This window comes from Phyllostomus hastatus, unplaced genomic scaffold, assembly GCF_019186645.2.
Source record: "Phyllostomus hastatus isolate PE091 unplaced genomic scaffold, TTU_PhHast_1.1 phas_contig_34, whole genome shotgun sequence".
NCBI lineage: Eukaryota > Metazoa > Chordata > Mammalia > Chiroptera > Phyllostomidae > Phyllostomus > Phyllostomus hastatus.
Window position 1 is genome coordinate 38,239,941 of NW_025333857.1, and position 288,358 is coordinate 38,528,298.

The following is a 288,358-nucleotide window of genomic DNA, read 5'->3' on the forward strand; positions in this document are numbered from 1 at the left end:
GAAGATGAGAGGATATGTGGAGGCAGGAGGACTATTTCATGAAACACACCTATGGTAGTCTACTTTGGTTGCAATGGACAAACTCCCGACTTGAGTTTAAGGAGAGAGAGAGCGGGGGCGGGGGGAGAACAGCTGTATTCTAAAACCAATTGATAGGAAGGACAGTTGTGACATGTCTCAGGAACAACTATACCAGGAACTGGAATACTCCCAAGCCTTTTTTCTCCTCCTTTTTCCTCTGTTTATCTCTGGATGTCAACTTCATTGTTGTGGTCTTGTGTTGCTCACGCTGCTGTGGCTGACGTCAATTCCTGGATTCACAGGTTCACAGCTCTTTCACCTGTGGAAGCATTTTGAGTATCTTGAATGAGGCTGTATCCACACCTAGACCAAGCACTAAGGCAAGATATGGGGTGCTCCAATTAACGTAGGCTTGCTCAGGTGCCTGTCTCTGTCTAATTACTATGGCTAAGGATGCAGAGTCAATAGGAAGATGTCAGCTTCCCTTTAAGTGAGGCCTGTGGTTAAAATAAGCACTTCTTAGAAGACAGGAGGTGCAGGCTGCTTGTAAAAGATTAGTAGAGTACTGGGCAAATCTTAGAGATAAATCTCCACCACTGCCCCTCTCTTAGCCACCTAGCTCTCTCATACGCCTTCTTGCTATTTACATAATTTCCCCCAAACCCCCATGGTTGACTGATTGCAGAAACAGCTCCAATTCCTCTCTTGGCCCTTTATCCATGCCCTTTGCTAGGTGACTTTGCTGCAACTTCCATCAAGAGGTAGAGTCTGTTCTCTCACATTTTGAATCTGTGCTGGCCTATAACTTGCTATGGCAATAGAATAGGACAGAAGTGACCATGGGCTAATTGGAGCTTGGGTTTCTGTTCTTTCTATTAAAACCCTGCCACCATTAGAACAAGCTCAGGCTAGTCTGATGCAAGATGAAAGTCTCTGGAGGCAGAACCAGATTGTGCTAGGTGAGGTCACTTTAGACTGGGTAGCCCCCAGCCAACTCACCGGCTGAGTCATCGACGCATCAGTCAGCTTAGCCAGGATCAGTCAAGCCCAGCCAGGACTGAAGAATCGCCCAACCAGCCCACAAACTCATGAGCTCAATAAATGGTTGTTGTTTTAAGCCACTGGATTTTGTGGTTGCATGTTCATAGAATTTTTGTGGAAATAGATAACCAACATAGCCACCAGTTTACAAATGCAGTAATCCCACACATAAACACAGATATATCCAGCCCACCTCAACAGCTGAATGTCCAGTATCACAGAGTAATGTCTGTTCCTGTCCATTAGGTACAAATATGACTTTTCTGATATTAATATTTAATGTGGCAGAAAATTAGAATGATGCCAATCAAAACTTCCCACTTAGACACAGGGGATAGAGAAGCCACATGCAAGGGCAAATGCTGCCCAGCGCTGATCCTTGCTGTTGATCTTGCTCCAACTGCCTTTGAGAGGTGCCTTCAAGAATTGTGTCGATGTGGCCTTAGCAGGAGGTGTTTTCCAGCACCCCTCATCCAAAAAGAAAAAAAAATCCTTCTGGTCAAGCATAAGATAAATGATGACTTTAGTAGGTTTCATGGTTGGATCATTTCCCTGGCAGTGTACTGAGTTCTTTAATTGGCCAATCTGGTAGCTCAGGTTCTGCCAGCTGGGTAATTTTCCTCCTCCATTTTCTTCAGCAGCAACCCCAAGAGAAGGGACAGAGGCTTTGGGAAGTTTTAACACTTCACCCACACAACTCACCTACAAATGTTGCAGATCTAGAGGCCTGAGGATTTCTCTGGGGTTTAAACAATCACTGGGTCCTGTGTCCAGATCTGACGTTTCTCTGGCAACATCTTAACTGCGTATTCACCAGTGCCAGAAATGTGGTCCAGACTGATATTTGAACTAAACATCACTGTCACTTTTTTTCTCCTAACCTCTATCTGTCTAGTCTTAGTTTAAAGTATTAGATCTCTGTCTTTGTTTTGTGGTTGAGAAGGGTGGGTAGAGAAGGGAGGCAAATCTATCTCTCCTCTCATCCCAGCTAATGCTTGGGAGGGCCTGCGAGATCAGACTGCCTGGGTTTTCCATTTTTAGCTTGGGCTGAGAAATGGACTTTTGCAATGTGCATAAATGCTGGACCTTCAGCAGTAGAGGACCACTGCTGAGGTATACAAAGCCTTCTCCTAACAAAGCCGTTTCTCTTTCCTGATGCTCTGTCTTTGACATGGGCAAAGCACATCTTTCTCTAGGGCATTTCATCCTGAATGCCCTAAGAGGCAGCCCTCTCACTCTACTCTCATGGCATTTTTCTACCACATCCTTTAACACTTTAGTCTTAATAGACATCTTTTGGATTGCAAAAGACCACCGGGGACAGTTTACCCAACAACTTCAAATCTGCTTAACAGCCCAGGGTTTGAACCACATGCTTGGAAATCTTTTCCAGTGGAAGAAGGCTGCTCTTCCCAGAACATGGGCATTCTCAGAAAACAAAAGAAATCCCTGTGTCCTGTAACTCCATACGAAGTACTGCTCCTCTAGGATTGATTGGTAGGGACTGTTTCCTTGCTGCCTTGAGAAGAATTCTGAGGGCTCTGTGAGAAAGAATGCCATAAGTAATTAGTTATGCCTGCAAAGGTCAAGAGAGAGAAGAGCAGTAAGACATATGTCGGGTTTCCCCACCCTTGTTCTACACCAATTAAGAGCAAGATCACGTCTGCTGGGTGGCTTTGTCTTTACAAGATAAGAATGTGAGAATTTGATAGGCAGTTGAAATAAAATGTAATAAGAGCCTAATATGAAAAATAATCACTTTAACTTCCAAATAGAATACCTTCACTTTTTGGTAGATTCTTTTATAGATATAACTCAACATTGTTGACAGAAAATTTGCTTGCACTCCAAATGTGCTGATGTCATTCCCAGTTGAAAGTGCCACAGACTTAAGGTTACATATCTCTTTCTTTTTTAAATAAGAAGTCAAATAATAACTGAATATTTTACATTCTATAAAAATAATCTCATTTTTTCAGGCTCAGATATAATACCTACTCTGCATGTATCTCATTCTTGTGAAGATCAGATGTACTCTGAAACCTTTAAAATACTGTATGAAAGTTATTTTTACTGTTTTCCACTTTTTGAAAACTGTAATGCTCGCCCTGGCTGGCGTAGCTCAGTGGATTGAGCGCGGGCTGGGAACCAAAGTGTCCCAGGTTTGATTCCCAGCCAGGGTACATTCCTGGGTTGCAGGCCATAACCCCCAGCAACCGCACATTGATGTTTCTCTCTCTCTCTCTCTCTCTCTCTCTCTCTCTCTCTCTCCCTCCCTACCTTCCCTCCCTAAAAATAAATAAATAAAATATTTTTTTTAAAAAAAGGAAAACTGTAATGCTCTATGTAAATTGTTTTTGCTATCATGCAGTTTTTTATTTTGGCTACTTAACATTGATCCTTCTTCCCAGAGTGCTCCTATCTCCTGTGGGGGTTTGTCCTTGGGCACTGGGAGTGTGACCTTGGCGGGAGGGAGATTCCAATACTCCCATCCACAGAAGTAAGGCAGGACTAGAGGCACCATATCCTGCTTCCACTCATTTCTGAAATTGCCAATGTGCAGGTATGTGAGAAAGCTCATCAGGATCTGATGCCTTCTCCTGAGATACAAGCTCTAAAATAGGAGTGGAGGTCAGCAGCAGCAATAGATACAGCCCGCACCTTAGCAGGGGCTATGATGGTGGCCTTGACCCAATTCTAACTTGACCATTCCTAGGGGTAACCATGGCTTGTCTCCTGATGCCTGGCCTCCCTCCTTGTCTTCTGTCCATTTTCTAAGTTATATTTTCCATCTCCCAGTGAAAATCTCAATATCCAATATCTTCTATGAAATATGTTTTATATTTTAATGTATTTATTCCAGTAATTTCTATTACAAACAGAAGCCCTAGGGAATGCAATACCCACTAAGAGTAATGAATATGGACTCTGTGTCTGTGTCTTATGCTGGAAATGCAGCAGGTGCTCAGTAAGCAATTGCTGAATAAATGCAAATAAGACCTGGAACTAGCCTCTGACTTCTGTGCTCTAATCAGTCACATGCTGATCCTATTGCAGCCCCAGCAAATGCATGTGATGTCAAGGCAGGAAGAGCCATGCCCACTGCGTCTGCCCTCTTTGATGAGAGAGGTGAATCTTTCCCAGAAACCACCACTCTGAAATCTTCTACATACTCCTCTTTCCCCACTCCCAGCTGCCATGGAGGTTGGGAAATCATGTATCCCACCTGGGGCTGAGTTCTTTGTTGCCACCAACAGATACAGGGTTCTGTCAGTAAGGAAGAATAGGGTAGACAAATAGTGATGTCTGACAGAAAAAGAAAATCTAGTACAAAAGAGACAATAATCATGGCCCTCTGAGAGTTAGAGACCATGGGAATCTGGACCGCAAAGCAAGTGGGAAACCTTCCTAATGAACATGAGCCTGGGTTCCCATGGTCCACTCCCTCCTGCCCCATGCCAAGCGAGAGGTCCCCTGCAGAGGACATGCTAAGTATGAATATGGGGCCCTACTTTCTGAAGCAAATATGTAAGCTCTGGCTGGAGAGGAGCACTTATTTCTTCAGAGGACCCAGAATTACTATAGTTAGCCTAGAGGTTTCTACCTGGAGGCATAGATGGCCCTAAACTGCCCAGAATGAGAGGCTCCAGGCTGTGATGTGATGCAGCTATGCTGGCCGATGCTCTCCGCACTGCCAACAGCCCGGCTTGATCCTTCCTGACAGTCTTACAGGGGCGGCCCCTCCAGGAATAAATGGTCCCAGGAGACCCCACTAACCCAGCCATGACCCCTGCCATTCTGACCTCTTCCTGAGCTCTCTGCCTCTGACCACAAGAACTAAACAGTCCCACACTCTGCCCTGAGGAAGCCCCAAACACTGAGCCCAGGGAACAGCTAATTGGTTTTTTACAAGCCTAAGATAATTCAGACATTTAAATATTGATGTTCATTTCTGGGCAGCTATAAACACAAAAGGGGAAAAAGAGCATGTTTAACTGCTTTCTCTCATTGGGTCTCACCGCAATAATGGTCTTTAGTCAATAAGCCCAGCTTTCTAAAGAGGGGACTCATTTGCATTAAAAGGGATGTTCAGTGTATTCTCTCTCATTGTGACATAACAGTCCATCCACTTGGTGGATACTCTGTTCACGCAACACTCCCACCTTTCAGGGCTGCCAGAGGGCTGTAAGAATCCAGAGAGCTGGGCTGAAGAAGAATAAATTGGATTATATCTGGCACCCAGGGAAGCATTTCCCAGTAGCTGATGACACCCTGCTGAGGTTGGGGAGACCCTGGTATTCAACTCCAGAGCAAGAGTGGGTGGTGCCCACTGCCTTCCTCTGCCTGAACCACAACCATCCGTTGGGGCACAGGTGAGGAGTTAAGATACCAGGGGCAAATCACTCAGCTGACACATCCTAGAAGGATCCATGGTGCCATTGCTCTCCCCCTCCCAATCCTGTTTACCTCCTCCAACAAAGTCTGTGCTTGTTTTGTCAGGCCCTGAAAATGCACTTCTCCGTATGTCCCTGACATCTGCTCATTTTTTCTTTTACTATTTTGTATTATATCTTGAAAAGGCCAATTGGCAAGCAGACAATGACTTGTTCCAATTCTGATACTTCTGTGTTCACATGTTACTATCAAAAGCTGATACTCCACCCATAGCATCTGCTTCTTTCTTAACTAGGATCAAGTAATACTATTAAGATGCAGATATAATGTTAATAATGACGGTATCCTTTGGTTCAATTAAAACACTGTTAATACTAACATATAGGCCATAGAATCACAATTTGCTAATTTACACATAGTTGAAAGATGGTCTGTCTCTCATAGGCTCTAAGTTTAATGGGTACCTTGTGTTATAAGTTCTCATATTACAACTCTTTAGATTCAAGACTTTTTGAGGGTAGCCTCCTCACTATTCTGGGATCCTGGAGTCATATTTTCACTTATAGTACAAATCAGATGTTGATAGAAACTGACTCCCTTTATAAATGCCTACCTGAGCATTTATCAAGAAAAAAACCCTAAATTTATTTTATCAAGCCATAAAATTTCATGCTCTTTATTAAATTTTATACTTTCTCTTCCTAAATGCTCCATCTATTTTGGAAGCAATGCTCCACTTTTAAATTTCTGCTTCCTCTCCCTATTTTTCCAAGATGTCCACGGTGTCCACAGGACAAGGCGAGACTTCTCTGGCTCTGGGGTGGCAGTGGGGTGACAGGGTCCTCCCATCAGCGAAGTCCACCCTGAGTCCTCCTGGGTCTGCTCCAGAGGGGATGGCCTGGGCTGCCCAGGAACTAATGACCACCAAGGGTTAGTGGCTCTCGTTCCAGAAGGTTCTTCTGGGAACTGATCCTATAGCTTGGGGCTAGTGAAATGAATGGTCAGTTTTCTCTTTCAGCCTGATCCAGAACTGGTCATTCCCCTGGTGAGTTACTCGTGCATTCATCTTTGCTGGTGCTGAGGACTACCACTAGGTCTGGGCCCAACCAGCCTGCCTGGCCATCCTCAATTGCTGCCCCTAACTCAGTGACTGTCCTCCTTCTAAAACGTTCCTGTCAGACCCACCCTAATTTTCCAGACTCTCCTTCATTCTTCTGGGCCTCATTTGTGCCATGCAGAAGCAGAGAGCGGTACAGGAGGTCTGCCTTCTGCCTCCCTTTGGGGTATCTGTGGGTTTACTTTGCTGTGGCCATTCTTGGTTGCTGAGAGTAGTCTACAAGCCTCTGACCTCACGGATCCCCAGGTGGAAAGGATGGCAGAGGAACCCTCTTCATCTTTTTCCTCAACGTACTACAGATCATTGACTCAAAGATGCCTCTGATTTTAAGGCATAACATTGTTTTTTACACTGCTAAAAGAGAATATAACAGTTCCTAGGACACATCCCAATGAATCCTGGCTTCTGGGATGTAAAGGTGTGAAAATATGAGCACATTAAATCAGTGGATGACTTATGTAACATAACGTATGCTCCTGTCCACCAAAGGTTGGACTCAGGAAGAAAGATGGAGCTGTAGACCTGACCACTACTAACCACCCTCTCTCTCTTTCTTCTCTCCACGGTCCCTCAGGCCAAAAGGAATGAGCTTTGGGCTTTTTGTTTTTTGCAATTGTATCCTCCTGCTACCCTAGGGCAGCAGGCTTCACCACCTAGCTTCCTCTCCCCAAGGAAGAAACTCAGCTATTCAGCCATGCATAGCTCTTGACACAATGATAGAATGAATTTGGAAAGTCCTTTCTGTTTCAACAAGACCTGGCTTTTAAGACTATGCTGGCTTGTGACAAAATTCTTTTTTTTAAAGATTTTATTTATTTATTTTTAGAGAGAGAAGGGAGGGAGAAAGAGAGAGAGAGAGAAACATCAATGTGTGGTTGCTGGGGACCATGGCCTGCAACCCAGGCATGTGCCCTGACTGGGAATCGAACCTCCAATGCTTTGATTCACAGCCCACGCTCAATCCACTGAGCTATGCCAGCCAGGGCTGTGACAAAATTCTTTTAAAACAATTTATATAAGAATCCTAAGCTTCTAGGAAACATGTTTTTAGATGCCTCTGGCAGAATAGGGAGGAGCTCAGTTTAAGAAAATATCAAGCAAACAAACAAAAATCAAAGCACATTAAAACATTACCAGAAAAAATTATCTTGTGTTATTTTCCTCTCCCCACAAAGTCTAGCGTAAAGAAACCAGCAAAATCAGTGGTAAGTTCTAGCAGAAAAACAAAGAAACAAAATATTTCTACTGGTTCCCACAGCCTTTTTGTGTGAGTACCTCTGAAGGCAGAATTTGTATCATTGACTTCCTTGGCAATTTCCCAACAAAAAAAAATTAGAGCTGATTTTTAAGGGACTCAACCATGGATATTGAGTTAGTAGTTGAACTCTTCGCCATTTTCAAGTTGATAATATCTCTCCCACAGAAATAACTCTGGAGCCAATGCAAGTTTGTATTTCTGTGTATTGCAATCTTCCGATAAGGACTGAGTGATTTTGTTGTTGTTGCAATTTTACTATTAGTATCTCATAGCCAGAATAGAGGTTACATATGAAAATTGCTATTTTTATCTTACATAAATGTCACTTTTTTAAACTATTGTTTTGGTGGAGGCCACAAGAGAAATTCCAGGGGCAGGACTTGTAATGTAGAGAGTTTTTACTACTTCTGAGGCTTTTTCTTTGTGGCACCCATTGGCAAGCAGACAATGGCTTGTTCCAATTCTGACACTTCTGTGTTCACATGTTACTGTCAAAAGCTGATACTCCACCCACAGCATCTGCTTCTTTCTTAACTAGGATCAAGTAATACTATTAAGGTGTAGAAACAATATTAATGACAGTATCCTTTGGTTCAATTAAAATACTGTTAATACTAAAATTATGATTCTAGGCCATAGAATCATGATTTGCTAATTTACACATAGTTGAAAGATGGTTTATCTCTCATAGGCTCTTAAGTTAATGGGTTTGAGATTCCCAATGAGGTAAGAGAGATGGTTCTCCTTGTATTATGTTTTATTAATTATCTGTAAATGCCTTGCTCCTGGCTTGCCTGTATTTTGTCACTGATGACAAAATCTTAATATAAACTTAGGGTAATTGGCAGATCAACAGTTGATCATAATATGATTGCCTCGACTTGTAAATCGGTAGGTGACAGAAGTGAAAAACACAGAATGACACAGACTTTTTCCTTCATATTTTTTCTTCACAAAAACCTCATTATTTCTTCTATTTTCAGTCACAGTGTTTTAATCATATAACCATCACTTAAAATATAATTTCTAGGAAACTACCATATTTCTGTAAATGTGCATTTTAAATTATGATCTTTACCATATTTCAGGGCAAAATTGTGTGATGTAGCACTTTATCTCTAGTATGCTTGACTTTAATATGGAAGGCATCAATAATGGAAGTGAGTGAATGTTGCTGAAATTCACATTACAGGCATTTCTTTTGGATTTTGATAGAAGCTAAACTATTATCAGTTTTGCAAACTAATCTTCAGGATCCTAAAATGAATGAAATGTTTTAGTTAAAAGATATTCACATATATTGGGGGGATTATTGGAGGTGGAACTTACATATACAAGGTGTGGCTAAAGCAGGTTTACAGCTCTGAGTATGCAAAACACAGAGTTTATTCTTGTATTAATTATTGTATTATTTTCCATACAAACTGTAAACCTATTTTTGCCCTGTATATATATAGTGTGTGTATATGTGTGTGGGTGTATATTGTGTATGTATGTGTATATATAGTATATATGTGTGTATGTATAGATGTATATTTGTGTATATGTATACACACACGTATATATAGTTTGTGTGTGTATACATGTATATGTATGTGTATATACAGTATGTATGTGTATGTATATATGCATATTTATGTATATGTACACACACACACACACATATATAGTTTGTGTGTATATATTTATAAACTGTTAAAGGCTTTCTCTAGGTGCAAGTATTTCCTTATCAGGTTTTTCTTCTTTCTGTTTGCAATCGCTCCTGTGCCTTACTGTGAGTAGCATTTCCAAACCAGCAGGTTAATAGGATGCAACACACAAAAAGGGCCAGTGAATCTGTTTGTTACAGTCTACTTACTAAAGCTATGGCTACAATACTCCAGTGCTGAAGTCAGTGAAAAGGCATCATCCAAATACAATCCAAGGAAAATGCAAGCTGATACAGCACAAAGATGCTTTGTTTTAGAATGGCAGAAATTTCCAGCAACTATCTGCAGAGAAAAAAATGCAGGATGGGAGGGAATGTAATCAAATAACAAAACAAACCCAAACTAAAAGAGAATCTTTATAAACCAGCACAAGGACACTTTGTTTTTAAGTGCACACAATGAATTTTAAAGATCTTTGTTCAGAAGGGAAATAAAGTATTATGAAGGACTGACACATTTGATGGATGGATGGTTTCTGAAAAACCACATTATCAATTACTTTTTCCTTGTTTGGCTCCAGTCCAGTAATTTTTATTTGAACAAGCCACATGCTAGCATGGTTTTGATTGCAGGAAGTGACTGGTTGTTGTTAAAGGCTACTATTTCACTGATGGGCTTATCTCTTCCTCCCCCATCCCCTTTCTGATGGGACTGCGATATGAAAGGCCCAGCTTCAGTTGTTATAAACAGAGTCCGGGATTGTTTGATAGACCCACCCGTGTTTTGCTTTCAGCCTTCCGTGGTACAATCCGGACAATGTATTCAGCAGCGTTTCAGAAAACAAATGCTGGAATTCACTGATTTTGATTTTTCTTACATTCATAGCACTCATAAATCTAAGTTTGTTAGCAAAACACAGTTATTATTATGCTATTCTCTTTCTTGCTTTTTTTACATTTTTTTTTACATTAGACTACTATCTTGAGTGAAACTTCCTGAGGAAAAAAAGATCTTTATAAAACAGTCAACCTAAAATGTGTCAAGGATCTTCTTCTCAAACAATATAGTGCCTTGTTCTTGCTTTACTTATTTTTCATCTAATCAAAACAAGTACATTAGAATACCGTTTATCAGTCTAAATATAATGAACATAGCTAATTAAGCTATATTATTAAGTATTATCAGTTTTCTTCTGTTTAAATATTTGGGGACACAGTCATCAGAGTGTAGGAAATTATCTATGAAATCAAATGTTGATACTCATAGGTGTGTGTGTGTGTGTCTACCCCATGCATGACGAATTTCTTTGTGATTAGATATTTTGCATGTTACCATGTTGAAACTTGGAAAATTCTAGGGTAGCATGTTGACAAGAAGCTCTGGATAGTTACTTGGGTATGGTTCCAGTTCTACAGTTTAAACACTAATCTCACAGATTATTCCTCTTCTGAGAATTAAAAAATAAAAAGATGGGCTTAGACAATGGGTCATTTGATTATTCCTCAGAACATGCAAACAATCGGATTTAGGATTTAATCTTGTCAATGGAGGAAATGTAAATTTAGCAACCATTTGTTGACTCACTGGTTCCTACCAAAATCCTTCTGAAGAAGATCCCACAGCATAGAGGGATACGTAAACTGTGTCATTAACCACAGCTTACTTCCTGAAAACAAAAACAAAACAAAAGACCTTTTAGAGTAAAACAGTCCTGTGTTTAAATCTTACTCTTCAATTTGCAGGCTGGGAAATTTATGCAAGTTGGGGAACCTGTCCAAGAGTCCAGGGACTCACCTTTACAATGAAGCTGAGATGGAGATTAACGTATTATATTATATGAGCTCATTTATATGACATGTTTGGTGCACTCAGAAAATGCTTACAACCATGGGGCTGATTACATGCAACCCTGCTGTGGAATTAATACAAGTCCCTCCCAGGTTATAACAGAAAGCCATGAGTCAAAGTTCATAATACAAATCAGAGGCTTTCTGCCACCCTGAGACTTGATACTCAAAATATTGGAAACAAAATTACATATCCCTTTCTTACTACTATTTAAATTTCCAGTTGAATTGACTAGATAGTACTTTATTTGGCAATTCTTCCTCCATAAGCTATGACTTCAATATACTTGGTTTTAGTAATTAGTAAAGTTCTAGTTGTGCATGCAGTAGCTTTACAGATAATAAAAATTTAATTAAACTTACTTTGATGCAACTCTGATGATAAATTTTCCTAAGCATTGCATAAATAATTCACAAAAGTATGTGACTAACATACTTCATTCAACCAAAAGCAAACTTTCAAAAGCTCAGTGTTAAATATGGTTGTTTGTATTAGGCTATTGTAAACATTCTAGAACAGATAGAAAATGTACAGTTTGCATACCTTTTGCCGGTATGGATATTACTATGTAGCATTTTTATAGCTTAGAGTAGATTTCTACATCTAATTTCTACAACATGATTCCCAGGTTCACTGTTTTGGGAGCAAGTTGTTAGAGAACGTTGGTTGCTGCATAGAAATCTCCATGTTATAAAAAGGTCTCTAAATACAATTTGCAATAAGTATTTGACAATTCTTTATTTTACATTTCAGTGTCTTATTAAATTATACTTATACATGACAATTACCATCATAATAAATCATTTTCCACATGATTAATTATATATCTTACAGTTTTCAAAGACTATGAAATCCTCCAAGGACTTAAAAACAAACCGTTTCCTTTCAAGAAAGCATAAGTGCCAAATTTCTGAAGCCTGCAAAGGAAAACTAGTCTATGCTCCTATTTAAATCCTTGATGAACGTCATTCCTAGAGATTATAAGATTATTTCCAGCATGGCTTCACTTTTAAAATCCTTGATTTCTTTTTAAATTATAAAAAACTGGGTAAATTATTTAAAAAGTCTTGATTTGGATTACAAACTGAGAATGGAGAATAAGTGGTTATTTTTGCATTTTTCTTTCATATATAGATAGGTGTTGGCAAGAGTTTGTCAGATTCAGAAGTCAACCCTAAGCTACAAAAAAGCTACACAGTAATAGCTTCACACAAAGAGGTATACCAGCCACGCTGTTGGGACCCTTCCTCTTAAGTGAGGGGAGATGAAGCAAGGAGAGTTGCTAGATGAAGAAAAGCTGGAAGCTAAGACGGAGCAGTTCAAGAGGACTCAGATAAGCAAGGGACAGGGATGGTTAATAGTTTACTTTCATTTGTTTGCCCTTCTGAGTTGCTAACTCCCTCCATCATCCAAACCTCTGGTAAAAGTGTGCATCACACACAGTCTGTGTCAAGGGTACTTCAGAAGGATAAAGAATGTCCTGAAGGGTAGCCTGGTACAGAAAAGAGACAGATGAGCAGGAGGCATAGAGTGGAGATCAAGCTTTCATCAGAAGCAAGAGATCACTGCCAATGATGATTCAGAATCCCTGGAGCTATGGAGAAGGATGTTGGGTCTCTGACTGAACATGGGTTGATGATGAATCATTCCTGTTGAGAGCCGTAAGAGCAAGGAATCCAGCAGGCTGAGAGATGAGGGCATCCAATTAGCTGACATATGGGTTATACTGATAATACTTTTCTATATAGCTTTGGACTACATATATTAGGGTGTTAGTTATTATTATTATATACAGCTATACATATAAATATGCATTATAGAGTTGATGTGTACCTGTATGTATACACACATGAGTCAGGTCAGTAAGCTTTCTCCAACCTACAGCTTCACATTAGTAAGCTGATTGCAGTACTTGCTCTCCCTACCTAACACAGTTTGTAAAGAAGGAAGAGGGCCATGGAAACACTTTTGTTAAGCACAAAGTATTAAAATTGATGTAAGTCATTAAAAAGAAGCTGTAGTATAGAAGTGGAATCTGAAAGCTCAGTTTGGATTTCCAACTTGCTTGCTAACTAGTTGTATACATTTGAAGAGGCCATTGGTTTCTCTGGACATTAGTTTCCTAGTCTATAAAATGGGTATTTTAATACCCATCCTTCCTATTTCTCGGTGCCTATGCATTTTACCATATGTAATAATATGTGACAGCACTATATAAACACTCATCGTCCATACAGATATAAGATATCAAGTGGTGTTTTTGTGGGCATATTTAATAAAAATCTGCAATAAAATAATTCAAATATTGTTCTATATAAAATCAAGCAGTGGAAGCAGGGCATAGCTCTATGAATGAAAATTTCCCAGAATATTATAGTCTTTTCTAAAAGTAATAGTGCACTGGACTAGATATTATACTGTGAATGATTGTTCATTCACACTATTTTACAAGGATTTCTATTAAAGGAAGTCATATGATTAACCGGAATTGTTCCAAGCTACATTATATTGAGGACAAATTCTGAATTAAATTATAGCAGTGGGAATCCACATACTAGCACCAAGACTATAGATACTTTCAGTTTTGATCATTTTATAAGACAACTAATCGATTTTCAACAAAATGTGTCTGCTTCCACTTTCCCCAAATAATGTTCATTCCAGAAGTTCATTTCTTTGGAGGTATTAAAAAGGGTGGGGGAGTGATCAAGCTGAGCAGATGACCTTGAATCGAAATCCATTCTCTACGACTAAATGCAACTCTCCGATGATAAAATGAAATGTTTTTAGAGCTGCAAATATTTGCATTTAGTGAAGATGGGTGTAGAGATCATATTTTCTGTATAAGTGAGATACTGTATGAATGAAATCAGAAAGGTTAAAGGGACTAACCAAAGTTAACCAGACCATGGTAGATTATGAATTGAGCCCTAGTCCCAGGGAAAATAATACTGGGCTTACATTAATTTTCTTGCACAAAGCAGTGTGGTATCTAGTTATTCTTTCCTATACCTACCCCATCCTCATGCCACCCACTTGAGAAAGTAAATACACAGTTTGTCTCCTGTAATATCTGCCCTGCAGACTATTGTGATAGCAGGAGTGGGAGCCTGCATGAAGGCATGGAGAGAGCAGCTGAATAGGTATGAACCCTGCTGGTTCTGTCAAGTAAAGGGCTGAAGCTTAAGCCCTATTCATTTCTCTCGAACTGTGCTTATCACACCTTCAGAGACTCCCACGTTGGAGGCTGGCCTTGGGAACCCTCAGGTCCAGCTTTTGCCCAGTGGCAGCTGCAACAAAGTCATCTCTCTGATTCATCCTCCACCCCCATTTAAGCAATAAAATATCTCCTTGAAAAGGAGTGAAGCAAGCAGGTGAGTTCGGTAGTGTTTACATTGCATACTTAATTGAATAACCTCTTGTAAAACTCAGGTTTTATATGGGGATGAAATAAGGAGGTAGGAGACAGAAGCTCTGATCTCTGATTCAGTACTTAACAAGCTATATCACCTAGGGCAGGTAACTTCTTTCTGAGCCTCAGTTGATTAACCTTCAAAGTGGGAATAATACCACTTTGTTTACTTAAAGGCAGGAGAATGGAAAAGAACAATCTCTTAAAGGTCCCTTCTAGATCCAAGGAGTAAAGATAACATGAGTTTTTCCTCAAACAGAAGGGTTATTTTTCATAGTGTATTTCTTAAATATGGGTTGATTGATCAGCTTGGAGTATAAATAATTTCATGGATGCCTTAAAATATTGACAATCAATTGTTCAGTCTAGCAAGAAGTCCTGGATTCCTCTCAGACACTCAGGATGATTGTTGACCTAAGGTGTGACCACTGAAGACAGGGGTCCTATACAGACTATTATCATCCTTACACACTCAGCCATTATTCCCAAAGCACTCCACTTGTGCTAGGATGAGTAACCTCAAAAGGGGATGCCTATTTTGAACCAAAAGTTTTCAGAATGAGAAAGACCCACAGGCAGGGGCCTGTAGCTACTGATGCTGAATCTGGTCAATAGATCCATTCTTCTGTTGACTTCATGGTAAGATCTAGACAACTCTCTACACCCCACCTTGTCTGCACCCCAATGCATGCGAGAGGAGGAAAAGGCCTCAGTGTTCCTTCTGGCCAGCAAACTTAATTAGGGACCATCTATCTCAAGGGATTCAAACAATGTAGCATTTAAATAAGGAGAGTCTTTTCTTCCAGAAACATCCTTAGTTCCTATGCAAATTTGCCCACCCACTCCCAAGCCAAGTGCCTCCATGCAATAACAAGCAATAGGTGTCCACTTGCCTTTTGTCTATCAGGTTAAAAAGGGATATTCCAATAAAAAGACAGCTTGGCAATCCCTACCACTAAACACAGAGGCTGCTGGCAGAAATAAGGTTCTGCCTAACTGACAAGTTCAGAAATTTGGCACTCTCACTGACATTGATGTACTAAGTCTTTTAAAATAAGAATTATATTATACAGTTATGTGCATGTTCTCATAAAAGGGAGGGTGGTGTCAAATCCATTACCAAGCAAGTCAATTGCTTATTTAGAAGTGGATCATGCCCTTGGTTCTCTACAATCATTGCTGTTCTAGTGTATATTCCAAGCAGAGCTCAACATTTCTGAATTACACGGGTGGCCTTTATTCAAATTACAATGTACTCATCACTCATTAGTGGGGTAGGTAGTGTCAGTGTCAAAGGGATGTGTGCCTCTATAGTCTTCATCAGCTGCTCCAAATAAAAACAATAGTTATTCTTTAATATGGAAAAGGGTGTTTCTTAATCTTAGGCCAAGTGGGAATAAGGGCGCTCAGAAACCACCTACATATTTATAATGATCCTGCCACTCCCTGCTTAGAAACCTTCTTCCTCAACAATGGCTTTCATTACACTCGGAATAGAAAACAAATGCCTTTAGCAGGTATAAGAAGTTCCATGTGATCTGGACCCATAGATGTGGCCGTGAATTGACCTTACACTATTTTTACTCTGGCACACATCAGTCTTGTAAAAATTCTCACATTCACCAACACTTCCCCAGATGGGGTCTTTGCATCCACCTGGTACTTGCTTCTCAGTGATCTCTGCCTAAGTGACTCTTTCTTGGCGTTTGGGCCTCTGCTTAACTGTCAACTTCCCCAAGAGGCCTTCCACCACCTACCATCTGTATGAATTCCACCACTTATTACTCCTATGCCCCCACCCTGTTTTGTTTCCTCTTCACAGCACATACTGCCATCTTCCTATTATGCTGCTGCTTGTAGACAGATTGTTTGTCTACATCCCTTGATCAGAATGTAAACCCAGCAGGGAAGAGACTTTGCTTATGCTGCTTACTATATCAGTCTGAGTTTAATTAGGAGAAAAGGCACACAGCAATTTAAGCAAGGAAAGTTCAGTATAAAGAATTGTTGGGTTGGCCAAAAAGTTTGTTTAGTTTTTTTCTGTATGATGGCTCTAGTAGTTCTTAGCTTCAGTTGAAACAATTTTGTTAGATTGTATTGTAACAGTTGTCATATTAGCTTGAATTTAAAAAAAAATAAAAATTTGTGAATTTTAGTACAGCCATTTTAATATTGAAAATAGAAGAAAATATGCAACATTTATTATGCTTTATTATTTCAAGGAAGGTAGAAACACAACTGAAATGCAAAAACAAAAGACTTGTGCAGTGTATGGAGAAGGTGCTGTGACTGATTGAACATGTCAAAGATGGTATGCGAAGTTTCTTCATACTATTGGCATTGTGGCCAAATAATTTTTTACTGTGGGGCTGTCTTATGCACTGGAAGATGTTTAGCAACACCCGTGGCCTCTGACCACTAGAAGTCAATAGCAGGAGATAGCTGACATACTCAAAATGTCCAAATCAATAAAGTTATTGATGAAAATGAAAAATGTGTCTTTTATTTTAGAGAAAAACTAAATGGACTTTTTGGGCAACCCAATATTAACTATACCAGGAAATGGGAATAAAGAGGGATTGGTGAGCGAGAGGTAAAGAGAACCTTAAAGAATATAGAAATGGCAGATATAAAGAGCAGCTGCTACTCCCATGGCTGATATGGAGGACTCAAGACAGTGTCCCCAGGCCCGACACACCCCTACGGCTGAAATTCACACCTTGTTTGAGAGGACAAACAGCTGGAGCAGGTGGATCTGGCTGGGAATTGGCCTTCAGAAGCTTACCAGAAATCCACACTCCAAAACTTACTGGAAATCCATCTTCTGGAGTACCAGGAAAGCTATTCAGAGAGATGTCTCCTCAAAGGTACTCAGCTCCAAAACCACTTAAGGAAGCTGCTGGCTGCTACTGATTGCCACCTGTGCTGTAGGAACCTGCTTGGCCTGTGTGTCTGAACCAGGAGGCAAAACCGTTTCCTCTTGTGAAGTCTCTCCAATGCCCTCTATTGACAAAGCTTAGTAACAGTTGTCAAAGGAAGTTTTAAAAGGCCCAGATCCATTTTCACACAGCAGGCAAAGAGGATGCATTTGGAACTGAGAGACAGTAAATAAAAATAGCCTAAATTCCCTTATTTGGTACATACATTATGTGCTCAATAAATAGTTGATGGAAGAATAAATGATGCATAACATACAACCTAAGGAAAAAACAATGTTCTTGCTTGCGTATATCACTTTGTGATTGGAACCTTCAGGCTTAGCTTCCAATATGAATGCTGTTGATAAGCTCTCCACTGTATGGTAGGGATAAAACAAGACACTGATTGACTTCACATCTTGGCTCAACGGTTTGTGAGAAGCACAGTGAGAGAAGCACAAGCAGAAAGAAGAGACAAAGGCAGCCATGAGCTCCACTTTGTGTCTGGGCCCAGGCTGAGCCATGAGTTGCTTCACTTGGCATCTTTCTGGGACATCACGGTGAATTATGTAGATCTGCCTTGTAGGCAAAATGTGAAACATATCCAAGTGCTGTATCTTGAACTCTATTAAAAAAAATACGGAAACATCCTAATTTCTCTAGCCACTCTTCTGTTGACACAAATTGTCACAAGAGTTTAGGAAAAATGATCCCACCACAAACTGTTTGATGTTTCCTAACAGAGCAGGTTTCCGCTTTGTCCACTGACCCTTTCATATAGCTCTTCAGATTCTGTTATTGGGATTCTCATTCCCTGTCCTGGGAAATGACTGCAGAGAATTTCAAAAAGTATGGCCCAAATGATGAGGAAGCTTTCTATATTGACACAACGTGACATTTACTCGGAATACCATTGACAGATATTTACTGAGTGCCAACTTTGTGCCAAACATCATTCTAGAACCAGGTCCTTAAGATTCTGGCTAGAACAGGTAACATGTGACTTCCTACAGAGGCATTGTGGGTTATTTAACAAACTATTGAAAATCTCCACTGGGAACGAATTACCAACTGTAGAATAAAACATGGTCTTTGCTAGTGTTTTTCAAAAATTCACTGTCCTAGTGTAGAAATGATATCATTCAGGTCTTCTAATTTTTGTTTCTTGCAAAGGTTTCAAAACAGTGCTGTCCAATGGAAATATGTGACCCACATAAAGTAATTTAAAATTTCCCAATATCTGGGTTAAACAAGTAAAAAGAAATAGACAATGTTAATTTTAGTAATATATTTTAAGCAGTTACATTAAAAAATTAGAATTTCAACATGCAATCATAAATTGTAGAGCTTTTTCACTTTCCTATTTTTGTACCAACTCTTCATAATCAGTGTATGTGTGTTTAACAGCACATTTCATTTGGGACTGGCCACATTTCAAGTGTCCAATAGCCAGGTGTGAACAAAGAAATTTCAGAAAACTGCCCATGGGGTCCTCTAGTTCATATTTTGGGGATGGAGACGATGTTTGCTTAACTGAAACATTCTGTGACCTTTAGTTCCAGGATTTCAGGAAAAAAAATTAGAGGATGTTGAAGACCACCATAGCCCTCCTCTGTTTCAGTCCTCCACAGTGCACAACATAGAAAGAGGCTCACACAATGTGTGAGGTTGGATTTTAAGTCATTGTTTGATCTGCAGCAAGGAATATCATTAAGAAGAATGCTTTTCCACTAATGATGAACCATCTCGGCCAATGTCACCAGATAAAGTAGGCAAAGAAATTAACGTCCAAAGCCCAGACCTTTAAATTAGCCAACACCCGACTTGACTTTTTCCAAAATCTCCCCTCACCAAAGGTTAGAGGCTCACTAGGAAAGGCTAAGAGCCGAAGGACTCCCCTTAAATCCAAGGAGCTGACGCCGGCTGGATGAAGACTAAGGGTGAAAGCCCCTGGTCCCCCTTCTTTCCACCAGTCCTCCCTCTCCTCCTTCCCTAAGGATGCCCCTCCTCCAACGCGCTCCTACGTCTTTTCCCCGTCTCTGCCTCCTAACCACCCCCACCTTCCCAGCCCTTTTCTCGCGGTGGTCGACCCTCCATCTTTCTTGGCACGCGTGCCCCCCTGTTCGTTTCATCCGCTACAAACTGGACTTGTTCCTTCAAAAAGCGGGAAGAAGAGGGGCAATCCTTTTCCTTTTGAACAGGGGGAGGGAACATCTCAGGGCGCACAGGGTTTTCTTCCCAGTCTTGGGGCTAGCGCTCAATGGACACTGCTTTAGCGCCAGCTAAGACTGCGGGGTGCGGGTGGTCCCCTTGACAAAGTTTCTTTGGGAATCGGGCCTCCAGCTTCTTCTGAAACTACGGTTACACCCCAGCGAGCGCTACGTCCTGGGGTACTTCCTTGCAGGGTTGCTGGAGGAAGGCGGCTTTGCTTCGGGGTTAAGCGGCAATCACAGCCCCCCTAGGGACTAGGAGGGACAACCTTCACCATCCGCGTCCTCCTCCGCTCCTCTCCTCCACCCCCCGCCCTGGTCAGCGTGTTGCAGCTCGGTCTCCGGCTCTAAACCAGAACAGGGACCCGAGTCCGCCTTCACATGGAAAATTATGCCGGCTCCAGCGGCGCGTAAAATTGATGTGAACCGAACGAAGTGGGATCGTCCAGATCCTCCCTCTCTTGTCTCAACAGGGGTTTCAGTGCATTACACAAGGCCGAGCTTGTCTCTTTAAGGAGACATTGGACCCTAATTAGTCCGCATTCTTGGCACTGCCGCGGAGCGTGGGGCCGAGGTGTTTGCGTTGGAGGGGGGCGGGTGGGAGGATGAGACTAGCCTCCAATCTCACCGCCCCCTCCACCCTCTGTATTTTGCTGCCACTACAGCCACCAACACCCAGTTCTGAAGATGCAACCAGGGCAGCAGCAACAGCAGGAACAGCCCAGCAGCCACTGCCACTTCTCCCAGGCCCACGTTACTTTGATTGACAGCTGAACAAATGTTTGCCGGGTTCGAACGCTCGCGCTAAGGAACGTCAGCCAGGGCGCAGCTCAGCCTTGGGCGGGCCATCTCCGCTCCTCCTCCGCGAACCCCATTCCGTTCTATTCATTGGTCTGAAATACCATCGACGCCCGGCCCCCACGTGGGTTCCAGCCCAGCCGGCTCCACCCCACCGGCTCACCATTTGTCAGCAGAGAAATGATGGGCAGGAACACAGAACGGCGATTAATGTTCAGCCATCTCTGATTGGTTGCTGTAGACGCCCACTGCGCCGGGGGTGGGCGGGGCGCTTGAAGAGCGCCCCAGAGCAGTCGCGTGGCGGGCCGGTGGTTGTAGTCAATCTAGCTGAATCCTCAGCCGGGCTAGCCGAGGGGCGCACTACATCTCCCGGGATGCCCCGCGGTCCCTCCTCAGACGGTTGTGAATATGTATCAGAATGTTAATGATTAGCTGATGCTAAATTTGGTCAAAGAAGTCACCTACACAGAGCGTGTTGTTGGAGCTGTTCTGAGCGGGTGTTTGGGCTGTTGGCTGTTGTCTTCCCCCTCTCTCACACACTTGTATATTATTTTGAGGTGGTGTTCGCAGAGTTTGAAAGGAGAGAGAATTAAAAGCCGTAAGCCTTTCACTCTTATTTTTATAATCCCTTTCAATTTGGGGTTAAAAAAAAAGACAAGAAAACAGGAAGGAAGAAAAATAAGGAAATGAGATGTGGTAAAAGAAGCTAAAAGGTGCCTTTTAAAAGATCGTTGCTGTGAAGTGAAAAAAATCTCCAGAGAAACCTAAAAGCATCGCCGAGACCTCTTCCGAACCAAAGGAGTTTGTGTTTGCTTTTAGGAAAGAAGAGAGAGATCATTCATTCGGAGGAATAACAACCAATTAAAAGACAAATAAAAAAAGTTTGGAGTGGGACGCGGAGCGAGCGAGCAGGCGGGCGGCGCTGTCGGCGGGTGCTGGGGCGCGGAGCTCGCACTTTCCCGGCCCGGGTGAGCAGCGCGGCTGCGGCACCGGGCTCGGCGGGAGCGCCTCGGCGGAGCAAACGTCGGAGCGTTGCCTCGAGAGACGCGCGCCGGACAATGCCCGCGGCGGGCCATTGACGCCCGCAGGGAATGCGGAGCGGCCCGGCCGCCGGTCCGCACCCAGTTGCTGCCGCCGTCGCCCCGCGTTCTTGCCGCCCGCATCACGCGAGACCCGGCGGGGGCCGGGACCGCCCGAGCCGCCCCTCGGACCCGGCCGGCTGCAGCCGCCGCTGCCTCCTCCTCCGGGCCATTAAAGCCAATGAGCCGCGCGCCTCTGCCCAGCGCAGCCAACTAAATCGGTTTGGATGATTCGCGACCTGAGCAAGATGTACCCGCAGACCAGACACCCGGTGAGTGCGGGCGGCCGGGCACAGACTCGCCGGGGGATTCCCCGCGTCGCCCCCTGTGCGCGGAGTTGTGTGTGTCTTTGGCCGCAGGGGTGTGGAAGGCGGCTAGCATCCCGCGCCCCGCTCGGGGAGCCTTCTGCTACCCCTTCCTCCCCGTCCCTTCGCCCCCCCCCCCCGCGCCCCGGGCGCCGTGGCACTCTCGGAGAGGGGTTGCGGAGAGGCAATTGAGTTGTAGCCATTTTCTTATTGTTGTCTTTGAAGCTTCTGGAAGCTGTGCAGAGCCGTTTGTCGTCCCCGCGCCGCGACTCCTCGGGGGAGTGGGGGGGCGAGCGATGAGGGAGGCGCGACTCCGCGCCGGGGCGGGGAGGGCGCCCTCGGCGGCGGCGCGACTAGTCCGGCGGCGGTTCGGGAGTGCGGGGCGCCGGCCCCTTTCGCTGCGGGCCCTGGCGATGAGCAAGCCATCAAGCCAGTTGTCCAGCTGGAGCGGCTGGCGGCTTCGTTCTCCTCTCCCCTGACCTGGCTGCGGCCCGACGCCATGGCGCGAGTCCCCCCGACGGGCCACTTTCGATTCCGGGTGCGGAGAGGGAGTGGGCTGGGCGCGCCGACCCCTAGGCGCGTGCATTTGGGGAGTGAGGGTAGCGAGGTCTCGAACCCCCAACGTCCGGTTTGGGTAGGAAGACGCTGGGGTCCGAGGGTACCCGAAACCAGCCCTAGCCGGTCTGTGCGGCGAAGTGGGGGTGGCGGGAGGAGTTTTCATCGCTCTTTGCCTGCCTGCGCGATGTGTAACCCCCCTCCTACCCCTCTAGCGCCGCGTGGTGTGTTTTCTCCATCTCCCTGCCTCGCCTGTGATGTGGTCTAATTAAATATTTTATTGTTGTTCTTTAGGCACCGCATCAGCCTGCTCAACCCTTTAAATTTACAATTTCCGAGTCCTGTGATCGGATTAAGGAAGAGTTTCAGTTTTTACAGGCTCAATACCACAGGTAACGATATTGACTTTAGCTGATCCTCCTGTTTGCTTAGCTCTTGTCTTCCCTCACCTCCCCCCCCGCCCCCGCACACACACACACACACACACACCCACACCCCCCCGGTTTTTTGTTTTTTTGTTTTTGTGGTCACTACAAAGGTATTACGATTATTTTTCCTTGTGGGCAGAAAGGGCAAGTGAGTGCCTCTTTTTCTTAGGCAGGTGTAAAGAAATTAAGCATTTCTCCCTTCTCCCGTAAATTTAAAAAAAAAAAAAAGGCAGAACAATCAAAACTGGGGAGGCTTGGAAAACGCTGAGGCCAAACTTTCGATATTGATTTATTGGGGCCCAGGGAATGGAAGGTTGGGAAGATTCTGGGGCCTTTTGACTTCCTTGGTTCTTTATTACTCCGAGCTTGATTCCTCTTTCTTTCTACCGTTTCAATGAAATACCATGAGGTGAGAGCCCTGGGAAGTCGTAATTGAGCGATTTCATTACTTTTATGCTGAAAAAATATTTTTGTTTTAGAAACGATCAGTAGGCTTAGGGTGTTTTTGAAATATTTTTCTTTCACTGGCTTTTTAATGACGTGTAATTCTTATTTCATAAATGCAAGAACCAAAACAAGCCACTGAACCCAGTCCACACTTTGCCCCTGGGTGGTGGTATTCAACTTGTCTCTGTTTTGGAGGGAAAAAATAAGACATCATTCATAAGACGTGCTTGATTCACAGTTTCATTAATCTCTTTGTGGAACATTAAAGAAAAAACTCCCTTGTGACATTTTGGGGGACTTATTTGTGTGAATATGTAGATATTATTGATGTTTATTCTAGTTCTTATTACGTGAATTTAATGACTATTTAAGTCTGAATGAGGTTCCAGAATTAAATTGGCTGGAGAGTTTTTTTCTTAAAACAAACAAAAACCCCACATTTGATTCTCATTGAATGGACAAGTCCAGGCTGCATCCAATCACTCTTTTTCTCTCCTGCCTTTCCTTGAATAATGAGGGTGGTATTTAACATAATTGACTTGGTGTTTTGTAGGTGATGATTTAGAGGAGTGAATGTATATTTACATTTAAAGGGTATAAGTCAAGTTCTACGTTGTGCTTAGATTTCCTTCTGTCTTGAACAGCCTGAAGCTAGAATGTGAGAAACTGGCCAGTGAGAAGACGGAGATGCAGCGGCATTATGTCATGGTAAGAAAACTGTGTCATAGATTCATAGCGTCTATTAGTTTGGGATACCAATAGCAAGAATACCTTGAGATTGCTTGAGGTTGCAGGATAGATCACAGTCGCAGTGTCAGTGCAGTTGAGGTTGTGGGAATGGGACCATTAGCAACCTGTAATTCCAGGATATTACAGCTTGCTCTGACAACTAGCTTTGCTTCGAATTTTCAAAAAGTTCAGCTGCATGGGGTATAATTTTCTTTGCTTTGTGTTTATAGATTGAAAAAAACAAAACCTCATTTATGTTTTGTTTAGAGTCACAAGCAAAATGTTTTTGTGTTAGTGGTTTTCTTTGTTGTTTTATTGCTTTTTGCTCCAAAGAATTTTAACCAGTTTTTTGGAAACTGTTAGCATTTTAATGTTTTATTTCTTTTGAAGAATGATGGATAACAAAAGACTCTGGACACCTGTTCAAACCCCCCCCCCCACTGTTGTCTTGGTAGTGTGTGTGTGTGTATTCATATATGTGTTGTGCATTTTCAGTTTCCGTAGTGTTAACATTGGTTTGATGAGTATTGTCCTCCCCTGTATAACCATATTTCTGTCATGCCGGTTATACTACATGTTCAAAAAAAAATCAAATCTGCTTTTTCAAAAGTATTACCAAGCATGTTTTTATGCTTGTTTGTAAAGGCTCCAGAGTAACTCATTCATTTCCTGTCAAGCCTTTTTCCTTTGAATTTGTGAACATTAGCAGTACACTACATAGGAGAAACTGAACTCGGAAGTAGCATCACCTTTTTGAGCAGTCCTTTCAAAGCATCTGCATTTGTATGGGGCGCATTTTTGCCATTAACTTGCCTGCTGTGCCTAAGAATTAGAGTTGCTGTGGTACTAAATTTTCATCAGACCTTTTTCATTCACCTACTTGTGATGTATAAAGACAACTGAAGATGTTTAGTATGCTTGGTTTGAACTTGATTTTCTTAGTTTGGTGAGCTATTCTCCTAGAGTCTGTGTCTTAAGGTGGTTCTAGTTTATTAGGCTGAGATAGTGGTAGAATGTTTCTCCTCATTTAACATTATAGGTATTATGGATATTTTGGTTTAGGTGAAGTTTTTATGTTTGCTTTAAACATACTTTGGGGCATTTTGAACAAACAAGGGTGATTGTTTGATGAAAGGCACAAAGTTAATTGCATTTTCTTCTTTGACAGTATTATGAGATGTCCTATGGGTTGAATATAGAAATGCACAAGCAGGTGAGTTATTTACTTATAATCATTTTAAATGGCAGTTTAGAAAGAAAATTGTATGTTTTGCAGTTTTATCCTGAACATTTTTGTAGCTACATCTGTATTTTACAAGATTCTACTGGTGAGAATGCTACTTTTTCAGATGTGGTTTTTCTGCCTTTTTTTTGCATATTATCTTAATTTTAACCACTTAAAAATGATTTAAAATGTCTGAAGACATATTCAACTTTGTACAGTTTCAAAACCAAGAAGCTAAATTTTAAAATAGGTCTTATTTTTCTTTTGAAAGTTAATTTACGTATTTCGGGCATTGCAAACTTGTGTTATGAAAGAGCTTTTCTTGGAAAATATTAAGAAGGATAACTAAGTTCGTTGACTTGGTGTGAAAGAATGGATCTAGGGTGAGCTGGGACGACCAAAATGAAATCTGGGGTACAAAAAGAGAAATCGATGTAAAATCCTTGTACTGGTCCCCCTGAGGCTGTTTAGTTGGGTCTTACCGGAAACTACAACTGTTACTTTCCAAAACTTGTACAGGGTAAATGAGCCTGATAGGAGGATGTGATAAGGTTCAACACTGGCTCTTGAAATCTATTAATTAGTTCAGCCAAAAAAGAAAAAAAATAATAATTGTTAGAAACCATTGAAAGGTATGATTCAAACGGTGTCCCCCCCTCCTCTTTTTTAAGGAGGCTAAGTTTTCTAGATAGAAAAAATAGCATATATATAAAAAACGTTGTTTGGCAATAATAATTCCTCTAGGAGGCATTCATTTTTAGTGATCGCCTAGTGAACGTGCTTCAATTCAGGTCTTTCTCCAGAATAGGTGTGTATGTGTTTACCTGCTGAGAAAAGACAAGGGAAAACTTAATGCTTTTTATCTCTTTATACTCTTGGTGAACGTCATTACCTTCTAAGTTTAAAAAATGTGAAATGAGCACATATTAGGCTTTCATTACTTAGGGAGTTCTTTTTGGATGCAGTTAATTACCATGTACTCAGAATATACTCAGTAGAGCTCTAAAAGATGACTGTTAGATAATAAAAGTGATCAGGTAGGCAGTATTTGGAAAAGTTGGGGGGGAAAAGGAGCTGTTGTTTACACTGAGGAGTTTTTATTTCAGATATCTTTTATACTTTATACGTTATTTGGTTATGCCAGTATTATTAACATTACTAGATAGTTTGCTCTGTGTTAAAATTAAATTCTTATTTTGGCATCTGCCATTTTTGTTTAGATTACTAATGTAAATATTTCCCGCTTAAGCAAAATCCATCAAATTTATGGATGGACTCACCTTAGCTTTTACCTTACAGGAATAAATTACGTGAGAGATACTATTTGTTAATTATCCTCATTGTATGTCATTTTAGGTCTGGATCATGTACTTGTCTTTTTTGTTCTCACCCCACCATCCAAGATTAACTGAGGCCTTTTTAAAGATTGGAACAGATGATTAATGTCCCTTTATCTTTTCTCCTGTATTTTATTTACCATAGCCACTTACCTTCCAGACCTCTTTATACCATTTACAGGACACACAGAGTTGACAGATTTGGCTATATGTAATTTTTTGGTGGGGGGCTGTATGGGATCCCTTAATTTTATACATTTTGTATTTCTGTAATTCTGTCACCCTCTTGTCTAGCTGGCCTCAAATGCCATCTATTTAAAATTGAGAATGGAGTACATTTTCCCTTTTTTTCTCTTGCTTTTAAATTCAATCATATCAAGAATCCTGAGGGCAGTTTATCACATTATGAAATACAGACAGCCCTGCAAACCACCTACTTACTATATTTTCTTTCTTTTCCCCCTTAAGCACAGAGGCATATCTGTCTTTATTTGTTTTCCTAGGCAGACAGCCTTGGTTCCTCTTGGCCTCTCTTCCAGATGCACTCGCTGGATACCCTCGTAATGGAAAGCAGCAATAATGCAGGGAAGTTACCCTGCGGCATAATTGGGCCTAGTTCTCAAGATCCGGTTAGGCTTATTCACTTATTAGATTTATGTCTCTGAAGGGTTCAAGAGTAGGAGTCCCTGGAGTCCTTGGAAGTACCCTAGTAATTGGTGGCCCTGATATTTGAAACCTTTGTGTATTTTTTTGGTTAACGCTCCTGTTCTTCCTGGCTGCTGCCAGCCACAGAGTATTTATTTTTAGAGAAATTTTTCATTGGAACAGAAAATGATGGCTGTGCTGGAGTCATGACTCTGTGACTTAGCAAATTGATGAAAGGATAAAAGCGCACAGAGCAGTGACAAACAGGGTTCGGGGGTCTGGCATTCTGGCCCCTCCCCTTTCTGTATGATGCTCATCGTCAGTCACCCTGTGTTGATTCTGATAGAGGGCTATAAAGTGAAACCTATGGGGAATTTGTCATTCTGAAATGAAAGCTAATGTAATTAGTACCAATTAAAGTACATTTAGTAAATTGGGTTTAATCTTAATTAAGCCTGCATAATGTTGCCAATTTTTAACAATTATGTTTGAGAACATAATTAATTTAAATTTTGGTAACTGAGTAAATAGCATTAGTCTGGTAGAATTAGTTGAAATTCTTTTTAAGGGGAACTTGGTGACATGACATGGAATTAGAGCATAAAATATGAATCTAATTTCTGGTAATCTTTGGTAGGATCGATAGAGCTGAACAGATGAAGCTGGAAAAAACCCCAGAAAAGTTGGGGAGGAGTATTCTAGGCTGTAATGTGAATTAATACCTTACCACTGTCTTCAGTTCTGGGACGAAAGTGAAGGTGACAAATGGAACATGGTTAGAAATGGCACATGTTTTATTGTGATGTCTTCATGATGGAATTTTTAAAAACGAAAGAACATCGGTCTTTGTTCCCTAAGGATTTTCCTAAGTGTGGAGTTCATGTTTTGTTTTGGATAGGACAGTTGACCCATCGTTTAGTTGTTACTTTTTTTGCTGATTCTTCTTTATAAATACAGTGTGGCTTCTAAATGGGTCAGTGACCGTGGGCAGAGCAGGGTGATGCATGTGGTTGATAACATTGCTAAACACTGCTTGTTCCCAGCCTTCACCTGTAATGCTGTAATTACAGAAGACTGCCCTGATTTAATCTGACAGCAGTAGTTACCTCTTTAAAAAGCAAATATTGGATGCTGATTAGGAAAAATAGGTAGTATGTGAATTCAGCCTATAGGAACTGTAAATGGAAATGAACATACCACATTTTTTAGAGCATTTCATGACTTGCTCATAGTTCATATTCTGTAATTGAGGCTCTTTTGTTTCTAAAAAAACATCCTAGCTGAATTTTAGAAATTAGAACATTTTAGAAATCTGCAACATGTACAACCTAGAAGTAGTAAGTACTGTATATTTACATAACCATGGTATATAAATGCATGTGTATGCATGTACATGTGTATATATATGTATATACACAAGTACTATTTTTTTAAATCAGAGCGAGAAAACTTCTGTTTCACTTCAAACCATGTAAATTTTATTACGAGATTTGGGCCACAACCATTTGAGTGCTGCTAAAATATTAATTGAATAGAAATGAAAGGGCCTTGCCAACTGATAGGATATCATAATTGTAGCCTCTCTGGTCGATGGTAAATGATGATAAATGACATTAGGAACCTTTTAGCAAACTGTAATAACTACAAGGAGGGAAGCAGTATGGATTTGCATTATATCTGATACCCTCTAGTACCAAGTGGATTGCCAATACTGCTTGTTTAGCATTTTCTAAGGGCAATAGGATATTGATTTCTGACTTACAAGGAACAGCTCTATTTTCACCATTGAAAAGTATTGCAGGTTGTTAAGAAGAAATTGACTTGAAGAGGCCGACTGCTGCCCATCATGGAGCAAATAAAGCAAAACTGCCGAAGCATGGTGGAGCAGCGAGTCGGGCCCTCAGCAATTTGTTGCTATTAATTTACCATGCTCGACAGCAAATCAATCGGCATCTACTTCATCTGCTGGAGAAAATGCTGTCCAGGGCAGATAAAAGGCTCGGCATGGTAAAGAGAATAGACTGGATTGGCCAAAAGGAGGCTGCAGTTAATGTGTAAATAAGTGAAATCAAGGCCACAGTTGCAGAGGAAGCTGTTGTTAATTAGGTTGGTGCTTTTTCGTGAACTATTTTAGAAAGCAGCCGAGGATTTGGAGAGCGGAAGGAGATTTATTGAGGTTGAAGTAATATACGACGGGCATGACATTCCAGCCTTGAGTGTTCTTGATTCTAGGGTGCAGTAAATTTATTTGGGGACAGTGCTTACAATGGAAGTCAGTTTGTTTAAAGTTCTGTTTAGACCAGATTTCCCGCAAGAAAACTTTTCTTCTGAGCATTACTAATTTTGTGAACATCTCCTGTCTTTTGTTGTATATGCTTGGATTTGGAGGAGTAGATGCAGGAGTAGGTGTTCGAGAATGTAGGCAAAAATGTGTCTGTTGTGTTTTTAACACAGTGACTAATGTTTTTTTAGAAATGGATGTGATTAAACTGTTGTATAATAATGAAAATGTACCATTAGAGCTCAGGTGTTCTATCTGAGAGTAGTAAACAAATGAACATTTTGCTGAGAAAACTTTCTTTTGCTGTATAAACACTGGGAAATAATTTAAAGGGACCGAACAGTGGGTGGACACTACTGGATTGGAAAATCAAAGAGAGATTATAAGTGAAATTTTGATGACTGTGCAGAAACCCTCCAGATACAATTAGGTGACCAGGTACCTGTGTGATGGGGGATTATTTTTGTTTTTGTTTGTGTTTTATTAAGGTTTAAAGCCACCTTTTCTAATTTAAGGTTACTCATACTTTGACAATATCCCACAATTAATATTAACCAAATGGAAGTTATTGATGGTGTTTTTGTCTCCCTGCTGCTCCAATTTGGACATTTTGGGAATAGGAAGACAACTTCAGCACTGTTGAGTAAACTAGATACATGTATATTTTAAGTTACATTTTTTCAAAACTGAGAGAGTCTAGTATTAGGACAGTTGATACCAAGTGGCACAGTGCCTTGGGCAGGACCCAGTGAGCTGTTGTTGTAGTTGTCACAGGATCTTCTAGAGAGGCAGATCTGGTGCAGGAAATTTCACCTGTCAGGATATGTACATACTTAGGAGTGTTTTCTGGATGGCATAGGTTTCCCTCTGTTTTTCTTCTTGCATGTTGGATCCTTATTTTTTTCTTTCTTGAGTTCTCATAGGATATCTGAAGACGTTTCACCTACCTCAGTAATTGTGGAGTGGAATTGGAATTTCCTTTTAATGGTAGTGAATGTTTATTATATATCTGACACATGCTTACTAGTGATCTGGGCACATTGTCAGAGTTCTGTAATTCTCCCAATGGTTCTAAGAAAGGTATTATGTCCAATTAAAGGATGATCAAACAGGATCAGATCTGCCTAAGGTGATAATAGTTATTAGGTAGTGGATTCAGGGCTTCAGATGAATTTACCTGGGAGGATGTCTCCTGAGGGCTGGGCCTGCACTGGGTTGGAGATCCAGCCCCAGTTCATTCCTGGAATGGAGAGTCTCCCAAAGGCTGGGAGAGTCCTTGGGCTTGTCCTTAAGTCACTGAACTTCAGGCTCATACCCAGGATGCCTAGGGTGATGGGGCATTCTCTGCAGCTCTGCACAGTTAGAGTTAGAGCCTGAAAGCTGGGCTTAGACTCTCCATCCAGACTGTTTTTAGTGGATAAGAAGGCAGGGAGGGGTTGTTTTCTCTGACTTGGAGTCTCCCACAAGTGGGGCGAAGAGCTGTCTACTTATCAAGATCTGGTTTGCTTCCTCCCTGGGCACCCTATTTCTCATTTGTTTATAGACTTGCTCTTCCATTTAACTTTTATCTTTTCCTTGTGGCTTCTGAAACTATGCTTGAAGACAAGGGGCTGTTTGTTAATCACCATCTTGTGGGTTTTCGAAGGGGGAGGTTGGAAGAGGAAAATGTGATGTTTTGTGGCCTCTTTGTAGTTCAGAAAGAGGTTCTTAGATGCAGGAAATCACACGCAATTCAAACTTTTAAATGAAGGCAAATGTTTTGTTTTTACTGTTAAAAGGCCTTCAAACAAAGGGATATTCCCTTCTCACTGCCCCTTATTCCCTACTGGATACTGTTTGTTTATATTTATATTTTGTTTTGATGGGCAAAGTTCTTTGTATCCTAAGTAGTACTCCTTGAAGGTAGGTTGGACTGATGGACTGACGAATAAGGTGAGTCTTAGGTGCAGTTGCAGCCTCTTTGAAGTTGAGACAGTGCAGGCGCTGGCACTGTCTCACATTCTTCATTTCGTCTGTCCTTTCCTAGAATCCCCTTTCTTAAATCTTTGTGCGCAGTAGAATAGGTAAAGTCACTTGAGAATTAAATGTTTAAAATGTGTGCTTAGAAGTTATTTCTGTTTGTTTTTCATGAGAACATTTTTATTGCCTTTGATTTGACTGGTGATTCTGGTTTATCACTTCAGTACAGCAATAATACATTTGATGGCTCTGGGGCAAGTGAAAGGGATGTGATATTTAGAAGGTACTTTCCCTTGATCCCTTCCCACACTTCTTTTTAAAACACTCCCACCACCCCAGCGTGGTAGCACATTCGGTGGCCTCGTGGCTAAGGTGTTACCAGCTTTTCGAGCATGGCTGTTGGAGAGAAGCAGGAGGCAGCACTTTCAGATGTGGGCAACTGCATGTTTCCTCTGAGGACGACAGTTTGAAAGGCTTAGGACTGGACTTGTTTGGAGTAAGTACACTTCAAACAGGTCATGAAATGATCTCTCTCCTTTAAGGGCGAAGGGCTGCGAAAGTTACAGTCAAAAGCAAAAATTGGAGTTGTTTTGACTTTGCCTTAGTAACAGCTGCTTGTGGTAGTTGTTTTATGTCTGTAAGAGGATTTTGCTGGCATTCATCAGTACAAATCTGTATACCCTCTCTGTTTTTATTGGACTTGACCCAGCGTTTATGCCAAGCCCTTGCTATTTCTCTCCTACTAAGCCACAACTTTCCTCAGAGCTGTAGTGTGTGACCTGCACTCTACCCAGGGGGAATGAAGGTCAAGGTGTGGATTTTCTTAGTTAGATTGTGAAAGAAACAAGGGAAATCCTTCCTGCTGCTCCCTAGGTACTCTATTTTCTGGTGTGTGGGTCAGTTTGTCATCATTTTTGAGGATTGTGCCTGCAGATACTTTACAGTTTGTGTTGTGAAGGGAGACTGAGTTTTGTGAGGAAAAAGGGTGGGCTGCTATATTGGCGCAGAGGTGGGCTCCATGCACAACTCTGCTGGCCATGGTGTGCTCTGAGCCTGCAGTGGCCTGGCGTTTGCAGCAGTTTAGGCAGTGAGAGTTTGAGGAAAGGAAGATGAATATTGACTTTCTGGTTTTTTAGCAAACTTGTTTTACTATTACTGTTACTATTATTATTAGGATTCTGTTCTTTTCTGACTCTCTGCTGCTTCTGAAGGTCTGTGGATTGTTTTGGTTAAAGAATTTGAAAATGTAAGGAAGTGTAACGTGGAAAGCATAGTAATCGTAGAAATTATGAACTCTAGTACTCTTTCTTTACAGAGAGCTTAAGACATTTTCTGTGTTCTCCTTAATCTTCCTGATGTTCCTGTAAAGCAAGTAGCAAGCTTGGATCCATGTATTTATTTAAATAGCTTCTGTCAGAGGAGTACCCGACAGTTTGCCAAGCAGTGTCATTCCACTAGCCTTCTTGAACAGATGACACTGAAGCTTAAGGGCTTAGACTAGCCCAGTGTCACAATACTGGAGGATCAGCATGCTGCTGGCAGGTAGACCAGGGTTTATGTAGGTCTGCAAAGGGCCTGAGGTCACATAGCCAGAGCCTTTTCTGTCCCTGGAAGAAAAGGAAGTAATGTTTCTTGATCACCGACTCACGGAGCTATTTCCAAACAGCAAATAGTGTGCTTGTTTCTATGATGAGTGCTTGACTCAATGCAACATGAGGAACAAGGGGTGCTACTGGCAGTCTAGGAGGTGTTACCATATCACCTTTAGTTTGAGATCTGACCTGTGACAGTTTGTGTGTGAGTACAGAGCCTCTGTCTTCTTCCCTCTACTCTTTAATGCCTGGGTCTTGACCAAACCGAGGCTAGGATCTATAATTTAAAATATGAAGCTTAGATCCCCTTTTAACAAAGTGCTTAATAAAACTGCCTGTTTCCACATTCTTAAAGTGCACTATGCAAACACTGTACTGGATATAAACTCATTTCTTGCCAGTCTCCCTTCTGCTGGAGTGTGAGCTCCATGGCAACATGGGTGTTTATTGTTCTCTGGTGCTGAGAACTGTGCCAGTCACACAGTAGGTGCTCAGGAAATATTTGGTGAATGAGAGAGTACTTGCCTTTGGATTGATCCTGCCAAGAATATGTGTGATTTAATATTTTTAGGGGCATATATAGTTTGCAGGATAACAAATGCAGAGCTTCCCAGCTTGGATAGGTCTGTGGTGCTTACTTGTGAAGTTTGTGGAAAATGCCAGGCAGGAAGGAAAGGGCAAGTAAAAGCACCTGAACTTGGTGTGCCTTTCAGGAGAGTTAGGCTAGTTGAAGTAGAATATGTGTATTTTAGCATGTGGAATCTGCCTTTTTGAAGATGCAGACATGATTTTTTCCTAACTGAATTTAAAATTCAGTTTGAACATCGTTCTATCACTAGTCTGTGTATAGAATTCTTATACTATTAATAGGTCAGTGTGCATGTGGTTTGAATGCGGGGAGATAATGATCTTAACTACACTGTGGTGTGTTTAGCTAACTTCCCTCCAAGTCAGTAAAAATGCAAACTTCTAGTTCTTTTCAAGGGATAGGAACTTTGAAGATATTTGTGTATTTTATTAGAGAAGATGGGACAGCGTTGAAGGAGTTATAATTTTAACAGGCGGTTTTAGAGAGCTTCTTATGCAGCTGATATTTCAGTTATTTTCACAACTTTATAAGATTATTATTATATTTCCATTTTATATATTGAGGAGGCTGAGACAAAGAGAAATTAAATAACTTCTTGAGATCAGCCAGCCACTAAAATATAATAGGCCCTGAGTTTGACTCAATTTCAGATCACTGGTCAATTTCAGAATACTGATCAATTTCAGTATTCCAAATGGTGTGTTTGGAATACTGTGTCCTACCAAGATACTCTCTCAAAATACTTGAGTCAGGACATTCAGATTCTAGTTCTGACTTTGCCAGTTACCAGCTGTGTGATACTGCTGAGTACTCTAACTTCTCAGGACTGCTTTTCTTAACTTAGAGTGTAAAGGAATACCAAGATCTCTTTTAGCCTCTTTGGTCTAAGATGACTGTTTTGTTTTAATTAGTTATTTTCTTCTATGACCCAGTGAAAGAAATTGAAACTTCCTATCACTTCTTTTTAGTATCAGAAAGTCCCCTTTAACAACAGTTTTCAGAGGTTTTATTTAAGTCCAAAAAAATTAACCTACTTAAGCTGTGAATAGAAATGGGTATCTATCTATATATTATATATAGAGTACTTCATATTTTATTTACACAGGGTGGAGCAGAGGTAGGTGTACTTTTGTGAGTATGCAAAACAGTGTATTCTTGTATTATTATTTATTAACTATTGTATCATTTTCCATACAAATAACTGTAGACTTATTTTTGCTGTACCCTATATCTACCTATATAGATATATGCACATAGATTTTGTATTTTATTAGGTACTTTTTTATCATTTTATTTAAGCCCTAGTAATGTTGCTAAAGCATTTCTCCCTTCATGGGGATGAATAAAATGACTCAGGTGTTAAATGATGAAGTCCGTAGTTAATTAGTAGATGGTTAGAATTCACTGATTCTCTTAAGTCTAGCATTCAGGCGAAAGTAATGTGGATGCAGAACTACAGCAGTTATTGTAAAACATGTATAAAAAATAAAAACATATGGGGGGGGTGGACCAAAAAAGCCAAAATTACCTTCTGGAGGCCAGGCACCTTATAATACAGGCTTCCTCTGCATGGTGAGTGTTCTAGGAACCCATCTCTATCAGTGTACCAGCTGGTATTCTTGTGAGAGGCTGCGTTCGGCTTCAGTGAATTTGTTTTGAAGACTTTCAGCACGCTTGCCCATTTCACGATGGGTGGTTTACGAGTGCACCTGCCAATACCACACTGAGTGCTCAGCAGTTTTTGACCAGAAACGGCATTACCCCCATGCTCCACCCTCCCTATTCACCCCATCTTACCCCAAGCAACATTTTTTTGTTTCTTGGATGAAAAAAGTCCTCAAAGGAAAATGTTTTTGCTGATGTGGAAGTGGTAAAACAAAAAATGGCAGAAGCACTAAAAGGCATCAAAATCAGCGAGTTCAAAAACTGTTTTGAGCTGTGGAAAGAAATGTCTTGAAAAAGTATTGCATGGAGAGAGAGTACTTTGAAAGTGACTGAAGTTTAAACATGTAAGAGTGAATGCACAATTTTTATAAATAAATTCTGGGGGTTTTTGGGTCCCTCCCTCCTGTATTTGGGAAGAGTGCTTCGTTCAAGTGATCAATTGTTATGCTTTTCTTTTGGCATATATTTAATCATACAACTCCTGAAATTAAATGAATTATGATATAGTCCAAGAATTTTCTCCCAAAGTGTTGAAGGGGATATGTAGTAGTTTGTTAGCTGTCGTTTGATTAGTTAACCCTGCCAGAATCCAATGGATATGTCAGTTTCTCCAGCTAAGATTTACCTACAGACTCCCTGGGTCAGAAAGCATGTGTGTAGACTGGCAAACAGCTTGATAGCTTAAGTTCTGAGGTTTCTTGCATCACTTCATCGGGATCCTTTACTAAGGGATGGTTTGGACTTTTCAACTTGGTTTTTATGTTAATCTTAGGTAAATAAAAGAAGGGGAAAATGTTTAATCTTGGCCCTTTTGAACTGATGAGTCAAGCAGAGATCAGGTTTCTTCACTAAAATGTAAGTTCCAAAGGGAAGAGTGTATTTTCTTACTGGTGCTTAAAACAATGTTTGGTAGAGCTCAATGAATGAATCATTGTTGGAAAAACTGAAGGAATGCTTTCGTTTTTTTGTTTTACTTCCCATAGTGCTCTACGTCTGCTTGTCAACCATTTCTGACCTCTGTTTCTTTGCTCTTTGGCTGTGTGATGAGCAAAATGGGCCTTGGGCAGGCCATCCAAGGTTAGGAGTTCGCACCGTAGTTCTGCCAGAGGTCCTTGAGCTGGCAGTTGGGCATTTTTAAAATTTAGGATTTGATTTATTTCCAGATGATGATTGATTTCTAGAGAATCTTTCAGCTTTTACATCATATGATTTTAAAATGACCAGCATTAGCAGAAGCTCAGTTCCTAATTTCATTGCTTGACACTAGAGCATTCTAGTTGAGGAGTTATGGTTTAAAAGCAATTTTACATATGAAGGAAATACTAGTATGTTTTGAAGGACCTTACTTTGAGCCATTAGGCCACATCTTACATGTCCTTTTCTAGGTTGAGCATGTTGGTGACCACATATAGTTAACAGATTTTTCCATATGTGTATCTTTGGAGAATATTAATGATAATACAAACAGTTAACATTTACTGAGTGCCTCCTGTGTACCAGGTGATGCAGTAAGTGCTTTGGATGTATAAATTTGTTTAATTCATAACCCTTTGAGGAAGCAATTTGGTTGTCCTTGTTATGTATGGAAACTATAGTGAAGAGACACTGAGAAATTTGCCCAGGGCTTTACAGCCAGTAAGTTACAGAGTAGGGATTCATACCCATGAGGTCCCCTTTCAGAGCTGTGTTCTGAACCATTAGCCATACCTTCCTCCTTAGTGACTATTTAAATATGGCAAACTTGTTTTATTATTATTATTTTTAATGTATCTAGTCAGTCTGCTATGTTCTGTACACTGTGAGCTTAAGTGTTACAAGTAATAGTGGGTATCCTTTTTAGGTATAAATTTGTATCAGAAAGATGCTGTTTGAATTCTCAGATCAGCAAGTTCTGTGCCCTTAGACCTTTTTGATCAGTGTGATATAGTTGGGGAGCAGCCCTCTCATAAACTAAAGTGGCTCTTTCCACCTGGCTGCTGGACCCTGGCGCTCAGCTTGGCAGTTCTGCTCTGGCTGTGTTTCACTGGCCATGCAAGTGGAAGGAACACTTTTTTTTTTTTTAGTAAGTGGAAATAGCTTTGTCTTCAGATGCAGGTTTTAATTTGTAAAACAGTTCCTTTATGTAACTGTTAAGTGAAAATATTGAGCGTAGTTTTCATTCAAGGCTCCAGAGCTGCAAAGCCATGTATGGTTCTGAGTTGGTTAGATATTCCTGGTTAGGGAAAAATAGTTTTTGTTTGTGTGTTTGTTTTTGTGAGGAGAAGTACACTGGGTTAGTGAGCCAAATGGTTCATTTTTACTGCAGCGTCCACTGCTGGCTCATGGCCTGATGACCACAAGCCTGTATATATTTTGTGCCTCTGATCATGAAATTTCAAACACAGGCACAGTACCTTTTTGTAACCACACAGAGACTGTCCAGAGGCCTGAAAAACCATTGAGTGTCTGCCTAGGGTGAGAATGGCAATGGAGGTCATTGACCGGGTTTTAAAAGGATCCATGTAGCCCTTGAACTTACATGCATAATTGTGTGCCCCTTTCTGTGGGAAAGGAGTCCTTAGTGCTCACTGGTACAGTGAGAAAACCGGGACCCAAAGAAAGGGGTTTGAGAACTATTTCTCTAGAGCAGTGGTCTCAAACTGGGACAGTTGCTTTCTCCCAAGGATGTTTGGCACTGTCTGCAGGTATTTCTAGTTGCCACCATGTAGAGGTGTTGCCAGCATCTAATCAGTTTTGTCTGGCTTCTCTAGTTAGTTATGTCATTTTGAGAGAACCTGTCAAACTATACAAATGGTTTTCTCTTCCCTTTCTCATGATGATGGGCTCATCATGAGTAAATAAATGGTAGTAGGCTCGTTTCAAGTTCAGATTGGGGGTGTTCTATAACCATCTTTTTCCTGAAGAAGATGGAGTAATAGACTTTTTTATTGGAATCATTGGGCTAACAGAAATTTCTTTCTTGAAATGATGCCCATGTGTCCTGGTTACCCATTGAAGATCTCAGAATTAGTCCTAGCTCTTTAGTAGGTAACAGTTTTTCAAGTGTCATACTATATTTGTCTTCCTCTGTCCATGCTGAGCACTCTTAGTCATTTTAGCCAATTTTCTGGATACCCCTGCGGTTAGTACAAAGATGTACACGACAGACTGGGCCACCTGAGAATTCAGCATTGACACCTTGGTCTGATCTGCCCCAGCTGAGGAATTTTGCAGATCTTGCTGCAAAAGAGTCCTCCTCTTTCATGGGTAGGTGAAAATGCATTGTTTGACTTTGTGTAGTCCTGATCACATTGTAATGAATAAACAAAATGGAACCTTGGGTTTTCTAAGCAGCCGTGAGTCTACAACATAGGGTCATTTATATTTGAATGTGTGGGCACTGATCAGTGGACTTCAGTTTTACTCGAGCTTGGGTTTACTCTGCACCTCCCCTCCCCCGGCATACTCTGTTGCACCTCTGCTATGAATGTGGGTAACTATTTTAAAGGCTTTTGATTTTGTTGGGACATAGAACTGTTTTGGAGTGTGGCTTATTACCTCTGGGAAAGGTAATAAGTATGTCTGCCTTGGTTAACCTCGAAAAATATTATAGTTCACCTAAAGTGCCCAATAAAAAGCATGGTGGTAATTCCACAGTTCCTTGCTTGAACATTTTTCTGGCTAAGTTGGAAAAGACAAAATGCTTGTTTGGGCCTCTTAATGGAGAAATTGTGTCCTCCAAAATTCCAGTGAGCTCTTCCTCTATGTAAGTTCCAGGAATGTAGAGATGACAGCTCTACTTCCTTGAAAGCCTTTTTCTTACATTCATGGGATTTAGGAGAGGCTGGGTCAGACATAGCACATTTATGTACAAAAACCTTGCTTTTTAATATGGCAGCTCATTTCCAAATGCTTGCTGTGGCTGACCTAACAAGGAGGCCCATCGTTAAGAGCTGCTTTAACCAGATCTAAGGAGAGCTGATAGGATTTCCTTATAATCTAAGCAAGAACTCTTAGGATATTTTGCATTAGATTAGGGTGCGTAGAGAAAAAAATTTGGTGAGCTCTTTGTTGAACTTGGATTGCGCGAGATGGTTATTCGTGCCTGCTTCCCAGATTAGATTTACTAATTCCACTCTTTTTGATTCTCAGTTTTATAGTTTGGGGCCATGCTTTTGTCATGTTTGTTTGTTTGAGGTGTACCCACAAAATTAACTGAGTGAAAATATTTAGTTTCTCAAACTGAAATATCTAGAACTGGACCTACAGAGATTAAGATTATAACTTAAAGACTTAAACTTGAAAAAGTACTTAATCCTCAGAGGTTTTTTGTATTCTTCCTTCTTTGAGAGAGTTACTCGGTTTAGGGAGAGTTTGTGTTGGCCACCCCAGATAGAAGGCAAAGGCTATGGTGGCTTTTAATCATTCAACAAATGCTACTTGACCTCATGTTATGTGCAAGGTGCTTTGAGAGCTAACGAGTTGTGAGAGGTAGAACGCTTGCCTCTTTGGAGATTCTGATCTGTGTGTGTGGTTGTTGGGGGGGGGCAAGGCAGTGTGGTGATGACACTGTTGTGATGTAGACAGAAGAGGAGGAAGTCTTCCTAAGGCTCACAAGTGATTCAGGATGCTGTTAGAGAGGATAGAGGGACATTTTAGTGGGGGATTACTTAGGCAGGAGGCAAAGAAGGGGAGGATTCCAAGTGGAAGCCACAGAAGGGGGAAAATGCTGCACATATTCAGGCTGAGGTTAGCGTTTCCAGCTTGGTTGGGTGATAAGGTGAAAATGATGAAAAAGGTATGTTTGGGGTGCATTAAGGCCTTGAATCGTAGTTCTAGTACATGGGCTATTGAGGGAAAGCAAAAGGAAGGTTAATCAGACAGTAGGGAAGAATCATGTTTGTTTAATTTTCAATACATGATGGAGAGCGACAGGGTTGGGCTGGTGTCATGTGGCTGGAAAGGAGGAACCCAAGTGGCCCTAGCAGCTCATTGGATGCTGTAGGAATGCATAGGAGAAAGGCCTAAGACAGTGACCTCTGCATACAGGCAGAATCATAGTACGTACCATTAACAGGTACAGGGACCTTAGAGAGGGAAACTTGGTCTTGATTATGCAAAGGGCTGGGTGGCTAGGGAGGGGTGATAGCAGGAGGAGGAAAGGAAAGTGAGATGAGCTTCTCCATCTTCATATCCTTGTGTTCCCTTCATCTCCTGGCAAATCTGTAGTCTTGCCAAGGACATCTAGGATTCTTCTGCAGCAAGACTCCATATTTGTGTCTTTATTCTATACTCAGACTACAGTGGACTTGGCTCAGCAGCCTTTTGTGGGCAGTGGTTCTAGGAACTTCAGATTTTAAGAAAGGTGTTTCACTCTTGTGTCAGGGTACGAGAGAGTGTTTCTCTTCGTTTTGCTTGATTACCGCTATCACCTTTATATAAGATATAATAATGGGAGTTTGCAAATTATCTCTTTTTCTTTCTTTCTTTTTCCTTTTCAAGTTTTTTAACATTAAAAATAGACACATAGTCCTCTAAATTACTCATCAGTTATGGAACCTTTGTTCTACTCATTCTTTTCCTCTGTTTCTTTTTAACTTTTATATGATTTGGCCAAGGACTGTAGATAGGTCAGTGATTCTGTTTCCTTTGTGTTGAGAAATTTCATGTAAACATGAGGCTGCGTCTGTAATTATCTTGAGAAATCACTACTATATTTTGAAAGAAAATTCTTTTAATTGTTAATTATGTATGAGCTAAATACTGAAATGACAATGGGTGCTTTTAGTCCATGTGAATTTTATGTGTGTGGTTAATTTTCTTCCTTTTTTTCTAATGTGAGGCATTTTAGACTGTATTTTAAACTTAACTCCTTTAGATGCTAGTCTTAAGCTGTTGTAGTTGAGTGAGAACAGCAGTGATAGTAAGGAAAGTTAAGTAAACATGAAATTAAAAAGGCCATAGAGTACATTTTGGTAAACCAAAATATTGCTTGGTGGCATGAAGCCACAGATCCATTCCAAAAGAAAAAAAAATGCAGAAATGTGGTTTTGCTGTCTGTCATGCAGTCTGTTTTCAACTGTCAGAAACATACGTTGCTTTATGGGGTATTTTTTTTTTTCAAGTCTGACCGCAGCTTTTAATTTCCTTCACTCCACCCACACCTCCCACCGCATGCCCATGTATCTAGCGCTAATTTATGGGCAATTTAAATGTAATGACATAATCATCAACCACCAAAAGGGTCAGCAGTTGCGGCAGAACTTTCTCATCTTCGGTGTGCTAAGTATCAGTTCTCCACTTTGGGGAACTTATAATCAGAACACAGTTATTGCCCTTGGTTTTTGGATTAAATTGAGATTTTTTTAAAAAGATAGTTTTGAAGTGCTTTTTTTTGGCTAAAATAATATATTCATTCACATTAGAGAAGTTTTATGAAGCAAAAGAAATTGAAAGAATCACCCATGGTTCTACCACTCTGACCTAACTGCTGACCTAGGCAGGAGCCAAAGGCTGAGGCTGTAGTGAGTCTCTGCTGGTTGTGGCAGATGGAGAAGGGTGCTCCCATAACTCCTATCAAAAATACAGGTCAAGGTTTAAAAGGTAGTATGTAAAATAAACATGAATATGCCTTTATTTCTTTTCAAAGCACAGAAGAACAATACAGTATATAGTAAAATGAAACCTTAGGTCTTTAAAGTTAATTTTGATTTATTGATAACCTATGGTTTCTTCCACATTTTATATGGGCATCAAAATCCTAAATATTTTTTAGGATCTAAATTCAGCCAGTAACTACCTGTAATCTTGGTAAATCATTTATGTTTTCTGAGTCTCGGTTCCTCATCCATATTCATAAAACGGAGGGGATAAGACTAGATCAGTGTGTTTATAAAAGGCTGGTTCTACGGTCTCCTAACCTGGGACCTGGGCATCAGTATTTTTCTGAAGCTCCAGGGGTGATTCTAAAGTGTAGCTGGGTTGAGAACCAGTGAACTAGAGCAGTGCTTCTCAAACTTTAATGTGTATACAAGCCACTGGGGATCATGTTAAAATCAGATTCTGTTTCTGCAGGCCAGGATGGGGCCTGATATTCTCCATTTTTAACACCCAGGTGATGTTGATGCTGGTGGTCCACTGACCACAGTTTAAGTAGCAGGGACCCGGAAATGTCTAAAGTTGCTGTCATATCTATGTCATTTCTTATTTCCATGGTGTAGTTTACATAGTGTATGGGGATCCATGTGCTGCCTGAATGAGACCCCCAATTAGGATGTCAAGATTAATACATAGTACGGTATCTGCATAACCTCTGTTCCACCTCTGGAATAATTCAGCAAATTCAAGTAATTTTTTTGGTACCTTGCTTTAGGTACCCTGGCTGAGCTCCAGCTAGTGGCTGTTGGTTGGGCACATTGCTACAGAGAAGAGCAGGGGCACTTTCCGTGTCTCCCTCCCCTGCTCACCGGGACTCCGCAGAGATGGGTACCTACCCTTTCAAATTCTGTGTCCTTTCTTCTCACCTTTCAATGGCTGCCTGCCCATATTGACTTCTAATTCTTGAGCAATATTTTAGGCAAAAAGAATCATGAAGTAGTATATTTTATTTTAATTTGGTTCTTCTTTAAGCACCTTCTCTGCAGAAAATTTATTTAATGTTAAGATAAATCAAGCAAAACTCCAATTTCGCAGTATATTTTGTTGTGGAACCAAAACAACAAAATATTTTGGTGTGGAACACAACAAAATATCCTAAAGCTCTGTAACATCTTTCAGTCCCTTCTTAACCCCATCATTTAGGAATAAGAAAATACTGTTTATAACCATGTAGTCTTTTGTTTGTATGTTTTAGCACAGCAACAGACTGGCAGGCAGCATGATCGAGTGGGAGACCCTTCTGGCTTGGGGTGTCTGCAGAACTGATTTTTAAGCCATCACCTACCCTTAAGTAGTTAAATATAACTATATACACGTAGCTTCTGTATGTAAACCAGACAGGGAATCATGGACTACACCGTTTATTAAGGCTGTGTTAGAGACTTGTTGCCCTGAAGAAACTTACCTACCACCTATTGTAAAGGTCCAGGCAGTAAGAGGACAGTTTGCGATTTAGAAGTGCTACTCCAGAGCAGTGCTGCTCAGAGTAGTCTGTGGACTTTGCTGTTTTTTAAAGGTGGGCAATATGGTAAGGAGCTAGTTCCAGACTATAAATTGACATACTACTTTATGGAGAATGCCTTTGTTTAAAAAATAGATAAATAAATAAATAAAACCAAAAGAATTAAAAAATCCACCTACCTGAACTAAACAATAGTGAGCTTAGTTCCAGCACAAGCCCATTATCTTCTGGCCAGTGGATAACAGTTTGGGGGGTGACTACTTTCAGTAGCACTGCTGTAAACTAGTTACTGAATCGAAAGGTTTATTAGGGTTGTTTTTATAAATTAGGAGTAGACTGAAATTGAAGTTCATAAAATAAAGGAAAATGTAACCCCTAAAAAAGAAGGTAAGTTCAGAGATAAGTTAGTTAGGTTAAGGGTAAGATTAAGTTCAACGTGGTGGGGTCATGTGCAAAATAGTAAGTTATGTCAAGGCAGTTGACACATTCATAAGTAGGAAGCTGTAAGAGACTATGCAGTTTGCTTTGGTTAATGCAGAACTTGTTTAAATTCTTTCGAGCACTTCTGAATTCCAAATAGCTTGTCTTATGGAGAATTTTTGTTTTTCATTTCTCTTCTTGATGGAAAGCATGTATTTCTATAACTTGTATAACTGTTATTCTGTAGTCTTCAATTGTAAGAGGCTTTAAAATTAAGCTTGGTTTTCTCTCCAGTTCTTTTCCTCTGCCCCCAACCTTCTGTTCTTTACTTTTATTACTATATATAAAATTTACTGCATCCAGGGCAAGAATCTGTTTACCAAGGAAAGAGGAAGAGAAGTCCTTTGCCAGTAGCAAAACATAAATACTGAGAATGTCTTTTCTGGGTCACAGTTCAAGAAAGTAGGAAATCGCAAATTTTCTGGGCCTGGGCCTGTGACCTCACTTCTCTTTACAATCGATTGGGAGGCACTGTCCTACTATCTGTCCCCTGTTATTACTGTGTCAGTGAGCCTGCTCCCCTTGTGACACACCAAGGAGGGATGTGTTAATTGAGAGACAAGAAGATCCCTAAGCTTGAATTTGTGTCCAACAATACAGCTACTCACTTTGTAGCACTGTGTAATCTCAGTTCTGTTTTAGAAAAGAACTACTTAACCTTAAAAGATTGTATTCACAAGTCTACCCTCATAACTATTTCTGCCAACCAGGCATGGGGCAGCTGCTATTCTTCCCATTTCATGGTTGTAGAAATGGAGTCCAAAATCACTTAGGGGTTTGTTTAGAGTCATGGTTTGGCTGGATTAGTAATTAGAGTCAATCTGGGACTTGAGACTGCACAGTTGTATCATTCACAGCATGTGTGTGTGCTTTCCAGAATGTTTTATCACTTGAATCTGGGTTTTGCCCTTGCCTCTCCATAACTTTATCCAGAAACAGACCTTGAAACCAGCCGTGTGATTTCCTGTTTCAATGAATGGTAGCACCATATCCAGACTTTACATGTTGGAATCATGGACTTCTTACTTTCATTGTCCAAATCTAGTAGAGTTCAATGTGCTGCTAATTCTGCATGTCCAGTGTGTCTCCTTTCCTTGTGCTCACCATCGTTCCATCAGACTCTTGTTATGCCTGGACTCCTGTGCTGGTCTCCTGGCTAATTGCTGCATCTGCAGCCTTTGCTCTCTCTGCACCCTTATCTGCACTTAAGGAGCTCAGGGTACACTTCTCTATCTGTTGATATTGGGCTATTCTTTAGGGGCCCTCTTATTCCTGGAGATCCAGCCAATATTCCCAGTATGCCTCTATGTTCTTCTTTCCTTTTACTCTTTACATAGGTGATCTTGTCCATGTTGCTTAGTAGATGGATCCACACATTTTTTCTTCTGTAGCCCAGATTTCTCCTCTGAGACCATTACATGTAACTGAGAATTCACAGGTACTTAAACTCAACATGTCCTAAAAAGACATCTTCCACAAGCCCATGCTTGGTCCAGTGATCTTTATCTCAGCAAATGCCAGCCGCATCCACCCAATTGCTCAAGCCAGAAGTCCAGGGGAAGGTGCTGATTGCTTTTCTCTCTCATGTTAGCCACGCCCAGGTCATCCTCTGGCCCCTTGGAATTTACTCCCAGTTATTCCTACATGTGTGTACGTCTCTCCCACTGCCTGATCATGGTGAATTTACTTAACCACTTAACTCTTCCTTGGCTTTATCTGTAAAATGGGAAGAAGTAATCCTGTTAAAATTGTTCAGAGTTTAAATGAAATGTTTAGCATAGAGGAAGCCCTCCATGAATTTTAGGATGGTGGTGGTGACACAGTGATAGCTATGATGACTGGCACCCTGAGCCACCATATTTAAAATGACTCTGACTGTGAGTAATGCAGTCACCTCCTAACTGGACTAACCTAGGTGGAGATAATCCTGGCACACCAGGCACTTCTGCATCTGCTTCTTCAGCCTAATTTTATGCCGCCCCCGTTCCCTTCACTTGTCCCATTTGTTCATTATGAATGTCCCTCACTGTTTGGATCATTTTTGCCCTTTCCTTTTGCCCTGTCCTATTTGTCCAGCAGACTCACTTCACCATCAGTTAGTCTGGGAAACAGGGTCCCCTGTTAAGATTTAAAAATACCCGACATTTAAAAAAATGTCTGTCTTATTTGCTAGATTATGAGCTCTATAAATCTTGTTCACCTACTCTTTCTCAAACTGTAATGCTGTGCCTGACAGTATTGTAGACAATTATTGAAAACTGGAATTGATATGGATTACATATTGCTTTGGAGAGAGAGCAATATTAACTTTAGCCAGAAGGGGTTTCTGCAAGCCTCACTTATGCATTTCTAGGGCTCCTCTGTATACTACCTAGGTACCACATGGTGTCTGTTACTATGCTCATTTCCATTTGCTCTTCTGGTGTACTAGATTATAAATGCTTCAAGGACCCGGATCAATTGGGCATTCAATCCTGTTTCTACCACAGCTGCTAGCTTAGGGTAGGAGTGAATGAATGAGCCGATATCTGAAAGCATCTTGTCGAATTTCCTAAGTCTGTGACTCTATGGGAATTCATATTGTTTCTATTCTGAAATTATCTTTCATTCTCCATCTTTCCTCTTGTGGTATGTTTTGTGGTTATAAATCTCCTCTGTCCTTCCACAGCCACTCAAATATAATCAGTGGCAAGAAAGGGGAGGGGGTGGAGGGCAGAAATGCACTGGAGTGTCTTAACCTCCTGTCTGGTATTTATCATAGCTTTCCTAGGAATTGTCCTTGATAGGTCTTTGCTGCCTTCCAAATAAAGTTCAAGCTCTTGAGCATGGCATTCAAGACCTTCCACAGTCTGACCCCAGTGAACCCTTTCTGTCCTTATTTTTCACTTAGTTTTTATTGCATGCATCCTGTGCTCTGGCTTAATGGTTTTCAATCCTGCCTGTACATTAGAATCACCCGGGGAGTTTTAAAATAAAATACTGACAGGTGGGCTGTACCCTCTGAGAGTGTGAGTTCATTGGTCTGAGATGAGGCCTGGGCGTTGGTGTTTGTGAAAGATTTCACTTGTAATGCTAGTGTAAAGTCAGGGCTGGAAACCACTGACTAACTCAATGTTTCCCACGTAATATAATCTCCTTTAAAGAGCTTTGAGAAGAAAGAGTTTTATAGTCAAAGAGGTTTGATTAGGACTGCATTTTATGTGCTCCTTTTGAAAGATTTATAACTAACATTATCAAATAAGAGGCTCTGAGATGTCCAACAAGAAAGAAACCTGTTTTACTTTGTTTAAGCTTTGTGATCTGATCAGGGATCAGCTCTTAATGTATGTAATACTTGTTAATAATATCTGCACAACTTGGTGTAGAACCTGCTTTGGGAGATACCTCGTCCAGCCACCTCTCAGCTTTTAAGTCACTTTTTAATTTGTCCTTCCTTGATGTTATCTAAACCATAGCACCACCACCCCTGCCCTAGGCTTTTCTCTTAGATCCGTAATTTTATCTTCTTAGCATTTTTCAGTATTAGAAATTCCAATTTATATACTTAATTTGTTTGCTTCTGTCTTTCACCCTGATGATGGTGAACTCCATGACCGCAGGAACTTGTCTTGTCTTGTCTTGAACCCCAGTGTTCACCCCATTCATCCCCTAAAATCGGCCTGATAAATAGTAGGTGCTTGATAAATATTTGAATGGGCAGAAAGCAATACCTTCATGGTTTTGGCTTTTACCTAATATACATGTGTTTAAATATTTTGAACTGCTTGCACAATTAAAAGCCTGAAATACATTTTAAAAATAACTAGGAATACAGGAGCAAAAATAGGTGACAATAGTTCTCTGTACCTTTAATTTTCTCAACCTGCTTCATAAAGTATTAGAAGAAGAAAATAAGCAAAAGTAGATGTGAGCCTGATTCATAAGAAATACTGTTATTATTTTTTATTATAGAGAGTTCTCAGTTTGTGGTATGGGACTTTTTTCCTCTTAAATTCTTAACTAGTGTACAGGGGTCACACCTATGTGAGTCATTAAAAGAATTTGGGTACGGATTCAGTGAGCACTAGTGGATTTTTGTGTGGGACATCCTGTACCAATAACAAAAAAAAACAAAATGATAAAAACAGGCAAGGAATTAGTAGGTTCTAAGTAGAAACTTCTAACTAGTAGAACCCTTCTACAGTGAGAATATTCAGACAGGTTTCAGGGACAGTGGGGAGGGGCACTGTGGATAGGAGTCCATACCTGGGACCCCACCCATCTGGGGCTGCAGCGTTCTCAGACCTTATTTGTGAGAAATTCCCACAGCATGTTCTCCCTAGGAGTTCTCACACAACAACTGTGTCCCTGGCTCCCCAAGTCCGTCTCTGACTGTCCAGGTGTTCAGTGGGGTTGATAATGTGCAAGCTAGTCCACTTGTGTAGCGGTGTATGTAATTCCTGTAACCCACTGCACCTCAGACTATCAGAACTCACTCTTACTTCTTGTGACACCACACATGCAGGTGCATGGCTAGGGCCTCTCCTTAGGCTGTTGGGATCATCCCGCTGGTTCACTGTGGAGATACCACTGTGGATATGGACTGTGACTCAGTACACAAGGTGCCTGTCCAGTGCGACGTCTTTACTGTTACCCCAATTCCAGTGGGTCAGGTGATGGCAGTCTCGTGTGCGTAATCTCAGGAGGTTAAGCGGCTTCTCTTTCATATATCTAAAATAGTCCTTTAAAACATGTCCTGCAAAGTTCTCAGAATGGAAGCTTTAATCATTTACTTATCAGTGAGGAATTGTGCTGAGTGAATGTGCATTTTTTTTTTTTTGGTGGTTCTCTGTGATTACTTCTATTTTTGAGTAGCTTGGCATCCTAAATGCCAGAAAGGATGTGTGTTGGGAAGGTAAATAAACCAAATCAGACTCTAAGCAGGTTTTGCTGTAATAATCCCTAATTTCGGCAAGCTTGCAAAGATTTCTGGAGATTCTAAGCACCTAACACAAGCTGCAGTTTCTTCTCTTAATTCAACAAATGTTTTTGAGTGTCTTTCACATACCAGGCACTGAGGCTGTAGACAAAGATATCTCTGCTTTCATTGAGCCTGCATTCTTTGGAACCTTAGTTCTCAGGGTGTCTTCTGGACCCACAGCATCATGTCACCTTGGACTTTGTTAGGGGTATAGGCTCTCAGGCTTCACTCCAGGCTGGATTTGAACATGATTCCCATGTGATTAATGTACACATTAAAGTTTGAGAAGTACATGAGAAGTTCATGAAAATAAAACAGGTCAGCTAATTTCAGAGGATTATAAGAAATGCTGTGAGGAGAAGACTTAATCGGGCAGAGGGAGTAGAGTCGTAGAGGAGGGGCAGTGAAAATGTCTGAGGAGGTGTCCTGTGGGTGGAGACTGCAGTGATGCGGACGGAAAGGCCATGGGAAGATCTGGGGACCTCCTTCATCCTTGCCATGCTTTGTTCATTCCTATCTTTCCTGATGCCGGGGTCAGACCTTTGCTTGTCCTCCTTTGTGCTTTGGCCAGGCTGGTGTCTATGGATTCACTTGTCTGCTCTGCCTATTTGGTAGTGGAAGTATTTGGCGGAGCAGTAGAAGTGCAGACAGCAGAAGAGCGAATCTGTTTTAATAAGAGCTGGCTATTGAACAAAGCAAGAACACAATCTAACGGGATGGATGGAAGGGTATCTTGGCAGTTATGGCTTCAAAGAGTTGAAACTTTATATAATTGGGAAGAGGCTAGAATAGAAAGGGCAAGAGGAAAGGAGGTGTTGAGGAATGTGTATACTGATGAAGCTTTGTTGAAAAATGGAGATAATTTTTTAAAAAGTATTTAGCCTAAGCTATGAAAACAGAGTAAGAAATATAGCATGGCTCTCAATGTGTGAAAGGTGAGTTGTTGTTTTTCTGGTGATAAGTATCCATGATGGGAACTTGGTATGAAGTTAGTGATTTTGTTTTTCTTTTTGGTTCTATTCCAGTATCCAAAGTTCTTTTGTCTTTTAGGTAATTCTCACACATACATTTTAATCACATAGATCATGTTGGGGAAAAACAGTGTGAATGATCTTCACCTACGGTGGGCACAAAGAATATTTGTCCCCTCTGTTAATAGCTAACTATCAAAATGCTTGATTGTGAATCAACACTCAAAGGCTGCCGTACATTTAAGACAGTAGGACAAAGAGTGGGAGGAGGGAAGAGATAGAGTGGGGGAGGTAGGTAGGTAGGTAGAGGTTCAGATTCAGTTTCAGAGAGGAAGGAGAGGGGAAGAGAAATAAAAAAGTAGCTGGCGGGGTTTGCTGGCACAGGAGTGCTGAGTAGACAGGCGTTTGCCAACTTGGGTGTGGGTGTTGAGTACTCCGAGTAATCAGGGTCTGTGACCAGCCCTACCTTGTTCCATGAAGGCTGAATTTAAGCTCATGAAGAAAGACATTTTTCCCCCTGTTTCTGACATCCTACTTTCCCCTCCCATCTTTTTTCCATTTTCCCTGTCCTGCCCCTCTGGTGGAGCTGAGCATAACTGTGATTGCATTGGCTACAGTGTTTTTCAGACCTGACGACTGAAATGGTTTGACCTTGTAGAAGTAATTGGACGTAAGGCACAATGGTCATTATTCTCAGCCTTGATAATGTATCAGTCTTAATATTTGGAGCAGTGTTTAAACAATAACCAGAGCTTGGTAGATGGAGGTATGATAAATAGGCAAATATCTGGGATTTCCCTTAAAGATCTTTTAAAAAGCTTTAAGAGGTGAGAGACGGGTGCTGTTTTCTGACCATTGCAAAAATGCTTCAAGTAAAATACCACCTCGCCTTTGGGGACAGATTGGAATAGTTTCATGAAGTGGAGGTGTACTGTCATACTCTCTAGGAAAGATGTCCTGTGTATTCCTACTTCCTGTAGCACCCATATGTATATCTTGTTAGGGCAGACAGATGGAGCACTTTGGTGTGTGCACTGCGTACTTATTAGCACACGGGAAAATAGCATAAACCTGAGTTCAAAGCACAGAGCAGGCTGACATTGGTTGAAGGTATTAACATCAGTAGAATCATTGCTTTAGTTACACTCCTGGAGTAAGGGGCAAACAAATGGTTGAACATTGGTGCTTTCAGTTCCAGTCGAGCACTCCTTAGGCAGTACCTCTTTCTCCCTGGACGAAGTGGGATGATGAGAGCTTTTACGATGTGTTAATACTTTGTGTAAAAAAAAAAAGTCTTGGTAGTTGGAACCACTCCTTTGGGAACTGTAGATGTCCTATGAAATTGATTATTAATATGTTATCACTTCAGTTTGTTTCATTAAGTAATATAAAATATTCTGTGCAAAATAAGCACCTGAACTCAAATAAAATTTAGGCACCTGATTTACCAGCTTACTAGCAGTGCTCACAGTACTTTCGGTCTAAAATCTCTAAGCCTTATACCAGTTTGCTTTTAAAAAAATAAAATAAAATTAGTGTTATCCTTAATATGTTTTTGTAAAGTTGAATTTGGTTAACAAGATAAAAACTGAGTTGTTAGGGTAGAGAATTAGTGCTACTTGAATACTTCTGTTACGTTTAGTGTGGATTTTAACTAAGTTGGGAAGAATTTTCTCTCATTAGTCCTCTGAATTTTTAAATCTAGGGGCAGGTAAGATCAGTTTCAGACCTTATAATGTTTCTCAGAAAATTTGGAGTAGATAGATGAACAAATCAAGATAATTTATTTTCTGATTGAGTTAAAATAACAGTCTTGGTTCTGCGGTGGTACAAGGAGGATAAAAGAGTTGCAAGATTTATTGGCACTTACTCCACAAAAGATTTCAGACAGAATTAGAAGGAATTTTTCTTCACTTTTTAAAAAGTGTCTATATATAGTGGGTATTATGTTCTTGATAAACACATAATAAAATAGAGTCATTTTTGAAATGAAGTTTTGGCAGAGAAACCACTGTAGAAAACAAATTAATTGTGAAATGTTATTTAAGAATGTTTTTCTGAAACTATAGTAGTTTGGGTTTATTTTGTTATTGTTCTTTTTCTGTTTATTTTTTTTTTTCTGTTTGGCCGCTGAAATGGTTTTCTAATAATGTTTTGTTATTCTGTTTCATTTCAATAATACTCTAATAATGTTCTTCCTATTTCAATGAGAGGCTAAACATTCTCAAACATTTTTTAAAGTGATAGCTTTTGACACATCTAAAATAAAGTCATCTGTATTTTCTCTCAATTTATTATGTGGTTAAAATAAAATTTGTTTAGTTTTTTTAAAGGAAATTATATTGGTGGAAATCTAAATAAAATTTAGATTTATCGTACTAGAACTATTTGAGAGGTTGTAATTCGATTTAAGTGTAGGCTTAACTAGTGTTTTGTCTTACTTAAATGACTGAAGTAATTTGTTGTAAGTGATAAAGTAAGTTTTTGATAGTGTACTTTAGTGTTTGTTGCTTTTTAATCTAGTGATTGAATGGTGGCATTCTTGTCAATGCATGGCCTTGCTTCTCCATGATGCAAGGTCATTAATACATTTCTGTTGTTTCTTGAGTTGGGGTGTGAAGAAAAAAAGGATAAAAGGTTCTTCTCAGTGTGTTTGTGTTTCATTACTGATGCTTCTAGTCCACTGGCTTCCCTGCTCTGGAGTTAGCTTGTCAGCCTTCACGGGCCAGGTGTTAAATGCATAGGTAAGGAATTTTCATAGACTGCCTTTTATAGTTAATGTTTTGTTAAAATATTTTGCTAAAATGGGTCATTTTTAAATTGGGGGTAGTTATTTTTATTGGTTCTTTTTATTGAAGGGGTGGCATAAAGGTGGGAATTACAGAAGGGTAAAATATAGAATGGTAGTAAGTCGAGAGTGGGAAAATATGTATACCTTTTTTTAAATGAATATTTTGATGGATAGAGGAAGACATAATAGAAGTGTCAAAAATTGTTAATGTGTTTGACAAACTGTGGCTGCAAAAAACAATCTTTTTGCTATATTTTGACATGAACAATTGTTCTTTTATTGGGGCCATTAGTGCTATTTTGGTATATAATGGGCAACCGAAGACAATACTTAGCAGTGTCAGTGTCCATAAAGCATCAAATACTATGATACCATCCAGTATCCCTAACAGTAGTATTTCAGAATCTCTGCCTGTTTAAACGGCGATCTGTGAATGTACTTGCTCAGGGATGCATGAGCCACATCACCTATAAATTTGATTGGAAGCTACAGCGCTGGCATAGGCTGATGGATAGCAGATTAGAGCCCTGATTAACCATGTGATTCGAAGACTGGGAATATATTGTCTAAGCAAGATTCATCAGACACAATCAGAATTTCAAGTGGTCAGATGAAATTCAAATGTGTATTGTGGCTTTTCCTCCCCTAGTGCTCTTTCTTCTAGGTTGCCTCTTTTCCCCCTTTTTCCCCAAAGCTGAAAAATACTTCTTTGATGAATTTGCTCCTTACCCTAAAGCTGTCTGTCTGTTATTCATCAGAAAGCAGGTCGCAGTTCAGTGAGCAGAAGAAAAGATTTTAATAGAAGCTATGCCTAGGGCTGTAATGCATCATTTTAGGGCCCTAATTACATTACAATGACAAATATCAATGGTGACAACAGCAATAACCTACATCCTTTAATGGCTGTGCTGGAAAAGGAGTTTGGGCCTCACGCCATTAGATTAGACTCAGTTTCAAAACATAGGCCATTAGAAGTGTGTGTCCACAGTATTATTGGCTGATCACTGAAGCCCAGTGGAAAGGCCTGTAAATAAATGATGCCTCCCAAAAGCTGGGTCCTATGGGACAAAAGAAGCAAAATTAGATGACCATGAAAGCAGCGGTGTTTCCGAGGCAACTTTAGCTTTCAAAGTGAGGAATGACCGGCTTAATTTTATGAAATCACACACACATCCCACCCCCCTGCTGCCAATTAGCCTGACCATGAAAATCCATTGGCATGACAACTTAAAGAAATTAAGAAGTCTTTTAAACAAAAGGAGGCCTCTAAAGAAAATGTTTGGAAGGCACCCTCCTCCCTTTTCTGTTATGTATGTGTGTTAATATACATGAATCGATAAAATAACTTTTCTGCATTTATTTTTAAAGAACTGGAGTTTTTTTTTATAGTTGTCAGACTTAAAATAGCCTAGGTCCAAAGTTAAAGGAGCCAAATAAATATCTATCTCTTGGTCTTTATTTTGCCAACTGAGAAGTTTCCTCAAGAGTAGTTTTTATTGCCTAGATTATGCAGGCATACTAAAGAACTCAGTTTTCTTATATGCCCACACATTTTTCAACCGTCCTAGCAAGGGACTATTTTATTTATGTAAACAACATAATGAGGAAAATATGCTTGGCAGATGGTTCTAAGCATTAGAATCATCAGTTTGGTCTGCCCCAAAGTGTCTCATTATCTTTTATTCTCTTCCCCCACCTCTCCCTACAAAAAGCTTAACAACCAAATGCCTTTGAGATGCCGTGGTTTTAGACTGGCGAATGCCCGTCTATTTTCTCAGCTCACACTGGAATTTCACCCCATAACCACTGTGGTATGTGTTCATCCAGGTTGGAGAGTGATTCGGTGATTCCCATTGCAGCTTTTTCATGGTGGTTTAAGCATTCTTAAAGGAGAGCTAAATGCTCCATGGGGCCAGTGCCGTAAATTAAATCAGGTCAGCACAGTTGGGTCCTTACTCACTTCTGCTTGTTGGTGCTGGGTTTTTGTCCATCCAGTTAGGAATGCAGAACTGGAATGGAAAGCTTGGGTTTTGAAACTTTATGGTAAATTTGTGTTTACTCTTGCCTGGCAAAGTTTTTAAGGTGCATTTAAAAGATTGCTTAGCTGTGAAGTCAAAAGGATTGCTGATGAAAGAAGGAAACCTAGGTTGCACAAGCAGAGTGTTGCTGTCATTCTGGCAATGACTTTGTAAGAAAAAAGAGCATTTTGTCCTCTTACAAAATGAGGAACTGACCCTGATGGAATTTATTTTAAGAGTGTATCAAGAATAGTAATTGCTTTGTTTTGTGTCTCTCAACACCCCTCTTCTTTTGCCCACCCTATCATTAAAATATAAGCTTTTCCATATGTATGTGTATTCAAAAAAAAAGTGTTCACATGTCACATGCCAAAGTCTATAGGGAGCCATTTGATAATACAAATTATAATGACCACTGGTGAAGCTTTGGGTCACGTTTTAAAGAAAACATGGTGGTGACCTCCCTTTCTTCCTCCCCTTCCTCCTTGCCTCCCTCCCATCCCTCTTTGCACTTACTCTAGCATCCTATTGGTGTAAATTTTTATACTTACAAAAATTATTAGGGAAAAATTCTTTATCTGACATTATTGGGACTTTTACAGAAACATAGTACAATGCTGATTGATATTCCCAAGGTTAGTCTTCATATACACACATATTGCTTGCTGCTAAGTATAGGAAGATTTTAGTGTGTTCTAAGCCTCTTCACACAGAAAATCTTGGTGAATACACTTGGAAGTTTTTATGGTTGAAGAACATGTACCATTCTTCAACAATTACTAAGGATCTGAATTAATGAACTTTTGGGGGTTGGTTAGGTACTGTTCTTTTGGGAGGTTGGGGACTTGATTATAAAATTCCATTGAGTAATAATTGAAGAAGCTGGGATATAGGGAGGAATGTATATTTACTATTTAAATTCTAAAAATTCAGGGTTTTATGAGAAAAATCATATTAGAATGAATAAGGATCCTGTTGGAGGCTTTTGAGAATTGATTTCCAGTTATGAAAATTAAATTCCATTTTATGTTGTCCTGGTTCTTGAAGGTTGACTTTTTAAGATGAATTCTGGTTAATAAATTGTGCTATTAATGTGGCACTGTTGTCACTGCCTCCCTTTAATGGGCTTGCTGATGAGTTTTCCTCTTCCGTATGAAATACACCAGCCAGAATATAAAGTGTGTTTTAATATCATCCTGTTAATATTTTGGGAATTTGTAACCAGCTGACTGTTCTCTTTATTGCTTTCCTTTCTTTTTTTTTTTTGTTTTTGTTTTTTTGCAGGCAGAGATTGTCAAGAGGCTGAATGCTATCTGTGCACAAGTCATTCCTTTCCTGTCCCAAGAGGTAAGGCAGTCGGTTTCAGGCACGGTGCTAAAAGGTGCCATTTCAGTGGTTTTGCAGAATAGGGATTGTGGGACTGATGCTTTGGCCTTGTCAGTCTCTTGGTGTTTATATTGCAGATTTTTAAGATGTAATGTTTGTATTCCAACTTCTACACCTTATTAATGTTCAGTGGAATATAGTTGTGTTTATATAATGAAATACTTCCTAATGTGCAAAGGAAAATTCAGTTAAAATATTTAGCTGTCATTGGACAATGTAGTGTTGCTCAGAGTTATGACTGTTTGCCTTAATGGCATCTAATAGGGTAGATTGAAAAATTGCCCAGAGGACAAAAGTTTGTACTACATTTGTGTCACTGGGCAGTAGGAGTTGGCAGAAAACTTACCAAATAAAAAGCACTTTATATAGTAAACAAACTAATGTAACTTTTAGCTAGCAGATCTTAAAAAGTTCCTTATTATTACTTGATGAAATCTTTATATTGCCTGTGTATTTGAGAAAAGATATGCAAGACAGAATCAGTGAATTAACTGCTCTGAGTGCTCCGGACTTCCTTCATTGCCAAGACCAGCATGCGGCTCCCATGCCCTCGTGCACCTCCTGTGGCAGTGCATGCTGCCTGCAAATGCACACACATTGGAATGAGGAGGTGCATTCCTAGTGCGTGGTGGCTTCCATGTGGCTTTTTTGTTTTTGTTTTTGTTTGCTTACTTGCTTTTGGCAGTTGCAAAGTTTAGGTTAAACGTGCTGGAAAGGGATAATTTTTGCTTCCAGAGTACGGAATCCTTCATTGCTCAGGGAAGATCAGCTGTGAGAAGAAAGAAGCTAACTAAAGAAATATCTGCATGTTTTGCAGCCGAAGTGCTATGTGTTGTGGGATAGAAGGCACTGAGGCACTGTCCTTCTACCCTTCAGTTCTTTTTTGTTGCACCGCTGCTTTTCTGGAGAGCGGTTCATCACCTGCCTACCAGTGGGCAGTGCAGCTGGTATTTGTGCATGCATGTATGTTAAAGAGATGTGGCGTCCTCTGTGACTTCTCATTTGGTCTGAACTGGATTATACCTCAGGAACCATGGGTACCTTTCATTGGATATATATATACCCCCCCTCAGGGAGCTCATGTCACCAACCCTGGACCTGAGTTAAAATCCTGAATTCAAATGCTATTCTGGATTGCAAACAATAAAGGATGTATTATCTTTCTCTCCCTTTAGCTGTTACCACAAAACCACCACTCACTATATTCCCATTTACCTATTTCCACACAGAATTTGCTTGTGACTAGGTTAGCTGGAAAGGAGGAGGAGAGTCAAGGGGCCTGATTGCATTTCTTTAGGAAGGCCTGGGTGCCCTTTGCTCATCACTCCACATCAGTGTGTGCTGCTTCTTACTTGAAACAGTGCTGCTTTATGGAGGTGGAGAATGGGAAGAATGGGTGACCCACAGAGCTGTAACCAGGCTGAGGGGTCACAGCCAAGGCAGAAGGAAAAGTATGAATTATTCCTTGGGTAGCATTGGGCCTCTGCAGGCACAGACCTCTTATATGTAATCATCTAACAGCTTCCCATGGCATGGTTGCAGGATCTGTGGTGTTATGTTTAGAAGTGGAAGGAGGTCTTGGGGCTGTGGGTGGAGCTGATTTGCCAGTAGGTTGTTTTCCCACGTGAGTTATGTTGTTTGTGGAAGCAGGCCCAGTAGGAACAAAATGTGTAATGGTAGGTGGTGCTGAGCAAGACTGGACTGGAATTAATTGGCTGAGAAAGTTGTACCCTGTAGAAGAAAGCCATGGGGGAGATACTGGCAGCTCCTTTTCTGCTTTAGGCTGGGAGCAGGTAGGCCTCATAATCTTACCGTTCACTGTTTATTTCCCCACTACTTTGGACATTTCTTGGTTGAAATCCTTGATTCACGTGTAATGAATGACCCATGTCGTGGTTTTCTAAATCCTAATTCTGTGTATATCTCTTGCTCTGTTTACTTTGGATTTAATTGGCTCTTTTTTTTTTTTTCCGGTTTCCCAAGGTGTGTTTATAGCTGCTAATGTGTGGGCCACAGACATGTTTGTTCGTGTCCAATCCAGTCCTCTCTGATGTTTTGTGTCGGAACATCGCCCACCTTCTTAACTCTTCTGGGCATTCTGTGAGCATCAGACTCTTTGTCTTTACCCTGAGGCCAGATGGACATAATCTGGAGGGCGGGCAGGAGGCAGGTTATTAGAGGAAGATGAATTCTATTTCCTGTCTCTTCAGAGGCATGGAAAATCACTCTTGCATGGCTGTGAGCCTCACTCAGAGCCAGGGTTGAAGGCTCTTAATCTGATCTTTTAACACCAGCTCTCTGTGTGACAGTTTCATTGCCAAAATGGCAGCTGCGGTATTAAAATTTATTTAAAAATGTTTTATTTAAAACTTAAATTATTACATTTAGAGAAACAAAAAACATTCCCTGAAGACTAGTGTATAAGCTACAGGGCAGTGGTTGGAGAGATTCTTTTTGGAATTGGACAGAAACAAGAAGTAAATTTACATACATGTAGGTGAAGTCTACTTTTAAGTTAACCCACATGAGCTGATTAATGTACCTGCTTAATGTTGCTTGTGTCTAATGTAACATGTTTTCTAAAATTAAAGAACTCTGTAATGCCGAATGTAACTGTTAAGTTTAGTTTTAACTGCAAGACTTTATTTTAGAAATAAATTGTGTAATCGTATATCAAAGGTACTTGATGTGTGTCTGTGGATATAATAATCACAGAGAAAAGTATTTTTCCATTAGATTTCACTAAGACATTTTTTAAAAATTAAAAAAAAATAGAGTCAATAAATATTTTAATGATGTGCTTGTTGTACTCACATATGACTACTTCCAGAGCTCCAGGCATTACTCAAAGATATTACCAACTGTTGTAATTAAAGTATCACTGATAGTTCTTAAGATTTTATAGGATCCCTAATAACAGAATTTACAGAAACCTTATAAGTGAATCTTTACCTGTCTAAAGCTGTTTTTTCCTCCTCTTTTCTTTTGGGTTTTAGGAATGGGTAAAGACTAATCTATATTCTGCTGCCCTCAAATTTCTTCTTTAAAAGGCAGATCTCAAAGTAGTAAGTGGGAAGCTCTCCTCTATCCCACTTTGGGTCTCATTTGCAGGGAAGGAACTATAAATAATCAACTCTCTGTTGGCAGTTCCATAAGCCAGAGATGCCAGGATGATGACAGTCAGATCTGGGTCAGGTCTTGACCTCCCTGTTACAGATTGAGTGGCTTACTATAGCAGAGTTAAGCTGGGTGACCTTTAGCAAGTGATTTGCCTCTCTAAGCCTCAGTTTCCTCATCTGTATGATGCAGTTAATAATAGCATGGCACACACGTGATCACTTTGAGGATTATTTGGGATTATACACATGCAGCTTAGCACATAGTAAGCACCTCTTGATGTTTGCTAGCAGTAGTACTAGCTGCAATAGCAGCGAAGCTCTAGATTGCCTTGTAAGAGGACTTGGAGTCCTCCCTCCCCTTTTTAGTCATTGCTTTTAGGAAGATTGTGAGTTTTCTTCCTCTCTAATGCCCTTCTGATAGAGGGGAAAAATGCAAACTAAAACCAAACCCAGAGCTGACACTAGCTGGAAATCTCAGTGAGGCATTAGGTAGCCTCCAAAATGATTCTCTTCTAGCTCCAAAAATTATTTTTCACATTTAGCAAACACCTGTGTCTCCCCAGCCTACAAGCAGAGATCCATCCATAAGGTGACAGCTCCTCAAGGTGCTCACCCTATAACGCTCACCTCAGAAGAATAGCGGTTTTGGATGGGGTCTGTGTTTTACCCACAAAACTATGTGGAAAAACAAACTTCTCCATCCATTTGGGATCTGGCTGTTGTAAAAATATACCTGATTGCTTAGTGGAAGTTGGTTCTGTTTTTACACATAGTTTATGGGGATGGAGTCTTCTTTTTCCACAGTGATGTCAGGATATTGTTTTTGTAGACCTTTAGATATTATGGGCCCTTGGCAAAATTAAAGGGTGCCAGTAAAGAGATATGTCTCTAGTGTCCCCCTCTTCATTTTCCAAGAACATACCTGCAAGGGGGATTCTAATGCAGATTGAAAACTGTATGCCACTTGTTACACCCTGGCAGCAAGGTACAGTGTTTCTGCTAATTTGACTTTGTGTTGGGAAAGTTGATCTACCTGAGCCTTAATATTTCTATAGAATGATGGGGATAACCCTATCTTTATAATGTATGGTATATGTACTGAAATATAAAGCACTTGTGATAGAAATGCCAGTTTTGCTTTTCTTTTACTGGAAAATGGATTCTATTCCAGCTTATTTTGGGTCCCAAGACATTTGGAGAGAAAGGACTTAGTAAAAAAGTGGGAAAAGTTCAAGGTAATTACAGATCAGCTGGCTGGCAGACTTTCTATGAAGTTAGCTAGGTCTCGCAGGTTAGGGGCTACTTCCAGCTTTCAGAAGGAGGGGGATAGTTTATATTTTGGTAAAGCGGTAAGTGTGGATTTAAACTATTAGCTTAACATTAAATATTAGGCACTTTCTGAGGACTTTTTAGAGGTTATTTGTGGTTTTTATATGCTTATTTCCCTAGATTATAAAATTGCTTATTTTTGATATAGGCAGGGTATGTTTCATGGTGATCAGCAAGGTATTCCTAAGACCTTTGAGAACTTCAAACCCCTGATAGGCTATAGGTGAAAATTTATTATAATTGAAAATCTTCTTTCCTCAGGGTACAGTTGTATTTTTCAGAAACTTGCTGCTGCCCTAACAAGGAACAGACAGAATTCATTGGAAGAGTTATGTTGTGTTAGAGACAGTGTGATAAGAACCTGAGGGTCAAGCAGACCTAGAGCCCAATCATGACTCAGCCACTTGCTTCCTTTATCATGCTGGGCAAAATACTTCACTTCCTGGACTGCAATTTTCTCATCCATATAATGGGAAGCCCGCACTATATACCTGCAATATAGGGTTGTTTTATGTGGATTAGTGACAGTGTAGAGAACCTAGCTGGATATTTGGCTACTTTAACAGATCAAAGGAATAGTGGTTAGTTAAGATAAAAGCTTGTTTTCTCTCACAGAACAGTTTGCAAGCTGCTGTAGCTAATTTGGTGGCTCCATGATGTAGGGAACTGAAGTTCCTCTTGTGTTGATGCTTATTACACTGGCACCATCATATCTCTATCCTGCTCCAGCCAGAAAGGAGAAGACCAAGGGCAGGTGGTTCGCCACCCCCCCACCCACCCCTAGGACATGATGTTAGAAAATAGTCATATTTTTGCTCACTTTGCAATGAACAGTACCTGGTTACTTGCCCACAGCTAGCTGCAAGGGTGACTTGGAAATGTTGTCCTAGTTCAGTTGCCATTGTGCTCACCTAAACTTTTTACTAATGTAAGAGATGGGATATCAGAGGGTAACTTACCAGTTTCTTCTAGACCTCATGCTATGCACAAAATAAAATAGTGGTCATTATTATTATTATTGTCATTGTTGATTTGAAGGGAAGTCATAATTGAGCCAGTTGTGTATCTTTATATGAAACCTCTAGCTCTGCCAGTGGCTCACACCAGTGGCTGGTGTGGCTTAGTGGATTGGGCGCTGGCCTGTGAACCAAAAGGTTGCCAGTTCAATACCCAGTCAGGGCACATACCTGGGTTGCAGGCCAGATCCCCAGTTGGGGGTGTGCAAGAGGCAACCAATTGATCTGTCTCTCACACATCGATGTTTCCCTCCCTCTTTTTATCCCTCCCTTCCTCTCTCTACGAAGAAAAAAAAAGAGAGAGAACCTCTAGCTCTGATGTATCATCAGTACAGCTCATTTTAATTTATCACAAAATATAAATAATGCATAGTTCTTTTTTTTTAATATTTGCTCGTTTTTATTTAGGATAACAACTCTTTTTTTTTTTTAAGATTTTATTTATTTTTTTTTTAGAGAGGGAAGGGAGAGAGAAAGAGAGAGAGAAACATCAATGTGTGGTTGCTGGGGGTCATGGCCTGCAACCCAGGCATGTTCCCTAACTGGGAATCGAACCTGCGACACTTTGGTTCACAGCCCGCGCTCAATCCACTGAGCTACGCCAGCCAGGGCTCATACTTCTTATTACAGAAGTCTCCTCCAAAGTATGAATTGTAAGGAAATGAATACCCATCAGGTATTGTTTAGCATTCAGATATTCACAGGGGGTGAAAAGGAACCCATATGAACAGTTATGGGCCCTGTGGCCTACATGCACAGCCTGTATTTATGCCTGTACTTTTCAAAATACAGAGACTCTTAAAGACACCTCTCATTTGAAGGGTGGAATGTAGCAGATCACACATAGGCCTGCCCGGTTTTGTAGTAAACTGGCTGGAAGGAAAATGCTACTTGACTGGAAGTTATTGTTAAGAAAATCTCTTCTCATGAGTGGAACATTTTGCAAGTCCTTGATTTATAACTTTCCTCCTTACCTATCTCAGACATCCAGACATATTCTTGTGAATATGCATTGTCTTTGATCTGGAGAAAATGGGGTACAAAATTTTGACAGCTCCCATCCTCCCTCTGAAATCATGAAAGATATATTGGATAAGTCACTCTTTGTTTTCTGAATTATAAGACATCTCAGAAAAATCAGCTTAGGTTAACTGTTTTGCAGCATCAGACTTAATCCATTTTAATGTCTTAGGCCTCAAAGCATTTCCAGACCACAGAATGAAGTAACCTGAAATATGTGTGCTGTATGGAGAGAGAGAAAGAACATAAAAGCAGTTTCTTATGACCAGTGGCTTCCTAATTCCCATTTATTAAACCCCTGGTTATCGTTACCTTTGGAGAAATAGCATTCATCTTTAACCTTGTTTTCAGCAGATAGTTACAACTTGTTTCAGTGCCATGGAGAATGAATATTCCCCTACTCCCCAACTTGTGTGTAATTCCGTAGCTGTTGTCTTGTTCTTTGAGTTACTTAAGCAGAAACTGGGTTGCACAGAGGTTGCTGGTAGAGGAGCCCTGGAGTTAGAGTCCTGGTGAGACCCGCCTTGGAGGCCGGGTTTACAGTGAGCCACTCTTTTTCCTCTCATCTGTAAATATTGCTTTAACAAAGGAAATAAAGAATTCAAATCCTTCTTTTGACCATATTTAACAATTAGGAGTGAAAATTTTAGTTTTCTTGTATTTGCCTAGGGAAAGAGAACATCCCAACTTGAATGCTCTCTGATGCAGATTTAATTTTAACTCCAAACATGGGATTTATTGTCTTCTTAGCTGTTGTGATGGGTAGTACCAAGTAGTCGGAGTTTTGTTGTAGAATTCTGTAGGTTTATTTGGGTGCTCTACATTGCATTTAAATAATAGAAAATAATACACAATTGCATAATCATGATTATATGCATTTGTATAAATTATCATTCAAACAGGTTAGAATAACTAGTCAAATCAAATGACCTGTGAATTTCTATTTTAGACATGCCATTAATTTGGTCCTTTTAATTTGATGGTAAAAAACACCCCTTCTACTTTATGAGATATGGGTGTTGATTTGGCACCTGTGTTAAAACGGTACTGAATTACTCTGAACCACATTTTGCCTGTATAGAATAATTGTAAAATAGGCGTTGAAAAATGATCAGTTACTTTCGTATTGTGCCTCAGGGAGGAAATGAACAAAATATAGTGGGTTACATGCACTGGTGGCAGTGTTCTCGCCTCATAATGGCACCAGGTTAACTCGTCTTATTGCTTGTTAACTTTGTAAGGAAATCAATGGCTTGTGATAACATAGTTTGATGTAGGAGAGGTTGGCTGAAATCACCAGAGATCTCCTGATCAGTATGCAGTGACACCCAGAAGACCACCTTCAGAAATCATTCATTAAGTGTCAGCAGCCTCCACAGTGTCATCTGCTTCCCAGTCAGGGTCATTTTTGTCAGTGTTGATTAATGTATCATGACAGCATTGCATACCTAAGGAATGTCCTAAAATGACTCAGTACACCTGGATTGGGGCTTAGGGGATTTGGTCCAGTTTTCCAATTCTCACATTGGATAACTTCATTAACATTTTTTTTCTCACAATACTCAATGAGGCATCAGAGAGAATATTCCTGTCCCATGTTCCCTGGCTGACTGATTGGCTTATTCTATGTGATTATGTGTTTTGATGACAATTGGATGTTGGGTGAGAACTTGGTGGGTGACATGACAGCCTGCTTGCCCTCCACAAGTGAAAGATGGGCCTCAGGAGGGGAGTCTTTTTTCCTTGCAGGTTTAAATGTAGCCTTCCTCCCGAAGGCAGCAGTACGACTCCTCATCTGTATGTGTCTAAAAGAATGAACTGCATTTGAGAAACTGGCTAATTTTTTTACTTTCAGTTAGGTAGTGATTAGCTTATTACCGGAGCTAAGCTTTAAAATACTTTAAAGTGGGTCTGCATTGTACAATATTGCCATAGCCACAAATGGCTGTTTAGATTTAATTTAAAATTAACTAAATAAGGTTAAAAATTCTGTTTCCCAGTCACAGTAGCCACAATTTAACTGCTCTGTGTCCACCCATATGTAGTTACCATATTATTGGTACAGACCTGGGGTATTTCCAACATTGCAGGAAGTTCTCTTGGAAAGTAGACTTGTAGGGCTTATTGGATATATCAGTAAAGAATTCCCTGCCCCAGGGTCAAACCCAAGTCCCAAGGTATGCTCCTGAGAGCTTTAATCCCAAATTCCAGGGCTGAAATTTTTGGGGAAGCTTTGCATTCATACTTATTCTTTGAGATTTGAAGCTCAGAGTAGTTTACCAGGTATTAGCCACATTAAACCTGGTGGGATTGGCTGGTTGTTTTGTAATACCTAATTTCTTATGGGACTAACACTTATTAGAATACTGTTTAGAAAAGGCTGACTTGAGTTTTTGTGAAATTTAAAGCTTATTAGTGTCAATAAACATGGTAGGGTTGCTGAAAAAAAGGCCCAGCAGGATTTTACTATGACTTACTAGACTTGGAGTGACACTCAGATTTGAGCAGCTCAGCCTTATTAGGAGTATTGTGTCTAGTTGCACTGAGCACAACCAGAGGAGTAGCCAGAAGAATGAGTGGCCTGGGGGTGTTCAACCTGAAACGCAGAAAACAAAGCGTGCATTATGCCATTCTCAAATATTTGAAGTACATTCCAGTGGAGGGGAATTTAGAGGCAAAACCCTGGCCCAGTGGGAAGAAGTTTCTATTCCGTGTTACGGTCCTTTATTCCTAAATGGAAAAAGCTTATCCATGAGGTGTTAAAGTTACCTTTCAAAGAATGTGTGACCAAGGAGAGACATTCTGACTACTCTTTATTTAGAGTACAGTAGAGGACATTTATCTCTTGGATATAGTATTGGCCTTAGGCCTGTGGTTGGTATAGCAGTGCCACCACTCCAGTTTCCTCAGCCCAGGCAGCATTTGGAAATGCATAGGCATTTGGAAATACAGAGAGACTTTTTGGTTGATTGGTTGGCAGGTTGGCTGGTTGGTTGTTACATTGCTTGAGGACTACTGGATTCTGGGTCTCATGTTCTTTCTAGTTCTGAGGGAGTGGCTTGTTTGGTACATGTGGCTAGTGATTCTTATTAGCAAGAAGGGTATCTGGTCCAAGTTCTAAGTATCTTTCACCTTAGAATGTTGGATTAGCCCTCTAACTTGGCTCCCTCTAATCTGGTTCACTTCCCTGCCATCCATCTTCTTACTGTTACCAGGTATTTCTTACTAAAATGCAGAAATGATAGCACTCAGGGGCTTAAACATTTTTAATTAAGAAAAATGTCCTACTGGTAAAGGTAAAGTTCGGCTTCTTGGCATGGTTGTGTGCAGCCCTCTCTGTTTGACCTCCTCCTGCCTTACTGATTCCACTTCCCACTAGTATGTGGTTTGGAGAGTATGTGTGTGTATGCTGGACTCAGGTGACTTCACCCACTTGCCTTTGTTGTTTCTTCCGTGAAACCTCTTCCACCTTAAGGAGTTTGGCACTAAGTCTTGGCCATTTCCAAGAAGGCCCTCCAGATCCAACCTGCCTTTTCTCTCCCATCTTTTCCCTACCTTGCATCCTTCTCCAGACTCACATTCTTTCTCTTCCTCGACAGACAAGCTCCTTTCTCCTTCAGGGAACTTAGCTGAGTTATTCCCTTTCCCTGGGATTCTTTTCTCCTTGCTCTTCATCCACAGGACTCCTGCAAATCCGTTTAGTCTCAGTTGTTGGGTCAGCTTCCCTAGGGAATCTTCCCCCAGGCCTGAGTTTCAATTAGATATTTCCCTGACAAGTGATTACATAGCATCTGTAATTTTCTTCCTGGAAATTATCTTCTAATTGTAATTATAGAGGCTCTTGAGTATTATCAGTTCACCAAATATCTTGTTCATTACTCTTATCTCAGTTCCTACTATAATGCCTGGTACATAGTAGGTGCTAAATAAACATCTAATGAATAAGAAAACGAAGCCTTTCCTGATGCCCCAGGAAGTGTGCTTTTGTCATTACTTTCTGTAATCTTCCTTAGTATTTTACACCCTGCAGTCCTGTATGTCTGAGAGTTCTTGGAGTAGGGGGGCAATGATCTGTTGCTCACAGTTGGATCTCCATGTGATAGGAACCTCATTGTTGTTCATTACAAGGACCCTGTTTCATTTTACATCTTTGCCCTTACTACCCTTTTACTATCCCTATTAGTAAGTGGGGATATTATAAAAAGATTCTGAGTTGTAGAGGGTTTTGTTTTTAAATTACTGTTTTAATTAGAAGCACCATTATCTATTGCCATGCTCCAGAGTATTGGCAGGGCAGGTAACGTCATCGTAATCTCTGGAGAAACATGCATTAAACACCTGCTACACACATATTTGTGGTTTGTGAATGTCTGTTTCTTAGCAGGCTTTCTTAGATTTCAAGCTTACATTTTCAGTATTTGTCCTGAACAAATGCAAACGATTATTTTATGATGAAAGTAGGCGATTGATTTAATGTATAGAATTTCATTTACCGACCATTCTTTCCCAACTGTGCTTGTATTTCTTAAACCATAGCATTTTATTGAGATATAATTTACACATCATAAAATTCACTCATTTTAAGTGTACAATTCAATGATTTGTAGTAAATGTGGAGTTGTATAACCATAACCACAATATAGGTTGTTTTTTAAAGGATTCTTTAAAAATTATAAATCACAGTATTTTAAATAATAAACAGTAAATCATTCTCTTGTCCAAGTCCTTATTAGAGGAACTCCCCCCCCCCCCACACACACATCACCTTTGGCTTATTAATACATTCTTAGTGGTGTTTTATTTGGTGGTACTGTGTGAAGTTCAGATCGGGAGCTTATATCTGAGGGAGCAGCTTGAGTAATAAGAGAAGCCAAGAGGACAGTTGCCTTACGCAGGTTACTGGGTCTAGAGTGGCTGTGGTCACAACTTGTGGTGAGGTGGCAGAGGAGAGAAGCAGGAAGTAGGAGAGGAAATGAGCTGTAGGGTGGAGTGGGAGGAGAAGAACAGATGGGGAAGGGGAAGAAAAGGGGAAGAGGTGGCAGAAATAATGGGAAAGCCATCATGTTTCTAAGAAGATGTGAAAAACTCAAAAACTTGCTGTATTTTCTGATTCATAAAGGTTATTTGTTGCAATTTGAACATGGAAAAAAATGATTCTTTGGGGTCAGTTTGTAAGAGTGCTTTGGCCTTCTTTGTGTTTGTTTTTTCTTTTCATTCGCCCCTTTTCTGAGTTTTCATTTTCACAGCTTATCTGATACATGCTTCTTTAGTCTGTGGTATAATGGTGCTCTGATACTGAGTGAGCGACGTCAGGGGGTTTCTTGTGCCTTCAGAGCACATAGGGGAGGAGGCATTCTTTGCGTTAGCGAGCTTCTGTTCAAAAGGTCCTTCCTTAAACAACAAGATGATTCACAGTTGTAAGCAGAAATAGGGAAGTAAAATGCTGAACTACAGGTAAAGTTTAGATGTGGCATAACATGGCCATCGCCACGAGAGATGGGGAAGGAACTGAATCATGACTTACACTGTCATTTTAGCTTTTTAACAAGAGCTTCTATAGGAACATCAGATGTCCCTGTTATGGTTCACTGATGTGTTTCTGGTTTTCTCCATAAATATATTTGATTTTAATGCTGAGCCAGAGAAAGATCTCCCCACTGCCTAAGGCGTCTGTGTTTATCTTGGCACTTGGAATCCAGTTTATGAAGCAAGAGTTGAACTATCTTTATGGTGGAAAGGCCCAAACTAGATGGATTTTTTGCATCCCTATCTTAATGAAACTGTTCTTTGAATGCTTAATATAAAGAAGATGAAGTCTTAGTAATATGGAGATATTTCAGCAGTATAGAAAAAGGGCAGAGAGGAAGACTTGCTTAAAAGCTTTTGTTGAAGGAGTGGATGCATGGATAGAATGAAATACGTGTTGGATGTGTGTACATATGGTCCTTGAGCCTTCAGGTTTTTGGAAATGTTGAGCAGTAATTGTTGAATTTCAACAGTTGCGTTGTTGAAAATAAAAGGTGGAAAAGTCCATAAAAATTTGTGTTTGTATACTCACTTTGGGTATTAGATAAATCCCAGAGTTGTCCTACGTGTTGTCTTTTTCTCTGTTTTCAAAGGACTGCCATTTTCCACTGCTCTGACAACCAGATTACCTCAAATCTGTACATGAGCTCTGTCCTTGGCGCATATTAGGTGCTCAGAAAACGTATGCGCTCAGATTGGCTTTAAGGGAAGACTGCTTATTCCTGGTCATTATATTGGTTGTGCCTCTCTTCCTTCTAGTGTTCTGACAAATCTTTAGGATTTTACTTTATTCAGAGAAAGAGAGAAATGATTTCACTTTGGCAAATATTTTATTAAAGAGTAAGAGAATGGACAGATATATCGATCAAGACTTTGGGATTGCTTCTTAAGCTCTTGTTTAAAACAGTTAAAATTAAAAAAAATCAAAGGTATATTTAATATTCAGAGTTTATGAAAAGCTTCAAATGTGGTGATCTGTTATTTGACATTTTTCTTTCAATTAGTTATAGACAGAAAATACATGTTTCTGTTAGGGTGAAAACACCACATGGAGATAACTAATTTACAGCGGTTTCCTCTTCCACATCACCTTCCCCACTGTCTCCGCTACACAGCTTGGAGGTGGAACGGTTGTCACCCCAGTTGATCTCAGTAACTATTTATTTGAGGGTTTTGGAATGTAGTACCAGGTAGCTCCAGGGGAGTTTCATGTTTAACTGATGGCTTAGCTCATTGTATGCATTATGTAGGATGATAGCTGAGCTTCATAGTCACTTAAAGCAGTAGAGAAAGTTAGCTCCATTCTCAGCTGAGATCAACCCAAATAAGACTCTTCCCAGGTGCACAGAGGAATGCCTGTTTTCACAGCACGGCCCGGTTGGCTCTTCCTTCCCTAAACCTAGTTAAAAGAAGTCCAGAAGAGGCCTCTTTTAGACCAAGTTTGAGCATGCAGATACCAGAATGTTCAAGTGTATTTAGTTGGGAAAACTATTTGTATTTGGGGTCACTTGTGTATGCCCAGATTTGAGTGCCTCCATGCAGAGACTTGTGTGGTATTTACTTTTTTAATGTCACAAAAATTACTGATATTAGTTCTAGATCATTCTTTGTAGAACTGAATCATGGATAGATGGTCCTATACTATCTATTCTAGTTTTTACCAAAGAAAAACAACTTAAACTTGAGGTTTTAGTTTTCCCATTGCATTTAAAAGAAATACCTAAAGTCTTCATAGTTTTCTACTAGTGAGAGTTGTACATTTTAAATCTCTTAAATATGCAGCCCTTCATTACAGGAATTAAGATGTGGACATGTTTCACATTTATAGAAGAAACAGAAAAGTTTAGTTTTGTTGTCCTAGTGTTTAACAGACATCAGGGGAAATTTTAAAAATAATTATTTCTAGAAAATATTTTGAAAGTTTTTATGTAGGTGGAAGAAGGAGAGGGAGGGGGTACCAAGGAAGTAGGCGAAATGGGTTTTTGTGTTCTTTTGTTAGTTGGAGTTAGTCAGAGAGGTTGAGTCTCAGTGTACCACTGACAGGAAAGGAAGATTTAAGCAGCTTCTACCAGTTGTAAGGGAGCATCCTTCCTGGGGCACAGCTGGATGCCCAGTTACCTCTCAGCAGTATAGACTCAAATGGACCTTAGGCATTGAGTCATCTACCACCCGAGACTTTTCTTTGAAATATGGAGACCCCTGAATCCTGTTTTGCGTGTAATTGAAGTTAGAGGACATGTTAGGAAAAGCTATTCTTGACCTACTAGAAAACAAATAATTTTATTCTGTTTCTGATCTTCATTTATAGCACCAGCAACAAGTGGTGCAGGCTGTGGAACGGGCCAAGCAGGTGACCATGGCAGAACTGAACGCCATCATTGGGGTACGTGGCCTTTCCATTTTAGCTCTGATCTTGGTGTTTGTCATCAGCTCTCTCGCTCGCTCTCTTTAAATTTTATTCCATCAAAAGGGCAAAAGGCAGTAGAGGACCACAAAGGGAAGTTAATCACCCTGCCCTTAATCTCGTGTGAAATTTGGTGGCTACCTCAGAAATTTTGGATTGCATTCTCACCAATTCAAGTTGACATGTTCCTGAAAACTCTCCCCTGAGGAGACTAGGCAGTTTTCATAATATTTCTTTCCTTTGCAGTCAGCTTCTGTTGCTAACCTATACCGGGAAAAGATTCATATTGCCCTGATGTTTAAAATGAGCTGACTTCTTTTATCTTTCCTCAGATACAGAGTATCTTAATATCATTGTTAGTGGAATAAAATGTACATTTTGCATCACCCTGCTACTCTTCCCTGTGATGAGTGGTTCGTAAGGGCTAGTGTTCACATGTAGAAGGAATAATACACAACACATTCTTGAAAAATCATTGGCCTCGTGAGAAAATCCTTCCTGGTGATTGATAGGAGCATGAATAGTGTTGCGTAGAAATCCTGCTGGAGTTCATGGGATTGGGCAGTCACTCTACTTGTATATGTTTTTGTTCTCCCAGATTAAGGTAACAAATAATGAAATAGGTGCTAAAACTTAGAAATAAAAGTGAGAAAATTGTAGCTGAAAAAGAACACAACATTCACATCTCTGTTTCTCTAGCTGGTGTAGTTCCTTGAGTTATTTTAATGAAGACACTACAATTGTACTTGCTTCTTTCTGCCCCCTCCCAAATACTTTCTATACATATATAATCTATATAATAGATTATAATACTTTCTATAATACTTTCTCCCAAATATAATCTATACACAAAAGTCTTCCCCCCTCCCCCCCCCCCATCAAACACTTTGAAATGCTAATTATTCCATTTACTTTCATTAAAATTCAAATTGCTGAGTGAAGATGCGGATAAGGGTCGCCTGATAATCTAAAGTGAAGATATTGCTTCAATTATGTCTCTGTCTTTTAACAAGGAAATCAGAACTCTGGGATGACGCAAAGGTGGTGGAGCAAATAGTCTGATTGAAACTTGTTTTTAATGGGCTGTTTTGAGCTCTGTTTTGTGTTTCTCTGACCACGTGAAAATAGTAGTAAATTAGAGACATAGTAAATGGAAAAGTAACCTTTATTTCCTCAGAAATGCCCCTTGGGAAGAAGAGGCTGAATCCAAACAAGCCACGTAGACTCACTTGTCATACATTTTCTTTGCTGGAAGCGTAGGGGAGAGGTGAGAGAGGAAATGCATTCCACGATTCGTTATTTCCTAAAATTCCAGAAGACAGCAGTGTATTAAATGTTTTAAAACATTGACAAAACTTTAAAATGAGCATTGTATGTAAAATACCAGCTGTGTTTGCCGGAAGTGTGTGTTGTGGTTATGTGGGGTGTATTCTGGTTACCACCTCTCCCAGGATCACTGGGGATTGAACCTGCATTGAAGGAGAATGGGTGGAGCAAGAGTGCACTGGCTCCTCTCTGGCTTGAGTTGTTCAGTGTTTGTACCAACTACTAAAATACAGGTATCCGTCCTACCTTATGTCTGGTTGATGGTCTTCTCTAGGAAGATGGAGCACTGTTTTGTTTCTTTTTCAAGTCTTATTACTGTCTGTACAGTGGAGAGATGAATTTAAATAAAAACACATTGTTTTATGTTGGAGCTGCTTAAAAATATGAGGGAAGTTGTAAAAATCAGAACAAGTCCCCATCCCTTCACATCAAGTATATTTCACTGCTGTTTTGTATCTATTTCATTTTACGTACTTTGTTTTGAATGGGACGGCAGATTGCCTTTTCTCCGGGAAAGGGTGATTTATTAGACTATAGCTGAGTAACTGACATAGATTGTGTATATATGGATTTAATTATTAAAATAAAACTAATTTAATTTTGTGACCTAGAAACTTATTTGAAGAACTAACTCAGAGCTGCCTGCTATCAAAGCAGCATATACTATAGTTGGTGGATCTGGTGGGAATTCCAAATTATTTGTATATGAGCAGAAAATGAAGTCAAAATCACATAGTCTGACTTCTGAAAAATAGGTTGCAGTAATAGAAAAACTCAGCAGTTTAGGGAGCCACAAACCAAGTAAGAAGGAAAGAGCTGGAAAATAAATGCACTTGATGCATTTCTGCTGCTGCTGCTGTTCTGTCTCTCTGGTCTTTGTCTGTTTCAGCCCTGGTAGTGCCTTGTGTCCAGTAGTTTTCAGACTTGTAACATTGTGGAATTTTAAATGCAACTGCTGTTGCCCTTGGGCATGGCTGAGCTGTGAGGTGCTGTTGTTTTGACCTCCTACCAAAAGTGATGAGAGGTCAATTTTAGATTTACTTGAGTCTTAGACTGTAGTAGGCAATGATTTTCTGTACCTAGGAGATGAAAATTTTCCTCTGGAGAAGCCAAGACCCATCTGAGTAAGCGCCTGCAGACGTTTATCACCACACATGTATCTTTTTTTATATGTATGCATGCTATCCAGACAAGCACAGTTGTTCTTAGATTTAATGAAATCTCATGAAGCACCTTTGTAACGCAGCAATATTATCCTACCTTCATTGGTAAATGAGCCAAACCAGTGATCCATGCCGTTTAAATGCAGAATGCTGGGGTGAGCCCCAAACCTGGAGAGGCTGCTTGTTCTCCTGACAATGAGCTAGTTGTGCTTAATGGAATGAAACACAGTTATGATGATTTTTTTCACAGGTCATGTTCAGTTTAAAACTGTTGACAGATTGAAGTAAGTTAAATATCACTTATCTTTTATTTATAAGGAAAAAAGCAGGAAAAATCCTACGTTGTTTTTTATGGTTAATATTTTATGTTTTGTTTGGATTGGTTGTATTTTCTGTATCCTTGAAGCCTTCCTGGAGTCCCCAAATGGGCTGAGGGAATGTTATGTATCTAGTTTGATCTTGTCATGTGCCCTACTAGCCACTGTGTTTTTAAATTAGAATCTCTGAGATCACACTGTAGGAACAGCACACAAATTGTAGTTTTAAATCAGTAATATGATCTAATTAGAAATGATGTTTTCATTTCCTGTATTATTAAATTGAGTCATCTGACTATCTTAAAATGCTTTTTAAATCCATTACACTATATAATCAGCACATGCTGTGTGAATGTGGTTATGCTTAATAAAGGAGGCTGACTTAGGAACCTCATAAAATGTCACCAAAGAAGCTACCATTAAGAAATAAAAGTTTTATTAGTATATTGGAAAAGAAAATGTTTGGTTTGTAAAAATAGAAAATGAGCTTCCTGCGGATTTCCCCCACTTTTTAAACCTAACTCTTTGAAGAAAAAAAGTGATAGAAATAGACATTTTTTTGAAAAAGCACACCCCCTAAAAAAACCCTTAAGAACAGAACAGGTATGCTATAGTGTTGAAGGAAAATGCAGTTTAGCACAAGAAATGCTGAACCTCAATTTTTAGCAGTGACATTTTAATGATAGGAAGTCTGCAAAATTATTTGCCATCAATTGTGAAGGCAATAACAAGCCTTGGTGGTTTTTCACACTCTCTGTGTTAAGTGCTTTTAGAATGACAGCGTAAACTGTGTTAGAGAACTCCAAGGAAGTAAAACTGATTAAAATGTTCATGCTTGAATGGTGCTGATGGAATAGTTCATTTGGACTTTCTCTACCTCCTGCAGCTCAAGCTGAAATATTAAAATTCAGTGGATTTAAATCTCTCTCCTCTCAGCTCAGGAAAAAAACATTACATTTTAATAGGTTTTAAACCCATAATTCATTGGTTTGGAGCAGCACTATTAAATCTATTTAAATATTACTTGTATTACTAAGGAAATGATTTAAATGACTTTGCCTTTACTATCCTATGTGTTTGAGTTATTTTAAAAAAAGACAACACCTTCGGTGGGGTTTTTCTTCCTCTTAGCATTTTGTTTTATTGTCCTTGTCGTGTGATTGGCCCTTAAATTATATACGTACACACTCCAGATAGGCATTTTGGCAGGAGGTTTTGTAGTATGACAGTTTTAAAATATATGTCCCTCTCTTTCCAATGTCGATTTCAAAACTGCCATTTTGAGTTTCAGAGGCATTTAGATGTATCATTGTGGTAATTTCCCTTGTAGCCTCTTTTAAAAATTAGCATTAGGCAAACCCCCAAAAGGTATAAATATGTGAGTGTATATAAAAACGTGTATGTGTGTTGTCCCTCCCTTACAGCACATGCCCAAATAACACAAAACCTGAAAGAAAATAAAAAAATATAACTGCTTTTTTCACAAAAGCACAAATGTATTAAGTAAACAAGAACTGTGTTTTCATCTCCTCTGTGTTCGCTACTGAAGGGCTTTCCAGAGGTGGTGGTAATTTTGCAGTAGTGCCATTACCCTGTTCGGGGCAGAGGTATTGTCCTTCCTGGGCCCCACCTCGTAGCCCCTTTCTCTCTAGCTGTCTGTTGCCTTTACAGCTTACATCCTGGCTTCACAGCTCTGCTCAGCTACACTGAAGAAAGCACTTGCATTTCCCCTGTGCTTATTGTGGGGCCTTTGTGGGACTCCACCTTTCACTTATGCATTTGCAGCTCTGAAAGGTGAGCAGGAATCACCCGCCCTCTGAAGGGTAAATCCTGGACCTGAAGGCCAGCAGTCAGTGGAATGTGAAGGGTGGACAGTTCTGAGGTGCTTTCTACATTTCTCCACAGAGTCCCAGCAGGATGGGGCCTCAGTTGCCAAATGATGGTGATTAGCTCTTGGTGTAGTGATTTAGAATATATCCTTGTTGTGTGTTGCCCTCCTCCAGTTCCCTTTCCCTTGGCCTGCAGCCAAGCCCTGTCCCTCCTGCTTTCCTGGAGGATCTAAGACCCTGGGGATTGGACTTCATAGGCCTCAGGCTCTGTAACAGGGTTTTCTGGTGCAGATAGGCAGTTACCTCAAGTACTAGAATCGTGATTGTTGAACAGCTCAGCTTTTACATTATTTTTTTAAAATAAATACTTTTCAATAACTTACAGGCAGGCTTCCCTTTCCTCTTGTTATTCCAGTTGATTACTACTGTACATTTTCTACATGTACATTATATGGGGTAAATTTAAAAATGAACTCTAACATAGATTTGCATTTTCTTAGAGATTGTTATTCTGGTTTTGTTACTGTCTCTACCGAATAGTGTGCCTGGAGCTTAAAGGCTTTATAAAATGTGCCGGCTGTAGGCGGCTTGATGTACTTGGATTGCTGAGATGGGGGCTGGGGGGCAAAAGGCAGGTGTTTTGCAGTTGTGGGGCTTGGCTTGCCTGTTCTCACAGAGTATGATAAGGCTGTGATTGCACAGAAGCCAACGCAGTTTTACATCCTAGGTCTCACCTTCCTCTGTATCTTACTTTGTTATGCCTGCCCTTTACCCTTTTTGTTGTTTTAAAAATCGGCTCATTTACTGTAGATCAGGGGAACTACATTATTGAGTGATGTCATATTCTAATCTTTGTGCTGCAATTCAGTGAAGTTCTGAGAGTCAGTAATTTGGCTTCTCATACAAAGACTCTCATAGTTAAGTCATTTTTTAACTCTGCCTCCACTTCAGAACTTACTATAAAAAACATATGTAAAGAGCAGGGTTTCTAATTTGTCCTTCTGTTCTGCACTCCATTAATCTCTATTACAAAGTTTCTCTAGAAGAAATTTCTAGAAGCTAGTCTCAGGGTGTTTGTTTTTTGTTTTATTTTGCTTTCATTTGTTCTTATAAATTGTTGCTAACATGAAATGGTACTATTTTTCTGTCTGTTGAGGGAAGGTGCCCTTCTTTTCCATCCTTCCCACTAATAAATGTGTTTCCACAGTTCAGGGAAGAGTTCAGCACACAGTGCAGAATGTCTGGGTGGGTACATCTGACATTGCTTAAGGCATGTGTGGGCGTTGGGCTTCTACTAGAGAAAGCAGCTTCCCAGAGCTGTGAATCTGCATTCCATTTGCTCCAGGAGCCCAGGGATCCTGGTGGAAAAAGGTTACAAAAAAAAAAACAGGTTATACTCAAAGCAACTTTCAAGCTTGTACATTACTATCCTTTTTTATTGTTACAGTTTTTGTTTGTTCTTTACATTTTTGCTTCCTCCTTTCTAATTTTCTTGCCAACCTCTTCCAGTAGTGTTTCTACAAGCAGCATCGCCAACTCCCATTTAGCCGGACCTTTTCCCTTGTGGACCCAGCCTGCCTTGTGTCACTCTAAGATAGGAGGGAGTGAGGAGGCAGGGCCAGCTCACTAAAGAGGCCACTAAAAGGTTAATGGCTTAAGCTAAGTTTTGAGGAAGATTGGTGTGTGTCCTCAAAGCTCCCTGGGATATCAGTTTGGGAATCCTTTTGCCTAAAAATGCATTTGTGGCCTTAAGTGTTCTAAGGACCTTGGCAAAAAGGTTAGAACCTTTCAGGGACAGTAAGAGTGATTTAATGATTACATCTACTGTTCATTCATTCAGCAAATACTTGAGTTCCTTTACCAAATCCTGTTTAAGGGGCACATTTTATTTTTACTTTGAATGATATTTTTAAATGTTTTTCTGAAGTGTACTCTGAAATGATCTTCAGATTACATTTAAATTATTTTACTAAGGCTTTGGTAGTTGTAAGCCTTCTAGTTTTACATTTTATTACACTGAATCAACTTTTAATTAACACATTTTAATTTTAATAAAACTAGTTTCAAAGGATGGCAGAGGAAAGAGAAACAGATAATAGAAAACAATAAGAATGAGACTGCATATACTTACAAATTTGTATATTTCTTTATATTTGTAGATATATGGAATTAGTAATCTAGCAGTATGCATTCATTATTCATATATTCTGTACATTTTTTAAGTCAGATTTATCAAGGTATAATTTACATAAAGTAAAATTTATTCCTTCTAGCATATAGTTGTGTGAGACTTGACAACTGAATATAGTTATGAACTACCTACCGCCACTGTCAAGATGGAGAATCTCTCTCTTTTCTGACCTGCCCACCCTTTCAAATTCCCCTGTTCTGCCCTGGTTGCTCTGGCTCAGTTGGTTGGGACAGAGTGCCATAAACTGAAAGGTCCCGGGTTTGGTCCCTAGTCAGGTCTCAGACAAAAGGCAACTGATTGATGTTTCTCTCTTGCATCAATGTTGTTATCCTTCTTTCTCTCCCTCCTCCTCTCTCTAATATCAATAAGTATGTCCTTGGGTGAGGATAAGAAATAAGTAAATAATGCTCTTGTTCTTTGTAGTCAGTTCTTTCTCCTCCCTAGACTTTGGCCAACTACCCATGTTTTTTTTTCCCCTCCCAAAGTGGGCCTTTAAAAAAATGTCTTATAAATGAAACTATATGCTATATAGCCTTTGAGTTTTCATCTTGCATTTAACACAGTGCATTGATTTGGTTGTTTATATCAGTGGTTAATTCCTTTGTAAGCCGAATAATATGTTCCATTTTATGGATATAACAGTTTGTTTAGCCATTCACCCCTGGAAGGACAGTTGGACTTATCTCTAGTTTTTGGTCATTATTAATAAAGCTCCAATAAATAGTCACATACAGGTTTTTATAAGTGAATTTAAATTTTTATTTTGGGGGGGGTCATTACCTATAAGTGGGATTGCTGAGTTATATGGTAAGTCTGTATTTAACTTCCTAAGTAACTGATGCGTTGTTTTCCAAGTGGCCGTAGTGTTTTGCAGTCTCACTAAGATGTATGAGAGAGCCTTTGCTCCACATCGTCATCAGCCCTTGGAATTGTAGGTTTTTAGCCATTTCTAATAGATCAATAGTAGTACTCCTGTTTTTATGCTTTTTCATAACAGCTATTGACATTGAATTTTTTTGTGTGTTATATGCCATCTTCTTTGATAGGTATCTTTACCTCATTGTTTCTTGTCAGTTATTTTTATTACATTTTGTGTTTTTAAATATTCTAGATATAACTCATATATGTATTTTGCAAATATTTTTTCTAGTCTGTAGTTGTCTAATTTGTAATGGTGTCTTTTGAAAAGCAGTTTATAACTGATGAACTATAATTTTAATGAATTTTTTTCCTTTATGAGTCTTTCCGTGTTGTCTTTCAGTAATCTTTGCCTCATTCAAGACCACAAAGATTTTCTCCCCATTTTTCTTCTAGAAATTTTATGTTTAGCACCATGATCCAGTTTCAGTGAATTTTTGTTTATGGTGTGAGATATGGGTAGAGTTTCTTCCTTCCTTTCTTCCTAGTTCTCTCCCTCCCTTATTTTATTTTTCCATCTCTCCTTTTTCTTTTCTCTCTCTCCTTCCTTCCCTTTCTTTCCTCCTTCCTTTTTTTTTTCCAGGTGAACATCCACTTCCACTGTTCATCATCATTTGTTAAACAGACTGTCTTTTCTCCATTGAATTGCCTTTGTACCATTGTTGAAAAACTGTTGACTATATGTGTGGGTTGATTTCTGGACTCTATTCTGTTCCATTAAACTGGATATCTGTTCTTTTGCCAATGACAAAATATCTTGAGTTCTGTAGCTTTCATTATTAACAATTTCCATTCCATTTTGTGCTTATTGAGTACTTTAGTGTCCTTGCCCTCTTTCCAGTACCCCTCAGAACTCAGGTCCTTACTCTTTGTATCCTAGAGGCTAACTGATGGAGGCTAAAGAATCCAATCTCAATGGGAAAACTTTCTTTTATGTCAAAAATGGTATCTCTTCTGACCCCAAGTTGCCTTCTCAGGGTGAGTGCATCTTCATCTCCTGCTAGCCCCGGGCACACCCTGATGTAGTCTCTAGTAGCCTCCTCCTTATAAGGCTTCTTGTTTGTGTATTTGTCTTTCTGTACTTCATGGTGCACACAGCAGCCAGAGTAATCTTTTTCTGAAATATAAATTGGATCCTATTGCTCCCCTGCCTAAACCCTTTCTCTGATGGCTGCCCATTTTGCTTAGAACAAAGCCTTAAGTTTTATACAAGATTTTGTGTGGAATGACTCTTTGCCTACCTTTCTGACTTCACATTCCACTCTCTCTCTTTATGTGACTGCCCTTCAGCCACATTGGCCTTTTTCTACTGTCCCTGGGTCACCCCAGGTGTCTTTTTGACTGAGGGTTTGTGCGTCAGCTGTTCCCCCTCTGGAGCACTCATTCTCCAGGTCCTTCCTGCATTTCCCAAGAAAGGACTTCCCTGGCTGGCAGACTTTAGTAGCTCTTTCACCCAGTTCATTCTCTGTCCCTTTAGCCCGTTTTCTTTTCCTCATAGTGCTTATCATTTATTGACGTGTGTGTGTGTCACTTTTCCTTCACACTCAGGTGAGATCATGTTCACTATTACAGCCATGGTACCTAGAACAATATGTAGCTCATTATTTTTGATAAATATTTGTATAGTAAGTACTCAGTAACTGTTCAATAAACATGCAGTGTGTTTATAATGTTTAATGAAGATATGCTCAGTAAGTATTTGTTAAAGGAACAAATCTTCTATTTTAATATATTTTCACATTTGGATTTTTCCCTTCACAATTTTGAGCCAACACTGAGAGGAAACATGGACTGGTAGGAAACACACTATCCCGGGTGTCATTCACAGTATGACCTTAGGAATGTCGTTTTCCACTGTAGAATACAGGGACGAAGCTCACAACTTACGAAGCGCTCTCTAGTTTTCTTACACTGTATGATTTTGTAAACATTTGGTGACTACAGAGTTGTTCTTTTTTTTAACTTCAGGGGCCTTTGTGTCAGTTATTTTTCTAGATTCATCATATCTCCAGACTTACATGTTTTTTTCTTCAAACTGGTATCTAAAAATAGAAAATGTTTATTGAGTATTGCTTTTTGTCAAGTATTGTACTGTGCTAAGCATTTGCATGTGTTATGTTGTTTACTATCCACATCAACCCATGTGGAAGGCAGTAGCATTGGTGTCCCAACTGTACAAATACTGAGGCCAAGGCTCTGAAGGAGTAGTTTTCTGAAGGCCACACAGGGAGAAGGTGGCAGAAATGGAATCTTAACTTAGACCTCGGAGCTCACACTTTTACACTTGTCCCTTATTTGTTCCCTCAGTTCCATGTTCTTCTTTTTTTCCCTTCATGATCAATAGTCTCTTCATCCCTATCTACTAATAGGATTGTCTAGTGCTCAATGAGGGGAGTGGGAATTGGGTGTGCCTGATGCACATACTAATTGGCTGGCATAAATTGTCTGTAACTTATTCTCATATAAGAATTAAAAGTTGTCATAAACACCACTACAAGGCAGGTGCTTCAAACCTGGGCCCAAGGGTCTTAGATTTTGTGCTTGGGTATTAGGCTGTCCAGTAGTAGCTCCCTGGAATGTTTGTAGAATTGAGTGTATATGTGTGTGGGGAGAGGGGTATGTACATCTTTTGGAGAAGAAATTTTGTTCTGAGATTCACAAAGGGCCCCGTGACACAAAGAATATTAGAGGCTATGCCTTACAGTACTAGAACTGTCCAAGAGCTAGATATGAAATAATGAAATATTTGGCGGAGGACACATAGACAGGAAACAGTTCTCTATATCATTATAATGACAATTGTTCAGAAATGCGGAAATCGGGAGTTTACACTGAATTGGTTTTTAAATATTGCCCAAGGGATGGGGGAGTTTCTTGAGCTATTGATAAATTTAAAAAAAAAAACACAAAAAAACAAAGCTCGTTTTGTTTATATTGCCATGGATATTATGGAAAATCAGTTAGCGATATAACGTATTTTGGGGGGTGCTGCAGAATTTTAGTAATTAGTTTATGTGTGGCCATGAGATGAAAAAGGTTGAAAATTGCCACTTTGAAGTTCTGGGCACAGCAGTGACTAAGGATTAGTCCTTGCCTCTTTGGTGCTTATAGTTTTGTGGGAGGGGTAGAGCCATAATGGGTAAATCATATTTATGTAAAGTTATGAACCAAGCACAAGGGGAGACTGACTGGGGTAGCAGTTGCCCAGTGAAAGCAAAAGTAAAGGTAAGCTAATTGCAGGCAGCAGCGGGGGAGGGAGTGGGGAGATGACTGGTAGAGGAGGGCAATAAAAGACCCACACCAGAAGCCAGTCAGGGACATCAGTAAGTTTAGAACCATAGGCATTGCCAATGTATTTCAGGGTGTCCTAGTTTTGAAATTATTTCATTGCCTTATGATATAAACTGTACTTTTCCTCTGCTTCCATTTCTCCATCTTGAAAAAACTTTCATTTCTCCATCTTGGAAACACTTATCTATCCTGCTGATAAATAACTACTTCATGGGATATAGTAATATCACAAACTTAAATACTGATGTTGACCTAATTATTAGCAAGATTTAGAGCTAAACTCCCTTTCCCACTCCCAAAACTTTTTAGGAAAACTGAAAATGACAACATTCTTGAACTTCTTTTAGGGCAACTCCACAGCTAGTCTGCTCTTTGTGATTCTCATACATTCCCCCTGCCCCCATTGGTAGATTCATAAGAAAGGGGAGAGTTTATCTTGGCTCGGGTTGTCTTCTGTGACCAGTAAGGGCAGTGCCACTGTGGTCTCAAAGCAAAGTGGCAGTCACGTTTGCATTTTTTTTTTAATTTTTATTTCCCCAGAGTGTTTCTGGTTGACCCAAAGCAATTTTTAGACGTAACTCTGCACAAAGTAATATCTGGGAGAGAAACTGTTGAGGAAAACAGTTCAAGCCTGCTGTCTACTTGGATTGAAAGCTCAGAGGTTGCTTTTGGGTTTCTTTCAGCCGTAGCCTCAGAACGGCTTCAGAGCAAAGATAGGTGTCAAGGCAGGCTTTGGGACGTGTTTTCCTGTAGTCAGAGGAGAGCCTACCTTCTCCTGTGGAAGGTAAAACATTCCAGGTGCTCTGTTCCGCCCTCCTCACAGGTGAGCTGTGGGCATGTGACCCTCTGCAGGTCAGTGAGATATCGGGGTGGCCAAAAAGTTCATCTAGGGCTTTTGTGTGTGTGTGTGTGTGTGTGTGTGTTTTGTAAAATAAATAAAAGACATATTTTTCATTTTCTTCAATAACTATTGATTTGGGTATTTTGAGTATGTTGGCTATTTCCTGCGTGGTATAGCATTGATTGTTCTCAGTGTCTCAAGTTGATTGCTGCCAACTTCAACTAGTCTGCCTGAATGTAGAGCATTGTGCAGCGAGAAATCTCAACCACGGAACTTTGCAAACCACTTTTGACATGTTCCATCAGTCACAGCACCTTCTCCATAAGCTGCACAAATCATTTTTTGCATTTCAGTTGCATTTTTAGCTTTCTTGAAATAATAAAGCACATTATGACAAAAGTTGTGTATTTTCTTCCATCTTCAGTATTAAAATGGCTACACAAAAAATCACAATTTTGATAATTTTTTTAAATGCACACTTCTTTGACAGCTGTCACAATAATCTTAACAAAATTGTTTTGAATGAAGTTGAAGACAACTAAGAATTACTAAAACCATCTTTCAGGAAAACAAACAAACAAACTTTCTGGCCAACCCAATAGAAGGAAATATCTTTTTCTTAACACAAAGACCCATAAAGAGAGAATTACCTTACCTTCTGCATTTGAACCTGGTTGTGCGAGGTTATGAGTTAATGCTTGGAGCCGTGGCAGCCATCTTGTGAGAAGGGAAATAGGCTGCAAGAGAAACCACAAGAATCAGAAAGATGTTGACCCAGAGTCTTGATATTGCCAGGCCATTCAATCAACCCTGCACTTATGTGTGGATTAAAAACCCACTTTATTTGGGCATTCTATAACTTGCAGAGGAATGATCTTAACTGATATATCACCATATATCTCAAAATTGGAAGCAACCTAAATTTTAACCTTTTGGCAGAGGATCACTTAACTGAACTCTCATATAATAATATCTATACAATGGCATATATTGTGCAATCATTATAAAAGACATAGTCAAAACATTACTTAGGGATATAGGGAAATGTTCTTTGATATACACTAGGAAAAGAAACATTTTATACTACCAGATAGCATGATGTTAACATTTATTTAAAAATGTTTATATATGCATTGAAAAAATACTGAATGTACTCATCAACATTATATTAGTAGTTTTCTTTGGCTGGTAGGATAATGCTTGACTTAATTTCTTTCCATTCTGCTTGTCTTCATTTAACATACAGCTTCTCTGATCTTTATGAGTCATGACTCTAAAAGTTATGAAGCTAACACTGCTGTACAGAAAGAAAGTATTGATTTTAAAAAATTATATATTTGTAGACCCATTCCTCCTCTCTTCCACCCCATCTGAGTAAATGGGGAGTAACTCCATCTATCCAGTTACTTCAGCCCCAACTTTACAAGGTATATATCCTGAACTCTTCACCTTTTCCTTCCATAACCATGTCTTTGCCTTGCCATCTCATGCTGGGGGAGGGGGGTGCTTCTTGCACAGAGCTCCCCCCTTCCCACCCCGGCCGCAGTGGATGAGAATATTCCTACCAAGACATGATCTGCTTGGGGAGGAAGGCTGACCAGCCTCTCGGAGGAGAAGGGTGTTTTAGCCTTTCTCTCTGGGCTTTTACTGAGTTTAGTTTGCATAGGGATGCATATCAAAGAAAGGAGGTATGGTTTATAGCTAACATTTCTGGGATCACAGGGGTCCTTTTGAGTCAGGGTCTGGTAGAGTGATGCCAATCGGCTGTAAAACCTTGAGAAACACTTTGTGCTTGGACCCTTAATATTTAAATTGAAGACATTCTTAGCAAAGCAGGTTTCACGGGACTTTGTGTGTTCTTTCTTAGGCCCAGCCACCCCTCATTGGGAACTACTGGTGTCCAGCACAGGGCTGCACTCCTTATTGGCATTGTTTCAGACCTGAATCAGGTGGGGGAAGCAAGGCAGCCAAGAGATTAGGATACTTTTTACAGATAGAATGAGGACTCAGGCTATGATAAAGCCGAGGGGTGAGGGGTTTTTTGTCTCTTCTCCACAATCCTCCAAGTCCTTTCCCTGATGGCCCCTTTGTGACTATTCCTGTCCTAGGTGGTTCCTTTCTCGAAGAATGGTACCCATTATTGACGATCCAGCCGTCCTCCAGGGGCCAAGCAGGGCGAGGATAAGTTTTGTCTCCTTAGTGGCTTATGGTCCCCAGGTCCCCTAGCCGTGGGGCCTTTTTGCCTGTCAGCAGAGTTACAGCCTCTGAATCCAGGCAGGACAGTTCCCAACAAGATCAGATTATCTCAGCTCTTTCAGTTCTTTGTGATTTGTACTGCCACAGCCCTAATCCAAGTCATCGTTTGTTTTTTTGTTTTTGTTTTTGTTTAATTTTCATTTGAACTCCTAGCTTGATCTTTCTCCTTTCACCTGGCCACTCTCACATCCAGCTTCACATAGCATCTGAACATTTAAAAAAATTACATTATATAATATATTAATTCAAGACTTGTTTGTCTTTATGTAGGCCAATGAAATAGAATAAAGTACTCTGAAAAAGATCCACTCAGTATGTCAGAAAGGCAAGCATATTGTTGGGGTGGTGGGGTGGATACTAGTAAATACCAGCGGAAGATTTCTTGGTTATTCCTGTGCTAAAAGTGAAATTGCCTCCAACTTTCTCATGTACAGAAGTCTATCTGAAAACCATGAAGAGACACCTTTTAAATTTCCAAGAAAGAGAAGACTCTTTTTCATCTTGGGATAGAAAAGGATTTCTTAATGGGTCACAGAAAGCTCAAGTGAACTATAAGAAAAAAGATTGATAATATTGCTCAGTTAAAATTTTTAAAAAGTGTTTCTCAAAAGATATCCTAAAGAGGATGAAAAGACAAGCCTGAAACTGAAGGAAAATATTTGTAACACATATAGACAACAAATGATTATAATCCACTTTATACCGGTTAAGTACAAACTTCAAGTCCAACTTAAAACCAAAAAAAAAAAAATCACCTGAAATAGCCTAAAGCTCTCAGTATTCTTAAAACCATGACCTGATACCCACAATATTTGCATTGTACCACACTGTCCCTTGCTCACTGGGTTCCCACCAAACTTCCTCTTTCTTCCTTCCTGTAGTGATGTACAGGGCCTTTTCTGTTCTGGGCCGTTGCCATTGCAAAGGCGTCTCTGTCATCTCTGACTCGGTTCTCCCAGCTCTCTGCAAGGTGCTCTCATTCTCGTCCTTCAGGTCTCAGTTCAAAACTCGTTTCCCAGAGTGGCTGTCTCTTGATCCTTAGGAATGAATGATGGTTTGCCTCTTATGGTGAGACCTTCCTAGTTAGAAAAGGCCCTGATGGTGCCGCCAGTGGCTCACCACTGGACTGGATAGTTAGGGGCTTGTGCTCCGCTCATAATGCTGACAGAACTTCCCATGACTTTATCTTGGGCCTCATATGGGCTGGTGTTCGCCTGTAAAATCCTACACCCAATTCCAGTAAGGGGCATTTGCCCACACCACCAAGCAGTTCTCTGACACCATCTGGGTATCCTACAATTCAGCTCATTTCTGAAGCTGTCTATCTGGAGATAGCATTAGATCCCACAGGTTAAGGGCTCAGCCCTACAAAGACTGCCCCTTACCCCCACTTCAGATGCCAGTTGCAAGTCCAGGTTGTCATCTGTTCTGCCAGCATCCCCCTTCTTTGGTTGCATTTTCTAGAGCATCTCACGGAACTCGGGGGAACATTTTACTAACTGCCTTACCTGTTTATTATAAGGATGTAATTCTGGAATAGGCAGGTAGAAGAGATGCATAGGTCAAGGTATGGGGAAAGGGCACGGAGCTTCTATGCCCTCTGTCTTTACACCACTCTCCCCAAATATCCAGGTGTTCACCAACTTGGAAGCTTCCAAACTCTGTCCTTTTGGGGTTTTTGTGGAGGTTTTATTACCTAGGTATGTTAGATGAAATCATTGGTAATTGATGACTAGACTCATTTTCCAGCCCCTCTTCCCTTCCCTTTCTTGGGAAAGGCGGGGAGGGGTAGGACTGAAAGTTGCAACTCTATAATCAATCACGTGGTAGATTCTACAGCCAGCTGCACCCCATCCTGCTTCTTGGGTGTCTTTCCGTATACAATTCATTGACATATCAAAAAGTCTCTACACTGCTTTCTTTCAGGAAATCTGAAAGGGTTTTAACACCTCTGTGCTAGGAATGGTAGGCAATAGCTAAATGTATATTTCTTTTCCCTTTTTTTTTCAGGATTTTATTTAATTATCTTTAGACCAAAGGGACAGGAGGGAAAAAGGGAGAAAAACATCAGTGTGTGGTTGCTTCTCACGCTGCCCCTACTGGGGAACTGGCCTGCAACCCTGACATATGCCCTGAGTGGGAATGGAACAGGTGACCCTTTGATTTGGAGGCTGGTGCTCAATCCACTGAGCCACACCAGCCAGGGCCAAATGTGTATTTTTTACAAGTCACAATATCTCAGCTGGTTCAGTGTTTTTCATATTGCAGGTTATGAGACCCATGAGTGTGCACTGAAATCAATTCAGTGAGCCATAGTCAACATTTTTTATTAAACAATAGAAGATATTGAAAATATTACGGTGTACTGCTCATGTTTAGATTGTTAAACTTTTGTTTTATTTACATGTGTATTTTATGCAAATGCATACATGAACCACGTGAGTTGTGGTCAAGATGTTGGAAAACAACTCATCTGGATGTCACCTGAGGTTCATTCTGCTTCTTAAGTTCTGTGGTCAGTTACAGGGTTACTAAAGAACCTAAGGTAGATCAAGGCTTTTTAAATGCAGCTTCACTTCTTTTAAGTACTCTGAAGCAACTAAAGAAAGTCTTTCTGAGCATGATCCCTTAGCTTGGTGACTTAAATAACTAGGACACAAAATGAAGCATTGATTTCAGTAGGATAAGGTTAAAATCTCTGGGAAAAATTCTTTAAATAGTTCAAATAAGCCTGTAGAAAGTTGTATTTTTATTATTAATTTGCTTAGGAATACTTTTCCTAGTAAGCTTTAAACCAATTCAGAAAAAATTCTAATAGAATCTTCAATGGGAAAGTTAATTTTATCAGGTTTTCTGGACTGTTTCCCCCTTCGTTTCTTGCTGTTATTACTTTGTGAGTTAAACTGCAAGTTAAGACATGGACTGACTCACGGGATTTGCTTTCTGGTTACCTGTCGTTCCCTTAAAGACCAGTCCAGGGCTCTCCAGGTCCACAGAGATCTGCGGTTTCAGTGTGAGAAATGTCCTTGCAGTGGTAATCTTTTTCGGTTGCTGTAAATGCAGGTTTTTCCCCTTGTAAATCTCCCGTTTTAAGTCATCAGGAATGAGTTACAGATAAGCCTAGGTTAAAAAAGTCTTTGTCCTTTTTATTATTACTTAATTCCATATATTCACTTAACTTTTAGCTTTTGCTAGAGATATTTATCAAAAGCAAGAACTCCCAGTCTTTTGGCTAGAATGGCACATCTTATCTTCCCCATCCCCACTAGTATAGGGAAGTGTAAAGAGTAATAAGACAGATACTGTGTACTAGACTCACCAGTTAATAGTTTGCCATTTTTTCTTTCATGCATACACTTTTTGTTTGTGCTTAACTTCTTGAGGGTAAGAGAGACATTTTACCCCTTATCAGCGTGCACCTTATATGAACAAGGGTATTTTCCTGTATGAGCATGCTATCCATATATCACATCCATATATCCATTGTATAGTTCATATTCACATTTCTCCATGTGCACTCAAAATGTCCTTGGTGGCACCTTTTTCTTCATAGTAGTTTTCCCTCAATCTAGGACTCGCACTCGAAAATGCTTCTTTTATCCTCTGTCTTTAGTCTCTAATGTAGAATACTCCCCCAGCCATGTTACTTTCTGACTTTGGCATTTTGAAGACTCTAGGCCAGTCTGTGGGATGTCCTACAATCTGGATTTTTCTGATTGTTTTTTTCATGTAGATTAAGGTTAAATATTTTTAGTGAAAATACTGCCTAGGTGATGTTGTGTATTTCCAGTTTCATCACATTGTTGGTGAAACTAGGTAATCTGTGGGGTGATGACTTTGACACTCTAAATAACCTTTTCTCCAGCAGCTTTTTTTTTTTTTACCCAGGGGTTTTAGCATCTGTTGATGCTGTTAATATAATACAGTAGTAGTGAACTAGTACATTTTTAATTCTTTGTTCTCTTAAATTGACATAATTCTGTAAAGAAGAAGTCCTTTTCCTATCCCTCCTCATTGTGTGTGTGTGTGTGTGTGTGTGTGTGTGTGTGTGTGTACAGGAATATGGCCTTCTGGGCACCTTTTTCCAGTAACAGCAGCCACCACTTACTGAGTGTTTATTACTTGCCAAGTACTGTGCTGAGGGCTTTTTTATACATAATCTCATATAATTCTCCCAACATTCTTGGAGGAGTAGATTTTATAACTGTTACCATTTTTTACACAAGAAAACTGAGGCTTGGCAACTTAAATGACTGGGTCTTGCTCACATAAATTGTAAGGATTCCAGCCAGGTAACTGATGCCACCACTTACGATCTGGAATGCCATCCAGGGTGTTCTTTCTCAGACTCTGCCCCACCCCCAGGGTCCTGACTAAAGGGCACTTCTCAGCCCAGGGAGTGAAGGTACCAGCCTGGTCCCTGGCCCTCCGCTGCACCTGTTTCTCCATTTCAGAGTCTATTTTCCCCTCTCCCCCAGTTCCTCTCCAGTTTCCCCCACTTCTCTCCTAGCGCAGCGCCTCCAGGTTGGTTCAGGGCACACACACAAGCTCAGTGCGCCCAGCTTGGCCAGCTGGTTGGAAGAGTAGTGCGGATTTGGGAGCCATCCTCTAGGCTTTGACTTCAGAATGTGCCACAGCCCTACTTTTTTTCTTGGGGTACCATGGATCCCATTCCTGAAAACTTAAAAAAAAAGAGTTATTATTTTTTATGATGCTTAAATTGTTTCAAACTTTACCAGTGAAGACCCCTTGTGTTTTGCTCATTGTCCTATTTGTCACTCCCTTTTAGTTTCATAGTTTTACTCACCGTTTCTTTCCTTCTCCCTTCCCTTCCCCTTCCCCTTCCCCTTCCCTTCCCTTTCCTTCCTTCCTTCTTTCCTTCTTTCCTCCCTCCCTCTCTCCTACCTACCTACCTACCTACTAAGATACAACTAGAGGTATGTTCTTTGCCACTGGGTGTCATTGCTTCCAAGAAAAATGCCCCCCCCCCACCCCTTTTTTTGGTGAGGTAGCATTCTTCTGCTGTTGATAGCATGGCAGAAATGAAGGGTGGTAGAAAGAAAACCTCTGCCTGGTTTCTAGTCAGAGTTGTCCAGGACGGCAGAGGATGTGTGCAGACTACAGCTCTGGCCTCACTCTGCTCCTTCCTGGTCGTTAGCCTGTCAGGCCCTTGTGGTCAAATAGTTGGGACATTCTATTAAAAAGAATTCCTGTTTTTGAGGACAGAAAGAAAGACAACATTTCAAAAGGCATTTTCTGTGAACTTGATTTGCCTAGTGGTCCTTTTCTACTCTTCCGTACAAACTTGAGACTGCAAGGAAGTAATTCTTTGTGATAGAAACTCTAGTAAAACACTGTTAACAGAATGGAGGGGTGTGTACCACATTACTGCTACATATTTTCAGAAATAATTACTGGCTACTTTTTAAAATTATCTAAATGGAGTACTTGACTTAAGTTTAAAGTTCACTCCATTTTCATGTTTATTCTCTTGAATGTCTAATCAAGGGAACAGAAAAAAGGATTTTTATTTTGTATTGTAGTTTCAGGTATGAGTTTTTTTGTTTGCTTTTTAATGTGGTAAGGTACCCAAAAATAGTAATGGCCTAGGAATCCAGTGCGAAGAATTTTTCAGTTTTGATTACATAGAGTATATGACAAGTATTTTATTTTAATGTTAAATTGGTACTAATGTTTAATTGGCCTATGCCCTCCTCTTTGATTCTTGGGCGTAATAGTTTTTTTTTCCTTCGGAAGTCAACATTTTTTAAACCGCTTAGTTATGATTATCTGGAGCAGCAATTTTCAACCTTTTTCATCTCATGGTGCACACAAACTAATTACGAAATTCTGTGGCACGGCCAAAAATAACATTTTTTTACTGAACTGAGGGAAAAATAGGTATAATTTTGATTCATTCACACTGATGGCTACTGTTATGTTGGCTGTTGTAATTTTTTTCACAGCCTAAGAGGAACAAAAGGTCAGTGCCCATGACTAAATTGTCAGTTTTGCATGTTTTAAAAATTCTTGCACATGGTTGAAATTCGCTGATCTAGAGTAGTGGTTATAAATCAGTGTTGGAGTGTGCTCTTACACATTTCCTTTCATCTTTATGTTTCATCTTTATGTTTCCTCTTTTATGTTTCTTAGTGCCACTGTAGGATAAAGTAGTAAACCTTTGCAGGGTAATTGCTCTGTAATTGACACAGTTGGGGCAGAAATCAGAGGACAACATTAAAGCTCTTGGAAAAAGCAAGCTTTTCCAGTGTTGTAGGACAGTCCGAAAGGTGATGCTACTCTCAGGTCCTTGAACACCATCCAGAAATCTGACTCCTATTCCAGGGAGCCTGTGTTGATGGGAAGACTTGATAGAGATTTTTTTTATATTGAATTCTTGAATGTTTTTTGAAACTTGATAAATCCACTTTTATAATAGAGGAAACCATGAATGGAGCTCAGTGTAGTTGTTGGTGACATTAGTGTTTTTATTTAAAAATTGCCTCCTCTATGAGGATGACAAGAATTTTGAAAAACAGTTGGTTTTATTGACTAATTTGGAATCATTCTCAATTATAAGTACATCTGCCACTCTATGGCTAAGGTAGTTTCTAAGGTGAAATCTTACAAAAAAAGCTTAAAAATGGCCATTAGATACAGAAAGTGATATGTTTCATTGATGTAAACATTTTAAAGCCTACTCTAGTGTTTCAGTATATCTATCCTATATTTATGTCATATACCTTTTGGTAACTTATTTAATCTTATAGTTTTATATGATAAAATCGATTCTTTCCATAGGACTCCCTACTGAGTGCCTTTTTTGTTTGATATTTTGTATGTATAATGGATGATTTGTAAAATGGTTTATGGTAGCCTACTCTAATTTTTTTCTTTACCTAAATTCAAGGAGGTTTCTGTTAAACAGTTTGACTATAATGTGGATGTTGCCATTCATAAAATCTTGGAAAGGATTTTGTAATTTTGGTATGATAAGTGAAAAATTAGAACCTCTTTAAATGTAATATGGCATCCTAGAGCATGACAGCAGTGGAAAACTTGTGGAAATCTGAATAAAACCTGTAATTTGATTAATAATAATATGTTAGTTTTTAAAGTTTGATAAAATCTATGGTTATATAAGATAATAACATTAGTAGAATCTGAGTAAAGGGTACATAGAAACTCTCTTCATATTTACTAGAAATTTAATTCATCAAATGCATTAAGTACAGATTCTATATCACTAAACAGTGCGCTCTAGCTTCCAGGGTACAAAGGGGCCTGAGGCTGGTTTCTTCATTCCAGTCTTACAATCTCATTGACAAGTCGGGTCTTCTTCTTCATAAAAAGATGAATAACTGTACCTTTAGAGCCCATCTGTGCCAATGAATGATAGAGTCCTGTAAAGTAGCGGACACTTGGGATGTTTGGGGAAGTCTTTGCAGAACAGGTGAAACATGAGCTGAGCTGGGACGGTTGAGAGTACAACCTAACTTACGTAAGTAATGGAGAGGTTGTTCTAAGAGACAAGCGATGACATGAATTTTGAAAAACAAATTGCCTGTGGTGATGCAGGATGGGTTCACTGGAACCAAATGAGCTAATGGAGACTTGTTGCGATCTAAGTGTGGGGTGATAAGGGTCTGACTAGTACGCTGGCAGTAGAAATAAAAGGAATTGAGAATTGACAGGAGTTAGTGATTATGGATATAGGATCACAGAAGAAAAATGAATTGATGGTGACTGAGTGACATCTTGACCTGGTGGAAGTAACTTAGGGGAATTGTGTTAATTGTTTTCATTTTCAGGAAAAGCAGGACTTCCCATTAGAATTGGCTGGTGAGAAGTTAGAGCATGGGAAAGGAGCAGGAAGTTTAGGGCCCATCCTCTTTGGTGAGCAGGAGAAGAAAAAGCCAAGAAGGAAGTCTAGTGGACACAGTGAGAGAGGAAAGAGCGGCCTTGACGATTACAGCGTTCCTGAGGCAGTGGGAGGAGAATTTCAGCAGGAGGGCATGCTGTCTCTGACTGCATATTTGTCAGAGAGGATGACTGAAATGCTGAAGTGTTTGCTGTCCGAATGGTTAATCAGTTTTAGGAGAATGGTGGGCCTGGCATCCAGCTTACAGGAATTGAAGAGCAAGGGTGTGTGTGTGTGTGCGCGCACACACAAAAGGGGGTTGTTGAGAAGTGGAGGCAGCAAATCTACTTTTAGAAAAAGTTAGGCTGTGCAAAGGCAAGGATATGTACACAGGGCAGTAGCCGAAAAGGGCAAAGGAAGGTTATTTTAATTAAATTTAAAAACATTTATCAAGTGCCAATTAATGTGCAAGGCACTGTGTTAGGGGCAGTGAAGGACACAAAATGTGATTAAAATAATAGTGTTCTTCCCTCCTGAAAAAATGCTACCTCATGTTCCTTTGGCATTAGATAGGCAGTTCATCTTAAGCAGAACATTAGAGACCCTGTAATTAAACCTGCAAGTAGAGGGACAAAATCAGTGACAGAACAACTGAAGATTAGGGGTGGGGGGCAGATGCAGAAACTGACGCAGCAATAAAATAAGAGGAAAAAGATGACCCTGCTTTTGCAAGTGAGGAAGGAGGCACCTTGGAGGGAAAGGAAGCCCTACTCTCCTAAGGCGTAGGGGAGGAGGAGGACCAGGGTAGTGTAGCCGCTGTTCTGAGGCAGAATCAAACACAAGTGAGGATCCCAGGAATCTTCACTATGAATGGAATGTGCAACAGCAGACTAGGGGTATGTTTTCTGCCTTTGAAAATTTCCTGGTAGATGGAAAAATGAGCCTCTTGGTGCCCCACCTTTTTTTTTTGCCCTGTAAGAGAAAAATAAAAATGAAGCACCTGAATCTCTGAAGGTATTGCTTTTGGCTGAGGGTTTTTGTTGTTTTTTTAAATGTCTGAAGAAATAGACATTTTTAAATTACTCAGATATATGAACGTCTCAGTGCCTTTTAGTTAACTAGGGTTTGTGTCAGATGTAAATTCTCACAGAGCTTTGGAGTCTAGGAAAGGTGATAAGAGAGACATACATGCACGTTCTTAATAAGGGCTTGCCAACTGAACTCTGATCTGAGGTAGAAAGTAGCCACGCGCCCAAACTGTACATACAAAGTTAGGGGATTTAGAGGAGGAAGAATTGGGGCAATTCTCTGGCAATTTCAGTTAAACAAGGCCTTGAAATAAATTTGCTGTATATTTACCTGAAGGCCTTGTTTTCTTCATAGACGTTATTTTCAACACATTTAGAAAACGTGACTGTGTGCTCATAGTCCTTGGTCACAACTCCGTAACAGTACATACAGAATTATGAACACGATTTGGACTGCACAAATGAAGAAGTAATTATTCTGAAGCAGGCACTTAGGTAATGCTCTGGCGGGACTTGGGCTTGGGCATTGCGGGGTGGAACGTCTGGGTCATTGCACTGATTTTTCCAGTTTGTGTGTGTCAGCTTGCCTTGAAAGTGCTAGGACTTTATTACAATATTCTAAGTGCATGTAGCCAGAAAATAGGTGCAGGTCAGTTGGAGAAAAGAGCTAGTAATTAGTGCTGTGCTTTGACTTTTATAGTCTGACACAGGAAGACATGTAGAGGGGAAGAGGAAGGAAATGAAAGTAATTTGGGGAGGGGAAAAATGTTCACTTTTTTCTTTGAAGTATCTTCTTTGAAAGTAAAAGCATTTTGGGATCCTCCTTACCAGTGAAGGGGAGCAGTGTTTGCCACCCCACACATTTGTCAATAAGCTGCTTTATGAAATCCTGCTTAGAAAATTAGAGGAGAGACTATTAGGGTATCAGAGTATGGGCCTGACAAGTGATGTATTAAAAGGCATTAATTTAAATGTGATCACTGTAGAAGTTAGAGAATTTCTCAGCAGTTATTCTCATAGAACATTGTTAAGCAGAGAGGGTCTGAGTTGAAGGGATTTCTGTTGAGGGATATGTTAACTCAGCACCCGCCTGTCAGCCCCCCCTTACTCCCTTCCACTGGAAGAGGCAGCAGGGCCGCCCACAGCCAAGCTTGATGCGGCCTCGATCTTGAGGCGGCCTCTGCTGAGGTCAAGCACTCCCATTCCAGCCTCTTGAGGGCTTTCTCCATGTGTCGGCAGTGTGCTGGTAAAAATGACTTTAAACTCTTGTCAGCACAGTTACTGGTGCATGCATCACAGTCCCACTCAGATAAACCTGTCACAACATAGAGGCGGCTGCTGGAGAAGCGTACAAGGGCAGGCCTCTAGCTTTTCATTCGAGCATCACTAAACGTGCACAGAGTGCCCAATTATTTCAGCATTATTGAGCAAGCCTACAGGAGGACCCAAGCCTTGCTACATTAGATTTTCTTTAGTAATTTGCTCAAGTACCGCTGAGGACACTTAAAGGGGCTTAAAACGGTGGCTGCAACCAGTTTCCTTTTCTGGGTTGTTAATTCAGGTTTTCTCTTTCAAATTAACTCTCGCTGCATGCTGTGCAGTGGTTCTGGGAGAACTGTTTAACACTAATTTTCTCAATTTTCAGCTTTTTTTGTTCAACATAACTGCTTTAACAGTTAGTCACATATATGTTTTGATTAGAAATGCATGATATGTTTTGGAGAATAAAATGCAGGTGCTTTATTAAAGAAATCTGAATTTCAGCTATTAAAAGTTACTTAGACGATTGCAAAACCCCCAAGTCTAAGTCAAAAAGACAGCATTTCTTCATTAAGCATCTCCCTCCCTCCCCTTTAAATATTTATTTATGTATTTATTTATTTAATCAATCCTTCATGGGTCCTGGGTTTTCCATGATTTTGTTGTACATGTTTTCTCTCCTTTTATTTTTTTGGGTGGGGATGCAGATATAGGGAACAAGTTCAATATCTTTGTCTCATTTCTCACAGCAGCAACAACTCCAGGCCCAGCATTTATCACATGGACATGGTCTGCCTGTGCCTCTGACCCCACACCCTTCGGGGCTTCAGCCCCCTGCCATTCCACCCATTGGTAGCAGTGCCGGCCTTCTGGCCCTCTCCAGTGCCCTGGGAGGCCAGTCCCACCTTCCAATTAAAGATGAGAAGAAGCACCATGACAATGATCACCAAAGAGGTGAGCGATTCTCTCAGGAGGTCAGCCTGATATTATCTACCTGCTGCTGAGGGTAGGTTCTGGATGCCACTGTTTTTATTCCTCTTCTCTCTTTCTCTCTCTCTCTCTCTCTCTCTCTCTCTATCTCTATCTCTTTCTCTATCTCTTTCTCTCTCTCTACTTAATTTCCCATGGACTAAACAAAGGATTTCTGCTGGAAGGTAAATTAATTTTTAGAAGCAGTCTTTTGCCAAATGATGTCCTAGTGGTTGGCAAGAGTTAATGCACTCCTTAAAAACAAGGGGTTCTGTTTTTTGGTTATTGTCTTTGATCCTTCCCTTGCTACTACCGCCTATGTTCCCCGAGTCTAAATTAGTAATGAAATCCCACGATGCTTTGTGTTTGAAATAATGAGTATCACTAGGTTTGACCAAACCTATTTTTGGGAGAGACTTGGAGATAAAGGCTCACCTTATAGTTTGACAGAATCAATAATTATAATTTATAAATCAGATCAGCCTATATAGTGCAGTAAAAATCTCACAGGTAAGAAACAATTTTAGTAGTCTTAGTAATTGGGAAAACAGCCCACATGAGTGAAACCTGTTGGTTTAACTATCTGTCTCATCCAGTCTGATTAGAAGCATGAAATGAACTTAGTTCTTCCTGTAAGAACACAATTGTTTGTGCAGCGTAGTTGATACAAAGACTAGTACTGCTCCTTCTAGGTTGGTTTCCTGTCTTCACTAAAGTAGATGATGGTACAGAGACATTTTGATGTGACTGTATGTTCGTATGGCACTTAATAATAATTTTTATTAGTTAATGGCAGAAAAGCAAATGAAAAAGTCTCCCAGCATTCCTTTATGGAAACTTACTTAGCACATGGGTGGTTCGTTGGTTGGAAGGGTGTGACTCATAATTAAAACTTCTTATCTACTCCTGTTGCAGTGTCATTACTGTGAATTATAATCCTGGGCAAATGATACTTATCACATAAAATAAATTTCCCATCTCTGATGTTCGAAGCACTGTGATATTTGGCGTCTAGTTATTTTAATGCTATGGTTCAGAGCTAAGGCATAATTATAAATACTTTTATAAGTGTGAAAGTTGATAAGAAGTATCAATAATAGGAATATTCACCTTTGGTTACTGAAATTGTGTTAAAGGTAGATTTGCACTTTGTGAATCTGCTTGAGTAGTATTAATAATTAACTTTACAGCAAATTTGACATCTGTGCCATTTATTATTTAGCAGGGATCAAATTTGATAAATGTATGATTTTATGTAAACTAACTAGTACTTCTCTTTTTTCCTTCTTCCCACCACTTGATCTGCGTGTGTTGTTGCTGTTTTGCCTGTAGACAGAGACTCCATCAAGGTAGGCCTCAAATTCACAGGTGAAGGGATGGCTCAAGGGGCTCAGAGTGATCTGAATGTATCTAGTAGTGAATTCTTGGAGATTTAGAGAGTGATTTGGTAGGCCTTACCAAATAGTGGTTAACTGCATTTTTGGAATACTTCAGTTGTGTGGTTGAGATTTTTGAAAATATTGGTTCCATTTCTCTATCAGAATTAGATTTGTAGACCCAGATTGAATTTTATGATCTGGCTTGCAATGCTCATTTTATTGTCTTGGTATGTGAAAAAAAAATTACTGCTTTTCCTCAGGCTTTGGATATAAGCTAAATAAATAATAAGAAAAAGAAATAAATAATAAATTTGTTCATAAGGAAATACGCATGACTCTTATATTTTGGAAAACAGTTTCATCCTACAAAACTCTTTATCAAAACATTTGTTTAAAAGCATTTTTCTTCAGAGAGAACTTTTTTTAATTCGATAAAATCTTGGTTTCTAGTATAGCAAGTTATTTTCCTTAAGTTTTGCATCTGTCTTATCTGCCTTCTATATCTCTTTACAGGCAAGTTTTCAGGAAAGAGGAAAAGTATTTAGGGCCTAATGATTTGGATTTGCTTGTGTAACGCCAGAATATGGGATATGCTAAGGATGCCTGAATTTATATACCATAGTAAGCAAATAAGAAAAACAGGCTACCATGGCAGGAAATGAGTAAAATATGGAAATCACTTGATCACTTTTGAGCCAGGCACAATGTAAATATGCTACTCATAATGCATAATTATATTGTATGTTGTATTTTGTATAGATTAGGAAGGAAAGGACATTTCTTAGGTGTTGATGGAAGTACAGATGCTGTCAGTTTCTTATGTATTTTACACTTGAATGTTTTGGACCATAAGCAATTACATCTCTTGCAGTTTTTAATGACATTAATGCACATAAAGACTGAAATCTTCCCTTGGATTCACCTGTGCTGTCACTTTGAATACCTCTTTATTTCTGCCCTTTTACAATAAAAGGGAAGTAGGGTTTTTTCCAAAGCTCTTAAATAATGGAAAATAATAATTAATCTGTTTTACCCTTCAAGATTCTTTGTAATTTGAAAGGGCATCTGCATGCCCATAGAAATGTCAACATTTACAATTGGAACTGCACACATTGAATTATTTAATTATGCATTTACAGTTGTGTATTTTGTTGTGTAATATACATATCAATACCTAGATTAAAAAGCATTCTTAGAGGGTAGTAAGTGTTCCTCCCTTGTGTACTTAGGAAGTAGTAAGTAAATGCATTGACCAGGATTAGCTGATAGCAGCCATTGGAAATCCTGTCTAGTTATTCTGAGGCCATAATGTAAACATTCCCTGCCTTCTTATGATAAATACATACCTTTAGGCAGGCCAGTGAACTAAACAAAAGCCTCCTCTCCTGCCCCAATCCCAGAAGACTGTGAAAATATTTACACTTCAGTGCACACTTTTGTGTCAATTACATTTTATATTCCCTCATGCCAGAGTAGGGTGTATTTTGAAATCATCTATAATCATTCAGTATGAGTCTGGGAGTGAGTGTCTATATAGCTGGAAGCCAGGGGAAAAACAAAAAGGAAATAGAGGTGGATGATTTTGGTTTGACTTATTATGGAATGCTAGCTACAGTGTAAATCGATTTAGGGGGGAGGTGTCCATTCTCAAATTTGAAGTTGTGTCACGTTTAGGGCTGTCCTGTGGCTTTGAAAGGTGAAGTAGTTTGCTAATTTTTGTAGCCGTGTTCTGTGGTGCTCAAAGAAGCAGTTAGTTGCTTGTTCCATCGATCGTCTTCATCCTCCTGTAAGTGATTCCTGGTTAAAAGGGGCTTTCTGTGATTTCCGCTGTGTGACTTGAGATGGTTTTTATCAGCCCAAGTGTGCCGGTTGCCTGCAGCTGGAGTCAGGCTTGTGTGAATTAATTTATTCATGCAGGATAATGCTCCTTAACATTTAACAGGTAATGAATGTGACATAAATTTCCTTCTTGCTTTTAATTTTTCCCTTTCCTCTTCTAATGTGCAAACAGGCAGCTCTGGTACTCTAAATAATAAGTAATTTTTGGCCATCTGTCAAAAGGAAATTTCAATACAAATTTAAATTAATGGTGCCTGAAATTTTTTATAGCTCCTCTAAAAGCCTCTAATGTGCAGAAAATTCTGAATCTGCTGGTAGTAATTAGTGTTGCATGTAATGAGGATGTGGGCAGTGTTATACAGCCCCAGTGTAACATTTTGATATGGTAGCAAAATTTTGATTTATACAAGGTTATGGATGGGTTTAATTATGAGCGACACTTGAAATGCTTTCTTGATGTTACAGATTATTAAACAGGGCAGATTTTAGAATAGCTTATAAAATATAAATTTGAAGTTAATGTAAAGATTTAGGCAATTAAAGTGCTTTAACTTTAGATGTCAAGTAAAGTGAAAGAAATCTCTCCTGTGTAAGTGTTTGTTTGGCTTTTTCCTTCTTTTCCTTTCTCTCCTAGGTAGTTCTGTGGCCAGTAAACCACACGCTATTGGCTTTATTGATCTTGTTTTCTACAGCTTCAGTAGCCAAGTTCATTCCTAAGCCTGTTATTTGCAGACCTGTATCTGAAGTTTTTCAACAATGGTGGTGGATGTAAATATGGACCTAAAGGAAAAAGCACTGTAGGAACCCAAGAATTAACTGATTTGGTGATGAGCAACCAGAATGGTGTGTGTTCTAGGGTTATTGACACCTGTGTGTCACTTGGCTATCCAGTGACTCCTTTGTGACTGGCAGTGAGCCCCAGATTTGGAGTCTGAAAATGGCAAGAAATGGACCATGATCCACTCTGTTGCTTAGTGGTAGGGTGAAAAGCCCAAAGCTCTTTAAAAGGCCTCCAAAATATTTAGGTTCCCACTTTTCTTTTCTGGGTGGGGGCTTTCTCACAGCTTTCTGGAGGGTTTAGAACTACTTTTCCCACTCCATGAAAAGACATAAGTGAAACCAGGAAATGCGTGCTGGGGTGATGGAACCTTCCCTCTGCCCACCACTCCTACCAAGTTGGTTGGCTACGAAGTGGTGGCAGAGAGGAGATTCCTGCATACTGCCAGTTGCTTCGAAGTTGCTTGAGGTACCAGGTCATGAAGAGGAGTCATTAGTGTCCTCACATCACTGCCAGTTTTCATCCGCAGGGCTGGAATGAGGGTAATTATTCACAGCTGTGAAGGGCACACCACCTAAAACTTGGTAGGAATTTGAAGTTGAGAAATTAGTTCTAATTTCCACCACCCCCACCCTGAAAATGTTTACAGAATTCTATTACCATCTAGCAAAGAAAATAGGCACCAAAATCAAGACCAGCTTGTAATATAAAACGCAGAATTCACTATCACCAGCTATTGATTACTTCCATGGCCTCTCCCAACTTGCAATAATTTTGTATGCTTTATTACTTCCTAAGTCCTTTTATATGTATCTACACAGTCCTCCTGAATGCATTAACGTCCTCAAGTCAGATCTGTGAGGGATTTGCCATGTTTTATTTGTAGACTAAAACATAAGCACATTTTTTTTACCTCTAGGTGGTGGTGGTTTTATTTTTATTATGGAATATCTTCCCCAAAGTGCTGTGTGGCCGTTGAAGAGTATGATCATTTTTGGTGACATGCACATTGCCAAATTTATCTCCGGAAACACTGCACCATTTTAAAATGTGAAGTGCAATGTTTCCACACAATCTGCCAATATTGAATTTTATAGCTCTTGTAATTCTTGCTAGTATAAGTATGAATGGCATACTTAAACATATTAACATACATAGTTATTTTTCAAACTGAGTACTTTCCTATGAGTGTATATGCTAAGTGTTTTCCCCTCCTCTGTGATTCTTTTTTGTTTAAGGGTTTTCATAACGATCCACTCATTACTTGTTCTAAGGCAATGCCTGTTTATTCTACCCCAACTATATTTCGGTGTATATTCTATGCACATGGCTAAAACATCATGCCTTGCTTTCCTTGTCTGTTCAGTTATTCTTGTTTGTAATAAAGGTTTATCAAGTGGGGAATTAGTTCACATTGAAGTGTGTGATTCAGACCATGAAAGGACCTTTGCTCTTACCGGTTGTGTTACAGGTGAAAGTAGGTTCTCAGTCTGAATTAACAGAAGGATTACTCCTGTTTGGCCCTTCACTTTGTAAATCAAGACTTAATGGTCAGGGTTGTATTCCGGGATCTTATGAGACTTTGTCCACCCACTCTCATTTTTCCTTCCGTTTCAAAGGAATAACAGTAGTCCGAAAAAGAGTATGCCTTAGAATACATTGAACCCCTCAGCAGGTACTGTGTGGGAGAATACCAGAAGAAACCACTTAAGGAGGAAAGGGGGGCCAGCAGGAGCGGAATAACCACGTGGGGAGAAGAACTAAGTCTAGATTTGCACTTACATGTTGGTGATGAACAGTTTAAGGAAGTTTTCCAATAACTAAGGGAGTAAAATGTTCAGAAATGTATGCCGATCATCGATAAATAGAATTCTTTTTGTATCCTTTAACCTTTGAACACAGACTGTGATATGTTTGAAATTCAACTCCACTTTCCAAACTAAGTATTGTTTTAAGATGTGCTTTTAAAATACATTTTTAAGTAGGGTTTTTAAAATACATTAAGTAATATTATTTCCTTATAAGTGGTGTTTCTGATACCTGTTTCCCAACAGAGTAAAGTTCTCTCCCACTAACTTTTTAGCTCCTTGAAGACAAGAATCAATCTTCTTTGTGGAACTGCGTAGGAAGACAAATCAAGGAATAGTTTGAGAAGGCAATTGTAATAGAATTAGGAAGATCTTGACTTCTGCTAGAAATCCTCTCTTTTCCTCTAGGTTAGCTGTGTATTAATGGGCAAGTGAAGCTCCTGGATCCCAGAGCTTCTACTCTAGGCATTTTTTCAGGTGTTTGGAATGTAGATGTGTCCTTATGTTACTGAATTTTACAATAAAAATCTTACACCAAAGGGTATGTTTCTGCAGTAAAGTTGGCCATATCATTAAGCAAAATAAACACAATGGTAGTTATATTTCATTTTGAGTGTTGGGTTGTAGGGGAACAGTTTAATGTTTTAAGTTAGGACTTTTAAGCATTTAATGTTTAACTCCTTCAGTTTTCTAAAACAAGATGGTAATTTGAAATTAAATGTTTCACACTACTGTTGCTTTTTCACGTAGAAGGATTTGTTTCTACCATGTAATTTACTATTTAGAATTACTTTATCAAAGACAATCAGGAAGTTTTTATTCTGTGGGTTTATGATGCAGCACTTTGTTCCGCATTAATTGATACCTGCCCCTGGGCATGTAAGCTGTGTGAAATGTAACAGGTGCCCTCATTCCAGGAAATATGTTGTAATTGTTTGTGGAACAGATGAATAAATATCTGTAGGGCATAGCTGATCCTCAGGTGGTGAGTGTGAGTGAGTGGGGGTTCGCTGAGCCCCCTGCAGCAGTCATTGGAGCAGAACGAGTATTAATTTACAGGGCAGGCTGGTTGTGGGGACTGCCTTCCACTGATTTTTGGCCAGAGTGATTTAATTCTTTTCCTGTGTAAATGAACCCTCTCAGTTACAACAAACAGTTTCATCCTGATGTTTATTGTCTTTAATTTTCTTAATTAGAATGCATTTCATTTCTTGCAAAAATATTACACCATAAAGGTTCTGTAATTGGCACTTGAATTTCACATTGCCTCCTCAAAATGTAGCTAATTCTCCTAAAAGAATTATTCTAAAGAATTTTTCACCTTCTTTTCTGTGTTCTTACACTAACATTTTCCCATAACCCACTCTGGAAAAATCATAACGTCACCCAGGGAGAAAGAAGCTCACTACTCTTACTTCTTGCATTCTTGAATCATTTCTGCTGCGATGCTTACCTCTATCCAGTGTATGTATTTTGTTCTACAATGGTTTAAAGTACTTCGGATACATTCTGGGTTAAAGACTGTATATGTGGAGACCACTACTGACAGGGGTTATAGTTTTGGACATGAAAAGGAGTCATATTTAATTATTACCTATAGCAGCTACCTTGGGATGGGACAGGACAGAACAGAATTCTGGGTTCACGAAAGAGGACTAGAAAGGAGTTTGCTGAGGACTCTCAGTAATTCTTTTAAATAAGCTTGCTCTTAAATGAAAGTAATAAATCATATTTCAAGATTAAATAATGCTGCTTAGTTATGGCAGATCAAAACTTTAAATCTTAGAATTGAATCTAAATGTTGAACAGAGTATTACTTTAAATTAATCAGATTCATTAATCAGACCCAATCCATTTATTTCTGTATGTAATAAATTATACAGCTTTAAAAAACAACTTAAGCTTCAAGTACTAGTATTATAACTTTAATTTCTGTTTATGTGTGGTCGTGGTGATTGGTGGCTAAGCCCCACCTCCCCTGCTGGGTTCAGTGATGCTCTCCGTTGTGCTTCCTGAGAAACAGGAGAACAACTGCACACACATGCATGTGATCCACTCCTGCGCAGTCTGCCTTTCTTGCCCCGCGCTTTTTGATATTCCACCCCCTCTTCAGCCCTGAATGTTCATGAAAAGCCTACTCTTTCCTGCCCTTCACCACCCTATCTCTGACTGAATTGCAGCCAGTGAGGTGGAAATTGGCATATCTTAAGTATTGTTATAAGTGAACTTTCTAAGATATGCTGATAGGGGTAGGTTGAGGAATTCTTTTTCCAATTATTAATGGACTCACTAATTACTTGTATAACACCTCAAGGATTCTGGAATTATCTTTCCAAAATTGGTACTGTTCAAGTTGCTGAAGGTTCGGATATAAGGACCGAGGAGGGGTGGAGAGGTGAACAGGTTAGTGATGCCACCCAGTGAGAGGAGCCCATGGGGGCATGTCATAGCACCTGGGTTTTATTTGTTTTTCTTTATGGTCATTTTAATTATTATAGAAGATTTTGAGTATTCCATTTATTTACCTTTCTTTAAACTTCTGTTTTCTTGAGCGACATTTGGCCTTTTAAACAACAAAATAAAATTGGAAATGCTAATGTTTTGAGCCAACTAAAGGAGGAAAATAAAAATGTCACCATGGTAACAAAGCAGCTTTCTAGATGGTTTCCTAAGATATGCCTGAACTAGAAGCAGATGTCTGATTTGAGAATCTTGCCTCCTTCAATGTAAACAAATAACTTCTGGGCAGGTGTTGGAAATAATATGGAAATCCTATTAAGCGGCCCCAGTTCCTGTCAGTCAGGAAGCCCATGCCACAAAGGGCTGGTTGTCACAGAAAGGAGCAGAGTAAATTCTCATTAGGCTTGAGCTTTTCCCAGGAAATGATTGTCTCAGTGTGTTTTTCCTCCTGTGAATCTGAATGTAAGCTGTTGCTTCTACTGATCTATTCACTGTTTTTATTTTTCTCCTCTTCATTCCAGATCCTCCCTCACCCCGCCAGCCTATATGCGCCCCTTCAACCACCCCTTCCCTTAGATTAACACTTGATCTGTGCTACTGCTCTGAGAGTTGTGACATTTGTGATTTTAACCTCCCACCCTCGGGGGGAGGGGATGGCAGTGTTCATCCCTGGGCCTTTTGGACAAAGAGCCAGGCTGCTGAGGCTGAGCGCTGTTTGGAACAGGCACAGTGAGGAGCAGCAGCTACAGTACTAATCACTGTTCTGTGTACATTTACTTGGAATTACAGTTTTATTTATGAATTGAGCAGAAACTATAAAAACATGGAAAGACACTTCTGTATGAACTTTTAAAAACCTGCATAGTTGTCTGGTAAGCCTCTAAAACTGCACTGTCCAGTACGGTAGGTACTAGCCACACAGAGCTATTTTATTTTAAATTAGTTTAAATAAATAAAACTTAAAAACCCAGTTTCTCAGTTGCATCAGCCACATTTCAGGGGCTCGGTAGCCACATGTGGCTGTGGTAACTGCCATACGAATGCAGATCCAGAACATTCCCATCAACACAGAAAGTTGTAGTGGATAGGGAGAGACTTGGGCCCCAGAAGCTTGCTGGGTCTGCTGTTTCATCGGGTGAAAACTGACGACCTATACTGTAAAGCAAGGTTCTTCTTGATGCCTAGAAAATAAGCGGCATGTGTGTATTTGGATTTGTAACTTTGATACTGCTCAGGCATGGTTGATAATGGTTGGCTGCATTGACACAGTGACCTTTAAATGGTTGTAGGTTTCTTTTCTCCTTGCAAAACTGGTGGAGCAGCTTAATGTGGATCTTCCCAAAATGGACCCCCAGGAGGTGCATTTTAATGTTTCTAGAGAGAAAGTTGAGGCAGTTTGGAGGTGGGGGTGGGAGGGTTGAAGGCTATGTGTAATGATGCTCTTTATAATACTCAGAAGGTTAAATGTGCATAAACACAAAACAAGGCTTCAGAAAAGCTACACTATTATTATGCAGCATTTCTCGGTCTATGGTCCCCGAGACGCACTTCATAAAGCCAATAAAGCGCGCACTGGTGGTCTCCCGTTGCCCTAGCAACGGACCATGGGGCACAGTGTATGTGAAATGCATGAACATCTGTGAATTAATCTTTTTTAGTTTGTTCTTTTCTTGGCACTGATTGGGCCACTCGGGCTTGTGCCTGTGACACCGTGTGTGGAGGGGTAATCTGGATCAGTCCCCAGGGCCTTGCCCTAAAGTGGATGGTGGAATGGCAAGTGCAGGGAGATTTATCCTGGTAGTGCATGTGGCAGTGGAGGGATCTGGCCTGACAGCACTCTCAGTAGGACATTATTAGCTTACTTTCTGGTGCATGGGGAAATAAATAAAAAAAAATTTTTAGTAAATCTGAGCATTATTGGGTTTATTGGGCTGCCCTGAAAAAATAATCTTTAGAGAAAATTGAAATAATCACTTGTGTTTATGCCACAGTTATCAGGACTTGAAAGGTCTCTGAGTTATATTCTATACCTTTGTGCCAGCCTCGGGGGACCTTGGGGGACCTCCACCCCAGGATTATAACCAAACCATTTAGGACTACGTGAATGAGACTCCTGAATTGGATGCTTTGGCTGGGATCTGTTTTGATAAATCTGGTAGTATTCTAGTCTGACCTTAGTTAGAGAAATTTTAAACTAAACTGGTAACATTTTTATTCTAGGGAAAATGGAGCAAACTGACTAAATAGAGAAGCACTCAGGAGCAATACTTGTATTGGATAGTTACTCCCCCACCTCCGAAGTAGGATCGCTGTCAATTCTTCCCCTTTCCTGCCCCTCCCTCCATTTTCAAACCGGCACCCTCCCCCTGACTGCAGCGCCCTGTCCAGACTGTGCAGTTCCTCCTGTCCCTGCCAGATGCTCACTTGTAAACCGTTTTGCTCACCCTTGTTATTTTCAATTCCCTTCTCTTTTCTTCCTTTTTTTTCTCCTCCTCCTAACTCCCCCATCCCCCGCATTGTTGCTTGGATGTCAACCCTCTTTTTTTTTTAAGATTTTATTTATTTATTTTATTTATTTATTTTTAGAGAGGGAAGGGAGGGCGACAGAGAGAGAGAGAGAGAGAGAGAGAGAGAGAGAGAGAGAGAGAGAGAAACACCAATGTGCAGTTGCTGGGGGTCGTGGCCTGCAACCCAGGCATGTACCCTGACTGGGAATCGAACCTGCGACACTTTGGTTTGCAGTCCGTGCTCAATCCACTGAGCTACGCCAGCCAGGGGATGTCAACCCTCTTTCTTAGGACAGAAAGAATGTTACATATGAAAGGTCTCATCCTGAAAGTAGTCCCTATGTTTAATATTTAGGGTGAGAACTTTCTTTAATAAGTGTATTAAGACAGAAGTGTGTGCTGCATGCTAGTCCATTTGATTTGCTTGATTGTCATTAATATCGAGGAGCATTTATGTACGAAGAACTTGCCGATCTGTACTGGCTTTCCTTTGGACATTAAAAAGGCACAGCTGCACCTTTGTAGCTGGGAGATTTTCCTAATTTTCTGTTAGACAACTAACCAGAAATTATTATTTTAATGGTTTCTGACTTTAAAACCTGTCGGTGTGGATAGATGAACCTGAAAATTGAGCAGTGCATTAAAAACATTTAAAGTTGGTTAGTAGGTATTGACTTGGCAGCTGTAGGGCAAATAGGCCTGCACTAGCTCCTTGGGGGCGCATAGGAAAGATTAGATACAATTCCTTCCCTCCAATCATTTTCCCATTCAAATATGGAACTGAGATACACTGCCTTCTGAGTAGAGTGAAATACAGTAATGGATTGTTCCTCTTCATTTCTTCGAGCTTCCAGTTAGTCCTGAATTCTTTTAAAATGTGCATTTAAAACTAGTTTATGATGATTGGAGGACTAGCTTCTGAAGTCAGTCTTCCCAGGACGCTGCCAGGGGTGATGTGCAAATACATGCAAACAGGGAGCCTTCAGCAAGCACTGACAGCCACGCCAGTGGCAACGTTCTGTAGACGCCCAGTCTTGATGGTGCCTTGTTACTGGCATTCAGATAGTATTTTGTGGGAATCAGCGAAATAAAATATTACTGTCAGATTTGTGAACACCCTCACTTTTCAGCTGGTTTCTCTGGTTTAAAAAAAAATGTTTTCTGTTGCTGCTGTCAGTAAGTGGCCTCATTTCTATTCAGATGAAATTTTATTCTTTCAGGTACCAGCTTTCTAGAAATACACTGTAGCTTCAGAAGTCGAACAGTTACAGGCATTATTAGAGGCCTTAAGAAGGAAGTAGAATGCTGAAGTTGTGTTTTTTCATGCCCTGGACTAGTATTTGTTTTTTTGAAAGCACAATTCTTTATGCCCAAAATTAAAATTTCTTAGACACTCACAGGAAGAAGTGTAAATTCCACAGTGATAAATGGCAATGAGTAAACTGACTATAGTGAAGAGTGGAAATGAATTTGAACCACTGCTATTTTGTGCATCTGTGTGTGACAAAGTGTGTTACAAGCAGCAGTTTTTTTGTAATCTAGATGTCCAAAGGCTGGGAAAGGAAAGAGAACAGAAATAATCTAGGACAGAAAAGATCTCTAGCATTCACATTTTTTATCCCTACTATATGTGCTAGCCCAGAAACAGCAATAATCCTTGACTTTTATTTTTAACTGTTACTTGTTTTTAAAGTATTTATAGAAAGTACACAAGTATTTTCATTACTGTTGTGGATATGTGGATCTGTGAAAACAAAAGGTATTTAAGGGGAAACATTCTTACATGGTTTTTTTAAACACAGTACTGCCGTGGAGCACTTGGTGGTAGGACTTTTCTCAAAAGGTCGGGTTACCAAACCTGTACATGATACCTTCCCATTGGGACTACCCCTGACATTTGTGGGGCCTGCAAGAGAGTAAAACTGGAGGCCTTCATATCAAATATCTAAGTATTTAAAAGTTAAAAATCCAGTTAGCAAATATACCTTCATGATGATCTGAAACTACAGGTTTGACTTTTAAATTCACAGGCCCCTGCCTTTTATTGCTAGAATCACATGGGTCCTCACATTTTTTCTTTCTCACTTCACAACTTCATTTTACCCCACTGGCTGCCCTCAGGTCTAACTGTGTTCAAACCAACAGCTTAGTCTACCCCTGAAAGGCCCCAGGAAGAAGACTGGGCCAGCCCTGAACTCGGGCCTTTGGGCAGGGAATACAGGGACTTGGTCATGGTGTAGAGTGGGTGAACAGACAGTGTGTGGGCATGTCCCCTTGGTCCTGAGGAGGGGCTTAGCTGGATGAGGGTCCAGAGCCCAGGTCAGGGGCCCCTCTTGCCAGGCTGTTTGGTTTGTATATGATTTCACAAGCCATTCATCTAAAAGGGAAGTGGAAATTTGCAACTGTTGCATCTCAAAATAATTCCTTGTTAAATAAACAACATTTTGATCAAAATTAGGCAGGGGAATTGACATTCTAGAATATGATCTTCAGGGACAGGTATTTTTAAACTGAGGTTTGTAATGTGTTAATACATGTCTAACTATACTCTTAAAATACTCCTAAAAATCATAAACACACATTGTACCTATTGGCTTTGCTTGTGAAAGGGAAGGTGGGAGCTTTTCAAGTAGAACAAGGTAAAAGATGGTCAAGGGCCATGCTTGTGGGTTGTTCTCATGGCTGAGTAAATGGCTTTATGCTCAGTCCTATCTCCAGTCTGGTACATAGTGAAGCTTCAGCCTGTAGTGACCATGCCAGGCAAGGTTAGACTTAAAAGGATTAGTTGTAAAGACCTGGCTCTCTTAAACTAGAGATTATCACAGAGAACTAACTCAGGTCATGATTTCTGTTTTCATCTATTTTTGTTCCTTTCCTGTGCTTCTACACAGGCAGCAGGACAGTTGGAAGTGCCGCAGAAATATTTGAAGAACCTTGTCTGGTAGTTGACGTGGGAAGTTGTTGAATAATTCACGTAACAAGTGATTAGACAAGTACTTGTCCATCTGACTGAATTATTCTACATGTTTGCCCAGGCAGCAAAGGAGGCACACAGCGTTTCCTCCTCCAGAGGGTATACAGTGGCCGTATTGACCCATCTAGTCATTGGGTTTCAGCCTTTTGTTGACATTGTTGTAAATGAAAGCAGCCCAGACAAGCTCTGAGCAGCTGGGCTGGATAATTGTGAAGGATTCATGCTTGTTGCTGTTACCCCCAGTGTTTGCAGTGGGTTGTTTGCTTTGACTTTTGTTGAACTGTTGACAAAAGCATTAGATACAAATGGGAACAAATAAAGTGGTGAGATGCCAGGAGGGCTTGGCAGGAGTAGTGGTTTTCATTCTGATTTAAATGGGGGATGTTGGAACTTATCTAGATGGGAAATGGAAGGTGTAAAGTGTGTGTGTGTGTAGCTGTTTTCTTTTCAGGTACCAAACTGGAAAGTAGTTTGCTTTTTATTACCTTGGCTCAAAGAGGTGAGAGAATTAAGGAGGCCACCATGTCTTATAACCTTAAAAAAGCCACATTATACTTATGCCCTTCAGGTGTGTTGCTGGCCAGGAATGCTCTAACACAAATAGTTTCTGGATTCCCCCTCCCCAACTTAAAAAAAAATTTTTTTTTTAAATAATGGAAGTATTTTGGCTTGGGGAGATGACAGGCATGACGTTGAGGTAGGGAGGATTAAAAAAAGCAGTATATGCTAAAATAGTATAGCTAGCAAAATGGAAGTCATTTACTGGAACGCTTTTAATTTGGTTTAAACAAAATACTCTTTTGTATATTCAAATGGAGAGTAGCTCAGCTGTTGTGAAGCCAGAAAATTAATGGTATTTTTAGTGAAATAGCAAAAGCATGTCAACAACATAGCTGCAGATGATAATGTTGGCGTTTTATTCATGAGGAATTATCAATGCAGGTTACCGGACAACACAGTGTGACTGAAAATGATTGAGTGTCGGAGAAGCTGCTGTCCTTCTGCTCGATGATTTCATTTTGTATTTAGCCCTTCCTCAGGCTTCATTTGTGCATGTATTTTCCCTAGCACAAACCAAAATATAAAGTCTCCTTGGCCATGGATTATATGCATATTTTTCCCTTTAAAATTTCTTAAAGTTCTTTTTGAGTATTGACGTAAAAGCTGCGGAGTGTTTTCAAATGCACAGCTGGCCAGTGGAGATGGGTAGGCTTCAGAGAAAGGTCTCTGTGAGGAATTCATCTAAATAGGCCTGTGGGAGTTGTCTAAAAGCACTAACCAGCACAGCTCACCAGAATGCAGTGGACGGAGAACTGCACGGAATTGCCTTCCTTGGTACGGAAAGGATTTGGAATACATAGGCAGGCCAGAAAGATGTTCATAAAACATGGGCAGGGAGAGATAGAAAATATATTTAGGAAGTTGAAATGCTCTCTGGGACAGTGCATTTCAGCGATATGATAATTGAAATGTTTACTAAAAATGTATTGGAATGATCAGAAAAATCAAGCCATGTCTCCTTGTGTTTGGTCTCTAATTTTGGTCCCAAGTGTTCTAGGCACCATCCATAGGACCTTCTTTTTGTTGGTACTGCTTTACATAGCGTCCAAGCAAGGAGAAGCCTGGCTTCCCCTTCTGTGTTCTGTTCTCCAACCTTATCTGTGGGATTTCCCTCCTGTACTAGTGACAAAAAAGAATGGCTTGTACCTTTGTGTCATTGTTCTTTAGTTCCAGTACCTCACATCACCAGATTTTAAAGAATTATGGCAGGAAATAATAGGAATTTACTGTATCTTGCAGAAGTGGGAATGGTAGATTATTTTTATCTGCAGCATCTCCAGCCCTAGAGACTCGTAATCAGTTGAGAGGTGAGTGGGTACTGGACAGAAATGGAGGTGTACATTATATGACCACTCCGTAGTTTGCTAAAAAGACACAAAATGAATTCTCTCCAGGTTTCAAGTCATAGATGATACTGACTTTTTTCAGTAGGTGATCAAGTAGGGGGACGTAGAGCTGAAGTTCGTACGGAAGAAACCCCTGAAAGGGCTGGTACTGAGTGCAGATAAATCAGTCTGACTGAGTAGTTGTTTCTTTGGGGTTTGGTCCTCAGGAGAGGAGGCGGGGAAACCATGCAAGTTAGAAAACTTGCAAAGACAATAAGGCAAGAAATTCATCATTGTTAACAAGCTAGAAGAAAAGAGAGTGTGAGATGAGGCTCCAGACTTGACCCAGCATGACTCCAAAATTATGAGAGACTGTGGGCAAAAATGCAATAAAAGGCTCACAAGTGAAAGGAATGAGTTGAAGAGAAATTGACTAAGGCCAAGACAGATAGGTTGGCACACTGCATCCCTGAGGCAGTGGTCACGGCCACAAGGGTGAGCATATTTTGGAAGAGACCTGTTTTGTACACAGATGGGCCTCAGTCTTCCCTCCTCCTCTTTTCCCACTACTCAAGCAGGTATTCATGTTCACTATGCTTTTAAAGTTAAAAGAACACGCTTGTAAAGGGTGACTCAGGATGGCTCTTTGTATACTCTGTTTGAACCACATTGCTTAATGTTGGGAAGCTGGTGTGTGTTGTGACCTGTCCACATCTATACCTGTGACATGCTGTGAAGTCTGGCCAGCCTACAGGTGACAGACAGTGCTGGGATACTGGTTAGAAACTCAAGCTCAGGAGTTAGGGGGCCTGGGCTCCAAACCCCGCCTTCTGACGTTTACCAGGCTTGGGGAGGGCTACTTCTCTCATGTTCTATTTATTGTGACGGGGATGGCAAAGGTAACTTTTCAAAGGTGCCTGACACTTAGTAGGTGCTAGTGAATTTTACTTTGTTTTAGTACACAATATGGATAATATGAAAATAACTTATTTCCACTTACTCTTCTGGGGTTTAATATTGAAATTAACTTGCATTCCACAGGCAAGCACCACATTGACAGCAGAAAGAAGTAAACTAGAAATGTGCCAGGCTGTGGGGAAAATTATTCTGAGATTAAAATTTTACTGCAAAAAAATCTACAAAATGGATCTTGTACGTGCAGATGGTTGAGAATTAACTTGAGCTGATTTGAGCACACATTTAATTCCAAAGGGGATTTCACGTTTCGGGATAGTTCAACCTTGGCCGAGAACGTGACTTTTATGTATTTTACAGCAAAAACCACTTGCCACTCATAATAGGTGAAATTGGAGACCAAACAGGGAGAACCTTGTGGGTTCCTGTCAGTCTAAATCTAAATCCCCCTTTTAAAAGTCACTGCCCTGCTGTGCTGGCTCTGTGTGCTGCTTTTGGTAGCAAAAGCTATTAACTAGCCTTACAGGCGCTGAAGGAGTGGCCTGAGGACCCCGGTCCCAGACTACTTTGTGTTTTGCAGAGAGCCCCTTTTATTTTCATGTCAGATTACCTGTAAAATGGGCTTCTCCCACCAATTTTGTAAACTGTAATAATTCTGGCGTCCCTCTAATTGTGTGGGGAGAAGGGACTGTACCCAATAGGAACTTGGAGAGACTCTTGCTGCTTTTCATTATTTTACTGCTCATTTACCAATCCCTGTCAGTAATGTCCACTGCTAGGGAAGGGACACACTTCCCTGAACTATAACACTGATTCGTTTGCAGCTCCTTTTTCCCTCCAGGGTGAGTTAACAGAAGAACCTCATGAGACAGTGACACAGCAGTCTTGGTACATTTTTGGCAGGGGCGTGTCTTGGGGATGGGGGAAGCATATTTGCAGTATTCAGGATGCTTGGGTGACAGGGACCTGGGCCCAGCAGGGCAGGGTAAGGATGGTGCCCTACTCCGACTTGAGAAGTGTTTTCATAAAGGTGAACGCTGGAAAGTGTTCCCACAGGGTGAGGCCTAGTTGCTGTGATTTCAGCACAGAGATTAGCCTCACTTTCTCTAAAATAGGCCCATCTGGAAAATATTATACTGCCTGTGCTTTTTAGGCTGTTGAAATAATACTTTACCTTCCTTTGCTCATTTTTTGGTATGTGACATTTCAGTGATAAGTGCTCTATGTACGTCTTCACAAAATAAGGGAACCTTCCTGTTGTGGGGAAAGGAAACCCAGAATGTAAATTCATATTGGCCAAAGAGTCATACCAACAAGATTCTAGCAAATTCCATATCTTCTTAATAGGAATGATAAAATGGCTAGAGTTCTTTTATACTCTGGGCACGAGGCAGTGCTTGGCCTCATGGGGAGGGTGCGGCATAGCCAGGTTTCCCACTGGGATTAGACAGTGAAGTGCATCTCAACAGAAAGGGTGTCGCCTCTCCACAGAGGCCAGCATCGGTCTGGCAAAGCCTGAGAAGGTGTCTTTCAAGTGACTCTGTTTTATAGCAAGTTACCTCATCTGGAGGTTCAGTGCCATCTCCCTAGATGATGTTTTCTGTGAGAAGAGGACCTGGGAACCATCAGGCACCCCATTCTTAACAACCAAACCTTTGTTTTTAGAAAAGTGGTGACTCCACAGAAGGCCCATGAAGCCTTTCTGGGATCAGTTCTGCTAGAGAATTCTTGAGCTTTGCTTTTCTTTTACTTTGTCCTACCTGAGATGCCACTTTGGAATGCTTTATATAGCTCTGGTTTGAAATCTGATGGAGAGGGATTCAGCGTTCTCTGGTTATCAAACTAAACACCAATGATTGGTTTTGTTGATTATTTGTTTGTTCGTTTGTTTTAGAGATTTATTTTATTTAAAAGACAAGGAAAAGGAATATACATTTCTCTAGTTTAGAAAACCCATAGAGGAAGGACTAGATTAAATGGCAACTTTCTAGCCACCATCAGAATTCTGTTAAAGTGCAAGTGAGGGCAGGTGAGGTGTTGAACACTCTCAGCCCAGGGACTCAATTAAAAATGCTTTTAAAATGTAATTCCAATCAATTTGGATAGTCCTAGAACATTGCAAGATGTATGAAAACATGTTTTAAATGCCAGCGACCAGTGAAAAGGGCACGGTTTCAGAAACCCTGCTATAAATTATCTGCCTTTGGCTTTCAAAAACACAGAAGCTACATCATTGAAATATTCAGAATAAATATCAGAGAGAATTGTACATTCTACATTGCACATTCTACAAGGAATGAAATTTTTAGAGAAAGATCTAGTTTTGTTTGGCCTAAGATCCTGACATTTTTTTAATTGTTGTCACAACATTTGTTTTGGGAGATGTACAAATCAAATCTGATTATAACAAATATCTTTACAACAAAGATACCGTTATAACCAAACAATTTCTAGACCCCCAACCACTAGGCCACTTACTTAAAATAATATTGAGTAGAACCCAGTTCCATTAAATCAAAATAATGTGGGTTAGTCTTGGAGGTTTGTCCTTCGTGTTTTTTTACCTTCTGGAATCCATATACATGGATTGGCAGTAAGTCATTTCAAAAATGTTTGTTTACCTTTAGAATATACTGTATGATTTTTTAAACTGTAATTTCCCTTGCAAATTATTTTTAATACTGAAGTACCTGCTTTTGTGGGATGAGCCCACCCCAAATGAAGTGCTGCTGATTCCCTACTTTGCATATTTTAATTTCTGGGTTGCTTTTTTTAAAAAGTTTTTATTTATTGATTTTTTTTTTACTTTATTTTTAGAAAGAGGGGAGGGAGGGAGGGAGGGAAACATCAACTGGTTGCCTCTTGCACGCCACCAACTGAGGACTGGGCCCACAACCCACCCCGACCAACTGGGAATCTTGGAATCGCTCCAGCAACCTTGGTTCATTAGGCCAGCGCTCAGTTCACTGAGCCACACCAGCCAGGGCTTTTTTCATGTATTGATTCTTGTATGTGCCCTGAGTAGAGATTGAACTTGCAACCTTGATTTATTGGGACAAAGCTCTAACCTACTGAGCTGCCTGGCCAGGGCCTTTGTTATTTTTATGTTTAGAAATTTTTTTGTGTATAACTTCTCCCTAAAAAAAAATTAAAGTGGTAGTATAATTTACATTTTACTTATTGTCAGCCACCAAAAGTACTGGCTGCAACTTGCTCAAATGTGAAACAAAACACACTTCAAACTACAATTATAATGAATGGCCATAGTCCTGTGGGAGTAGTTTGTGCCTCTGGACCCAGTTGCTTCCAGTCCTGGCTGTGTGTGCTCTCCTCAGGGGGATGACTTTGTAGAAGGGCAGTTCTGGTCTGTGACCGGTGTGGCTCCTGCCTCTGGCTATCCCTGGACCCTGCACTCTGGAATCCTCCTTCTCACATGACACTTGCCTCAGGCTTTCCTTCCCAGGTAAGAAAAATTGAGAGGTGGACTGTTGCTTTTCTCTATGTTTATGAAAATTGCTAGAAGGCTGCTTAGTACAGAGTGAAAAGCATGTGCTTTGTAGCTGCTGCCATGGGTTCTAGAGACAACTGTGCCACCTGCTAGCCTTTTGACCTTGGACAGTGATAATGAAAATAATTAGCAGTGTGGGTGCATTTACTGTGTGCTGACCAGGTCTTTACAGCCGTCCTTCTCTTCGGTCATAACAGCCCACTGAGGTGTAGTTTACTGTTATTTCTAAATTGCAGATGAGGAAAGTGAGACACAGCTTTGCCCACAGTCACCCAGAATGGAGCCTATCAGATGAACTGTTAGAACCAAGTTAATCTCCAGAGCGCATTCTCTTCATCTCTCTACTAGGGTCACTTTAAACCTCATCTGGATAAACCGTACTTGGTGTAGGATAAGTATTTAGAGACATGCCTGAGGAGATACAGCAAAGTGCCTGCCATGTAGGAAGTCAATTAATAAATGGTACGTGAGCTCCTATCTTTCCTGTCTGTCACATCCACAAAAATCTGAACTAGAGTCTGATTTTGTATATCTGTAACCGTGCTGTGTGATGTGTTTGTTCTTTTATGTGACTTACCTGTCATTTCTTTAGAGGATAGAGGGGAAGCTTCTCCTGGGGCAGGGAGAAGGTGACGTGCGTTTTTCATAGTTCGTATTTTGTATGCCTTCAGAATGGTGATTTGAGGCCACTTTTATTTCACAGTAGTTTGGAATGTCATCACACACACAGTTCTGTGTGTATTTTGTGTTAATGTCTCATATCTAGCAGACGTATCCTCCTCTTACAGCTCAGAATCTGTTATCTGGTTAATTACAATTTATGCAGATTAAAGAATCTGACAGAGTTCAACTTGTAGCCTCATCAGTTTGTTGGAGGCTAATAGGAATAGTCTTACAGTAATACAATTTCCTAATTTGGATTTTATAGTTTGTTGTCATTTTCATTTCATGGAGAAGCAAGGGTAGTTTTGTTTTTGTTTTTTAATAACTACAACTACATTTACTGATGTTTTTAACTAAATGCCATAACAACATAAAATTGTTAAATTTATGCTTTTTGCTCTCCTTTAATTGATGAACAAATGCTCGTGCTTTCAGTATTTTGGCTGCAGATCCTACCAGCTGACTTGGAGATCTATGACATGCATTGAAGAGGGACCAAGGGCTAAGTACTGTTAGAATAGAAGAGGTGGGATAGTTGGGTGGGAGTCATAGAGGAATGAATGTTTGACTCCAGGGCTGTGTCAGTTTGAGGAGAACTTGAGCAGTTTGGTTGAGGGCTGCACATGATGGTGATTTATGCGTTTAGAATACCAAATTAGGCCCCAGGGTTTGACAGAAGCATTTTTGTACTGATTTGTGAATCCACTTGAAAAGAATTAAGACATAGAAATTAAATCTCACTTATTCTACCTTTAACAAGCCACCTTTATTTAAAACAAAAATAAAGCATGCCACCAGGCTATCCTGTAAATCCAGAATGTGTAGTCATTGACAGCTATTTGTGATTGGGGTGGGCGCTTAATCATTTTCAAGTTTCCTCTTTTCTTAACATTATTATTGCCACCCTGATTAGTCATTTTGCTTCTCTTTTGAATACAATTTTCAGCTTACATTAGAGACCTAAAGTGAGGTGAAGGAGATGATGTCTTAGAATCCTGTTCCAGCCACTTGGATCTGATTGGATCACAGGCATCATGCAAAATGCTTAAAGCTAGTGTGCCCTGTAGAGTGGCAGTAAGGGAACCTCTTTTATGCTAATTTTATTCTACTGTCATATTTGATGATCTGTTAATTGCCACTGATGTTTGTTTTAGATACTCTAATTAATGGAATCTTCACTGTTTTTGCTCCCCAAGGTCTTTCTAGCAAAGAGCACAATAGATAAATAAATTACTGCTTTTGTTACCACTAAAACTATCTTTATCTTGGTTCAGTCGTCTAACTCATTGAGTTTATTTTATTTTTAAAATAAAACATTCAGAAAGAGGGAAGAAAGCCAACTTGGGATATTGTAGAAAGAGCACTGGGCTGGGATTCAGGGGGCCTGCCCATCTGACAGAAGGCATGCCTGCTACTCACCCTCTCTGTTCTTGCTTAGTCTCAGCTTTCTCGTCATGTTGCATGGCTGCTCAGGTTCTTCTGAATCTAGGGTTGAGCTGTGTGTTATATGATAAATCCTGTGAAGTAGTCTGTTTATTTAATAGTAGTGTTTTACTATGCAGAAGCCCCAGCATATTAGAGCTAGGTGTTACTCTCCTGTACATTCAGGTATTCTAAATGAAATGTTGAAGCTGACTCAGACATGTAAATCAAAATTCACCCCTCTGCCCCCCAAAATGAGTGAGAATGCTTATGTAAGCCATGAATCAGACAATGGCATAATGGAAGGAGACTGGATTTGGAATTGTATAGAGTTAGGTTCAAATCACAGCCCTTCACAGACTAGAGATAGATGACTTAGAAGTATACTCAATTTCTCCCAATTATAATAAATAGATTCTTTATAAAATGACAACAGTAATAATGTTACCCATTTCATTGGGTTATTACAAAATTAAATGAGACAATGTGTGTAAAGTACCTTGTGAAGTGCTTGGCAACCAGTCAGTTCTCAGTAAATGCTAAGATCATGTATTTAAAATGGTATTCTGGCTAATTCAATATACTTTTTGCATGCTAAACATTGCAGTGCCTAGATTTAATTCAGTTTGTGGCATCTTCCTGATTTTTTGTTCTTTTGACACTGCATGCACAGTGGAAATAATGGTAATAGCTCCACTAGAGCATCCGAAGCACATGTATTGGAGTTAGGCTTTTGTTCCCTGCGCTTTCCATGCCTTGTTGCATTTTAGCGTGTCTTTTCCTTTTCCCTTATGACGATTAATTAGTTACCTGTTGCAAGTCGAAATTTTTAAGTTTTTTAAATTGATAATCATAGGCCCTGCTAACCTTTTATATAGTCACTTATTCATTAAACTCTTTTGTAAGACATTTCTGTGTTTTGAAATTATATGTAACCAAAACAAACTTACATTGAGCCTGCAGCATCCTAGAAGTTGTAAGATGTGACCTCCCCACAGTCCTTCCGCTTCAGAATTTTGTAGGCTTGTCATTAGTTTCATACCTGTATAAATGTGGTCCAGTTGTGGGTGCTCTTTAACTTACAGAATCACAAGTGGGCAGTGTAAGAGGTTCTTTACATTTACCAAACTCAGAAACTTCCAAAGGAACATTACTGAAAGAGGTTAACCTTACCGGTACTCTTCAGTAAAACTATTTTTGTGTTTTTTGTGTTTGTGGATAAAGGTAAGTACGCAGTCAGTATCTTGTTAGCAAAACAAGTAGTAAGTGACATAATTGCTATACAAGTTCAGGGAACTATTTAATACTGAACACAGTCCCTGTGTCTGTTATAGAAATTAGTTGGAAATACGTGAACTGTAATGAGGCAGAAGAGAAATTTTGTGCAGCCTTACCAAGGATCCAGGATATTTAGGTCCAGGAAAGATGAGCTTCATCCAGTTGTGTGTGTGTGTGACACTACTGCCTCTTTGGTAATTAGAACCTTTGTTTCCTCACAGTCCCGTCTCGAAACCTAATGTAGTAAGACCAGAAACAGTGTGTAGGCTTTACTCTGTGTATATCGTACTCGATAAATGTTCTTGTTTATCAACAGAATTTCATTGCCAGCTTGAATTGGAAGCCACATGCAGACCTTGTTGTAATCCTGGCTTTGCTTTTTACTAGCTGTAGGACTTCAGACAAGTCTCTTCACTTGCTTTTACTTAGTATTAATATCTCAGTAGTTGTACTAAAAGTCCTCTAAGTTTGTGTCTGCATCTAAAATTTAAGTCAAGATTCAATCTGGGGTAAGTTATGTCTTGATGAGTGATAATGGGTCTTGGATATACTCTATCAATTCTGGTGAAGGGAACTTTTCATCTGCCAGTTCAGTGAACGATATATTTTGTTCTTCATGTTCAGGTGTATTGATGAAAATGGCTTTCTTATATTTGTTAGATTTTGATAAGGAGTTGGCTTCATACAGATCTTGTGGCAGAAGCAAAGGTGAATTGGGCCCAGATTCCTTGCCTATAGAATGACAGGTTATACATACCAAAAAGGTCGTATCTCTAGCTTTCCTATTATTGGGTGTTTGAGTGTGCTCTCTTTTGAATTAAAGATGTAATGTCCACATTGAGGTGGTGCTTTAAAACCATATTGCCTTTTTAGCCACAGTAGCTACAGGTACTTAGTGATTTGATTGGTAATTTATTAAGAAAGCCATGCTACGTAATTTCCAAAGATCCCTTAACTGCCTCCTAGAAGTATTTTTTAAATGTGATTTTTTTTTTTTTAATGACCCTTGGGTGACATAAGGAAATGATACTGAAAGTCAAGTCTTAATTAGCCTGACCTCACCTCACAAGTGTCTTAGGTAACTTGTCGTTGTAAAGATCAGGTAGCATAAAGAAGGCCACAGTAGTACAGCAGAGGTTAGCCTTCACTTAGGATTTGGCTCTGAAGTCACCCCACTCGGTGGTTCTCTTAAGTTAAAACTTTATTTTAGAGAGAGGTATATAAAATAAATTTGTAGACTCTTCACTATTCTGAAAAAGCTCTGAAAACATTTTTTTATTTTGGCATTTCATTTGGTAACAAAACTGAATTGACTACAGAAATATTAATGTTTGATTATGGGGTGTTATCTTAGATATTGCTACAGTAAAGGTATCGTATTACCTTTTTCAGATTATCAAAGTACTGAATTCCAAAGCACGTCTGGCCCTGAAGGGTTTTCTGACATACAGTCTATAATTGCAGCCTTGGAATTTATGTGCTTATCTTATCTCTAACTTTTCAAAACTTTTTTAGGGCAAAGACCTTGTCCTTTTCAGCTTTCAACATTGCTGTATTTCTGTCTGGGTGCCTCTGTTATAATAGTCATTTTGTTAACACTCTTGAATAAATCAGTGAAGTGGGAGAAGAATGTTCAGGCATCTTTAGCCCATTCTACCTCCAAATTAGTCAGCCAGCATTTTCTTCTCTAGTCTCCTAGGCTTAAGTTAAGACATGAAACTGAGTTGACTGGTAACTGAAGTTACCAGATCATGATTTATGACCTTCCCCCTGCATTTAAAATTGTGAAAATTTAAACAGTTCTAGCTTCTCAGATTGGTGAAATGACTCCTGGGTGGGGATGGAATTGGGGATCACAGCACGTGGGCCCTCCTCTCCTCTCCTCTCTGGGGTCCTATAGAGTGCTGGTGGACACTGGATAAGATTGTTGTGGTGGTAGTTTTACAATTACAAAAAATGTAGGAATACACCACATTCTGTTGTAGTTACGTGAGTGAGGGTGTGGGCAAGCTGTGGCCCACAGGCCAAATCCATTTGGGGGGGTGGGGAAGGGGCGTGCCCCATGAGCTAAGACTAGTTTTTACATTTTTAAAGGGTTGTAAACAAATAAACTAGACTGCAACAAAGACCTTCCTTGGCCTGCAGAGCCTAAAGTGATCGATTGCTCTCAAGGCCCTCATGGAAGAAGTTGACTGACCTTTGCTTTTAACTGTCAGCATACTCCTCCCTCTTCCCTTTTTTCTTCATAGTCTCCTGACTCCATTAATGGTCACTCTTCTAGGTTTTACATGGTACTTTTTTTTTTTTATGAAATAACCCTAAAAGATGCTTTTTATCCCCTTTTAAAAAATCTCCTCAGGAGAAATTTAAATGATGGTATGTAGAATTAAGCTGAGCATAAACATGAAGCTGAGAGTCAATTTAATAATAAAATGGGAGATAGCCGATTATAGAGCTTCCATGGTGTCTGTTGTGACTGATTTTAAGACAGTGTCATTTTCTGGTTCCTTTGTTTTCAAAATTCCTTTGATTCACAAAATTGTGTAAACAATTTGCATACTGAGAATATTTTCAAAATGAGTTGGGAAAATACTCATTTTCTTAAATAAATGATTTATTTATTTAAACTTATGCTACACATATAAATTATGTAATCCTGGACTGTCAATGTAATTAGGATGTATACTGTGAGAAGTTCTTTTCTTTAAGTTATTTCAGTTACATCAGTATAAAATTTTCATATCTTTTTACTTCATGAGTTGATAAAGTGTGAGTAATATTACTGACATTGTCATACTCTTATTTCTTTTGAGGGTATTAATGAAAATCAGTTGAGGTCCAGTCAGATATCCTGTGTTTAATACCAGCTTCCCTTCTTTCTACCTGTATGACCTTAAGCAGCCACTAAATCTTGCTGGAGTTCTGTTGCTCCTTGCTGACATGATGGTGATAATGCTATCGTAACAAAATTTGGGGGAAGGAAAATGCATGCTATACATGGAGATGATTTGAAAATTATAGGGTGCTTTTCAAATGCTAGTTAGTAATTTGAATTTATGACCATTTACCGTTTCTTAAACTATTAAAAATCATGAGGCTGAGAACCAGGAAAGGAATGAACTTGCTTTTCAATTTACATTATGTTCATCTTATTCTTTATATGGATGGCTTAAAAAAGGGGAAAGGACATTTATTCCTATAGTGCATATTCTCAATTAAATGGTTATGTCAGTTAGCAATTGCTGTGTTGCTGTGTAATAAATCTTTCTAAAACTTAGTAGTATAAAATGAAAACTAGTTGTTACAGCTCATTAGTCTTTGTGCTAGTTGTGGAGGGAAGGCCTTCTCCCTGATCTGGGTTTGGCTGATCTTGGCTGAACTTGCTCATGTGTCTGCAGTCAGCTGGGTGTTCTAGAATGTCTTTAGCCCAGGTAACCTGGCTCTCCCCCAGGGATCTCTTGTTACCCTCCAGCAGGCTTGTCCTTTTGACAGTGGCAGAGCCCAAGAGAAAGCCTCTCTTGGCATCAAGTGTGTTACTGTATCCTTGGCCAAAGCAAGTCACGTAACCAAAATCTAGCATCAGTATGACAGAGCACTGCCAAATGTAGGTACAGGGAGGTGTGAAACCTGGCACGGTAAGTCACGGCGGCCCCATGTTCTTTCGAACGCCTTGCATAATTTCAGTGCTGACACACTTTCATTCCTCATCACTGCCTAGAACTTTGACAGCCTCACAAGCTGACTGCTTGGAAAGAAATAGCCGACGCCCAAATACATACTTCTTGTGTTTTAAATAATACAAAGAATATTGTTTCCAAGACAACTTTGATGAAATATCAGCTTTCTCTAGGTTCTAAACCCACATAAGGAGCATTGTTATCCTCATCCCTGCTGGGTAATTTGTATACTGCAGTAGTCTGTTTGGAAACATGCCTGTTGTTCTTTAAAATATGCTTAATGCTAGATTAGAGAACAGATTTTTTTTTTTTCTGTTTATGCAAGCTCATTTCTAAAGCATTTAAAATAAAGAGCTTGGGCATGTATGGTATTTAAAAACCCTTCACATGATGTTTTTAAAACAGATCAATTTCAGCATTAAAATGTTAGGAATTCAGCCAAGCAAAATTCAGCTTGGATTGTATAGCTGTAATGATAATGTATTATAGCCATCTTCTTTGAAAGTGATTGTACCAGCAGAGCTGAACCTGGTGAATTACATAATTTAGGAGTGTTTGCCAGAACAGCGTTTTAGGGAGATTATTCAGTCCTTTTCTAAACAAAAGCAAAACAAAAGATGAATTTTATTATGAGGTACTTAAATTCCAAGAATAATCATCACAGAATAACTAAAGACAACTCATTTGAATTGAACAGAAGGTCATATGTCTGAATGTCAATTATCACACTTAACTACTTGGCAGGGTATAAGGATGTTAAGAGAGTATGATTTCTGCTTTTTAGCTATGTTGGCTTGAATTTTAAAAAGGTCTTGAGTTTGCATAGTACTTACCCAAAAAGTATTGCCAAGTCAGAAGTAACTTCTTGGTTGAGACTTTATTGATTGCAGATATAAGTAAATAGGTAAATAAGTAAAGTAATTAAGTAAATAAGTTTCGTATCATTAAACTTAAAAAATTTTTTCCAAGGAAAAAGTTCATGTACTCTTAATTCATTCTCAACCCAGTGGCCATGTCTCAGAGGACCCACCATGTATTGCGGGGCGGGGGGCGGGGGGGCGGGGGGGGCGCGTTTTTGTGGGTCTGCCACACCTTGTTTGCTGCTGTCCTCATTCACATTGAGTCGGAGAATATTCGGATGATCATGTTCATCATTTTTGCGTTATAAGTATTGGTCCTTGGAGAAGGGCTACAGGTTGCATTCTTTAGTACTTCCAAAGGTGGAGATGAGGCAAGAGTCCAAAAGAAATGGATGGGAGAAGTGCCATGCAGGGATCCTAGCTTCTAAAAAGTCAGTGCCTCCACCTTGACACTGAGGCCGTATGGATGTGGTAAGAAAATCATCTAGAAAGAATACTTGCTAAGACACTTGAGTGACATTGTTACCCTTACCGGGAGTGGGGGTCTGGGCAGGACAGTACATAAACTGAGAGAGAAGAAGGGCATGTGAAGATAGAGGCAGCGTTAGGCTGCTACAAACCCAGCAGTGCAGGGGTTGCCAGCAACCACCAGAAGCTGGAGAGGTGAGGCATAGTTCTTCCCTAGAGCCTTCAGAGGGAGAAGGGCCCTGCCAGCACCTTGATCTCAGACCTCTAGCCTCCCGACTGTGGAAAAATGCATTTCTATTGTTTTAAGCACCTGCTTTGTTGGACTATGTTAGGTCAGCCCTAGGAAACTAATACACCCCCAAGAGTTGTTTATCTGTCAGTTTTGTTTCATCATCAGTGTGGTAATTGCTGTATGATGCTAAACACAGTGAGCATCTGTATATAATAAGCCACAAAGCCGTTACATGTTAAATGTTGTTAAAACTTTGTTATTCTGTGGCTAGCCTAGCACTGTGCTTTAGGCTATGGGTATGTCGGGGTAAAAAAGACATGCCTGCCTTCATGGAGCTCACATTTCACTGGGGAGAGAGATCATTGTATAATTAACAATTCTGATGAAATTCCCTTAGTTGGCTCTTATGTAGCCTGCATTCTTGTTCCTTTTTTTCATCTTCCTGAATCCTAATTGACCTTTGTATCCAACCTTAGATGATGCAACAAACCCGCCGTGCTTCTCCCTCCCTCCAGGGCTTGGGTGGTCCCCCACAGTTGTGCTGGCGCAGCTCACAGCCCCCAGAGGCATGCAGCCCACATCCTCTGCACTCAGGTGTGGTGGCCCCGCGGGTGCCGCATTTTCTGCCTTGCCTTCCTCTCCCTTCAAACAAAGTGTTGACCTCAACCTCAGAGCTTTGCCCTCTCTGAGGGTTTTTTGTTTTTGTTTTTGTTTTTTTTTTTACACATTTTAAGATCCTCTTCATGTTTCATATTTACAGAATTTGTAAGTTTTCACTTTATACATGTTTGATGGAGTTCTTGGCCTAAGTCAAGTAAATCTGGATTCAGATCTGTCAGACCTGATGAAGCAAGCCCCTTTGTCATTCTCTTGACCTCTTTTTTTGTCCTCCTTTATTGACAGTGCTTTGCTGCTATAGATACAGCTTGGTTTCTTTTCACAGTATCCAGGCATCATCGTTATTAAAGTCGGAGGTTTGGATTATCTCCTAGCATCCACCCTCAGTTACCTTGTGTGAACTGTGTCGTCCCTTGCACCTGAGGTTTCTCCCTATCCAAAGTGAGGACGGTGAAGTTGACAGGTGTTCCTCGGACCTTTATTGAACACACAGAGTGCTCATATTGGTTAAAATGCAGGTTCTGATTCAGTAGTCTGGGTGGTTGGGGCCAGAGATTCTGAATTCTAACAAGCTCTCAGAAGATCTCAATGCTGCTGGACAGTACATCTCACTTTGTGCAGCAAGGGGCGAGATGTTTTCTCTGGTGCCTCCAGGAGAGATAACTCTCCTGCCTCATTTGGTAGAGCCTGTTTGTAGCTGTGACCTTCATGCTGAGAAGGCTGTCCACTGTTCAGTGTGGTCTTCACTTTCCGCTATTCTTACCATCCCTGCACACTGTGTTCTGAAGGAAAAGGCAAAGTACACTGAGTGCCCCCCGATAGTGCGAGGTAGGACCCTCCTGTCTGAAGTTTTTGTTTCATAGTATGGCCCTTTTTTTTTCCTTTCCCCAGTCTGAAGCTAAACCACTATCTAATGCATAATTAGCATTAGCCTTCAGGTTACATAGTTCTTCTTGTGGCTATTTAACTTGGGTTTCCTGATACATTTATAACCATCTTCCTAACTATGATTAAATGTCTCAATGCTTTTGCTTTATGTGGTGTTCTTGAACGTCCACTGAATTACATTGAATGGCGTGTTGTTGCTGTCAGTGCAGTTGAATTGCGTTGTGGATAGCATCTTTGGATATTTTGAAAAATGTCCTCGTTGTACAATTTGAGCTTGTAAGTAGAAGTGCTGAGCATGCATAAATGCGCTTAAGAAATTATTTCTTTATTACTGTTTAGTTGAACTGAATGTGACACTAAACATCAAAGTGATGTTTTATACGGCATTCTTCCCCACTAATTAACTTCATTAGTGTAGTTAATTACTGGGAAAAATACCATATAAAACATCAAAGTCTTGATGTTTAATCACAGCTTAAAAAAGAAGTTTTATACTCTTCAATTGCCAAACACATTGCAGTTACCCAAAGGAAGGTCAAAATTTCTGTTTTTTCTGGTCCTCCATGCTTTTCCCGATTCTCTTCTGGTTGACCATTAGTTACCGGACCCACAGTGTTAATGGAGATAAGCCGACAGGGGCATGTGCAGGGCAAAATCCCTTCCCACACTGTAAACCCCTGTAACTGAGAGACTTGGTTTCTGAAGAAGGCAGTGAAGATCTCTTCTGCAATGTGCTAACGGCAGAGGAGTAATAGGCATTTGTTTTTCTCTTTATCCCTTATTTATGTTATTAGTTTAGAACCACTTCATTTTTCTCGGTGTTACCACATGTTGCAGTTCTAAGCCACTTCTGTAATGGCTAATAGGCATATTTCCTTAATGAACTCAGACTGCAAAGCTGGGGAAGAAATATTCTTTAAAGGGATAGAGGGCAAGGGGGTGGGTGGTGCTACAAAGTTGACTATAGGAATTCTTAAGTGACCAGCAGCCAAGCAACAAGAGCTGCTTCTCAGGTCATTTCCCTGTGGTGTGTGTTAGGTCAGTGTTTATAGTTTTTTGGTTTTTCTTTTTTAAATCAAGTGAGGTTCACAATAGCAATAATATAATTCAGATAAGCAGTTATTGTAATTGACCTTGGTGATGAGTATCTTTGGCTTTTACCAGTTTGCTTAATATCTGAGGATGGCCAATTATCTTGTAATGCCCACTTTATTGAGATTATTGTTTTAATTATGGCACTCAAAATACATCACTTTGTCAGCACTGTAGAGTCACACATGGGAACACCACATGGAGGCATTCAGAAATGTGTAAGCATCTTGCCTCATTTTGTGACATGTTTGTGATTGAGTTCTCTCACTCCCAACTCCAAACTTTGATTTTGAAATACATTATTGCTTACCAGTTAAATGTGGCTCATCCTGAGAACAGCCACAAGGAGAGGAAGTCTGAGAGGCTGTCACTACTGCTGAGCTGTGTGCCTGCTGAAAGGGCTGGCGGTGATGCCATGCACTGCTAGTCGGTCAGCATTCTAGTTGATGAGTTCTAACTGGCAGCAGACACAGTACTTGCTGATGCTCAGTATACCTAGGATCAGAGGTTCTCAACCTCTGAATCACCTGGGGGCTTTTAAAATTGCCCAGACACTACCACTCCAAAGAGTGGGCCCAGGGTGGCTGGCTTGTTTTTAAGCTCCATAGGTAAATCTGACAAACAGGGTTGAATTTGTGTGTGTGTGTGTGTGTGTGTGTGTGCAGCCTGCCAGTTAGTCTTATCCCACCTAGCCCATGACCTTGTCTTATAAGATAGGATACCTTTTGGGGGGCTTTGCTTTCTGTTCCCCCCTTCTCCCTCCATTTCCTCAAAGACTTACCTAGCCTCCCCCGGTGCCTGAAACTCTGCAGTCCAGGTTTGGGCCCTGGCAGTGTTTCCTCCCGCATCCCCAGCAGTTCCTGGGCCAGTGCCTTCCATGCAAAGAAGTTTCGGTGGATGGACCCCACTTGCTCTGAAATCTGAGAACACCATTTCTTATTAATGTCTCCCTGTGCTCTTACAATTCAGTTTTCTGTTAATCACAGAAATGTGTCTCCCTTTCCTTTTTTCTAAGTTTCTTTGAAATAAGGTTCAGCATTTATGCTTTATTTAGCATTTATCTCAAATACCTGGTCTACCACTTTGTGAAAATGTCATCCAGGTTGATCAGATCAGTAGTTCTAAGCCTGCCAGTTGTTTGTTTTTTTTTTTCCTTTTGCGATAAACTGGGTGGATGCAGGTCCCATGAACAACTTCAGATTGGGAGCATTCTTAGGGGATATCTAAGGCTACTCCTGCCCTTTCTTTTTTCCAGTAAGAACCTATATCAGATTGCAGATGCCTGAGGATGACATCAGTATGTTGACACATTCACATTTATACACACCCACATGTACTTACGTGCACACACATACCTACATTGTATGAGTCACTGGGTTATACTTCTGCATCTCTCTCAAATCCGTCGTCTTCCTTTTTCTCCAGCACCCTTCCAGTCTAAGACACCACCATCTCCCCCTGGGTCGCTGCTTCCCCTCCAGAGCTCTGTTACATGGCCAGCCCACTCAAGCCTACGCTAACTGCACATAAAGCAGGGATGCCAGAAGTGATGACAGCTCAGCTTTGATGATCTGATTCAGAATTTTGCTGTTTTAATTTTAGCACACCCATAAGGTTTATATTATATACTTAGTGTTGGTTGAAGGTACACAATGTAATCTTTTCTGTTCTGAGGTGCTTTTAAAAGTCTTACTCGGGCCCCCATCTCACATAGAACTTTCCAAAGATCTCCAAAGAGATTTTAAAACACGTGTGTCATCTCACTGCTCCCCTTGTGTGGCACTTAGCATAAAACGCAGACTTCACCACTGCCTGTCGGGCCCTGCACAGCCCAGCCCCTCTCTCCTTCCTGTGTCGTCTTCTCGTGCTCTCGCTCCACAGCCGCACCCAGCCTTTAGTCCCTGCAGTAGCATCTCAAGTTTTCCCCTCCTTTTGGGGCCTGTGTGTGTGCCATTCCCTCTGTCTGCAGCATTCTTTTCCTGGCCGTTCAAATAATCCGCTCCAACCTTTGCTTTCAGTGTCACACTGAACATCAACTCTTTGAAGAGGCCGCCCCTGACCACCCTGTCACTAGGCTCAGTCTTAGCATCCTGTTTATCTCCTTTATACCACGTTGTCATTTGTACTTAGTTTTTATTAATGTTACTAATAATAATTCATTCAGTTGACTTTATGTCCCTTTGCTAGAGTGCTCTATAAGGACAGGATTCTCATCCATCCTTTTAATTGTGTTCTGAGTCTCACTGCCCTGCAGACTGCTTGGCACGTAGTTGGGACTCAGTTCTACAACTGATGATAGTCATTGACAAGGGGTATGTGCTGTGTTCCCTTACCCCGTTATTCCTGATGCCTCAGTCATTTTCCAGTCATCTGTCAAGTTCCAGGGCAGTTGGGGTTGCCAGTCTGGTCTTCACTCTGTCACTCTTAATTCAGGGTCATGCTGAAAGGTGGGTTTGCCCTGGCCACAGTTGCTCGGTTGGTTGGGTGTTGTCCCACAAACTGAAAGGTCGCCAGTTCAGTTCCTGGTCAGGGTACTGTGGAAGGCACACTGATCGGTGTTTCCCTCTCACATTGTTGTTTCTCTCCTTTTCTCCTTCCCTTCCCCTCTCTCTAAGTCAATCAATCAATAATAAGTAAAGTTTTAAAAGGTGCATTTGACATGAGTTCTACAGATAAGGAGAAAGAGCTGAACTCTGAAAGAGGGTACCAAGCCAAGAGGGCAGATAGATGTCTAGAATGAAGAATATGCTGTCTGAAATGTTTAGATCTGGATGGAATGGATTTTCCCCAGGGTCCAAGGCCTGAGGAAGTGCCAGTTGACCTCTTTGCAAGGAAGGCCAAAAGGTGACATTTGCAGCAGCTGTCTGGGCCTCCTGCTCTCTGCCTGGATTGGGTTGGGTTGCTAGTAGTCTTGACCTTTGTCTTCTAGGGCAGATTCCAGAAACAAGCACGAAAGGAAGGGCAGTGTGCCTGCCACTTCATGTAGTTATCTCACTTGGTCTTTATGACAATCCAGTAGGATAAATATCCTTATCTCCATTTTACAGTTATGAAAATTGAGGCCTTGAGGGGTTAATGTGCCAGGGCACAGTTACTAAGCACAGGAGTTGAGATTTGAAACGAGTGCTCTCACTCGAGAGCAGCCATTTTCAACCAGTTTGCTGCCATACTGTTCAGTCAGGGGCACTGACCTCTTTTCCCTTCGATTGTCAAATTAAAAAATGACAACAGCCAACACAGCAATAGCCATCCAATGTGAATGCCCTGTCTTGAACCATAAATATACAGGTCATATAATAGACTTGCAGTTTATTGGTCATGTCACATACTAAGGTTGCATCTGATTGGGTTAATTCTTGGTACCAGAAATCCTTATATACAAGTATAGGCACCTGATTTTTTTTAATAGTCATTTTGGAACAAAAAGGGTAGTTGATTACTATTATTGTTACACATTTTTTGTAAATCAGTCAATTAAAATTATACCTATTTTTTTGTTAGATTGGTGAAAAGTATATATTTTGGTGTGCTGCAGAATTTTATAATTGGTTTATGTGTGCCATGAGATGAAAAGATTTGAAAAGTGCTGCTCTAGAGCCTGTAATTACTATTCCATTCCATCCCCTTCCCTCTAGACCCAACAGCACAGTGTGACTGGCGCCTTTACTCACTTTGTGTTCCCAGGATCTAGCAACAGAGTAGCCGTTCAGCTCCACTTAGAGGGTCTATGGGCTTCACCACATGAGAGTTTGCTTGCAGGGTCTGTTACTCTTCAGATAGAGGAATAAAGCCTTATTTTTCTATTTACTCACTAATATTGAAAGTACTGGACAGTCACCTGCTTCCAGTGGTCTGGCTGGCTGGCTCTGTCCAGGCTGCTAATGGCCTTTCTGACTCATTCTCTATTCTCAGTAGAAGGAAGGCCATGGGCACCTGTGTCAGCAAGCCTTGTCAGTGGCTCACAGGTCTATGACATGACATTTTATTAATCCTGTGCTCCTGGGTGCTTTTTTATGTATGTACTGGGTGGTGGGATCTTTGTGCATCTAGATGTCCATTCTTTGATGCTTACAAACCAAAAGACTAGCAAGGTAGTAGACTATTGGCTGTGTTAGTAGAGGGCTGCCTTGTGATTGAATGTGTATGTGCTTGTGTGCATGTATGTGCACATGTGAAGAGAGACAGACATACCACCAAAATCATACCTCTGCTTGGAGTTATTTTTGTCTTCATTTATTTGTTCAGCAGATATTTAGTAGACCGTCCTTACATTACAAAGTGCAGGATGTCCTTCCAGCCATATTTCCTATGAAATAGCAAAAGCGTACCACTGAGCCGGTGTTCTTCTTTTTTAATAAAATAGTGATTGATCGAATGGTATTCACCTCGTTTCTCAGTGTGGTGAGTGAGAGTATTCTCTTTCAGTCCATTTTCAGCATGCTGCTATTACCGCACCATTTAGCTCAATGCCAAATTGCAGTTGGCTCCATTCAGTTCTGTTTACTCGAGTAGCACTATAATGATTAAATGTCAGTGGGTACACTGAGTATACAAAAGTAATTAACCTAAAAGGACATGTTAGAATAAGGGTCAACAACCTCTTTAGCCCACAGTGCCACTGGCAGGACTGCGTATTGACAGAGGTATTGCTGGCATGGGGGCGGGGGGCTGAGGGATTGTGGGGAGAAGGAAGAGGGAAAGGTCAGAGAAGCAGGAACTACAGACCAGCACTTACAATTGCTTGAGATGGCAAGTAGACAAAGCTCTGCGATATTTTCTATAGTTCTCTTATAATTTAGCTCTGTGACCTATGATTATTTGTAGGGAGCAGGGAGATTAGACCTTGACCTGACTCCCCTATCAACATCTCAGCCCGATTAGTGGAATGTTGTTTCCTGATTACACCGGAGTAATCTTGGCACACACTTAGTGATCAACCTATTCTTCTAATTTTTTTTTTTAAGATTTTATTTATCCATGTCCAGAGAGGGAAGGGAGGGAGAAAGAGAGAGAGAGAGAGAAACATCAATGTGCAGTTGCTGGGGGGCCGTGGCCTGCAACCCAGGCATGTGCCCTGACTGGGAATCGAACCTGCGATGCTTTGGTTCACAGTCCGCACTCAATCCACTGAGCTATGCCAGCCAGGGCTTCTTCCAGTGTTTTAATGTATTTTGTTCAGACCCTCGAAAATCCTAGTTGCCAAATGAAAGCCGCTGCTTGAAATCATTTCTTTGGAATGATTGGAAATTATCTGTGTCTCATTTGTTTTCATTCCCCAATATACTGAAGCCACTTTGTTAAACTGACATTAATGCTTTATGTCTCTTTACATACAAAAAATTCACATAAAGCTCTAGCTAGTCATCTATGATTTAAAAGTCAATGAATGTAAAGCTCTTTTTAAAACAAAAACAAGTATTACATCTGTCTGCCCTGCATTTGGCTTTCTCTTTTCTTACCACCTGTGTGGTGGTGACTTATAACCCAGAAGAAAAATGGAAGTACCTGGGATTTTTTTTTTTCTTTTTACCACATACCTTCTTGAGGGATAGACATTTCCAGGAGCTCCCCAGAGATCCCCCTTCTCTAAATGAGTGGCCACAGAAAAACTGCTGATGCTGCATTCTTCATGTGGTAGTCAGGCAGGATTCATTTAAATCCTGTCTTTTCAGTGGCCAGACTTGAATGAGATTTGTTTCTCTCTGGTCATAAACAGCTAATGAGAACATGATGAGAAAGGAGGAAGAGGGATAACTAGTTCAAAACTATTTCCCTTTATGCAGAAGATTTATCTCCTTTAGAATAAAGAAGAAAAATTGGAGGCCTTGATACAATTATGCAACAAGAAATACTCCTTGCATGTCCACCCAGAGGTCAAGCCTGTGCTGACCTTGTGGATGGGGCCTGAGCTTCTGATTGGGCACTGCTCTTGACCCTCGTCTCTGCCTGGTACCATTCTGATCTTTGTTTCAGTTTTATTTTTTATATTGCTGCTTCTTAATATCTTTTCAGCATCTCTGAAAATTGTTTTGCCACTGTATCACTTTCAAGATTACCACTTTTGAAGGCTGGCTCCCTCCTTTGGTGTGCTCTTGCAAATACCACTCACACCCACACACAGCTATTCTTCTGACTATGACAGTCACATTGAGTGCTGAGAATACAAAGAGATAAGGTACAATAGTGCATATGCCCTTTAGGAATGCATACTCTCTAATCTCAACATAAAGAAAATGATACGGACTGAGGAAGACAGGAATTTTTGTCATCACTTGTTTGTTCAGTAGCCATTATAAAGGCACTGAACCAAGTATCAGATTTTCATGTGATGAAACCATGCCTAGCCCTTGCCTTACAGCAAGTTCTAATCAAGTAAGAGAGACAAGCAAATAATCAAAATAATGGCTATGTGATACAAATGCTAGGAGGTAAAAAAGGGGGTTATGATAGAGATTTTTCAGGAGGAATCTTGGATAGCATCATTGACAAGACCTTCCTGAGAAGGGGGCTTTAAGCTGAGACCCAAGGTGAAAGGGTGCTGGTTGCTCAGAATCTGGGGAAGAGTGTTCTTGGCAGAAGCCTGGACTGAAGGGTGAGAGATGGGCTGTCTGGCCCTCTGAGAAAGAGACTTCAACTGAGACTGGAGAAGAGAGGCAGCAGCCTGTACTTTGTAAAGCGCTAGATGCTTCTATTAATGTGTTGGTTCCTATTCAAGAACTTTCAGACCTGTATCACCTAATAGGGTAGCCAGAAGCCACATGTAGCTGTTGAGCCCAAGAATGTGGCCAGTCGAAATTGAGATGTGCTGTAAGTGTAAAGTGTACAGCAGATTTAAAAGACAAGGTACTAAAAAAGAATGCAAAATATCTCTTTAATATTTCAGACATTGATTACATGATGGCATGGTGTTTTGGGAAACACATTGGGCTAGATAAATATATGATTAAAATTTTTACCTGTTTATTTTTAACTTTTTTAAAATCTGGCTACCAGAAAAATTTAAAACACATATGTAGCTCACATTATATTTCTGTTTGTCAGTTCTGTTCTAGAATACAGCTCACTTTCATATGTCAATGAGAAGGGTCTTAAGACCAAATTGGCTAAGTGATCACTAAAAACTATTTCATCCTTTTGATGTGGTGTGAAGAAGATCTGGAGTTTTTAAGGATTAGCAATCTTAAAACTGTTAGCTTACCTTTAAACTGATATACTCTCTTTTCCTTCTCTGTTCTTGCTGAATTACCCTCTGATATTGTAGAATTCATTTGCATGCATAATACATAAGAATATATGAGGCTCTGTAAAGTTAACACTGTTCGGAAGAAAAAAAATGTTTAGCCTTTCAGATAGATTAAAACAGTTTACTGGAAAAAATAGCAACATGAAAAGACTTCCTTTTCCAATAAATTTAATAGTTACTAAAATAAGGATTCTGGTCCATTAAGATACAGCTTGCCAAGTATTAAAGCTGAGTCACTTACTTTCTCTGAGCAGCTACCCTACTTCAGCTTCTTTCAAAGCAGCTGTTAACAAGAAGTATGTTTATATTTTGATTCAAGAACAGAGTACGGTATAAGAATAAGTCTACTGCCAGTTCACCTTCCCAGAAAATGCAGTAAGGGAGTCTTTTGCCAGATCCCCCTGCCCTTCATCCCCTTGTTTTTAGGGCAGTCAAACTCATGTACTGATTCACAAATTTCAGTGAGACCTACTAACATTAATGATAAGGCAATAGGTGAATGAGTGATTTAGGATATATTTAATAGGTGCTAAAAAGTAATCCCAGAAGAAGGTGGCAAGTACATGTGACTATAATTTACATAGTGTCTGCATATAAGATGTATAAAATCTGTATGAATGAGGGAAGAGATTTCTTGGTGGAGTACAGGTGTACTTAGGAATGTTAGGTCTTCCAAACCTTGAGGAGGTTCATTGACTTAAAGAGCATGTGGTAGTTTTGTGGTGATTAAACAGTTTAAAAGATGTGAGTGACCTCTGTGTAATATTTGTGTGTACTTGGCTTTTTTTTTTCTTTTCAGTTTCTGGGAGACTGTTAATATTCTGCCATCTCTAAAACCAGGACTGAGATTACTTGATTAATTTAGCTTGTGCTTGGGCTCTCCATCAGCGGTCAGGGGATGTATTTGTCCCCTCTCAGTCCCCCTAGTTGTTTCCTCCTGTGACCCACATTTTGGACCACATGTGGTCAGTGGCTGTGAAAAGGAAACTAAGGTGCCTACATAAGAATTAAACCTCTGTCTTTGGTGTCAAAGTATCATGTTCCAGCAGCTCAGCTCACCAGCTAAAGTAACTGTATTTAATGAAATTTCTGGGGTGGAGCCAACAGCTTTATTCCAGGAAGAGGAAATAACAGTCAAGAAAACCCAGGAGGACATTAAGATAATGTTCTAATTTAAAATCAATCTTATTGATACCTTATAAATTATTACAGCATTTTATCCTGACCAAGTAATACATAATGCTGAGGCCATGGCAACAAAACATGAATGACTGAATACTGAAGTGCTGTATATTCAACCACATGGAGGAAAAATATATGTAGGGCTTTTGTGTTCTCAGTATTTTTAACTTAGGGATCCTTACTGCAGGGTAAGGTGTATATTTCATTTGTCTTTGTATTTCTGTAGTTAGTGGGTATTCAGTGAATACTTACTAAGCAAGTCCATAAGTGGACTGAGATTTGTGGTGGTTTTCATATAGCAAATAGCTCTTCCTGGTGCTAGGTGCTGTGCTTCACAACATGTGTACACTCCTGTAATCCTGAAGCAACCTTCCAAGGAAGTCCTCCTGTTACCCTTGTCTTACCCACTGGGTAAATGGAAGCTTAGAGAGATTCATTAACTTGTCCGTTGTCATACAGCAAATGGTACAGTTTGGTCTTGAACCCAGGGCTCTCTGACTCATGTATTTATAGCGTGACCACGGTGGGTACTGCCTGTCAGGTTTGATAGAATTTTGATTATCTGCAAAAGAAATTTATCTTAAACCAATTTTCTCTTACCAAGAGAGAAGCTGAAAGACAAAGACAATAGAACATTTAAAAAAATAAAGGTTCATAAAATGCTATAGGAGTTGAAACAGTTACTAAAAACAGACTCATTACTTTATATAGAGAGTCTAAGGTCTTCAGAAAGTTCCAGTCATTTTTCAAGGTGAATTTTGATTTATGTTAATTTGAAAACAGTGAGTTCTGTGAGGATTATATACAGATTGTGTTTTTAATGGCTGCCTTAATTAAGTAGGTTATTTTTAAAAGTTTTTGTAGTGAGCAGTAACCTGACACTAGTGACTGGCTAAAAGTCCTAATATACTCTGGTATTTCACCACTAGCATGTTATTAATTTTAAGCTGATTTACATACATTTGCATGTGTTATGACGAAGTATGTAAGACATGTGAATTTTGACCTAGTAACTTTTTAAATTTTAATCTTTATTGTATTTTTTCCATTACCATTTAGTCCCCTTACACTCCCTCCCTCTACAACCAATCACTATACTGTTGTCCCTGTCCATGAGTCCTTTTTCCTTTTTGCCCAGTCCCTCCTCCACCAACTAGCTGTCATCTTACTCTCCATGTATGAGTCTATCCCCATTTCCCTGTTAGTTCAGTTTATTCATTAGATTCCACATAAGAGTGACATCTATGGTATTTGTCTTTCTCTGGCTGGCTTACTTCATTTAGCATAATATTCTCCAGGTCCATCCGTACTGTCACAAAGGGTAAAATTTTATTCTTTTCTTTTTTACGTCTGAGTAGTATTCCATTGTGTAAATGTCCCATAGTTATTTTGTCCACTGATCTACTAATGGACACTTGGTCTGCTTCCATATATTTGCAACTGTAAATAACACTATAATGAACATAGGGATGCTTATGTCCTTTCAAATTAGTGTTTTGGGTTCCTTCGGATATATTCCCAGAAGTGGGATTCCTGGGTCAAAAAGCAGATCCATTTTTAATTTTTTGCCGTATCTCCGTAGTGCTTTCCAGTGGATGCACCAGTCTGTATTCCCAGTAGTGCATACCAGTAGTGCAGAAGGGTTGCCCTTTCTCCACATCCTTGCCAGCACTTGCTGTTCGCGGGTTTATTGATGATAGGTAGCCATTCTGACTGGTGTGAGGTGGTATCACATTTTGGTTTTGCATTTCTCTGATTAGTGACATTGAGTATCTTTTCATGTCTCTTGGCCATCCATATGTCATCTCTGGAGAAGTGTCTATTCAGATCCTTTGCCCACTTTTTAATTGGATTGTTTGTTTCTTTGATACTGAGTTTTGTAAGTTCTTTATAAAGTTTGGATATTAACCCCTTATCAGGTGTATCAGTGAATATGTTTTCCCATTCTGTGGGTTGTCTTTTTATTTTTGTTGATGATTTCCTTTGCTGAGAAACAACATTTTAGTTTGATATACTCCTATTTGTTTATTTTTCTTTTGTTTCCCTTGCCTGGGGAGACATATCTGATGAAAAATATTTATGATCAATGTCCAAGATATTGCTGCCTATGTTTTCTTCTAGGACTTTCATGGTTTCAAGTCTAACATTTAAGTCTTTGATCCATTTTGAATTTATTCTTGTGTGTGGTGTAAGAATATGGTCCAGTTTCATTTTTTTGCATGTTACCCAGTTTTCCCAACACCATTTATTGAATAAACTATCTTTAGTCTATTGTATGTGCTTGCTTCCTCTATTGAATATTAATTGACTATAAAGGTGTGAGTTTATTTCTGGGCTCTTGATTCTGTTCCTTTGATCTCTGTGTCTATTTTTATGCCAGTACCATCCTGTTTTGATTTCTATGACCTTATAGTATAGTTTGGTGTTAGGGAACGTGATTCCTCTTTGTTCTTTCTCAGTATTGCTGTTGGTGTGCAGGGCCCTTTATGGTTCCATATAAATTTTTGAAATATTTGTTCTAGTTCTGTGCAATATGTCTTTGGAATCTTGATAGGAATTCTGTTGAATCTATAGCTTGCTTTGGGTAGTATGAACATTTTAATGATGTCATTTCTTCCTATCCATGAACACAGTATGTGCTTCAACTTATTTATATTTTCTGTTTCTTCAGTGCCTTACAATTTTCTGAGTACAGGTCTTTTGCATCCTTAGGTTTATTCCTACATATTTTATTATTTTTGTAGCATTTGTGAATGGGATTATCTTCTTGATTTCCCTTTGTGTTCATTACTGGCATACAAAAACGCTGCTGATCTCTGGATATTAATTTTGTATCCTGCTACTTTGCTGAATTCATTTATCAGTTCTAATAGTTTCTTTGTGAAATCTTTGGGGTTCTCTATGTACTGTGTCATATCATCTGCAAGTAATGACAGTTTTACTTCTTCCTTTCCAATTTGGATGCCTTTTATTTCTTCTTCTTGTCTGATTGCTGTGACTAGGATTTCTAGTACTATGTTGAGTAAGAGAGGGGAAAGCTGATATCCCTGTCTTGTTCTTGATCTTAAGTGGAAGGCTCGTAGTTTTTGCCCATTGAGTATGATGCTTACAGTGTGTTTGTCACATATGGCCTTTATTGTGTTTAGATAGGTGTACTCTATTCCCACTTTGCTGAGAGTTTTTATCATTAGTGCATGCTAGATTTCATCAAATGCTCTTTCTGCACTTATTGATATTATCATATAACCTTTATCCTTCATTTTGTTTATGTGGTGTATCATGTTAACTGGCTTGCGGATATTATACCAACCTTGCATCCCAGGAATAAATCCTACTTCATCATGGTGTGTGATTTTTTTGATATATTCCTGGATTTTGATGTATTCCTGGATTCTATTTGCTAATATTTTGTTGAGCATCTGTGTTCATCAAGGATATTGCTCTATAATTTTCTTTCTTTGTAGAGTCTTTATCTGGTTTTGGAATTAGGATAATGCTAGCCTCATAAAAAGGGTTTGGGAGCCTTCCTTCCTCTTGAATTTTATGAAATAGTTTGAGAAGGAGAGGTGTTAGTTCTTCTCAGAATGTTTTTAAAATTCACCTGTGAATCCATTTGGTCCAGGGCCTTTGTTTCTTGGGAGTTGTTTGATTACTGCTTCAGTTACATCATGTGTCTATTCAGATTCTCCGATTCTTCCTGGTTCAGTTTTGGAAGATTGTGTGTTTCTAAGAATTTATCCATTTCATCCAGGTTGTCCGATTTGTTGGCATATAGTTGTTCATAATATTTTCTTTCTTCTTTAAATTTCTTTGGTGTCATTGTTATTTCTCTTTTGTTTCTGATATTATTTATTTGGGTCCTTTCTCTTTTTCTTGATGTTTGGTCAAACATTTGTCAGTCTCTTTCATCTTTTCAAAGAACCAACTTTTGGATTCATTGATCTTTTGTATCATTTTTTTAGACTCTATTTAATTTATTTCTCCTCTGATCTTAACGATTTCCTTCCTTCTACTCATTTTGGACTTTGTTCTTTTTTAGGTTTCTTTAATTGTGAAGTTAGATTGTTTATTTGAGCTTTTTCCTATATTTTGTGATAGTACTGTGATGCTATGACTTTGCCTTTTAGGATCGTTTTCCCAGTGTCCCACAGATTTTGAATTGTTGTGTCCTAATTTTAATTTGTTTTCAAGGTGTCCTTTGATCTCATTGTTGACCTATTCATTGTTTAGTAACATGTTATTTAGTTTCCACATCTTTGTGTGTGTTTTTGGAGTTCTTCTTGTGACTGATTTCTAGTTTCATAGCATTGTGGTCAGAGAAGATGCTTGATACGCTTTCAGTCTTAAATTTATTGAGACTTGTTTTGTTTCCTAACTTACGGTCTATCCTAGAAACCATTCCATGTGCACTTGAAAAGCATGTATATTCTGCTGCTTTGGGATGAAATGCTCTACAGCTATCAATTATAAATCCATTTCATCTAGTGTGTCATTCATGTAAGGCCCATCTCCCTGTTGATTTTCTGTCTGTTAGATTGAAGTCAGTGGGCAGTTAAAATCCCCAACTATGACTGTATTTCTGTCCACCTTTCCCTTTATGTCCATCAAGATTTGCTTCACATATTTAGGTGCTTCTGTTTTGGGAGCTTAAATGCTTACTAGGGTTATATCCTCTTGTTGGATTGTTCCCTTTATCATTTTGTAGTCTGTGCCTCTTATTATAGACTTGGTTTTAAAGTCTTACTTTTTCAAATATAAGTAGTGCTACCCCAACATTTTTTCTCTTTCCATTTGCGTGAAATATCTTTTTCTAACCTGTTACTTTTAGTGTGCTTGTATCTTTTGATCTGAGGTGGGTCACTTGGAGGCAGCATATACAGGGTCCGGCACAAATAATGCCCCTATTTATTATAAAATCTTTATAACAAAATCATAAGCATGTACTTCTGTAATACAACAATATCACACTGAAGCATACCACATTACATTTTAGGTGAAACATTTGAATTAAAACTGTAAATTACTACACCCATGTCACTACCCTACCAACCACACTCGAGCAGGTGTTACTGCTGCCAAACCCTGTATATACATGGGCCTTCTTACCCATTCAGCTACCCTCTGTCTTTTGTTTGGAGCATTTAAGCCATTTACATTAAAGTTCTTTTTAATTTTCCTGGTTCAGTATTATTTTTTTCGTCTCTCCTGGTTATTTCCTTATAAATGAGATAATAAACTTTAAAATGTCTTATCAGTTTAAAAAAAGCTGTATACACAGAAATATACACATATTGTGTGATTTGTATAATAAAATCACAGTCAGAAATGCACTGGGATGTGGTACTTACCAGTTTGGTATGTGTAAGTTTATTCATGGCATTCCCTTTCACTTCAGAACCTGTTGAAAGAATTTCGTAACTGAAATGCTTTGAGGACTAGTGACTGTAGATGACTCCGGATGGCTCATGAGTGAGGAGCTTCTCCTGAAGGCCAGGCTGCTTAGGAGGAGTGGGCTAGGTCCCTGCTGATACTCAGCAGTACTCTGGCCTTTCTAAATTCAAGAAATATTTGATTCTGTTCTAGTTATTGATCTTTTGTAGAGGAAATGATGATTGAAGACTTCGGTTATAGCGTCAGTAAAGGGTGTACAGGACTCCTGACCCTGCCTTCTCCAGCCTCCCCAGCCTCACAATCGTGAACAGAATGCCCCCTGAATTGTTCCTGACCCAAACTGATTGCTGTACTGAATGCACCACAGGTAGAGTAGCAGTATAATTCATCTTCTAACCTGATGGGCTGGTTTTGAGAGTAAGGTGAAGTCTGGTCTGGACGACGGGTATAAAGTAGAGGCACGCCAGGACTTGGCAGTCACCATAGCCAGATTTTTGTGGTGCCTTGTGCCCCATCATTATCCCCTTTGTCTCTTCGAAAACGGATTTACATTCTGGTGCCAAGTAGATGGGGTATTTGAAAGCTGATGAGCAAACAAATGGTAGCAAGTGAATTTAGAGTTCTTGATCATGGTTGTCCACTCGACCTTTAGCATATTCTTTCTGGTTGGAATCTTGTCAGTGAGAACGATGTCTGAGCGCTGCACCTGTGCCAAGAGAAAGCATGATTAGCTTGGCGTGCATTTGAAATCACATTAGAAAGTCCACTGTGGAGATGGTATTTATAGTTCAGCCTGCAGTATTGAACCAAAACCTTATTGTGATTGTTGAAAGGAGATATGTTTTGGTTAATAGCAGATGATTGAAATCCTATCATTATGGACCATTTGTATATCAATGTTGAAGGGTAGTGCTACACAAATGCCTAGAACAGTCCTTGTGTGTGGTGTAAAAGAGAAGATCCACAGGAGCTCTGTAGTAAATACAGTGCAGTATACAATCTCAGGGCTGAGTGGCTGTGGCAGAGGGGGAGGGCCTTACTCATCTGCCAGGGACTGTGCCTCGAGCCCTAGGTGGATTCTTTCACTCAGCCTTCAAAGCAGCCCAGTGGAGAGAATTCAGGGGGTGTTGTTGACCACAAACTGGTTGAGACTAAACAGCATCCCCAAGGCTACAGACCTATTAAAGGGAAGACTAGACTCAAGCCCAGGCAGTCTGGCTCAGAGAGGTGCTCTGGCCTGCTGGTCAAGTCTGTGCTGTCTGTTATTAAAATTAGCTAATTATAACAGCACTGCCTCTTCTAGGGGTAATACTTTATAGAACTTTCTCATACGTGGTGGTCTTTGATCTTGAGGTGGCAGAGGAGAAGAGGTGAAGGGGTGAGACCATTTCTTTAGGTTGCCAGAGGTATCAGTTTTCCAGCTGACTTGGTCAGATAGCCTTAGTAAAGTCTAGGTTGGATTTCAGACTTGGCTCTAGGATTTTTCTCACTTTGAGATGACATTATTTGTAAATCTAGCAGTACCTGTCTTTACAGCTCATCTTTTACTACTAAAGCAATTAGTATTTTCCATATAATACAAATTATTATCTTTCTTCGGCTTCTTTTTGTCTGGTTCCCTCCTCTTTTTCTTTCATTAAACATCTACCTTGTTCTTTTTAATAATCCCATAGAAGTGTTTACTTTTTAAAAATACAGAGCTTTTCTTTGTAAGTTAATTTTAGCTGATTTTTTTTCAGGGCTTTTTACTAAATATTCACATGTAAGGTATTTTGTCCTCTTTGGATCAGCCACTGACTTCCTGTTCATAATAAATTTGTAGTATATTTACATGACCAAACTGTAATAAGATCTATGTTTCATGTTTTTAGATATGTAGATTTATACAGAATCATGATGCAGCTCCAGTAAGTTTCTTATGTAGTAACCTAAGGAAATATCTAACCTAGGTAAGCTTTTAAAATAAGAATAAAGAGCCCTGACTGGTGTGGCTCAGTGGGTTGATTATCATCCCACAGACCACAAGGTTGCTGGTTTGATTCCTGGTCCAGGCACATGTCTGGGTTACAGGGTCAAGTCCCAGGTTGGGGGTGTACAAGAGGAAACCCATCATTGTTTCTCTCGCACATTGATGTTTTTCTCTTCCCTTTCCCCTACCTTCCCGCTCTCTAAAAAATAATAAAGTCTTTTAAAGATATAATAAAATAACAATAAAGAAATAAAAATAAGCCCTTTGTATGTGTGAAAATGTGTTTAGCAGAATTTATTTAATTCCTCCGTTCACATGCCCAGTAGAGATCGGGGTAGTCTCTGGGTGGCAGAATGGTAGACTTGTGAGATTTGTGATGACAGCCTGCGCCAAGTCCAATTTGATTCCGGAGCAATTATGTTATTAAAACATTGCTTATTGCTCCAGTGCCCATTGTTCAGCTTAACCTTTATATGCTAGTGATAATTAACTACTTTATCATCTACCAGGGAATGGCAACATGTGACTCTGATCTACAGTAAAATTCACAAATAAAATACTGCCCACAGAGCCCGAAACAGCCAGTTTAAAAAAATTGCCATTGAATATTAATTTTAAGAAAGTATTTCACCATGGTTTACAAATCAGTTTTTCCTTTTGGACAGATTGGAAATAAGTTCAGTAAAGTGTATCAGAATCAAAAGGCTCAGAGAATTTATAATCATACACATGTACCTTTTTTTTTTTTTTTTTTTTCATAAAATACCAAATTAGTAGGATGAAGTCATTAAGAAGTAGGTTAAGGAGCAAAGGTGAAGAGGGGCAGAGCTTCCACATTGCCAGTCCAACGGGTACCACCACTACTCAGGTCTCACTCTGAATGGTTTCCCGTGGAACTGTTCATTCTGCAGGCCCTCTGTGGGGGAATATATCACAGGGATTTTGAATTAAGATTAAGGAGTACAGAAGTGATGTGTCACCATTCGTGTTCAAAAACATTCCTGGGCAGTTCTGTGCTGCTCACTGTTCTGGGTTCCCCTGCCCCCAGGAACGTACAACCTGAAGTGGGAAATGGCCTTGGAAACAGCCATGAATTGTGAGTGCTCTACTCATTGGGTGAACAAAATGTTAAGGAAAATAGAGGAATGAGTGATAAGTTCTGCCTGATAGTGTCTGAAGGAGCTTTGAAAAATGATATTAGAGCTGTTTCTGAAGACTGAGATTTCAAAAGGAAGGTACCGAAGGAACAGGCATTCTCATGAGCCAGGAAAAAAGGCTGCGGATGCAATAGAAAACACTACAGAGCACTGTAGTTGCTTGTTGGGCAACTACAACAAGCTCCTGGTGCTGAGACAAGGCCAGGGCCCTGGGTTGGGCATGAAGTGAAAGGCCTGAGAAAGTAGCCATTCTCAGAAATCTGGATGGTGGGAAACCGTTTGTTGTTTTTTAGGGATTCAATTTGTTGAATATCAGTTTAGGAAATATGAATCCCAGAAATGTGGAGGATAGACTGGAGAGGGCAGAAACTAGATACAGGGCTCTGGCACTAAATATGGCAGCTCAGATGTTGTTTGTGCTCATGATTTCAGTGGAGTAATGGTCATAAAAGCGTGATTTCATTGGGTCACGGTGTGCAAGCAAAGCAGAAGCATTGGGCCAAGTCTTATGACTTGGGAACAAGGAATTGGACTCAGTAGAGATATATGCAAGTCAAGAAGCAGTCCTTTTTTTCCCTTTATTGAAATTATTGAGTAAAGAAAGGACTTACTTGGCTTCTAATGTTTCAGTTTTCAGCCTTACTAAATAATGCCTGCCACCTTTTCTGCCACTAGGATTAAGGGTGGACGTTTGAGTAGGGTTAGTTACAGGATTTGGTACCTATATCTAGAATATCCATATAAAACCTTGAAAGGGTCTAGTACAAGAAGGAAGGGTTTAGGAATATCCTGCCGCTATCAGTGGGAATGTACTCACTGGTCATTCTCATCTTTCTCTTCCTCCACACTTTGATCCTGCATCCCTGCCTTTGGAGTTGGTGGCAGAGTTGCCACACTACAGCTGACCACTAGGGGGTGATCTCTTGGTCACTATACTGACCCAGGTGTGGGAAAAGTTTATTGGTTATCCTTTAACAACAACGTGCTTTGAAAGTTTACCCACAAGAGAACATAGCATTATGGTGTAATGGAAGTAAAATAGAATATAAAGCACAAAGTTCTAGCTGTTACACTGCTTCCCATAGTTAATTAAAGGGCCCTTGGAAATTTTGTGTATCTTTATAAATGTTAATTATTACTAACAGACTAACAAAGGAAAAAAGGATAAGGAGTTAATTTTGTAAGAGCCCTTTACTGAATAGTTTTCTGAATTGATTGGCTGCCTGGCAAGGATATTCTGTGGTGATTCTTTGTTCTTCCTTGAGTTTTTTTTCTTATTTCCAATATTCTTTGCCTTCCAAGGACAGCCCTTTCCTTCCCCAGGCTGGGCTAATGTAGCACTTGGAGTTTTATTCTGGGCCTGCTGAGCCGGGCACTCAGCCCTGCTCCCTCTCTTACACACTCGTATAGAGCGCCTGTGTGGTCTTTCTGGACAGAGTCACTAGCCAGTTCTTAAGGTTAGTTTCACTTTTCGTCAATGCTTTCTTCACTTCTTCATCTATAGTTTTAAGCTCTCATAGCATCTAAATGCGCCCAGTCTCCACCTGACTTAATGGCAGACAGGCTCATTCTCTGCTTTAGATCTTGTCACCGGTGTTGTTTTCTGTGTGTCGAGCTCCTCAGGTTGAGAGCTCTTTGGAAGAGCAGAGATGACAGAGGTGGTTGGGCTCATACAGATCACCCCCGACTGTGATCCTAAGAGGTAGGGACCACCTTTCTCCATTCCCTGAGCCTAATGGGATTCCTGGGTTTCCAGAGATAAAAAGGAACAGGAATCATAAAGGAATAAAGTGCATTTTTGCAGGTGTTTTCTTGTTTTGTTTTGCTTTAATCTGTCACTCTGCATCTTCCAGGCCCTTAACGTGCAGGGTAAAGCAAAACTCCATAAATATGACCACTGCATACACGATCATCATTTTGGGGTGCTTAAATTCCTCAAGAGTACCTCTCCTTTTTTCCATTGAAGAACTACTAATTATCTCTCAAGGTGGACTCTAAATTATTCACAGTTTCTCTGTAGAGGCTTAAAATACTGGCTTCCCGTTAACCAGCCAACTTCAAAGAAAGAAGCCTGCCTTTTCTACCTTTTCTCTCGTATCTGCTTTCTTTCTCAGTTCGCTAAAGCTACTTCAACAGTATAATATAAACATCTTCGTTTGACCAGCCCCATTCTGTCTTTTGAGTTTACAGTATTCCCTGCCTGCCTTTTTATTCCTCTGCTCCCGGTCTCATCTCTGCTTCTCTGTCTTGTTCTTTCCTTTTTTTCCTGCTCCTTTCCCCTTTTTCTTCTTCTTGTTGTTCCCTCTATACCTCTGTTTTCTTCTTCCTTTCACCTCCTCTCTTGTCTCCTTAACAGCTTTGCAAATGTACACTAATGTACAAAAAGGAGATAAAGTCTCGAGTGACTTAAAAAAATCACACTGTTAAATGGATGACCATTTCTCAACCCTGCTTCTTTTTCTACTTTCAGAGCTCTTCTGTATCCCCGTCGGCCAGTTTCCGAGGTGCTGAGAAGCACAGAAACTCCACGGATTATTCCTCTGACAGCAAAAAGCAGAAAACTGAAGAAAAGGAAATTGCAGCTCGTTATGTAGGTTCATTCACCTTTGCTTTGGGGAGGCCCGTTTACCCTGCTTTTTATTAGCATCCATTTTACCCTTTGACTGTTATCAGCCAAAACTCTAGAATACAGGATAACAACATCCTAAGAGGAAAAATAAATCATCGCAGTGGTAGCTTTGTCATAGTTGTCTAGCCCGAAGTCCTGTGTGGGTGCAGGTGAGTGCACACTTGTGTGTGAGGAGAATAGAGTGCTTCATCTGGCAACTAACAGAATACTTGTGTGTTCCATATTATTATTTCCGTAGATGTGTTTGTTTCCCACCATATATTTCAAGGTGGCTAAATTTTTGGTGGTCAGCTAGAAATCTTAAGGAAAAATATAAAATCATAGAAGGTCTATTAAAATGTTTAGATGTGCTGAGGAATCTAGAAAGCCCGTGGCGTATACAGAGACATCCAGGATGTCCCTGGTATGGACTGACACTCAGTCTTCTTCACTGACTGGTCCTTTAGGGCACACAGTAAAGGGAGCAAGCTGGATGGTGCTGGTATGGAGGCAGGCAGGCCCCACTCTGCTCCCTGTGGTGGTGCTTAGCAAGATTGCAGACCTCATGGCGGGGGAAAGGCTGAAAACCAGCATTTCCATGTGAAAACTCCCATTTTTAAAATTGTGGCTACTTACCCAGTTTTTTAAAAAACACAGAACAAATGACACCCATGTGCAGGCAGGTTCAGTGTGGGTATGCCAATTTTCTGCTCATACTCTAGAGCAGCAAGGAAGCCGCATGAGCTTGAGTTTCTCAAACTGTAAAGTGGCATCATTATATTACCTGCCTCACAACTTTCAGCTGAGGCTTAAAGAACATGGTAGTACATTGTAGAATGTTTAGCACTGTTTGGTGCAGTTCCTTTTTATAAGGCATGACCAGTTAGTTTGGATTTGTCTAGGGTAAGTCTGGTGGCTTCTTCTTTTGTTTTTTTTACTGGGGGAGGAGGTAATACTTGTCAATTGTCAATGCAGGACAGCGATGGTGAGAAGAGTGATGACAACTTGGTGGTTGACGTTTCCAATGAGGTATGTTTATGGCTCACTTCCTATTCTTACTCAGCTCTGACAATGACCAGTATCCTAACAATTAGTATCCGCAATGTTTTCTTAATTTCCATAGGACCCATTTTACATTTACCTGGAAAATTGATGTATTACTGATTTTAAATGTTACTGACACTTTCGTTACTGCGATTCTTTTCTATGATGCACCAGTGTGTTTTACCGCCACCGTGAACGCACACCAGACCTTTGTGGTTAGTTAGCCTGCAGATCGCACTGACAGGTGACTTGCAAATTTTTAGGGTGTTGATTTTTGTTTTAAATAAATACTATAAATTTGTAGTATTTTCTTTGAGCTCGATACTGAATATTTTCTTCAGTGATTTGGTGAGTCTGAAGATTATTGAAGCTCTCAAATACTTTCAGCTAGAAACGTCCACACCCAAGTACTCCAGCATAGTGAGTGGGCTGAGCTGCATTAATACCCGAGGTGTTCCTTTGCAGGATCCGTCCTCCCCTCGGGGGAGCCCAGCACATTCCCCGAGAGAGAACGGCCTGGACAAGACACGCCTGCTCAAGAAAGACGCCCCCATCAGCCCGGCCTCAATCGCGTCCTCCAGCAGTACTCCTTCCTCCAAATCCAAAGAACTCAGCCTTGTAAGTGGTTCATCATCTTTCTTAGTGGTGCCTGTTTCAGGATGGTTGGGTTTGACTAATTTCTTAATTTTGTATTTTTTACATTTTTCTATAGGACTTTTATTTCCAAACGTATGTGTATGTTCAGCATTCAAGTTTACTCAACAAAAGTATTTTTGGAACAAATGGGTTTACTGACTTGTCAGTGATGGATGTTTGTTTTGTGAGTCTTGGTGCAAGGCTAGAGGAGGGAGATGGGGAAATTGAGTGAAACGCGTCGTAGTGAAGATGAAGAAGCTCACACTGGAGTTACAGAGATAGTTTTGTCACTTGTGGTTTATGGTAAATTTAGTTTTTGGCTTGGATGTGATTTTGTTGCTAGCTTTGTTTGAATTACCAAGCTATATATGACTGCAATAATTTTCTCTTTCTATCTAAAAAGTAATCTGTCATTTACAAAAATGTACCTTGACTCACACCACAAATCACAATTCAGAATGAAACTGCTGGCAAGTCAGGGTAATCTCCCTGTAACCCCTTCTTCTGTGGCTATGTAGTTAATTGCATTTCTGTGTGGTGTGTTTTTCTTTTTCCTCACCATATTTCCTCGTGATATAACATTAACAACAAAAAAGACAACTTCGGTTTTAAATAACTGAATTCACAGCTGAAGGAAAGAAAATTTGTCAGTTTTTCTGCAAATTAGGGGGGCATGTCTCACAGAGAGCTAGTTTACGTTTTTCTCTGTTCTCTCTTGGCCTTTGGGCCTTTTGTAATGGCAGCTCCTCTGTGCTGATCTGTATGGTGGTTCAGGCTTGGATCTTTTCTGATGGGACCTGTGGCTTAACAGTCCACCAGCAGCCCAACTCAAACCATTTGATCTTAAATCAAAGCCACCAGCAAGTGGTGGGCTGGTCAGAGCATGTGATTTGTCTGCCTCCATCTGACCCTAACCAGTTTCCTGGAAATGGTCTGTTCTGCCCTTAATTCAGCTTCAGTATACGTTCTCTTGAACATTGGTTTTGTGGTCTTGGGGAACCTTTATTTTAGCTCTTTTTAATTAATGAAAATAAGGACCCAAGCTAAAGAACCTTTTTTCGGTTTTTTTCTTTCCTTTTTCTTTACCTTTTAAAATGTAAAACAGCATTGTTTTTAAACATCATTGTTTTTAAACATCATTGTTAAAGCTGTGTTCTCATTGCAAGTGTATCTTGTTGCATCTCTTGTTAGAATGAAAAATCTACCACTCCTGTTTCAAAGTCCAATACCCCTACTCCACGAACCGATGCACCCACCCCAGGCAGTAACTCCACTCCTGGACTGAGGCCTGTACCTGGAAAACCACCAGGCGTTGACCCTTTGGGTTAGTAAGAAAAAAGTTTTTCTATATATTTATAAGTTGCTTGTTTTTAAAAGAAATTAAAGCAGTTTAAAGAGTACGGTTCGTTGGGAGTGTGACTAACCAGCACTGAATGTCTGTTTGACAGAGTTATTTAACCCAAACCAAGCATCTGGCACCTACAATGTCTGGCACATAGTAGGTGTTCAGTAAAATAAGGTGAATGAATGAACCATGAAGGCTTGAATGACATTGTGAACATTAAAATAAGTTTATTTGATCCATCAATCCTATTTTTTTAATATACATAAGAATGTCTAACTTCATTATTGTTTCCTGTGTTTTTGGTTTTTCTCTTTTCTCCTTCCATTTTGGTCTGTAGCCTCAAGCCTAAGGACACCGATGGCAGTTCCTTGTCCGTACCCAACCCCATTTGGGATCGTGCCCCACGCTGGGATGAACGGGGAGCTGACCAGCCCTGGAGCCGCCTACGCGGGGCTGCACAACATCTCCCCGCAGATGAGCGCGGCCGCTGCTGCCGCCGCCGCCGCCGCCGCCTACGGGAGGTCACCAGTGGTACGTTTGTGGCTTTTTACAGAATAAACTGAATTTCGGAGCACAGAGGATTGTCATACATAAAATGTGGTTTGTATAATTTGAGTTATTTGTAGTGTGTATTATAAAGTAAACTATATGTGATTACATCCATTTTCTTTCATAAGGTGAGGGAATATTTTTTAATTTTATATATAATTTAAAAACTTTAAAGCGACAAAAGTGTATAGTAACAATTTAGTGAATGCTTCATTTCCATAATGAACATGAATAATTATTAGTATATTTTTATGGGTGTTCCTCTCCCAATTACGTTACGATGAAGTCCTATATCCTATCATTTCATCAACAAATAAATACCTCTGCGTACATTTCTAAAATCTTATTTAAAGAATCTGTTCTCTCAGGTTTTAGATGGAATGAGTAAAGGTAACTCTGTTTTTATTGTTTTGCTTATGAACAATTTCAGGTTGGATTTGATCCACACCATCACATGCGCGTGCCAGCCATTCCCCCAAACCTGACAGGCATTCCAGGAGGAAAACCGTGAGTACTCTGCGCCCCCACCCACCGTGGGGCCGGCCCTTCAGACTCTGAGCACTTCTAGACAGTGTGGAGAGTCCTCCTGGCTTGTTTTCTTTTTTTTCCCTTGCAAAGTATTTTCCATTTTCTCTTAGCACAAGGAAAGAGGTAATGAGGTAGGGTTTTGTGTTTTCAATTTAAAATCTTGAGCTGCTAATATGGAATTGCAAATTGCTGAGGCATTTCCAGCAGTCAGATTTTCTCTTCATCTCTTACTGTGTTTTCAAGGCAGTTCTTTTGTTGCCTTGAAAAAAAAAAGAGTCCTACATGCAAATCTGAGTGCTCAAAATGTTAGCATGTTGGGAAAAGACATACCTAAGTTCAAAGGCTGAAAAGAAAGAAGTGTGGTTTTGTGCCCAGTTGTGTTTCCAGAGGAGGTAGCTTGTTCCGTTGTCAGGTGGCTCCTTGTCGTGGGAGCTGGGAGTCCTTGTATTCACAGCCCCCTTGAGTCGTGAATGTAAAACGCAGGCGCATCATTGTTCCAGCCTCTTGTACATTGTCATCTTGCCGTATCTCATTCCTCATCCTTCATTTCAACCCAGTGTACCTTTCAATTGGCTTCATCTTCCCAGATACAAAGAATTTACTGTAAAATAACACTGGCTTTTCCTTTAAAATCCCAGCTTGCTTTTTTTCCTCCTCTCTTTTGGAAAGCATCCTCACAGATCCCCCCTGCCTTATTACTCACGTGTGTTTTATTCTCGTTGCTCTTTCCATTGGCATCCTGTCTGACACGGTACATGCCATATAGCATGCTGCTTCTGCAGTCTCTCGTGCTTTCTCATGTGCCCTCTGCTTCCCAGACTTGGCCCTCAGGAGCAGCTGAGTCTCCTTCTCTCAGACGCTTCCCTACTGGCTTGCCTACCTTGGGGCATTTGCTCTTTCTGGTCCTTCCTGCACACTTCAGGTCTGCTGTGGCCTCCTCTCTCACTTCAGGTCTTGCCAAGATGTCACTTAGGAGCCTTCTACCCTGGTAACACTATCTAAAATAGCATCCTTCTTTCTCTTTTCCCCCATCATCGTTCTTTTCTGTTCCTTGCCCTTTTCATACCCGTCTATAGCCATTATGTGCCTCTCCCTGCTTGAATATAAGTTCCATAATAACAGAGTAGCAGAAATCTTTTCTCTGTGCAGTTATAGAAAAGTACCTAGAATGGTACCTGGCTCATGGTGGTTTGTCACAATTTATACCTATTGGATGGATGAATGAGTGAATATATGTGCCAGTCTTTCCTTTCCCTGACCTCCCATTGCTTATTTATTTATCAACTGTACGCTCAGGAACTTGTCAGCTTTTTGTTTCCTACGTGTCCCCCTTTTCCCCCCAAGGTTTCCTGCCCCTCAGTGTTAATCATTCCTGACCTTGACCCTTTCTTCACTTTCCACCAGATACCTCAAACTCTTGGTTCTTCTTTGTGTAACTTACTGCTTTACATATAGATGGTACCCTAACTTTTCTAGTGGATCACACACATGCTGGCCCCATAGTCAAGTCGCTTAGTAAATATTTGACTGATTAATAAGGGAGGCAAGGCAAATTCGACTTCAAGTTCCTTGAGAATTGAGAGTATAATCAATTATCATAGAATTTCTATGTACTTACCATGTGTTCTGCAAATAGTTGTTTACTGACCGACAAGTCTTGTTGACCAAGAACTCTGATGTATTTGGAGGTGAAAGTTTGGTCGTTTGCATGCAGTGACCTAAATAACAAGGTCAAAGGACTAATCAAATAACTCAAATACCCATGAGCTGTGGGAATGGGAGCGTTCTCTTCGGGAAGAGGCACTGTCCTGTGTTTAGATACTGTAGTCACCCCTTACGCAGTGGTTGCACACACAGCCATAGTATAACCACCAGAGCAAATGAGGTCGTGCTTTTTGTCTCGGCTGCTGCCCAGAGGCTGCAAGAGGTAAGACTGTGTTAGGTGTATTTCAGGAAACAGTGTTATCCTTGGTTTGGAGGGTTTGAGCCATTCGAACTACAGTAGAATCATAGCTGGTCTGATTCAGATGATACTTCTGAACCTTTAGCTGGGCCTCCCTTCCTTCCCCCAGTCTTGATGCTCAGCATTATAAAAATTTTGAATTCCTTTTGGAAGGGTTGATGGGGGCGGAGGATGGTTGGCATTTTTTGTTCCTGGGAGTGATAAGTCACAACTAATGCAATTGGCAAATGACACTAGGGACCCCAAGGAGGGTGGTGTGGTCCACAGAGTATGGGTTCTGGAGTGAGGCTGATCCAGTTTTCATTCTGACTCTACCAGTGGGCAGCTAGAGAACGAGTTTATGCAATTTCTTAACTTGGTGAGCTTCGGTTAGCTTATCTGTAAACTAGAGCGGGCACTGCCCGACAGGGAGAACGTGAGGATGAAGTAAAACAATATGTTCCATGTTTAGTACCATGTATGGTACAAGGTGGCTATTCCGTCAACTGCAGCATTGCTTTCTGTCAGCTTTGCCCCAGGGCTCTATCAGTTTTTCAGCCTCCGATGCGATACAACATACTGTAGGGGGCAGAAATGGGTAAAGAAGAGTGGACTAAGTTAGACTCCACATTCCCGTTATTGGTGTGTCCTCATGCAACAGGGCATCAAGACATAAATGCACAGTCATTTATGCACCTAGAGATAATATGATTTTATTATAGATCTGCAGAAGAAATGATTATAATGATTGTATGACTCTTCAGGTTATAAGATACAGAACTGGGAAATGTTGTGTTGTGTATATTTTTAACAGACAAACTATTTTTTTGTGCTAGAACATAACACATAATAAATCACCTGGCTCCCTCACCACACACACACAGCAAGCAGCCATCTCCAGAAAGACTTAAAGGAATTGAGCATCTCTGTCCTAATTACTTTTACAAAATGAATTGCTAGATATTATAAAAAATTATAATTAAGTGAATGTTTCAAACTAATGAATAAAATAGCATTTGTTTGGTAATTCACAGTGGGTCCTCGTGTCTATTCTGGTAAATTAGCAAGGGTTCCACTCAGTATGTAATTGGAATGACAACATAGTTTACTTTCAACAGAATCCAAAAATGGACTCTCTTCCTCACCTCTGCTTAAATAAGGCTTCTATAAATAGTGTGGAAGTATTCGATTAAAACTGTGGTACTAATTGTATAATAGGCTATGTCATGTGAATTCAGCCATAACAACAGACCTCAGGTTTATAGGTTTTAGTCTGCTCACAATTCAGAAATCTTTCCTTGGTGTTGTATTTATTTGTTTTTATAGAAAGATTTTTCAAATAGGAACACTGGGCACACAGTAAACCCTCAATTATTTGTTGACTGGCTTAACTACTAGTGGGTGCACATACTACTTACAGAACCTACTTTTGTATCATACTTTATAAAGTATGATCACCAGACCTGTAATTGTGAATTTAAGGTCTAGTTCAGTCTTGGGACACTGAAAACCTGGAGAAGGTGTTACAAAGTATGAGAAAGGAGAGTGTAACATTACAGAATTGGGCCTCTTACGGCAGGTGAAGGAGGTGGACTGTGGGAAGAGGACCTTTAAGCTGGGTTTTCATCAAAAAGTGATGATCTAAATACAGTAACTGTGATGTACATGTTTGAAAAAGAATGATTTACAGATTCCTTGATTATTTGAAGTACAGTTCTGTCAGAAAGTCCAAGCTAAGTTCAGTTCCACAGAATTCTACATCATACTTCTAGTATGACAGTCTTCTTCTCCTTTCTAGTTCAGGACCCTCTCATTACGTCTCATCTATATCATTGAAATAATTAGTTCTTATTCCTCCTACCATTGTACTGCTTGTTACCAAATTTATTCTATGAATGGCTTTGCCCCAGTAGTATCCCACCCCTTTTCCCTGCCCCCCAAAAATGTATATATCGCACCTAACCACTAAGTCCTTATAAATTACATTTATTATAACATCAGTGCATATTAGAAAGCTGAGAGAAATACAGAGTAAAGAGAATACAGCAACAAAATGGAGCAGGGTAGGAAGGTGGGGCAAAGGTTGGAGGTGTAGAGGTAGGAAGAAGAGGCAAGAGCAATGAGGAGGGCTTTGTAGAACTTCCATGAACATCTGTCATTCGTCAATATCAGTGTCATTCTAGCAGCGATTCTCTGGACCCTGTAACTCTCTAAAGGCCTTACTCACAATCTCAGTCCCTGGAATTAATACCAAGGCAAAAAGCCTCTGCTAAATGATCCACCCAGTTACCTTTGAACTTCTTCCACTAGGGTTTTGTCCATGTTCAGTTCATCCTAAATTGGTTGATCCCTCTGCAGTTCCCTCCAAGTGTATCAGAAATCTTTAAGTGTCCTTCATTAAATTCTATTTGTGATGTTCTCAGGCTGGCATTCTAACACTTCCCTTTTATGTCATTACACTGATACCTATTCATACGTGTACATATACATGATGTATTTTATCAGATTGTGCTTAGGCCAGCCCTTCCGGCCACTTACCATGGAGTAATTGTTGAAAAAATGAATTCCTGGATACCTCATTTTTAAGCTCTTGTTTTCTGCTGTTCCCCTGCCTCCTTACTTCCCATCCCTGGAATTGTTTTTCCATCTTCCTTCCTCCCAGTGAAATCCTTCCATTCAGTAAAATCCATCTCTAGTACCATGTCTCTCATGAAACATAAGCCTTAGCCTTCTTTGTTGAACCACCACAGAACTTCCTATTTTGCACCTTCAACCCGGTATTATAGTCACTTCTGTACTTTTCTCATAATTCCTAGACGGTAAGCTGTTTGTGGGCAAGGCCAGTGCCTCACCTGATTCTGTATTCTTAGCATGACACAGATCAGAGTATGTGGCCAGGAAGTGTGCTTAGTGATGCGTCTAGTTGGATAGAAAAAAGAACAGTTCTTCAAGCTTCAGTAAGTCTGATTTTGAGAAAGGTTGGCTTTTATTACTCATTCCAGTACTTATTATATGTACACATCAAAGAGTTTGTTGAAATCTGATAAACAGTATATACTAGAGCCTTACTTTTCCAGTCTTCAGTATCTCCCATATGCTTGTAGCAGCAGAGGGCCACATTATGACATAAATGCAAATAGGCTCTTGAAATTCTTTGGAAGGGAGTTCCAGGAACATAGTAGGTGTTCACCGAGTGGTCGTGGTTGAACGGAAGAATTATCCTATTAAAAACCTCAAAAGAAATTGTGTGTCTGGTTTCTTAACTATTTAAACTCTCAAGGCTCTTTAAAAACCATTTAGTGATCCTAGAGAGGAGAGAAGGGGGGTGTCTTTTCAAGTAAATTATCATTAAGAATGTATAATGCCATCTAAACTTGGAATAACCTTTCTTTCGCCGCCTTTAAGATTTACTCTTCATGACCTCTTAATTGCTAAATCAATTAGCCTTTTTCTCGGTTGGAATCCCTCAGAATCTCAGCCTTTCTCTACAAGCATCACCACCTTCCCCTCCTTGCCTGAGCTGACACCTGGCTGTCTCCTGAGGGGTCTCCTCCACTACAGCCCTCTTAAGGGGTGCCCTTTCAATATTCATCTCACACCCGCAGTCCTTGGGGCCATGGTGGGGCGATAAAGGCTGTGTCATCCACATCATCGTCTCTCTCCCCCACCCCCACCCCCCAAAACCCCTCTCTGCTTTCTCCAAAACCAAACTCTTCTACCTGTTTATGAGAATGCTATGCCTTTCAGGCTTGTGCCATCAGACTGACTGCTTTTCCGCACTGTTGGGGGCATTCCCCCTCTTTATTAAGGACCTGGAGTCTGCCTCCCAGCAGAGTGCACCACTGTCCTGGGTGACTGGTGTTCACAAGGTCAGTCCCCGAGTAACTGCACCACGTCACCTCTAGTGAACTTCTGCCCCTCTCAACTTCCCTTACCTACTCACAGACTCACAAAGAAGACCTTGTCATCACCCCTCATTGTGTCACCTTCAAAATTCAAATGTTCCATCCAACACAGTCCCCTCTACTTTCTCAGCCAGAGTAATTTTTTTGAATTGTAAATTTATTCCCAGCTTTCTCGCAGCCCCCCAAACCCTAGCCACCTGCTTCTCCCCTATATTACTGCACTAGCCCCCACTCCCACTAGTTTTCCTTCTTCTATTCTGCCCCCTATCATCTAGCAGCCAGAATTGTCCTTTGAAACACTAAATATGTCACTCACTGCCCTACCCAAAAGTCTTCAGTGACTTCATTCTACTCAGAATAGTACCTGCAGGCCTCATCACAGCCTAGCAGAGCCCTTGTTAACCTTGGCCCTGCCTCTCTTCCTTCACCTTGTCACTCTGCACTGAGCCTGGCCTTCCCACTTGGTTCTGCTTCCAGGACTTTGCATTTGCTGTTCCCCTTCCTGGTGTGCTCCCCTGTGGCATCTGCAAGGCTTCGTGTGAACCCCTCACTAATGAATTTGCCCTTCTACCCACTGGCTGCCCTACTCTCCCCTAGGCTGTAACTTCAGGAGGACAGGGCATGTGGGTTTTTCTTTCTGTTGTACCCCCAGTCCTGTCAGCATGGGTGCCGGCACACTTGGGGGCCAGGAAGCACGCGTTGAGGGAAATGAATCTCCTAGTAAGTTGTCATGTAATGAGCCACCTCCTCTCCCTTTCCGGTTTATCCTCTTCCCCTGATTACCTACTTCCTCCGTTGCCCTTGCTGGAGATTCCTGAAAAGTAAGCATGCTGTTAGAGTCTGCATCTGTTCTGCTCACGGCATACTCTGCTCCAGGATCATTCTTTTTTGCTCCTTAGCTTCAACTGTCCCTTCCTTGTGGATGTCCAGACCCTGATCTTTCTAACCTCACTTCTCTGCTGAATCACAGTGCTCAACCTCAGGTCAAGCTGTTTGGGTTCCCCTAGGCCTCCAAGGTGAGGAAGACCAAACCCTTTCATGTACTGCGGTCTCCCTAGTCACCTGGGTCCCAAGCCTTAGAGGCATCCTCAGTACCTCTTGTCTCCTCAGGTCACACGTCCCTGTCTCTCCGGGTTCTGTGGATTTGACCAAAGAAGTCAAATCATCTGTTGTCGTCCTACCTCCCACCCTTCTTCCCCCCAGCAAGGCTAACATACTGCCTTTCCTCTACAGCCCAGTTCTGAGTCTTGCTCTGTAGGCAGCAGAGGAGGAGAAAGCCCTACCCTCTCTGGAGCCCACGTCTCCCGTAGCCGTGTGCGTGCTTCGTCCTTCGTGGGGCCCCTCAGTGACGAGCTGAGTTTTGATGCATGACTGGCCTATAGATTTTTGCATTAAGGACACATAAACTTTTGATTGCATTGTAAAACTCTGCAGTTTGCTCCAAATTCCTGTCTTTTGTGTACCCACAAAAGCTTTCCTTTGGTATGTCCTTGGTACATTTCTTCTGTGAGCAGAGCACATTCCAAAGCTCCATGCCAAAGCAGAGTAACATCATTTCAAATGGGCGATTGCCTGAGGTACCCCCAAGGCAGGCCCAGCTCCCGCCCACCTACCTCGGACTTATCCTGCCTCCAGATGTGTCAGAACAGCCCCGTGTCGTCCCCTCCCTGACTTCGGTGCCCTGAGACTAGACATGCCTGTTGAGGGAGCTGCTCTGACTTAAGTTACATTTAGAACCAAATGCTTCATTGGAGATGGAGCTGCTGGTAGGTGTTCACAGGTGGGGCTTTGGGGCAGTCACACAAAATACTTTTTCAGATTCTGATTCCATATAGGATTACTAGAATGTGTTATTATCAAGTCTGATAGGAGTTTATTTCTTTTTTTATTCCTTTTTGTGGCGCATCTGCTATTTCACCATGTAGGCCTGGAGACTCCTTAAATCTTTGTAATTTTGGCTTATTGACCTCAAACTAGTACGTCTTAATTGGCATGAAATGATCCATAGGCAAAGATCTCATCACAGGCTTCTGAGTCATCCAAAGTAGGAGGCAGTGCCCTGAAGGGATAAGTACTACACAGGGCACTGGCTGTCTTATTTTACTCTCTGTGAAGTATGAGTAGCATTCTCTCCATTTTAAAGATTTTAAAGATTCAGAGAGGCTAAGTAACTACTGATGTCACAGAGCAGCTGGTGAAGAGTTGGCCCAAGGTTTGATTATAGGTCTAGCCCTGTGACTCTTGACAATTATGTTCTTTCCACTGTACTACATAAACCCGACTTGTTTGCAAATCATAAATACCACTGAAAAAAATTTATGTTCCATCTTATTACACTGATCAGGTAACATTGTTTACATTCCCTTCTTCCTATCTTTTCTCCTCTCCACTGCCTTAGAGCATACTCCTTTCACGTGACAGCCGACGGCCAGATGCAGCCGGTCCCTTTCCCCCCGGACGCCCTCATTGGACCCGGCATCCCCCGACACGCTCGCCAGATCAACACCCTGAACCACGGGGAGGTGGTGTGCGCGGTGACCATCAGCAACCCCACAAGACACGTGTACACGGGTGGGAAGGGCTGCGTCAAGGTCTGGGACATCAGCCACCCCGGCAATAAGAGCCCTGTCTCTCAGCTCGACTGTCTGGTGAGTGAGCATGGATGGACAGGGCTTAGACCTCCATTCAGAAAATAGGATGGGATGCTGAGACCAGTGTGTGCAAACAACACAGTATTTATCCCAAGTGGGTTGTTGTTTTCAGTGGTTTGTGGTCTTTCACGTGGAGATTCAGAGCGCTGGTGAAGAGGCATGTCTTCTTTCAGTTCCTTAAGGCAGAATTAATGTCCAGTTCTGTCCAGTTCTTCACATGACACTGCACCAGGACAGCTGTCATTCAGCCGGCCCGGTGCCTGCGAGCAGGCACAGCACTTGTTTTCCTGTCTCGTAAAGTAGTGTAGGAAAAGTAGGAGGACAGCTAAGTGCCGTGACCTGTCACATTGTGAGACAGGAGTAACCTCATACTCCATTTGACAAATCCTTAGCTATTTCATGGGTATTTGTCTTTGAGGTTTTTCAGGAAATTTTAGTTTGATTTTCTTCCTTAGACTAGCAGTAGGAGTTTTGCTACAGCACAGTGCTAGGTAAATTTAACATAATTAACATGCAAGATTCCCATGGCCTCATGAACTGGGAGGAAATTTTCTTTTCTGTTATTTAACACTTTTTGATCATTTCTTGCCTCCAGCTAGTGCTGCATAACCAGTCGAACCCATGACGCCTTTAGCCAGGTGAAAGGAAGAGACTGTTAGGTGTGTTTAGCCCCCGACAGTTTGGGCGTCAGGAGCAGGACCTCTCCCCCACCGGGTGGAGTGTGCCAGGCCCCCAGGCATGGCTTCCCCAGGACTGTGAGGGCTGCTGCGCCCCTGTGAGCATGCGCCTGTGTGTGCAAATGACTCAGACAGCTGATTGATTTGGTGGTGGTGGGAGTGGGTCTGTATCTTTGCATTTATATGCTAATTAAGATTAAATATCTCAGTACTAAATTTTGTAGATCAAGTTTAAGTACTTCCCTAATTTCATGTAATTTTCTAGCATTAATCCACTTTATCATTGTCGTAAGTAGAAATGGCTCATTAAAACCAGGAGGGAACACAATACTTTTATGAATTTCTGCTCTCATGTTAATGCTGTTTTCCTTTCCTCATGAGTAATCTCTTGATGGTTTTGTCTCTACAGAACAGGGATAACTACATCCGTTCCTGCCGATTGCTCCCTGATGGTCGCACCCTAATTGTTGGGGGGGAAGCCAGCACTCTGTCCATTTGGGACCTGGCCGCTCCGACCCCGCGCATCAAGGCAGAGCTGACGTCCTCGGCCCCTGCCTGCTACGCCCTGGCCATCAGCCCTGACTCCAAGGTCTGCTTCTCCTGCTGCAGTGATGGCAACATCGCAGTGTGGGACCTGCACAACCAGACGCTGGTGAGGTGGGTTGGCAGGACTCCTCACCAGGCCGTGAGGAGGAGCTGGTTGTACCACATTGTGCCTGAGATCTGTATGCCTGTCTCCCTGAAAGATGAAATAGAATTGCCTTACTGGAAATGGTTAAGAATAGGCCCACTTTAAGATGCTAAAAACAAATCGTCAGTGCAGAATCTTGTTTGCTGCATTATTTGAACTTTATCAAATGAGGTTGGCTTTCTTTTTTCCTTTTCTTTTTGACATTATACTAAGCAGCATCAATTCAGGTTTTTAAAAAAATATGGTCACTTTTACATAATTAGTGAACATAAGGTTCCCATGACCTCATGAGCTCGTTAAACACCTGTAATCTGCCATCTGTGCTTGCTAAGCAAACCAACATTGCCGATAGACCCTCACTGAGAAGATTCACGGTGCTGTTCTCCGTGCCGTGTGCATCTGACCTGTTCATTTCCTCAGCAAATGGTATTGAGCACTTCCCATGGGCCCATGTGTGTATTCGATGCTGTTCACCCTGAAAAGGTCTGAGTTATCTGTAGTCCCACCTTTAAGGATGGAGAGAGATAACTAAGATGCCTGTTTGGAAATGAGAGTGTGCAGGAGAGTGTTGATATGTGAGGCCCTGAAGCAGGTCTCCACACGTCAGCACCGGGGAGAGCAGGAAGCAGGAGGTGTGATCCGCCAGCGGGAGTGAGAAGGTTGTAATCAAGCCTCGCTACAAGGCGGGGGTGTATGCAGGGAGAAGAGGCCTCTGCTGTCTGTCTGGAAGATATTAGGCAGGACTAAGCTCTGTAATATGATTCTAAAAACAAAATAGTCATCGCTTTGTTCCCTTTGGGTAAGGCTCTTAAGAGGAAGTGTTTCTAATCCCTTCTTCCCCTCAGTGCTTTTGACAGTTTACCAGCTCCTGTGGGAGCTGAGTCACCCTGCGTGTCTTTTCCTGTGCCTTGCTTGAGAGCCTCCTGGCCTCGAGCAGCCACCTGTGGACACACTGTTGCCCACCGGCAGAGGGGGTCCTGCTGCTCTCTGCACCCAGCCCCCGCACACGTGCTTCCTAAGTGTTTAAAGATACATAAAAAGTACAGGAAGTGCAGCATCTCAACTTACGAATCTCTTTCACATGGATGCTTTGTTATTACTTTGAATAATTAGAAAACAAACAAAATCTACCAATAGGACCTGCAACGAAATTGATGGCTGAGGAATTTTAACGTGAGTTCACCTAAAGACGAACTTTTCAAGGATTTTTCCTCCATTTTGACATTTCCAGGCAATTCCAGGGCCACACCGACGGGGCCAGCTGTATTGACATTTCTAATGATGGCACCAAGCTCTGGACGGGCGGCTTGGACAACACGGTCCGATCCTGGGACCTGCGTGAAGGGCGGCAGCTGCAGCAGCACGACTTTACCTCACAGGTGCGGTGCAGTGCCTGTTGCATGTCAGAAGCCATGGTTTTGTGACATAGAAGCCATACTTAAGAAGGGGCAGTTTCTTTACCATGAGACAGTCACTTCTGACTCTAGATTAGATAGGTGAAAATTCCATTGTTTTCTAGCAAAATACAATGGTATGTATTTTATTAAAGGATTGAGAAATCCTTCATAAGCTTTTAGCAGGTTTTTATGTCAAAGACCATTACTGTGTATATATTTGAATTTTATATAATTTAAAATTGTATTGTGGGATCTGTCTCATTACTTTGGGATCACCCATTTGCCTTTGATTTTCTTCCCCTGTACAATTGAAATTATCTTGATTTCCTTTACAATTTAAGTAGTATCCCCAGAAGAAACAGTTCTCCCAGGTAAAGAAATATGTTCTCTGTAGCCATTGTCACTGTCACCTGTTGTGATTCTAGATCTTTTCTCTGGGCTACTGCCCAACCGGAGAATGGCTCGCTGTGGGGATGGAGAACAGCAATGTGGAGGTGCTACATGTCACCAAGCCAGACAAATACCAGCTGCACCTTCACGAGAGCTGCGTGCTGTCGCTCAAGTTTGCCCATTGTGGTAAGCGGGCCCACTGGAGGTCCATTTCCTGTCAGCCAGAATCATTCCTCCCAACGTCCTACTTGATTCTTTTTAAGTCCTGTTCTGTACTTCATTAATATGTCCCTCTTCAAAATTATACTACTTCCGTACACATGCCTACTTCCCTAATGCCATGTAATTTTCTGGCATTAATCCACTTTGTCCTTGTCATAGTATAAATGACTCATTAAATCTAGGAGAGTAGGTCTTATTTTTATAACGGGAAAAAAAAAACCCCCTCCTGTTTGTTGCATAAATTAGATGAGTTTTCTGTGAATAGCTTGAAGCTCTGTAAAGAGAATCTCTCGGGTGTCTGACAGAGTATAACAAACACTGCTTGTTTCAAAACCCTCTTCCTCTAGGCAAATGGTTTGTAAGCACTGGAAAGGACAACCTTCTGAACGCCTGGAGAACACCGTATGGAGCCAGTATATTCCAGGTAAACACTTTACTTTGTTTTGCCTCCACTTACCGTGAGCTCACCGCATGACAGTGGTTTAACCAAACTGTCTCCATGCATTCCTGCAGCTTAGTAGTGCACTTAAGTGTCCTAGGAGGTAGGAGCTAGTAGTACTCACATTGTGCAGAGAAAAAAACTCCTTTGTTTAAAATTTGAGCATTTTCCTGAATACTGTTACTAGTATTGCTGTTTCTTTGAATTTTTTCCAAAGAAGTATGTTATGGAAAAGTTCAGTAAATCTTGATTAATTTTATAAACTTTTATTTTTCTCATTGACTTAGTGGTACTCTGTGTAGTTTGTGCAGTTACTTGTAGGAGAACTAAACTTCAGACACGATACACACACACTCTCTTCACTCTCTTCCTGGTATGTGAGAACTTCATAGGCAAGTTAAAAATGACTTCTCTTTTTAACCTTACATATTTAGGATGTTATTTTTTAGGTGTTGCTCTTTTTTTGGAATAACATAGCAGATTTTGCAGTTTCCTTGAGCAAGTGATATTAAGTCATCATAAGAGTAGGTTATAATTGATTCCAAAAATATATAGATTGAGCAATATACTGTGAAATGTACTGTGAGTGAAAATACTGAGCAATATAATCAGTAGAACAAAAATAACTGATTCTTGCTATCATGAAGTTAATAATAATATAATACAGTGGAATCTTTTTGTTTTTGTTTTGTTTTGTATCGTGGGTCACAGCCTTTTAGATGGTTCCACCTAGTACTTAAAAAAAACTAGAGTGCATCTGCTGTAGCAAGTGTAAGTGTTATGTCTTGTGTCTGTATTGAGTCGCAAAGTAAAATGTATTTATTCAGATTTTGATCAAAAAGTTTGAGAAACACTGGTAGTGGGTTAGCAGCTGCATGTCCAGCATTTATTTTTTAAGTGTTCAGAGCCGTAGTTGAAATCCCTTGGGTATTGTTGTTCATTAGCATAGTTCAGTTCAAAGTTACCATTTGACCCCTTTATAGTAGTGCAATTGAACAAGTGTGCAGAACTCAAAGTGAGGTGCATTTCTCTTTCTAACTATTGAACCCCTTCCTGCTTGCAAATTTGGGTTCAATTTTTATACACAAGGAAATTTGTTTTAGAAATACTTTTACCTTCTGTATTTAAGGAGTGCATTCTATGCTCTTGCCCATGTGTATTACCTCACTTGAACACTACAGCAACCCTGTAGAAGGGAAGAAGACAGATAAGATGTCTTGACCTGTTTTCCTTCACAAGGAAACTGAGGCTCAGACAAGTTAAGTGACATGTCTGGCGTTTGTAGCTCTACCTAAACCCAAGTCCGTATGAGTGAAGCTGAGGGTGTTTCATACTTAGACACTCTGCTTGTAACGGCCTGGAGACTAACTAGGATTTGAAATAGGGCCTTGGTTCATCCGTTGACCTCCCGACATCCCTGGGGCAAGAGCCTGCAGGCTCGCGTGGTGAAGTGTCCCTAGGAGGGCGCTTGGCCCAGCTGCTTTTAAGAAAGCGCCGAGACTGAGTTTCCTGGCTTGGGCTCCTCTTTGGTTCCTGTTTGGTCAGTGGAACATGTTAGGGTTCTGTTTGCTCTGAGTCCTCCAGTTCTGCCTCTCAGTATTAACGGGTTTCTCTTTCAGTATTAAATCTTTTTGTTTATGTTTCTTTCCCAGTCCAAAGAATCCTCATCGGTGCTTAGCTGTGATATCTCTGTGGATGACAAATACATTGTCACTGGCTCTGGGGATAAGAAAGCCACAGTTTATGAAGTTATTTATTGAGGACAAATCTTCATGTGAACTGGACTCCTCCTCGTAGCACTTTGTTCTATCATTCCCACCCACCCCCACCCCACCCCAGTCTGAAACCAAGGATTTCCAATGCTCATTTGCGGTTGTGGCGTTTAATCCCCTTCCTTCCCCGCCCCCTCACTTCCTCCTTGCTATTGAATTGTGAATACTCATTAAGAACCTGTGATACCAAATCTTCAGCTCTCTACTCGGAAGAACAAGGATTAACCATACTTAACAGCGAATGGAATCTTTATGTATCATATCTGTAATATATTTATTTTGTTTAAAGAAGGCTTTCTAACAATGACTGACTAAATAAAGCTGTCTGCTCCTGCATTGATAATGAAGATGCGTTGTATTTGCTACTCCTCCCCACCTTTTTTTTGGCAAAGGAGGGGGAAGGAAGGTTTAAAATAATTGATTAAAAATGTCACTAAATGTAGACTAATGACTGTATAGAGATGTGAAATGTATAATTACATATTGAAGCAATATGTTGCCGTGTTGTTAGATTTATTTTGGTTTTGTTTTCTACTTATTTTTCAAGGCGTTCGGAAATTTGACTGAACAATTAGAACATGACAGGCCACGTCACATTCATTTGAGTCTATTTGGACAACTTTAACCAGTATATCTATAGCTTTAGATTATATTCGATAAAAGTAATTGGACTTTTTCATTTTTCCTTTCCTTTTTTGACTTGTTGACAAGTGTCTTTGAAATATGTTTTTAATTCTTTTTCTTATTGTATTATAGACAGATGAACAGGTTAAATTGGCCCTCAAAGAGAGAACTTAATCCCTTGGGATATTTTTGCCACATTTCTTTGCAAAGGGAGACGTTTATCTTTGGGCAGTTTGTCATTAGGGGAGATTATGGGCTATTTTTTGGCATGTTCTTTGGGAATCGCACAGATTCTTCCCGCTGTGCAAGTCAAGTCCTTTACAAAACAAAGACGGCAGAGGAGGATGTGCAAGGCCCTCCCTCTGAAAACCAGGAAGAATGGACTCTCCCCTGGGACGAGGACCTGCTTTCCTTACCTGTGGTTCTTTCCACGTCTTAGTTGGATGTCCCTGAAATGGACACAGGCTGTGCCATTGTGCCAGAAACATGGTGTTATCTTTTATGTTGTTGTTGTTGCTGTTAAACTATGATATGTGACTCCTTTTTTTATTATTATGTTTTTGTTTGAATGCTTTAAAAATCTTTTAAGTCTGTGGATCTGCTGATGTACAGTGCCTTTGCTGCTATGGATCAAAATCAAGAGAACCGTGTAGATAAACTTTATTGTATACGTAGAAAATTACTTAATTTCATACTAGAAATGGATGGATGCTACAAGTTGAAATGGACTGTCCATTGACGTTCCTAATGTGGTAGCAGAAAAAAAAAATGGTGTCTTAAGTGCTTAGTGTTTGATGTCATTACCAGTTTCGTAAAACTCTACAGTGTAGAAAGATTTTGATACTAAACTGTGCATTGTACATAGTTTTAATGCATTGTATTGACCACCAGTACTTCTATAATGGTAGATTGTTTGTGCATTCAGACTTTTAAGCATTAAACATAAATAACTTCTAGTATGCTTATTTCCAATTCTTTGTTTTGCTGGCATTAGTTTATTTTTATCTTGGACTATTAAAAAGTATTAGTTTTATTCAAGGAGATTAGTGTTGAACCAATGTAGATCTTTTATTGTTCCTGTTTTATTTTTGTTTACACTCGAGAAGAGGGACAGGTTGCTACCACGTTTATCGAGTGCATCTTTAGTGCCTAGAGATACTGTCCATCAGACAGTTGTCATGTTGCTCAAAGCCTTGACGCTTTAGAACTGCTCTTCAGTGTTGTTGCCTCTAGCCATCTGTGCCTGTTGCAGTTTACTAAAATTAAAAATTCTGTTTTTCAGTCACACTATAACTACATTTCAGGTATTCAGTAGTCACATGTCGATATTGGCTACCACATTGGACGGCACAAATTTATAAAACATTTCCGTCATCAAGGTAAGTTCTGTAGGATCAACGCTGCTTTAGAGTTAGCCCACGCGGACCATTGCCAGCCATTTGGGCTTGGGAAACATTTTCACCCAGTGCACTGGCAAATGGAGTCTTTGAACACACAGGCCTCTTGGACTGCCACAGTTTGGGTGTAAAATTCAGCATAAGGAATTCTGAATTCCTGGAACTCAAAACCTGACACTATAAGGTCCCACTGGGCATCAGGCCCCTTGAGGGGCTGAAGTGTTCTCCTCGAGTAGCTCTAAGGGGTGTGGACTTGAGGTGCTAAGAATTGTGTTCATCAGCACACAGGGTTGGAAGCAGCACTGCACATGTGAGTACCATGAGAGCTGCTACTTCAGATGATGGCATTTTAAAAGTATGCTTAGCTCAATTAATTGCAGTGTATCCTTGTTAAAACTTATTAAAAACGATAAAGATTTGGAGTAAAAGGAAAATCGTTATGGCACAAACAGTGTATGTAACATTTGCGTTCTGGGACAAATAGTGTAACATTTGCGTACTGTATTCATGCTGCCTCTAGAAGTTAAAATTTCCTTTTGGTGCCCAATAGGTCAAATCTGTGTGATGGCCTTCAGTTTTCTCTGACCCAAAACATTGTTCCGGAATAGACAGATTGAGATGAATGCATAAATAGACCTACCTTTTAGAAATAATGGATTCCTCAAAATGTTTTTTTTTTTTCCAAAAGATGGCTCTAGTAGCACTTAGTTGTCTTTAACCTCATTCGAAACAGTTTTGTTAGATTGTATTGTGATAGCTGTCATATCAGCATGCATGAAAAAAAGAAACTTATAAAAACTGGTGAAATTTTGTGTAGCCATTTTAATACTGAAGATGGAAGAAAATATGCAGCATTTTGGGCTATGCTTTATTATTTCAGGAAAGCTAAAAACAACTGAAACAAAGATTTGTACAGTGTATGGAGAAGGTGCTGTGACTGATTTAATGTATCAGAAGTAGTTTGCAAAGTTTTAAACTGGAGATTTCTCACTGGACAATGCTCCACAGACCAGTTGGAGCTGATAGCTATCAAATTGAGATGTTAATTGGGAACAATCAATGTTATACTATGCAGGAGACAGCTGACATCTTCAAAACATCCAAGTCAAAGTTATTGGTGAAAATGAAAAATGTGTCTTTTCTAGACAAAACCAGACTTTTTGGTCAATCCAGTAATAAGTAGGCATCTGTTTCATTGCAGACTTTATCAGATTAGATTGTTACATCTTTGATATTAATCTCAGGCCAGGATTCATCTGCACAGAAATCTTAATGTTGTTGTAACTGTAACTTGGTTTGCCGTAATTTTTACTCCAGGTATGACCTTGCAGAGTCTCAAGAACGACAAAGATAGGAGTCACTCTGAACCACAGGAAATTTAATTCCATTGAAAGAACATAGTGGTGTAGGACTGAAACATTGCCTTACATAGAACTACCAAGAAATAGGAAAAAAAAATTCAGATTAAAGAAGCGGTAAAGACCTTCCTAAGATTAGCAGGTCAAATGTAGAGTAACACACTCCCAATATCTTCAAGTTTCTACAGATACATGCCTCACTTTGGGGCCACTACCTCGCAGTTGGCTACTTGGCCAGTGAGCTGCAAAAGATCAACCTCATCCTGGACTGGTGTATGCCCTACAAGGGTTTAGAATTCCACAGTCATGGGCTAGAAACTCAGTTTCAAAGCATGTCCATAGCCTTGGAATTCTGGGATGCTGCTGCCCTGTGTAGGGGAAATTGACATCCCAGACTCAGAAGGCTGCACACAGGAGACTGAACAGCGAGGTCCTCAGGGATACCTGCTTTCAGCTGTCAGCGCAGCCACTACTCCCAACCTTAGTATGGACATTCTTGCACTGACGGTTGAGTGGCAGAAACAAGATGGTCCAACAAAAATCTCAGCTGAGGTTTTTGACATAAGGAAAATTGCAGGAATTCCTTGCACAGCATTAAGTAAGCAATTTAAAAATTGCAAAGATGTCAGTACGAAAAAGAAAAAAACTTCATTCTTCGACACTCTTGGCTGTTCATTTCTGTAGCTGCCCAGCTCCTGGGCCACCTGTGGCTTGATGAGAACATCCAGAACTAACAAGTTGAATGTTATTTTGGAAGAAGAGTTAAACTCACATAAATGTCATGCTTTATTTGACTTGGGCCCAGCAAAATAAACACACACCCACTAGGAGGTACTTGTGAAGTATTTGGGTTTCGAGAATTTAGGCAGTAAATTTGTAGGCTGTTAAGGTGGAATCCAGACCAATGCCCAAATGGTTCTTAATGGCCCAGCTTTTCTCCCCAGCCCTAGGTAGCAGTTGGCCATTCTCCAATCTTGACTAGATAACCTCCATAGCCTCTTCGAAAAGAAACTACTGTAGGTGCTATCCCCACCATGTCTTGTGCCATGTGGCAGAAAATAAGACTGGAGCTACGACAGATTTGTGTTCATCCCAGGAGTGGGGAAGTAGCAGAATGAGTTGGTGGTGGGAACTTAGTCAAAGATAGGATGCTGCCAGCCTTGTGATCACAGGGGCTCCAGCAAAGAAAACGAGCAGGTCAGCATGTGCCTGTCCTCCCAGGGCCAGCCTGGCAGGGACAGGAACAGACACTGACAGGAACATCACGAGGGATGGAGTGAGACCACCAAACCAGTAGACACCAAGCAGAGCAGTTTTTCTTATAGGACACCTCCTTGTTAGTGAAAGAACTTAAATATGATGAATGTTTAATTGTCCCAAAAGCGTTTAGCTGAAATACTATTCACACTTTTCAGTGTCTGTCAGGTCAGGTTTTGGCATCATGTATCCAAGGCAGAGAAGCCTGATGCAGCTGAGAACAAAGCACCACCCCGGAAGCTTGTTAGTTGTTCCTGATGAATAAGAAAAACAAGATTTTGTTTCTGGATTCACTCAAGAAATCATGTTCAATTTTGTTCTTAAATGTCTTTCAGATTTTCAGAGCCTCTTTCATTTTACCTCCAAGTAATTAGTGTCAGTGAAACAGGATTTCAAGTTTATGACTGAGCTGGGGAACGGCCTTTCCGCAATGATGGGCAGTGAGCCCCACTGCAGACAACGCCTTTAGGTGTCAAAGAAATTTTAGTGTAGACAGGAACAGCCTCCTGGGCGCCAGGCAGGTGTGAAGATCACTCTGAGACCAGTGGCCTTGGTCCGCAGCCGCTGGGTCCTGAGAGATGGTGTTAAAAACAAGGCACCAAGTGCCCCGATGAGATTTTCAGTGACTGACTAAACTAAAGACAGTACAAACTGACAAAGTGGAGGGTTTAGTATCTGTCTCTGAGAGGGAGGACTTGCTTTCACACTGGGTGGTTGGTCTGGATTTTGCAGACCTCCTGTGGGTGCCCTTTGAACCAGAAGTGCCAGACGGACTTGAGTTCACCTCCTTCCGACTTTTGGAAGACACCATTTCCACCTCGTGGAATTTTGTGTTTGTTTGACTATGTCTTTTTCTCCTCAAAGATTTGTACTAGCACTCGTTACAGAGAACAGTGTTATGATGTCTTTCTCCTATTATATGTCATTAGGTTTGTAAACTTCATGTAAGGTAACCTGACTACAGACCTGCAGGGAGGAGTAAGATAAGGCAAGTTGGTGTTGCTCAAGCTCACACCCCTGGTTTAATTGAGATATGACTTAATATTATGTAGGTTGAAGGTACACAAGGTGATGATTTGACATATCTATATATTGTGAAATAGTTGCCACAATAAGATTGGTTAATACATCCGTCACCTCATGTAATTACAATTTGTGTGTATGTGTGTGTGTGTGGTGAGAACAGTTAAGTTTTACTCTCACAGCAATTTTCAAGTATATAATGTATTGTTACCAGTAGTCACCATTCTGCATATAAGATTCCTTGGAACTTACTGATCTTATAGCTGGAGGTTTGTGCCCTTGACAAGTATCTTTCTGTTTCCCCCCTCCCCCCACCACCACCTCATTCCAGACATTGACAACATTATTCTACACAGTTCCCATGAATCTGGCTTTTTAAAAATTTACACATATAAGTGAGATCACTTGTGATCTCATACAGGTAGTATTTGTCTTTCTTCATCTGATTTATTTCACTTAGTGCAATGCCCCTGATGTCTACCCATATGTTGTCATAAATGACAGGATTTCTTTCCTTCTCATGGCTGAATAATATTCGTGTGTGTGTGTGTGTGTGTGTGTGTGTGTGTGTGTATGGGACACTTTCAATTGCTTGGCTGTTATAAATGCTGCAGTAAACATGAGAGTGCAGATAGCTCTTCAGGATCGCAATTTCATCTCCTTTGGATGTATATACCCCAAAGTGGGATTGCTGGATCATACAGCAGTTTTATTTCTAAAGTTTGGAGGAACCTCCATACTGTTTCCACAGTGGCTGCACCAATTTACATTCCCACCAACAGTGCACAAAGGTGCCCTTCTCTCCACAACCTCCCAACACTTACCTCTTGTCTTTTGGATGACAGCCATTCTAACAGGTGTGAGGTGATAGCTCATTGTGGTTTAAACGTGCATTTTCCTAATGATTAGTGAGGCTGAACACTTCTTATTTACCTGTAGGTCATCTGTATGTGTTTTGTGGAACAGTACTTAGATCCTCTGCTCATTTTTAAATTAGATTGTTTGCTATTAAGTTTCTTACATATTTTGGATATTAACCCCTTATCAGGTACATGGTTTGGGAAATTTTTCTCCTGTTCCATATGTTGGCTCTTCATGTTGTTGATTGTTTCTTTTGTTTTGCAGACAGCTTTTTAGTTTGATACAGTCCCACCTGTTTATTTTTTTCTTTTGTTGCTGTGCTTTTGCTGTCATATCCAAAAAGTCATTGCCAAGACCAATGTCAAGGATCTTTTCTCCTATGTTTTCTTGTAGGAATTTTATGGTTTTAAGCCTTAAATTTAAGTCTTTAATCCATTTTGAGTTAATTTTTGTGCATGGCTTAAGACAGGAATTGAGTTTCATTCTTTTGCATGTGAATATCCAGGTTTTCTAATGTTGTTTATGAAAAAGACCGTCTCTATCCCATTGTGTATTCTTTGGTCCCTCGTCCAATATTAGTTGACTGGATAAGTACAGACTTATTTCTTGGCTCTTGATTCTGTTCAATTGCTCTGTGTCTGTTTTTATGTCAGTACCATACTGTTTTGATTACTAGTTTGAAATGAGGAGGTATGAAACCTCCAGCTTTGTTTCTTTTCCTCAAGATTGCTTTGCCTATTCAGGGATCTGTTGTGGTTTCATATAAATTTTAGCATTGTTTTTTTCTATGTGAAAAATGCTGTTGCAGTTTTGAGAGGGATTGTGTTGAATCTATAGGTGGTTTTGAGTGGCATGGACCTTTAGCAATATTACCCACAAACAGGGCACCTCTCCATTTATTAATGTTGTCTTCAGTTTCTTTCATCACTGTCATACAAGTTTCAATGTTGAGATTTTTCACTTCCTTGCTTAAATTTATTCCTAAGTATCTTACTGTTTTTTATTACATCCCCCTCAACAGCACTCCATAATCAAGCACATTAATATATTTGGGGCAAAACATAAATGTTCATACTAAATCAAATAAGTGATGATTATAAACATCTGTAACGCAGTTCAGATCAGTTTTGCCCCAAATGCATCATGAAAGAATTTCTAGTATTCTTAGAATTTTCCATCTTGGAATTACAAATAAAGGATTTGTGGATCTCTACCTGTCTTATACCCATTTTATAGGTGATACATTGGATCCACAGAAGTCAAGTGAATTGAATGACAGAGTTGGCTCTGTCTATACCAGAGCCCATGTCCTGGACCTGCCCCCGCTGTCAACACGTCAGCGGCTGGAACACAGTTGCCCAGAGTGTTCCTTTGGTTCCCCCTTTTATGTTGCTCTGCCTTGCTCCCCTATAGTACCATGGGCTCCGCTCGCCCTGTCTCGCTCCCATGCACTACCATAGGCTCTTTGCTCTCTTTTAATCAGTAACTGAAAATCACTCTCATCACACCCAAGCAAAATTCTGTACTTAAAAAAAAAAAAAATTAGGGCCTCAGCTTTCCTCTAGTGTGCTTGTCTCTGAGGAGTTTGTTTTTTGGCAATACTATTTTTTATGTGACTAAAAGTCTGATCTTTAGACACAAGGCATTGTTAAAAGCAATATATTTTACTGGTAGTGAAAACATCAGCAGAAAACCCGTGGCACCAAAAATATCTTCCAATTTCTGATCGGAACTGTTCTCATTTATTTTTCTTCTCTGAACTTTAAATGTGTTACATTTCTATTTATTTATTTAGTTAGTTTGTATTAGTCTTTTGATAAAATGGTGTTTTGGACTTTCTTCCACTTCCTCTTCTGTTTTTGAAAAGCACTTTGTAGCATGAACAATAGTCTTGTTTGAAAGATGGTTCACGTGGGAAGATTTTCCTTGATTACCAGCGTGTGTGTTTTGATTCATGAGCTTGTAGAGGCCCAACCAAGGTGATTGAAACAGAATCATTTTCACTCGTGAAAACTGCACTGAGGTGAGAGGAGGCCCTGCTCACAGGACAGATGGGGGCTGAGAGGCAAGGGACATGGGTTCTTTGAAATCCTGGGAGCTGCTGCTCTGGGTCCACGGCAGCATTTCATCTATTTCTCTGGGTCAGGGACAGTTTTGTTACGTACTAAGTGCTTGATAAGACACACCTGTATTAAAAAGGTCAATTCTCTCCACCGCCAAGAAAGGAACTCTTGGGGTATTCAGAGGGATGACTTTGTAGAATTTTAATTAAGCTCTCATCATAGAACTTGGACCTGTTAAGTCTCTCTCTGAATTGCCTTCCTGTGAAAAAGCGGAGGCTGCCAGGGCCAGTGCAGGGATGCATAGCCATCTAGACAAGTGTGTAATTGGGTCTCTGGAGCAGAATTGGGCAGCTATGAGTGTTTTAAGTGTTTTATGGATCATATTTTAAGGATGTTGCACAACCACAATCCTGTTCATCTGTGATTCCTGAAAAATCGTTCCTGAAATCTTAAAACAGTCCAGGGACATGTCACTATGTCCAGAATTGAACCCTGGTGTGTTGCTCACATCATTCCATCTGGATTGGTTACGACACCAGTGGTTGGCACATGGGGCATTAAGAAATGTTAGCTCTTCCCCGCTCCACCCAGCTCCCCTAGTGCTTTCAAATAAGGCAACATTTTTAGTGGGCATTTGCTCTCTGGAATATTGTCCAACCAATAATCTGATGAAGGAAACAATGAAGATGGAGGAGACTTTCAGTTTTTATTGCATTGAATTCAGTTTTTATTGCAAAGAATTCAGTTTTTATTGCAATGTTTTTTAAGACGCTTAATCTTAAGGTAATGAGCTACACACAGAAATCCACAGGACAGAGATGGTCCTTGACCTCCCAGAGTTTGGGATGGAATAGGACTTCATGTAAGTAATGACTCGATTAACACCTAGTTGGATGGATACCATGCGATGGGAGTTTAGAACACTATGGGACAACATGGAAGGGACCCTAACCCACATTATAGGGTTAGAGGTGACTTCTGGCAGTTAGGGTCAGGACGGGCTTTTGGAAGAAGTGACATCTAACCTGAAACTTGAAGAAAATGTCGGGATCACTCAGATAAGTTTATGTTCATGGGAGAAAACTCTGCACAGAGGAAACAAGTGCAAATGCCCAGAGCTGGCAGAGAGCATGGAGACTTCAAAGAACTTGTGCAACAAAGTTGGAGGGTGTGGAATGTCTTGGCCACGAGGATATGTTACAGAATCAAAGAACAAGTTGAACAAGCAGTCTAGGGAATCAAGAAGCAGAGAACTTGTCTCTTCAGAGTCTTCAAAATCCTAAGGTACCATTTTTGCTGGAGTGTGCTATAAAATTTGTTGGTATTAATCATTTCCTATCTCAGATGTACTCAGAAATCAAAAGTCTCGAGAGAAAACCCAAATGGGCCAGTTTAGACCCCACGCCCACCCCCATGCAGGCAGCACAGGCACGTTCTGTTAGCAGTGAAGTGGAAGCAGGTGGAGCAGGGCCAACCACAGGAGTAGCCTGTACCATGCGAGGGGCATGGGGAGAAGTCAACTGTCGGACCCAGGTCCCCAGCTTGGGCAGCTGGGTGGAGAGTGGTATGACCTCTGAGGCAGGAGGAGGAGGTGGTTTGAAGTCAGCAGTGGGGAGTGGCATTTACTACTGGACATACACATGAAGAGGTTTTGCAGGAAAGTGAAAATACTCTTTGGAACCAAGAGAGCAATATTTAGGCTGAGGAAATACCTCAGTTTTCACATTGTGATAGAGCCCACGGGAATGGAGGAGATGGTGTAAGGGCAGTGTGCAGTATGAAGGGAAGAGGTGTAGACAGAACCCTCGGAATTAAGATGGGCAAAACTATGAGGAGATTGAGCCAAAACACGCTGGACACAGACTTTAGTCACCAGCCTCCGAGATGGCTGCCAACGATCCCGCCTCCTGGTCTTCACACCTGTGTGAAGTCTCCCTCCCCCGCTGTACCAGAACTGATCTGTGTAACTGATAGATGTGCTGAAGTGATGCCATATTAGGTTATAGGAGCTTATGAAAGGCATGGTGGCTTCTCTTTTACTCACTCTCTTCCTCTTGGGTCAGTCACTCTGCCCGCTGCCCTGTTGTGAGCCCCGAAGGGAGAGAGGCCCATGTGAGAAGCATCTCGGGCCTTTGCCAGCCCCCATGTGAGCGGGCTTGGAAGCAGTTCCTCCAGGCCCAGGCACGGCTTGTCTGTAGACCCATGAAACACCCTGAGCCATAACCACTGGGCTAAGCTGTTTCTGGATTTCTGACCCACAGAAACCGTGAGCTAATTCATTTTTTGCTGCTTTAAACCACTCACTTTTGAAGCAATTTGCTATGCAGCAATAAATATGTTGATGTTTTTTCTTCTACATAAATTCAGGTCTACTATTCACTTCTCTTTGAGTCACTTTTTATCTCTGATCTCCCTCCAAATTATTATTAAACCAATAATGGCTTTCAGGGATACTTGTTCATTTATAGCCATATCTATATATTTTTCTCTGTAAGCTTAATAGTCCTAAAACCTAATAGTCTTGGGATTTTTATTGCTCAAATGCATTTTTTAACATCTAAGGGGTAAAGTATACAAGGAAGGCTTTCTTTAGTTATAGTGGAGAAGAGACAGACCAGGGAAATTGACTTGCTAGAAAGAAGAAAAAGAAGTTGTTTAGATGTCGAGACTGCAGAGCCTGCTGACAGCGCTTGAGTGTGTCCTTCATGCAAAAATGCTGCATTGGTTTTCCCTGGAAACACGGAAAGTTAAGTGAAATCTGGAAGTTTTAAGTAGTTAAAATGTTAAGTGGTGATTATATTCTCTTTATGCTCAAGTAATTTAATGATTCCTAAGAATTGGTGGGTATTATTTATTGCATTAAAGAATTCCCAGGAAGAGGAATTATAGTACTATTTAAAAAAAAAAAAAGGAGAAGGGACGGGGACCATAAGTCTTTACTTCACTTACATGGAGAAGAGCAGAAGCAACCATGCAAATAACAAAATAGCATGAAATGTTTGCAACATATATGATAAGAGAAATTTTCATATTTTATATATAAATAGCTTTCACAAATCAATTAGAAAATGTACCCATGGAGAACTGGGTAAATGACACAAATGGGCTGTTCAGCGAAGATGAGAAGTGAATGACTGTTGTTAGAGTACATAACTGAATAAGTGAAAATTAAAGACACCATTTTTCACCTGTCAAACAGGCACAAATAATTATTTTAACCCAATGTTAAGGAGTGCACATCTCATATACTGCAGATGAGACTTGAAATTAATAAAACATTTCTGAAAGTATTTTTGGAAATGCGCTTCGATCACCTTAATAATGCATATAAGCTTTGACTCAAAAATACAATTTCCATGATCTACACTCTTAAGTGAATACCTGAGGGTATAATCAAGGTTTAAAAAAATTTAATTTCAGTGTTTTTTTAAAAAGTTACAAATGACAGAAACCTAACCTGGAAAAGCATAAGCAAAAACAGAATTTATTGACTAGAGGAATTGAGCTGTTTGAAGAACTGAGTAACAGAAAGACATGGATGCAGCGGAATCTCAGGAACGTTGGAATCAGGGTTTGAATGTGCAAGGTCTTGTCCCATCACTATTATCTGCTGCTCTCTGGGTGGTCTTTGATTTTTAGGGCAGACGGCTTTTCCTCATGGCAGGAAACATCTCTATTGCTCCAGTGGGCCCTATTAACAAAGGAGAAGCTGACTGATCTCAAACTCTGTGAGTTCTAGTTCAAAAACAATTCTCTCGAAAGACACTGAAGGCCCAGTCTGGATCCAAAGTTCAACCATGGAAGAGTCAATTGTGATGGTGATGGTTGGCTGATATTGACTCAATTAACAATTGACTCAATTTGTCTTAGTTCAGATGGATTGGTTATGGCCAAGATGGTGAGGATATGAGAAAACCTGTCAGTTTCTGTCATTGCCATGTAGCCATGGAGGGAAAGGGGTATAATAACTGCACAGACAACCCCAGAAATATCCACCAAAAACTTTGGTTTTTTCCATGTTATACACCAAACACTAAGTGAAGTATAGTGTCTAAAATATAGAAACGGGGTGGGGGATGAAAACCATGGGGCAAACATCAGTCATTGGTGACTTCAGATTGATGGCAGAAGACAAGAAGTTGGTGGGTGTGTTGCTGAATTTATTGTAAGTTCCTTTCTGGAGGTGGACTTCGCTGCATGTGAATAGAAGGGAGGAACTCGTATCTATCACATGCCTACAGTGTGCCTAACTCTGGGGAGGTACCTACATACCTTAATACATTGCATTTATGAATATATATGATGTAATGAAATCTCAGTTCTGATTTCAACTCTGTAAGATTTCAAAGGCCCATTTTCCATATAAGAACGTGGGAGGCTGAGAAAGGTTAAATAACTTAGGTGCAGCTAACAAGTGGCCAAGCCAGTCTGTGTAGCCTGACTCCCATCTGCTGGCTCCTTATATCACTTCATCTTTTTCAAAATTTTCACCCCAAGATGCCTTAAGGCCATGGCATGCCTTGCTCTTACCCAGCATTTTATATACCACTCTTTTTGCATTTTATGAAGTTTGAGTACATGTGGTTTGACTTCACCCCAAATAAATATTATACCTTTATTTCTGCATATTTATAAACTCCAACAATATAATCTGTTGGAGTTTAAATCCACCCCAAGCAATGTAAATCCCTTACCTTATACTGTCCCAGGTGCTCTTGTGGAGCTGGCTCTTCACAGGGAGGGTCACATACTCTTCTCTAATGTGTTGGTCTCTGCCCACCCATTCATGCTACAGCCATGATAATTCACCAGGCAATAGCTCTCCTACTCATCATTCTTCCATTGAACAAGTGTTGATTGAGCACATTCTATAATGGTGTTTGGAATGAATGAGCCCATTAAACCATTTAGGAACTACACATTTCTGGACCAAATATCACACTCAATATCTTCTACCCAAATTCCCACCCACCAATTTAATGCTGAGACACTGAGAGCTGTGCTTTTTAGTAAACCTTTACAACAAATTTTGCCTGAAGTCATCTGTTGATGAGCGTATCTTGGAAGATGGAATCAAGAGCTTTGTAAAATTCAAGCTCCATTACATCTACTTCATCCCTCTGATCCACCAGGCCTGTCACTCTATTTTAGAAGGAAATTAGATGATTCTGACAAGACCGCTCTTCACAAAGCAATGCTGATTATTACCTATATTCTGTGATTGTACAGATGTTTGCAAATTGATTTTTTGATGATTTGTTCTAGTATTTTCAAGGTATAAAAGCTAAGCTGAGTACTCTATGATTTTCAGAGCTATCCCTTTTTCAAATATATATCTTATCTCTACTTTTGTTACTGTGTTGTGGCCTCACTGATCCTCATTGAATTTTCTAAATTGCTATTGGAAAATATCAATAGACTTACTAGGAAGTTATGGAATGGCAAACACTTGAAGGAAATGATGATTTGAACATTTACAGTTTATTTTTTTTAAAAAAAAGAAAAAGAAAACACAGGCAACAAAGAAACGAAGTCTAGAGTTTTTCACGAACTGGCAAACTCCTGAAAGTCTTGCTAGGCCACCACCCATAGCTCTAAGGTTGGCCTTGAACAAAACTGGAATTTATAAGGTTACCATTACAGGGGATTGACAATAAGTAATGCTTTGTGAAATAGGTAAAGATGTTTAAGGCAAATTGATTTAAATATTTCTTCCCCTTGGCAAGCTTGCTTTGTAAAAGACACACAGATTACAGGATAACATATACTTTTGAGGTGTAAAGAGATTTCTTTAGCCCTCTGAGGAGAATACTCACTGATGGAGATTGGTTTAACTGTTTTTTTCCCCTGTCATTAAGATATATCCAGTATCATGTGAGATGATAATATGATAAAAATGCCAGTTATAGAATCAAGCCTGCCTGTTGGGCTGCTGTTTGTACATATTAGAAGCACAGGTGACATCTAACTTAAGAAAATGTGGTCAGCAACCAGCTTAGACTGTTACTGTGTGGAAATGATGTAAAGATGAGACTTTTGAAGTTGTGCTAAACCCATTTGTGGGCAAACCAGAGAACCGATGTGAAAGCTCCTTCCCCCAGAAACAGCTGTAAGTAAAAACCAGGTGAATACACCTGCCTGAGCTCCAGAGAGAGAAATGAAGGAATTGTCTTCATTCTCTACTTACCTTCTTGGCACCATTGTAGGCTCATTGGTGCACTGAACTTTGGAGTCTCAAAGCAATAGTTCAGTAAAGAGAGCTTTATGACTCCAGGGCAGACAGAACCATTTTTCAACTGCAGGAGCACTTAATTCTTTCTCACTTTAAGTGTGAAAGCCATTTGGGTGATAGCCCAGGCAGGGTATTGCAGACCGGGAGTGAAAAACTCTTGGCCTCTAAGAAGAAACAGTAGGGGGGAAAATCAGTTAGCATTTACTAAGAGACCAAAGAAAAAAAATTGCATTTAGAAAAAAATTGCTTTTGGCAACTGTGCCTAAGACTCTCGAATTTGGAAGTTAAACATGGGAAAATGTTATAAACGGGTTGCACCATATTTGTCTATCACTCTCTTTTTGAAGTGGCAATCTGGGTGACTGGAAAGTATGAACACATCTCTATTCTGGTGCAGCTTGCTGAGAAATGCAAGTTACAGAATGAAGCCTGCCTGTCGGGCGGCTGCTTATAAATAGCAGGAATCTGGTTCATGCCGTAGAGGCGGAGCTTCCGTTGTGATTTTTGCACATGTGTGAAGGCAGCCAGTGTGTCTGTGACAGGACAGCTCAGCTGTCGTGAGCAGGCAAAGAGTGTCAGAAGGAAGAAAGGGTCCCAGCAAACAGCCGTTCTCTGAATGTGCTCCTTGAGAAGTCAGGGCATTTTCCGTAGCAGTAACCCTCAGCCGTGGTTTAGGATTCAGGTCTGGCTGGAGTGTCGCAGAGCATCGGGGCTCCCACGGCTGCTGTAGTTGTTGACAACTCATCCTCTAAGATGACAGGCACTCTCTTCCTCCTCCTCTTTTTGATGGTGGCAGTCACTTTATGAGATGACAGGCCTATAGAAAATCTGGAAGGGTTATGGGATGCTCATATTCAGGTAGGAAAATATTATCATTAGAGAAGAGATAATATTATTTGCTGAGTAGGTTACTGCATTAACAACATGTTACTTAATTTCCTCAGTAACACAGTTATGTAAATGGCATCAGCCCAACGTAAATACATGGAAATGGAAGTTCAGGGAAGTGAAATGATGGGCCCAAAGTCTACCCGGTAAGTGGTGTGTTCACTCTACCCAACTTGAGCTTGACAGCCCATCATGAGCTGCTTCATTTTTTCCTCCTATGAGGAAAGCATGCCATGGGTCACACCAAGAGCCTGCTTACCCTAGGAGACCAATGAGCCTTTGCCTTGTAGCCTGGGTTGTGACTTATGTCTTTGCCCTTCTGCAGAGGAGCAGCTGCAGCTCAGTGGCCAGTCACTCTGGCAATTCTGTTGAGAGGTTACATGTTGTTGTTCGGCACCACGTCTGCATTACAGAGGGGATTATGAGCCATTTGTCAACACTGTGACCCTTTCACTTACCAGGGTGAGCAAAAAGTCCTTATTCACTCCTCTGGGATTGTTGTCATCCAGCTGTCATTTAGGCTCTTAGAGTGCAAGTGTTTGTGCTGTTCACCTGGTCACATTTCTCACCACAACATCTGTTGCTCTCTCCTTCCCTCCCTAGTCTCTGGTTCAATTTAGATGGATATACTTACTACTGGTTTTCTTATGCTTAATGTGTAAATAAACCAAAAAACATCTTGATGACTTGACATTTCAGGACCACCATTATCGGGATGTTTTAAAGCCAATGCAATGAAGATATCCAATGATTTCTATATTTTAATCAGTTTGGCAATGGCTTCCTCCTCAACCTGTTCGCAAAATATGGGTGCTTCAGTAGCACAGTCCTGTGGCATCATTCAGCAGAGATCTTGTAAGAGCTTCATTGGCTCACCTTGGGTGGACACACCCAGGCACAGGATTCCAAAGGTTGGTCCGAGGACAATATCATGTTCCTGGTGATGCTTTTACCAGAATTTCACAACAAACAAATGAATACATAAAGATATAAATAAGTTTTTAAAAACTAATCAATTTAAAGAAATGGTCTTTAGTCTAAGTTATGTTCTTCTGACTGCTGGCGATGGTTGGGTATGGGCCCGCTGCTCGAGCACCATTTGTCTTCAGGGCTGGTTGATTCGGCAGGTGAGTTGTTACTTGCTCCTTCGCCGATTCAAACTTTCATGGCCACCATCCTGCTGACTGCTGGTGACGGCCAGAAAGTTTATGTTCTCCATGACTGTGTGTATGTATATTAGAAATGTTTTTTGCATGAATTTGTGTGAATTACAGATGGTTGATGCTTATTTTCAATGGCCTAATTTGCCCTTCCCCTTTAGCGAGTGGTTAATTCTTTATGGATTTCTAAATTCCCACCCCCAGAATCTTACTATTTCCTGAAGTCCTAAATCTGAGGACCAGCAATGCCAAATATGATGTTTATTGTCTCCAGCATCCTACACTACATCCCTGAACTCGAGTCTAGGATGGGTAAAGCAGAAGGAAACAGAAGAAGGAGAGAGTCCCATTTGCTATAGAAAAACAAGAAGAGGATATAGATTTACACATTTATATATTTAAATTACATAAAATGTAATTCTATAAGGTACATAAAAAACACTTACATACTTACATATATTTGTTTACGGAAGTTCTTTAATATAGATGAGCTGAAGATTTTTCCTTGGGTGCTCTAGAGCTCAGCGGTATTTTTGACTGAGCCTGTTAGGTCAGAAGCTTTAATTTCTCGGGAGTGTGGGAAGTAGCTTGAGATTATTTATTATCTATTGTTTCTTTATGTTCTTTTGTCTCTTTCCCTCTCTTCATTGTCCTTTCCCCTCAGTACTGAACTTCGACCAGACAAAAGGGGTACTTCCCTGGCCTAACACTTGAGAGAGCTTTACTTTTCACAGAGACATAAATACATTAAAAGAACATGGGAGCCTGTATCCCAGGGATCCAGCGTTCCGTGCGGGGCAGTGTAACTAATCTTTCACCTTCAGGCCCCCAGGAAATCCTGGTCTATCCGTGCCCTTTGTCCATAAAAAAAGAAAAAAGTGATTCCAATCGCCAGGACACTTACGTGCTGCCGCGCTGCTCCTTACGTCAGGGACGAACAGCGCCTTGCCGTGCGAGGAAAGATTTGAGCAGCAGGAGTGCTTAGGTGAGAGGAAAGACAAATTAATTAACTTGTCAAATCATTTTTCTCTGATAGTATGAATGTGACAGTCTCTTGTGATCAAATATCATTTCCCAGTGGCACTGAGCATCCACTTTCTTATTTCTCTTTGTAGTTCCAGAGGTATTTACAAATTAACACAGTTCCCAGAGCATTAGCTCATGGAATCTTAGGCACATTTTCTAAAATGATCCAAATTACTGCTAAATCTGTATGGATGTGGATCTAGATATACCATTAACGTGAGAAGTATTTTTCTTTACGTCATTCCATGGCCCTACACACTGCATTAAAGGGTGGTGGAAATCATGACAACTTCTATGTCGAAATTAAAATACTTTGTAATATGTTTGTGGTGACAATAATCTATTAATCTATTACATGCAACCCAAATGCAACATTTGAGTATGATATATAAAGGAATTTTATTAATAACTTCAGTTGCTACTGTTTTAGTAGAATAAATGTTCTCCATATAGAAATTAACAATATTACCTGATAACTACAATATTTCAAGAAAAATGTCTATGTTAGCATTACTGTCAATAGACTGTAAAATGTGTGGAAGAGTTGATTATAGCATGATTAGCATTTTGCTGAAACAAAGGCAACAAAAGCAAATGTTATGGAATATATTTGTGAATTGAGTTATTTTATTACTTATCAAATATTACTAGCCCATCAAGGACATACCCAGCTTTGTACAATATAACTAAATCCAGTCTTCTTTGAGAGTCTGTGGCCATTCAGTCATATGAAAACTATAGCTTTAAACAAAGTTGTTCATTATATTATTGTGAATATTTATCTGTCAAGGGACAGGATAGAATATATATTATCTAGACCTCTGGCAGGTGGGCTTTTATTTGAACTCTTGCCATATTTTGCCTTCTTTTCCCTCATTCTCCATTCTTTCCTTCTCTCCTCTCTTTGTTATGGTTTTATTTCTTCCTCTGATTCCTCTCTTCTCTCCCCTGTCCTTATAAATCTTACTGCATAATCTCAAGTGCTTAACAAATGTAATACTTCCTTATTGTTTCACTCCCGAGTCCCTACATCTCCTAACCAGCAAGGAAATCCAATGCTAACCCTTACAAAGGAGTATATGAGGGTGGAATTCTCTTTCTTCTCTTTGTCTAGGGCCATAGAACAAGTCAGAAAGCTTACACAGCAGTCAGAAGGCCGGCTCACTTCAGGACATTGGATGGCCCCTGAAATGTGTGTCCCAAGCTGTGTGACTCACTGAAGGTGGGCAATTCTGCATATCCTTGCTGGGACTTTGTCTCAGTCATTGCTGCTGTTCCAGCCTGGTGGTTGGAGCCCAGCCACCCCAGGGTCCCACAGTGGTCCCTTCTGGGCCTTGTACCCCTGGGCGATACTGGGAGAGCTGGGTATGAGTCACATAGTTTGGGGCATGTACCAACCCCAACCCCTTTCCCACCTGGGGAAAATATCTCTCCTTCCTTTAGCAGCAACCGTCAAAATCTCCCTCCCTCCCAGTACCCAGGATGATTTTTTTCAAGAATCCTATGCTTCTGGAAAAATAAGCCTAAAAGTCAAATTGTCTAAAGGCAATTTCTGCTTTTATGGATCACAAACTCCTCTAAAGCAGGGAAATAAATACAAAGACCTGGCTAGCTGCTTGGAAAAGGGGAAAGAAAAATATAAGAAGAGCAAAACAAATCAATATTTTAAAAAATTCGCTCACATGTTTGGACTTGGGGCATGATGGTCAGAGGTCAGTGTCCTACTTAATTCTGGAGACCTAGGTTGAAAAATAAAAGCAGGGGCCCAGCTAAATGCAAGTGATTTTAGGTTTTAAGGGAAACTTTAGATTTTGGTCTAGGCTGCCCCTTTGGGTCACAGGGAAAGGGATGCAGATAGAGACTCAAGGGTGCACTTCTGGCCAGGAACAGAGTCGGTTGTTTGGCTGGTGCATTCCCCGAGGTGTCTCTCATAGACACGAGTGTTTTCTTCAAGGTCCAGTGCTTGCCACCACCACCACACCCCCGATACCCACCTGCTGTCCTGTAGATACTTAACATATAGGCGGAAACTCGACATGTTCAAAAGTGAGTTCCTTCTTTACTTTATGTATTCACTTATTTGACAAATATTTATTAAACGTTTTCTAATTGCTAGGCATTGTACGAGGTGCTAGGCAAACACTGGTGCAAAAACAGATATGAGATTGTCCTACAGAATTTGTAGCCCATAAGGGAGCCATTCAATAAACACGAAAACAAATAAATATGAATTGCAAATTGTGCTAAGAGAGTGAACACAGGATGACCAGGCAGTGGAAAGAAGCTGAAATTGTTGTTTGAAGTACTAAAGGAATCAGGCAGGTATTGCTGCTTCACAGAAGGCTCAGGAGAACTTCTTAACTGTGCACAAATTTTAAAGGATGATGTCATATGAAAAAAGGTAGCTTTATTAATTAGGAGGGGCTGAGCTAGCATCAAAAGCTAGAGCTTTGGGGAGGCCCGTGGGGGACGGACGAGATGGAGAGACTGCGAGTCGAGGAAGAATGGCAGAGGCTGCGTGAGGGCGGAGTCGGGTTGGGAGTGCTCTTGATTAAAAGTAGCCATTAACTTTATAATTTTATTTCATTTAAACTTTAAAAATGATACTGAATTTAGTTATTGGAGAACTCAGCTTGGTTACTGAAGAAGTTTAAAGTGTGTTTATAACAACTTGGGTAACAAGAATCTACTTTGTCAATTGAAAATTTTATGGGCTCTGAAATACTTATCAAATATTTCCAATGAGAATTTAGCATTACTGAAATGTACCATAATGTGAAATAAACATATTTTGAAGGCTTGTAAAAAAAGAATATGAAATATCTCATTAATACATTTTATATTAATGAAAGGTTAAAATAGTAATGTTTTGGATAGAATGGCTTAAATTTTTAAATATTAAAAGTAGATTAATCTTTTTTTTACTTTTTAAAAATTTTAATGTTACATATGTGACTCATATTTCTGTTGGACAGAGTTGATCTGTGCTATTACCAGGGTACTCCAGCACGGGTGGTATTCATATTTAGGCTAGAGGATGCAAGTTACCAGGAGGGGGTGTAAGATAGGGTGGGGTGGGGGAACACTAAATTATTCAGACTCCTTGTAACTGTGAGATCCTTGGAAATTTTATGTAGCACTTACTATATAGCAGGGACTGTTCTCAAGTCTTGACATTATTAATTCATTTAATCCTTACCAAAACTCTATGAGGTGGGTGCTATTGTTGCCCCCATTTTGCAGATGAGAAAACTGAGGCACAGAGACCCAGAGTTATTTAGTAGCACCTAATTCAAAGAAAAGAAGCTACAGGAATTGTTATATACTCAGAATTTAAAACTTAGTCCTTCAGAACTTTCCTCAAATGGATTTAGTGGTTTGGCTTCAGTCTGTCAGACTCTTGTCCACATTTTCCTCCTTTCAGAACACTGGCCCCTCTCTCACGGAGAAGCAGCTCACTGTGTTGTGCAACCCTTCCCGGAATCTGAGGCACTTATTCCAACAATATGGATCAAACCAGATAATTGGCCGACAGGAGTACACTGTAGCTGAGCAAATGGATGATTCGAGGGGTCCCATTTGAGAATTCATTATTTTCCTTCGATAGAAAGGGTAGTTTCATCTCTCTAAAAGCTTGCCACACTCTGTGATAATTGACTTAGCAATGAATTGCCCTCACTTTCAGAAAGTGCCGCCGTTTGTATGGCAGGGCTGCTAAAGGAAGTCGTGAAGAGGCCCAGGAGCTGCTGGGCTGTTCTCTCTGGACAGCCTCAGGAGGAGCGAAGATGACCACTGCATTCAGAGGCGGTTCATTTCCTAAGTGCTAGCCTTTGTTCGTTTTGAAGAGAACTTGAATTGGCGGGTGTTCTAGGAACTGCAATAAAGAGACTCAGATGAGTCACAAAAACTACTTGAGCAGCTTGGATGGTTGGCACTATTGGTTTTCAGTACCAGAGATCAAGCCGTTCCTCTCTTTTCTGAATGTGTCTTAAAAGTTCGGGTCAGCACAGATGCCAGTTATAACCCATGTCTGTTTCCCGGAGGCATTGCCTGCTGTGGTCACGCACCCAGCGTCCTGTGTGCTGCTTACTCACTGGCACATCTTCAAACAGCAGAAGAGGAAGCTCTGAGAATGTCACCGTATGTCAGTTGTAAGAGGGCCAAAGGTGGTAGCGTGGAAAGGTCTTGGAAAGCAGAACCCTCTGAGTGGACAAATGGGAATGTTCACATCCTCCTAAAAGCACAGGAGGTGCCAATTATAAATAGCCGGGAAGTGTTATATTTGGTACCACAGAATTAAAATGTCCAGGTTTGTTAGTCATCACTGACAAACGGTGGGGAGCATCTTGCATTTTGTTTGATACAGCCCAGTGCTCCTTAGAGTATAGCTCTGACCAGCAGCAAGGGCATCACCTGGGATCTTGTTAGAAATGCAAATGTACCTCAAATCTACTGAATCTGAATTTCTAAGAATCTGTATTCTAACAAAACTCTTAGACCTGTGCTTCTCAGACTACCTCTGGTAAAGGACAAGGTATATATGTATGTAGTTATGTGCGTATGATTGATTGACTGATTGATTTTTTGAGAAAGGGGAAGAGAAGGAGAAAGAGGGAGAGAAACATCAATGTGTGGTTGCCTCTCATGTGCCCCCTACTGGGACATATGCCCTGACTAGGAATCGAACTGGTAACCCTTTGGTTCACAGGCCAGCACTCAATCCACTAAGCCACACGAGTCAAGGTGTATTTATTTATTTATTATTTTTATACATTTGTCACTAACCCATTCTTTTGTAAAACATCCCATCCAAGGAGATAAATCCAGCAATCATGCTTTGGATGGCTGCAGCAATGCCCTTGTTGTACAAGTTTTGAATGCCTATCTCTCCACTCGCTTACCCTTCTCACTGAAGACTACTAAGAAGAATGCAAGGGCTGACGCCTGGCCACAGACCATACACTGAGGCGCTCTGCTGAGCCACAGTGCTCTCCCACGCCGTGGTTGCCGTCATGAAGCACCACAGAGCCTCACAGAGAGTACGGACATGGAGGTGAGAATTAGAAAACCCCCTTCTGTCTGGGTTGGCCAGCCAGTTACTGAACACAAGTTAGAATAATGCTTTTTGGCTACAATAAATCAGGCAAGATTTTAGTCATGGATGGATCGGCTCATGTTATTGCATTAAGGTGGTGAATTACAAAGATTTGCTTTTCCTGCATTACTGTTGTGGTTCATGAAACTCACAGTTGTCATGAGCATGTAGTTATTATGGAGCAAAGTAAATTTATTTTCATGTCTCTATTCCAAACAGAACTGAGTTTCTAATTTTCTGCGAAAATGCCGTGTTAGGAACTTGGTGGGTCAGTTGACATTTGGAGTCCATCAGATTCTAATTGACGAATAAACACAGGGGGAATGTTTCTCTCCTGGACTTAAATCACAGAGTTGTCTTTGTCACAGGAGATTGAGGTGTTACAAAAATTTCTCTTTAATCTGTACTCCATTTGGTTATCATCATCCCATAGCCACATTTCTTAAAATCTTGTTAAAATACATTAGGGCTCATTCCACCCCTCGTTTATATTAGGGATTCAGTAAGAGAAGGTGTCAATGATGTAAACACTACATGAAAGTAAAGGCTTCGGAGCTGAAAACAGTGCTTAATGGAGCTGCTCTGCGAGTGGGAAATAAATCCTGATCCTATCCAGAGCCGCTTCTTACTCTGAGATGCTCCTCACTTATAACAAGTGTCAAACAGCCTTTTAGCGACCTTCGGGAAAAAAATCTACGATTGTTTACGTGAAAGTGTTTCAAACTCTTCATCTGCTATAAATTGTGTACAGCCAAGTGGGTGCATTAGGATTTATACTAAGTCTTTTTATCTGGTAAGATAAAAGAAATGTTTATAATTTCCCTGAAATGTGTTTGCTTTTTCTGCGGCTTTAGATAATGTCATTAACCCCCTAAAAGGAGCCATTTAAGAAATAGTTGTGTAACCTACATCATAAACAGTAGCATAAGCCTTTTGGTATTTTCTAAGGTCCAAAAGTGAATAACTGTGCCTTTTCCAATTATTTGACCTCCGTTCTAAGAAGGGGCCTGGTTTGTGAGGTTTATCTAGTTTTAAAGAATATGTTTGACAAATCCCTTTGAATGGTTTCTCGTCTTGGTTGTTTGAATTCACATGTGATGAAAGCATGTCCTGATGAAAATACAAATTAAAATGACAATAAGATACCATTTTACACCCACCATACTGGGAAAAATAGTCTCACTACCAAGTGTTGGTGAGGATGCAATGCAGAAAGAACTCTCATACAGGTTGGTGGCAGTATGAATTGGTATGGCCACTTTGGGGAACAATTTGATCTTATGTAGTAAATGTTCAAATACTCTGCATCCCAGCACTTCCCTTCCTAGGTGTATACTCTGTGGAGATTCTTGCATATGTACACTAGAATATACTTCAGAATATTCCTATCAGTGTAGAAATCCTCACCCAAGGACATGCTTATTGATTTTAGAGAGCGGTGAAAGGAGGGAGAATGGGAGTGAAACATTGATGTGAGAGGCATCGATTGGTTGCCTTTCATACGTACCCAGTCGGGGTGACTGGGACTGAACACTTGACCTAGGAATGTTCTCTGACTGGGAATCGACCCTCAACCTTTTTGGTTTATAGGCCTGCGCTCCAACCAACTGAACCACACCAGCCAGCCTATCAGTGTAGTCTCTAACAGCAAAAATTTCCAGCGGAAAACTCAAATGGCCACCTAACAGCAGGGATAAATTTGCAATGTTATATTCATACAACTGCTGAATAAAGTATAACTACATGCATCAGTGTGGATGAATCTTAAAAACAATGTTGGATTTTAAAAAAAAGCAATTCTAGAAGATAGGATTTTATTTGAATAAAGTTGGTGCAAAACTAAGCATTATGCAGGTGAGTCACACTGATTAAGGAAAGCAAGCACCCAAGCCCCAGGTGCGATGGCCCCCAGCGGGCTCTGTCTTCCTTCCAGAAGGGGGAGGAAAGCTGTGCTTGGCCCCGGACACGGTGACGGTGGGAAAACTGCTCGGGCTTGGGTGGCCTCCCAAGAAGTGAGCTCCACATCAGCTGAAGCATTTTAAATGTTGGCCCTTATCACATGGAGCCTTACATTTTGCTTTTTGTATACACATCCATGAAGCAGCCTGGTGACTTGGCTGACTCATGAGTCAGAAATCTGAACCCAAATCTTGACCCCACCATCTGTGATAGGTGCAGACCTGGGAAAATTCTACAGGCCCTCAGAGCTTCCACATCCACACTTATAAAATGAGGACTCCACAGAAATTTCATGGGATGTGAACGATGCAAATGATTTAAAACATGTAAAAACAACTATGGCAGTGCCTGGCACATTAGCATTCAACCATATTTGCTCCCTTAATTCTTTCTTCTATTTGATATTAAGTTCCTTGAGGGAAGGATCAGGGCACATTCATTTTGCATTGCCCTAAGGACCTGGAACTCCATCTGGAACACTGCAGATGCTAGATAAATGTTATTAAATGTGCAAATGAAAGGGCTGTCGGAGAGGCTTTGGAGCTAACCACTGCACCCTAGTAAATTAAAATATTGACCTTTTTTTCTCATAAAATTTTCCTTAAGATGGGTGTATTAGGTAGGCTTTCGTTTCAGCAGCATTTAACAGAGATCCAAACAGCGGGGGCTGAAAAGATGGAGGTGTATTTCTCTCCTGTGTAAAGTCTTCAGGTAGGCAGTGCCTGTGAAGAGTGGTGTGGTAGCTGTATTATGTGTTTCAGTGACCTTTGGCCTCATTGTCCCAGATGGAGGAAAAGGAGGAGGAAGCAGTACACTGCTACCGCCTTGAGTGGCACACCCAGGAAGTGGCCCATGTCTGCTTCCCTTACCTCCCATTAGCCAGAAGTTCTAGCTACAAGGGAGACCGGGAATGGAAATTCATTGCAGGCCACCATGTGGCTGCCACGACTTTGGAAAGAGAGACTAGATATTAGATCACAACCTGGAATCCCCTCACCAGTCTTTCTTCCCTAATACTTTTTGGAAAATAGAAGGATTGCCTGTCCCCTATTCTGGATGGCAGCCACTTCCCAGTGACGGAAGACAGAAAGTCCAAAAGCATACTGAGTCCCAGATTGAGGAGGAGTTGCTAGACAGTCTTAAAGTGTCCGTTTAGGTGTGAGAACCAAGCTGCTTCCTTAGAACCCCTACTATTTTGGGTCTTTGTTATAACTTACATTCTAAATAATGCAATAGGTCTGGGCGCAAGTGTGTCAGCGGCTGTGTGTGAGTTAAGGCTGCTTGAACCCTTCCGCCCACATTAGTACCTTCCCACTGGAGAGCCAGTGGGCCCTCCCCCTCCTGGCTCAGCAGCCACGCTGACTGGCAGGAAACCGTTCTTCTCTTCACCCAGCTGTGACTTCATTCTATTAGGTTAAAATTTAAATCAGAGGTGAGCTAATATGCCAAACTGTACCCCAGTGGCCTCCAATGTATTCTCTTTTCACTTATAGGGTCAGGCCTCGTATACTTTTACACTTGCCGTACAAATTGTACAAGACTCTTTTTAAAAAAGTCAAGCCAATCAGAAATAATAAGGTGATAAAACACAGTCTTGCCTCACTGTAGGATATCTCAGGATGTGAAAATTCAGATATACTTAAAGTGATAATACCTCTACAAAAAGATTGATGTCTTTGCAAACAAATTTACTGAATACCTAATAATTGCTGAATAGATAAATACCTTCAAGTAGTGACATTTCCTTACACATATATAGTACTGTGCCCAAATTACTTCCAGTTTTCACACAATCCATCTGTTACATAAAGTGAAGATACACCGGCTCAAACACCCACCCTGGGTCCGAATAAAGTGGATGGAATTTTTGTCAGGGCAACATTCTTGTATCAGTGTTACTAGTTTGTCACTAACAGTCAGTGCAAATAACCTGAAGGGGTGGCAAAGACACATTTCTAAAGAAATAGTAAAGGCATTAACAATGGTGTTCCGGTGTGCACGGGATCAAGCCTTCCATGTTTCTTCCCATTACGTTTTATCAGCGTTCTGACAGATCTTCATACCTTGTGTACTTTGTAGTTTATACTGTGTATATTTTTAATGTCATTTTAAAAAAAATCTCAGCTCTAGGCATTTTCTCTTCTTACATTGTAGCTACGATACCACAGAAGGTTGGAACTAAAATAATTACGATCCCCTAAGGCAAGACCTCCAGCTTTTGAAGTAGGCCAGACTTCATACCTAACAGCTTTCACCTCTAATAACACAGAGAAAGACAAAAAGAGCCTACAAGAGAAACCAGCCTTTCATCTGAGCTGTCTTTTCCTTACGTGTTCTAAAACACACACACGCACACACGAACACCTGCTTTAATGATCTATTCTCTTGCTTTTCTTCAGGAAGAATAATTTCTGGATTTGAATATGGCATCTTGCTTTACCCAGGATTCCATGAAGCCCACTTTTTGTGAGCAGTCAATCAAACAGCCTGCCAGCTTTGCAGCCCCCGCTCCATTTGCAGATCATGCCGCTGCTTCGTGTGGGGAAAGGTCCTGGCAGGCGTTCAAGTCCTCACACCAGGCAAGAAAACCAGTGTGGGAAGAGCACTGAGGACCGTCTCCACTGGATTTGTGCCAGGACAAGTGAAGCATTCAGAACTGTTATCAGGGCCCTAGTTTATCTTTCTATTTTTATTCTTGTTCAGTTGCAGTCGTCCCCACTTCCCCACATTGTTCTCCCCTTCCTTGCCCACCCACCCCCCACATTCAGTCCTTCCCCCTCCCTGTTGTCCTTGTCCATGGCTCCTACATGCATGTGGAATGTCTTCCCTAGATAGGCAGGGACTGGAAAAAACTTCTATCAGTACTATGAATGAATGTTTTCAGAAAGGAATTCAATGCAGGGAAAACCACACATAGGTACAGATTATATATGACTATGGGAACTACTTTTGGCACCTGTAGGCTTTTTTCTGCCCAGAATACCTGCTCTACAGAACCTTCTCCTCACTGTCTTGCCTCTGGGAAGCAGGAGGCTCCCTCTCCAGGGCTTCTCATCCAAGGCTGCCTCCTTTGGGGATTTTACACTCCCAATGCCGACCTGGCCAGAGTCCCCTTGGAACTTCTCCAAGATGCAATGGACATCCGAATTGGCGGTTATGTTTGCCTGGTTTCTGGGTTTTCTGTCTTGGCTGCTGAGCTACTGTGCACTCCACTGGGAGAAAGGAAGTGGAGAATGCCTCTCAGGTTCGATTCTGCAGTGTTTCTTTGCTTTCATTTCTTACCACCTCGTTGCTGGCCCATCTCCTGCCTCCAACTGTCTTCACTCTGGACAAAACAGACGTGAGAAAACTCACACAGTTCTCTCTGCTCCAGAAATGACCAGCAGCGCTGTACCTCACCATAGGGCGGGTGCCTGCAGCCTGCGTTCTTCTGCCTGACAGATGCTGCTCAGGGGCTCTGGTAACCACTTTCTGTTTTGCCTTTTGTTTACCTCCTACAAGAACCGTAGATGCTCATGGGATTGGAGGACCATGGAGTGCAATGGAGAAAGCTTTGAACTTGAAAGCAGACCGCAGCATCAACCCTCCTGGAGCTCAAACTTAGTGTCCATGTGATCATCAGATGCCAGTTAACCTCACCGAGACTCAGTTTCTTCATCTGTAACGTGGATGGACATGTGCCCTTGTAGCGCACAGAAACCCCTTCGCCAGGGATTTCCCCTGAGACTTCATCTCTGCACTTCTTTTTAAAGATTTACCACATATGTTCTGTTTAACAGCTAAAAGCCAGACTCCCTTAAGAAGTAGAAAGGGAAATCAATATCACAATCTAGAGATTTTCTAATAGAGCGTTGCTGTGAAGTCCAGTTGGATTAGTTGCTAGAAGGGAGCTCAGTGGAGTCAGTTGTATGGCGGAGGCCCCTCAAGGTTAGTTCTCTTCTCTTTTCCCTTGTGGCAGATCCTGGCGGACATGCCGTCATTGCCAGATTCCGGGCAGAAGCCCCTGGGAAACCTGGGATGAGGCAGTAAAAGTATCCCATCCCCATGCCAGTCATTTGGAATCTTGAGTTTTCTTTCAAAATCTTGTTGGTACATGTTCCTTCAAGCAGAAAGGGCAGAGCAAAATCCCACTGATGCTCTTTTGTTCAGGAGTGATCGCTGATGTTGTGCGAGTGCATCTGCATGAGGCTGCTCCAAACTTCCAACACCTCTGACTGTCTGTGACCCGAGACAATGGAGCATGTGCTCTCCTGGATGCCTGTTAAGCCAAGGGAAGGACTGGTGGGGTGTGTGGTCATTTGAAAAGCCACATAACCACACTTGTGGTTGAGACTGTAATGGCACCAGAGGGGTGGGTTTGGATGTGAGGAAAAGAGCTGAAGCTATTACTAAGGAGGGATTCTTTCTTTAGAAAGCCTTTCTATTCCTCTCAGCGTGTGGTTTTGGTTAGCAGCAGAGAGGTGGGAATGAGATCCTGCCCAGCCTCCACCACTCCGTGTTGCTCAGGCTGAGCGTGCTGCAGGGCGCTCAGTATTAATTCTGCATCTGAGGCCTCCACAGAGAGATTGATGGCTGACATTTTATTCATTCATTCCGTGTGCACATTTACTGGGTGCTTATTGTGCGCCGTGGATTGTTTTTAAGTGCTCTACTGCTCTGAACTCATTTATTCCTCATGGCCCCTCTGTGAGGTGGGCACTGTTTTTATCCCTGCTGCATGAAGGAAGAAACTGAGGCAGAGAGACGCAAAGCTTTCTTTATGCCCTTCTATTACTAGGAATCATTTTAGTTTTACAGTTATTGACTTGGAGTTGGCAATTTCCAGAGATTTTTGTTCCTAAATGGTGCGGTCTGAGCCATTTTCTCACTAAGCAATCAACATGTTTGTTCCGACACTGGCAGACAGTGCGGACAGAGCGAGGGAGACACGCAGGGAAGCCACTCTGTTAGCCCCGCCTGTGCCGTGGAGCAGGTGGCCCGACGGTCATGCTTACAGGAGACACCTGTCATTTTCAACACTCTCATCAGTCTCTGACCTTGGGCCTGCGGTTGTATAAAACATCCCACTTTTCTTTCCAAAGCAAAGTCATCCACACTCATCCCTTCTCAGGTGACCGTTTAAGGAGTTCCGATAGACCGTGCCATTTGAATATACCTGTGGGGCAAAATCGAAATGGCTTACTGCATCTTCTGTTGTGGTTACTTTAAAAAAATCAAGAGATTAAAAATGGAATTAAATATCCAATTACTCCACTGGCAATGAAGAATAATTTGGGCATGACAGTAGCAACTCTTATGCTGCAATTGAGGTCCACTCCTGTTCTTTGAACTCAGTGGAATCTGGTGTGAGATTTGCCTGCAGGCATGACCGGGTAGGAGGCCCAGAGCCAGGCACTGGTGGAACTGCGACAATATTATCAAAGACCTATGATACTGCAGTGGAATGATTAACTGTGATTATGGGGAGATTGCTGGCAGACAATATTAGAAAATCAGGGTAAAGTGAGTGAGAAAGGATGTGGAATTGACTAAGTAAGGCAAGTGGTTTGAAACTCAGTCTGTTAACCCCAAGTGGTGTCCTGTGCTGCCTTTCATAGTAGCCGTATGTCGTGGAGGTAGGTGAAGGGCCACCAGACAACTAGGCTGGACTGCACTGCACTAGCTCATTATGAGCCAAATAGAGCTTACTTATCATGACAGCCAGCATTTTTAAAGGCAGAGAAGGAACTGGGCTCCTTCAGACTTCCTGCTCTGTTCTTATCCCATAACCTTAGTGACAGCACCTTGTGCGTTTCCAGGTTCCCCCCAATGCCATGAGACTCCAGAATTCTGTCCAGTGGGCCTTGTAGGATGGCCTCGTCCAGGGCAGGGTGGAACTGCCACTGTTTCATTGTCCTCAGGCCACTTCCCTCTCCCCTCACCGCTTGGAACCCTTCATAGCCTTCAGTGCGTACCTGAGTCTGCTTTGGCGATAAGCTCCCCCCACATTCTGTTTCCTCCTGTGCTGAGTTGGATGTACTCTTTCTCTCCTTGTGCTTCCTGTATCATAGCATGCACCAAGGATGATCTGGTACTTATCTGTATTGTTTTTGTTCACGTATTACCTTGACTGCAAGCTCCCCCAGGGTAGGATTCATGTTTTCTTCATCATTGTTGCTTCTGTATTACCATACACAGTGTCTTGTACAAACTGGATGCTTAATAACTTCATCTTGAATTGAAGTACATTAAAAATCTTCCATAGTCCAGTGGGAACTGAGAACATCAAATATTTCTGAGAATGTGAAGATTTGTGTGGTGGATTGAGGCAGTAACAGAGGAGTACTCCAAGGGAGGAGAGACATTTGCAGATCTAGATGTTTCCACACAAAGCCAACCCAGATCTGCAGCTGTACCTTGAACAACTGTGCCAACCCCCCATGCAGTGGAAGACCCACATGGAACTTTTGACTCCCCCCAAACTCCACTATTAATAGCTTACTGTTGAGTGGAAGCCTTACCAATAACATAGTCGATTGACACATATCTTGTATGTTATATGTATTATATACTGTATTCTTCCAATAAAGTAAGCTAGAGAAAATATTATTAAGACAATCATAAGGAAGAGAAAATACATTTATAGTATTTATTGAAAAAAATCTATGCATCAGTGGACTTGCAAAGTTCAAACCCCTGTTGTTCAAGACTCAACTATATTTCCTCTCTATAGGGATTCTCCCAATAGATTCTTTTCATTTTCTTTCCTTGGATGGTCTCTTTGTCCTTTTTGCCTATTCAGAAATTAAATAGCCTTATTTTTTGGAGGGGCATGCTTTAAAGGCCGCCATAACATCTCCTTTGCTTTATACGGAGCTTGGTTTATCAGCAGAGGTGGCTCTCTGGGTTCCCGCAGGCTCGCTCTCCTGTCTCCTCTCTGAGCCACGGCCTGGAGAGTGCAAGGCCAAGTCTTCTCCGCCTGGGCCGCTCTGGCCTGGCCTCCCGGCTTGGACTTGTACAGCAGGAGGAGATGATGCCATAATGTGAGCAACAAGTTACCTTTAAACAAAGCGTAATCATGACTAAGGATCAGCCTCACCAGCCCCAAGGCAAAGCTTGCCTTTGTGTTTTTAAACAATAGGCGGCGACCATTTTTGCATACTTTAAGGACAGGTCTCAATAGTTCAAAAATAATAAAGTGAATAGAGGATTCCTCTTCTCTTTCTATGCTAGAGTTTTACATTTCACTTTATTTATTTTCTATATGTTTTTAAAACCTAGGGAATGTCCTAATGTCCTATATTTACAATGGCCCCTAGCTGAATGAAGTATTAGACAACCTCTAGATCTTAATATTAATTCTCCCCTCCACTTTCTCAAGGGAGACTGGCTTTTGGCTATTTAACTGACTTCTGCAGTAGGTAAATCTGATAAAAATACTTGGAGGCAAAATATGAGGGCCTGGGCAACTCAGCTGGCCATCCAGGCCATGGAAGATGCAAAAGAAGAGGGGTCTGTGGAAGTAAGTGGCTGGACTGGACAGTTCTCCTGTGGTCTGTGTGGTCAGCAGAAACCTGGAAGGGAGAAAAGTGTCCCCTCATCCCTCCAGTCCACCTTTGAAGTATGTCATCTGAGGATATGTTTATTGATTTTAGAGAGAAGAAGGGAGAGAAGGAGAGAGGGAGAGAGACATCAATGTGAGAGAGGAACATTGATCGATTGTCTCCCATACATGCCCTGACTGGGGATTGAACCTGCAACATTTTGATGCATGGGACGACACTCATCCAACTGAGCCACTTGGCTAAGGCTCTTCCTTGTATATTTTACACTCTAATATTGTTGATCCCTAATGAATCTCACCTTCTACAGTCTCTTTCTAGTCACATCCGGGATCCAGTGACTGAAAGCAAAAGAACTTCACCCATTCCTAAGTGCAGACAAGACACTGGAGAGTATGTGTATGAATCATCAAAAGTGGAAAACGCGGCTTCTATAGCATGTAACTGGCACGTTTAATAAGCATCACTTGTGACATCAGCAAAACACAGCATTATGGTCTTTCACCTGAAATACCTCTAAGCTTGATTCTGTGAGATTAATTTCTCCTGCCCTGAGATGTCAACTCTGGCAGCAGCTTTTGCCTCCAGTCTTAAATAAAAGATATGCCAAGGTCACTTCAGGTTGCAAACACAATCTCAATTCAGTAATTAGAATGTCATGGCAAAGATGTTAATAAAAACTTTGTGACAGCATCCAATCGCATGCCTTCCTCCAGCCCTCACCTGTTTCAGGCGTGGTCCCCCAGGCTTACTTCTTCTCAGCTGTCTCTCCCTGCTCCCTTCCTTCTCTGCTCCTGGTGCCTCCTTGCTCCCCCTCTTCCTCCCTGCACATTTCCTCACCTGCTTCTTCCTGTCCAAGGTCAAAGATAGGGAAAGAAGGGAGAGGGAACATTTTGGTTTTCAGTAGGCTGGAAGCTTTGTTATCCCTGGGTCTAAAGCTGCCCAGATTTGTCAGGTTAGCTGATGATTAGAACAGACCTTTTCTTCATGACTTTTTTGGGCTCTTTGAGGTACTCTGCTGAGCTCTTCCTCCTGAAGCTTCCATTACCTATATGGACTCATCACTACCTCAACTGGTCATTTGTAACTCCTCTCTCAGCCTGTAGGCATCCAGTGACATCCTTAATCTCCTTCTGCTGAGGTCTTCTCACCAGTTGTGTTACTCTATTCAGCAGGACCCAAGACAAGATGAGCTGGGTCTCTCTCTGGCATGGCTCATATTGGTTCCCAGGATCCTTTGCTCAACGAGCCTCAGTATTTTCTGAGGGGTCCTCAAAACTCCCTTCACCAGCCTATTCCTCTATACCCTTGGGGACAGAAGGTGGTAGCCTCATCACTCTCCCACAAAAGGGAGGATGGGAGTTCACAGTACAACAATAGCTTTTGAGAAAAAAAAAGAATTTTTTAAAAAGAAAAAGCTCTCTGTCAATTTCCTTTCTTTTTTTCTTTTCTACTCTCTTCAATCTTTTATATTTTCAATCTGACTAAAAGGCCCAGGATTCACAGGATAAGTTTTTGAGGCCTTTTCCTTTGGCCATTCATATGCAGAGGCAGAGGTCTTATCTTACTCTCACTTTGCTATATGGTATCTGTTTATCCCAGTCAATACTGAGGCTAGAAGAATTCAATTCTAATGTGCTGCTGCACATGTAACCTGAAGAAGCTCTGATCTGATTAGCTAGTATGAGCCTCTACTCCGGCCTCGCCCAGGGATGTTGGGCAAACTAGTCAGGACTGTCAACTTCAGAAGTCACAGAAGAATAAGCCTGTTGGGACGAGGCCTTGTTATTTATATTGCCCAATGCCAGGGCAATATAGGGCAATGCCAGGCAATGCCAGGACTTCTACCCAATTCTTGGAGGTAGAGATGGAAAGGGCCATGGACAGGTAGGAAGGTCTCATCTCATTTCTATGAGGTGAAGAATAGAAAATAAGACTTTTCCCTCTAGTGTTTCAAGGATGACATGGGAAAGGAGTAGTGTACATGCCTTAACATTTAGTGGGAAGTTACTAATTAGTTCTAATTGCTAACCACAATCTCTGATTAGCAAATTCAAAAACCCCATGATAGCATATTTTCCCTTATGGGTTATATCGGCTATCTATTAATATAATAATGCTACATTACAAACAATCCAGGCTCATTGGCCTATAACTAGCAATGTCTATTGCTCATACTTCAGGGAATCCATTAGATCCACAGATGGTTCTGCCGATCTGACTGGCTGCACTCACTTGAATGTAGGTGGAGTGGGTGTTGGCTGGTCTAGGCTGACCTCAGCTGGAGTGACAGGGAAGATCTGGCTCTGCTGCATATGTATCTTCTCCGATAACAGGCTAAACTCAGGCACACAGAGGCATAACAGCCAGTGGAAACATGCTTGGACTTTTGAAACCTAGGCTTGGAACTGACATACTATTTTTCAATATGGAAGTCCTGTATGTTTTTATTTGCTAAGGCTGGCAACCCTACACTGCATTTTACTGGCCAAAATGAGCCACATGGCTGAGTCCAGAGTGGAGGGGCAGAGCAGATCACCCTGCCCACAGTGGGAAGCCTTGCCAAGTTACATGGCAAAGGGCGAGGATCTAAGGCTGGTTAGAGTAGTACGCTCAGCCTGCCACATGAGCTGTTTCATCAGCTTCTTCTTTCTGGCTGAGGACGTTCATGTCCATGGTGCTGCTCTCATACTCCCCCCACCTTCATTACTAGCAGTATGCTTGGACTTTTTTTTTCTTCTTTGAGGACTGGTTTCTGCTTGCAGGGGAGGCTGAGAGGTGAGCATATTCACTTGCTAAAATGACTCCCGACCTTTTAAAGTGTTGCAATACAGAAGATTCAAAGTACTACTTTGGCAACACAACAAATTTTGTCACCTTTTTTGGCCCTTCATGGTCTCAACGAGTCAAAACCGTAAGTATTAACTCTGAGAATATTGGGGTATTATGGCACTAGAATCACTTGTGAGAATGCCAAGTTGAGCTGGAGGAAAGAGGCACAGAACCACACGGGGATTGGAGAATTTGAAAGGCAGATGCGAGGAGTGGCAGGAAGAAGTTGGTGAATAGCATGTAACTCAGGTCATGGTCTCCGTGCCTGCCTAATTCATATGAGTCACCCAGCGATATTCTACATTCCCTGTTTCCCTGTGTGGGTGGGGACTTCTGGTCCATGTCAACATTAGAGACAGAAATCTAGTGACATGTTAGTATGAGTGGGATAATGCCCCTTGATAGAATTAAGATTGGTTTGGAAGCCTTTCTGTATAAAAACTAATTGCACATAAATATTGCTTAATGTCTATTTTTCTCAGTTATATTTTGTTAATTTTCTATGCATTAGAGGTAATTCATACAAAAAATTGTATTTGACTCGTCACATATTCTCTTACATTTTGAGTTGCTAATTTCCCCCAGAGAGAAATCATACTGATTTTAGGTTAGTGTAGACTATTCAGAATTTGGCAGGTTATTTTTGTTAAATGCACTAGCCTCTCAATTTTTTAATATGTACTTATTTTATGAAAATAAGATTTGAGGATTGAAAGAAGAAAGACTATTAGCATGATCTAATTTTCATTGCTTTCCAAGTAGCAACTACTCATTGACTTGAGAGTGAACTACTTGATTTCTCTGAAAAAATGATACAACTAATGAGGGCTGATATATGTTTTCCTGAAAAGTACTTTGAAGAAGACTGTATTTAAATGCAAAATGCCAAGCAAGATCTTAGGAAGAAGTTGCATATTTCTTTAGCGAGTTTGTAGTGATCTATTGTGCCCTTTTCATTTCGTTCATGCTCCTTGGGGATACTTCATTTACCCAGGAATTTATTTTTCTGCTTTGAATTGAAATACTCTGTGGAGCAACCATTTAATATATCTGTTTTAAACTCTTGCTTGGTTTGTTAAAATGCATTTCAAGAGTTATATGTGTAGCTTAGATTTTTGACCCTCAACACTTAAAGTCAACAGTGTATCAAGTCTGGTATGGTTGATGGAGTGAAAAAGGCAATTAGTGCAAAGTCCTGAAATTTTATAAGCTTTGGTAATAAAGAGTAAAGGTCTGTATTTGGGAAATGATATTAGAAAATAATGCCTTGTAATTTTATAGTTTATCATCTCAGCTGATTCTCCAAATAATCCTTGTGTGATATAAGCTGGTCAGGTGGTCACATCCCTGTATCAATGATGAGAAAACTAAGGCTCAGAGAAGTTGAGTGAGTTGGCCCAGGTCATCCTCTGGTATGTGGAAGAGCCAAGGTAGAAATCCTGGCTTTCTGTCTTCATGTCCTGACTTTTTACATGGTAGCTTTTGATTTGCAAGATGGAATTGATGAGTTAGGGTTTGCAAGATGGAAGTGATGAGTTAGGATTAGACCTGAACATAGAAAGATGAATGAAGCACCATCCCTCATCTGAAGGACTAGTTTGGAAGTTCAGCTGGGAGACAGGGAAGTCGTGAGATCTTCGCAGTGCAGTTTGGTAAGGACAATAGTAAGAACTATCTAGAACGAGGCTCAGAGGGAGGAGGGCCTTATGCCATCAGGGATGAGAGTGGGGAGAAAGTTTAAATTCTGGGTTTAGGAGAAGAAATATTTTTCCTTTTTCAAAAAATTAATTTTTGATTACAGTTTACATTCAATATTGCTTTGCTTTCTTTTTAGGTATACAGCATAGTGGTTAGATAATCATATACTTAACAAAGTGTTCCCACCAATATTTCCTACTACCTACCTGGCACCATACCTAGGTATCACAATATTACTGACTATATTCCGTATGCTGTATTTTACATCACTGTGACTATTCTGTAACTACCAATTTGTACTTCTTTTTTAAAAAATATTTATTTACTTATTTTTAGAGAAAGGGGAAAGGAGGAAGAAAGAGAGAGAGAAACATCAATGTGTGGTTGCCTCTTGTGCACCCCTTCCTGGGGAACTGGCCTGCAACCCTGGCATGTGCACTGACTGGAAATCGAACCAGTGCCCTGCAGAGAGGCACTCAATCCATTGAGCCAGACCATCCAGGGCCAATTTGTACTTCTTAATCCCCTTTGCCTCTTTCATTCAGTCCCCCAACCATCTTATGAGGAGTTTTGACCTATGGCAATATTTCTCTTCTACAAGACTTGTACATGAAAAAAAAATTTTTTTGTTACTGAGCCCAGAAGACTGAATGATCGAAGATTTCAGTTGATGATACTGAACAACAACCCCAGGTAAGCAAGAAATTTTGTGGCAATTGAAGAATTCTTGGTCTAGGAGAAGGAGCATTCCCAGGGAAAGGCAGTAGTAAAAGATGGCTCCAGACCTCTGCACCTGGAGCTTCAGAAAGTCACAGATGCTGATGGCATTTCCTGAAGATGGACACAACATCTTTTGGCCCTCAAGCTCTTCTATGATGAGAACTTCTTCCCTCCTATCCAGAGGTCAAGTCTAATTGTTCTCCTTTTGAATCTGGTGGACTTGTAACTGCTTCAACCAATAGACTATGAGAAGGGATGCTGTGACTTCCAAGACTTAAAAGTTAGGCAGCTTCTCACTGTTTGCTAGAACACTCTTGCTTTATTCAAGCTACTTTCTATAAAAATGAAATCAGTACTTTCAAGGATTAACTAAACCATTCATATATCTTACCTTTATCTATCTATCTATCTATCTATCTATCTATCTATCTATCTATCTACCTGTCATCTATCCATCTATCTTATTATAAGAGAAAATGCTTCTATTGAAATTCATTTCTAATATTTGTTCTTTTACTATTTGAGTCAATAATGGGTATGTAAAATTGGTTTGTACAAAAGTTCAGAATAAAATTTAAAGATGAAAATTGATCCTTTTGTTTATTAAGAAGATGAGAGAGAGAAGAAAGCTGCTGAAAAGGGGAGAAATGTTATACCATATACTGAAATAGTCTAATGTTTACTCTTCCATAACCTTTTTCTTTTGAGGATTTTCCCTCTCTCTCTGGCTTCTTCTACTCAGGTTTCTGTAGTCTCTTGCTGCTCTGTCCATCCCTTACTTTTAGATGTTTTCAATGGTTACTTTGGAGGCCTTCTTTCTCTTCCTTTTTATTCTTTTTTCTTACCTATTTTCTCTTTATGTCTCCCTTCCCACACTCTCCAGGCATAATCGCATCCCCTCTTTTGGCTTAATTGCTGTTTAGGCCCATCATAGGTGGATGATCAGTAACTCCACCCACATTTATTGAGTGCCTTCTGTGTGCCAGACATTCTTTTAAGAGCTGGGCATACAGTTACAGTTTAACATTTTTAGTGGTTCTATGCTTGTGATTTTCAACTGGCGGTAATCACCCCCCCAAATCCACATGTTATTGTATAAATTTACATTAACATAAAATATGTGCTCTGAAGATGGGGAGTGTTTAGGAAAGAATGAGTAACTGGAGAGCAGCTGGAGCCATCAGACCTTCCTACCTCTGAACTTGGAAAAAATCTGTGTTTATCTTGGTATTAAGGTAGCAAGACTGATGAGAAAGTAATTCTTCTTTTGACACATATTGCACTGGGTAGGTTACAGTTGGGAATTCCTTGATGATGACAGCTGTTGATGACAGAAAACCTGTTTGAGGCAGATGCCAGTGGGGAAAGAACTAGGAAGTGTCACCTTACTTGGGTCTACTTGGCTCCCATACATTACGGATTGTACTGGGTCACTGTGAGCCAGGTTTGTGGACTTCAGAGGATTTTGATTGACTTCTCTCTTGGATGGAGTTATTTGGTAATGTTAATAGGAACTTTCCAGAATAATAACTAGGGAAAATACCACAAAACCATTCATGCAGTTAAAAGCAGATGTCTTTTGATGATATTTGTATTGGGCAGAGACTGTGCTTTATTTTGGGTCATATTCTTGGTTTCCAACAAATTCTAACCTTAATGTAATTTGCAAAATTATTCAGTTTGGAAAGATGCAGAAAAGCAAATTTTAAATTGTCATGTAGCTTTTACTTTCAATCCATTGAGGAGCTTAAAAATCAACATAAAGTCACCCTCCACCCCAGTGAAGAGTTGTTTAAAAAAAAAAAACAAATCACAAAACAGTTCATCTTGAAAATAAAAAATCTAAATAAAAATAAAAAATCTAAATAAAAATAAACAGACAACATATTTTTATTCTTTGAATATATTTTATTGATTGTGCTATTATAGTTGTTCCAATTTTTTCCCTTTCTCCCCTCTATCTGGTACCCCGATTCCCTCCAGCAATTTCCCCATAGTTCATGTCCATGAGCCATGTATATAAGTTCTTTGGCTTCTACATTATCTATACTGTTATTAATCTCCCCCTGTCTATTTTGTACCTACCAATTTGTGCTTCTTATTCCCTGAATCTTTCCCCGTTTTTTCCTCCTCCCTACTGATAACCCTTCAAACGACCTCCATATCTATGATTCTGTTCCTGTTCTGTTATTTGGATTCAATTATTGATAGTTGTGAATTTATTGCCATTTTAATGTGCATTTTTATCTTCTTTTTCTTATATAATTCCCTTTAGCATTTAGTATGATAATGACTATGTGCTGATGAACTCCTTTAGTTTTGCCTTGTATGGGAAGTAGTTTATCTGCCCTTCAATTCTAAATGATAGTTTTCCTGGATCGATTAATCTAGGTTGTAGGTCCTTGTTATTCATCACTTTGAATACTTTTTGCCAGTCTCTTCTAGCCTGCAAAGTTGTTGAGAAATCAGCTGACAGTCTTACAGGAACTCCTTTGTAAGTAACTATCTGCTTTTCTCTTGCTGCTTTTAAGATTCTGTCTTTATCTTTAACCTTTGGCATTTTAATTATGATGTGTCTTGGCGTGGTCCTCTTTGGTCCCATCTTGTTTGGGACTCCCTGTGCTTTCTGAAATTGTATGTTTATTTCCTTCAGAAAATTAGAGAAACTTTCTTTCATTATTTTTCAAATATATTTCCAATTTCGTGCTCCTCCTCTTCTCCTTCTGGCACCCCTACAATTTGGATATTGGTACATTTAAAGATATCCCAGAGGTTCCTAAGCCTATTTTCTTTAAAAAAAATTCTTTTTTCTTCCTGCTGTTCTGATTGAATGCTTTTTCCTTCCTTGTGTTCCAAATTGTTGACTTGATTCTAAGCTTCCTCCCCTCCACTGTTGGTTCCCTATAGATTTTTCTTTATTTCACTTAATGCAACCTTTATTCCTGCCTGTTTTTTTTTTTTTATGCTGTTGAAGTACCCAGTGAGTCCCTGGAACATCCTGATAACCAGTGTTTTGAACTGTGCATCTGATAGGATGCTTATCTCCATTTCATTTAGTTCTTTTTTGTGGGAGGCTGCTCTGTGTGGCATGGGCCCAGCTCCCATTGGGAGATGCATAGGACCCACGCCCACAGATAGGTTCTCCTGGGGAAATCTCCTGGGGAATCAGATCTGCAATGTACATAGGCTGCTGTGAGTCTTGCATTTTGCTAAAACTTCCTCACCCTGAACTGAGGACATTTCCTGTAAAGCAACTTCCTAAAATCCATGCTAAACCTTCCAAGGATGAGTGTAACCAGTCCAACTACTTTTGCCTTTTCATTTGCAAATATCCCTCTTCTGTGATGTGATTACCAGCATTCTCTCCTTTGCTTTCTGTATAAGGTAACCATCTATGGCAAGCCTGTGCATAGCTAATGAGGACCTTCTTGTAATGTGCCCAGTAAGACAATAAAAGCTCATTGGAGTGAGGGCCAAGGCTTTTGCTCCCCTTGAGAGAAAAGCTATGCCATCCGTTTTCCTCCACCAGATTTGGTAATCCGTGTGAATGTCTCATCTTCATCCATAATGATGTGGACTGGGATCTGCATCACTTTTTCTGGAGTTTTGTTCTGTTCTTTCATTTGGCTCATATTTCTTTGTCTCCTCATTTTGGGAGCCTCCCTGTGTTTGTTTCTGTGTATTAGGTAGAGCTGCCTTGCCTCCTTGAGTAGCATGGCCTATTGTAGAAAAGTGTATCTATTGTAGAAAAAGTATGGGACAAAGCTTTAGGTAATTGCCAGGGTGGGGCAACCTATGTCACTGCTCTTTTGCTCCATGTCAGGGTGGGCCTGTAGAAGGGACAATGCTGTTGCCTGGTCTCTAGAGTTCTGCCCAGGAGGAAGCTGTTTCCCAGCACTTGCACTTCACTTTCCTCCCATATGCCACAGGTAGCCTTTCAGCTGTTGCCTTGGTGCTGAATCCCAGGGTGGGTGGGTCTGCATGACTCCCAAGTCCACTGCAGGACCTGTAAGAGGTATCTCTTGAGAATCCTGCAATTCCTTCTGCTGCCCCAAGCCACACTGGTTTTTATGGTCAGAAGTTATGGGAACTTATCTTCCTGGTGCTGGAACCCTGGGCTAAGTGGTCTAGATTGGGGCTGGAATTCCTTGTCTCTGAGGTATCCCTTCCATTTTTTTATCTACAACACGCGGATGTGGGACCACTTATTTCTGTCTCCATGCCACACCATGTCTCCACCCCTCCTACATGTCTGGATAAATGTGGCTTCTTTACATCCCTGGTTGTTGGACTTCCACATAGGTCAATTTTCTGACAATTCTGGGTGATATTTGTTTTGTACTGTAGTTGTATTTTTTTGCTATAATTATGTCTGAAGGTGAGGTGTGTTTACCTATGCCTCCATCTTGACCAGAAGTCTTAAGATCTTTTTCATAGACTATTTGCTTCTAGACTTTCTGGGTATTTTAATTTTATTTTTTATTATCATGCTGTTTAAGACTCCTTGTCCTTCTGAATTCAAGGTACCAAATGTCTTTGTTCCTAAACTATCTTCCACCAAGGCGGCTGGAGGTGTTTTACACACTCAAAGGGAGCTTGATTTTTACAAAGCTTAGCATCTTGTTCTTACATTCATGTTCTACTCTTCACTAATGCCAATCATAATAATTGTCTTCAACTGCATCAGGAATGGTTCCTGAGGTGATCTCTGGTATTTTAATACCAAAGATTTACAGGCCAATTATGAAATCACACCCAATCCTAGTGATGGGTTTTGTTGTGGGTAGCTAGTTGGAGCTTCTCTTTGTTTTGCTTGCTCAAGAAATTACCAGTTAAACTGAGGAGAAACACAAATCTATCTGTGATATGGGTGGGATAGCAAATAACAGGAGAAATTCATAATAGAGTGGACTGCATTTCTGGGTAATGACAATATCAAAACTCATAAAATTTCTCTTAAGCATCATGCCTGCTCAGTATAGCAGCATGGGAGGGAGTGAACACCTATTAGAATAACTCCCATGTGTGAGACTGTGTGCTAAGATTTTTATAATCTTTCTTATTTAAATCTCACAATATAATTAGGAAATGATTATCGCCCCTAACTCACTGATGGGAAAGCTAAATTTCAACGATGTGAACCAGTTTGTGCCAGGTCACACAGCTAGTAAATGAAAGAGCCAGTATTTAAACCCAAATCTGAATCCTGAACCTTTCCTTTTTTTTCCCCAGTGTATTATGAACATGAAACTCTGAATGGTATCCAAAGACTATTTTATTTCACAATGCCTCAAGAAAGAGTGGGCCAAGACATCCTCACAATTGCTTGAAATGTGACATTTGACCTCACTAAGGGAAAGAAACCAGAGGGATTAATTCACAGAAAATGAGGGAAACCATTTAATGTCTCCCAACATCAGCCCAAGTAACAGTCTTGACAGTTAGATCGACAGTCCCTATTTGCACCATAAAACAAGCACCACAAAATCTGAGTTTCTTATACTCCTGTCATAACCAAAAAAAAAAAGGGAAGCTTTATGCTGATTTTTCTGCACATTGAAAGGGAAAGATAAGATGGATGATTGTAGAAATGCTGCATTTCAATGGTGTGGTTCTCCCCTCACTTTCCACTAATTGGCTTCTGAATGCTTTTCCTCAACATTTAATTAGAAATATCCTACCTGGTGCTTTAGAAATGTGAAGTTTTTCATTGTTGTTTAAGCAGTTTCTTTCAAAAAAAATTTTTAATTCAAAGGTTAGTGTCAATATGCTCGAATTTTAATCTCATATTTCTTAGCTGAGGCACATTTTTTCTTTTGGATCAGAAACCACTGCTGGCTGCTATCACGAAGTTAAGAAATAGCGACCCGAGATGCATGTCTGTTTCCCCTGCCAGGCTGGTGTGGAAGCTGACCCATGTCTCCTCTCCAGTCTGAGTGGTGGGGGAGGCAGTATGGGGGGATCTAGCATTCTGCTGAAAACATTTTCCTCACCCAGCACTCTTGCCACGTTCAATGTCTTTTAAAATACCAGTGAAATGGTACTGAAAGTATATGGCATTCATATGAGGCAGGTCCCTAAAGGCTATAAACTTGTTAAGCATCTCTATCGTGAAAGCAGGACAAACTTTGTGCTGGATCAGACCTGAACATGAATCTCAGCCCTAATGTCTTAGAAGCACCTTTGTCTTGGGATAGTGATGAGACAGAATGTGGAATAAGACCTTTCCCATGATCTTGCAATTTTACTTAAGACTCATACCTTGAAAACAATGGGTGGTGAGGGTTCATACTTTATAAAGAGAGGTCGAGACATTTCTCTGAAGACTTTATTAGAAAGTGGTAAAAAAAAGTCTTTAAACTCTTTGGTCCCCCTGCCCAGACCCAGTTTCTGGAAGAGAAAGTTAGGTGATGTGGTAGAGAAGAAGAGTGTTTTTTGAAGGGTATAAACAGAATTAGAAAATGCCAATGTGTTTTTCTTATGCTTTCTTTTTGGCCTCAAATCCTGGAAAACCTTGTTAGAGACAATGGCCATCTGATAGGAACATTGACATTGTATAATCCTGCTGTTTGCTTAATGACTCAGAGCAGAGGTCAGCAAACTTTTTCCAGAAAGAGCCAAATAGTCAACTTTTTGCAGGTAAAAAACTCATAGACACAAACAACAGGATGGTGACCACCAGAGGGAAAGGAGAGTGGGGGAGGTAGAAGAAGGTAAAGGGAGATAAATGGTGATGGAAGACTTGAGTTGGGTGGTGAACACACAGTACAATACACTGATGATGTATTATAGAATTGTACACCCAAAACCTATATAATTTTGTCAACTAATGTTACCCCAATAAATTCAACAAAAATTTTTAAAAGCTTAAGAAATTTTTTAAAAAAGTACATTTTAGGCATGATGTGCCATGATGTCCTGGTTACAACTATTCAACTCTACAGTTGTAGTGAAAGGATTCTCAGACCATAGGTAAATGTGGCTGTTTTCTGATAAAACTTTACCTTTAGAAGGTAATTAACACTGATCAGATTTGGCCTGTGGGTCAGTTTGCTGATTTTTGACTTAGAGATTCACCCTTCAGTTTTTAGGGAAGAACGTCTGATGAGCATATGGGAAAATAAAGACTAGAATATCCCGTGATGGCCTTGTCAGGAAAAACTGTGAAAGACTGAAATGGGCAAAAAAGATAAATGTATCTTTTTTAATGGAAGCTAGGCATTGCCTAAAACATTCTCCTTGGTTATGTGATTCTCTGTGGTCTGTAGCATTCAGTTCCTTCCAGTTACTTTACAACTCTGTAAATTAGAGAAAAGTGACAGTAATGCAAACGATTCCTGTTCACACAGATGCAAGTGAATTGTGTCTGATGGAGAGGCAATGGATTCCCCCCTCTTCTCCTCCAACGAAGCCAGTTTCATGTCCATTAAGCAAATTCCTTTCATTTCAGTATTTCTAAGGGCATGAATGTGCATTTTGGATTTTCCTTTGAACTGTTTCTAACATCTCACTGATTCCCTCATTATTTAATGAGTTAAAGGTAATCTTTGACACATGTTCATTTTACATTTGCATGTAGTCATGATTTTATCCTTCAACATCCAGGAAACAAGGGAAGGCAATAGAAAAAGTGTGTTGGGCACCTCTGCTGCATCATTTCAACATTCTCTTGGCCATTCACCTCCTACTCCAGTCACTACTGTTGTTTCCTGCAGCTCCAATGAGACAGAATCAGGCCTCAGGCCCATACTGCACAGTGGCCCTGAGCTCATTTATGCTCAGCTTGCAATTGTGGAGAGTTAGTACACTTGGTCAATAGGTTATGAAACAATAAATAAGTACTTTCTACTGTCCTCAGATCCCCCTTACCCCAGCTTAGTGATGTGTTTCATAAAGGTCAGTATTCAGTCCTGACAGGATCCTCCTCCTTGTCCTCCACTGGGGAACACCTTCATAAGCCATACCTGAATTGGCTTTACCTCTTGTGTCTCTCTTCCTCTGCTTCTCTCTTGCTTCCAGGGATCATAACCACAAGTAAACTATTCACATGTCAGCCTCTGTCTCAGGCTTTTCAGGAACCTGTCTTAGGCCAAGACAGGGAGACCTTCACTTTAATTGTTTGCTAGATGAGCATTTTTAATGTTTTCTGAAGGCTGAGTTGCCTAGGAACAGGAGAGCCAGCAGTAAACTCTATTGGAACAAACCTGTCCTGGAAAAGTGTGTGCTAGAATGAAGAAATCCTAACAGGAAGAGAAATCCTAACAGCGAGGTGGACAGTGGGAAGGAATTGAGGTGGAGTGAAAGCGTGCAGCCTGAGCTTGTACTCCCTGCCCCTAGGAAGTATGCAATGGGATACCTCTGAGGAAGACTTAGAAATATTTACAATGAACCCTATAGAATAGCCAAAATTTAATGACCACTTTGCAAAGGTCATTAGACATTTAAAAGAGAACCATAAAAGGCATCAACTAAGAAAGGACACTTTTTCTCCTTTACCACTTATTTCACTTACTGCTCTTGACCATCCATGGAAGAGCAAAAGCCATTAGCAGAAGTAGGTAAGGAATGGATTAAGGAGTGGAAAAGAGGAGGTCATGCACTTCCCCTCTTGACATGTGGCCAGTAAAATTATAGAATAGAATTGGGAGTGCAGGAGGGAGGAAGTTCTTAACTGGTTGAGAGATTGAAGTTTTGATTTGGATTGGACATTTATTTATATACTGTTATTCTATTACAGTTGTCCCACATTACAGTCTATTCAGTAGATTCAATTCAGTTCCTTATAACAAATACTCCAAAAATTTATATGGAACCAAAAAAGACTCTGAATAGCCTCAGCAATCTTGAGAAAGAAGAATAAATTTGGAGGGATCACAATACTGTTACCAAACTGTATTACAAGGCCACTGTAATCAAAACAGCCTGGTACTGGCATAAGAACAGACACCTAGATCAATGGAACAGAATAGAAATAAATCCATATCTCTATGGCCAATTAATATTTGACAAAGGAGATATGAGCATATAATGGAGCAAAAATAGTCTCTTCAATAAATGGTGTTGGGAGAACTGGACTGGTGCATGCAAAAAAATGAAACTAGACCACCAACTTATACCATACACCAAAATAAACTCAAAATGGATAAAAGACTTAAATATAAGTTGCAATGACATAAAAATCCTGGCAAAAAACATATGCAGGAAAATTTCAGATATCCTTTGTAGCAATATTTTTGCCAATATATCTCATAGGGCATGGGAAATAAAGGAAAGAAATAAGCAAATGGGACTACATCGAATTAAAAAATTTTTGCATAGCTAAAGAAACCATCATCAGAATGAAAAGGGAACCAACTATGAGAGAACGTATTTGCCAATGATACATCGGACAAGGGTTTAATCACCAGAATATACGAAGAACTCACGTAACTTAACACCATGAAGACAAACAATACAATTAAAAAATGGGCAAAGGATCTGACATTTTTTAAATTTAATTTTAAAATTTTCTTTCAGTTTTTTTGAGATATAATTATCATACAACACAGTATATGTTTAAGCTACGCAACATAAAACTTGGCATACATATATTGCAAAATGATTACCACAATAAATTCAGTTAACATTAATCACCTCATATCATTACAAAAAATGTTCTTTTTTCTTGTGATAGGAACTTTTAAGATTTACTTTCTTAGTACCTTTCAAACAGGACATAGAGTAGTTTTCTGTAGTTACCATGCTGTGCATTCTATCTCCAGTATTTATTTATCTTACAACATTGATTAGAACAAGGATGTCTTTACACATGGCGAAATAAATAGATTTCCTTCTTTTTTTTAAAAAAAATGGCTAGGTAGTGTTCATATATATAGTCTAGGGAATTAATACCAGGGGGCCACACTCAAATACTAAAACATATTCTGTGTCCTTTCACCTGTCTGTGGATGGACACTTAGGTCATTTCCATGTCTTGGCTGTTGTGCATAATGCTGCAATGAACAAGGATATCTCTTTGACATGGCAATTTTGTTTCCTTTGAATATATACCCAAAAGTGTAATTTGTAGATTTATTTTTAATTTTTTGAGGACCCTCCATACCGTTTTCCACAGTGGCTGCACCAGTTTTCATTTCCTGCAATAGTGCACAAGGGTTCCTTTTTCTCCACATCCTCACCAGCAGTTATTATCACTTGTCTTTTTTGATAATGGTCATTCTAAAAAGCCTGGTGGTTTTGGTTTGTATTCCCTGATGATTAGGGACCTTGAGCATCTTTGTCGGCCATTTGGATATCCCCTTTACAAACAGGTTTACTCGAATCCTTTGCCCATTTTTAAATTGGATTTTTTTTCCTATTGAGTTCTTAACAGTTCTTTATATATTTTGGATATTAATTCCTTAATAGGTATACAGTTTGCAAATATTTTCTCTCATTGCATAGGTTGTCTTTTCATTTTGTTGACTGTTTTTTTTTGCTTTGCAAAGCTTTTTCATGTGATGCATCCCTCTGGTTTTGATTTTGTTTGCTTGTGCATTGGGTTATGATACTGATCATAACCCAAAAAATCATTGTTAAGATCCATGTCAAGGAGCTTACCACCTGTTTTCTTCTGGGAGTTTTATGGTTTTAGGTCTTACAGTTAAGTCCTTAATCCTTTTTTGAGTTAATTTCTTTGTGGTAGGTTGGATGAACTTCTTCACACCTAAAAATGTAACTCTTTGGATGCCTAAAAATGCCAGGAAAGGTATGTAATCTGCCTCAGACATTGTCCAGGGGCAAAGAAAGAAAAGCTGACAGCACGTTGCAGCTCTTTTCTGAGTTTGCCCCATTCAAAAAAGTACTTACGGTTTGGTTTTATTTTCCTGATCTTTAAAATGGGGATGCTAAACCCAGGTGGTACATTTCTTTGTAAGGATTAAATAAAATGCTTGGCATGGTGTGTGTTCACTGACTGACTGAATGCTGGACGAAAGGAAAGAATGAAGGCCCAGACTCAGACCCCTTTAGACAGATACTTCTACTCCTTAGTGATCTCAGTTCAAATGATCATCCTCATTGCTGCTGCCTCTCAACCCTTTCAGTCACTCTTGCTTTAAATGCTGTTCTAATCATTGAGCCTTTTCCTTAGGTAACTCAATTGAAAGGGCAGGATTTTTAAAATTGTGACTTGGATAACATTGTTCCAATTTTTTTTTACCCACGTCAGGGTAGCCCCACACTTTCCTGTCCTCCTTCCCTCACGCACCTCTGTGTAATCCCACCCCCCTTTTTCCCTAAGCACATCACATTGTTGTCCAATTTAGCAAGATTTTGAATAAGGAGGATGGGGCTGAGAGGCACATTTTAAATTCTCAGCTACATTACTCTGAACAACTTGTTTTCAGGAGCATATACATAAATTCTGCTATAAGCCATAAGATGTTATTTTTCATTCATCAAAATAGACATGTCATAAACTTTTTTTTTGAAAGAACCAGGTATGCTTTTCTCTTTGCTCCTCAGTACTTCTGACTTGGATTTCATTCTTGTTATTTTATCTTTCTGAGAAAGAAGTGTACAAAGCATTTTGTCTTGGGCTTGTCCAGGTCTGACATAACATTTTCCAAAGGCTCAACTATCAGTAGAAGAGTTTCTCTTACTACATTTCTCCGACCTGCCCATTCTGTGCCACCTGAATTTGCTTTCTAAAATTTTCCCAAAAAGGAGAATAGTAACATCTGGGGAAGCATTAAAGAAAAACATTCTATGATATTGATGGTTATACCAACTGCCTATAAAACATTTACAAAGGAACTGTAGACATCCTGACTTTAACCAATGAATGTACAGGGTCTCATTTACCACAAGCAGCAAACAGCACCTCTCTCTCAGGTTTGCTCTAAACGTATGCCAGTCTCCTCAGAGGAAGAAAGAAAATCTAGAAAATACCATATCTATTTGGGTAGCTATGTGGCAAGTCTCAGGAAGGGTTGGTTAGCCCTTAGTAAAATGTCCAAGTTACAAAAGTTTGACACAATGACCTTTTGGCTATTATTTTAGCTTTTTTTTTGACCCCTCCACTAGCAGCCATATTTCCATCTGCCCCAAGCTATTCATGGTGCTTTGCTACCTGCAGTAGGTGCACTGTGCTTGGCCACACAGTAGGTCCTCAATAAGTATTTGTTGAATGAATAGCTTCCCATGTGTGGGCCATGGACGTCATGGAGCAAAGGCATTGCAGAGATCCCTGTGTCCTCAGGCATTCTAGTCCAATTGAAAACATTGCCATAATGTATATGCTACATTTTTCATATATGTAAATGAGGTTGGGCCTAATAAAATGCAATAATGCTTATAAACCTTACTAGACAGAGTTTAAAAATAGTGATGAAAATATGTAAATGTATATTACTTGCTATGAGGGGATGTTGATACATTATTTTGTGAGAGAAGTGAGTTATTAAACAGTATGTAAAATCTGATATAATTCCTGTAAGGTTGTGCATAAAATACTAGATAGCTAAGCAAATTTATGTAAATCAGGATAAAACTGAATTATTTGATAAGTATTCCTCATTTTGAATTTATTTCTTTATTTTGGTGGAATACAGTTGATTTCTGAGAAAATGAGCACAGGAGGTTAAAAGTTTTTTAGATCATTTATTTCTGTCATATTTTTCAATTTTATAAGACTTTTTCTTACTCTCCATATTCTTTTTAAAAAATAACATTTTTCTCATTCCATGGATATATATTTCTCTAATGTCCTGAAAATTTAATTATAACTTTCTTCTCTCTATTTTTGTTATTTGTTTGTTTTGATCTTGGGTGTTCATATTTGTTGTTGGTGAATCCTGTTGATCTTTGGCCAAAACAGTCCTATGGAAGAACAAGGCCATAAAGGTGAGTGGAGCTATAGGGGATGATAAGCCTTCTTCAGCTGGTGGCCTTTGCTGGGTGGGTTCTCTGACACTTTCATTGGGTCTTCCAAATTTTTCCAACTTCCTGTTAGCATGGGGCAGGTGAGGAGATAGCCTGCCAGTGACCTGAAAGGCTACCAGGGAAGGGACTAGGAGATCACTGCTCAGTCTGTACATTTACACTGTAATTGCCCTTGTTCAGCCTTTTGCATGTTTCCAGTGATCAGCTATGCCTGGGACCCCTGGGTCAGAGCCTGCAGTTCAAGCGGTCTGGATAAAGCTTCTTATGCTTTCCTGGGTGGAGCAGGTGGAAACTGAGCTGAATACTGGCTTCTGGGCATCTAGCTACTGCCTACAGAGACTCCAGTCATAAAAAGTCTTACAATATAATATGCAATGTGTATAAAATGTATAGTTGACTTATAAACACATATTTTGCTATAAGTATACTTAATATATTATAAATGTGAATTTAATATATTTTAGATATATTAGGCTATTTTAATTCAGAAAAACAAGTAGTGTTTAGAATATGTTATTTAATAGATGTAGCTAATTATTTATTCAGGCAATTAATTAATTTTTACTGTTGTTTATAGATATTAAACTTAAACAAGTGATAATTTTTCATTTACTCCCTTATTTTTCTTTACATTATTTTAAACTATCAAAAATACTTGCTTACTATAAAGTAGTAAATTGATATAGAAGAAGGTGTAGTAGCAACTGAATGACTCTTCACCTTCTCCGTCTCTCCTTAATCACACACTCCTTCCAAGAAGTAATTACCTTTAAGAATCGGTGTCAGTACTCTATCCTGCCTTTTTGGCTATTGTTTCTGACATTATTCCTTCAATTAATTTAATGTCTAATAGCATGTCTACTGGAAAATAGATGGAAAAGTTTAGCACACTATCTCTCAAATGCATATAATTATTCAAATATCAGAGCAGGTCTGGTGGAGGGTAAAGAGCTGTGTCTTACATGAATTCTTGCTGCTTTTAAGAGCTTTCAATTAATTATAACAGGCCAATATTTTTCCAGTTACCATGGCTAACTGAAGGCTGACTATCATACAAATTAGTTTTACAGATCCTAACAGTGGGTATGAGACTTTAAGAAAGATTATTTTAAAGGTTTTCCTTGTACTCTGTGCTAGGAGAAGGATCCAACTGGGGGAATAAGAATGAGATGAAGAATCTAAACTGACACCCAAATGAAAGCCTGTGTGCTGTGAGAAGCATTCAAATAATTTTTTAATGAACTAGTTCCTTTGACTTATTTTAAGATCTATATGTAGGGGGGAATAAAAAGCATGACAGGAATAGAATAGGTGGAAAAAATTAAACAAGATTCTACCCCATTAGTTATGACTGACAAGGAAAAGATAATAACCAAAAGGAAATGGAGTTTGTTAGCAGAAGGAAATAACGATAATGGAATTTTCACAAATATCTCAGGGAAGAAGTAGATAAAACTTTCTTAAAAGTTTGGTAATCAGTAGAGATGGGCATAATATGATGACTCTAAAGTGGCTGAGATATCGGTGTTTAAATTCTCTCATTACCAAGTGAAATAAAGAAGGGAATTTAGATCATGAGTGAATAGTAAATAAAATTGCAAACATGGCTACTAAAAATGCAGATAAGTGGCTGTTTGTGTTTGGAGAATTTAAACTTAGATGTATCAACACATCTGGTTGACATGTCTCCTCTTGGGTAATATGAGGATCAGCTAATGTGCTTACCAACCATTTATGATGCATAATTTTTATAAGATAATTGTGCTGATTTTACATAAACTAATATCCAAATGCATTGAACTCTAGAGCTGCCAATTTTGAAAGATGGAAAGCATAAACACTGGAATAACAAATATTTGAAGGCTCTGTGGTTTTATTCTCCAGACTGACCTTCTCCTTCTTTTAGTTCAGATGGCCAATAGTAACAAAAACTTATGCATATTTCTTTAGCTAATGTGAATTTAAGCTAATGAAATATAAGCACACTTGCCACCTGATTTCCTCCTCACGTTTATTTAAAAAAAAAAAGGCAAAACAACCTCGTCCTTTGATTAAATTCAGGGAAATCATATACAATAGTAGACTAGCCTACAAAGCATGTCTCCACAAAGTATCTATTGAGCTGTGGGAGAAAAATATTAAAAATTCTATTTATCTATTAATCTTCTAACCCTGTTAACATATACAAATGGGAAATAAATTTACCAATATTTAACTTATTGGTTGACACTGGCATCCTTACTTTGGGTAATTCCACAAAAGTGGGATATTAGCAGACAGTTGTCCATTAGTTTGCTTTCAGCATCCTGTTGTGACCTTTCATAGCCTACATGGTCTGTTCAAGTGGTTTTGTAGGGAATATTACCTTGTTTGCATCTAATCTTAAGATGGAAAATGGACTAATGGCTTCCTGCAAAGACACCCCAGATAAAATATAATAATGATGATTAAGCACAGGCAAACATCAAGAACATGGCAGAGCTGACATTTAACCCACCCCTCATATGAGTGTGTGTTTAGCCACGTAAGAGGTAAAAACAATAATGATCTAATCATCTAATTGATTGGACCTAATGCTCGGAAATTCCCAGGAAGGCTTTTTCACATGTGAATTTACACCCCCAACAAAGGGATTAACTACTGATAGTGTGAAGTTATCATGATTCACAGAATGTTTAAAAGTAGTTTTAGCCCTTGGATGGTGTGGCTTAGTGGATTGAGTGCTGGCCTGTGAATGGAATGGTTGCAGGTTCGATTTCTGGTCTGGGCACATGCCTGAGTTGCAGGCCAGGTATCTATTTGAGGGTGTGGGGGGCAACTGATTGATGTATCTCTCACGCATTGATGTTTCTCTCCTTCTCTTTCTCCCTCTCTTCCCCTCCCTCTAAAAATAAATAAAATCTTTTAAAAAGTAGCTTTATTTTAGTCTTTAAATTGCCTAAAATTTTCTACATGTATAAATATATAAGTAAGTGTCAATATTTTGGGAATGCTTGCCCAAATGTATCAATGGTGCAGAGAATTAAAAATGCATGGAGATGACTGTATGTGAGAACATATATTAAAAGGAGGGAATCTCAGAGCTGATGTACTAATAATGTTTAGGTGTAGTTATAATACCTTGTCTGTTATATTTAGGTATAAATTCCATAACACACTTTGCAACAACTAAATGATGTGGCATTTGTATGAATTCTTCCACAAGTTGGTCATGGCATTTCCCCTATTCTTCCATGGTGTTGAAATAAACTGAAGACTGATCAATATGAAAAACAAAGGCTGCTTATTTAGTGCTATCACAAGGGAATCAGCTACCATCACTTGCATTTGGTAGAGACTCAAAAGCAGGCAGAATTGTGGGAAAGCTTACTAGTGAAAAAGGGAAGTCTTCCAATGTGCCTTGACTGGAGCCTGTTGGCCTGGGGAAGCCGGTGAGGAAATGTCTGGCCCATAAGAAGAATGTTCCTCCTTCTTCATGACAACTGGCAGATCATGGCAACCATGTCATTGGATACGGTTAAGGACATATCATTCTGTGATGTCAATTGTCTATGCATGGTTGATAGACAAAACCCACAGTAAATATTATAAGATTGGTAGTAAATTTTATGTGAAAGGGTGCTTGAATTTGTAGTAGCAAAAGATTATAAAGGGAAGGGAAATATTATTTTAAATGTAATGGGATTTCAATTGTTGGCAATATATGGCTGACCAGAAGACATAAAGACAGCAACAAAATCTTGGGCTATAGAATAGCTGAAATTGCTTGGTAAAATATAACAAAGATATTTCAAAGAAAGAGTTGAACATTCAAGAAAGTTAAAAAATTTCTAGAGACCAAAGACAAAGAGGAAACTGAAATTAAGCTGAATGTGGCTGTTAATTTTCATCTGCCTGGCAATGGAGGGAAGGTGCTGGCTCTGAAGATCACAGACATGTATTTTATTTTTTAACTTTTTAAATTCTTATTTATTACAGCTGTCTCAATTTTTCCCCTTTCCCCTTTTCCTTCCTTCCCACCACCCCCACTCCCACAGTCAATTTCCCACACTGTTGTCCATATCCATGGGTCATTCATGTATGTTCTTTGTCTAGTCCCTTCCCTTCTTTGCACCATTACCTCCCCCTCCTCTCCCCTCCCCTTCCCTCCAGTCACTTCAGTCTGTCCCATATTTCCATGTCTGTGGTTATATTTTGTTCCTTGGTTTATTTTGCTCATTAGATTCCTCTTATAGATGAGATCATATGGTGTTTGCCTTTCACCAACTGGCTTATTTCACTTAGCTTAATATTCTCTAGTTCCATCCATGCTGTTGCAAAAGGTAGGAATTTCTTCTTTCTTTCTGCTATGTAGTATTCCATTGTGTAAATGTACCACCATTTTTTGGTCTGCTCATTTACTAATGGGCACTTAGGTTGTTTCCAGCATTTGGCTATTGTAAATTGTGCTGCTATGAACACAGGGGTGCATAGGTTCTTTTGAATTGGTGATTTGGGATTCTTAGGGTATATTCCCAAACTAGACCACCAATTTATACCATACACCAGAATAAACTCAAAATGGATAAAAGACTTAAATATAAGTTGAGAAAGCATTAAAGTCCTAGAGGAAAACATAGGCAGTAAAATTTAAGATATCCCATGTCACAATATTTTTGCTGATATGTCTCCTAGGGCAAGGGAAATAAAGGAAAAAGTAAACAAATGAGACTACATCAAACTTAAAAGCTTCTGCATGGCTAAAGAAAACATCAGCACAATGAAAAGGAAACCAACTGTATGGGAAAACATATTTGGCAGTGATACCTCAGACAAGGGTTTGATCTCCAAAATATATAAAGAACTCATATGAATCAACACCAGGCAAAGGACCTGAAGAGACACTTCTCAAGGAGGACATACAGAGGGCACCTAGGTACCTGCTCAACATCACTAGCCATCAGAGAGATGCAAATCAAAACTACAATGAGATACACTTCACATCAGTCAGAATGGCCATCATAAACAATCAATAAACAACAAGTGCTGAGGAGGATGTGGGGAAAAGGGAACTCTGGTATGCAGTTGGTGGGACAGGCATGTATTTTAATGACCAGCAGGCAGAAACCAGAAACAATTTTTTGGTCTATGTAAGGAGAGGAATTGGAAGAAAAACTGACTCTACTTCAAGTCCCCACACATAGAAGCCTCAAAGGAATTACCTTGAAGGACAACAGTACAGGGGCAGGGGGTTCCAAACCAACAGATGATCTTCAAACCCCAAAGCCACTTTCCAACCCAGGGAAAAGAAAACAAAATGCTTATCTGTCTTCTTGACTTGAGTCCAGCCTTGAATGCCTTCCTTAAGCTACTTAAGTCACAAAAGTCAAGGTCTGTGGCTTCCAGCTACAGGAGTAAATTCAGAAAGAATTTACTGAATTCTGAATTTACTCCTTTTCTTCTCTGGCTCTTCTCTTCCGCTCTGTTCTTCTAGACCACGGACTTCTTTCCACGTTTCTCCTGAGGCAGATAGTAATGTCCTCTCCTATGTGACCTTGCCACATCCATCGATTGACTTCATTTGTTTTTCTGGCTCTTTTGACAATGACCTGTATTCCTTTATACAATGTTTTCCCTCAGTTAAATAGCCTTCTAGTTTGAGTTTCAGTTTAGTTTGAGATCCTGTCTTTAAATCTTCCTCTGACCTGGGCTGTGGAAGCAAAGGGTTCATGATAGGCTTCTGAGATGGGGCTCTTGTGGAGTGGGACGGTTATTCCATGGTTTTCTAATTGTTGTTATTTTTTCCTGACTATAAAAGTAATAGAGGCTGAACTATAAAAAGTTTGAAAACTATAAAGAGTATAAATAAGGCTATAAATACCACTGTCAATCCTACTATTTAGGAGTATCCTTTGTTAACATTTTGGTGTGTTTACTGCCTGAAATTTATATGCATATGAATGACTAAATGAGTAGGTTTAAAAAAAAAGAATTGGATTTATACTCCATGTACAGACTTTATGCTTTTTTGCTTAACATAACTAAAATTACCTCAAGCCTATAAAAATCTTTGTGAACACAATTTTGAGTGATTATACAATCTTACAGTATATATGTGGATTTTAAAGTTAACATTTTATTCTGATTTTTTATTTGTGTTATTTTTTTTTCATGAAAGCCTTGTATTTGGCCTGATAAGACAATGACATTTGCTGGTATGATTTACTTCCTGATATCAGTACATTTTCTAAGTCAATGTCTTATGTTTCTTTTTTTTATTAAAGGTATTTATTTATTTATTTATTTATTTATTTATTTATTTATTTATTTTTTAGAGAGGGAAGGGAGAGAGAAAGAGAGAGAGAAACATCAATATGCAGTTGCTGGGGGCCGTGGCCTGCAACCCAGGCATGTGCCCTGACTGGGAATAGGACCTGCAACACTTTGGTTCGCAGCCTGCGCTCAGTTCACTGAGCTATGCCAGCCAGGGCTTTATGTTTCTAATTATTATTTTTTAAAAAGAAGCATTATAGTGCTGAAATTCTTAAAGGCAAAGTAATTTTACCTTTGTAAAAGCATTCATTTTTTGACTTTCCTTTCATAAGTGAATTAGCTTTGGGTATTTTTAAAGATTTAGGGTCTTATTAGCCTTATGGAGTTAAGAACTAAATCTCCAAGTCCTTTAGAAATAGACTTCTAATGTCTGAGGAAGGCTGGGCATACCAGAATCTCACTTCACTTTCCATTTCTAGGGTGAGTAAAGGTCACACTTCTAAAAATACCCCTAATGCTTCCAGACCAGTGAACACATTCTTTATAAACTACTAGAAATTTAAGACACTGAACTATTTTCTGTTTTACCTCTTACTTCCCCAAGCTCCCGCCCAAGTTCTACCACTTGCTGGCTTGTTTTTAGACAAACAATTGAAACTCCTTAATCCTTAGTTTCCTTATGTTTAATAGGGGTGATAACTGTACCTCCCTCAGTGGGTTGTGGGAAACATTGAGTATGCCATCCATAGTGGCTCATTACATTGTGGATATGATTAGTGTTGTTCTTATGCTACTGGTGGAGAGAGCATAGCACTGTGGTTAATGTCATGGACTCTGGAAGAAAGCTAACAAAGCTCAAGCATGGCCTGCCACTTACTGTTCTGTGTCTGTGGGAAGTCCTTATCCTCTTGTGCCTCAGTTTTCTTACCTGTAAAAAGGATGCAGGGTGGGAAAAAGTAGCTTTATAGTTGTTCCTATGGAAAATAATACAATAACTCATAAATAATAACACAAGAATAAACTCTGTGTTTCATGTGCTCAGAACTGTAAACTTAATTTTGCTATAGCCTGTATGTATAATAATAGTATCTACCCTATGGTATTTTTACGAGGATTAAATATCTTAATATATATGAAAAGTACTAAGAACAATGTCTACCATATACTAAATGCTATGTAAGTGATTGTTTAAATAAAAAAAGTAAAATAAAATACTGAATCCATATTTTAAATAATTGGTGTACAAAATATTTATAGAACAGAACTAAATAATTTAACTTTTATTTCTTTACATGTGCTCATGTTGATTTTTCTTTGAAGTGTTCAATGACCAGAAGAACTATATGTATCATATGAGACTGTTGGCCTGAGGGTACTCAATTTGACAATACCCAGGGAAGCACTGGCCAGATTGCTAGGATGGAAGGTTAATGCTCTAGAATCATCAACATCTGAGATGAGTCAGCTGAAGCCTACTCTGATTCTCCAGGAGGGCCTGAGACCATGAGAGAAGTATTATAATTAGGTAGGTGGCCTTCATTCTGTATGTTTATGGGGTCATTGCCATCCTTTTAAGCGCAGAAAGGTACTTGTGGATCAGAGACACTAATTCGCTTTTAGAGATTAATTGTTCTGGGCAAAAAACAGTTTTATAGAATGAAAAAAACATATAGTGTTATTCTATTTCTCCCCCACTAAGACTCTTTATAAAGAGTGACCCAAATAGGCTAGAAGACTTTTGAGCAAGTCAAAATTATTTTCCACAAGGCAAATGAGTAGTTTGATTGCCTCCCTCTGTTTTAGAAGTATTAAGAGTTCTTCAAATGAGCTCCAAAGTGCAGCAAAACAACCATCCAACTTGGAAGGCAGCCATGGGATGGATGACTGAATAAATATTACCATGTAGCATCATTTATCTCAGGTTTCAGTGGGGATGGGAGAGAGGTTGGAGAGGGATTTCCTGCCACAATCCAAGGTTAAACCCAAAGAGAAGTTAGTACCCTCCAGGAGCCATTGTTTCCCCATTATGAGCCTTGGATAGAACAGTATTTCACTGATTGTTTTAAAAATTATGCTTTGAATGGGGGTAGGCAGACCTGGTTTGAACAGCTATAATTTAAAAATTCATCTGGAAATGTGATGGTCAATTTGCATGGATATGAATTTACTTTTGCTGCTGGCTTTTTCTTCAATTATTTTTCTGCTGACAAATTAGGGCCATTAAAAATTCCTCATAGTAGAGGCATTTGATTGTTTAAGGCGAGATTGTGGATACCTCCATCAGCCTTTGGCAGACGACACGAACCATAATTCGGAACCTGTAATGTAAACCTTGAGACAATGGAGAAACTTAGATCTGAATCAAGCATAAACAATGAAGTGGCTTGAAAGGGTTGGTCTCCCCCAAATGTCATGCTCCACGGAAGAATGCTTTCTCTATTTGATCCGTCACCAGAGCCCTCAAAACATGACACTCCTTGAACATAATATACTTTGATGATAAACTAGATTAACTTTCCCAGTACAAGTGAAAGGCCACCTGTTGCCAGAATGGCCATATTCCTCGTTGGCTGTCTTGTAGCTGTCATCACTTCAATGCAATCTGCAGCCGACATGCTGGAATATAATGAATATGTCAGAAGTTGGAGGTCAGCCATCCAAGTACATGAAAACTTGGCTTGCCTGCAGTGTCAGCATGGAGGCCTCCCCTATCATCTTGTGCAAAGGATTTCTGCACCACTTGATTTGTTTGCACAGGGTTTGTTGCTGTTGGATGGAGCACATTTCTGAGAGGCTTTTTGACAGCCCATTCAAATATTTTCAGTGTGGAAAAGTATGACTTCTGGTTTCAAGCTCTTCAAATAATAATAGGTGGTGTGAAATGCTGTGTTAGCTGATGGTGGTGGGGGTCTAGTGTTGGTTTTTAGTGGAGAAATATTCACAGAGACTCTTAGAAGTGTTTTGATTGAAGTGGAGAGGAGAGTTGGTTGGAAGATCAGAGCTACTAAAGAAATATAAGTGGTGCTCAATTTCTACCTTGTTGTACCCACCCTTAACATACAATGGCGTTGGGTCAGATGGTCACAAACTCTGGGTATAGGAAAGTTGAAATTGTGCATTATATTTATTTATCTGTCATATATTTATAACCTGTGTAATATAATACATATCAGTTTTTCCATGTCCCAATAATGAGGAATAACATGGGATTTCTGTTTTCTCAAGGCATAACTATTCTTTTCTTCTTTCTTCTGGAAAATAAAGTCTGTTTTACCTAATGGCATCAGGGAGAGGCCTTCTGAAGTCTTGGACAGTGAGATTAAAGAATTATGAGTAGTTCCATTGGCTGAAAGCAGGAGAGCTGAAAAGCTGTCTTAGCTGTTGTTAAATGCTTGCTCCAAACATTTAAAGGCCAACTAAAGGAATTTGTTCTTGGCTTTGGCTAGGGCAGAGTTTCTCATCCTCAGTATATATATATTTTGGATCGGATAATTCTTTGTGGTTGGGGGCTGTCTGTGCATTGTGGGATGTTTAGCAGCATCCCTGGTTTCTACCCATTAGATAACAGTAGCATCTTTCCAGTTGTAACCATCAAAAATGTCTCCAGATGTCCCAAATTGTCAAATGTCCCCTGGGACCCACTAGCAGGCAAAACTGCCCCCAGCTGAGAATCACTGTTAGGCCAGTACTAGGATCTTAAACGTATATTGCACTGTAGTATCATAAAGAAGCAAATTATATATACTTACTTACCCTCCTATCTTTACCTCCCCAGTTTTAACATGAAAATATTACCTGAGGAAGAGTGGGAGGTTTATTATACTCTATATCTTAATTCCCATTTATACATCCAAAGAGTGTTGGCTTGGGTAGCCAAGGGTGTCAGATTTTCTTCTCTTCGTTTTGGTAGTAGTCACAATAATAACTGCCATTTATCGAGGGACAGTTACTGTGGTGCCTCAGCCTGTGCTGAGTCACTTTCATGCGCTATTTGCACACATAGAAGTTAACTACAGTATCGTAGGCTCTCATCATGTGAACACCCTGAAGCTTGGAGCATTTAAAGCACTTGCCCAAGCTTGTACTTTGAATAAGTAACAGAGCTTGTATTTAAGTCCATGTGATTCCACCCAGAACTTATGTGTTGAACTACTGAATATACTGTTTCTCCCTATGTGGACTAGATCACAAAGGTAGGAAACCTGCTCCCGTAGATGGATGTGTTGCTGGTCCTTAACAGCTGATGCTCAGCAGATTTCTTTCCAGCATTTTCACATAATTTAGGCCTCAGTGAGTCACATCCTATAATCATTTTATGAGAACAAAGTGGCAAATAGCTCATTTAAAATTATCCCTGTCAAAAGAAGATAAGAAAATTACATGTGGGTGTGATAAAAAACATTTTATATCTCTTCTAAAACACTTGTTAAATTTTATCGAGATGTGACCTTATAAACTTAGACCTATAATGTATTGGAAAGCTTCATATTTGGTAGGATTTCAAATCCCCACTCAATATTAATTTGTATTAATTAACTCTATTTAATTTTTGCTATTTGTTTCCATCATCTATAACATTCTCTACATGTGTTGACAAGGGGAAGTATCTGATTACTATATAATGTGTTTTCTCTCTTGTGCTGCTAGTAGAGATTTAAAAACTAGTGAAATAGTCAAAATTCAGGCAGATTGAACAAAAACAAAATGGATAAAAAAGCTGTGGTATATTTACACAATGGAATACTACTCAGCCATAAAGGAAAGAAATTTTACCCTTTCTAAAAGCATGGATAGACCTCGAGAACATTACGCTAAATGAAATAAGCCAGAGAAAGACAAATACCATATGATTTCATTATGTGGAATCTAATGAAAAAAACAAACTAACATACAAAATCAATGAACCAACAAATAACAGCAACAAAAAAAGAAGAAAACCAAAGCAGAGACATCAATCTACAGCTTAGAAACTGAACTAAAAACTTTGTCCTCATCTGTGTTTTCTCACTTTAATACCAGAGCTCCATCCACCTCTTTTATTTATATATTCCTTTTATCATCACTTCAATTTATATTTTTTTATTTATTTTTTTTAATATTTTATTTATTTATTTTTAGAGAGGGAAGGGAGGGAGATAGAGAGAGAGAGAGAAACATCAATGTGCGGTTGCTGGGGGCCGTGGCCTGCAACCCAGGAATGTACCCTGGCTAGGAATCGAACCTGGGACACTTTGGTTCCCAGCCCGTGCTCTGAGCTACGCCAGCCAGGGACAATTTATATTTATTTATCCTTTTGCCATTTCACAAATTGATCCTAAAAGTAACGTAAGAAGAGCCTTTCTCTTAGTTTTTTTTTTTTTAATTGGTGCATTAGGTCATGTGTTCTTTAGCACTTAGCAGATACTCAGAAATGTTTGCTGTCTTGCAGGGTCCAGTAGACAAATCAGAGTAGGAAACCTGGCAAAGCAGGAGAGACGGACAGACCTTAGCCACACGGAAAGTAACGACACTGCCGTTGAATGGTAGAGGACAGGAACAGCAATGACGTGTCACTACCGTATTTCACTGATTGCTTTTTAAGTAGTTTTTATTATGGAGAATTTCAGACATATGCAAAAGTAGAAGGAATAGGAAATGAACCCCATACGCTTTTCACTCACCTCAAAAGTCACCATGGCCAGTCTTGTCAGGTAATGTGTTAGTTATCTATTGGAGTAAAATGAATTACCTGCACATTTAGCAGCTTAAGACAACAAGTAGCTCAAAGTTTCTGTGGAGTAGGTCTCTAGATAGGGGTAGTTTGGATTCTCTGGTTCTGGGTCTCCCACAAGGTTGTAATCATCTCACATCTCGCCGGGGAAGGATTTAGTTCTTAGGTGACTCCAATGATTGTTGGCAGGATCTGTTTACTCCAGAGCCCTTGGAAAGACACCTCCCTCATTAGACAGCATCCTACAACATGGCAGCCTGCTTCATGAGATCGCCACTGAGAAACAGAGCAAGAGAGACGAGCAAGACAGAAAGGCATGATGTATTGTAACCTGAATTCTATTCTGTAGGAAAAATGTCACTGGGTGTGGCCCACACTCAAGGGCAGAAACTATGGGAGGGTGCAATGACCAGAAGGTGGGGATCATCGGAGGCTGTTAGAGGTCTCACTGCCACACAGACACGCCCTTGCTCACGTCTACCTTCTGCTTTATTTTGAAGTAAACCCCAGATTTCATATCATCTCTTGTGTAAATAGTTCAACATGTACCCCTAGAAGATAAGGCTCTTTCAATAGATATATGTGTATAACCACAACACCATCACTACACCTAAAATTTAACATTAATTCTCTAATATTTTAAAATATCCAATTAGTGCTCAGATTTCCAATTGTCTCACAAATATAGTAATACATTGAGATAGACTGATGTATTTTTAAAGTATTCTGAGTCTTTTTTAATGTATTGTTTTCCCCCTTCCTTCTCCCCCTAACCTCTGTAATTTATTTGAAGAACCCAGCTTTTTTGACATGTAGAACTTCTCGCAGTCTGGGCTTTGCTGATTGGATCCCCACAGTATTTGTTTATCAGGACCTTAATATTTCCTTATAAATTGATAATCAGTGATTTTAAGATGGCATTTTCTACACACTGAAGTTAAGCTGTATCTTACCATTAAAGGCGCTGTGCAGTTTCCCAGCTGGTAGTTATACCACTATTGGCATTGCCTCACTGTGGCATGACTGTTTATATTGTTATCACTTCGATTGAATTATGGGCATTGTTGCAATTACATGTGTTGAGTTTAATCATTAATAATTTTTTTTTCAGAAAGATGATACTATGGCTGTACACTGAAAAGAAAAGTCACTCTGTGTGCAGGAAAACACAGAGACAGAGCAGAGGGTTATACATTTAATTTACTCATGACCACGACCATCCTTTGAGGGTTCAGACAGTAAACCCAGTAAAGACGTTTGAAGAAGGACTATGCGTCCTAATTCGGTCTGAAAAGAACAGAGAAGTGGCAGCGTCAGCACTTACCAACAGCGTGTCAGGCCCATGGAAGAAAATTCCACTGTCAGAAATGGAACCCTCTCTCAAGTTCTATCCAATATATGTTATCTTTCAACAAAATAATGTAGAAAAGCACAGAAATTAATCACTTTGAGTATGAAAATGATTCCTGTTGGATTCCTTTTTGCCTTTTTTTTTGTAAAACATTTATTACTCTGGGAAATACTAAGTAAAAAAAGTACAAGCAAAATTGCATAATCATTATTATAATTAAAGCACAAGGAAAAGATTAGACAAAACATGTCTAATTACTACCAACATTGATGAGATTCTGAGACACTAGCTTTTTTATCAATGTCTTAATGTTGTTTTCCTGAATTCTTTATGATGAACAAGAACACCTTTTAAAATCAAAGGGCTGGGGGGCCCTGACCTGTGTGGCTTAGTTGGTTGGATGTCATTCCATACAGCAAAGGGTCACCAGTTCGATCCCTGGTCAGGGCATATGCCTGGGTTGTGAGCTTGATCCCCACTGATGTTTCTCTCTATGTTTCTCTCTCTCTCTTTCTTTCTCTCTCCCTTCCCCTCTCTCTAAAAATAATAAAATATGTACAAATAAAAAATATTGGGGAGGTGGGGAAACCCAGTAAACATTACATTTGTAAAAACAGTCACAGAAAAATGACACGGGAGACTGTGGGAGGGCTTCTGTAAGGGAAGCTGAGGATGTTCTCAGACCTGCTGGCTGCAAGGTGTTAGCTTTTGACTGAGGAGGCCTTTGGCAGTCTTCAGGTGGATGAACACTTGCCTCTCTTCTCCCCACCTGGGGAGTGCCCCATCTACCCTTGACTCCAGAGCTGTCTTAGTGCTACCTGATGATGGGTGTTTTTCAATTCTTGTTAATTTTTTCCCACAGTAATTAGGTATGATATTCTCATGATAAGCCTGGAGTACAAAAAGGCCTGTTAGAGAGTTTATATGAAGAATAATTTAAGTATCTTAATCATTGACATTTTTGTTGATGTTTTCCTTTTTGTGGATACGTAAAAGTGATAAATGACATGAAGTCTGTCCAGAAAAAGTCCAGCCACTGTTAGTAATGAGAATGGTTTAAGTGACATCAAAGTAACCTGGTAGCCAAGGAGAGTGGACTGGAATACACATGCGTAAACAATGATGACTTCTACTAGTGGGTGGGGTGGTAGATGCTATTGACTGAACATGTGCACTGTGTGGCTGTCACATTCAAAATGCTTGAGTGAGTAGAGCTGTCCATAGCAATGGACAACTGGTGATTGGCAGCTTCATCACGACATGTCTACTCATGCATCAGGTCTGTGTAGAATTTTTGGTGAAACATCAAATCACCCTGGTGACTCAGCTCCCCTACCGCCCAGATTTGGCATCCTGTGACTTCTGGTTCTTCCCAAAACTAAAATCACCTTTGAAAGGGAAGAGATTTCAGACCATCGATGAGATTCAGGAAAATATGACAAGGCAGCTGACGGGGACTGGGAGAACTGTGTGAGGTCCCAAGGTGCCTACTTTGAAGGGGACTGCGACGTCATTGTTCAATGTACAGTTTCTCGTGTTTTGTATCTTCTTTAATAAATGTCTCTATTTTTCATACTACATGGCTGGATACCTTCTGGACAGATCTCGTAAATCTCTGTAAAAATAAGTTTTAAGAAATCATTTCAACAGTATAAAATAAAAATCCTAAATGATAAAAAGGACACTTTAATAAGATTAATTGGCATGGGCTTTTTTCCTTAGTGGCTGTTAAAATAATTGTGTGTTTTACAACTAAGTTTTCAATTTGGTGAAATATACTACTAACAATAGAACTAAACATAACAACTAAAACTCAGTTCTATTACTAAATTTTGGAGATTTAAATGTTTATCTTTTCTTTCCTCATTTGTTTCTTATTGATAATCCCCACATTACCATGATACCAGATACCGTAAGTTGTTACATATATCATGAATTTTATAACAGCGTTTTAGGGAAAAAAAGAGCATGTATAACATTGCTCAACTTTTTTTTTCTGATAGACATACATTCTTTAGTTCATAAGTTTGGCTTGAGCTGAAGTCTTTTTACATTTAAAATCCAAGTTCTCTCCTTAGTCTATTTTGGACACTGTTTGTATTGTCATGGCAACCTCCTCCACTATACCTCATGGTAGATCTTTTATAATCTGTTCCTCTTTAGTACATTTAGGAACAAAAGACTAATTTCAAGGCATATCACAGTATGCCAGGCTTGATGAACATTCCTTTGTGGTTATAATAATTATTACATTTTTTCTGTGGTAATAGAATTATATACTGATGCACATTAAACAGTTCCTAAAAGTCAGCTGGGGATTTCTGATTCCTGAGTATGGTACCAGAATAATAGCCATTTGGCATTTAAGAATAGACATCATCAAACCATATAATTTTGAGAAACTCATGTCTATTCCAAGAGATTTGGCCATTTCTATTGCTTTTAATTTTATTGCATAGAGCATGACAATATTCTGCAGACAATTATCATTTGTTTCTCTGTTAAATTTTCATGGATCTTTGTGAAGACATTTTAAATAACAATTAGGGTCCCAATTTAAAATGAAGTTCAAGTACATTTATTTCATGCTAACAAGGCTTCTCTCTCAGCTTAGGCGGGACCCAGAGGAATCTGTAACCTTCCAGGCACATGCTGGTTCACACATGTGCTAGCGCTGACATCCATGTCACGGCTCATTCCGCTGCCAGGTTCCTTTTGGCACTGACTATAAATCACATATGAATTTGAGATCTGTTAAAATGTGAAAAGTTCTGTGGCTTAGGCTTGATGAAATACAGTAATAAATAACATTTATAGGGTGTGGTATAATATGCTAAATACTATGCCTGTATTATTTTACTTAACCCTCATATTATCCTGGAAAGTTGTACTGTTTTTATCCCCATTTTACAGATGAGTCTTAGGGAGTTTTAGTCATTTGTCCAAGAAAAAGGCAGAACTGAGTCAAAGCTGGAACTTGAAAGAGCATGCTATCTGTACCTCCTCCCTTCCATTCCAGTAAAGCCTTGCTTTTTTTTTTTTCCACATATCTCTGGTAGAACTGTATATGATGGAAATATTCTCTATCTGCACTGTCCAACAAGGTAGTCACTGGCCACCTCAGGCTATAGAGCACTTGAAATGTGGTTAGTATGGCTGAGCAATTAAAATGCACATTTATTTAATTTTAATTAATTTCAATTTAAATGGGCCCATGTGGCTGCTGGCTCCCATACTAGAGAGTGCAGCACTTGAATGAAGGGGGGCATTATATTTTTAGGAAAATACCAAGGAGTTAAGGGACACAGATTTTACTTTCTGCTCTTGCAAGGTCATGTCTACACAAAGGCAAATATTCTGAAGTAATTACTTCTGTGTTGTGCTTTCCATTACAAGGAGCTATTCCCCCAGTTTGACATTCAAGCATATTTTAATTGAAAACAAATAAACACCAAACAAACTCTGCTGGTAGAAACTCTGACCTTGAGTGGAGATGATTCCATGCCGGTGCCATCCAGTGGGGCCTTTGTCCTTCCAAAGGAAAGGCTGCAGCCACGGGGTGAGTGTGTCACTGTTTTCAGGTTGATTGGCTTCAAGCCGAATGGCTGTGGTGGGAGATGAGTCTCGGGGGCGCTAATTCTGTGACTCTTCAACGCGGCCATATGAGCAAGTGTTAGGTCTGTACTTTACAGAGAAAACGAAGACGTCATAATCCCAATTCCTCCCTGGGTATTTTGATTGGCTTCAAGCACCACTCTTTTTGTAATTAAGTGGGAAAGGCAAAACAGATGGTCACCTTGTCAAATCTTGTTTTCAAGTTAAATACACACACACAGCCCTCTTTCCTAAGTAGGATAATTCCCTTTTAATGGTAATACTTTTAAGAGAGGGAAACACGGGTGTTTTTGCATGAGATTGATGAATGCGCATGCAGTGTTCATCTGCTTGACCAGTGCACTTGGAAAAATAGCCCTTAATTTTCAGGAAGTGCCACCTGTCATCCTCTGTGTTTTCTAGAACAGTAATCATTCATTTAGTCTCCTCAGGGTTACACCTTCTGTGCAAATACCCAGAGCACACCCACGGAGCAATAATATTTATGCCGGCACTGTGTCGTTCAATGGGAGATTAAAGACAGTGGGGGGGGAGTTCCCCCAGATGGTCCCACTGCCACCCATTTTGTTTACTGTTTGGACATTGGGGAGGATCTGGAGGGGTGACGGGATCAATAATTACTCAGTGCCGGAAGCCATCTTTTTCTTACCCGCCTTCTAGAAAGATGAGGACCAATTGATTACGGAGGTCTAAGCCTTTCCCAGAGTTATTCTCTACATCGTGGAGCCAATAGAGAAAATACCTTCAGTTAAACAATTTGTCTTTGAAGTGGTGGGAAAAGCTGGTCTTTTTGTCTTTGCCAATCCTCAAGCCCCGCTTTCACACCTCCACAGGTGTCTCCTGACTTCCTCTGGCCGTACTAATGTCACGCTTTTGGGATCATCCCTGTTACACAGGATAAAAGTGGGCTTTCAGACAGAGAGAGAACTTTGATTCAGCCTCTATTTATAGAAAAACATGAGATTTTTGTCACTGCTTTTCTATCAGTTGACAATGATTTATTGAGTGTCTACTGTGTACTTAGAACTGTGTTGGAATTCTTCCTCTTTCCCGGAAGCAGAGCACATTGATTTTTAGAACCACCTTTAGTTAAGACTTTAATTTAAAATCCAATATTATTTTTTAAATGTATGTCATTCCTCTTGGATTTCTGAAGTCTTTTTGCTTTCTGCCTCTATGTTGGCTTGAGGAAAAATTTTTTTTTCTTTCTTTAGTTCATTTAGCCAGAAGTAAAGGAGAACTTAAACATAGTATTTTTATGAAGCTTCTTTTGAAGTATTTTGATATTGTGGGTGATGGTTTGATTAATTCATAAAGCATTTATTGTTACTATAAGTGCTTAAGATCTAAAAATGCACAGTTTAGGAGATTAACTAATATTGTGCACACATCTTAAAAATATGGCTACACATAGCAGGGGCAGATTTAGGCTCAGTTTATTGAAATAACATTTTAATTAGAATGTTACATATGATCCCCAACTCTTATGCTTAAGTAGAGGGATAATAACAAATACACATGTAAAAATCTATTTGATAGTCATTTAATATTTTACAAACATATTGTAGAATTTACACAATCTAAGTTAAAAAAGTAAAACAAATGTGCATTGTGCCATTACTGAGCAAAGGTTGTTACTAACTCAGAAGTGGATACTTAGATGCCAATTCATTGATTTTACTGAAATTTACTAGTAATGAATTGATTGGTCAAAAGAGAAATCTGGGTCATGTGAGTTCTGCTGTTAATGAGTCTACACTGTAAATCATGCCTTTTTCACTGAGTCTTGTTTCTTCTATGGTTCTTAAGGAGGGTCTTGTTTGCTTTATTTGATGTTTTTGGCTTATTTATAATTCTGAGAGGGAATGTTGCACAAAACTACAAATATTTCAGATGTCATTTTACTCATTCAGACTGCAAATGAAGCCAGAAATGATTTTTCTACTTACAACTTCCAGAGCAAGAGTGAACACAACGGTGAGTTTCCAAGGTTAAACAGATGTGGTGAAAGCACGTTCATTCCATATTGGTTTTGTTAACAAAAACCCAAGATTAATATGTGTTACGTATTTCTCTTTCCCCCCTTCTTTTGTTAATTCATTAGTTGGCTATCATGTTTAAAAAGGAAATTATAAGAACATACTCTTTTTTAAGATCTGAAAACTCAGATATCCCTGATTTAGTAAATTGTATCTTTTGTTTTTTCAGTTATGCATTTGTCTGTGTGACATTGGGTTTGTTTCTTTGTAAGAGGTCTTCACGAGTTGTCTTTTTCACTTAATTGATAGTATCCATAGATGCACAAAATTATTTAATTTTGTCAAATTTAATTGATCAATTTTTTTGGTTGCTTGTGCATTTTAGAATTATTTTACTTTATACTTCTTTCTCTCACACTATCCAGCTGCTTCTAAATGAGTTATGCAAAGTCCCTACCACAGCATCTGACATATCATAGAATTTCAATGAATTTAACTCCTTCCTGCACTCAGGGAGCCAGGGAAAGAAGGAGACAAGTGGGAATGGGACAAGTGGCTAGACTAGCATAAATTAAGAGAAATGTCCAAACCCTGAAGTGAGGACAGAAAGAATAAGCTATTAGAGTCAGTGGAATAAGACAGCTGGATAGACATAGGCTAAAGGAGCACTTGAAATTGTTGCTAAGTTTTCCTGACTAGATGCCTGGCAGAATGGTGTGGTTATTAAGAAAAGTCAAGTTGTGATACAGTTTGGGACATCCAGGTGAAGATATGTAGAAGTCGATTAGAAATAGAAGGCTCACACAAAGGAATAAAGAGATTTATTTAGGAATTTAAATTTGCACATAAATTTCAAAGGCTGTAAGCTGGAAAGGAGTGTGATATTTTAAAATTGTGAACAAAGTCTCATTTCCATGCTTCAAAACTGTCCCTGTTTTTCCACAACCAGGCATGAAAGCTTGGTTTCACCCGTCAGACATACCCATGGAAAATTTTGGAGTGATCAGACATCGAATGGGAAGATCATCTGGAAGTTTTGCAGGCAGCAGTGTGGGCTGGTTTTCCTGGGTTAGCCTGGTGGGGGCGGGGATGGGCTCTGGCATCCAGCCTCTCATACACTTGCTATTAAGTGGAGGCGACGGCGGTGGAGGTGTTTCACCAGGAGCTGTGCTTGGATGACACGGAGCTGTGCTTGGGCGTTTCTTCTGGCAGTGTTGCTCCTGGCTGTGTCGTTCCTGGCAGTCTTCCATAGATTCTGCAGCGATCTGATATCTGGTAATATTTATAATTTCCTTCTGCTTACATAGCAAGAATGGGTTCTGTCATTTGCAACTCTCTTGACCAACAGTAAACCTATTGTAACATAGATTGTGATATATTTTATTGTGGTTGTGTATCTATCTCTGCTGTTAGACTTGTCCTAACTGAGTAGTTCTTAACTGGGAGTGATTTCACTCCATCCCAGGGAACATGTGACAATGTCTACAGACACTCCGGGTTGTTACAATTGGGGTAGAGGGACTGCTACGAAACATTCTAAAATTCGGAGGGCAGCCCCCCACAACAATGGATGATCTGAGTCAAAATGTCAATAGCGCCCACGTTGAAGAACCCTGATGTAAAGCACTGAAGGGCTGAAGACATACCTCGCTCATCACAGTACCTCCAGAGTAGTGTCTAGCCCTGGAGGGCATTGGATAAACCCTTGGCAAAATGGAATGGAAGAGGATGAAAGGCAGCACTGCATTAAAAATTGCCATTTAGGGAGTGGTTGTCGGGAGTGTGTGCTTCCTCTTCATCTCATTGTTGTTACTCACCAGATTCTTCCCCTCTCCAAGCCATTAAATGTTACTGTCTCCGTGGATTCTCTCCCTGGCCCTTTTCTCTTCATTTACTCTCTCACTTCCTCCTTTCTAGTCTCTTTGGTGTCTTTCTGCTCACGGACTTCCTAAATAATCTCTTCCAGTTGCAATACTCAGTACTAAACATACATGAAAAGATCAAAACCTTTTGTTTTTAGCTCAGTCCTCTCCCCAGGGCTCCGGAATTGCCAATGAACATGTGGACGTTCACAGACACCCTCTCATCCTGAATCAATTACACATGGGACACACCAATCGTATCTCCTCTCCAATTCCCTAATTCAGCAAATGAATGACCAAACCCCCAGACAGCCAGACGTTTCTCTGTCTCCTAAACCCACTTTCAATTCTTTCCATGTGTTGTAAATTCAACCTCTTAAATATTCTCAAGAGATGATGAATTTATGCCCCACTCTCCAACATTACCCTAGAAACACATTTCTGACCTGGATCCTTTCCACTGTCTCTCAGCTGGCCATCTGGGCCCCAGTTTTGCCTCTGGTAGTCCCTGCCATAAGTCTTTGTACAACACACTTCGTGTCATAGCCCTCTCCACCTTAAAATCCCAAGAGTTATCTATCTGGACAAAATTCAAAGTTTCTAGCTCTAAAATTCAAGAGAACTTATGATTTTGCCTCTGCCTATTTTTCTTTTGCTTTTTTTACAATTACTTTTTAAAATGCTTTACTTTTTATTGTATTTTTTCTACAACCATTTATCCCCCTTATATTTCTTTCACCTCCACCCACTTCTCTCCCCACCGCAATCACCACACTGTTTCCACCTCTTCAAGCTTTTCCTTCCTCCCTCTGAGTCTCTCCCAGGTCCTCTGTCCACGCCGCTCTCCTAGCAAACCTTCCCCTCACAGTCCCCCAGCTGTTGGAGCAGGGTGGACATTCCTCCTCACTGATAGTGATGATTGGTCTTATGTGTCTAGTTGGCTGAAGTACCTGGTTATTCAAACACTAAGCTAGGTTTTTTTATCGTCAAGGTATTTTGTAGATATGATTAACAGCTATAACCAGTTAACTTAAGCAAAGGAGATTATCCTGGATCATCCGGGTGGGCCCGATCCAGGCAGTTGAAAGGCCTGTGGAGCAGCACTGAGATTTCAGTGAGTAAAAAGAACATTCCCCGTGGACAGCAGTGTCAGCGTTCCCAGCCTGGCCTCCCTAATGACCCACTCTATGGACCTGGCTAGCCAGTCCCCACAACTGCATGAACAAATTTCTTGAAATACATATTATTTACACACACACACACACACACACACACACACACACACACACACCCTACTGATACTGTTTCTTTGTCAGAACCCTGATCAATCTGGCACTTTGAGCAAAGGAGAAAGTATTATACTAAACAGTGTTCTCTTTTTTTCAAAATCTCTCTCTCTCTCTCTCACACCTCTTTCCTCTTTCTCTCTGACATTCTTCCCTGCTGGAGAAGTAGCCAATCCAAACAGTCAGGGGCCAGTATTCAGTGGCTCATGTTTTACTAACAGGTGGAGTTACTTTGTCTTATAATTGTAAAAAGACTGGCATCCATTTTCAAATCCCATGCCCAGGCATGCACAGCTGGGTGGTACCTACCGCCTGCCTGTTTCAGTTTTCAGCAAGTTCCTAGTTCCTGCCCACAGAGCTGTTTGGGTTAGGGGAGCAAACATTCATTTCACCACATTGAGTAGTGGCCAGGATTGCCACGTTATTTGCTTGGTGGCCTTGGTACCAGGAAATGGGTGGTTATCAAGGGATTTTGTGTTGCCTCTTGAGCAGTCAGATTAAGAAAACCAGTGAGAAGACAAAACTTTGGGGGTCATTATGTCTGAGGGGCCACTGAGGTACAGGTTTGGGGAGTTCCGATAGCCACACAAAGCTAAAGGAATCCACAGCGATGGCAGATTTTGTGGGGGGTAAGCATGCGGTGAACAGAGGTCTGCTCTCCTCCGGATCCCGAGGGAGAAACTTCTGACAGCAGGGGTTCAGGCGAGGCAGCTCTGGCCTTATGTAAAGCTCAGGAGGAGCAGATGGCAGAATGTGGAAGCTCCTGGTGGAAAATTTTCCCCATTGAGTTTAAGTGAACATGTTGTATACTCCAGACAGCTGGCATAGAGTAACTGGCATCCTGGCAAATCTGAAGACAAGATTTTTTTTTTCCTTCATACTTTTTTCCCCACTCTGAGCTGCTTCCTCCACCAACTCTCAGCTGTGATCCACTGCTGGCTGAAGTAAGAGGGCGCATTGCTCCTGGGTATGAAAATGCTTCCACTGGGGATCATGAATGCTGTTTGTGTGGGTCTGATGCTCTGATCAATCATCTCCTGACTCAGGGTGACTTGTTGACTCTGTGAGAAACATGGGGGACATTCGAATTCTGGGGGTGGACGAAGCCATTCTTAAAAGGATTAGGCTCAGCCTGCAGCAGCTGGGTGGGACTCTCCGCCCCGGAGCAGAACAGGAAACGGAAGAGGAAAGTAAGGGAAAGGGAAAGCGGTTTCCATGTTAATTTAATTTTTGAACTCTAATTTCTTCTAACACTTGAAGAGTGAGAGGAGTGATCTGTTTTTCATATCTGGAGAATCAGTGTTGTGTTATTTGGGTCCATAATCTCTGGTGAGCTCTTTTGGCCGGCGTGTGGGGATATAGTTTGATATAAGATTTCAGCCTACAGTTCAACTTGAAATAACTTAATGACCTTTTATAACCCTTCTATATCCTCTTCGTGCATAAGCTAAGCATGCAGGTCACTCTGGCCAAGGAACAATACTCAGAGTCCAGAGTCCTGCTGGGTGCTAGGGAATGGCCTCAGAGAGGCAGGGCCACCCTGAATGTTGCTAGCGTCCTTAATCAGGGGACAGCTGCATCTTGGGCACACTGTAGCCTGGACAATGAGTCCAAAGGTTTGAGAGAGAAGAGAAAGCTGAGAAGAATTCGGGAATACCCTGCCACCTCTCCCTATGTTTGTGCTCCAGGCACAGACGAGGGATCGTCTCTGTCTCATCCTGTGGAGAAGTGCTGGCAAAGGAGATCTGTTGCTGTCTTTACTCACCCTTCGGGGAGACAGGGGAAGCTGCTGATTGTGTCGGGGAGCAGTTGAAATGTGCATTTGGCCTCATTGCACTGGGGGGTGCAGATACTGGGCTCATGCTCCCTCTCCCGCTGTCTAGGCCCAGGCAGCGAGGTACCAAGGTGGGTGGTGGGAGATGGTAGAAGATGCCCATGCTTGCTGTGAGGACTGTCTATCACTGACATTGTCTAGAATTGTTATCACATGATAAGAAAGAGAGGAACACTTTTGGTGGATGTTAAAGCTGTCTCTAATTTCTCTACAGACACAGTATCACTTCCTAGTTGTGTCAGCAAGATAGATCATCCTCACCTCTCTGCCTTGGCGCAACACCAGGAGGTTCCCCCACTCCGACCCAGGCTTTCCTCCATTACTTACTGTAAACGGTATCTCAGTCGGTTTCCCTCTCTCTGGACTTCTGTGGAGAGCTTTTTATGCCCTTTCTGCAGTTTGTCCATCCCATTCTGTTCTCCTCAAAGCAATCAGAGGCTTCAAGATGTCACCTTCTTATGCCTTCCCATCACTCTTAGAACCAAACCCAGCCTCTTGACCTCTGCCCTTGAAGCTCTTGTCATCCTGGCTTCTGCTTACATCTCAGACTCTATATCCTCCCTATCACCTGCTGGTCAGTGAACTTCAGCCACACTGCTTGTCTCAGAGTTCTTGAGCTGCACAACTAAATAACACAGACAAGTGGCCGAAAACACAGACATTTATTTTCTTGTAATTGTGGAGGCTGGACGCTGAAGATCACAATGGCCACAGGTTTGGTTTCTCCCAAGGCCTCTTTCTTCGGCTTGCAGATGGCTACCTTCTCACACCAACTTCCGTCTCTGTGCCTGTGTACTCCTGGTGTGTCTTCCTCTGATTACATGGACACCAGTCATGTTAAATTAGGGCACTGCCTTTATGCCTTTATGACTTCATTAACTTTAATTACCTTTTTAAAGGTCCTATTTCCAAATACAGTCACTTAGGTGTTATAGTTTCAACACATGAATTTCAGGTGAATAGAAGGACCACAACATTGGTCCTTTTGCCTGCCCCAGGACCTTTGTTCATGCTAAGAGGGGTCTCTTCAGGCCGGGGTGGCCAGCTATTTCTTAACATGCAGCATTTAGCTTAAATGTCATCCTTTTAGAGAGAGTATCTGTTCCCCTATCTAAATAGCCATCACTACCTTATTTATACCTCAGCACTTGTTACCTCTGTTGTAATTATATATCAGATTGTGTGTTACTTGTTGCCACTTTTACCCATTAGAATAAAAATTTTGTGAGAACAGCCCTGGCTGGTGTGGCTCAGCTGGTTGGAGTGTTGTCCCATGCACCGAAAGGTCACAGGTTTGATTCCCAGTAAGGGCACACACCTAGGTCGTGAGTCCTGTCCCTGGTTGGAGTGAGTGCAGGAGGCAATCAACTGATGTTTCTCCCTCTCTTTCTGTCTCTCTCTCTCTCGAACCAATAAATGTATCTTCAAGGGAGGATTTAAAAACAAAGGAAAAAAATTCTGTTAGAACAGAGGCCTTGTCTGCCACATCCACTGCTAGTCACTGCTGTGGCCTCCACTGTTTCTGGTGACATAGAATAGATGCCTAATAAACATTCATTAAGTGCATGAAACAAAAGCCTTGAGAGTTAAACTAGCAAATGAATCCATAATGAGGCAAATCAGATAGCTTTCTAAACTGAGAAATAAGTTACAATTAGTGCCTGAAGATCTTCTTCTAATCCGGTGAGCAAAGTATAGCTTGAGGCCGAGGGGCAGGGCACTGGGGAGTTAAAACATTGGCAAAGCTATTGCTATGGTGCCTTCCGAAATCAGTGATGCTGCTTACACCACCCTCACCAGGGCATCCTGTGCTGGGTCCCCACCCTCTCACCGGTGACACATAGGATCAAACCATCAAAGTGTTTATCAATTTTACAGGTAAAAACACAATCTTGCTTTAATTTTTATTTCTTTAACTATAAATGAGATTGAGTACTTTTTCATTTGTTTATTAACCAATTGTATCTGTTTTTCTGTCACATATCTTTCCCTTTCCCTAGTTTATATTTTTATTCATCTTTTATTATTGATTCATATGAACACTTTGAACCTAAAATAACATGCATTATTTATCAGGCTTAAAAACTATGCTGTGTTCTTTGACCCAGGGATTATAGTTCTAGGAATTCAGGCCACAGATAGACTTGCATTAGTGCACAAAAATATATGCATAAGGATATTAACTGCAGTTTTGTTGGTAATAGACCCAAATAAAAGCTATTTAAGTGTTTATGGGGATGAATTATATAAATTATGCCATAATTATACATAGAACACTAAAGAGTCAAAAAAAAAAGATTACAATAAACCTTCATGTCTGAAACACATTAAATTAGAAACAAAACTGCAGAATAGTATTTATGGTTTGATTCCATTCTTTTAACGTGATGTTTCCTAAACACAGACTGTACCTGGGGAGAAAGCTGTTGACAGTGGTCAGTAGCGGCAGCGATGACAAGGCAGTGCTGAGAAACGGATTGGCATTCCACTTCAAAGGTAAGCCCCTTCATGGGTTTAAAGGGTTGTTTGTGGTTTCACGTTTGTTTTTGTTTTGTTTTCTTTCTTAGTACAGGCCTCAGAGAAGCAAATCTCTTTCTGTCATCCCTGCAGCTCTCTGCAGATACTCAAAGTTGCCAGCAGCTGTCGGGAGATTCCTGTTACCCATTTCCTTGAAAATAACTTCTGTATTTATTAAAATTTTTTTTTTACCCTGACCCAAGGACATTATTTTCACTGCTTTTTAGAGGCAAAGGAAGGGGGAGAGAAAAACATTAATGTCAGAGAGAAGCATGGATAGGTTGCCTCTCACATGCGCTCAGATTGGGGCCCGCAACCCAGGCACGAGCTTTGACAGGGAATCGAGGCTGCAGTCTTCTGGTCACGGGACAACACTACAACCAACTGATCCACACTGAGCAGGGTGAAAACGCTTCCTTTAAACTCTTCTAGAATCTATCTTTAATCATCAGGAAGTACTGTTTTTCATCAGTGCCCTTCCTTTCCACACATTAAGCCTAGTTTTAAGAGCAAGTGCATTTTCTAATAGGACTTGTGTCTCTGCATACGAGGTTATACAGGAACATTACATGAATTCTAAGAGTATTTGAGCATGTCCATACTAAGCAAGAGCTTCCAGTGTGAAAACTGAGTGTATCCTGTATGGAGACCTTGGAATTCTTGCCAGACTTGAAGAGGTTTCCACTGGAGTTAGCTGTTCTGAAAAGATTTGGCATCTAAAACAGCGGCTTTTGGGGCAGTCCTCTTCACTGTGCTCCAGTTGTGCATCCCCAGAAAAGTTTACATGATTACATCCTACACATAGTCCTCTCACCAAAGACCTTTGCTCAAGACACCAAACCAGGATGACTCCTGAGACATCTCTTCACCAGGAAGCAAAACAAATGCCTTCTCATGTGGAAACATGATGGGAGGAATGAATAGGGCACCAACCTGGAATGAAGTGGTCTCTCTGGCTGGAAATTATATCAATGAATAAACTTGAGGTTCAATCACTGGATTTCACAAAACTGAAGGGATGAATGGAAACAAATTCAGATGTTTTTTAGATCTTTTCTTCTTTTTTGCTTTCAAGGCTTAAAGAAAATAAGAATAGATAAGTGAAATTTTATATTACTAATCTATAACTTGAGTTTAGGTTGTTGAAATTCAGGTAGCCTAGACTTATCTCTTTTCCGTTCTTTCCTTCTTCCTCTCTCTCTCTCTCTCTCTCTCTCTCTCTCTCTCTCTCTCTCTCTCTCTCTCTCTCTCTCTCTCTCTCTCTCTCTCTCTCTCTCTCTCTCTCTCTCTCCCCCTCTCTCTCTCCTTCTTTCCTTCTTTCTTTTCTTTTTCTCACCCAAGGACATTTTCATTTGCTTTTTTAGAGAGAGAGAGGAAATGAGAGTGGAAGAGAGAGAAACATTGATTGGTTGCCTTGCACACACCCAGACTGGGGATCCGTGCCAGGACCAGGGATCATACAATCTGGACCAGGGATGAACCTGCAACCTATGTATGTGCCCTGATCGGGAATCAAACTCTTGACCTTTTGGCTATGCAAAAATGCTCCAACCACTGAGCCATACTGACCAGGGTTTATCTATTCTTCAACTTATTTTTAACACCATTTTCTGATAGACACTTCCAAATGTCTATCAGAAAATTCCACACTACTCTGACTGAGGAGCCATCCACAGATCCAGCTGAAGATGACTCTCATCTGGTCTTTGGTCTTTACATGTCTCCTAGATTTCCCTGTCCTCAATGTCTACTTCAAGAACATCTAGACAAACCTCACTGTGCCTTGTTCTCTGATGCATGTCAGACCCATAAGAAACTTAGTTCTCCCAATCATGCTTCATCTTCCTGGACTCTTGCTGTCAACTCTCTCTACATGTTCTGTTTTCTTGTCTACTCTACAGCCCATCCCCAATTACTAAAGTCCTTCCACATGGCCTTCTGGAATTCATGCTCAGTCACCAGCTCCTCTACAGTTTCAGAACTTTCCTTTCACTTCTTGCTCCAAATGAACTAACTTCTCTCAGGAAACAATTTGCTTTTCACTCAGTCTCCTGAATTGGTGGTGGTTGTATCTTGCAAGATTATTGTACCATGGGGGTAGTATTCCTTTTTGTTTCATGTTGCCTCTTCCCACCACTACTACAATCACAACAAAATTCTCATCTTTAAATGTCATGTCATTGGGCTTTTATCAATCACTGTTCCAACTTGTTGAAGTCACCTACAACCCCCTAGGTTGTAACCCAAATTCCTTGAAGATTTCTACTCCTAGCTCGCTACTGTTTCTCCAGCATATTTAGTAACTTAAATATCCATCAATATCCTAGACTCTTAGTTTCTTGATGCCCTCTTCTCAAATTCTCCTACTCTCCATTCTACCTCAACCAGTCACTCCAAAGTTCATACCCTAGACATGTCATTACCAGCAAGTATAACTCTTCTAGAATTGCAATTTCGATCATTTTCTCTTACTAACCCATTTTCACTAATACCCCAAATCTAAGAAACTTTGGTCCCACTAGGAGCTATCAACAATCGGCCATATATTTTCATGATCCTCAATTCCTGCCTACCTAGTTTGTGATGGTCCATCATTATATTATGCCTTTGCATATATTCTTAACAGGCTTGTTTCTTTGTTCTCGGCTTGCTGTGGCACTCACAGAAGGGGTAACAGCTGGAGAAGGCAATACAAGCTTGCTGACTGATCTCATTTCCAATTCCTGACCACTATCCTCAAGGAAATCCTTTGTTCTGTGTAGGAGACTGTTCTGTGTGGCGTGGATCCAGCTCCCACTTGGAGATACACAGGACTCATGTCCATGGATAGGTTCTCCCACGGGGAATCAGGCCTGCAGTGTACCTAGGCAGCTATGAGTCTTGCTTTTTGCTAAAAATCTCCTCACCCTGAATTGAGAACATTGACTACAAAGTAACTTCTTAAAATCCATGCTAAACCTTGCAAGGATGAATGTAACCAAGGTTCAACCACTTTTGCCTTTTCATTTGCAAACATCCCTCTTCTGTGATGTGATTAGCGGCATTGGCTCCTTTGTTTTCTGTAAAAGGTAACCACCTAAAGCGAACCTGTGCATAGTAAATGAGGGCCATTCATGTAATGGCAGAGAAGAGAAATAAAGGCCTGTCATGGCAGAGGCCACAGCTTTTGCTCCCCTTGAGAGAAAAGCCATGCTGTCCCTTTTCCTCCATCGGACTCAGTAGTCTGTGTGAACGTCTCATTTCATCCATAATGATGTGGACACTATGGGCCGGTGTCTGCATCAGTTCTGCCCACAAATTATGCAACATTTCCATAATCCATCACTTTCCTGTTAACCTGAACTAATGGTTCTCGAGCTTGAAACTACCACAGATTCACCTGGAAAAGATATGTGAACACTCAGATTGCTAGGCCCTATTCCAAAGTTTCTGAGTCAGTCAACTTGGGGTGAGGTTTGAGAAACTGCATTTCTATCAAGTGTCCAGGTAATGCTGCTGCCGCTGGCCTGAACCAGTCTTTGAGAACCACTCCCCCAGGTGACTGTTTTATGACTGTTTTTTTCTTCACAAACCTCCAACGTGTATCCCCCACCCTTCTCTCAATGACTTTTACACACACACACACACACACACACACTCAGAAGAGAACTTTCAAAGATCTCAATACCAAATCTTCCTTGTTCCCTGGAACAGTGTCCATGGATGGCTAAACTATTTAGGCTCCTCCCATAACCAACCCTCTACGTGTATACCTGACTTCAATTCCCCTCTCTCATTTGAACAGTTCTGAAACCACTCTCCCAACCTTCTTTCTACACCATGAATTTTTCCCTGTCTATTGGGTCATGCCTGCCTGTGTTAAGCACCTTGAACAGAACCCCCTCATGATCCCATATTTCCTTCTATCTCCCTATTTACAGCAACATTCTATGAAAACCTGGTCTCCTCAGTTTTCCTGAAACTCACCACGCATATCCTACCCCATGGCCTTGCACTTGCTGTCATTTCTACCTGGAAGATTCTACAAGGCTGACATGATGATCTTCTTCAACATCTTGATCAAATATCATTCTTTCATTGATACTTTCTCTAACCTCTACCCATCTATCCACCCCACCCCTCTGCCACCAGCAGTCCCAACTCTTCTCTCCACCACTGCTTGGGATCTGAAATTCCATCTCAGCTGGATTCAGGAAATAACTGACCTTAGGCACAATTAACAACATCTTGCAGGCAGGGCCACTGAGAACTGCCTTTGACCACATTTAAATTGTCAAGGCCTTCCGAACAAAATATGTTTCTGCTCTTCCTTCATCCTCTTTGTTTACACACTTTCTGATGAATTTTAAGACCAACTGACCACTTTTTAGCTTTGTCCTGAATGATATTTAAGTCATTGGATCTTGGGAACTGACAGATTTCTCCTGAGATCACTTCAAACATAGTTTAATTCTTCAAGTTCCATGTGGCTATAATTAATCTAAAACCCAGTTCTGTGAGACCTGCCTCATCTTCCTTTCCTTTCACTCACTGATCCCTCCCTATATTACATCCTACCTGGATAAGCCAGGCAGGAAGAAAATAAAAAGACTGTGGCATGTCCTCTGCTAGAGGACTTACCATGTCAGTGATGTTTGAGGAATTCCCACGTCATTCAAGAGGTGCTCGAGTGCTCTTAAGAAATCCAGCGTTGGCTGTGAACAATCCCTGGCACATCACATCACCTGAAACATAGTGAACCAGATGGAATGAATCTTGCTGAATCCAGCAAAAAGTGTATGCCATGTGGTACCTTGGGGAAGAAAATAATCAGTCAAACTGACATGACTGATGGATTAACCTTAAGATTGAAGGACATGCAATTTGTCCTCTGTGCAGTGCCCAGATAAAGTGGGGCGGGGTTGGGAGGGTGGTGGGAATTAAAAAAAAAAACAAACCCCAGTTTAAAAAAAATTGAAAGAATCACAATTACAATATTTGTGGAATTTTCCTGTAACTAGATCTGACTACTTTGGCTGATAAGGATAGTTGTTCAGGAAAAAAAAAAAGAAATTATGTCAAAAGGATTGAAAAGTTGGTAGATTTTAAATAATACCTGGCTTCTTTACTAGAGAGATTAAAAACCAACCAAACAAATATATAAATAACTGGCTCACGAGGCTGTGAGTGCTGTGTGTGCCCCCAGGAGGAGAGATCAGGCTTGGTTAAATCATCACATAGTCCATCATTCATGTGTCGTGTCATTGAAAGCATGCGGGAGAGGGAAAGAAATGTGTCTCTTCGTGCGCTGGCCGAGGTGACAGAGATCGGTGTTCAGGGCTGAGATGACACACCCGTCAGATTAGAAGACTGCAGAGGTAAAGCACTTCGTCCTTTCAGTTCACTTATGTTAAAATAAAGCAAAGAAAATAAAAACATCAATTTTAAAAAGAAGAAGAGGAAAACACAAAGGTGATCTGACCGGGAAGACAGGATCCCAGATCCCACCTGTGGCACTGCTTGGGTTCCCCCACCTCTGGCACCGCTTGGGTTCCCGAGTGGGTGCCAGCGGCCCAGTCCCTTCCTCTCAGGGAGCACGAGCTTCCCCAGCAGCCAGAAGAATGACCGACTCTCCCAGGGCGTCACACACTCCGCTGGGGCTGTGTTGCAGTCGCCTGCAGGAAATTTCCTGTCCCATTATTGCACCAAACGAGGATCAGGCTCATCAGAGCCTTTTGGGAGAGAATGGAAAATAAAAAGCACCCATGGCCTCGAGCGAAGCTCTGAGCTACTTTGAACTGCATTTTCTGCCTTACTATATAACCCAAGAGATTTTACAATCCATGTGGGAAACAACCCCTTCTCCTAATGGAATATTTACTGAGTTTATTGTGGAGAGAGGAGGATGATGTTTGAGAAGCATTTTCTTTTAGCTACTGTGTTCATCAGAAGAGTTAATGAGTGGTTTCAAAGTAATTCCTTTTTATTGTTGCTCAGGATAAAATATGTAAGTGTCATCATGAGCAAGATGACCATAAGTAGAATCGGTTCTCGCCTGGTGCTCCCTAGGTGAAGAGGAAGAAACTGTGTATCAAAGGAAGCCAAGCTGCCCATGGCTTCCCAAGGGCCAGCATCCAACTCACTGACAAAGTGAAGGGGGTTTCAAACTCCACCCATTTCCTGGCCCTGGCTTTGACCTATTTGTGTGTATTTAACCCAGAGTGCTACTGAGAGAAACCAAAAGACCCATCATTTTGTTACAGGCAGAGAATCTTACTCCTTTTTTTATTTTGGTGAAAATCTTGCCAATACTGCGCTGAGAGTACTGCAGCCCCACACCGCTGCCTCTTCTCCCAAGGGATAAGAGCGCTGTTATCACTTCCATGCTAATACTAGCAAATTTAGCACAACTGCCTTCTGATTTTTAAAACCACTTCAATATTTTGAAAAACAAACAAACAAAAGACCAAAACCCTGTTAGCTCCAGGGGAAAAAGGAAGGAATGATTACAGTTGATCAGACCTGAAAGCAATCGCCTAACATTTCTATGTAGCAAGTAACTGGGCTTTGTTTTTTCTGTAATCAGAAGAAAAAAAAATTTGCTCTTACTTCTGTCCTATTGGGTATGAAGGCTCTGAGGCACCAGCATTATGCCCAGCAAGCCTTCTTGCATTTTCTGCCTGTCTCACTAGGCTATTATTTAACATATTCCTTTCTTGGACTTCAACTCTCACCCAGGAGATGCTGTTGTGAAAAAAGTTTGATTAATAGAGACATTCAGATAATGCCTGAGAAATTGCTGAAAAAGATATAAATTTTAAGCGTATCTATGGTTCACAAGTTCCAAGTAAGTGCAGATCACTGGATCATGTGAATTCTTGGTCCTCCAATATTAAAAATTAATATTGTTATGAAAATATAATCATAATCCCATTTAGCATCCAGATAATACTTTTCCTCTTAAGAACTCAACATTCCTGTAAATCGATGACCTTATTTCATCTGCATTGATAGTCCTGTAAGTTAGAAGAGGTATAATGTGCTAATATTATTCCTAATTTATGAGGGGAGAAAGAGGAATCTAAAAACTCCAGCAGCTGGCATACCTAGAAAGGACTTGAGCACCAGAGTTAAAATATTGCTTCAGAAAATTCCCTGAACTCCGGCTACTCACTCATGTATTGAGTCTGCGTTTGTTATGATCCTCAAGGGTCACCTCCCAATGACACAGAAAGCTTATACCTTCAAAATATACTCAACCCTCCAGAGGAGTCCGTTTGCAACTGCGGATTTTCTGGCCTAAAGAAGGAGCAGCTGAACCAACTGGATTAGAGTTCTATGTCATCCGATTAGCTGGCCTTGGTGCTGCTCCCTTAGGGTGTCCAGGGATGTTTATTCTTGCAAACCACCCCAGCAATGCTCCTCCTGATTTAAGAACCTCTGCCCTAAGGGCTGGGATAGGAGAGATGGGGGAGGGATTGGGAGAATCAGTAAGCTGTAAGGGTACAACAGAAGTGCTCTCATTGTTCACTTTTCCTTTTCTTTTGCTTCTCAAATGTTACTATAAATGAAATTAAGTCAGAGAACAGTACTAATGAACAAAAATGCTTTTTCTTCCTTCTCTGGGAGCAGCCAAACAGATTTTCCTGGGGTAGCTGTAGTTTTCCAACCCAGGTTTTAAGAAGCAAGGCAGGTATGCAGTCATTTACTTTCAGCCTGCAAGTCCTTTTGATAAAAGAAGCCCTTTGCAAGAAACATTTCTCTCCTGTCCTTATAAATCAAATAAATAAAAATAAAAATCTCTGCCAAGACATATGCTTCTGCTCCTATTTTTCCACTGGCCTAAAACAAAAAAAAGATTACCCTTTTCTATTCCTTTTCCTATCCCTTTACTAGGAAGAACAGAGCTGGAAAAAGAGAAAGAGAGATGGAACAACTGTCTTAGCAAATCAGTCCAGCATTTCCAAGGGCTTTTGACCTGCTGCAACGTCAGTCCCGTCTTACCACCCCCGCCCCCACTTTCCTTCTTTGAAACAGCATGCCCTATGGTTCTGATCGCTCCAATATGTCAGTGCCTGCTGAAGGCACATATTACTATTCATAAAGCCCCAGACAATAATGAAAAATAAGCAAGAAAACGATAAATTCATCAAAGTTGCGAGAATATTCGAGGAAAAAAGGAATTTCCTGAGGTAACTGTCCTTGACCTGGCTCTTTAATCGAGTGAAATTTCATCACTTTATCTAATATCATGCTTCATGCTTCAGGTGCCCAGCGATTCTATTTTCGTGTGGTCTAACGGGCAGCTGACGCCTCCGCTCAGCCCCAGACTGCATAATGCGTGCTGACGTACTGTGCGGCCCGCAGCCGTGCAGGGGCTGTTGATTTGGGCCTTGCAAGAAGAAATTCTTCGCAAAAGGGTTCTTCCTAACAATTTCAGGCTTTGCTTTCCGGGCCTTGGTGGGCTCCACATTTTAAGAGGTCTGGGGGGCCCTTGCAGGGGACGGGGGCAGTCGCTGATTCGCGTGGCTGTGTGTGTCTGACTTCAGGTGAGAGGTTGGAAAAGCCCTGGTTATGCTTGTCTGAAATCTGAATCTGGATAGTGTAATGAGGAGTGTCATTCTAACTGCTTTGCAGGCGGCTCTTCTCAGAACCCCTGATTCAATTTGATATTCTGAGGTTAACGTACTGTATTGGGGCTGAAAATAGAAATGAACACGAAAAGCTTTTATACTTACGCAGTTCAGTAAGCATGGCAAACTCATCAACAGCTATTTGTACACTCCAGGCATGGTGGGACTTACTTTGATGTTCTGATTTATGCCTGTATTCCCCCCCCCCACCATTATTACTTTGGGAATGAAATGTATTTTAAAAATATGTCAGCTCTTGACATAATAGCTGAGGATATTATCATAAATGAAGCAACACAAATATACACACACAAGTATAGAAATGCCATAATCTTTGGCTAATTTTTCAATAGAGACAAACCTCAATCTTTTCTAAAAAATATAAAGAAGACTACATAGACATGATAACTATATGAAATATATGACCCTGGACTGAATTCAGTACTAGAGAATGAAAAATGCCATCAAGAATATTCTTAGAACAACTGACCAAACACGGACAGTATTGTATCAACGTTGAATTTTCTGAATTTAATGACTTGCTGTGTTTATGTAAGAGAATGTGTTTTCTTTCACAGTTCACAGTGAATTAAAGGTATTAATGGGCATAGGGCATGATGCATGCAAATTATTCTCGAAGGGTTCAGAAAAATATTTAATTAGAGAAAGAGGGAATGATAAAAGATATGTGGCAAAATCTTAAAAATTAATGAATCATAGTGGCAAAGCAGAATAATTCTTGTCTAAAGACATGTAAATGAATTCTGCCAAGTGGGATTCAGGGGCCATTCTGTACTGAGGAATAAGCCAATTCACTCCCACGTTCCTGATCTATAAATGAAACTTCGAACTAATTGTAACATTCACCTGTTTCCCTCATTCATAATGGGTTAAAATCCTTAACATGTGTTCATTTAAAACAAAATTTGTACATCTGGGTAAAAGTTACACAGTTTTCTTAACTGGTCTTGCAACATTGCTATAACTTTGAAGTTTTTGCAAAATAAAAAGTTTCCAAAATTACTATAGATAGCCAATGATAGTGGGCAGGGACTGGTGTAGGTATGAACACCTGCTGTGTCACATGTTAAACAGAAGTGTTCTTTATAAGAGGCAGTGTGTTCAATCCAGAATCATGGCAACTGCAAAGCAGCCATCCTCATTCTAATGCTGCCATGACTCTAATCATAATGAAATTTCGTGATTTGTGGTCTCATTAGGATCCTGGGATGCCTTGTTAGATCTCTCTGTGTGGCATGCTTTGCTTCATCTCACATCTTTATATTTAAGAAATTGGAGTACAGCAGCTCTACATTTTCCCAAAAGAGTACATTTAATCTCAAATACAGTCACGTATTTCTATCCTGTGGGAGGTGGAATGTCACACTGAGACTGGCCTGTGATCCTCACGATCCATCTGTGGAGGAGGTGTCTTTGTCACAAAACACTGGCAGTGTCAGTCGGGGAGGAGTGGCGTTGCTGGGGTGGTTTGCAAGAATAAAACAGTAGAGGCATCAGTCCATCAAGGGTTGAAAGCAGGACTTCTTATCGGTGATGAAGTAAGGACATTATCCTGTCTTTTAAGTGTCAACCTTCCCAACACGAACATTTAAATGGGAGTAATTTTAATACAACTGCTCAATTATTCCTTCCCCTGTGATTTCCAGCTTTGTGTTCTCTCTGAAGCTATAGGTACCAGTAGAAGTATAATAATATCCATCATGATAACAGCCTTTAACAGCCTTTGTATGATTTTGACCCTTTACAATGTTCCATATGCTCTGTACACAGTGTCACTGTATCCTCTTTGATCTTCACAATTCTCCAAGCCAGATATTATTAGCCCCATTTTACAATGAGTAAACTGAAATTTAGGGAGGCTAAGTAACGTATCCAAGGACATCCAGAGCTAATTAGTAATGGCAGAGTTAGATCTCATATTGGATTAAGTCTGATCCCAAATCCAGAATGCCTAATCTCTACACCAGACAATCTCGAGAACACAGATTTGATGAAAACAAGGTTAGAATTGCTTTAAGAGCTCATTGAAGGAAACAATACAAGTTAGGAGTTCACAATGTGATATTGTCGATGTCGTGGCCAACCATGTTCACTCACCTTGAGTAGCATCGTGCTAATAAAATAACTAGTTTACATAAACCACTTAGGTTATTTTGAGCAAAAAACATGCAAAGCAGGATTATTTTGTTAGATTATTTAAACTTACTAAGAAAAGGCAAGAAATGAGGAACTTCTCTTAATTTTCCATTTAGAAGATTTAAATACTGTAGTTGGCAAGACCTCACACTTTCTAAGAGCGTAAAACAAAGCTGACTGCCAAATTGTGAGAAGTTAAAAAGGCAGGTTTTAAGTATTATTCTTTTAGCGATGTTAATAAACTACATTAACATTTTCTCTACTTAAACGAGTAATTTTTCTAAGTCAAAACATTTCACTTTAAATAGTTTTTGCTAGCCAGTTCATAGCTAGAGGCGTTTTGGGTCTGATATTTTAAATGAATCGATTGTGTCTTAAATTTTAACCCCTTCCCCATTTTCTGTGAACTCTAATATCCCTTAATCACTGGAAAATATTGTCTTACTAATGAAGCTATAAAAAGACCAAAAAAGAACCTTAGTCCATTAAATTGGTAACTTTGAGTACTATTTCATCTGTCATCTGCCTAATTTATTCTTCGCTCAGCTAACATTTACTGAATTTGACTAACGTTTATTGAATGAGTGTAGATGCTTGTTCTTGAGAAGCTTAGAACTAAAAGGGTAAGGTACATGTGAATAGTGAACTAGGACAGAGGGCAAAATGAAAGTACCCAATAGAATAGGGGCCTCCAACCTCCGGGCTGCGGACTGGTGTCAGTCCGTGGCCTGTTCAGAGCCAAACTGCACAACAGGAGGTGAGATTGAAGGAAATGCACTTGAATCATCCTGAAACCATCCCACACTACCCTGGTCCTTGGAAAAACTGTCTTCCAAGAAACCAGTCCCTGGTAACAAAAAGTTTGGGGACCACTGCAATAGAGGATATAATGAATAAAAATCACTTTCCTCTGGACTGTTCCTCACCTACAGGATTCTGACGTGCTTATCTATCTCTTGTCACCTTCTTCACCATAGGAACCAGCATATGACCTATGCTGGCCAGTCAGAAAACCCAAACTTCCAAGAAACAGCGACAGAGCCAAAGGGGACACATGAGCCAGACAGGGACAATCAGTATCCTGTGGTAGTGGTGGTAGGGTGTTCATGTAAGTGCTGTGGAAGAGGATTTCTCTCCTTCTGCAATTAAGAGCTAAAAATACCATGCAAAGCTGGGGCTTTTGAGAACCACTTTCCTATCATGCACGAGTGAAGGGTCTGCTGAAGACTCAAATCAACATGGAGGAAATCAGAGCCAAGAAACATAATGAAGGACAGATCCCTGAGAATCAGCTGAGCCCTGCGTTCAGTCAGCTCAACTGGGTTTTGGTTGTAGGAGTCAATAAATACTTCTTTTATTTACCCTAGTTTGTTCAGTATTTCTTTCATTGGAAACTAAATCATCTCTCTAACACCAAGATGATCCCCAAACAGAGTTTGATTGAATGGTAAAACTTTTTGCAACTCTAATACATTAATTTACTCCAGGTGTTAGAGGAAAGAGCAATTACCTGCAGCTGGGAATAAACCCAAAGCGTTCTGAGGGGGAGGTATTTGAGTTGAGCTAGGATTTCCATAACTATAAAAGCAGAGTGAAGACATTCTGGATGAGGAATTAGCATGAACAAAGACAAAGCAATGTGGAAGTGTTTGTGGAACTTACTGGTACAAAAATCTAATATACGTAGAAGGACGAAGGAGAAGTTGAGGCTGGGAAAGTATTTGGGAACTAGATGATTAAAAGATCTTGAAGTAGTTCAGACCTTATTATGTAAATGAATGAAAACCACCAAATGCTTTGGAGGAAAATAAATTCACGATTTATTTTACATCTTGAGAAAATAGTCCTGATAACAGCCTAAAGAAATAATGAAATAAGGAGAGATTGGAACAGAAGTCAACCAGGACCTCGTGTCAGGCCTGGTGTGAGGTATTCATCACGCGCAGACCGAGCCTTGGACACGGGTAAAGGGGACGTATTCAAAAGACATGTTAGAAATAAAATTAAAAGGGCAAGGTGGTTAATGTTAAACCGTTTGAATAGTAATATCTGCCAAATAGGGAATTTAAAAAAAGAAATTGCGATCTGATAAACTTTTGATGAAACAGTTTTCGATGATTCAAAACACCATCTTTCAAGCAAAGTGGAACTAACCTTTGAGAAATGCTTAGAAATGATCCAAAACAGGCAGATGTACTAGGCTTACTCTAGTATCAGGAAGTGAAAGAATTTTACTTCTAAGTTTTGACTTTATAACACATTTTAAACTGCAGACAAATGAACTGGCAGAATGAAAGACTCACAAAATGAGTTGCAAGTTGAATGTTAAATGATGCTTGCTTCCTCTGGGTTTTGCGTGGTCGGGCTTAATCTCAGGACAGTAAGCAAATGTGGATGCAGATTGTCCCCTTTCCTTCCTTCCTCCTCTTGTCTTCCTCTTTCTCTTCTTCTTTTTTCTATTTTCCTTTTTTTCCTCAGTATCCTCCCCCTCTTTCATTCCCTCATGAGAATTAAATTTTTAGCTAGATTTAGGAGGAACATTTTCTTTTTATAGTGGAAATAAAGCAGCATGCTATTTAAGAATGGCAAAGGAAAAATTAGAAAAGCTTTCTGTGGTTTTAGGAGTGGCTGAACGTCACACTTTTCATGCAACAAATATTTATAAGCACTCACACCATGACAGGCACAAGTCTGAGTGGACTTTTCCATCCAAAGTAGCAGTACTCAGAATCTTTGCTTAGAGAGACAAAACTCTTCTAATTTAATAACTAGATTTTTTTTCTTCCAGCAAGATTACACTTCAAATCAGAATGTAAAATTCAGGAATATTTCCTTTCCTGGATTGATTGTATGATTATGTGAGTTCAAATATCAAGTGTGAAGCTATTCCAGAAATGTCTTTAATAATTTTCCCTAAGGGGCCAGGGAATGTCGTTACAAGTTGTAACCTTTGGGGTGAAATGGGGGCAGGCCTCATAGACATGTTTTGACTTTCAGATGGCTCTTAATCACTCATGTGTAGTTAGACATTGAACTTACTAGTAAACTGTAGCGTGCAGTACTGAGTGTGAGATAATGTGTGCTCATGTCAGGTGACACGAGAAAGCAGGTGGTGACTGCGGGATGACAGTTTGTGAAGATAATGGGAAGACAAAAGAGGGAAGAAAGAGAAATTGAGGTGTTAGAGCCAGAGATCAGTTGGCAGCAACAGCGTGAAGCCCGCCCTCCACGGAACACCTCCCGGACGTTTCTGAATGTATCCGAATTCAGCAGCGTTGGGGAAGGAATCAAAATTAGATTTCTCTTAATTTATAGAATCTTTTCAGGTAAATACTACATATAATCATTGTCACCGTAAGTAATAACACAGATCTTTAAGCTATGCACGGATGATTTTTTTATCTTTAAAATGCTAAGAGGGGGAATAATGAATTCTCGTCTCCATCGCCAAACCCCCCCTCCCACTCACACACACAGAGAAGGCAAGAAGTTAGAATACATGACAAGAGAAAATCTTATTTTATAAATTAAAGTCGTGTGAAGGCCAAGAGTGAGTAACATGTCCTTAAGGAGACCTCAGTCTTAGAAATGACTTTGGAGGGACTCAATCATGTCTTTTCTTTCTTTTCCAATTTTGACTAAATTTATTGGAATACCATTGGTTAGTAACATTATATAAATTAGGGATTCAACTTTATGATATGACGTCTCTATTGTATTGTGTGCTCGCCACAGAAGTCTAGTCTCCTGTTGCCTTGTATTTGACCCCCTTTTGCCTCCTCTGTCCTCCTCCACCCTCTGGTTCTTCCCCTCTGGTGACCACCACTCTGTTGTCTGTTCCTACGAATTTGGTTCACTCTGCATATGAGTGAAATCATGTGATTCTTGTCTTTTTATGTCTGACTTATTTCACTTAGCATAACACTCTCAAGATCCATCCATGTTGTTGCAAATGGCAATAATTCATCTTTTTTTTTAGTGGCTGAGTAGTATTTCATTGTATATATGTAACACATCTTCTTTATCCAATCACCCCATTGAAGGACCCTTAAGTTGTTTCCATGTCTTTGTTACTGTGAATAATGCTGCAATTATTCCAATTGCAAAAGATTTGAATAGACATTTGTCTATAGAGGATATATAAATGGTTGATAGGCACAAGAGGAGATATTCAATACTGTTAGCCTTTATAGAAATGGACTCATAAATTAAAGCCACAGTGAGATACAATTCTTACTATAATACTTTTTTAAAAATAAAATGTACAAGTATCAATGAGAATGTGGGGCAATTTAAACCCTCATACATTGCTTGTGTGAATGTGAAATGGTGTAACTTTTCATTATATTATTTAAAGTTCTGATGATAAAACCATTGAGCATTCACTCTGTGCCAGGCGAGTGGCAAGCACTGCCATGCATTATCTTATCTAATTCTTTTAGCAACCTTAGAAAGATCATTCAAATCACCCTTTCCCAAAGTGGGCTTTGCTCAGACACTCAAGATGCTCTGGGTGGAAGTAAAACAAAACTGTGTCTTCAAAAACTTCTGTAGAATCAAAATTATACACTAACCTATTAAAGACTCTCAGAAGTCTTATAATAAAAAGAAAACCTTGAGTATTTCCCAAATCATTTGACTGCTTAGCACTTATTAGCAGCAATTACATGGAGCATACTTTGGGGGACATTGACTTCATGTTCCGGACTGTTCCAGGATCAGAGATTTTCAGGGAACAAAGAATGGTCCTGAGTTGTCACCACCTGCCTACATCAGCAGATACAGTTAGTTTAAGAAAAGGCTATTAAAATAAACAGTTTATTATTTGATGTTATAGAAGGTGATAAGTTGGATGTATGTTGGTGTGTGCATGTATATAGTTCCATACAGGAAGAAGAGATATTTTTGAAAGTTTGTCCTGTGTCTCACATAATTCCTTTTGGAACCAGGAAACAAGGGAATGGCATTGGTGTTCTGAGCTTCAGTTAAACTGGTTTTCAAGCTGATACAATTCAAATAGCAAAGGCAATAGAAAACCATGCTGGAGCTTGTGTTGGGCTGTGTCCTGGAACTACATATCATTAGGTAGTTTTGAAAAAAAAACATGCAAAAGTATGGTTTAAACTCAAATTTCCAAGCTCAGTTTGGATAATTTCTTCAATTTTTATTAAAAGTCAAGCTGTATACAAATACAGCAAAATAACTTTTATGGGAAACATGGATGAATAACTATTTGCTGAGTGATAACAAAGGACTCTAATGGGCCCTGTTTGGAAGGTGGCCATGATTTGTATGCCAATGAATTTAATTTGTCAAATGATTGTTTTCTGCTTTGTGCGTTTATTGATTTAAGAAGTCTTAGAATTATAAGGCTTAAATCATATTTGATACATTTTCTTTATTAAAAGTACATAAACTTAGGACTTCTAAAAAAACTGGGCTTTATAATTGTCTTGTGTTTTACCTACCTATTCACTGATGAGGACATAAGAACATTTTAAAATTCATTTAGAAGTGTTTTTGTTTAACAGCTACAGTTTTAATGTACCAAAGAAAAGGAAGTAACCCCCCTCCTAAGAGAATATTACTAAGTTAATTTATTGTGTAGGCAAAAATTATCATAGGTTTTATAAGATTTGAGTTATATTTTATGTTTTCAGAGCTGACAATGGAGATGCTTAGATTGAAATATAATCACAATGAAATCTTTTAAATTCCTGCTTATAATGTTACCAAATTTGTAGGTCTTATTCCCTTCTAAAAAGCTTTTAACCAGTAACTGCAGTAAAATCTCAAGTTAATATACAATGCCTTTAAAGAAGAATGTTAGTTTTGCAAAATACAGGAAACTATAAGGATTTGAATAATGCTTATGAATTTTTAAAAACATAATAAATTGAATTTTTGTGTATCCTATTTTACTATTAAAGAGGAAAGGGGAGCATGATTATGTTAGGCTTCTGTTCACTGTAAAAATACACCAAAACATTTGCTAAGTGAAATTCCATGGGTTAATGTTTGTTTTAGAACTTTATCTTACACAGTTCCACTGACTCTGAAATATTTAATTTTTTTACCTAAACCTTATATTGTTATATCTAAAAATGTCATAAGAGGAATAAACAAGTTGGATAATGACCATGTACTTGCAACTTTGCATCATTATACTTATGTTGTGATATCCCCAATAATCATTATAGCCTAAAAATACTCAAATAATATGGCACTTATCTTGCCCAATTTCAATGCCACTCTCAGGAATAAACATAATAAACATTTTTTAAAGTACATAACTGAATTCACAAATTGTTAGCATTTGAGCATTCTGAAAAATCCACTTGTGCTCCTATGAACTGAATCGCTACCAGAAAGGAATTTTTGGCCCTGGGTAAATCAATGTGATGTGCATGAGGGAGTTGTAACTGGGCTGGAACAGAGGCTTAGATTTGCTTATTTATGGGCATCCATCACCCTCTTGAAGTTGCTCCTTGTGTTTGACAAATAGTATCATTTAACTGCCAATGAAAAAGCTGCATTCACTGATTTTATTGGATTTCAGGTCACTCAAGGAAAAGAATTTGAACACTATCATAATTGGGATTTAGACAAACTAGTGCATTAGAAAGGTCCTGATGAAAAGGTCAGCTTTCAGGGAATCGCGGTGGCAGAAATTCTCTGAATGTGTAGAAGAAATTGGGTGTACTAGGGCTGAATCAGAAATAAGAACTAACCTTCAAAAGAGAGCAATGATTTGGGGTGTAGATTTGGGCCATGACTCAATATACTCTGTATTCTTTCCTCCTAGACTGTCTAAACACTATGCTAGAGAGAGAGGGGTGTAGGTAGGAATTAAGGAATTGTGGCACTGAAGGCCCAAGCCATTCTACTGGGGCTTGGTTTTCTCTCCAGGGGGTTCTAGGTGCGACACCCTGGACTGTTCAATAGAGACCTTAATCATTTTACTGTAGGATGTCCTATATCAGTGGCCCCCAACCTTTTGGGCACCAGGATCTGGTTTTGTCAAAGACAGGGTTTTTGGTTTAGGACAGGGGAATGGTTACAGGGTGACTCAAGAGCATTCCATTTAAGCTCACCTGCTGCTGTGGGGCCTAGTTCCTAACAGGCCCAGGCTGGTACCAGTCTGTGGCCCAGAGGTTGAGGATCCCTGTCCTATATGACTAGAAAATGAAAGAGAGCTAAACCCTGGAGATAAGACAGATGTGTCAAAACACTGAAATAAGGTGCTCCAGGATCTCTGGAGTCAGGGCCTCTATCTGTGTGTCTCAATAGCCACAGCTCCAGCAGAAGTAGGCAGTGGAAGACGAGTGGGGACCACATCCAAAAGAGACACTACCTCTAGGGGAAGGCTGAGCGATCTGTGCCTGGGATTGCAGAGACAAAGGAGGCAGCCAAATGGGTAAGGAGAGACACAGGGTTCAGCAGGACTGAAATTAAATTTAACCAAGTCTGAGTTAAAGTGAAGGCTGTTCAAGGTTTTGCAGAAAGGGTGGGGGTGCAGATGACAGGTATATGGGTGATTCACGGAGTAGGTCAATTTAGGTGGGAGATGGACATCCTGACATTGTGGGATCTGCTATGGAGATGGAGTCAGGGACCAAGTGAGTTTTGATTTGGTGGTAGGACCCAGTCTCTGAGCGTGCTTTGGGTCAAAAAAGAGAATGTCATATCCTTGGGGTGAAAACTGTCCATTAAGAAATTGAGATCCAATGGTAAAAGGTTGCTTTGGTGGCAGAGGGTCATCCAGTGTTGAGGAGAAAAACAATAGTGTTGGTGGGTTGTGTTGGATGGTAGGAGCTGGAGATGAAGCATTCTAGATGAGAGAGGACTCTGGCGAGGAGCTGGGGTACCCCAGGAGATACAGAGGAGCAGCAACTTCTACAGGCTCCCAGAACACAGAAAGTTCAGCTCCCCATCATTCTGTGGCAACTCTGCCTGCAGAGATTTTCCGGAGCATTTGTGCAAAGCTGCCTTCCATCGAGAGCTTCCCCAGGTGTCTGCTGGAGACAGGCAGTACCAGCTGCAGCCAGGAGCACTGCAGGGGACAGGATAGCAGCTGTCTTCACACCCCCAATGTCCCTAACTTCCCAGTGACACTTCACCCCAGGGCTTTCTTTCTCTTTTCCCTCCCTATGACACCTACCATTTTTAAGTTGCCTTTTTTTCCCTCTAACCCCTTGGTTGCTGTAAACTTTCTTTGAGTATTCCCCAGAGTGCTGACAAAGTTGACTCTGACAGTTTTTTCTTAATTTTTTGATCTGTCTATGGATTGACAGGCTCTTGGAGCTACCTACTTTACCATCTTTGACGAGGTCTCTCAGGAATTTTTGCTAATTCCCAGGAAATCAGTCTTCAGACTTCTCAACTGCAGGTTCCCCATATAATCTTTATTGGCCTTACATCAACCTTGACATAGAACTCCACCCCCTCTCTTAATTTCCCACAAAGAAGCATCAGAAAGCTAAAGTCAGGTAGATTTTATTAAAGATAGTGTCAGGGTGACAAAAAGGGGAGAGGTGAGAGCACACCCCATGGCCCCAGAGGTCACATCCTAGTCACTGTGTCGCACCTCATGCCCTTGAGGGCTCTCAACTCTCCACTTTCACCCATGTGCTCCTTGCCCACTGGTGCCCTTCCTGTCTCTCAGGGTCCCTCCCTTCCCCCATTAATATATAGTATTCTCCCATTTTTATACAGAAAAGTGAAGCTCTCACAAGCTCTTATCCCAGCATGCACACCTAGTGCTACCTTGATCTAAAACACAAGTGTGAGGCCTTCTCTTTGTCCTGATATAATGCTTAAGAGAGCAATTCCAGTAACACAGAGCCACTTCGGGTTTTTTGTTTGTTTTAAATCACACTAATAGTCATCTCCTCTATAAGGGGTTGTTTTATGGTATGTGTTCATATACACATACACAATACACACGCATACATATGTATGCATATATGTGCACGCACACACACACAGGTGTTTTATCGCCCATATTAATACATTGGATTAGCTCAGCATAAAAAGGTTGTGAGTACCTTGTGTGCTGGCTTGTGAAGCTGTGTGCATGTCTTTTTCGTGCTCCATCAGTACATAGTAATGTTGGGGTCCTGAAATGGCACTGGTGGGAGTATTCACTCCCAGGAAAATGGGAAAATGGCACAAATAGGGACTTTCCTTTTTTTGATAGTGGACTTCTCGCCATTCCACAGGGTTCTGATGCTGACAGCTTCATCATTATAACTTCACAGTCTGCTGAAGTCACGTGTCACTTCATTTCCTCACTCTGCCTTTCTCGGTTCCCATGATAATGCTGCTAAGTCACCCATGGCCCAAACCTTTCCCTCCCATGTCAAGAAGCCTTACCAGAGTGTTGGCTCCTTTTTTGATTGTTATTTTTAGGACCTGCTTCTCTGCTCCTCTTTACTGTTCAGCAAAGACCCTCAATACATCCTAGCCTCTCTGGAGATTGCGTTTGAGGCCTGACTCTGGCCCTGACTGGCCTTAAAGAGCCAGCACAAACATCCGCAAAGTTTGGATGTAAGTAAGCTCTAAAAAGAGAAGTTCCATGTGAGAAAAAGGACTATAAAAATTACCTATTGAGTATATTTCTTTAAAAAAATCAACATTCTAAAAGTCAAATAGAGGCTGAAGAATTTTAAATATTAAAAGAACTCACATAGACATAATATCTAAAGCTTATGTGTGATCTTATATTGGATCTTGGATTTTAGAGAAAATGGTACTATTATATAGAGGACATTACTAGGTAAATTGACAGAATTAAAACACAGAGTAGATTAAATACAATTTCTGTATTAATGTTAAATTTATTGAGGTTGATAATTTTAGTACATAAAGAAGTGGGTGTTAAGAAATCTTTATCTTGGAAATATATTCTGAAGTACTGAGAGGTAAAGGACTATGTTGTATGTAGCTTATTCTCAAATGTTAAGGAAAAAAAAGATAATTATATCAATACACATACATGCAGAGAGAGAGAGAGAGAGAGAGGTCGAATCTGACAAATGTTAAAAGTATGGAAATCTGCCCTGGCCAGTTTGGCTCAGTTGCTAGAGCCAAAATGTTGTGGGTTTGATTCCTGGTCAGGGCACATGCCTGGATTGCCATTTTGGTCCCTGCTCAGGGCATGTACAGGGGGCAACCAGCAACAGGTAGATGTTTCTCTCTTGCATCATTGTTTTTCTCCCTCTCTCCCCCTCCCTCCTCTAAGGTCAATGGGCATGTCCTCAGGTGAGGATAAAAAAAAATGAAAATCTGGGTAAAGAATATAGGGATACTTTTTTATGTTAAATTTTGCAATTATTTCCAAATACAATGTTTTTTAAAAAGTTTTTCACAGAAGCCCAGCAAACTGAGGACTTGGAGACAGTAAATAAGAAAGAAAAGAAAAGAAAAGAAAAGAAAAGAAAGGAAAAGAAAAGAAAAGAAAAGAAAGAAAAGGAAAAGAAAAGGAAAAGAAAAAGAAAAGGAAGGAAGGAAAGGAAGGAAGGAAGGAAGGAAGGAAGGAAGGAAGGAAGGAAGGAAGGAAGGAAGGAAGAAAGAAAGGAGAAAGAGGCTCCAGTCTAAAAATTCACTAAGCAACTGCAAATATCTGTTGTGTTGATTGATATTAGGCTTCTATTCACCATAGCAAGAGCTTTCTTGCTTAACTAAATTAGTTGTAAGGATATATGATAAATTAGTCAATGACAAAGATATCTGTAGATGGAACTGCTTGATTATTGCTGCAGCTCACTGCCCATTACAGTAATCACACTCAGCTTGTCCTTTTCCACCTGGTCCCATCACCTGCACTGATGCAGGGAGCCCAGTTCAGTGGTAGTAGTTCTCACAGTCATTACTGATCCACAGAGAAGAGCCACTGAAGAGCTCCTCCAGGATACTGCTCTCTTTACAATGATATTCCTCACTGCTTTGGTGAAGGGTCTTCTTGACCCTCTTTCAGTGGGTGAGCAATCCTTAGATGATAAGTCTACTCTAGCATTTCTATTTCCCTGGGCCTCAAATACTGTCTTTAATAACGTACCAATGGAGTTCTAGCATTTTATCTCCATTTAGTGTTTCAGCTACTAGGTTTCTGTTAATTAACCAAGCAAATTCTTAGAGCCACTCAAAGTGGCCCACTGAATCCAGGATCTTGGCATAGAACCCCCATATCAATGATTTCATTCTTTTCCATTATAGTCCTTTATCCCAAAACAACACCCTTGTAATCCATGTTCATACATGTTACTCAGGTTTCTGTTGTTATAAATTGACAAAATCCTGCCATATTTTGGTGACTCACATCTTCTCATGGTTCACACTTTGCAACTCACACCACGGGACCTGGTGAGACTTGAAATGGCTTTCAAGCCCAGAAACAAGGAGAAGTAGTGCTAGTCTTTGGAGGGTCAGAAAATACCTCAAGGGAGCTATTGTAGAACCTTTAGGCAGGGGAATACTGACCTCAGTCAGGTGGAAGGGCTTCTACCTGCAAAGGGGCCTCAGCAGAATTTAGGGGTTCATGATCTCCAGCTTCACTACAATTTCTCCATGTGTCCCAATTCTAACTTTTAGGGTTCCACTTTACTTTATTTTTTTACATTTCTATAACACATCATCTGTGCATTGTATTGTGTGTTCACCATCCCAAGTCAAGTCTCCTTCCATCACCATTTATGACTTTATTTTAATCAATGTCCTCACTTTAACATAAGAAACTCTTCAGGGGTGTGAATTCTATTTGCCTGGTAGTTCAGCTACCAGAAAGATTTGATTTTGAAAGTTTTTTTCCTCAGAACACTTGGCCCTATGTCTACAGGAAAAAGAAAAAGGTTATTTGTAAAGAAACTGCAGAAGCATTCTGATCCCTTATTTAGAGCTTGAGCAGGGAATTCAAAGCCCCAAGTTCATCATTGTTTCCCCTAAGTTCTCTAGTTTATTTAGAAGCCACTTACTAGTCCCATTATACCTTTTATTTCCACTAACATGTTCTGTGGTATTAACTACTTGGTCACCCAAAACTCTGCCTTGCTTAAGCAGTTGGTACCAGATATTTGCAAATGATAATCTAAGTAACTCTTGTCACTACATAGTGTGTACACTTCACTTATTCTTCCTAAAATATTATCAAGCACCCACCACCTGCCAGAGACTCTTCTAGACCTGGAGACAGAGCAATAAACCAGACAGAGGTAGTCCCTGCTCTCGTTCAGCTTGGTTCTAATGTCTTGGGAAAGACAGATTAGAAAATTTTTAAAATTAAATTTTCAAGAATTAATGTACTTTGTTGGAAAATAAAGCTGGATAAGAAGACAGATATTGACAGAAAGGGCACTTTTAGGTCTGGTGGCAATAAACAGACCTAGTTCATATTAGTAAAAGAGTGTTTAGGAATAAAAATAAGCAATCGGTACCCCTAACTTGGGAGACAAACTGAAGTACTCAATGTACTTCTATTTTTTGATTCTTTCCTTAGCATGGTGAGTTGTTTGGGAAATGATTCAATAGTTATTTGTAGTTCCTACATTCTCCACAGCAGTTGCCTGCTGATATGTGTCACTGTATATTCTGAGCTGACATCTGCTATCTGAATCACCAAAATAGTGCCTTGTTTTACAATTTATACACCATTGGCTTATGTTTTATCTTCCTCTAGGCCATGTTATCACTACATGTGACATCTCTGTGTATGTGTTTGTGAAACTGGGATAAAGTTGGCAAAACTTGAGATGGAGGAGACTATCTATGAAACATGTTTTTGCATTAGTAGAACAGGAGGCATAAGCACGTTTGGAATAGAGAGAAGGAGAACGGAGAAGGCAGAGATACTGGAGAAACAGGATCTCACAAAGGAAAGTAAAACTGAAGTTAGGAACTTAAATGCAATTCAGGCAACAACCTTGGAGTTCAGACAACTGTAGGTTTTTACTGAGGATTTTGGTCCATGGAAACTAGACGAACATTTCTTAGCATTAACGCCTTTGCCTAGTAGAGGAAATCAACTAAAGTAGATGTGATTTTGATGACAGTACTCATGATAGCATTCAATTTGAGGAATGTTTCTCAAATTGAGACTTGACTTGGCAAACTTGTGCACTGGTAAGAGTGCAACACTGACTGACACTTAGGTGTTGAAATACCTGAGACAGAAGTAATTGATCTGAGTGATGCAGAGCATATTAATCTCCAGAATTTTGTGGAACTAGAAAATGTGCAAATGAATAAAAAATCATGGTATAGATTATAGATTATTCAATAATGTTGAATGATATGTAATAGTTATACTTACATACAATATGGACAACCATAGTGCAATTCCTGTAATTCTTTGTTAGTTACATTTCAGAATTCAACTGAATATTTCAACTGGATCCTTGCTACTGTTTCATGACAAGAAATTCTATTATTGATCATTTACGCATCCTTGCTAAAGAGCTGGTATAGTTCAGACAAGTCAGTAATTGGCCCACATTGCACTGTCAAACGGAAGAGCTGAGACTCATTCTAACTGAACTGAAGACTAGTGTCCTTTTCACCCCAGGCACTGCTCCATGGTGCTGAGAGAAAGAAGAAAGTTTATTCCAGCCTCATCATCCTTGAGCTGGGCTGTATATGAGAGAGGAAGAACATGGATCTGGGAGTTAGTCAAGCCAGGCATCCAGGGCTGGCGCTGCCTTGGTCTGGCTTTGTGAACCAGGCTGGGTGTGTTGTCTCACAGATGACCTTCAAGCCTCCTTCAAACACATCCCACGGTTCCTCCTGGTGGCACTCAGAGGCCAAAGAGAATGATTTGACTGTTTTGCAACTCCTCTCCTAAATATCTTGGAACGTAAAGCAGAATGTTTTGATGGTCTTGCTTTAAGATATGATAATGAAATTACAAAAGAAAGTAATATTGTTTTCAAACCCTCTTAATTAGATGCATTGCTTTTTACATCCTCTCCTTCCCCATCTGTGTCTTTTCTGGTCCTCAGTTGATTTGGGGGCATGCACATCTGGGCAATAAGGGTGAGAATTTCTGCAGATGCCAAACACACACACTGCACTTCAGCAGATTGTATTCCCATTTGTTTAATTAGGGTTTGTAAAGATTGGGAGTTTTCTTGAAGCCAGCACATACTTAAGAATACCTACTACGTGCTGACTCTAATCTCTAGGAACTGGAGGAAATCAGGACTTAGAGAGCCACTTTTATCACATATGAAATTTATTATACCTAGAAATCAAATATTTCTATCTACTTGTTTTGCTTTGGGACTGGCGAAGTTGATGCAACCCAGCATTATGAATGAGCTAGAATAATGATTACTTCTTGGGTTTAGGTTACAAATTTTAAGAATGAATAGTTGTTTTCAAAACTAAAAGTTTGGCGGCCTGCTACTAAGATCCACAATGAAGAAAAACTAAAGACACCTTTATCGCTTGAAGTCCGTGGATCTGTTTTTCAGAAGCTGGGTTCGTTGGCAGAGCAAGTCTGTTAATAACCCTGCAGCACTCTCCTTGTCGGAATCACATAAATTAGCATTTAACCCGGGTGGAAAAACACATGAAGTTATTTAACATTTACATAAAATTATGGAGTAAACTCCAAACAGGTCGCCTCTGCAATATATAATTACACTCAGCAGTCCTGTCAGCATACATAGAAACAGTTTTATTTCCAATCATCTTCTGCTTTTATTCACTCAAGAATGTATCATTAAAATTTCCACAGAACAATGAACCTTAATAGGTGCTAATGCAATTGTAAATTATGGTAATTGTTACCTAAATTAATCTCTGTACTTTCCATTTCTTATTGCCCTATGCATAAGGAGTGTGAAAAAGATAATGTGGAAGCTGACATTTGTATAAGTGGTGTAAAAGATTTATCTTATTTGATAAAAATTTCATGAGAACTTGCTACTTTTTAAAATAGTTTACTTGGAAAAAATGTTAGAATTGTTGTAAGCATAGTTTTTGTAAGCTTTAATTGGTGAAATTTGTGATGGTATAAGGCTGTTTAACTGTTTGGTCATCGTTGGTACATAGGTACTCCCTAAGGTGTCCATTTAGCAAACCTACGTCCCCCTGTGCACATATTGCCCGGGCAGGTATGCATTCACACCCATATCTGTGTGTGTGGTCACTTTTAGTGTGTTTACCTTTGCTCACTCATGTAAAGTACATACAACTTGCTTGGTGTAATGAAACCCACTGTTCTATGCTGAATCAGGTTCCCTCCCCTAAATTTATACATTGAAATCCTAACCCCCAGTACCTTAGAATGTGAGTGTATCTGGAGATGGACCTTTAAAAAGATAATTAACTTAAAATGAAGTCATTACAGTGAGCTCTTGTTCGATCTGACTGGCGTCCTGGTAAGAAGAGGAGATTAAAGCACACAGATGAAAGCCCACGTGAAGACGCAGGGGGAACATGGCGTCTGAGGGCCAAGGACGGAGACCTCAGGAGAAACCAGCCCTGCTGGCCCGTCAGTCACAGCCTTCTGGCCTTCAGAACTGTGAGACAACACATTTCTGTTATTTAAGCCGTGATATTTTATTATGGTAGCCCTGGTAAATGAAGATATCCATATAAATTGGAAGTAAAAAAAATACAGGTGAAATGTATTCCGTAAAAAAGAAAAAGATGTGCAGGTTCTGTCCTGTCTCTCACTCCTGAGTTATATTTGACTTTGGGTACATCATTTAAGCTTCCCATTTGTAGCAGTGTCTAGTTTTAGTATGCTTGTTAATTTCAAAATGTTCGACATCATGTGTTATTTTCTTCCACTAACAGCACCCTGAGTTTCTCCTTAGAAAATACATGCCCCTTGCTCTGTGTCTTCACAGTCTCGGTGGGGCTGATCCAATACCTTGGTTCTGGGTATGAGCATGTTACTTGGGTCTGGCCAATCAGTGTGTTCCCTGCCCTCTGCCCACGGTGATTGGCTCAAGAATGGACACAGTACAGAGACTAGATAATGCAATTCAATTTCAGGACTTGATATAAAATTGTTGAGCAATGAAATTGTTTGTTGCAGCTTCTGAGGTATGAGGAGGGGTGCCTGGGGCTCTCTGGCAGCCACTGTGAAGGGCCAGAGTGAGAATGAAGTCAACAAGGAGAGGACTGCACCACAGACTGAGAGAGATTCAGTGCTGAGCACCCTGTGTGGGTCCCTGGTCCAGCCTTGCCTAAAGCTGGTATTTCCCATGACCCTGACATTTTCTCAATAAGCCAATAAATCCCTCTACTTTTTCTTTTACCACAAAGCATTTTGACTGGCATTCTACCATTGCTACTAAAAGTCCTGAATAATATAGTAGTGGTTTCTTGCTTTTTCTCATCCTCTGCAAAGTGAGTGCCCTTTTACAATAGTAACTATTTTTCCTCCAAATTAACTGTTAAAGGGAACACCTGTATTTCCCTAGTGTGTATGTGGGAGGAGGCATGGTTGAGGGTGGGAAATAAAATCTGACCCACTTGACATTCCTTTAATCCTTGGTTCTGTGTGGAAACCACTGGAACAGATGATTCTGATTCCTGCCAGAACCTAGAATCATTAAGTCTTAGGCACTTGTGAACATTTTTAGGTCTGAGTGTGCAGGAACTTTAGGGGTGAAGTGGAGAGCAGGGGGAGGGGAAGATGCATGAAAAGGTAAGGAAGGCAGTGTCAGAAGTCACAGGCAGACGTTTTCCCTCCAGGGGCCAGTGCAGTTGCCAAATGGCCAGAGGCGAGAGCTGCTTGTAAAGTGCCTTCATGTTTGGAATACTTGATGTGATTCTTCTGTCCGTCTCTGGCAGGGCTTCAGGCTGCCAAACAGAGGTGGGAAAACCAACAATCAAATTTAAAACACAATGGACAGATGTATACTTGGGCTGGGTGGCAGTAACAGAGTTTAAAGAGCATATCGTTGGTGCCTTCACAAAATCCCCAGATCAGTGAAAAAAACAGGCCCGTTAGAGTGAAATGCATCATAATTATTAGTATTTTATTTTATAGAAAATGTTTTACTGGTCCAAGTCTGGGATGAGCTCTGCCATTTATAATAGTCTTTAGAATAGTGATTATTAACCAAAACTGAGGATGACTTTGAGAAATGCATTTGCCTTTTATTCACCCCTAAACATGCATATGTACTTTGCAATTGATTTCAAAGCTTCTGTACTTTCAAAGCCCTCTTCCCCACTGGACTTCAGGCAACAAGCTCCTTCCTCTACACAAATGCATGAAATGCGTGGTTGCCGATTAAATTTCTAAGCTATTTGAATTTTCTGAATTTGGATTCTTTAAACTGCAATTTAAGCAACCCACTCATTCATTTCTTCAACTGCTGTTAACTTTTTTTTTTTACTTGGGAATTGTGTTGTCTCTGATTTTACTCACTTTTGCATGTGTCCTAAGGAGGAGGCCCTTGTTTATTCATGCATTTACTGGGTGCCTGGTGATATAATGGGGGTTAATAGAGAGGGTCGCACTCCACCTCAAATTGATGGGCTGGTGGGAGAAGACGGGCCTCAGGTAATGCTAAATCAGCAGAACCTAATAATGTCGGTTCCATCTCTGGAGTGACACAGTAGGTCTGTGGAGCCCAGAAAAACCAGGGACTGGAGTTTAGAAGGGGCTCTGGCACCTGAGGAGGCAGAAAGGCTGCCCCATTAGCAGCTTTGCTCAAAGGCGGGGCGGGGGGTGGCACAGGGAGGAAGATTTGGAAGGACAGAGGACTGTTAATGGTAGCCTATTTTTTTATTAGGACCTCACTCTAGGGCTGGAACTGGGGTGAGGTGAATGAGATACGGGACTCTGGCTCTTGGGTGGAAAATTCTTGGAAAGTCAAAGAACTGCTCTGTAATCAGAATCTGACGGGACTGGGTTTAGGGTGAGGGAGTGAGACCTGAAAGGGAAGAGAGGGATTCTGTCTTTATTTGAACTTTTCATATTTTGTTCATCATGGATAAATTCAGTTTGATCTTTAAAAAATATTGCATTAAAATGTTACTTACCTTAATCACTAAGGTTTTTGACACCCCTCTCCTTTAATTGTGGGCCTGAAGCAAGCACCTCACTGTCCACACCCTGGCCTGGCCTGGCTCCCCACGTAGTCACAGGTCACGGGATTTGTTAAGAAAGGCCTGCAATGCATGATTGTTATAACTGAGTTTATACAGGATGTACATTCTTTTTAAAACATTTATTTTATTGAGATATAATCAACACATAACATTTTGTTAGTTTCAAGTGTACAGCATGATTCAATAGTTGTGCATATTGCGACAAGCCTAGTTAACATCTGTCACTATACATAGATGTGTACTCTTTTATGTATGTTTTGTATAATGTATAATATATGTGTATTTTGGTGTATATACATATATACATATTTTGCATATATACAATTTGACCTTATAGAATCTTTAAAAATGTTAAGTGCATATAATTTAGAATCAGAAGGCCGAGGCACATAAAGCCTACCATTTTCTGACACAGTGAGACCTCTGTGCTTTTCCCATTTCCCGGCCTGCAGCACTCACCTCTCGTCTCATGTCACCCTCATCTCCCCTCTGCTCCAGGTCCCGCATCTCTTGTCTCGTTGTCTCCCAGCCCCAGTCTTCCGCCACATCCCTGATCTCCTCAATACCAGACTTTGCCTAGTGTTTTATGCCTGACTCCTCCATTGCTGGCATATATCTCTCTCCCACACGATTTCCCCACCATCTGGAACAAGTTCTAGAAGCCTAATTAACTTGTAAAGTGTGTTCTGTTTGGATGGCAAAGCCCATCTTTCTTTCCCATGAATCAAACCTCCTGACCTTTTCTCATAAAACACTCATGTCCTATTTGCTACCCTGTGCTCAGTTGTCGTTAGTTTGTGTTGACAGTTTTATTGTTTCCTGGTGACCCTGTCCATCCACAATTACTGTGGTATGGAGCAACCTATTTATTTCAAAGTTAAATGTGTGAAATAAAAGTAAAATAAAAAATTTCACATTCTAGGGAGAAAAATCCCCGTTTTAAATATATAACCTACTCACTCATGTAGTTATAAGTCTCACTGTAATTTCTTTCACTAAATGAGTGAGTATGTGTCTTAAACATATTCTGATAACAGTAACTCTAGACTTTTTAGACTTTCAAGGCTCTTAAAAATTATGCATATAAATAAACATTTAATGCAAATTTTTCATAGAAGCCAAAATTGACCCCAAAGATGTATTACAATGCTCATCAAATAAAGGACTTGAAAGTACTGATTATAAATGAAGATGTTTCCGTCTTTTCAAAAATATCCTAGATTTTGACTTAAAATAAATGCATATTTAGGAACATTGTGTGATCAAATCATAATCTGAGAATGAAAATGGTGGAGAAAAATAGATTGGTATGCAGCAGTGTGGAGTGAGGGCGAGGACACCAGGGGCTTCCTCTTGGTCACTGCCACTGACAAGAATGAGCCTGGGCGAGAGGTGTGCCGTGTGGCTGCCCCAATGCTGGTAAGTGGGAGACAGGGGCTGCTAAGCGTGGCTTCCACTCAGTAATCACTGAAGCTGATATATATCAGCATCATGTAGCTACAGACATATGTAAGGAAATCATTTATCTCTGATTGCATTCCCGTTATGAATTTAAATATCGAGGGACTGTCATTTGCTTTTAAAAGTTGAAAGGCCAGCACAAAGATGCAGAAAGAAAAAAAAATTATGGTGTGGTCTATAGGAGGACAAGAAATTTTGTATGTTTTCAGATACAAGTGGTTATTCTTTCATACACATATATGCCCTGTTGTCTGAAATGGAGAAAATTTTATTAATTTCCATATTTCTCTTATAGCTGTGGAATTCATATCTTTCAGGAGAATGGATTAGGAATAAGAACATATTTATTTGTAGAAATATGCTCTTGACAGTTTATCTTTGGATGAATGCATAAGTTTTATGAGTCCCATTGTCCAGGACCCTGTCCTAAATTTCTTCAGAGAAGTGAAGGGAGGCAAAAGAACCATTTCTCTGGTGCCTTGGGATCCTTGGTAAGGAGCTGTGTGAGAAGTGCAAAGTATTGCTCTCATTTGGCAATCATAATTCTAAGGCATATCGAAGCAGACACTTGAGTGCTCCAAATGACAAGATAATCCAGATAAACTTGATGCATCTTGCAGCTTTTGAAATTCCTAAAGCCAAATAGAGTGGAAGGATAAAAGACAAACCAAGTTTTCGAGTTAGTTCGTATCATGCATACACCTAGTGTCTCTGCTTCATAGGACTCTCAGCTGCCAGCAACAAATACTGTAGCCAAGCACCCAAGTCAGCTCATCTGCCCGTGGACAGTGCTATCACACACATGTGCTGTGGATTACAAAAATGAGACTGTCTTCTTATATAACTTGCTTTCTCTTAATTATCACAGTTCTGAGTAATTAAATATGCTTCTCTACAATATCAGTTGTAACAGCAAAATAGTTCTCCATTATGTAGATGCACGAAAATGCATTTAACCAATCCCCTTTAAGTGGATATTTACATTATATATTAGATGTCTCCACCAGTTTATCAACATGGAAATGAATTAGGTTTGGCCTTTTAAAGTTCCTAAAGCTGTTAGTAAAAATGAAATCTGTGGAATCCCCAAGTGGATAGGACCAGCAGTCTTCTGGGTGATATAAAAGGTGGGCAAAAGTTGTAAGTTTGCAAAATAAAGTTTATTCTTGCATTATTATTTATTAATTATTATATTATTTTCCATATGAACAACTGTAAACTTACTTTGCCCCACCCTTTACAGTGGGTCAGAGGGCATCAGGCCCTATTGATCATGGGGGAGGACTGGATGTTTAAATAATAATACATGTGAAGTCATTGTGTAAACTCTTTATATACACAGTATGACACATTTAGACTAAGAAATGATTATTTTCTGACATAGATCTGTTGATTCTTTCCAGCTGAAGATGTTAACCTATATTTAATCATTAACCAAGGTTTATACAGTTTAATTTTATTTTGAGTATATTTTTCTTAGAAGAGACTTAATATAGACTTACGTATGGTTCAGTTAAAAAGTAGGCAAGCCCTGATGAGTGTGAACCCGTTGGTTGGGCATTGTCCAGCAAAGCAAAAGTTCACTTGTTTGATTCCTGGTCAGAGCACATATCTGGGTTGAGAGTTTGGTCCCTAGTCAGGGCGAATACGAGATCAGTATTTCTCTCTCAAATCGATGTTTCTCTCCCTCTCTTTCTTCTCCCTTCACCTATCTCTAAACATAATAATAAAATAATAAAAAAGCAGACAACAGTTTTATAATAAAATAAACACATTTAGATTTACTAAGTCTGGTGGCTTGTACTGTGCCAGTGTAGTTAAACAGAACTACATTTTTTAAGATTATATTTTATTGTATTTTTAGAGAGGGGGGGAGAGGGAGAGAAACATCATTGTGTGGTTGCCTCTCATGCACCCCCAACTGGGGACCTGGCCCACAACCCAGGCCTGTGCCTTGACCGGGAATCAAACCAGTGACCCTTTGGTTCGCAGGCCAGTGCTTAATCCAATGAGCCACACCAGCCAGGGCTGGAACTACATTTTCTAGAATGCCCACTCCTGTTTGTTTTCTGGTTTAAGTTGGTCACTAGAAAAATTTGCACAAGATCTGGAAGACCAAAGTGAAGCCAGCCATTGTGTTACTTTTGGAAGGTTAGTACAGCACGGCAGACATGGTGGCAGCTCGTGCATGTTGTGGCTGGTCTGTCCGCTCATGGTGCTGCTGTGGGTTGATAGTCACACCCTTCCTCTCCTAGCTCCTACCAGATCTGCTCCTTCAGCTTCTCTGTATCCTGGACCATGTGTGCATGCAGCCTGGTCAGAGCACAGTTCTTCATGCAGATCGTCCAAGGCACTGGGGCTGGAAGTGGTGAATAGCAGATGCAAGTTCCTGTTTGTTCCAGTTCATCCATCTTCTCTTCCTCATCCACCTTCCTTCCCAACTGCAGGCTGGCTAAGCTACAGTAATTGCATAGACTGCTTCATCTGCTCTTATAAGTACATAGAGTCTAACTACTATAATACATTTTTTGAGACCATTCATAGTAGTTCTACTTCTGTCTGATCAAATGCTAACTATTAACATAAACAAAAAATAGTATACAAACAGACACACTTGTGTGCACATTGAACTTGAAAGGAAGTATCAGGAAGGAAGTGTCAGGAAGATGCACATAGTAGCAAGGCTTTGGCCACTGAGGGAGGGATTGGGGGCAGAAAATGAAGGAATCTTGAGTATAGGAGCCTGTGTGTGTGAGATGTGTAAAATGTATGAGCTGTGTGAACAGAATAATGGCTAATCCAGGAGCCCTGATCAAGAGTGACCCTATCATCCTGGGAACATGGAGCCTAATTCTAGACACAAGGGCTCTGTGTAGTTTAACACAGAGAGAACTCTACGTATGCATAACAAGTGGGCCAAAGTTTATAAACCTGGGACTGATAGAATACATTAAATATGCATGTCAAGAAGTTTAGGAAAATGTGTGGGACTGGATCAGAAGGGTTTTGGGAAAGCATCGTGGACACTGAGCAGTTCTGTGTGTGGCTAGCACACATCTCCCAGTCTCCTAAGAATACCAGGGCTACTAGTGCATATGGAAACTGTGAGTGTACACAAGATGCTCCAGACTGGGACACCTGCCTTGGAGACTGGAGCACATTCTGCCTTTATCCTCTCACTTTACCACTCAGCTGGAGCTTTTATAGCCTGAACATGCACAGTGTCTGCACACTTTTCCCACACTCTGAGTCATGAGGTTCTGGTGGACTGCCTCCAGCCCATCACAGATATTGAAATGGACATTTGATGAACTCCTGGCTATTTTTCCAAAACTGATAATCCCAATGAAAAGATACCCTTATTTACCCCAGAGAAATAGAATTTTATTGGTCTGATTTCGGGGAACATATTCACCCCCAACATATTCCTGTAGTCATCAGTATGATCTCCTATTTAGGCATTTGCTATGGGCTGAATTGTGTCATCCTCTCCCCCATCCCAGTTCATCTGTGGAAGGCCTAACTTCCAGCACCTCAGAATATGAATAAATTTAGAGATGAGGCCATTGAAAAAGTAATAAGGTAAAACAAGGTCATATAGGTGGGCCCTACTACGGAATGACTGATGTCCTTGTAAAAAGAGGAAATAGACGTGAGGACACAGACACGCACAGAGAGAAGACGCGTGAAGACACAGGGAGAAGACAACCATCTGCGAGTCGAGGGGAGGGGCCTCAGACGAAACCAGCCCTGCCAACCTGTTGATCTCACACTTCGAGCTTCCAGAAGCCTGAGGGAAACAAACAAACAAACAAACTTCTGTTGTTTAAACTACCCGTAAGCTAGATCCTCTCCATAGAGTATTGGTTCAGCATTAGGTTGTATTTAATGAACTGTTTTTTGTTGAGGTGTCATCAGTATACAGCAACACATATTCTAGAAGAGCCTCAGAAATGCATTCGTGTGTTTACTAAAAGGCAGCTATTGAAAATATTGCATGTGACTTTTGCTAGGAGGACCCTAGAGAGAAATTTCAGACTAACTTAAGTACTGAGACTAGCTGTTCTTCTCATAATCAATTTATCTAGAGATTAATTTACTTTTTATTTTGGCAAGGATGGCTATAAACTTGGGTAATGGTTCTTAAATATAATGTGCAAAACAATGACCTGAGGAGGTAATCCTGAAACTCTTCAGGAGGGTGAGTAGGGAAACATGATAAAATATCCAAATTAGAATAAAATGTGGTCTGATTAAAAAAAATAGACTGTTTCTTTAGGAAGTGTTCAACTTCTGTTAGGTAAAATTGCTTAGGTACCATCTCCTCTTATTCCCCTTCCTAGGATGGCACCTGGGTATGTGAGGGGGCTTAGTGGTCTCCACTGTAACAGATGAGGGGGCCCAGGCATTTGTTGGTGCTCATTGGTTTCAAACCCTTTTTCTCTCTCAGACCTCCCACCTAGCCCTCTGATGAATTTCTACTGTGGTATCACTTTGCCCCAGCACAGTGGGTTTCATCCCCCTCAGTATGACTGGCTCTCAACTCTGGTCCCCATATGCCATGGGTCTTAAGGGAGAGAGCATCCACAGCGCTAACCCAGCTTACCCTCCACCTAACCACATGGTCTGCTTCCTTAGTTAGGCTGAGTGGCCGTCTGTTGATGTGAGTTCCTATGCACAGTCAGTCATCTCCTTGAATCCCAAATAGATAATGAGGGATGTAATTTTCTTCTCTTCAAGGTTATTTCCCTTAGCACTCATCACCTTCTCTGGGCAAAAGTCTGAGAGGAGGATATCAGGAGATACAAGACTGAACACTCAAATATTATTTCTTCCTCTTTACCCTGTAATTCCTGAAGCTCCAAATGGGGAGGTTTTTGTTTTTTCCTACCTACATTTGGATCTTCTAGAACTGAGCAAGAAATTTCCCCTGAATAGGTAGAAATGGGATTTTGTCAACCCTAAGAACTCGCTGGGCATGGCTCCTTCAGGATTGGTTGCTAATAAACTAGAGGAGGAAATACAAGCATTCAGGGAATTTTTTCTCTCTAAAAATGCATGGCTCTTAAGCAGCTTACTGACTTTTCACTAAATCCTATTTTATATGTCAGATGCTGAATATTACATCAGTCTTTACTGTTATTTCTCTCTCCCTAACACAACTTCCCAGGCGGGTGGAGGCTCTCTGACATGTCCTTGGAAATGCAAAACAAATAAAGCCTGTTAATAATTTAAAAACTGGTTTCAGTATTTACTGCTATATTGTAAATTATAATAAAAGATAGATATCAGAAAATAAAAATAAAAACATGGCCTTGAAAGAGAGGAGGGAAATAAAGAAAAAACTTCAAGTGTTCAAAGCTGACTTCTTTAGTCCTGGTTTCAGGGGGCAGGGCACAGATGCTGACGGAGAGTAGTTAGTACATGTGTCACAATTTAGGTGCCCTTAATTTTTGGACACAGGCACTCTGAACTTTGGGCATCTACTGGTAGATGTAAATTATTTTGAAAATTAGATGTGGATTATGTCTTTGGTCTGGTAAGGGAGTTAAGAGTTGAATTCAAGTGTTTCTAAGCATATTAGGACTATGGCAAGTCCAAACAATATGCTTTGCTTCATTTTTTCTTTACTTTTATGAAGTTTAATAAAAACCGTTCTCTTATCTTTCTCACTGACATCAAAGGAATGTGGTAGAGGGAAAAAATGAAGAAGAATGAAGATCCCTTTAGAAGAAGGCTGAGATATTAAATTTATTACATCATTTATTGTTACATGTCAAGAATGGGCAGCTTTCTTATTCTGTATTCTGAGTAATGGAATCTTTGCAAATGGGTGGTAAGTTAAAGACTTTGAAAAGGAGCACTTCTTCTTATTTCATTTCATATTTCCTCACTTCTTGTTTTGACCGGGAGTGAGATAAAAGGAGGACTTAGGAATGCACAGTGGTTGGAAAGGGCAGTGGGAGAGCCTGGGTATGTGATGTGAGCTGACAGGCGATTATGAGTGTCAGTCAAATCTCTGCAGGAAAAAGCAGAGCCCTTTTCATTTACAGAGTGACAGGAACTATTTTGGAGCAGGGTGATTTTCCTAGCGGGGTTTTATTGCTTAGATTTGCTTAGCAAACACGCATGGATACAACATCCTTGTAGGTTTTGAAAACTTTATAATTGGTTTAATGATGGGCCCCTTCATTTCCCAGGTTTTCCCAAAGAGAATCTCCATTTTGACAAAAGGGTTACCAGTTTTAAATTCCATATTGATCATAAATGTGAGATGTGGTCTTTGTTCCTATTCTTCCCCCTCCACATCCTAGCCTTTTTTTTTTTTCTGAGTGCTTTTGTAACAATAGGGACATGTCATCACTTATTATTTTTTTTTTTTTGGTTGAAGAAGACTGTAATAAAGGTAGGCCATGAATATATTCTGGTGGCATGATTTGTAAATGAGAAAATTTATAAAAATGCTTTTCTTGACAAACCCGTTAGTTGTCTTGATTCCAAAAAAAAATTGATGTCAAGGTGGCGTCTCCCTTTCTCCCAAGCACCTCTGATCCCAGTGTACAAATAATGTTTATATTGCAGTTCACAGAAAAAAAAGAAAAGTGAAAATATTTCATTGAAAGCTGACAGCTTTAACGAACTTTAAAGGTTAACCTTTGTGCTAGTTAGCATATCTATTCATGTCTCCATCAGTCTATTGAATTACTCAGCTGAACATGCACACAAAAGCAAAACTTGAAAAAAAAACCCCAGAAAGCCAACATTAATAATTCATAAATACTGGAGGCTGGTGACTGACAATTTTCCCCCGACTGTGTTGCAGTCTGTTAAGAACTGAATCCTGATAGCTCCTAAGTTACTGTAGAAACTCAGCGAGCAGCCCTGTCCAGGAATGTTAATGTTCCTGTAAGTGGTTAGCTGCTGAAACATATTGTGGATTTTCATCCCCTCAAGCACTTGTTCATGTTCCTTTGGATTAGTATAAGGTACGGCTTTTCATGAGATGTTTAGCTGACAGTTCTTATATTTGAATTTCACAAGCATCTGCAGACCATAAAGAACGCCAAGTTCAGCCATAATCCTCTGTTACAAAGTAAATCGGCATTTTTGAACAGATTCCAGATACCAATTATAGCATTAATGAGGATATACAATCACGTTGTCTGCTCGGGCAGGATTATAAGTGATGTTGTTCCTGACGGGCTGGCTTGCCTCAGAATTTATCATTCTCCTTCCTCCATGTGCATAAAATTGTGTTTATCAAATTTTCCCATTAAAAATAGAAGCTGTCAGCATCTTTAGGTATTAACTATTTTCCCAGGGACACGGGAACAAATACTACCACTGTTGCTTGTTAGAGAATTGATTTTGAGCTCTTGTATTGGAAGAATAAAAATTCAGGCTTGATGTTATTAGAAAGATTTAGGGGAGAGCCCCCACAGGGAACCGAGAAAGAGACTTGGCAGGTTCTGATGCAGGTACCAATTGCTCTTCTCACCTGGCTTGCTTCAAAAAGTGTTCCAATGTTATTGTCTCTCTAGGTTATGGCTGTATTTCTACCACTTGTCAATGATTAAACTCTCTTTTATGTTCTTCTATTCAGAATTTTTAATTGTCCTGCCTTCTCTTTGGAAGAAGCAATGGAGTCATGGTTATTTTGAAGTGAGGTTTTCTCTTAGTTCTCACAAGCCAGCATCTATCTATGAAACTATGATAGTGTTCCAATGTTAAAAACCCGTACTTGGCTTCTTACATTGCAGTGTTAGAAAATGATTTATATCAGGGATAGTTAGAGAAATAATTCAATCTCTGCCCTCATTAGCAACAACCTCTTTTTTATTTCCCTTAAATTGTAGTTATAGTAACATTAATTTAAGATTTTCCTCATTAAAATCTTAATCTCATGGGCTATCACTAAAAGATATGTTTCAAGATTTGTATGTCATAGAGTAGAAACTTAAAATAATTGATTGATTAATTGAAGACATTTGTTTCTGTATTAAGCAACAAATAAAGCCCCAAATGTCTATTGAGCACCTTCTCTCTATGAGGAACTTCATCAGGAACAACTACTGTGTTAGTCATTGGTAATTGATGTCATTTGAAATCCTGCACTGCTGATCTATAACTATGTAAGCGCAGACAAACTGCCCAAGCCTTCTGAGCCTCTGTTTTCTTGTCTGCAAATTGGGGATAATAGCATTTACCTCACAGGTTGCAGTGCAGATTAAATAAGAAAATGGAGAAGAAATATATAGCAGAATTAATAGTAAATGCTACCTACCTTTCCCTTAATTAGAATCAGAACAATCTTTTCAATAGATATTGTGTGTGTGTGCATGTGTATATGTGTGTGTATTCTTTTACTATAATTTTGTGAGTTAGAAGAAGCAGACGTTGATAACTTTTATTTTACAGATGAAAAAATCCAGGTGCAATCAAATTATGTGACTTGGTCAAGTTTGAATCTAATTTGAAAATGGAACTGGAGTCTACTGATTTTCTTCTCTATACTATTTTCATGCACATATACTGACTCTGTACCATCTTATAAGGAAATCCAAATTAAATAATAAAAAAACTTACTCCTAAATATTTCAGTCAAAATTTGTCATTATGCTGAAGATTATAGGTTAATTTAATAGGAAGGAGGAAAATGTTTCAAGGATTACTGATGTAATATTTAGTGATTTATATTATTTATAATTTAATAATTATAATTCCTAATTGTTATTTTGGGTTTACTATGTATCAAGAATTGTGTTGAATGCTCTACAAATATTAATTTACATTTCTTGCAGCAATCTTACGGTATTGATACCATCAGTACCATCTGCATTTTGTAGCTGAGGAAGGCACAGAAAGGTTAAGTAAACAGCACAAAATTCACTCATATAGTGGGCGGTGAGGCTGCTTTTCAAATCCAGGAATTGTAAAAAGGATTCACATTACTTAATACATACATTTTGTTGCCTAACTGTGTATATGAAATATAAAATTGTGATAAAAGAGGGAATAATGTCTCAAAGCACTTGTGATTAGGACTTTTCTTGAGGTTTGACTTCAAAGTATTAAGAGAAAGAATTTCAAAGAATTCAATTAATGCACAGCCTATACAAATTTTTATTTTCATCTCTTGCTATTAATCTATTATTTAATAAATTAAAACTTAATACAAATTGAATGGCATGGTCAAATGCAATGGTATAGATGATTTCCTTTTTGTGTCTGGTACTGTCTTTACATTTCAGGATCATGTAGAAAGGACACATAGACAAAACCAAAGGGGGTAGGACCAAGGGTGGGAAGTGAAGATGGCTGGGTTGGGGGCAGTGGGGGGAAATGGAGACAACTGTACTTGAACAATAAATAAATGTAATAAATAAATAAATAAATAATGAAAAATACTGGACTAACCACTATGTGGCTATTTAATACCTCAGCCGTAACAAGTGGTGGCTTTTTTTGTTAGAAACAAAATGTGTGGGGATAGGATACTGAAAGTAACCTTATAAATATACACCTATTATGGGTACATTATATGAATAATGAACAAAATTAAATTTCCAAAAAAAGGAATATTAATGATAATTTTATTTCCAAACACTAATTTAATTAATATGAATTTGGTCATAGCATTTCTTCACTTGCCTATACAGAATTATATCTTTTATTAGAATCCTTATTAACACCATTTTCTTGAATTTTCTGATCACTCTCCATGACCCACAAAGACCCAAAGGATAAGTAGTTCAATCATTATTTCTCAGTTTGATAGTATTTCAGAACAATTTAACTTTGAAATTCAGAATTCTCTTCTGCTCAACATACAGAAAAAAAGCCTGTTTCCCTCCTTTTCTTTGAAGATTTGAAGCAGCTTATAATACAGCAAACCAAAATGAAAGTGACAAAAAAGAAATAACATATCAGTGTCAAAAAAAAGAAAAACACAATTATACACATTATGAGACTCAAATCTTGTTGACTTTTGAATTTGGCTGTGAGTCATTATATAATTCCTCAAGTGCAGTGAGTGATGTAATAAATGCTGGCCTAAATCACATTTTTATAACTTTTAAAACACTAAATTTCATGTGGCTTGACTGTATGATGCCTTTGATAAAAGCTCCAGGTAAACATCACTCTCATAGGGATAAACCTAGTGGGTACCCAAAATGTAACTTTCTTGTGTAGTTCAGCTCACTTCAAGGATGCAAGTACCTAGAGAAGTTAATGGATTAGATAAATATTTTTAAAAATGTTTTCTCTATATTAGAGTTATTTTGCAAAAATCTCATTAATGTTCCAAAATTTATAAAATGTATATAAAAATATAAACTCTCTTTCTACTCTCCCTGTTTTCCCTTTCCCATAAGCAATGAGTCACTGGCATGAATTAGTCCATTCCACAGAAGAGAAAGTTAAAAATGCTAGATGAAATGCTGTAAAAAAAATCCTTTATCATACACATATATGGGATGGCAGATCTGCATCTTCCACATAAAGCTGATGTCAGCAACCTCCTTTGGTGGTACTTTGAAAAAAATATACCGTTGGTCCTCTGTATTCATTGGTTCTGCCTCCACAGAGTCAAGCTATGGTTAATTGAAAATATTTGGAAAAAATTTACATTGTTGCTGACGTTTTGTACTATGTAGTTAGGCCTATGATGATTGCATCTATACTGAACGTGCACAGACTTGTTTTTCTTGTCATTATTCCCAAAACAATATAGCATAACAATGTACATAGCATTTACATTGTAGTAGGTATCACAGGTTATCTAGAAGTGATTTAAAGTATATGGGACGATGTGGATTAAATGCAAAGACTACACCATTTTATTTAAGGGACTGTTGGTGTCTGTGGGAGGTCCTGACACCATAGGACTACTGTTGGTCCTTCATAGGCAAACTCGCCTGTTTTGTCTTTGGCAAGAGAACTAGAAAAGTAAGATCTTCTCAGAGATTTGCGGGAGGGAAGAGCACAATCACTAAAATGGCTAGCGAAATTCACCAGGTAGAGAAATTTCAAGTTATCAGTGCCACCAAGTCCATGCCAAAAAACAAACATGAATTCTATCTAGAAAGATGCATCAACCATGAACTCAAGCAGAACAGGCACAGTGTTTTTGATAGTCAGGGTGCTCAGAAGACCAGAATTAGAGTTTATAGCTGTCCCAGATGAGAAACTCTGATAAATGTCCCAGGCTTTAGGTTGAGTCTCCTGAAGGTCTACACCCTGGGAACAAGGATAAACTGAAAATAGACTAAATTTTCCAAAAATAGACCTCAAACCTCAAATCATCTCAACCCATTATTGGATAAAAATGATCATTCCCTCATCCATTTACCTGCCTGAAAAAAAGTAAATTACCTCTGAAGGAAGAAAATATTGTTAGAAACTTTTACATTTTTTAAAACACATTATGTCTGGAATTCAACAAAACTAACCTGATATGCCAAAAGGACTCACTTACTGATATCCAAGAGGGAAAATACAAAGGCTACAGACCTGTAGGTAATCCAGATACTGACATTAATATCTTTAATTTTTTTTAGATTTATTTATTTATTTATTTTTACAGAGGGAAGGGAGGGAGGGAGAGAGAGAGAAACATCAATGTGCGGTTGCTGGAGGCTGTGGCCTGCAACCCAGGCATGTGCCCTGACATTAATATCTTTAGAAACAGGTGAATGGAGTATCTTGCCAGAGAATTAGAACCTATAAAAAATAATGTAGAGGGAATTTTATAACTAAGAAGTTTATGAACTTAAATTAAGAACTTGATAGATTGGTTTAACAGAAGATTAGTTAAAGTAGGAGAGAGAATTAGCATAATCATTAAAAGAATCATAAAAGGAGGCATAACTAAAACTAACAAAGAGTAAAAATTGAATAATAAAAGCTACTTGGTAGGCTCCAAAGGAAGCAAAAAGAGAAAACAAAATGAATAACAGATTGGACAAATAGAATAAATAAAAGAGATTTAAACAGAAAATATTTCAATAACTATCTTTAATGGAAGTGAAGGAAATATTTCAATTAAAAGTCCATAACAGTCAAATATGGTTACAATAAATCAAAATATGTTTATAAGATATGTGATTTTAATATATAACACAGAAAGGGAGAAAGTAAAGAATAGAGGAAGCATACTATGCAAAACCTAAACAAAGGAAGCTGGCAGGTTGTACTACTACTAATATTAGCACATCTAGTAACAGTAAAGTATACTTTGAGAAACAAGAGGAACATATCATAGTGATAAAAAAGTCAATCCGCTGAGAGGTCATAATAATGCCAGATTTGTATGCATAAAAAAACAACACTTGGAAATGTAGAAGGCAAAACTGGTAGAACTAGAATAAGAAAGTGACAAATCCATGGTCATATTAAAGGATTTTTACTGACAATATAGACACAAATATTCAGTAAGAATAGAGACGATATGAACATGATTTTCTAATTTGACCTAATTAGCAAACTTGACACTAGACTTCAGAATATACATTCTTTTCAGGTACATGTGGAACATTATCCAAAATTGACCACATTGGGGACCATAAAGCAAGTCTCAGCAAATATCAAAGGACTGAAATTATGAGTATGTTCTCTGATCACAATAAAATTATCCTAAAATTAATAATAAAAAAGCATCTTGAAAATCCCTAAATATTTGGAAATCAAGCAATCACTTTTTAAAATAACCCAAAGTTCAAAAAAGTTATTACAATGGAAATTAGAAAACATTTTGAACTGATTGTTAATGGAAGCATCACATACTGAAACTCGAGGGACACAGCAAAAGCCATGCTTCTTCGGAAGGAACACTGTGGCTTTTCACGTGTGTGTTAGAAACAAAAAGAGGCTGAACAGACAAGGATTGGAACCTCTGCATGAAGATGTTGGAATAGAAATAACAAATTAAAACCAAAGATAGTAAAAAGAAGAAAATAAAACAGTAACAGAGGAAATTAATAAAATAAGCTACATATGTAAAATAGAAACTATCAATAAAATGAGATTTGGCTCCTTAAAAAGACCAAAAATAATAATAGTCCTTTGGTAAAACTGATTTTAAAAAAGAGAGGAACACACAATAGCACTATTAGCAGTAGAAAAAGGGGATGTCTCTATAAATCATACAGTCATTAAACATCCACAGCAAGGTATTGTGAAACTGGTAGGAAACTACAAGCTGCCAAAACTGATTCAAGAAAAGGTAGAATATTTAACAAGTTTTATATCCATTAAGGACACTGAATTTACAATTAAACACTTTTCACAAATAAATCTCCATGCTCACATGGCTTCACTTCCAAATTTTTCCAAATTTTACGAGAAGATATAACATCAATTTTAGATGAACTTTCCAAAAACTAAAAAAGACAAAACCCTTTCCTATACTTCTCATGTGGCCAACATTTAGTTTGATACATGACTAAAAAAGAAAACAAAATATATATAAATTATAAGACAATGTCTTGAACACAGATGCAAAAACCCCAAACAAAAACACTAAAATAGTAAATCCAGTGATAATGGAAAGGTCAATACATCACAACCAAGTTGTTTATTCCAAAAATATAACATTAATTTATCATTTGAAAAATAATTTAAAGTAATTAACCAAATATAGAAAAAATCATATAGTTATCTCAATACAGGCAGAAAAAGCAGTTGATAAAATGAAAAAAAATAGTTCATGATAGAGACATTTAACAGCTAGCAAACAAATAATAAAGAAAAACATTCTCAGCCTGATGAAGAGTTTTGCTACAGATTGAATGTTTGTGTGCCTGCCAAATTCATATTTTGAAATCTTAAAGCCTAATGTGATGGAATTAGAAAATGAAGCCTTTGGAAAGTGATTAATGTCTTTATAAACAAGGCCAAGAGAGTTCCCTTGCTTCTCCTACCACATGAGGATGCAGCAAGAAGCTGGCAGTCTGTAATCTGCAACAGGGCCTTCTTCAGAACCTGACTGTGCTGGCACCCTGAACTTGGACTTCCAGCTTTCAGAAACATAAGAAATGAATTTCTGCTGTTTATACACTACCCAGTTTGTGGTATTTTGTTATAGGAGCCCAAACAGACCAATACAGGTATTCTACAAACACCTGTACCCAACATCAAACTTAAAGGTGACAAACTGAAACCTTCCCACTTACGTCAAGAACAACACAGTGTCCTGGCTCCTGAAAGCAGATGGAGAAAAACGTGTATATAAGAACTTAAAATGATGGAATAAAATTTTCATCGTTTATTGATGACATGAATATAAACACATCATAGAAAATCCAAATAAATTTTTAAAAAATTAAGAAGTAAATTTAGTAAAACACTGGATAAATGTCAATACACGAGCATCAATAGTTTTCCTATACATTAGCAAAACAATTAAAAAATAAAATCTGAAGTACATATATTTACAGTAGCATCAAATAACATCAAATACCTGAGAATAAGTCTAATGAAAGATGTGGCAATCTTCTACATTGAAATTAAATTATTCCATTCTAATCTGTTGAAACATATAGAAGAAAACTGTAAAAATGGAGAGATAAACCATGTTCACATATTGGAAAGCTCAATATTAAAAAGACATTAGTCCCTCCCATATGGATTTATAGATTAAATGCAATTCCAGGTTTATTTATTTATCTATTTGTCAATCATCTCTCTCTCTCTCTCTCTCTCTCTCTCTCTCTCTCATTCTGTGTGTGTGCGCGCGCGCGTGTGTGTGTGTGTGTGTGTATGTCTCTCTCTGTCTCTCCTTCTCATCTATCATGGAAAATGGCATCCTCATTCTAAAATGTGTGTGAAAATGCAAAGGAGGAAAAACAGCTAAGATGATATCAAAGAAGAGGGACAAAGTTGCAGAACTGTACTATCAGATATCAAGATTTACCTTAAATTGTTATAATTAAGATAGCAGATATTGATATAAGGATAGACTTATTGATAAAACAGAATAGAACCCAAAAAGTGGCCAACCCATTTTAGGTCACTGTCATACCTTGGGGAAAGACTGGACTTTTTATTACAGGGTGCTGAGTCAATCTGTCATACATACTTAGAAAAAGAATACTACCTCTAACCGATGCAGTAGACAAAAAACAATTCTAGATCCAATGAGAGGTCTAAATAGGAAAGGTGAATCAATAAAAGGCTTAGAAAACAATACATGGATTATAGAGACTGGACCTTCGTCTTATTTAGAGCTCACCAAAGAGGTGTAACACCTTCTGGAGACTCTGTTCGAAGTGTGTGGGTGTGTAGAGATGTCACTGGCTTTTCCGCTGTTCCACTTTAGTCTTCCATCAGAGATTACCTTGCTGGAATTGGGTAAAAGTAGGTTGTCTAGGGAGCTTGGAAACAGAGCAGAACAAGAGAAAAAAGACAAATGTATCTGAGAGCAAACAAACAACTGAAAACAAAAGAAACAATTATCGCCTGACACAATTAAGTTCAAAAGTCAAGCATGAGTTCAATAACAGGAGACAAAGCCCAAGACCGGAGATGGGAAGGTACAGGAATGAGGCAGGCCTAGGGAGCAGCAATCATCTGTGAGATGAGAAAGTCCATGCTAATTGCAGCAAATGGGAGAATGGCTGCAAATGCCCCATTTACTGAGGTCCAGCTGTGTCCACCCACAGACTGATTAGTATATGAATTCCATCTTAGGATTCATAAGGGCTTCTCTCCACTGAGAGTTCTGCCTACTCTGCTTCTTGAGTTGGTTTGGTTAGAGTGAGCAAATACTAAGAGGATCTAATATTAATGATGTCTAAAAATACCAGTCCTCTTTAGCATTGTTTGGGTGAATCTATTCCATATAAGACAAATTAAAAAGCTCATGGATAGAATAAAATAGCTATTAAAAATAAGTTTATTTTATTTAATGCTTCCATTATTTATTATTTACTTATATTCAGGCTTCTAAAAGTTCTATTTGATTCTATTTTTAAAAAGGTTTTTATTGGAAATTTTAATTATATATATTTTCTGAAGGGTAACAAGTTGAATAGTTAGTGTTGATAATAAATTGGATATAATCCTTCACTCTTATTCAGCTTTTAAATTGTTAGTATAAGCTGAAGGGAAGGAAAAAACCTAACAAACTCT

General features: G+C 40.0%; 1 protein-coding gene across 6 annotated transcripts; it reads left to right on the forward strand.

The window, feature by feature from the left end:
- Positions 1-21,133: 21,133 nt before the first annotated feature.
- LOC123819749 (transducin-like enhancer protein 4) lies at positions 21,134-166,441 on the forward strand. Of its 6 annotated transcripts, none has more exons than XM_045840270.1 (20): positions 21,134-22,018; positions 22,901-22,998; positions 24,126-24,189; positions 25,379-25,423; positions 56,106-56,168; positions 70,526-70,600; positions 95,652-95,856; positions 97,204-97,220; positions 146,536-146,655; positions 147,649-147,702; positions 148,183-148,335; positions 149,545-149,677; positions 150,036-150,229; positions 150,678-150,754; positions 159,021-159,270; positions 160,360-160,607; positions 161,873-162,020; positions 162,464-162,614; positions 162,998-163,074; positions 164,742-166,441. In XM_045840270.1, the coding sequence occupies exons 1-20, from the start codon at positions 21,974-21,976 to the stop codon at positions 164,847-164,849; spliced, it is 2,325 nt and encodes a 774-aa protein (XP_045696226.1). In that variant the 5' UTR covers positions 21,134-21,973; the 3' UTR covers positions 164,850-166,441. The 6 variants fall into 6 exon arrangements, with proteins under 6 accessions (XP_045696226.1, XP_045696227.1, XP_045696230.1 ...); XM_045840271.1 differs by having other exon boundaries at positions 95,655-95,856; XM_045840272.1 differs by lacking the exon at positions 21,134-22,018 and adding an exon at positions 22,377-22,589.
- The last annotated feature ends 121,917 nt before the right edge of the window (positions 166,442-288,358 follow it).

Excerpts from the sequence above, each read along its gene's own strand:
- LOC123819749 (XM_045840270.1), top strand. The coding sequence starts at position 21,974 with ATGATTCGCGACCTGAGCAAGATGTACCCGCAGACCAGACACCCG. Across the intron at positions 146,656-147,648 it reads AGGAAATTGCAGCTCGTTAT|GACAGCGATGGTGAGAAGAG; the intron begins GTAGGTTCATTC and ends TTGTCAATGCAG. Across the intron at positions 147,703-148,182 it reads TGGTTGACGTTTCCAATGAG|GATCCGTCCTCCCCTCGGGG; the intron begins GTATGTTTATGG and ends GTTCCTTTGCAG.